The 288,358-nt window shown below is 37.2% G+C and overlaps 1 protein-coding gene across 1 annotated transcript; it reads right to left on the reverse strand.

Annotated features, from left to right (window-relative positions):
- Positions 1-16,457: 16,457 nt before the first annotated feature.
- On the reverse strand, positions 16,458-144,390 carry ADGRL2 (adhesion G protein-coupled receptor L2). The gene is made up of 24 exons (XM_074152123.1): positions 144,318-144,390; positions 87,604-87,817; positions 67,312-67,421; positions 62,611-62,625; positions 60,878-61,678; positions 52,795-53,091; positions 52,149-52,252; positions 51,122-51,307; positions 50,041-50,079; positions 46,941-47,124; positions 44,928-45,050; positions 44,452-44,657; positions 43,194-43,367; positions 41,896-42,105; positions 40,671-40,891; positions 39,329-39,395; positions 31,215-31,306; positions 30,318-30,362; positions 30,003-30,029; positions 29,166-29,334; positions 25,174-25,302; positions 24,718-24,814; positions 21,840-21,968; positions 16,458-18,520 (listed from the first exon to the last, which is right to left on the reverse strand). Exons 1-24 carry the CDS (start codon positions 144,388-144,390, stop codon positions 17,766-17,768), a joined length of 4,467 nt encoding a protein of 1,488 aa, XP_074008224.1. The 3' UTR covers positions 16,458-17,765.
- Positions 144,391-288,358: the final 143,968 nt, after the last annotated feature.

Below are 288,358 nucleotides of genomic sequence, written 5' to 3' on the forward strand. Positions count from 1 at the left end.
AGCTTGCCAGAAGAGGAACAATGTCTGTTTTCCTCCCTGGCTGCTCCTGAACTCCAGAAGGACAGCCAAGCACATTCATGGAAGATTATTTTTCATCCCTAAACTGTGTAGATTAAAAAGTTTATTAACCAGACTGGAATGATCTGGGTCTTTATTTTGAGCAGGTAAATGATAAAATTCTGAATCACTCTAAAACAGTCATTTTCCATTTCTACTAGGACTTCAGAAAGTAGTCGTTGCTTTTTTACCCCTTTTACCCCTCCATCACGCTTCTTTAAGTTCCCATTTCTGTGTGTACCAGACCTTTTCTAGATGGCAGCGGCTGAGGATATGGACATTAAAAGAGATACTGGTGTTTTGAGAATAAAGGCTGGGACTTTAAAAGGGACATGAGATGTTGTATTTAGTTTTGGCATTGATCTGTAATACGCTTTTAACAATGGCACAGCATTTTTTTGGTATTCTATGGCATTTGTATGGTAACTATTTTATGCCTTTAAGAATACATATGGGTTGAAACAAAGATGAAGACTCATAATTCACAGTATTTCTGATTTAAACCACAGAATTAAATACAAACATAAAAGGATTTTTATTATTATCTCCTTGCTTGGTAGAATGATAATGTATTTGAATATAAAATAGCAAAGGTTGTAACATCTTACTTTTTTCTGCTAAACCTCTTCATAAGGTTGTGTATCTCTAACAGGAAAATGTCTGAGAGGCAAGAAGTTCTAAGATGAGATTAAATGAATGAAAGTCTTGTGGATTTTCTGAAAATTGTGAGCTTCACAATTGCTGTCACATATTTTACTAATGCCTTCAAATCAGCAGAAGTGTGAGTCCTTATCTTTACATATATTTTTGCTGTGATTAATATTGAATATTGTGTGATATTTCAAGGATCATGACATCAACTAATAAATATGGAAACATTGTAAACTTCTGTTTTCTGTTTAAAGGAATTAGAAATGTAAAAGCAATTGCTCTGTCTTTTAGAACGGTCCCCTAAAGTCCCATCTGGCATGCTCTCTGGGCAGATGTCTTCACTCAGTGTCTAAAATGACACTCGATACCATTGTTTAAGCACAGAATTATTCTCATTGTTTATTGCTTGGCTGCTCCTTGTGTCTTACAGAGGCAGAGAAATCTCAAATGTAATTAGATGGCCCTGGAGATTTGCCCTATGAGTGTAGATCTAAGTCGTGGCTTTTTCCCAGCTGTTCCTGAAGCTGAAGCTTGCAAAGGGCCTGGTGGAAAGCAGCTGTTTAAAAATCTTGTTTTAAAAGGAACCCACAGCAGAGGATTCTTCCCCAGCCTGCTGTCAGTGCTTATGCTGGACCATCCTCTTTGTGCAAAAGGACTTTGCCCACAGCTTTTGATCTAGAACGTGTTGCAAGAGACTTGCTTGTCCTAGTCTTTCTTCAAACAAATGGCTTTAGGGAACAGAAAATGCACAGTTAAACAAAATAAGCATTAGTAAAAGTGTCTGTCTCATAATTCTGGAAAAGTATTTAAAACAAAAATCTTGAGAGAGGTATTTCTGGTATATGAGCTTGGTGTTCTCCCAAATGTCCTAACTTCTGAGTTACACCAACAAGTGCACATTAAATTTATCTGTGTTCTGTGGATTAATGCAGCAGAATAACTGAGATTTTGAACCTCCACATAAGTTTGAAGAACTGTATGAAATGAGAGTCTGGCTTATAGCTCAGTAAAGAGAGGTAAAAGAAGAATTCAAAATCAGGTTCAGAAGTGAAAATGCAACTGCAGCTCATCTGTATTCATTCTGTTTTCATAGAATCATAGAAGGGTTAGAGTTGGAAGGGACCTTAAAGATCATCGAGTTCCAACCCCCCTGCCATGGGGGGGTTTTGAACAAGTGTTCCAGAATTTAGACATTTTTCAGCAAAGAAACGCTGGGATAGGAAAAAAAAAAAGGTATAATGCATTTAAATCACTTGCTTCAATTATAATTTATTTATTTTGTATTGAAATCATCATTAAAAAGCTCTACAAGGCTAATGTTAGATAGTTACCCAACTATCTTCCTAAATTTAAGCTAAGTTATTATAATTTCTAAGTAATAGTGCCACAATATTATAGCATGACTTTAATAATGACTCAGGCAAGAATTTGGCCAATAGCTTTTCATTGCTATAAATATTTTAAAGACATTTAGCTACCTAAAGGTACCTTTTAAATTTACCTCTTTCATTTTTGGCATTCTCCCAAAAACTCAGTCAGAGAGATGCTTTTTGCTGCCTGTCAGAAGGCTCAGTTTATTTTAGAATAAAGAACAGTTTATAATAATACCAGCTTTGTATTATTCTTTATGTATAGAATGATAATGTTTCTAGGTATCCCCTTTTCAAGTTGGACTAGAACTTGGATTCACAAAGTAAACAGGAGCTTTTGCAATATTGACACTAATGGACTATTATTATTAGAAATTGGGGAGGATTGATTTATTTTAAAATAAACCAAAATAGCTACAATAAAGATTTCCACCAGCTCTTTGTTCTTCGCACCACAGAAGGGGGATCTATTTTGGATCCCTCCTTCAGAGCTGTTATGTCTTCATGCTGAAATGTCTCACTGGACAAATACTTGTGCTTATTTTAGTTTGTCATTAAAATTCTCATCCTCCTTAGTCAATGCAGTCCAGTTCTTTTTTGGTTTTGGCTTTTTTTTCAAATTTTTATTTCTCTTTCTTCTTTTGCAGTCTTTGTTTCTCTGTCGTGATCCTGCTTCCTTTTAGTCAATTTCAATTTTCCAGGGACCCATGTTAAGTTCAGTGTGTTCGCTTGCCTTTCCTCATGTAACGTTGCAGCCACAGTGAATAACCTTAAAGGACAGGCCTCTGAGAGTCCTGTCCTTTCCTCAGCTTAATTTTAAGCTATTCTGGGAAAAGAATGGTGTCTGTTGGTTTTACTTTTTGTTTTCTCCTGAATGCAGATGACCCATTGTAAGAGAAAGCAATGAGCCATGCCCTGTTACTGAGCGCTGCAGAAATCAGTGTATGAAAATGAACAAACTGATTCTCTGTCCTTCACTATGATTTGTACTATCCACTCTTTATTGAATTAAATGTGTTAATAAAGGACTTATGTAGCAGCTAAGAAGGAGTTGTCTGTCATTTATCAATTAATTACCCATGAAAACTGATGTTACATGGTAGTAGTAATTGTACCCATGGTGTTAGGCATATGCTACATAAAAATGCAGTCACCTTGAAATAATATGGGCAAACCAGCTTGTAACCTACAGAATACTATTAATAATGTAGTCCTAAATGCTTCAGGATTATCATTTGTCTCTGAGTGGTCTATGGATAGATTGTAGAGTGTTTTATTTTTGATTAAAGTTTAGCTGATCATATTGGTTGAGCTACCTTGAAGTCTAAAAATCAGGGATTTCTCTCTTTCCAGATCTTGAAGGAAGCATGAAGGAAGTTTAGTATTTCTTTGGCAAGGACGGGGGGCAGAGGGTTTGTGGCAAACAGGTGGTGGAAAACCAAGTTGCAAGGCAAGTTAAAGATACGTTGAAAGAACTTGTATTGACTTCAATGGCTAATTTCTGCAGCAGTAGAATGAAGGCCCTAATATGATACTGTCCTCATTGCTATTCTCTTTTGAAACCAGGCTAATACAAGGTCATCTGCAATACAGTTTTATTGCTAGGGGAGAAAAGGGTCTATGCAGCTGCATGGTTACAAGTGGTTATGTGCTTCAAGTCATTTGTGCTGCATTAGACACTGCTTCTTGCAGGAGCTTAGAAAGAAAACAGTACAAACCAGGAGTATGTTTCTGCCTGGTAACACTTACGTGGGTTTGCTGCTGGCTCTGGAATGAATGAGAAAACCTGGAAAAAAAGTAGTTATGGTATATAAGTATGGCAATCTAGTTTAGAGGTTGTATAAAATAAGCTGATATACCTGCCCTCTCCTCTTACAGTCCTGATTACTGAAAATATTCTTGAACCCCACTACGCTATTGTCATTTAGCCTTCCTGCAGTGCTCTAAGACACCAGACCTCTGCCTCTTTTTGGTAAAGTCATTGACTCAGCTTTTCTTGTAATGAGGACTGGAACAGACACTCAGATCATTCATACTTTGTTGCTGGAGTGTCAGACAATGAACACAAAAGATAGCACATCATTGTTTGTTTTTATATTAGAATTTAGGCATGCTAATTAGGTTGGTAAAGTCTGTTGTCTTTTCCCTTCCTACAGAGAAAGAGGTAGTCGCTTCCCAGAAAGCTTGCAGTAAATAAGATGAGGTATAAGAGGTAAGTAGCAAATAAGAACACAAAGAGGTTGAAGGAGTAACAGCAATATGATGACCTAAAGAATATTTAAATCAAAAGCGATATGCTCATTAACTGCAATTGTCTTTGGAGTCTAAAAAGATGATGCAAGAAAAAAACCTGGTCGCACTTCATTTTTTTATATATCAACTTATGCAATCTTTCAATAGGCTTTGAGCAGAAAATACAGGGAGTGACTTGGGAAAGCAGTTGACTTTTGGTTTAGTTAGATTTCTATATGTAGTCATTCATCATCATGTTACGCATAGGTAAAAGGTTTTCATTATCCTCCCCTACACACACCCCCAGTAAAGTAAACCTTAATACGAATGTAATAGTATAAGCCACAATATATTTGTAGTTTAAAATGTTCCTCTCTCCAGCTTTAACCTTATGGCTTAATAAATGAAAAATAATATGCACCAAATTGCAAAAATTATGCACAGGCGTTAATTTCAGAGTCAGAGCTATTTGGATGCAGCTATAAATGTACCAGTTGTGCCAATAACTAAACAATACATTTATTCGAGATTTATTGTTGGAACATTTTACACTTCAAGAATATTATATGCTTCTGATCATACGCTGTGCACTGTGTACTCTTTGTAATTACGGCAATCTGACTAGTTGCTAAGGTTGAAAAAAGTAACTGCCACTAGAAATCTGGTAAAGTGAATTAATTAATACATTTCATTATGTAAGAGAGTACTCAACTTTTATGTTGAGTTCAGAGATATGCTAAAATGCTGCCCTTTGAAAAAATTGTATTCTTATTATTTCAGTTACATTAGCAAAGATTGTCTTCAGGTTTTATTCCAAAGTCATATAGGTGTCTTGTGTCGAAATCTGGGCTGTAAATGGTGCTGCCTCTGTGCAGTAGAACAGAGGTTAGTAGCCTCTGGAAGCAAATCAGCGTAAGGAGAAGTAAGGTCAGAGTACAGGTAAAGATTATGTTGTTGTCTACAATGTGAAACAAGACACCGTCACCCTTTTCTTGAATAAACTGCAGCAGAAAAGTTCTCAGATAGGATCTATGTTATATAAAACTTCAAATTTGGGGCACTAGCTAAGGGAAACATCTCTGTTTTGAGACTCATTCCCAAACCAGTTGGTCATTTTGTGTCAGGGCCTGGAGGGGGGACACTGGCAGTGTGTACTGGGCACCCAGTGTTTCTGTAATTGACTTATTCTTCCTCGAGCTGAGGGATCCATTGTTAAATCCTTTTTAGCTGATTCAAAGCAGGGACTTCAACCCCGAGCTCCCAAAAGGGTGGCTGCCTTAATTTTCATGTTGTATCTCCATCTCTGTAAGAGGCTTTCAGCTGGACTGGAGGAAGTGAACAACTGCTTTTTTGCTCTGGATGCTGCCTTAAGAATACAGTTTTTAAGTCCCTACTGACAGTGAACATGGTTTATCTGTTTTTCAGACAGCCGGATGGAAGCAGGAGCTCCTCTAAAGACAAATGGTGTGTCAGTAGCCAATTACAGAAAAGATAAAGGATTCCAAAAGCTGTGAATATTGCAGTCAACTATCCAGGGCTTATTCAATATCTTTTTATTCCAGCTTCTTTCATGACTTCAGACTTTGCTAGTCAGAATATAAGTGGTTCAGTTGAATACATTCCCAGAAGTACGATACAATAACTTCTGCTCTATTCCAATATAGAATGGATTACCTATATGTCTTACTTGCCATCCTACCCTTCTTCTATTTCTGTGAAACAAGTCGCCCAGTCAGTATTTCCCATTTCCTATTTTGAGCATCATCTTCTTGTCTCCTTTAAGCTACTGTGAACAGGAACTGAAGACAAAATGTGTGTTTATAGGTAGCATTTTAAAACAACTGCAATTTCGGTGCTGGACCTACCCTCTGATTAGACAAGTGGAAAAGCTGTGATGTATTCTCTATAATAAATATCAGAGCAAAGAAGAAAAAGCCATCCTATTAGGGGCAAGCAATAGCCAGGAAGTAAAAGAACTTGTGTCAAAAAGCAAAACAAAATTCAAGAGCAGAGCAGAAGTTCAAGGGTGACAAAGAAAAGGATCACAGCCCTTTTGGTGAGTAAATACTTTTAGACAGGTATTGATCTAGTGGGGGAAAAACAGCATACACTCTCTATTGTGAAATAGCACTTATTGGGGGTGATGCACGCAGGTACAAGGTTACAAGCAGTGAAGAGAAACAAAGCATTTTTCCATGGTTGGAAAGCATTTAGAAAAATTGAGGTCTTTTTTGTCTTTATTTTTAACGTCCGGTTCCCAAGTCTAAGAATCAAAAAACTGAAATAGATCCTCTGAAATTAAGATCCTCTTAAGGATTCAGAAGAGAAAACATAATCTTATTGAGGTCAGCAAAAACTTTTGCTATTGATTTAACTAAGGCAGAGCTTCACTACAGGCTTTGCTGTTATGAACAGTAATCTGGTGCTGATGGCAGAACAAAATGTGGCAACAAGAAATATGTTGCAAAAGCTCCTGTCTTCTGTTCTCTTCACTTTTCCTCCTGTTGAAGATGTTACCGTGGTCCTGTGCTGCGCTTGGAGTATGTGATACCTATTATTTTCTACCAACTGACCTAGTTGACCTGGATTCCTTTACTCGCAAGGTCATTTGGCTAATGGAAGAAGTTGAATATGCATAAATATAAATAGGTGAGTTGTCTTGTTTCCTAACAGCAAATAATGCACTAAATCTTGTCATTCCCCACCCTCCCAACTGTTCAATTATACCTTACATGTTGAGAGAAAAGTGATTAAGTAGTGAGCATTAAATTTACCAGTGATGCTACAAGAAGGAGTGCGTGCATGTGGAACAGCACTGGCTCTGAGATAAGGTAATAAAACAGAGGGGATGAGAAACAGAGAGAAATGGCAGAAGATAGATGGTACCAGACAGCAAACCTCTCTCTGTTCCTGTTAACCGGTGCAGGTCTGGAAAAATCTCACAGACCTCAATCAAAATACGCTGATTTCCTATTGGCATAAATTGAGCCAGAACTTGTTTGGGCAGATCTTGAATGCTCTGCTAGAATGCTTGCTTGTGCACTGACTCGTAATGACAATGAAATGATTGTGATAGTCTTTCAGTATTTCAGGAAAAATATTCATGGAGAGCTGTCATCAGGTGGCCAGAGTACTTTTCTGTAATTCACAGAAGCCAAGCAGATACCTTCATGATCTCTTAAATGAAGGAGTTACAGAATGAAATTTCATTCCTTATACTGACTTTTTTCAACTGGATACTTTCAGTAAGTCTTGCTGCCTCTAGCACCCAGGACTTACAAATTTCAGTATACTGAGCAGATTCACAGCTGTTAAGCCATTGCTTGTTTGGAGCTCCCACTTTTTTCTTGCTGAGAGTATAACGCATTGTACTTCATTCTGGAGCACATAGCAGACTGATCCACCATTTCACGTGGGGACACTTTAGATCATTCCTTTGTCCTGTTTTGGAGGATAGCCAAATATTAAATATTTCACATGCAGGAACCTCACCTGCTTAAGCACAATTAATACTCATTCAGGAGAAATGCAGCTCCTCCGTAAGCAAGTGGTGCTGGGGATTTGAAGATACATACCTTTGCTAGGCGGAAAGCAACTTTGTACCATCCAAGGAGTACATAAGTCAATGAAAAAAAGGTCCTTTTCATTTCAGCGTTTGCTGATGGATACCTTCTTAACCCTGTTCCCTGCTGGCGTTGCTGACTGTTACACAAAGTATATTAGCTAGTACACAAACCATTCCAAGAGCAGTCTGTCTTGCAGTGAACAGACCTTGAAAGCTATTGAAAGCTATTCTATTCCAGATATATTTAATCAGAAAAAATGTGAAACAGATACAGTTTTCTATATCATGTAATGAAAAAGGACTTAGTTTTTATTGGAAGGAAAAGTTTATCTAAATAATAAATTGACAAGCTTTTAGAACCTCACTAATTGCAACTTGTTGCTAGAACACTCCCTTCAGATTACTGAAACTTGTAAATCAGTGTGTAAAGAAGCAAACCAAACAAGGCTAGTGTTTTTTGAACATTTTTCCAGATCCTAATTCTTCTTTCCAAAGAAATATATTTCATGTTTCCTTTTCCTGACAAATGCAAATCAAATATTAACTGATTACATTTCAATGTAATCAGCATATGCTAGGAAAGGGTTGAGGAGCAGACAGAAAGGAGTTGTTTGTTTTTACCCGGGCAACTAAGAGCTTTTCTGTGTGTATGTTTAATGAATGAATCAGCCTATTTTAGCACACAATTGCTTAGATCGATAATTATTCAAGAAACAATACTGCCTTGGGAAAATCTATAGTAATAAAAAAGAAATCTGGATGGGCTGAATAACCTTTTCAGGCAGATATTTATCTCCAAATGAAGCTATTTTTTGTAAAGTTCCTATTCTTTAGCAAATGCATTATTGGATGGTTAAAAAATAATCAGATTGTTAGTGTTTAGAGTCTGGAGTTCAGGGTGGCAGTGAAATAAAGCATTAATGGATGGTATTCTCAGATGTATAGCCAGAAAGATTGTTAGGTTTTAAGTATAAAGTCAAAGCGGCAATATGAGCTGAATCTATGCATCTGTACTCTAGTGACAACTGTTACCATTACCAATATGAACAGATAGCAGGTTCTAATTAAAGTTACAAGCCAGAGGGAATAGGCATTAAGAAAGAAAAGAATAATTCCGTGAATAAATTGCACTTGATTTACTAGTTCACAAAAAAAGGTCTAAAAATTAGTATCTGGAATTACTTTAAATACAGCATCTATCAAACCACAGAACAATAATCAAGTCGACCTAATTAGAACACTTATAACTATAAGCAGCATGTAGTGTGTTCTTATCTTGACGTGGGGAGACCAAGTACTCCCCTAAGTGCCAGTTAATCTACAACAAACTTTTGCTAAGACCTAAAGAAACCCCCTGCAGCAGCTACCTGCTTACTTTAGATGTCAGACTATCCCGAATGTAGCTTCTTGTATTCTCTGCCTCTGCATTAAGAGCAACTTCTGTGTCTACACCATGGGTTGGATCATGAAAGGTTCTCAGCAAATTACACAGCACTTCGTAGGAGCACTTTTGCCCATAAATGTAGGTTAGCCTTCTTTATGTACAGGTGTCACTTTTACTTACATTTTTGCTTACTTAGTCAGTATTCATTCAGGCTAGCAATCCTTTAAATATGAAACAAGATATATAGCTTATATAGACAAGATATATAGCTATATATAGGCAGATATATAGCTTTTAAGGGATATTCCTTAAGTGATGCTGAGGGGTACGATACTGTGTGTATTACCATCACCTCTGGATAGGTAACACTGTGTTTCTGGTACTGATCTGTCTTGTTCTCAGGGAAGAGTATGTTCATAGCTTTAGAAAATTGGGCTAGATAATTTATTGGAAGCTTATGCTAAAAGGCAAATGCCTAACCAACTTTCTCTTGCTAGGTGTGTTGACTGTTTTCTTCATTTTCAGTGGTTTTGTGAGTGGTAGTTTTGCTCTGTGGAAACAAGTTGTTTTGGTTAAATTCAGTTTTGAAAGCGTGCTTTGAAAATTTCAAGACATCCTTGGAATGATAAATTTCTAGACTGCTTTTTGTAAGCATATTGTGATCTGGCAATGCTATGTTGTAAACATGAATTAATAAGTTTGAAGAATAGAAATGCTTCAGTAAACTGAAGTATTTTGTCAAATTACCCAGACGGATGGACACTAGTTAGATTTTTCTCTCTTGCCTCAAAGGGGCAGCAGCTAGTGGTGCTGGAAAGGAGAGAAATGACAAAAGGCAAAATTAATTCTGTACCTCATTTGATTCATATTGTCCTTTTATATTCCTCCCCATCTGTCCATTTTCTTCCCTGCCCCAGCTTTTGAAAAAAAGTCCAGGCTCTGGCTCTTCCAGCAGCCTCTAATATGCTTGGAAACCTTCACTGTTTCGTGTAAACTTGCATGTGTTTGTGCTTTGTCATGGAGACAACCCTGTCACCAGCCATTTCAGCTACAGTTGATGCTTTCCTCAGAAACGTTTTTAGCAGTAGCTTCACATTAAGCTACTCTTCCATGAGAGAAACAGAGAGCTGAGTGCCCAGGTCAACATTTGCAAATAGCACGACTGTAACTCAGCACAGATACTGAAATAAGTAGGCTGCTGTGAGCAAGACTTTGGTGGCACGCTGAGGGGCTAGCTACTCTGGCCAGCCCTGTTTTGACTGAGTTTCTTAGCTAGAAGCTGTGTGTGGGAAATAGAATCATAGAATCATTTTGGTTGCAAAAGACCTTGAAGATCATCAAGTCCAACCATTAACCCAGCACTGCTAAGTTACCACTAAACCGTGTCCCTCAGCACCCCATCTACACATGTTTTAAATACCTCCAGGGATGGTGACTCAACCACTTCCCTGGGCAGCCTGTTCCAATGCTTGACAAGCCTTTCAGGGAAATGGAGGGTCCTGAGTGCACCTCGGTGTTGTGGTGCTCACCTTTGGCCAGAGAGCATCTACACACTACTCTGCAAGCCATGTGGCATGGCCGGTTCAGTGAACATGGCGTGACATGGCCTTTCAGTAGTGTCACACAGCCCCTTATGTGTGATGTATGCCAGGTCAAAACCCATGGAGGGTCAAAGGCAGGATCTGTGACCCTTTTGCAACACAAACAGTAAACCTGGTGCGGTCAGATCCCTCAAGTGCCACGTGGTGAAAACAAAGAGCTGGGAGAAGTTTTACAGCCAGTTTTCCATAGCAAAGGGATATACCCGGGCTCGCAGGGATTTGGCAAGATTCGCAAGTGCAGCTCTGGCTGTAACGAGGCAGCTGAAGCTCAGGCAGATCAGTGGTTGGTGCAGAGCTTTGATGGTGGCATGCACACCTCAAAGTTACACAGTCTTAGAGGGCTTATCTCTTATCTCCAGACAAGTTGTAATTATTGTCAAGACAGTGGCTTCAGCAGGGGGAGGGAAGGAGACCCTTTGTAACTGAATTTCTGGCTTGTGGCATTCGGAGGCTGTGCTGGCACACAGGATGAGGCAGTGACACTGCTGCTGGTGCCTGGCTTGCCTCCAATGTGGCGACATGGCTGCACAGGTGCAATAGTAGAACTTGGGATGACAAAATGTTTTTAGTGACAAATATGTATTTGTCTACAAAGTTGGCATTACTTCTGCCTCTGAAGTGAGGCCCTTTTTACCTGTGGATGATGTACCTTGGGATTTCACTGCCTAAATACCACCCAAGTTTCCCTTTGAACAGTTAAGTGCTTTTTGGGTCTGACATCTAGCAGCTCCGCATTTAAGCACATAGTGAAAAGAAACATTGCTGAAAGAGATGTAACTGCTTAGAGCAAGAAAATTGTGCCTCTTTAACATACTACAATTAAGTCAATTGTGCAGCTGCTGAGAGTAAAGGGAATGATGTAATTTATTTGGATTTTAGAGAAGAAAAAAAAAAATCCTTGTAAAAATGTCCCTACCAAGAAGCCGTTAAAGCAAACCAGTATTGAGAAAGTGAGAGCTAAAGTAGTTGTGAATTAGAAACTAAGAGGTAGAGCAGGATTAAATGGTCAATTTTTTTATCATGGCAAAAGGCTAATGGTATTGTGCCCCAACACTCTGTATTCACACTGGTACTATCTGAAAGAGGGGATGAACATGCTATCTGAAAGGTGGCACTGTTTGCTGTTAACAGAGAATTGTTTCAGTTAATCAGAACTAGGGAAGATTGTGAATGACCCGGGTTAACAAAGTAAATAAATGGGCAGTGTGATGCAGCTGAAATGCAATGCTGACAAATACAAGGTTGGGCACACATTCAGGGGAATAATTGCAAGTATTTGTAGGCTTTGCAGGGTTCTAAATTAACCATAACTATTTAGGTCATTACTTGCTATGATCAGCTTAGTGGAAAAAATTGTGTTGTGAAGGGATACTCTGAAAACAAAAGATGATGTGAGACCATGTGGGGAGGAAAAAAAAAAAAAAAAGCCCAGGATAGAAAATATAGAAAATAGAAAATACTATTTCATCCATAAATCAACAATAACAATTCACCCATGATTTGAAAGCATACTGACAAAAAGTAATTCTGTGGATTGGAAACTAAATGATTAGAGAAATGGAGGCGGCTGAAAACAAGGATTTGTTTAGAAACGAGTCAAGTAATAGGAGACCGAGGGGAAGTATTTAAAACAATGAGTGGTACAAAGAATACAAACTAAGAAGTTTCTATTTATTGTGCTAATGCAAAAAAGAAGCAAAGTGGTATATTTAAAGTGAATGAAAATGAATTATTTTCATGAAAACCTCGTTAACCTTTGGGACTCATTCTCTTAAGCAATCACGGAGGCTGAAAGTTCAGCATCATAATGCCATTTTAAAGCAATTCTTATGCTGCAAAAGGACTGGAACAGTTATTCCAGATAGCTATTCAATGCTGCTTATTCAGAGATCCCGATTCTCTGTTAGAAAAGCCTCTACAGATACTAACCTGCTGCTTCCTATTTGTGAATCAGACCTTTTAATGTGCATAGATGGTTTTGTGCTCAACTTTGCTGTCTCTAAACTTTAAAATAGTTGGCAGTGCAGAGTCTCCGTCGTGTCTATATTGGGTTCCTACTCCAACACACAGAAGGAGGTGTGCCCCCAAGGAAGAAATGGTTAAGAATTTGCCATAGAAGAATTTTCTTGATAAAACTACCTACTCTGAATGTTATTTCTGCAACTGTGACTTCCCTTGTCTGGGATCCTGGACTGATGACTCCAGCAGCTGGTGCATTATATGGAAAGGTCCTTTAAAGTCTCCTTGCTGCTGAGTTGAGGCTTGTATGATTTTTCAGTAGCATTATAACCACTCAGGCTGCACCACGGTGTGATCCGTTTCACATGCCAGGAACTTTGATGGGGAGCGGTTGAGATTAATGATGACATAATACAGTAAGAAGAGATATTAATGCTCTTAGGCATGAATTAATGAAATACCATTGAGAACTTATCCTGCATGAATAAAAGGATTTGGAAGTTGTCGTTCTAAAAACCACATGAAGGATTTTACTGAAAAAAACCCCAAATGGTCTGTTGAAATAGACAGAGTCCTAATGAACCATTCCAGATTTTTGTTGGAGCTGGATGATTGAGCTGGATCCATTAATTTGAATTTCTACTGATTTGCAAGTGTTTATATAAATGAGAGGCACAGATCTCTTGCTTCCAGGGCTGTGGTGGTGCTAATTTTTACCCCTAAACTCTCAATGCAAAGCTGGATTCCAACCTGTGGTGTAGTTGTGAAGTACAGACCAAGCGTGCCAGTGGCACCCATAAATCTGGGGTCCCTAGCTCGTTGTGCAGCCATACGGCAAGACCCTTGCTTACTGAAATGGTAGCAACGCTCTTCATGAATGTGGAGGGTGACTGTCACCATCTACTTACACAAAATCTAAGGTGTGCCTTACTGCGACCTCCCTGGGGTAAGGGTCTTTGCAGGGCTACAGCTGAGGTGGAACAGAAGAATTTCTGCTGTGTCCTATCACTTATCATTCTCCATCGTCCCCTAGAATTAATGAGTTAAAACCCCAGTGAAGATGTTTGCATATATATAATTGTTTACCTGTAGCTTTTTTTGATTTAAAAAATAATTTTATTCAGGGATAAAACTTTACACTAGCATATGTTGTCATATAATCAAGTCTAGAAGACAAGTTTTCATAGTTTTGAGGCAAAGTGGGATAGCAACAGTACACAGGGACTGTTTATTTTCTTGTTGTTGTTCTCAATGTCTGAGTAGTTCAGAAAAAAAATTCCTTAAAAATTAGGACATAAAATATGACACATATTTTATCCATAACTTATGTCAATTTGAAACACCTTTTATTGCCTACATAAGTGAATATATGTAAACTTTATTAGTAACTTCATTTCCAATTTAAAAGAAGCAAAGGTGTATTGTAGAATTCACAGATAAAGGTTAATTTTAACTATAAAGGTATTACCAGTGTTGCATTTCTTCATGTTATGGTTCACTTATGTAGAATTGAGATGTAGTTTATATTAAACAATGCATAGCACCATTATACAACAGTTCACTAAATGCACATCCCATTTAATCTTTTGTAGGAATTAATATAACTGGACTGAAGTTACAAGGAAGAATTGAACTGAGCCAGTAGGGTTAACACTGATACTAACAGGAGATTACTAGCCATAAGAAAATTACAGCTCTTCTGAAAGACAGTGCCTAAAATAGCAGCGTATCCTTGGCACCATCATAGGAACTGGTTAACTGATGACCCTGAAGAAACACTTGTTTCCATTAATTCTGCTGTCATTATTTCGCTATTCTCGAACTCTTCCTCTGAATTCTTCTGTCCTTCTGATCCCAAGACAAGATGGCAGGAACGTGAGAGAGAACATAAAGAAATTACAATAAGCTGTCGGCTATATAATTATATTGTAACCTACTACACTGAGAAGTTACACCAACAGAAATTTGGCAAGGTATCGCCTGCTAGCTGCTAGCTAAACACAGGACACTCACTAGCATAACATTAAAAAAAACAGGCTCACTAAAAAGCAACATCTACATTACAAAGAAGCTAACAAAAGAATTCCCTTATGATACTTAGGTTCAGCTGGTTCATCTTAGGTTCATCAGCTACATTTTCTTGTTTTATGAATACTTGTTACATTTGCAATTTAATATATATTTAAGATCACAATGCTACAAACCTTTTTCCAGCATGTAGTTTTGCCACCTTTAGTTAGACACAAAGGAGTACTTGCTCGAACTAGGGTTGAAGATTCTGCTGAAAGTTGGTGATGTTATTAGGTCATGTGTACTGTAATTACTTGAGCACCACAATTTTTAAATCCTTAAGACATGATTTCCTAGGTAGAAGGCAGCAAGTATGCTTTTAAGTTGCCAGACAGACCAAGGGAATCATTATTATTCCGAAGAGTCTGCTGTGTACCCTGAATCAGAACAAATTCTTATTTCATAGAGACTTTAGATTCTTAAAGCATGTCTACTACAAAGAAGTAAACAGTTTCTGATTAAATTTTAAATGTTCCAGTGACTCTACTGTAAACATAATAACTTTTAAGTGTTAAGGAACATACTGGCAAGAGTTAACAGTAGGGTTGATGGTGAAGATGCCTTTTTTCTTCAAGAACAATTGCTATGGTGTCACAGTCCTGATTACAGATATATTGAAGTTACCTGAACCCCACATTTCCAGCTCAACCTGAATTATTATTTTTTTAACAGATTTTGAGTTGTCTCAACAACAGGAAGTCTTGCCCAAAATATTCTTCCGAAATCCAAACTTTTTCAAAATGCATCTATTCATTTTCCAAATGGACTTTATATATTCCAATGCCGTAGAAGGTAACAGAATCGATACAGCTTTCAAATGAAACTTTGCTGTTCTCATACCTACAGTCACAATGGCCACACATGAAACTGTGGCCTCTGTGATGATGGGGCATTAATTTTAGAGGTTTTTGGAAGAACACAATTTTGGAGGTTGTGACAACTGAAGTCCTTGGCGTTACCTTTAAGAGGCCCTGGTTGAGAGGGAAAAAAGAGCCTTGAGAATCAAGACAACAAAGACTTCAGACTTCTAATTTTGCCACTGATTTGTAGATAACATCTTGGGCATCAGCTGCCTTGTGCCGTTCTCTAGTCTGAGAAAAATGGGACAGTCATGCTTATTTATCTAACTCAAAACAGTGCCGTGATGGATTAATTATCTGGACAGCACTCGGAGTGCTATCCAAATGCTGCTTATTCATGTTTTCCCCACTGCAACAATGTATCTTCATCACTAATAATTAACTGCTAACTACTGTTGCTGAGAATATGATAGTGGTGTTTACCACCTTATTTTTAAATTCAGTAGAGATACCTACTTAAAAGTTATGTAAATATATGAAATTACAGTACATTTTCCTAATGACCCTGCTATGTCTGAGTTTGATCCTATTCAATTGTGACTAATGAATAGTAAAGATGACCTTTTTTCTGTAGAGCTATATAGACAGCTTCCATTGTATTCATGAAATGTAAAGAAGCCATTCTAAGCAGGATACAGCTGGGTCGAAGGACTGCTGATGCCAATTATGCTTCGTACATAATAATGCACATTTTACCTATTTGGAAAAAAATTCACATTTATTTACTGTCAAACAGGTGTTAAACTTTACACTGGATATTAGTGATGGGCTCATTATTAACAGGTTTACACAAAGGGATGAAAAAAGCAGAATTTTGTTGAAACAATTTACATTTCATTAGATTTTTATCATAAAATAAATTAATTACTAAATATAGGCAGAAGGAATATGGAAGAGTAATAGTTATGTTTTATTTATTTTTTTTAAAGGACAGGCACCTTTTATTCACGAGAAAGCTTGTGAGAAGTGTCCAGTGTCCCCTTCACCCCTTACCACCCAACCCTGATTAAAGAATGAACAGGGAATTGAGTTACAATCTTTGTTAGCTATACCAAATTTGTGCAAGGCTTGGCATAATTGGCTTCTAAAACAACTTTCTCCCCAAATTATGGTTTTTGGCAATAAAAATTCAAAACGTAAGAATAAAAACTAACTTGTCAAAGCAGAACACTGTTTACAGTGAAAAATAAGTGAAAACGGGTAGAACTTGCATTTTAAACATACTACTGTACTATGAACAGAGTGTAAGAAAAACAGCTTATAACATATGTGCAACCAAGAGCTTTTCACAATATTTTCTTCAAACTCTTTAAAATTATTTTTTAATGACAATTATATTTCAGTTGGACACAAATGTATTTATTTTACCCTAGCAATAGAACAAAATATAATTTCTTTAGCCATTTTTTCATGAGAACGGTTCATTGTACAGTTGAGGAAATATATGAAATAAGGCCTGTGGCTTGATTGCTAGTGGTTAGACAAGTATTCAATCTTTGCCCTAATGGAAAAGATTTGCAGTGAACTGCAAACTGATGCAGAATATCTCTCCTGCTTTTGCAAGTCTTGTCAGGAATAGTAAGGTACAGTAAATTTGTCCCACAGGATTTTAGAGCCTACGCCTTGTATATAATACAATGTAGGCCTAGGAAAAAAAATGGTGCAGCCATATTTACAAATTTAGTTCACAAACTGCTGCAGTAAAATGGCTGGAAAGTGTTTATTTCTCTTTTTTTTTCACAATTTTCTTAAATTCAGCAGCAGAAGATATCTTAAAATACCTTTTTGGTATTTCTTTTCTTTGTAACAAATAATTCATTTTAGTATACTCTGTGTATATACAAAGTTTTTGTTTTATAAAAATTCACAGAACTGCGAGGTCCAGTCATCCCCGTTACTGGAGAACCACAGGGTCAACAGAATTGTCTCTTCAAGCAGATATGAGGGAGCCTGCTTGGGGCCAATTAAGTCTTTTTAATACTTGTACGTGGCCTTTAATATTTCTTTGCTACACTATTAAAGGCTTGTCACTAGTTGCATTTGTCCTTCTCTAACATCCCCTTCTGGAATACATCCTTCCTTGTTAATGGGAATTATATAGCCGTCGCTATTACCCCTGCTGATTTGATAGTACATCTGAAGCTGATGGCCAGCTCCCAGGTTTGGCATGCTCTTGTAGTAAATGTCCTCATTTTCACTCCTCCTGGAGGGAGAGAGATCTTCTTCAACGTCGGGGCTGCTCTCTGGATACGGAGAGTCTCTGAGATTGGGCATGCTCGTGTAAAGAGAGTCTCTGTTGGGGGACTGGAGGTGGTCGTCAGCCTCGGCTGTCAGCTGTGAGACGTAGCTGTCGGTTCCTTCGGTCTTCACTTTCTTCTGAGGCTGGTACAGAAGGGAGTGAGTCCGCTGAGGAATGAGTGGGGCCTCAAGCTCTTTGTGGTGGAGCTCCAGCCCAGGGGTGTCACTGTGCATCAAAGATGAGGCATCTGCCACGATGGCGTCATCTTCGCTACTGCTCCCGCCGATCACAGCTTTGGCTGGTAGCGTGCGCTCCAGGTTGTGGTTCTTGCTGCTGCCTCGCAGGTTGTTGTGCACTAATTCTGAAATGATCATTTTCTCAAAAGCAGTATCATTCAGGCTTAGTCCACAGTCTACAACTTGCACACTGTCGTTATAGTCTCCATTGCGCAATGAGTAGCTGTTGTTGAAATTACCATTTAGCGGTAGAGTATCCATGGCACTTGTATCCCTGGCATTGTTCAGTGAATGTCCTGAAAGGGAAAAGGACAGCTCTGGTTATTGCCTGATGTGCTTTTTATCACTTAATTATTTTTTTTTTTAACAAAATTCTTTAATGTAGTTCAGGACAAAGTTGTACTTGGAAGTAAGACTTGAGAAAAGTTAGGTTATTGAACATTCCCAAATATAAACAGTTGCACACCTTATAGGAAAGATGCATTTTAAAAATAGTAGCGTGTATTTCCTGTGGGGAATAGTGGCATTTTAATTTCTTAATTTAGTGTCAATTCTGTGACTTTTCCACAAGGAACTGTTCACTCCATGCCCTTGCATATGTAATGCAAAGCAATTCATTTGGAAACAGCTATGTTTTGAAGTACACCACCATGATTTAGAAAAACAAAATTAACAGAATTTGTCCTAAACGACACTAAATTAAAAAGGAATTAGATCACAGACATAACTGAAGGTAAATGTACAACATAAACCCACATAACTGGCAAGCAACTACTTTAACAACATTTCTAACATTTTTTCCTTTTTTTTTTTTTGAGATGAAGTAAAGAAAAGAATGAAAAAAATGGATAAATACAAAGAATTTATGTTAAACAAGGACAGCCATCTTTCACACTACAGGGACCAGGGCCCACAAGCACCATCCAACAACACGATAGACAGCAGGTGGAATGACTCACTTTGGACAACTCACATCATGTCTGTCTGCTCAGGCTATCTGGCCTAAGAGTAGCTGATATATAAAAGAAAGTAAAATGATTTATTGTAACATGATGAAGAATTACTGAGCTTCTCAGCAACTTAGTCAGAGCAAGGGTTCAGCAAATTAGATTACTAAGCAATAACAGCTTTTCTTTTCCCACTTAATGTAATTTTTTTGCACTAATATTCTGTCTGCCAACAACGGCCCCAGGCTTCTAAAGGTCAAAGTTTGCCTGCAGTCTGCATCAGTCACAGTGACAGCGCTGAATGAACCAGAATAGTTAATTAAGAGTTAGGCCCACAGTTACCATGGGCATGGAAGTCAAATGCAGAAATGTTAGGAATTTCTGTAAGTATGGGTCACAGAAATTAAACCAAAGAATAAATATTAGTTGTGGAATGGGAAGAGGAAATCAGCCATGGCTGATACCTCATCGCTGCTGGAGGAATGACAGATTGGGTAAGTCTGCTGAAAACATGAAAAGAAGTTTAAGGGCGGGGGGGGGGAGGAATGAAGTCTTATGATGATTAAGGAAGTCTTTATGTTTTTGGCTTTGGCTTTTTTTTTTTTTTTTGGTAACACGATAAAGAAAAGGTTTTCCTATAGACACAAAGACATGTAAACTATGACAGCACAGTGCTTCCCAAGCAAAGGAAAAAGAAAAAAAAAAAAAAACTTTGAAAGAAATTAAAGTCTGAACCATGGAAAGTCAGATGGTTAGAGCATTCCTAGAAAATCACTTTATCTACAGATATGTCTGGAAGTAAAGAAAGAATGGAGTGACTTTACTGAAATGAGACTGACCACTGTGAGGCTGCTGCATTATATGCAAGGCTTGGAGGAGTATAAGAAAAAAGTTGTTTCAGAAAAGATTATACATTTTCTCATTTGGTTGGTTTTTTTTCATAATTAAAGCTGCAGCTTATCCTAGAAAATTCAATCTTCTCTGGAAAATATTGTTTTCAATTAAAAAGTAATTGCATTTTCTCATGAAAAGATTTTTGTCTTCAACTTTAAAAAATAGCGTAATAATTTCCAAATAAATTCTGAGTAATTTGCAAATCATTTTGTATTTGCGTTATTGTTAACTCCTCTCCATGTGTACTAATTTAAACAGTGATGAGGGTTGTTTGAAAGGTCTCTTTAAGCTTTGATTAAACAACTTTGTAGTTTTGCAATTTCATATGTGTTCCAAGATTTTTTCTTGCAATGGATTTAGCTGCACAGAACATATGGCATTTATAAAAGTAGACAACACATGGACCACATGCTGGGATTCATTTCCCTCATGAAAGTGATTTAATTCTATAATTTTAATTCTCTTTTCTTCTGCTACACAGATACCAAAATATATCTGATAATGCAAAATGAGTTTTCTATGATATACTGCAGAGTTAAGAATGCTAGAATATATTCAAATTGCTTTGATGAGGCAAATTTGTTGCCCATGATCAGGTAATTCATTTGAAATCTTTCCATAGCCTGTAGCAAGATTACTGTGGGAATGTAAAAATATAAGTAAATTGTTGAGCATTTCTGCTTGACACTGCTTTGGTTTTAAACAGCAAATTATTTCAGCATTGCATAACTTCTGTTACCAATAGGGTTTGCTACAGACCTCATGTTGTTTCCCAAAAAGCAGTATGCAAGTACTTTTTGAATGTGGAAACATTTCATTTGCAAATTGTGAACCACTTGCCCGCTGAGTCTACTTCATGACCGCTAGTTATGTTTTAATTGTGCCCATTAAAAATCATGCTGAAAAAATTTACATTTGATAGGCAAAGTTAAGTTTTACTCCCATACTTGTCTCTCTGTAGGTTGCTAGAGGAAAGCATAAGGAAAGTAAGAAAACAAGAGAATGAAAATAGAAACTACAGTTCAGTCAAAAAGGAAAGTTGAAATAAAAACTGGAAACAAGGTTTTATGAGCTCTTTATCAAAGATTTATCATTCCAGTTATGCTATAGTGATCTTATGACTCATCAAACAGTAACTGCTAGATATTTACTGATGAATTGCACCGTAGTTAAAAAAAGCAACTAGATAATGTAACAACAAAATGTTAGGTAAGTGATGACACCCTTTATTCCTGCAGAACTAAACTGTTCTAACTGTTAAGCTCAAGATTTTCCTACAGGAAAATGATCTACCATAAAGCTGCACTATACTATAGTTTAGATCTATTTGACGCTGGATACGATCTTCTACACCAGGGTATCCAAAGGTGTCAAGATGCCTTGCGCTGCTTTAGTATCTAATCCGTTCCATAAGCAGGTTTTCTCAGCAAGCTTTAGAGTCAACCTTATATTGCATAGACATGATACCTCTAAGTGATATATATCTTGAAGATGGGCTCTCGGACCATGTGGTGTCAGTCCTGTAATAGTATATTAAGATTTATGCCACCTGTGTTAAAAACATGGATAATTATTGGTAAATACTGTTACGGCAAAGGCATTACTATAATATAGTGCAGTTTTACAAGCTGACATTGGCAATATTGTATTTCTTGAACTGACAGAAATTAGGAATGTACGGCTAGGGTATTGCAACTTGAGTTTCTATCTAGGGAAAAGAAAGCATTTGGAGCGAGCCAAGAAAAGCGGTTTTATTCAGGAAGTATAAGCACACCTGGTGAGTTAAACACAGGAGCTGAAGGGGCATTACATACAACTGTTTCAGCGAGCAATGTGTTATAGGGGTTGTTAGTGCCGTGTGGTCGAAGAAGAGGGTTTGTTAGTAGGTAATTGCCAGTCATTCCTAAAGCAAAAGAAACAGAAAAAAATGTCAGTTCTTTAATTTTAGGCTGACAGTTTCAATAAAGAATATTTTTTATTCATCATGAATCATGTAGGACTTGTCAAATGTAATTCAGCTGAAAATTTCTGAATGTATTTGAGCTATGTATTTGAAATGGGAGTAGGAAAATATGGTTAGATTCCAGTAATTCACAGGTGCTCTACAAATCCCCAAAGTAAACATCTGGTGAGAGTGACATTTACTAATGTATACAAAATCACTGGTACACAAGAATAGCAATTAAATGTGTAGAGATCAAGGTACTACATAAAGCTATTATAACTTTAAAAATGATCGTATGGAACACTTCTGTCCAGAATGAGAGAACTGAATTTCTCAAATTGAAAGGTATTGAAAAATCTCTTATGACAGGATCAGAGCTGTTATTCACTTTATTAAAAACACACGGATAATGGAAGGGAATTGCTGTTTTCAAACAGACAGTGGATGACAAACTGCAAGAAGCATATCTTAGTATATGCAAAAGTATGCATGCTGAGGGGAAAGCAAAATATTTGCTCTAAGAAATCAGAGCATTCACATTTTCTCCCAGGACATTCATGCTGCGAATTTATCTGCCAGGTTTTAAAAAAACAACTCCTCGAATGACAAATTTTCTTTAAACAATCAGTTTACAACAATGTAAGATGAAGCAAAATACTACATGAAAAGTTTTTTTTAAACCCATTTTACATGTTAATGCAACACCATTTAAACAACTCTTGGAATCACTAGGAAAAAAACCAGTATATTTTGAGAAATTATTAAACAGTCAATTAATCTCTGATTTCTAGCTCCTAGAAGAAAAATGGGTTGGAATAATAATAAAAAAAACCCATATAAAATGCTGTGATTTAAAACTAACATTAAGCATTTCATTAAGGTAAAATCCACTTTCATTTCTATTGCATTGCACAGCAGTATATCAGGATCAGTGTATTACAGACCCAAGGACAACTAAAAAGCCACCTATGTTTTCACAGTATGGGTATTTTTATTTGGTAAAGAAAAGACAGTATATATGCCAAATACTAATGTTTTACTACTACAATAGATACTCGGTAGCAGAAATGAGAGAAAAATTCTAAGATGCAGAGAATTATTGCCTGATTATGCTAATCTTATTTGAAAGTTTGTATTAGTGAACAACTAAAAAGATTTTATCATAGTTTTTTCAGTTGTAATGTACTTATTACTAGAAATACTAACTGAAATATATTTTGCTTGGGGTTTTTTTTGTGTACTATGTGTACTTGGTTAGAATTATTACCTGTAATTTACAGTTAAGAGAATTTTTTTTAAATCCAAAATTTTTTGCCACCTTTAAAAGCTTGATTTTTATTTTAAAGGAAAAATGACACTCGCCATTAATTATCAAACTACCCAGATACGTATGTATCACTGAGATAATGACAACGTTATAATAGAATAAGGATGATGTAAATTTTTCTAATCATGCCAGACATCTCTGGTGACTTGAGACTGGAGCTTGAAACAGGGAGAAGCTTCCAACTCCGAATTAACTGAGAGTGCAGCACAGTTAGAGCAAACCTCAGGAGTCAGAGTCCAATTAGGGTGAAATCCCAGACTTTTATCTATAGTGTATTTACAAGCTTTTATAAAGACACTGGAAGGGAATGTACTTCTTTCTTGAGCATGAAAAATATACATTTTCTACTTAGGAGAAGTTACTTAATTTTGATTTTGCCAGAGGAACATTCAAGATTCAGATGGGGGGAGCACTGAGACACACAGGTCTTATCTAGAATCATGCTTTCTGAAACCTTTTCTTTTGCAAAACACCACACTTTTTACTTCCAAAATAAATGTGAGTTAAGTAGATGTGCCTACTACCAAATCTTGAAAAAAACAAGGGAGGAAAATTTGCTAGTTATGGTTGATGAGGGCTTTACAGCAGCCCTGACAGTGGTGAATTTTCTGTTTGACACTTTCTGAGTTGAGTAGGACCTGGTCACAATTTGATCAGGGCTATGTGTTCTTCTAGAGACGCGGGCAGAAGAACAGGCTTTGAACTTGGCTTGCACAAGCAGTCTTCCCTCCATTGCTAGCTCAAACTGCCTTAAAAAAAACACAGGGGGAAGGGGAGAAAGAAAGAGACATTCTGTCTTGGTTAATACTCCTGCCTTCTAACTGGACATGAGAATGAGGTTCCAGATCTCAAAGTCTATTTGAGCTGAAAAATTTGGAGTTTTGGCTTCTCTGTGCCTGAAAATCTGGATTCTATCCCATGTGACAGATATGATGCTCTTTGAAATAGAAAAGATAAATGCTTTACAGACATCTTTTGCATAGAAATGATATCAATTAGATTTCACTGGGAAAATTTCTGCACCTAAAAATCATAGTCAAATATGCATTAAAATGTTACTGCACTCATATTTCTGTTTCAGATTTAACCTATAAAGGTTAGGAAAGATTTAAAATTATGATCTTGCTTTTAGGTTAAATTATTGATGAAACTTATTTAAGTACATTTCCACGAATGGAGGAATTCAACTTTTATAGCAGGGGGCCAGTTGAGGGAACATGGTTTTAAAAAGTGCTGGTGGATGACTTTAATACTCTGCTTTTAGAGAATATTTGTTCCAGAATTTTTTTTTCAAACATTCTTTTCAATTCTTGTGTTAAATGATATAAAATCTGTATAAAATTTAAGGCTTCTAAAACGGAAATGTTCCCAGTGACTGACCTTGATTAAGTGTTGAAGTGCTGTTGATGTCACCTGAGATAAAAGATGATTCAGACTGTTTTCTCACAGTGTCATTCCACATTCTCCTTATACGACTCTGTTAACATAAAGCAGTGAGACACAAGTAAGTTACAAAAAGATTTTTTCCTACTTATGTGCTATTATGTAGAATATTTTTTATTAAAACCCTAATTTATTAAATTTCATTTAGATGTAACATGGTGGTATAAACCTTCCTATAAACCAGCCCCTAATTACAAGAAAAAATAAGGTGTTTGCATTAGATCAAAGTAAAAGGAAATGCTTAAACAGAATAAATTCTATTATGCAGAAGTATGTATTTGCCATCTAAATGATAAATCTGAGAAGACAATTAGTGCTTCTGATAGGAACGCCTCTCAGTAGGCTTTTTAAAAATTAAGGTTAATGAAAAGATCCTGTCAAAATCTTTGTTACCTGAGTGCCAGAAGAATAGCGAGCACTAGTTCTTGTTGTTGATGCCTTCACTGAACTGTGGGGACTCTCAGTTGGTAGTCCACCACAGCAGTAGGAATGTCGGAAGCATTTGCCATATTCCTTACGTACCTATGGGGGAAAAAAATTACTTAGCAAAAAAGTAGTGTCAAGTATCTCTGCTGGCAAAAAGACATGAACTTTGTATTGAAACTACTCACTTTTCAAGCAAATAGATAATTTTTGTCTATTGAATTGTTGGTCATTAGCAAAATCAGGAATTTTTCCCTAGTTAGTGTTAGCATTCAGGATTTTTGAACAAATTATTTCCAAGCTATACATGCATTTCATTTAGATGTGACTGAATAACCATTACTGAGTTATTTATGGTATTATTTTAATTTCATCTTCATATTGTAGATGTATATAGTTAAGTTTGCCTGAACTGAATGCTGGCTGAAAATAGCCCTTTTTATACAAGTTTTTGGTGCAGAAACCATAGAAAGCGTATCTTCCCATCTGAGCACACAAGAAGGGCTGAGGTAACTAGTCTTTGCACTGCCAGGTAAGTTATCCCTTCCAAGGACGTGTGCAAAACCTGCAATGGCTATAAAGGCATTTTCATATAAAGTCACATCTGCTTGGGATTGTACAAAGCTCACAAACGCCCCTGCCCCGCTCCAGGCAGAGCGCCAGCTATGCTGGTGGAGGTACCATCAGTGTTTCAAAGTTAAATTTTGAACAATAAAGGATGGCAAATGAAGCATCTTTCACTTTTAGGACCAAAAAATAAAGTCCTCATTACTGCCTTTGCTGAACCTAGAAATCTGAATACCCCTATGTGCATGACGTTTTTGTCTGACACAGCAACAGAGCTAACTAATGATTCCAATATCTGGCCTGCGTTTATTCACCACCTGTTTCCAGTGAGTTACTGGAAACTTCAGTTTTGTAATTTATGTGTATTAACGTTTGCCATGAAAGTAATCAGGATTAATTCACTGAGCAGTTAATTCTCTCGTATTTGGTGACCGCTACACTGACTACTACTTTCAGATAACGGAAGAGTGCATACGCATCTCGGCAACATGACAGCAGCAGTGAAAGGACACAGTGGATAAAATCTTTAAAGATACGTAAGTCTAAATTTGTAAATCTTCCACCATATACTTGGGAATCTAAGCGTCACTTCTACATCAACGAGACTCCTAAATTTCTGGGAAAAGTGGCATTTCAGCTAATATGGAAATTCTACTTGACCTATGAATATATATGACCGAAAGAAAGTTATGGGTATGTAAAAAGGAGAGAGGGAAAAATGCAAAAAGTTAATGATGTTGATTTACATATACCATGTGCTGTTTTCAATATTACAAGGATTTTACTCATTGAATACATACTGTGATGTTTGTATAAATTCCAAGGTTGAAGAAAATTTGAATAGCTGGTGCCTTAACTTCAAGCTAGGGACAGTAACTCATTTTTTATAGAAGTATATGGTACATATTTTAAATGATTCCCTATCTATATCAGCACAAAAGACACATTAAAAAATGAAAACAGAAATGCATGGACATAGAATTCTGATCTTTAACTCTGTAGTCTGAAAAATGTAAGTGTATATATATCATCACTAGGTGGTATAACACCTAAGAAAATACATTCCTGAACACTAACGGATATTAAATGCTCCAAACCACTACAGAGTAGAGACAATAGCAATCAAAACTGTATTTTTACCCAAATACCACCCTCCAGGGCTGGTTTTGCCTAATGCCTATATTGCAGTGAATGTACATTATCTGTCAGTACTGCGCATTCCACTGTCATTATTTCTAAATTATAGCTTGTTGGAAACTGATGGAAGCAACAGCACTATCATCCTGTCAGAACTGGAAACATAATAGTTTTCACTTTCACAATTCTATTTCTCTGGTCAATTTAGTGACCAACTAGTAATAACAGAATAAAAAGACTACATTAGCTATGCAGACAGAGGATGGGATGATATCCAGTCAAAGGCATCGAAACTTAAAAATCTTAAATGGCAGCTTTAACATTCTTTCAGGTATAAATCTTATTGCTCTAGGTTATGCTTCTTCACACTTGACTGGTATTTTAATACTGGTTTTTGCTGACTCCACTTAATATAAAAACAATGCACAGCTGTAAAAAGAAATAAAAGAAGAATCTGTTTTTGATTTTCAAGTCCAATACAAGTGGTAGAAAGAGCAACATTATATGAAACCCTAATCTAGAAATTATTTGCATTTTAAGAATGTCTGCATTTTCTCCCCTGTCTTCTTAGGCTCAATCTCCTCTCTAAGTGTGCTTTTGTTCTCTCAAAATGAGAGGAGTGCCGTGTTCATCTGGATAAAATTCTTTCTGTCTACCAGATCTTTTTCTAAAACATGGCTGAATGCCATTGTCTACACCAAATTTAGAGACGCTGATACTGTTAGAGCTGGTACAGTTGAGAACACAGAAGAATGTGCTTTTTGTACTTACACAGCAATGCTTTATCCAATGGTCTCAAACCATTTTATAAATATCAGTTAATTATGTCTCTGGTGGGCTAATTATAATGGGAGCTAACAATTTCTAGGTCTCCAGCCTAAAACTGGTAAAAATATTTAGAATCTAAATATTGCAAATTGGGTATTTGCAAATGCAGGATGCATTGCATTTTATGTTAAGTCTTTTTGGGTGGGTTTTTTTGACATTTACCCTTCCTCTCAACTCTAATTTACTTTCATTTGCCACGACTTCTAGCACAGGCAATGAGCTTTTTTTCTTTTGTCCTTCACAAAAGCACCTCTAAGGCATCCTTGGAAGCAATCTCCACTCTCAGTCCAGGGAAGAGGAGCGCAGGGAACCCAAAGAGAATCCCACCTGGCTGCACCCTTCACTTCCTTCTCTCCTGTTCGCTCCCCTCTCCCATGCAAACCTTCTCTCTTCCCAGCAGATCTGCTCCTTTTAGACCAGATAGGAAGTTCCATCTAAACACGAGGAGGAACTTCTTTACTTTGAGGGTGGCAGAGCACTGAAACAGGCTGCCCAGAGAGGTGGTGTAGCCTTCGTCTCTCGAGACATTCAAAACCCGCCTGGACACGATCCTGTGCCACCTGCTGTAGGTGAACCTGCTCTGGCAGTCAGTGGGGTTGTACTAGATGGTGTCCAGAGGTCCCTTCCAACCCCATATCATTCTGTGACCCCTGTTTCCATCGGGTGAAGGGGAACACAACTAATTTGGCACATCCCACTCATGAGGGAAGGCTCTTGCCAGGGGATTCCACTTTTTCCAGTTAAGAGCAGAAAGCTGTTGGATTGCTAAGGGAGCCAAACACTTGAAAGACAGTTGTCATGCTGGTGTCTTTGGAAAACTCTCCCTGTTAGCAGTTGTCTAGCATTAATGACTACTTTTTCCTAAGGTGTGACAAAGTTCATCATAAAATTAGTTTTTAGATCTCACTTAATTTTGTAATGAACAAGCACTCACAGTACAATCCCTGCCTACCACCCATCGCTTTATGGGATCTCAGGAGATGTCCTCTGCCTTGATCTGAGAGAGAGAGTTTCCAGGCTGAGATGGGCTGATATTGTAAATGACCCTTTCTTTGCAGTGCTGCAGCAAAGGCACAATTTATTTCATGTGTACATAAAGGACTTTTGGCTGTAAGTCCAGACTAATACGTACCACATTACCAATGTTAAACAGTACATTTGCTATAGTAATTTTCTTCCCAAAGCCTCAAAACTTTTCAAGCCCAGGTTGGAAATGCTGCATCCGTTTTAAACCTGCCCAGGTCACAGAGCAGTTACCTGACTCCCACAGGCACACACGCAAGAATTGCTTTTGAATCTTAGTCCTCTCCTTAAACGACTTAAAAATACTCCAGTTCTTGACATTGCTATTTTTTTCTCTATTTTTTAAGAAATATATGTGGTATTTTTAAGGAGTTAGAGAACATGCATCTGTGTTTTCAGTAACTTACTTTCTTTTGAAGGGCACAATGAAAGATGAAAATGAACATTCCTTGGAAAGCATTGAATACTGTGAAGAGATAGGTCATCACAACAGTCCCCTCGTTGATAAACAGCAGGCCAAATGACCATGTTAGGCCAAGGAGACACAGGAGAGCAAATGCACCCAGGACCCAGGATCTGTAAAAGAAAATTAATTTTAGTAACATCACTTATGAGAACGCATGTCGCCAAATCCAATATTAACATTTCAGTTCCTGCAGTTGACTTTTACTAGGTTCGTATTCAAATGTAAAAATTCCTTGGGTTTAACCTTTTATCTATTAAAGAAAGAACAATTCCATTTGATACTCTTAGTCTCCAGTGAAAACAGCAAGAGTAGATATGACCTTTTTCTTTCTCAAGAACTGCATAGGATGTCAAAACTATTTTGAAATACAGAGGTATAGCACAAGCCCCAGCTACTCCATTGCTTTATCTGCTTTTACAAAGGAGATTGATAAATCTGGCTTAGCCACTAATCACACCATAGATTTTAAACAGTGGTGCTGCCATATGACACCAAATAATGTAACACAAATACACAAAGGTTAAACAGCAGATTAAAAGCCTAGAGCCCAAATCTTTAATGCTCCGATAAACTCAGCTAAACTGAAGCTAGATGATCTAACTTCTGCATGAAGAAACCCTGCTGAAATGTGACAAAAAAAATGGATATTGCTTTACAGAATAGTCTAAAAAAAATTCCATCATGAATAGGTTAAGGAAAAGGAATTGTAGAGAACGGCACAGAATGAAAGGGAAAGGGAATTTAGTCAGTGAATTCCACATCTAACTAATGATCTTACTTGATAAATGGCTTATTATCTTCATAGCTAGAAAGCATTATAAGCAGAAAAGAGAAACAAAATTATTAGACAGAATTGAAACAGAAATTAATAAGAGCATTTTTAATTGTCTATAAAAATTAGGCAAAATTAGGAAATTCAAAATGCAGAGGCAAGCAGTTTAAAATTATAAAGGCATATAATAGTTAAAAATTCTTTAGCAAATCAGGTATCTCAAAACTAGTTAATTAAAATTAAGGGAAATCCACAATATTGACCGAGTTTGTAAAGTTAAAAATCATGCTAGAAATTTGTTAATGTAGGGTTCTATCTTACCCAGGTAAGTCCGTATTATAGTAGCCATCACAAACACGGTAATTACTGGTGTGGATGAGAAGACAGAAAGAGGAAAAGGAAGAAAAGAGAGAGATGCTAAAGATTAGCTCTCTCTCTCATCATGCAACATGCAATGAAGCTGATACTGACCTATCTAGAACATCTAGTTCACAATGTTAGCCTTACTGAAAATCTCCCTTTGCCATTTTCAACATTCAAAGCAAATCTGTAAGACCCTTTCACATCCAACCCTCAGTGTTAGAAAGTTGCACCATCCCTTCAATGTTGATAAAAAAAACCTTTAATACACTGTAAAGCTATACAGAATACAGTAAAAGACTATCTAAAGAAGAGCTGCCCAAGCCTTGTCAATTATATAACACTTATATTACTCTGCAAAAGGGATACTACAGTACAGCACCAAGATAAAGTAAACATTTGTTAAATTAGCATGAAAACAGCAGATAATCTTAAAGTTAACAATAATAATAGAGTCAATTCTCTTGAGAGAACAGGATTACGAGTAGAAACTGCTCAGAATCCCTAAATCAAAAAGTCATTTAACAAAACAAACTTAATATAATCATATCAGCCATGCAAACAGGAACATCATTTTTGAACTGCATTTTAAATGCAAATGAAATTACTACAGTGCTGTGGCATTTCCGTGAAACAGTTTCTTGGCACTAGTTCCAGGCTGAAATTATCTAATTTTGACCGGCGTTTGTGACATTACAGCAACAATGTGACGAAAGCAGGATTGGCTCTGTTTGCTTCTAATTGACATCTGCAGTTGCTGGGAGACAATGGCATGTGCTCCTAATGGAGAGTAGCTTTCAATCAGTTCAGCAATCAGAAAATAATCATAGTTCTCATACTTGAACACAAAGCACTTACTTAATGTTTTCCAACCTGCTAGAGTCTGGTTTCAAAGTGTTTGAGTGCTTCACCATTTTGCACAACGTGATCACCAGGAAGATAAGATTCAGCTGTCAAAACAGATAAGAATGAAATTAAACTACTTCATGTAATAGGTTGAATAATGATGATGTTAGAGACTAAACAAAAACCCCGTAGTTTATTTTCAAATCTGTAGTGAAACTGGGTAACCATATCAGACAGTCTGTAAAAGGTGACTGCAAATAAAGATGGCGGGCAGGGGAGGAATGTGAGAAGTCCTTGTTCCACTGAATTTTTCAAATTCACCTTATCATCATGAACCACCACATTTAGCTCATGTCCAACACTTGTGATTGTCAGTCTAGCTCTACCTTCCAGCATGTTGTGCTTGGCCCCTGTTCACCTTCGCCTGTCACCTCTGGCCTTGCTCCCCATCTCACTGACTTCTGAGGACTATGGTTACCCCTTTACTGTACTATACTAGTCGCCTTTTTATCACCCCATCCTACTTCTGGAATCTTTTTTGCCTTTGCTGGTTTCTCCCTTTCTTTGTTTTTATTCCCTTTTCTTCTCACAAATCCCATCGGGGTCTTGAAAACAGCATATATGTAAATGAAAAAAAAAGAAAAAGGAAAAGAAAAAAGAAGAAGAAACACAAAGACATAGCAAATTCATCAAACTTAACAGTGGCACAGACATGTGCTGGTGGTCCACCCTCCCACTGCCCTCTTTCTCTTTGTAGTCTGGATTCTGCTGAAGCGAGACTGCATGCTACTTGAAGGAAAGGACTATGTTATCTTATTCTTGTTGTGTCATTCATATAGATAACACCGAGGAAGTCAGTGAAGGTAGTTTTTTATAGTTTTTCTATTGTGAAACAGAATCACAGGTATCAAAGATACTAGGTGCCTTTCTCCTATCGATTTCAAAGCAAGTGAAGAGCATAGGTAAGCCAAGTACAAGGATGCTTGTAGAATATGGTTTGAAAAGTGGTATACAGTTAATTTGAGAAATTAGTGTGTACTGTTCTGTATCATGCAGACAAACTCAAATAAAATCATGTTTGAAAACAATAAGAGCTATGTCCTTTCAGGCAGAACACATACACCCTTATCTACTAGTATGACGGTCCACAAGAAATGGCTGAACCCATAGTTAAAAGATGGGAGAATATGCTATATTAGATGGATTCTAATCCCATTCTTAAAATCTTCTGTATCTATCTGCAACTGGTTACTCATGGAGAATGATTAAGCCCAGTCTCTCATTTTGAGGAGCCTTTGGTTTGAGACAGCATCAAAATCCTCAGAATTTTTGTAACACTGGGGATACCAGTTCATACCAGATGTGTCCCTATAGCTGTGCCACAATGATCAGAAATGTCACTCAAATCCTAATACAAAGGAGGTCTTAACAATCTAGAAAAGAGGAGTATTTTAAAGGCTCTGACCAGAGTCTGTTAATAAAGACGTGTGTTAAAGAAATAGTTCCAACTGCTAAGGGCAATCAAGTTATCACTGCTGCTGTTGCTGTCTCAAAATCAGGACGGACAGCATGAACTATAATGCAGCTCTCAACACCAAAACAGTGCTTGGCAGCTTTTGACCTCATCAGTCCTGATTCAAAGCAAAACATTTTTACAGTTGTATCTTGAGATTAATACAAAAAGTGTATGTGATACAAATAACAAAAATAAGCTTTTATAATTTATTTCTGTGTTTCAAGAACTGACAGAAAATGCTCGACCTTTAAGTGGAGGTACGTACATGGTGTAGGTTAAGCATGATTTCCATTGCTGCAAAATATAATAGAAGTGTCAATATCTCATGACCCTGCTGATTACCTTTCATGACTCTTATAGGTAATAACTAACCAGTTAAGAAACACTTCATTATATCATTGTGATCATTTTGTTCCTCTTATCTAGGTTTCCACTGTACTGCATAAGTTCCTTGGGTGAGAACACAACTTGCTTGTCTCCCTGGCCTTTGCACCAGATAGAGGACAGGGGCTCTGTGTGTGACCTGACCCTCAGGTTCCATGCCTTTGCAGGCAGACCTTCTTCTTCTGTACTTGAAAAAGCTTCTTGCACATTTTGGTAGCTGGCATAACATGAACTTCTCCAGTCTGTGTAAAAAAATGTAACTTCAATTTATTTTTTGTGAAAACAAACAGATTAAGAGCTAAGAGACATGCCTCATGCCAATCCTAACATGTAAATCAACTTTGGCTGCAACCTATGCAAGCAGGAGTGCACAATCCAGTTCAGAATAGTATTTACAGCACAGCTGGAAGCTAATTCTTGCCTAAGTAGCTACCCTGGAGTATCCTGTATTGTACTAGCAACATCATTCTTGGATCAAAAACTCATAGATGTGCCTTAGCCCATAAATGACTGCCTTATGAAACGAGAGGTTTTTATCCTCTGATTCTTTGTATGACTGAAGTGTTGGTTTGACATATGAAAAACAAAAGCTTGTATTTACATACAGAGGGTCCTTCGGTGACATGCAAGCAGACATGGTCCTACCCCAGAGCCTGGGCCAAGCGCCAGCGCGTTAAGCAAGTTTTATGTAGACACTTAGCTCTGTCTGTATATATGTCCTTGCTGGACAAGGGAATAATTGCATGTAGCAGTTTCTTAATAGACACTTTAATTCTAATTTAGGTACAGAACCCCAAAAGCAGCCCACAGAAATAATAATGCTGTATCACAGTAGCTGGAAAAGTCCTTCCAACAAAAAAAAAAGGAAAAAAAGCAAAATACTGTACTTTGAAGACAAAGTAACTATGACAACAAAGCATATGATACTTGTTTCCCTATCACTGTGAAATATTGCATAGTTTTCAGTTTCAGCAGTCAAAAGACCACGGTTTGCCACTTGTTCAAACATGCTGGCATCTCTGTTGCACATTGTATCATTATCAAAAGCCTATTTTGCCCACTTACAAATACTGAAACCAAACCTTTCTATAGACTCGCTTTTGGCTCCCTCACTGCTCTTCATCTAGAAACTGATTGTTTTGGAGGAACTCATGAGTTAAAGACTTGTGGGCACCCTGCCATTTTATTACACAAGACACTAAGCTGTGAAGGAAGGGAACTTGTTGGAGAATAATTGCTTTTAGGAGGAATGTCTGCATTACTTTTCTTGGTGAGAAATACGTGGGGGGGAGGAGAAGAAAACACATGTAGTGTTTTTGAATTCATTTGTACCAACTTCGTATAAGGAAAGCTTTTTCAGCCCAAGCAACCCGGTCTGAGCTCAGAGCTGAGCCTGTTTTGAGCAGTCTTTTTAGCAGTTTTCTAATTCAACCTGTACAACTGAGGCTGGATGAGGACCAGAGATCTCCTAAGTCCCTTCCAACCTCAATTGTTTCATGACTGTGTGAGGACTCTGTTACTCATCTAAGCAAATGGATCTGTAGATGTTTTCCAAACTTGACAGGTGGTCTCCAATTCCTAAGGTGCATCAGTCTGAGTAAGACACCTTTCTTTAAGAAGAATGTTCACCACAAACATGCAGTACCCACATGAGTGGCAAGATGGGTTTTTGAAAGCAACCTTGCAAGGGAAAAAATGGGCCTCTGACAATGGGCTTTTCTCATCTCTTCATATAACATAGAGAGCTAGTGACTGGCTGGGCCTCACCCTGACAACTGGGCTGCACCCACCCCAGAGGAAGCAAAATCTGCCCCTGAACAGTACCACTCTCCTTCAATGATAATAAAAAATATAAATACGTTGTGTAAACATACACACAGCCACAGTGTATACATTTCAGTCATGAAATTATACCCTTGATAAAGTCAGTAAAATCTCCTTTATGCCGCGCTTCTGAAAATCAGACGAACTCTCTTTTGAAGGCTAAAAATAAGAATTTGAAAGTCTGGACAGGCATCAGGTTCAGATTTGAAGATTCTGCTGTGATACCGAGAGTGACAAGACACACAGCTACAGTAGGCGGAGCTATCGTGAGATCTCTTAAAACGTTAGCTGGTAAGAATAAGCAAAAAAATGTATTGATAGTATTTCATTAATGTTTATACTAGGTTTTTGCTGTAAAATCAAAAATGTATTATCCACTATAAGAGACCAGATACTAGATTACACAGAGAACTAGCTTAATCTGTACTCTGACATTAGAAACGTATGTAAAAGTGAAAAACAAAATATAATTAAAGCACTTTTAAAATACCAGTTCTTACTTATCTCTAAATATGACAAGTATAATTGGATAGAACGGAGCGAAAGAAAGACAATTAGATATCTATTAAAAAACAAAAAGTAACTACTTTAAAATCTAACATTTGAAGAATTTTTATAGTAATAATCAAATGCAGCACCCTGGACGATCATGCTTCTTTCATAGCCAACACAGAGAGGCCTATTTCTGGTTTGGACATCAGAAAGTACTGGACATGAAAAATGGTGTAAGTAGGAATTTTGTCTTTCTGGCACCTGGAACCTATGCAATAACCTGCACAGAAGACTAACGGATTGGAATTACTGGCAGGTACAAGGAATTAGTAGCCAAATAAAGCTAGATTTTGCAATAATTATGATAAATTTCCCCCTGTGAGCAATAGATAAATACCATTTATCAAGTGTCTACTAAAGGAGATATACATGTATTATTTACATGCATAAACTTACAAATACAGGTCATTTTCATATGTGGAGCTAGATTACATGTGCATCTGTACGAATACATTCACTGACCTTGGTGAACTAATTCCTCAACCTGAGTGAAAAAAAGAAACTATCTTTCCTTTGTTAACGAAACAGTACATTCTAGGAATTTTTGCTTAAACAACCTTTGGTAGCCTAACATTGGCTTCATCTGTGAGAAGCAAATTCCAGTGATTTTGGCTGAATTGAAGTCAAACCAACATAACCCGTTCCTTGGATATGAATGAATATGGATCTACATAGAAGTCAAAATACTCAGGCTTTTCTGACCACAGATTACAGCAGTGCACTGTTTGTTTTATAGCCATCAACCTGCTCAATTGAATCACGTCTGCCTGAGCTTAGCAGCTTAAAATTCATTCCACACAGCCTGCAGTGCTGACATGGATATGATAAGACAGAAGAACAGAAACACCACTCTGAAGTAACCTAGCTGAACTGCACATGTTCTGACCCTTTTTGAACTCCCTGGAGCTTTTGTTACCTGGCAAATGCAGCTCTAAAACTGCTCTTGTATCTCCAGATCTTTGCTCTTAGCCATGCAGAAGCCTATTTCTCTCTGGGACTGGCAGCGAGAGAGGTACTCTCTGAAGAAGGCTTCTAAATGAGTGTGCATGCTGAACTCTTACTGAACTGAATTAATTATTAAAGATGCAGATGGAGCTGTCCAAATGATAAGAACAGCTCCTGACGTATCATGATCCAAGCTTTCATTAAACCATTTCAGGCATACTAATGGTTTCCAACCGCTCATTACTTACATGCTCTTTTCTCATAGATATAATAACCCTGGTGCCCAAAGGCATGACAGGCTATGGAAATAGTGAAGTTGAAAGTTCCTCAGAAGATGTACTAAGGAACTTCATACTTCCACCCTATAATTCCCATCCTCACTTTGTGCAAACCTGTATACAGACGCAAGTCCAAATGCTTATAAACTCAGAGAAAAATTTATAAATTAAAGTAGTAAGTAACATTGTCAAAAAAGTTTATGTGTATTGACAGTACTATTAAACTGAGAATCATAAAAATGATTTGATTAACATGTTAAAAAGCCTACCAAGGTGAAATTCTCACATGCTACTAAGTGAGCTACTCTGCAAACATGGCTCTTCTTAGGTTACACTGCACATGACATATTATTTTTCAGCCATTACACTTCTCACACTTCTTCCTCCAGTCTTCCTTGCTTTCTCAGTTGGGACGATTAGAGGGCAAAGCAATTGCTAGAAAAGAATTACTCCCAGGAACTGTGCTGTGATTGCTACCTGCTGTTTCATATTTTTCAAGTTGGGAATACTACTCCCAAAGGCCTTTTGCGTCTCAGCCTAAATGATTTGCTGAAGGATAATAATGTCATGGCCAGTAAATAATAGTGAACTATGTCTGTACATGGTCAATATGATTAAATGTCCTTCACCTCTATTCTCACTCTGACCTGGTTATGAGGAAGTGAAAAAGCCGTGAGCAATGCCCAAAGCTCCCCATGTGAAATGTTATTTTAAAGCAAGGGAGAGAAATAGAGGTGACTTAGCAAAATACTCCCCATAACAATAAAATAAAAAGCTAGACACAAAAAGCAAAATTATCATCATCACAATCAGACCTGAGGTAACTGAACTATTGTAGCATGGAACTTAGAACAATTTTCTAGGATTGATTACAGCAACTGCAAGAAACAACTTTCTGCTGAAAAATATTGTCAACCATACTGAAAATGCTAAACATATCTTTCAATTGTAATTGTAGGTTTAATTAAAAAAGAATCCCTATCATCCTGAGACTTGATTTAATTTAAATGTATTTAAAATAAACTCTGTACAATTATTATGGTTTATCCTTAAATCTTATAAATGCCGTAATTTTTCTAATTCAACCTATACACATGACTTTTGGCATCTACGTCTATTTCTTTGAAAATATTCCCATGAACTCAAACAACTTCTACATTGTACAACTATCTCTTCTTAAGTGACTGCTCCACGATTAAAATAGTTTTTGATATAAACAGAGAGTAAACCCAATCTAAATATACATAAGCTTATTTCAATATTGAAGATACCAGGAAGGAATAAAATGCCTACAAAACACAGGCCAGGTACATTTTTTAGAGAGAGTTCCATAATCAAAGTATCAAAAGTTTATTTTTATATATAGAAGTAATGTAAACTATAAGCTACAAAAAGTGTTGAAAGAGTATATCTGGCATATAGATCTATAGAAGTCAGAAATTTCAAAATTATGCCTGATGCATGTGCTTCAGGCTGAAAAAATAATAATGAAAATACAATTAATGCATCTAGAAAGTCAATGGAACCAAACTTCTGTTAACATTTCAGATCTCTACTACTGTATAATGGCAGGAGAACAGGTAACTATTTAGACTTTCAAAAGCATGAAAACAAATTAATTCATCCTTCCAAACTACGAGGAGTTATGAGAAAAGCTCTCTATGTACATAGGCTATGTCCCCAGCACCAGCCTTCTAGAATATTTCCCAAGCACAGCCAGGCTTTGAAGATACTGAACTAGCAGAGAAATACAAGGTGAACCAAAATGCACATCTTGCATTTACTTTCCTTCCAAATTCATACGTTGTGCAGTGTTGGTATTATTAACCTGAAATAACAGGAAGATGGTTTTGCCCTGGGTTGACAGATGACTATGGGCTTTTTACCTGAAAGCGCTCAGAGAATGGATAATTGATGTATGAACACAACATTCAGTCTTAAACGGACAATGGGGCACACAGCTGTGGGTGTACAGATGGGTGTCCATGCATATGACTTTACTCAACTGATTGCAAAAACGTGTATATGCTTTCTACTGGTTACATAATATTCTATTATTTATACTAAAACAGATGAACTTGTATGTCTGACATACATTACATGTAGCATAAATACACACAGAAGTAGTCATGGAAAAATATGCATATGCATATGCAAATACACATACAGATACATACTCTGTAAGTGTAATGAAATATAAGATTTACTTAATTATCCAATGCGTTAGAACACTCTTTTGAGATAATTATGTTGGATAATTAGCAGTTAAATTCTGGAACGTGTACAATAGTGATTCAATTGAAAGCAATAATAAAGGTTCCTTTAAAAAAACCCTGTGTTTAGTACTTCATTGATTTTTCATATGACTACACATGTCAATACGACCTTCAGAGTTCAAGCCATTAGGAAAAAATGGCTATGCCACCACAGCTTTGACAATTAATCATTTGGTCAGCACTCTTTAAAGATTTCTAAACATTTATATAACCATCGGTCACATTACAAATTGTTTATAAGCATTTTCATGAAATGTCTTGTGAATAAGGATGGTATTGACTGATGTTATTCAATCTTTTTAACTTTGCTGTGAGGCAATCTAAAAGGAAAAGAAAAAAACAAGTTCTTACCAGAATAATAAAGGTAACGGGTCCAATGAAACTCCAGATAAAATAGTTATCTACATGAAGCCAGCAACTATCACGGAAAAAAGAGAAAGAAAAGTGAACAATTGCATTAACACCTTGGTCCAATAAACGGAAAATGTAAAAAATCTTCTTAAGCTAATACTTCACCAGTAAACCATGATAAGCATTGCACAGTACCACTTAGTCCATGGACAATTTTTCCTAACCTGAAACTCTTCTGATGAGTCCTGTTTAATATCACTATTGGGCTTAAAAACACATCATCAGGAATAGCTAACATATAAGAAGAAACAAAACCAGTCAAAAGGTTTGGTCACAGGTGCTGTCATGGACTAATGAATCTAACATCAGTAAATATTTTTCACAGATTTTCCTGTAATTCCATGTAATCTTCAAAATCTGCTTTCAACTTCATATTATATACAAAGTGCTTACTCCTGAGGAATACGAGACAGAGAACGTTCAGATGCCATGTTTTGCTGAAAAACAATACGGTACAAATAAAATGCCCCAACTGGGAGTTGAACAGTAGAGAAAGAATACATATGATACCAGACTAAATGACGTGTAAACCTATTAGGGCCGACTTCACTTAGTGATTCGTTTTTCATACAGCCCAGTTCCCTGCTGAATTGCTCTTATTTGTCTTTCATCAGTAGCAAAATCAAGCAGCTTCCTTGTAGTCAACAGTATCTTCCCATTCTGTAACTAATTTCATCAAAGGACAAAGTAAATACTATTGGAAGGCAAATTCATGCCTCTGGCAACTCAAATCCTCAGAAATGTTTTCTGTCTACCTTCTGTCACTTTCTATATATATCTGTATTTTTGTAAATAAAAGGCAGTGGCTAATTTTAATCCTGCTCTACTGCCTGATAAAATATTATCAAAGTGAAACATATGGGTTGGAATATTGTACTGTCATAATTCAGAACGAGAGTTACCTAGAGGGGCAGTTGGAACAAAGAGATCTAATGAAGCATTAGCTTAAAACTGGGTGGTTAGGCTGTCAGATACTTTAAGTTGAGAATTTTTACTTAATATACATTTGAGGCCAAAAAGTTATTTACTTTTTCAATTTGTTTCAGGTCAATCTTTTGTGTTAAAAGAAAGACCATAATTTAGAATCGGTCTCTCTAGAGTACAAATCCTCTGAACCTAGAGAATTACAAAAGACTTGATTGTAATTTGTGCACAGCGTTGCCATTCTCTTACCAATAAAGCTTTCAGATGGTATTTTAGTCTGTCAGGGACCCTCTGACAGCTAATAGGCTTTAAAAAATTATTCACTTGAAAAACACTCAGGTCACTTGCAATTACTTACGCTTTCTCTGTTCCATAGCTCTTATAGTCAATAGCTGCTGAGACACCAACTACTGTAGCAGGGAAGAGGTAGCCAGCAACGTAATAGTACTTCTTCCTAGAATATTCGCTTTCAAATACTTCTACTAACATTAGATAAAGCTGCACTCCTTCTAGACACATCCAGGCAAAGGCTGCCAGGAAGAAAAAGTGTAAGAGACCTGCGAATATTGGACATGCAATCTGCAAAGAAAAAGAAAGGTGAAAATATAAACCACAAATTCTTCACATCATTACACCTCTAATTAAATAGTGTGTAACAGAAAAGCATACACTTCTATCAGAGACCTCTCAGAAATGCAAGAGCATTTTCCCTACCTGAAAACATACACTGAACATTTTCAAATACTAATGAGTTCACAATAGCTGCAGAAAGTAAATTCACCTAAGCAGTATGAATGAATGAAGATAAGGAAATTGTGCCCTTACCCCCAGTTTCAATTATAGAGTGGACTCAATTCTATAAGGAAGTCTTTAATTTTGAAACTGATATGGTTTTAGGGTTTACAGTTTTGATAATCTGAGACATGAACAGTTGGTTCTAGATGCATAATGTAATACTGTTTATTTAAATTTAAAATTATAAAGCAGCCATCATGCCATTTTTATCTGCTGTAATTTGGAAATTTCCACTGTTTTAACAGAAATCAATCTGAATTCTCTCCCTTTTTGGTTGAAGTCTGGATGAAACTCCACCGAATTATTAGATTTCAACCCAATAAATCACTTCTGAATGACAGAATTCAAAAACTTACATGAATGTGCAGTGTAAAAAATGAGTAAACATATAAGTAAGGCTTTGTACTAATATATATGCACAAAAAAGTAATCAATAGCTGTTGAGACATATTAATATATAGAGAGAACATATATATGTTCCTAGTATGTCAACACTTAATTTCATTTCCTCTTTCAAAAGTTTAAGCCACCTGCTTCATTAATAGCTGATGTTTCTCAACCAAAAATGAAAAACATTACTGTAAGTGGGAAATTAAGGCCACGGTGATATTTTTGATGCATGTAAATAGTATTTATGAACATGTCTATTTTGTTTTCACATCGAGCTTTTATTTCAGCCTTGCTGTGTCAGAATGCTGAAAGCTTGGTAGTGTTGTCATGTTTTAATTCAAATTTGCTTCAAACAGTCATTTCAGAGAACAAGATCAGTACACACAGAGAAAACTTACCTTGTACTCTGTCTTATCGATGCCTATTAGGAAAATGAACTCAGCAATGAATAGGTTGATACAAAGGTTCTTGTGAATAGTGTTACGGTCACTTTGCAGGCCACGGAAAAAACAGAATGTGAAGATGCAGATGGCCAGGCAAACAAGAGAGATGACAATTCCCACCCAGGTGATGACAGTGAGGAGCAATTCGTGCACTCCATCTTTGTACTAGAAATAACCAAGAATGGAGAAAATTAATATGACTCTTTATGAGTATAAACAAAAACCTGTTTTCATAGGTAGCATCCAGAAAAGTTATTTGTTCATAACATGAGATGGGCAAAATGTACTCAATAATTTCTCAGTCTCAGGTCAGCTTCTGAGAAGAGTCAGAAGAGTCAGATTAGGGTAAGTACAAGATGAGCAGGACTGAGAGAAAAATGGGACTATTTTAGCCAGATCAGGTAGCATTTTTACTTTTCTTATGACTTTACTTTTCTTCGCTGTAAACTTGTCAGACAAGAACAAGTAGAGAAACATAACATTTTGAAAGTGCGAATAGGCTCTGATGAAAACAAAGAGGAGAGCTTTCCCTGGGTCCTCCTGTAAGAGTACATGTTCTTTCCTACAGACCTGCAACTCCACAGCGGAGAAGAAAGCAACAATATACACACCAATTAGGACAAAATGCAGAATATTTTGCGTGCGTATTTCCATCTCTAATCTCATGTTTAGCTAAAGAAGGCTCCTTGCTTCAGTTGCGACAGAATCACTTCTGTCATCTTGGTTATATTTTCAGTGACCTTTCCAAATACAATGAGTTTATGAAAAGTGGCACATCCTTGCAAATACTGCAGGCTCCAGGCCCCCTGACATCCAATAAGTGCTTTAATTAGACAGTAAAATTTCAAAGTATGAAGAGGCATTTAAACAACCAGTACAGAAGCTCCTTGACTTTCCTGCTCTAAGGAGAGCTGGCACTTGTGCTTCCACGGAACAGCCTTCACAGCTGCCCCGACAGATACTCTCCAGCTGTACTGAGGGGAAGTCTGCAAAACGGTTCTAAGGTTGGTCAGTAACTTTACAATATGATTTGAAGAAAACTCTTGTCTTTCCTTGTTTTTCTTTCCTGTTATTTTGCTTGTAACTTTATGGGTGAGGAAGAAAAGTGCTACAGAAAGCAAACTGTTTTGGAAAGAGTGGGTAGAGGCTATAAATACCTAAGAAACTTCAGCAATTTTGGATGTTGCTAAAAATTTAAAGCTAAATCTTTAAAAGTTTGTTCCCTGCCGATGGCTAGAAACATCATTACCTACCACAATTTCCCGATGAGCCATAAGAATTGCAAAGTTGGTTAGGTGACTGCAAGCACATGTTGTATGAGTTCTATTTGTGTCAACCAGTTTGCACCCTTGAGTTGACCAGTATCCCATCATAGTCCTCTCTGAGTAGTTCCAGAAGGAACAATTTGCATTGAAATAATTGTCAGGCTGGGAGATAAAAGGACAACATAAAATGAGGATTTTACACACTAAGATGGCAATAACAATTGTTTAATATGTGTAAAGGGTAATTTAGATTAAACTTTGCATGTTTCGGACAATAAAGTTTTTCATCAGCAAAACTGTGGACTATGTAATACAAGGAAGACACCTAGTTTTAAAGGGACTTTATAGTCCAAAACACTCTAAAGTGTAGTCTCAATTACTGTAGTCCCAACTTTAAACAATTACAATTTCCATCTTATGATTTTATGCACTGATGGTACGTTATAGCCATTTTTGCTTTCTGTAAAATTAGGACTGTGAATTTATTCTGAAGATATTTTTCCTATAATTGAGAATTTGAAAATGTGATCTTTTTCCTTTGATTCTCACCTTTGGTCAGGCCAAATTCATGTGAACAGATACCAGGAAAAAGTTCATTGCTCAATGTTTATCTATTTTGATGAAAAACAATCAAAATAGATTTTAAAAAAGAGGCAAAATGAGAGGAAAATTCAATCATATTTTCTCTATCACAGTAGTGATTATTTACTTTCCCCATGTGAGACATGAAAACAGAAAGGACCAAACTAACCAACAAAGAAACACATCAAATAAAATTATCATGAAGAAAGTATACACAAATTTAAAGTATAACAAGCCAAGATACAATACTTTATTCTTCACTGAATAAATACACTTAAGCAATTTGTATAGGCTTCCAGAACTTTGTCCGAAATTAATGTAAAAAGTTAAAGTGTCATTAAAACTTGCTACATCAGGCCATCAAGAATCTTAAGTGTTATTTTCTACCCTGCTACTAAGGTAAGAGTTAATTTTTAGTTAGAAACAAATTAGTCATTTACATTTTCATGTTGATTACTGAATTAGCTTTCATTAAGAATACACTTAAGTTCTAATAATCACTGAACCAGGCTCATTTAATTTTATGTTCATAGACTTAACTAAGCTTGTGTCTCTGACCTAGTCCAACATTTAAAATTCAAATGGAAAAAAGGTTATTTTTCTGCATTGCTTTTCTCTCTTGCTGATTTTATGACCTTCCCATTAATTCATTAGCATAACTCACATCAATGTGTTCCAGTGTAAAATGCACAGGATCAGTCAGGTACACCCGGCTCGACTCCTTGTTGATAGAGGCTGCAATGACGTGGGAGTTGACTGCAATCGTGCTATTCCGCCCAGCAAAGTCACTGCCCAGCTTTATGGTCGCGTTTTCAGTACTGAGAAAACGCCCCAAACTTTTGTAAATGATGAAAACCAGTTTTGCTAATCCTACAAAAGAAAAAAATCTCATCATCATGCCACAGAAGTCTACAGAAAGACAGAGCAACCTGTACTCTAATGAACTGATAATAAAGCATCAGTAAACAGAGAAGCCTTTTCAGGCTATAGATTTGAAGAAAAACTCCCAGGTACCCACGATCTTCGAGAAAAAGCCACAGAGCAGTTTTGTTGTATTTTGTTTTGATATTTTAACTAGGGGAGGTAATGTAGGTTTTATACAAGTTAATGGAGTTTCAGTGCTCCGTGCCCAAGACTCACCGTTCCTGCTGTTCTGTTTCACGGTGCTTGCAGAGAGCTGAATCGAGTTGCCTCCTTTACTGCCCTGAGGAAATTTCAAGTCCTGCACCTGGCCCTCAGTAATGAGCACTGCAACATCCAAAACTAAGCAGACCAGAAGGGAAAAAAAAAAAAAAAGTGGTAAAAATGGAGAATGCAGAGCAAGTCTCTTGCAATATGCCAGATGACAATATTTACCCCCACTCTATTTAGTTTTCTCACACTGCTGTCCTCATTTGCCACTGTAAGACAAATCCGTATTGCAATGTTTCAAGCACACAGTTAGTTTCTTTAACTAAACTAGGCCTAGTGCACATGACAGTACTTTAATAGAGATAACATGACATCAAACCTGGTTTTAATTTGTACCCCCAAAACATCCACTTATAAATACCACACACCCATATTGCAGAGAAATGTTAATTTTGAAGCTCCTCATGTCTATGCAGCATCCTCTGCTAACAAATCTAGAACTTTAAATATTGATTTAGATATAAAGCGTTTTCAAAACAGTCAGCAAATGAACACCTAAGTATACTTATGCTGTGTATTTAGCGAAATCGGTATTTGTAACTAAAAAAAAAAAGTCTTATTTTTTTCCTAAATCTAATTCTGTATAAAGGTTTGTAGGAAACCATTTTATTGGTTCAGCTAAAAAATATTTTGATTGAAAACTTAGATGCAACTCAGCCTTACTTAATTTTTAATTTTATAACATATTGTATATTGGGAAGCTTCCATGGGATTACCATCGATGGCTGGATCCCCTTGGTTATGTAAAATTATGTAGGTCAGAGTGGTCAATTTGTTGACAAGTATCTACATTATATTAAACTGGTCTAACTATAGGTCTAAACTATAGACATACAAAAGGTATGAAATTAGGGAATGATTTCTCTTTCTCTAAGCCACACATATGTACGTGCACTAGGACTTCAGGCTCTCGTAGCATCAGTAATGTGTTACAAACTATGACTTGGAGTCAGCTTATCGAAAGAGCTGATGTTCAGTCTACTGAGCTCCATGGAACTGCTCGTGTACATCCTGAGAGAGATTTCTGGGATTCTACCCACATTCTTCAGAATGCAGTGCAGTTACTTTGATAATGGACTGTAACACCTTTCCCCATCTTTTCCCAGTATCTTCCTACTCCAACTGAAAACTAGGAGGAATCATCTTCTACAGCTACAAACATGCAGACACTGAAAGATGAAAAATCTCATTTCTGCAGTCTCCATCTCGGTACCCCTCAATTTGGCAGACTTTCAGCTTCCTTGTACCTCACTGAGACTAGATTAATCTCTGTAATAAGATGAAGGAATTATTTTATGCATAGCAATGATTTTTGCTTTAACACATCCCATGTACCAATATTTGCACATCTCTAATACCAAACCCCTTCATTTCTCTGTCACCACTTAAATTCCAAATTATGCTCCAACTATCTTCAGCTATTTTGCAGTCTCTGGAGCATAGCTATTCTGCATTATGGGAGATGTAGTTCACTGAACACACTTTTACCTGAAGGCAGTCATGTTTAATATAAACATTTGGCCTATGTTCTGGGTGCCTAAAATATTTAACTGGCACAGTACACTGCAAAAAAGTAATTTAAATTCATTAGGAACAGATTACATATAACAGGAAAGCATTTCTGGAGCTCTACAGAAAGCAGTTACCTCAAAAAATCCATACTCTGCCATTTAAGCACTCTCCATACCCATACGTTCTGCTAATGATTTTTCAGTGGTAAATCAACTTTGCAACATCAACTACTTTCCATTTTACACAGCATTAATGACACTAAAGAAGAATGCTAATTTTGAAGAACTAAACAAGAAAAACGTGTCTCCCCCACTTAGAAGCATTTACCTTCCTACCAAATGTTGCGCAGCTCAGCTTTCAAAGAGTATGTGGCTATTCGGAACATTTTTTACTGATTTTGCATAAAGCAATACACAGCACTAAATTATGCTTGAAAAAGCAATCACTTACCGATATTTTCTGTGGGCATTGAGACTCTGGTTGGTTCTAAGAGATTATCAGCCAAGACAAAAGCCCCTTCTTCTAACGTATCAAGTAGCATTGTGGCTGCATGGGCTTGTTCTGAAGAATTCATGTCCTTCCAGGACTCCAGAGCTTCAGGCCTGAGCAGGTTGTCCACTGTATCCACAATTGCCTGCATTCATTAGAAAACTATCATTAGGTCTGATTGCCCTAGGCAGCTGGGGAAAATTTCCAACGTTATCGGGTGACAATTATAATACTTAACTGTCACAATGATTTACTATGATTTAATGGCACTAGAAAACTATTTTCAACATAAAAATATTTTCCATCCTCCCGCCGGATTAGCATTAATAGAAGTGCAGTTAGCCACTAGCATTGTGTGGTCTCTAAGTGGTAAACATGCAGATTTGACTTGTCTCATGTCAGATATAACGACAGTCTTATTAATGTGCTGAAAAATCTAAAAATAAATGCCAGAAATTTTGCCTGAAGCTTTCATCTTAAAGTTAATGTCAAAATGTATAACTTCAGTTTAAAAATACTAACGCCAAAACTGGCATTCTGCAGTTTAGGCTAAAATGACAACAATACTCTTCTGGAAACTTAGCCCAACTCATGCAGCTGTAGCGCTATAAACTACTTTTCTATGACAAACTGCCTTCTTTATTACAGGAGGCATGAAATGAAGCTGAGTCAGTGGATATAAATTAGCCTGGACTACTCTTACTCCCCCTCCTGTTCCTGTACCTGTTCATAGATACTTAAAAAGATTACTAACTCCCATTCCTGCACAAAGGTCAGTTAAAAAAGGAAATCAATAGAGCGAACAAGATGCCCACTGACTGTCCCTGTTATCAGTGAGGGCAAAACTGTAAAACTGAATAAAGCTGCCATTTTAAAAAGTCTTTCTTGTAACAACTCTATCATCATGTTTTAAGGTTCATTAAGCTGCATATAAAGCAACAGTAAATAAGGAAGAAGAAGAATTCAGTGACATGATTACATTATTTTTACAAAATAATCCAATCACAGTAATCAGTTAATCAATTGAAGGCAGGCTCTTACATTAATGCATAATGTAGCTGTGCATTGAATATGCTGTGCATTGAGTACGCCATGCATTGCTGAAACACCCTGTTTACTCTGTCCCATTTACCTAGTCATAATGTGTCATTAAGCACATATATAATTTGTTTGATCAATTTAAAAGCACTGGGGATGGAAACAGAACACATTGTACAAACAGAAAGATGCCGGTCTGGAATACTATATTGTGCAAATAAACCAATAGGAAAAGTTGGTCAAGGCTATTCTCAGAGCAAGATTAATTAGCCTAATCCATTTTAATATCCTCTTTCTGTCTGCATTGTGAGCCACCACGACCTTCCTGGCAGGTGGAAGATACTTCGAAGTGGCATTAAAGCCTTTTTTCTTTCTCTAATGGGAGACAGAATAGTCAAAATGCTTGCACTGATATTGCTGCAGCCATTAACTAGAGTGGAACAGAAATTGGTCTGCAGAGGCCAGATTCATTAGTCACCAAGAAATACAGATCGGAGCCTCTAATCTGAGGTACAAATGAATCCTCTGTCACAAAGTGGGAACTTGCTTCATTTGCATAGTGTAAGTCAGCTTTTGATTTGTAATTTCAAGAGGTTTATTAGTCTTATCTAAGCAGAGAAGCCCATTTGAGACCTACAGAAAATGACACCAGTCGGAAATTAAGGTTGTGCTATGGTTTCTTGTGTATCTCCATATAGCACTGGCGGTATGCAATCATTAATAGGAAACGCTTTTTATTTATTATGGGATAATCTAACTCTGCATTTTTCCTGTGGAAAATGATGACCTGCCCAGTAATATTTCTGAGGTGTTCTCTCCTCTCAAAGAGAGGCAAGTGGGCGGTGGAAAACCAGGCGGCTCCTGTGATGCACCTGTCAGAGCAACCCCATTACTGCTCTTCTCACATTCATGTTTACTATTGAAAATGAAATATAAAAACTCAGTCTACTCCAATCGTATCTGTTGGATTTCCCTTTACTATTAAAAAAGATTTTCTAATAAAAACCTACTACAATTATTATTATTTGAGAAGTGAATTACTCTCCAGATCTTTGTCTTTTTCTGTCAAATTTTTGCATTACTGGACATCTCCCATCCCCTTCCTGGGCTGAAAGACAAAAGACAGAAGCGCCCTGTGCAGAGAAATGTCTCTTCAGTAAGAGTCTGATTTATTTTATTATGTTGCAAAGTATTTCAAAGTTCTTTTCAAAAATCATTCTTACATTTTATCTCAGAGGTAAAGTATTCAAGTAAAAATCAGTATTTCAAAAGAAACTTTGAAAAAATGTGCAATAAAATTTTTCAGAGCCAGACACAATCTGCTCTAGGACTTTTTTCTCTTCTTCACAGGCACGAGGTGGCTAGTGGCATTGTACTGCAGAGCAGGAGCTGGCCACTACGGACAACCATTCTACAGCAGGTGAAAGAAACTGAAAATTGGGTAACAATGTGTTACATGCCTTCCATATAGCCTGGTTAACGGGACACGTGGCACACATTTTACTAGTGAAGTTAGAGAAATGTTTGTCTTTACATTTTATCCTGAAGTCACTGAATCTTGCCTTTGTAACAACTCTTAAAACTGTAAGAAAGAGTGATTTTACTAGGTATAACAATACACAAAGAACAAAGCAGGCTATATAATGTACATTTTTCATGCAAGCAAATTAACTCAAACAGTCTTTGATATAAAATACTACCAAGCTGAAGTAACTTCTGTTAAATTGCCAGCTTTTTCCTCTACCCAAAGTTGCACTGTAAGATACATGTTACTTCCAATTCAGATAATAACCATTTCTGCTCTTTTAGTTTTGAACAAGTTGAGGTAAAAGAGGTATAAACTTTGATCTTTAATTTTTTTTCTGAGTGTTATACCTGTGCAAAGCCAACATTTGTACAGTTGATATGGGGCACAATACACATTTATCAAAGACTGAAATACATAGGATCATGCAGCAAGATGATAAAGCGTGGCAGGTTGCTGAAGCAGGGAGAAAGCAGGGTGACAGCACAGGAGAGATACCTTAAGGTAAGCCCTGCATGTCTTCTCTCGTTTTTGGAGCTTTTTAGTAAGAAAAAAGAAAATCAGAAGTTAGACACATTCTGGAAAGCTTTAGAAATATAAAAAAAATTAGTCTGGTGTTTCAAATCCCGAATTTGAACTATAGCCTGGACACGAGTCTAGTTTCTGTCCAGTAATGACTGTAAAAAAAAAAAAATCACACAGGAAATGTTCTTCCCCAACCTTTATACAGGTTCCCTGATATCTTTGCCCAAACTGTGGGATTTGTGTGAAAAGGTTAAAGGAGAAAATCCCTGTGTGTGCACTTGATCTGTCTCTGGGAAAACTCTTTTAAGGGCAGCTAGGGATTGTAAATAAAACTATTGCCAAAATAACAGAGGAGTGCATGGCACTCTCTCTCTAAAGGTGGCTAAAAAACTGTTTTGTCTTTAGCTTGTTGACTAAGTTGATGCAAGGAAGCAGCTGAGAAATACAGCATTTCCTCTGAGAAAATGAGGAATGGTAGTAACACTTGTGATTTGTATTTTAACCAGAAAGACATATGTTTTCTCTGAAACATCATTTCAGAGAAAACACTTATTTGTGTTTTAGATATGCGTATTAAGGCATTCTTATAAAGATCAATTGTAAGCGATGTTGGCATCTTTAAAAGGCTGAGAAAGTGCTATTATTCTGCAGGAAGTCAGATTAAAATAAAGCCCTGCACCCATGCAGAATCCCACTGATTTTATTACATGTTCAGGGTTAAAAGGATCACTGGATAAACATGCTAATTTGCTACAGAATTTCTGAGAGCCAATGCCCATTTCCCTCACACTAGTTATAACACATTCCAGATTTTAATAAAGGACACAGTTACGTATTTCAGGACCAGTCAGCTATTGTGAATTATATCTTATTCCCTAAAGAAGGTAATTGCAACTTTCTGCCATGTATTTACTGCTGTTTTCTCTTACATGTTTATTCCAGAACGATAAGCACACAGGAACAAAGTATAGATTAATATTTCTGAAAGGAAAAAAATAAAAAAAAACAAGGGCAATGGTTATCCCAGCAGGAGAAGGTGACGGGAGGTGTGTACCTTGTTATAACTCCTTCCAGCAGAGTCTTTTTCACTGGGCCGCAGTTCCTGCAGCTGAGCATCCAAAATGTCCACGAGCTGCTCCATCAGCCTCACTGATGAACTAACATCGCCAGCGAAGACCGGTCCTTTGGTGTGTTTAGCCAGTTCATTGGCCAGACTAGCAGCATTTTCTCCACTTCTGATCTGAAATGACAATTTATATTATCTCAGCAGGGTCCCTTGTTCTGCTTGCGGCTCCTAATTCCAATTCCCTGTGTACCTTTGTTGTGGTGAAATAACCATTTGCACATACATTGAAATCTGCAACTAATTGAGACCAATAACGTTCTCTTTATCTCAGAAGATTAAAGGTTCTTAGATCCATGACACACAAAAGCAGTTCTTAACAGCCATCAAAACCAGAAATCAGACTGGGACTTCTGGGCTAGATCTTCTATTCATCCTCACTTTTATTTTACTGCCATTATCAGACAGTAAGAAATCTATTTGTTCATACTAGTGCTTGAGGCATTTGAAAGTCAAGTAGCCTGGTACTGACAACAAATTATCCAGTTTTCATAAACTTAGTAAATCTCAGTAGGGAGGGAAAACACAGAAAGTGGCTCTGCGCTCTAATCATACTGCTATTAATGCACTCAGACAAAAATCTATTTATTACAGTATAATTTTTCCTGAACCAAAAAACCTCGCTGTATACCACAGTTTTTGCTGCGTGATTTGTAATATTTGATTTATTAAGCAAATATAGCTTTTGTTTTTTGAACACCAGCAAAGCTACTTTGCTTTAAATAGTGACGAGAACACATAATCATAGATTAAATACAAGAACTTAGAGGCAGAGCATACCAAAACACACTTATGAACCTAACTGTTGGCCAATGATTTGCACACAAAGTACACATAACTCCTTCTACTTTAAATGAACACAGAGTAATAAAGATGGCTTCCATAAACTGAATTATTAATGCTCAGAGTTAAAATCCTTAATCACTACTGTACACCAGATTAAAAGGTTTCAACCAACCTTCTGAGCCAGCTGATTTACCCAGTGTGAGGTACAGTTGCTAAGATCAGGGCCTTTGGGGTTCCACGTTCCCGTTAAGACCACGCAGAGATACGAGGCAGTTCCTAAAACAGATGTAGAAAACTACAGTGAAATATGGAAACCATTTTTCCGCATGCATTCAGGAAATCGGCTACACTGTGCTCGCAAGCAATGTTAAATTCTGAATGCCGCTAATGGCAGTAGTTGACAATAATTGACAAAAACATAAGAAAATAATGTAGATTACAAACAGCAATAAAAATAGTCAGTGAGAAGTACCAGACGTTTTCTGCAAACAAACAAAAAGCCCTTGATTTTTCCTGGAGCTCATCCAGAGGGGAGCTCATAACGAGAAAGGCAGCTGTAAGCATATTTCTCGACAGTCCTCAAGCAAAGCCCTAAAATTTGACCTCTCAAAAGCACATGCACAAGGTAATTCTGCAGCTACACTCAAATGCCGTTTGTAGATTAAAACTTGACCATTGCCTATAGATACTGCATTCTCCAAGTAATAAAAAATCATGTAACAGACAGCTTGAGATTAAAAAAAAAATCACCATGAGAGAGCAGCACATTGCTTTTGAAATGTCTGCTTGAAATCAAGATATATTTTTAAAGGCAATACCTCGTGTTCCTTTGGGACAAGGGCGTTCAACCATCATTCCTCTTTGTGTCTGAGGCCAGCTAATCCCCCTGGCCTCAGTCGGTTCACAGAATCTCTCTGGCAAAGGGAAAAAACTTGTCACAGGAGGAATTTTGGTTGTGGAAACTGGTGGCGGTGGCTTGGGTCCTCTGCTTCCTTCCTTTGTTCCTCCAGCTAATGTTGTGCTTATGGGACCTTTCTGTGATGTAGTGCTAGTGGTTGACACTGTGGTTTTGTATAGCTCTGCTGAAGAAGTTATTGTCACTGCTGTGGTAGGCACTGCACAGAGAAAATTAGAGTAATAATAAAGTAAATGACTTCAGAATTATATAAAAAAAAATTCTTTAAATGTTATTTATGTAGTTTTAAAGGATTCTCTGGTGTGTCCTTTCCTTTATCTTAATATTAGTCTTTTCTTATTGCTATTCTGGGTGCTTAAGATATAATTTGGACTGATTTTTATTTTTTTTTTACTCCCAGCTCACACCAGTATGATGTTTCAGCACATTCTCCAAATAATCTCTTCTGTAATAAAAATTGATCGTTACATTTCTGAAGGCTGAAAGGCAGTACTGGTGAGTTATCAGTACATAACAAACACGCTCAAAGCAATTAAAGATTACTTAATCACTTTTGCAGAAGGAATAACTCAATAGACACAATCATTTGAATCAGCATGCCGTAAACAATGCAGTCCAGCTTTAACAACACAGGCAGTGGGCTGTAACTAACAAGACCATTTGAAAAAAAAAACAGACCCCAAAACTTTAAGTCACCCAGTACACACCTTCCAGGAAAATAATTACGATAACATCTTCCTACCCGGCAGTCATTCTGCTTGAGAGAGCCGCAGCATGCCCGATTAGCTGCAAACAGAAGCAGCGCCTAGCATGTACGTGGTGTTCTCCTGTTTGAACATTTCGGGCCTTAACATCGTTTTTTTGATAAAGCAGGTACGAAGACACAAGTCGTTCAAGCCGGCGGCAGGAACTTAGTTTAATCTTTTATGAAACACTAGGATCAGCTTAGGCCAAAATCACTTCTGCCCGGGACGCGCAGCCGCTCACTCCACTGACCCGTGTCGGGAAGGCTCTGCGGGAGCTGCCGAGGTACAGCCCGAGCTACGCCCTGGTTGTGAGGCTCTGGAGAGAGAATTCTCGGTAACGCTAGTGGAGAGAACAGCCCAGAACTCCTGTTCGTCACCTTCAAATGCGTACTGAGCAATGGCTGAAACAATGCAACTGAGCAATCTAACTGAAACAGTTATCATTAATTATTTCCAAATCTTCATTAGTGTTCACAGTGCTTTATAGGCACATAAAAGCACAGATCCTGTGCTGAGAATAAATAAGCTCATAGCAAGTATTTTTTAAATCCTAAATGATACAGAAATAAATGAAGTTAATTTTAGGATTAAATTCAGTGGGTAAAGTGCCCTTTTTCTTTTTTTTTTCTTCTGCTAGGCCCTTGAACTCTGACTTACTGGACAACACGTCTTCTCTAAATTAAATCATAAACATAAACCAAAAGACGAGCTGCCTCACTTTCTTTCAGCAGATGTTTTTTTAAGTCAGTGTTTTGAGTAAGACTAACTTCCAGTAGTTTGGCAGATAACGATCACTTCAAAATCCCTTTTCAATTATATTTCAGTTGTAATATATAAGGAATCTCAAATATGAAATTACCTTTTTATTTTCATACAAATTTAGAGTGGAGTTTTTGAACATTGCGATCTGTTTTTAAAGACTAAGTGCAAAGATGTGCTTTTCATCCCTCCCTTGCTCATAAATGTGAAACTTCTTCCAAGGCTGTCTTCTCTTCAGTCTCATTCTTGGCTGCTTCAATACAGCCTGTGCAATTGCGCTGAACTCGTGGTGTAGCCAGCTACTCTGAAACCTATTGAAATCCCTGGATCTGTTCTGCAAGTGCTTGCCTGACATCTTGCGAAACTGCTGTAATTTTCTTTTGATTACAATGCATCCAGCCTTCTAATGTTTTCCCAATTAACATTTGTCAAAAGCATTTGCAATCACTTGCAGAAGTGTCAGGAAATGCCTGCTGAATCAGGTCCTGGGGAACGGGAAACTGGTGGGGACAAAGAATGATGCAGGGGACAACCAATTATTACTATCCATCCCCTAACACATTGTGCTAATTAGTACATATTTAATCACTGAAATGTGTATTAGCATTATTGCAATTACTACTCAAAACCTATAATGTTTAGGATAGCTTTGTCTCAGGAGCAAAATATCACTGTAAGAATTCCTAACAACTCTCTAAAGTTCAGTAGTGAGGTAACAATTTTCAGAACATATTTTGTGCTGTACTCTCAGCTAAAATATCCTGCTGTCACTACACAACTTTAGGTAGAACAATTTCCATGTTATCCATTAAAATCAATTTCAAAGCATATCACCCACTATTCAAAAATGACCTGCATAGCTTATAGTAGCACATACTTTAGAAATGTATTTATAATCTCACATTTTAGGAGGAAGACTTCAAAACACCTCTCCCACAAAACTGCAAAAAATACGTATCACTTCTAAGAGATTTTCTCTTGAATTAAATTTAGGGAAAAAAAAGGGAGGAGAGAAGTCAGTATATTTAAGAATGTACCAGGAAGCTTCAGACAGTGCTGGAAGCCTGGGAAAGAAGGAGACTGAAAAAATAAGAAACGACTGAACACATCACTTTAAGGAATACATCTAGCTTTTAGAAGTCAGACCATTTTGTTTTTAATGACCTGTTGGGGAACTTAATCTGCAAGGCCATTCTCCTGAGCTGCAAGAAGACACATGAGAGCTGCCACCACCTGATATGTCTCGTTCTGAGAGCTGAGGGTGATGGCATCTGCCGGCTGCCAGGCACTGCCTTGCAGAGCGCCTTACCAATGTAAGATAATGGCAGTGATGATTAATATGCCGCAACTAAGAAGAAGAACAAACTCAATGTCAAGGTTATTAACCTATTGTTCCAAGCAGCAGGGGTGAGCCTGTACAAGGATGAAGATACGTAATTTTTGTCCAATGCCAAAAAAGCTGCTTTCACAATGTGAGATTCTATTTTGGGCTTTTTGACTAGGCTTGACATGCTGAGGAGAAAACCAAACCCCCTTCTGTATTCTTCCTTTTTTTTTAAAGAATAGATGTATCTCATTGCCAGTCTTTGTAAAATTTAAAAAAAAAATAATAAAAGAGCAACAGGAAGTAAATCCAAAGACGCTAGTTGAGGGTAATTAATTTACATTTGTTTCATGCAGTTCGTAACAGCTGATTTAAACAGTTATGCATACTATCTGTTTCTAAAAATGAAGACACCACTGGAGTAAAACTTAACACCTGTTTAACAGTGTGATGTCTATAAAAAACATAACACAATTGCCTAGGACAGCAGGGGAATAGTAACTTTGTTTCCCCAAATGACAGTGAATAGTAGATTTAAAGAGGGCACACAAGCTATCCAGTATTCTTTGCCAACAGGTGTCTATTCTAAGCAGGCATCAAATACGTTTTAAAATAAACAAACCAAGCCAAAACAAAAAAATCCCTACCCAAAATATAACTCCGACCTTGGATTTAGAATTGCTTTGGAATGCCCAAATGATGTGCCACTTCTGAAAATACTAATGGTTCCATTTTCATCTCTGGCATCTAGGTAATTTTAGAAATGAGCTGCAAGGACTTTTCAGTTACATGTGTTTTTATTGGTCAGATATTTTAATGTATTTGGACACGTGAAATCTATGTACCTGCCTTCATTTTCAAAAGGTGCCATACACAGAGCTCCTGTGTGAAGCAACAGAGATCAGAAACCTGTGCAAATCCAGATTTCTGCCTTCTGCTTATTACCGCTATGTGCCTCTTTTCATGCGTCAGTGAATAGCAGGGAAGTCACTAAGACTTATCAAATTACCTATAGGTTCCAGCTATTATGCTGGCCAGTACTCTATTGACCCTGCCAAATCGTGCTCAGTTGAAAGTGGAATGTTTACAGTGCCATTTATAAATTTATACCCTAAAAATGATAATAAATATGCCACAAAATTAGCAAAATACCTATGATGAAGAAAAATGCTATCTGGTCCCCATTATGTTGCCTTTACTTGTACAACCACTCTTTCATCAATCTGTAGCATGTCAGACTCGATATAATAGTAAAGATCTAATTTACTTAACAATTTGCTGCATGACTTCGTTGTAGATTCTTGGTGTTACAAAGGTTTAGTTGCACTAGTTTTCTATTATTTCAAGCCCTTGGTGATAGTACTCTCCGAATTTCTGTTCTGTCCGCACTCACAACGTCCATATTTTCCTGCAGTGATCCAATAAAACTTAATGATGGGTATCATGGTACAAAAGAGGAGACAACTTCAGTTTGAGCAGTTTGCACAGTTAGTGTAAATTGGGATGAGGGTAGATGAAATCTCTCCCTAATGCACTAACACAGAACAAAAGGATTTATCTTCTTTTTGTTACCAAGGAAACCTTAGAATGTAATGCTCATACACACTTTTTAGGGGGAAAATTCCCTTCATTGTTCCAGATCTTTTAACTTAAAATTCCTTTAAAAATTCCTATTTCAGCAAGGATTCATTTGGTCCCTTGGATACCTCCTTCAGAAAGAACATAACGGGACATATCCACTAAATTTACCAAAGATATAAGAACTCTGTTTTGTTTTGAATTTTTCATAGTTGCTTTTTGCAGGGCCTGATATTTTATTTTATTTCTAAATTATGGTTTTTTTAAATGTCATTTTTACACTTATCCTTAGAAAATGTGCAGTATCTGAGTCCTACTTGTCAGCTGTAGCTCTGAAAGCCATTTCTGCATCTATGTACTAGAATTCCCATGAGAAGAGAGAAGAAAAAAAAAAAAAAAACAAAACACATGAAGAATAAGGTTAAGGGGGGAGTTCTAAGGGCAGCAGACGTGATTGCCAGGGTAAAATGGTAGCCTGGCTGCTGCATCTGCAGTTTTAGCAATCTGAAGAGTTCTCCTGAAGATTAAGAAAATAAGGATATAGGGAACACATAACACAGCTGCAAGAGGAGAAAATGGCGTAGGTTTGCAGCAAGGGCAAGGTCAACATTAGGTTAATTATAGTGGTATTTCAGAGGTTTCAATAGGTAGATTTAAAAATGAAACAACGGAGAGAGAAAAGGCAGGTTTGGGGTCATGGATGAGTCCAAAATTTTGGCCCTGGGAGCAAATGTAAACTCTCAGCCTCAAAAGTGTGACTCAAATGTGACAAATTCATCTTTCATGCAGAAAGAAAGATTGTTGTTTTTGAAGCACTCGGAAGTTATGGTGTAGACAAGAACTGATAGCAAAGACAGATAGATGAGGGGGGGGAAAAGAATCAGCGTGTGTCTATATATCATTATTGCTCCCACGGCAACAGAAGGAACACAGATTGCTGAGTTTCCCACAACGGCCCCAAGTTAACCATTTGAACAGAAAAGGCCACGACTTCCAATTTTGAGGCACTGACCTTGTGACACCATTAAATACTTGATATTAAAGTACCATTGCAAAAAGACACTAAAAGAAGTTTCTTGTGTTAGGTGACTTAAAGAATGTTATCCTAGCACCTGTGTCTTTGAGTAGATGACTAGGAAATTTGAGTCAACCACAAAAAAAACCCCAGAATAAAACAGATCAAAAGAAAAATGCCCTTCATCAAAGGTGCTGAAAATCTGGTCTAACTTTTTATGAGGTAAAAAAATTCAAATGTGTATTACACATATAGATCCTTTAACTGTGTAACAATAGAAGGATTGATCTTCAATTTCTACAGACCTTATGCTGAAACAAAGAGGAACTAAGAATACAATACAAATAAATTATAGAGTAAGAAACTGTACAGAATCTCTTCTTGGTTTTATAGCAGTACATCTCAAGGACAATCACATTAGATATTTTTTCCTTTAATTTAGTAGTCTTTAACTACAGGCAATTGGCTTAGGCAAAAGAGGAAATGAACTGAAACATATTCTCAGATCTTCTATGTACAGATCCATACAAAACTAAAATATTTTGCATTGGTTTTATATAAGGAAAAATACCATTTGCGAATATACGCATCACATATTCAAATAAATCTATAAATAAATCCTTATATGGTATCTATATTCAAAAAAGGCCATAATTAAATATATTTACTGATGTCATAATGCATTTAAAACACAAACTCATTATTTACTCAAAAAGTATTCCTGTGTCTTCATGGGTGAATGGGCAAAGAGCTCAGACAAGAGGCAAGCACCCCGCAGTGTGCCCTGGACCCCTTCTTGTCTAGGTCTGTTTGGAATAAACTGTTTCTCGCCATGCCTTGCGTGCCAGCAAGGAACTCAGGAACATGAAGGGGTGCTGGTGGATGCCCAGATCTCTTTCTGATATTAGATGGGATGTGGCCAGTAGATGTACTATAACTTAGGATCTTGGAGACTCTCACAATAAAAACATTATGAAATGTCTTACCACTTTTGGTGGTTTACTAAAGCAAAGGAGGGATTCTACAGAGCCTTTTATTCTCTCCCTGCTCTTCCTTAACCGTTTTCCTTCAATGCAATGATTTAAAGATTAGCTTTTGCCACATTCACGGCAGCTGCCTGAACTGTGAAAACTACTTAGAGCCTGCACCTCCATTTGCTCCTCTTGCTATTAAAGCTTTGGAGAATTTAAAATGCATCTTCATCTCAGTTAAACTGAATGAAAAGTGACATGCATGAGAATGTATGAAAATGAAAGCTATAAATTTTTTCTAATTACATAGGTGGGTATGTCTCTGCTAAGAGCAGCACCAAAGCTCCCCTGAGAAATGGACTAGCTTGACATGCAGAGAGCAAAGATTCCCAGGACGGCTGCCCTCGCAACCAGAGCTCAGTCTCCAAACACCTGGACCCTGCCCCAGCCTGGCCATGTGTTGCCAGGGAGGTCTGCAAGGACAGATTGGACAGATCTTCACTGGGCTCTGGAGATCACTAATGTGCTGGTTCTAAACTGCTTTATTCTGCTGTGTCTTACATATTTTTGCACCTAGGAAAAGCTAGATGTATGTTGATATTGTTGTGTGCACACTACGTTGTTTGCACTGCTGTGCATCAGCTTCGCTGAAGCAGGATAACTACTTTTCACGTGGAGAAGCCATTACTTCTACTTTTTTGAAGTAGAAAAAATGGCTGCTAAGCATGTATACCAGTTACGTGAGAGAACTGAAGTATTACCTTCGTTGCTAAAGCAGCATATGAACATTCTGTTCCTTGCTGCATGCATGTTATGCCACAGAGCATGTCTCTTGGTATTTACTCTCCCCTGCAGATGTTAATATGTGGCTGTGCCTGTTATTTTTAGGGATTTCTGAAATCTAAAGACCTCCGTTTTTCTTTCCTCTTTTGGCAGTTAGTGTCTTTTCTTTTAGGTAGTCGTTCTAACTTCAGGTGAGCTGAACTGCAACTGTAATGAACTTACTGAGAAACCTGCTAAAAAGAGGTCAGATAATCTTGTCTAACCCAGCATTAGAAACTGTGAGAATAGGGCTGCGGAAAAATATTTATGCTTGGTATTGCACATTAACCCCATACATCTCCTCTGGGACCCCCCAGCACACATCACTCTCAGCTGCTGGCGCCAAGAAGCTAAAAGGTCTGCGTGTATGTTGTAATCAATTCAGAAGTCAGGTAACACCGAATGCACGGGAACAGGGTTCTGGCTCAGCGTGAATGAACTCAAACTTACTTTAGCTATAAAAGTCAAACTGACTGATGGTATAAAGTAAATAAACAACTCCACAACTTATTCTCAAACATAAAAAAAGCCAAACACTTGTATAAAAAAAAGTACAAGCCTGTAAAGCAAATAAAGTAACTCTCTCTCTCTTCACAGGTGCTGCAAATTTGCCTTGCACCAATGTAACGCCGCACTGCTCAGCACAGCGCAGGCAAACAACCCCTCCTTGTTTTTCTGCAAAAAGCCAAGTCTAAGACCAAAGATAAGGTAAAGCAGTTATCTGAGTGGAAGTACAAAGAGGTGAAAAATGAGAAAAAGCAAATTCTTACCTTGGGCAGGATCAGGTGGGCCAAACTCCAAGGAATATCGCAGAATGAAGTTGTTATTCCACACATACAGCTGGTTGTCTCTGGGGTTGTAATCCACCGCAGCGATGTACTGGTACTGGTTGGGGAAAGGAACGTCCACGTGCTCGCCTCTGCTTAACCTGGTGTTGTAGATGTAATCGATGGTGTTCTTGCCGGTCTCGCTCTCGTTGTCCTGATACACTGACCGCACTACATACAGGACACCACATATCATGAAAGCGTTGGATGCCGCCCGTTTGTCGTACGTCGTTTCCCAGGTGGCTTCAAAACGCAGGGTGTAGGGGTTCAGCTGGCTAATTACTATCATCCCATTGTTTTGCTCCGTAGCATAAATTACCCATAAGCCATTTTCATCAACTGCCAAGTCAATATCAGTCTTTCCTCCCCATCGGTATGGAGAGGTATCGTGGTAATTAGCATAATTGATTATGGCCTCTCCACTCTTAATTCTAGTCCTCAAGTCGAATTTTACTATGTTCCTAGTTCTTTCCTTGTTAAAAAAGACAGCGCCATCATACACTACAAAACCAGTACCATCCACTCTATTTGGGAGTTTATATGTCGTCTGCTGGCGTCCGTTTTGGAAGTCCTCTAAAGAAGCATATTCTATCAAAGTATCGGTGCGATACGGAGTCCATGGCATGAAGTATATTTTATCTGCAGCCTGGAGAGGATCTTTGCACCAAGCACCTGCTTTTTGTTCAGCTTCATATAAATACGGTGAGTCCACAATTGCTTTCAACGTCCCCGGGCAAACAAAAACTAACAGTCACAGAGAGAAGTAAGACAAGAATTACGTCAAATTAAGACTGTCTCATAATAAAAAGAAATAAAAAAAGAAAAAAAAAGGTAGGTAAATCATAATGACTGTGTCAGGAAGAAAAAAAATCAATTTAATTTGCACTAGATTATACCTTAAGTTATAATTAATGCAATTATCACCCTTTATCATCCACTTTTCTTAAAGTTACCATGTTCTTGCTGTACCAGTATGGAAAGTGGATGGGAACTGTTTTCACTAGTACAGACCAAGGCTCAATGGCATACACAGACAGCTGAAAATGTAGAGCTACTCTTGCATTTTCATCTTAGACTTTTAGTGAGTACGCATTAACGCTCCAGAGCTTTTAACTGGTGTGCAGCAGTGCGCTAGGTCATTTCAGTCCAAAAAAAATCACATCGACTTGTTTAGAACTTTAAGAAGTGGTGAGGCTGAAAAAGGAGGTGCCTCGATTAAAAATAAAGGAACAAAACAAATCATCAGGTATATAGAGAAAGCAATTAGGAGCAGAGAAAACAAAACACAACCAAAGCAATGAATGAAACAGACCAGGAAACCCTGTAACCATGGCATGCTATGGAGAGGGTTCTGGAAGCCAGGCAAGATGACACTTGATTAACAAGAATTTACCCAAGGGTGAGAGAAAGAGAGGGAAAGAAAGACAAAGAGAAAGGGAGAGAAAAAAGCAAGGGAGTCTTCCCTCCAGCCCAAGTATTTCAGACACTATACCCCGCCACCTACTTTAAGCAGCCAAGTCACTTTATTGCAAACAGTCGACTTCTTTATGAGGTGTACTTATGAGATCCTGCTGATTATCATAATATAAGAGTGTTGTGGGGAGGGGAAGGGAAGAGGTTAACATCCATAAGGCACATAACAAGGAGCTGGGGTTTGGACTGTATACGTTATTTACCTTTTTGCTCCACTTCTATTTTAAGCATCGGAAGAAAAATAAAAAAGTGCAAGGAAAAAAGAAAGAAGATTAACATAAATTGACTATTAATCTAAAGATTAAATTAGTAACAGACGCTAAATATAGGGAGAATAAGAACTGCACTATATCGGATAAAAAGAAACAGACAACAGGAAAACCTAGCAGGAGAGAGATTCTACGGTTACACAAGCGAACACGGATCAATCATTTTAGTAGATTAAGGAGGCAATACAGATATGTTGGCATGTAGTTTCACTTAGTGAACCTGAGTAAATAATGAATGACTTTACTAATGCATGCTATACATACTCTTCTTCTTCTCAAAGTATAACGCTATCAAGTTGGTTTTTAAGCGACACATTAATTTATCACATATGTGCAAGTGCACATATACATATTATATTAATGAGATAATTATAAATTCAAAATGCAGTATCTTAATTATATAGATTTGTATGTGTGCTTATTAAACCTTTCCCCATCTTTGTCCCAGACATCTCTCTGCTTTTCTTTCTTGTAAAGAAAGCAGCTTGTATCCTTTAGCTCTCCTTAGGCTTTATTTTATTTGTTTTCCTGAATGTTAATCTTGAGAACTTTTGCCACTTCTTAGTCTATAACTGCAAAATCAGACTAGAAGGAATAAGTAAAACCATCTAGAAAAAAGAAGCAAAAGCACAGTAAGCAAGAGGAAAAGAGAAGAAAAAATTAACATTTAGCTCACTCATATATTCTCCAGCATCATTGATTAAGCCCGACACAGCAAGCTAGTATGCAAGGACGGTCATACTAAGTGTTTAAAACAAATATCCATACTGCCACTGTACATGGAAAATATAAACTGAACCCGATTAGCAAAGTTATATTACTGTGGCAATTTTTCCCCAAGGAAGTTTTAAGGAACATATTACAGGAAGACATATAGCTGAAGTCCAGCTAGTAAATAGCTTTCCAATAATTATTTGCAATAAAATCTATTTCGTATACTCAGTAGCCTTTTAAGTATGCTCCCTTAGTTTCATAAAATGACCTGGAAAATGACAGATGTAACAATCTGTGCAACAGTAACTGCTGACACCAAGGAAGTGTATCAAAACTATTTGCACAGCTATTACATTTTCAGTATTACGGTATTATCCTGAAGAACTTATTTCTATGTTTCATATAAAATTTTGGATTTTCAGTTTCATTTAACAAAATTACATATGATTATTTAGAGAGAATGGTATTGGCTGAGCTGCAGGGAGCAATTCCAAAACTTTATGGGGGATTGGGAGAGGCTAGTATTCTCAAAATGAGCAGTAGTTTTCCTAGCCTTTGTTCGTTTATACATCTTTAGGTAAAATACTTGTTTTTCTGCAATTTGTAATTCTTGAGTTATCCGAGTAAACACAAAATGTATTCTGAGGTGAATTCCTGCATTTCACAATCAGTGTTAATGACTTTCAGATGATTCTGTTTGTGAACTTTTATGCATGAGTTTATTCCTCGCCAAAGAGCAATATTGATATTGTACCTGCTTAGAATTAGTAATAGGAGAGGGAGAAAAAGATAGGGATAACTAAAATCATTACTGGCATGTCTGCTCTGCGTGCATTGGTGTACAGCTGTACATTTTTCAGGGACAGATGGGCTTATTGAAATAAACAAATGCTGCAAAGTCCAATCAATACAGACAGAGAGAGAATAAAACACTTTAAAATGCTTTCTATTGAATTCCTGAGTCCAAAAAAGGCTTAAAATAAAAATGCACAGATGTACAAAATGGTACTTTTGATGTTCTTCTTTATAAAAGGGCTGACTTCTGTTATTCAGCCAAAGTGTCAACATACATTGTGCAGCATAATTGAGAGAAATGTCAAGTACGGTACTCTCAATTTCTTTGTAATTTAATCAATAACACTCTTATTTTAGGACAAAGCAATGCCTATCAAATTTGTCTAGAATTTTAGTTTTGTTGGCAATCCAACTGAGTATCTCAATAGATTTTTTGAATTTTTTTTTTACTAAAGAGTATTAGAAAACCTCAGCAACAGGTCTACACTTTGAGATGCAAAAAAGGAAGCTTTTCATTTAGTACTTATGAGGGCGATGAATACAGAACCCAGAGATAGCTCAATCAATATGTATGATCAGCAAAGCAGCTATGTATTTCTGGAGGCCAGCAAGACATAGAGGAATTCATAAACTGCATTTTGTACAAGGGTGACACCAACTCCAGTGTGTAAGAACTCCCAACTTTTACCACAAAACCTGGACTGAAAGGTGCCACAGTGAAACAGTAAATTTTGCAGTCTTGCAGCAACTGAAGACGAAGTTCAGAAAAAGAATCATAACCACTTTAGTTAGAAGTGCTGTGATCACTAAAAACCTCCCTTCCTAGACCCACAAAAGCCTATCCCACCTTCCTAACAAGTCTCTTATGCTGGGACAGCTGCTATTTGGAAACCTAATGATTTCAGTCATTCCGTACGTTTAGATATGGAGCACTGGAACAAGTAAGGGAGAAAAAAATTAGACTTGATAACTGGAGACTATCAGGCGTCAAAAAAAAAGAGACTTGGAAAAATACCAGGATAGGCTTTGTGGGACAGGGAAGAAAGATAGTCAACAACCAAAATGGCTACTGGAGCACAATGTGGTTTGAAACCAAACTTCAAAACCGATTTTAGTAACGGCAACCTTTTTGATGACTGCTTGTAATGAGAGGTGATTGCCTCTTACAGTTCTGGAATTGGGCAAAGTGTCATCACTGTACATGCTGCAGCTGACAAACTCCAAAACTTATAAACTTTGAAAGACAAGAAGTATCCAGAATCCTCAGTTATGATAGACATAGAATTACATAATTCAAAGGGTAGGCCAATGCAATTGACAGTAAACAAAAATAAACATTTAAAAGTAGAATAACTACATGTTAGAGTACACGGTAGGCCGCGCTGTGGCACTATACTTCTGAAAACTGGAAAAGAAAAAGATTCCTGTAGATAGCAGTACCCAATCGGTAGAACATATCCACACTTCTCTTCCTAAAACAGCATAAAAGATCATGTTTGAACATTATTTGCATTACACTTTTTCTCTACGAGCTACCCTACTGGAACTGGAACCGTAACCTCTTGTCATTTGACTGACCTCATGGTTTGGAATCAGATGCACTGCTCTTTCTGAGAATTTGGGAATGAAAATAGCGCTAAAGTAGAAGTGATCTTTGTGGAACAAAACTTTGGTTAGATTGGGGTAAGACATCACTCCTCAAAAGTGGCACAAGGAGAACGGTTACAACAAGCCACCAATACTACACACAGGAGGAATGGTACTAGGGATCACTGTATGCAGTAGGCTTCCAATCCTACAAATGGTACAGAAAAAAAATCAGCAAGCAACCATTTCACAATGACACAGCAGAAATGAAGAAAAAACAGATGATCTGTGTTTGGCCTTTAACAACAGTGAAGGTTCAATGTGGTGAAGCAGTACAGAGTAGTAGTTCGGTTTAAGAAGTCTAAATTTTTTAATTGTGCAGGAAATAGTATGGACAGTTTTGACATAGCTTTGCTTATGCCAGAACTCATTTCCTTCCTTTCTGGATATATACTGTCACCACAGTGATTTTTGCATCTCAGACTTGGCCTGTTTCCTGTACCAACAGAAAATGTGATTTTGGTTAAGCATTACTGCAGATCAAGAAATTCACACTTAAAAGTAACTTAAGGGAATGATCAGTGCACTGCTCAAATTCCATTGCAAACACAGCTATTTCTCTGTTGAGTTATGGGACGAGGGAGAAGTCACTGAAAAGAATGAAATTACAAGAAAGCAAAACCAGTTAAAAGTGTCAAATCTGCAGAACTCTTACAAACATGCATGCATGTCAATGAAAAAAAGCATTGATTATTGCAAGGAAATAAGAAGTTTGTCTAAAGCTACTGAATTCTGGCATTAGAAAGAATATTGTCCAAAACTGCTGAAGTAGCCGTAACTTCAAATTTTTCTATCTCTATATGATTTCAGTATTTACTTTGATTTCAGTGAAAAATTCTGTTTTGGCAGCTGATTCAAGGCACAATTAATATTTTCTCTTTACATTAAAAGTGAACATTTCTTTCTCACTCTTTTCCCCATTGCTTTTAAGAACCACGTTTGCGTAACTTGAATTATTCACTCTGAATCTGTGTTCACTTATAATGTGCCCCTGAAGCACAAAGTCCTCTTATTATGTCCCCCAACTGGGGCATTTGCCTCTGAGTGTCACTGCTGGGTTTTGCCGTGCACCCGAAGTCACCACAACAGCAGGTAGCGTTTCAAGTAGATCATGATTAAAATTGAAGTCAATTCCTGCTTTAGAAGTCTGTGAGCCAAGCCAATTTGTCAGCAACTGGTAGCGGGCAAAAGTACAAATTCCTATCTGGCCTATTGAATAGCTAATTTGAGTTTGTTTTCTGGAAAAACAGTAGCCTTAAAAGCCAAACACTTAAGAACACAGACAGACACTTGGCCAGCATCACACCATGGCTTCCTTCCACACTTCGTGAAGCTAATTGGAGGCCCTAGTCTGCAAGTGCTCTGCATGCATAATGGGTCCGTGGGCCATAAACATATGCTTCTTTTCCATGTGACAGCACTCCAGCTTTAACTGTGAGGGCCAGAGGAAGTGAGCAAGAATAAAAAGATTATACTTACTGTAAGGAACGCATTCATACTGAACTTCTAGATATTTGTATGTTCCAGGACAAGGATCAGGAAACACATCTGACCCAGTAACTACTATACACTGTGTTCGGTTGTTGCACCTGTAATGGGAAAAGAAAGCAAGTTAATTAATTTAAAATTACATTTAATTTGCAAGTTCATACTAAAGTACTATATGCAGTGTTAACTCACTTCACACTTGGGCAGTCTGATCCATAAGACAACAAAGTTAATTAATACTAGATCAGTCAAAGTCCATAAACAAGGCTTCAAGACAGTATTTCTGTTCAGGCTTTATACTTTTAAATTTGGAGATCGATGTTACCTCAAATGCCACTCATTCCCACTGGTAAATGTAGCTGTGGCAAATATATACCGATTTGATACTAATATTCAATAAAATAAAAGCAAAGTGCAAAGATGATACAAAATGAAAAAATGTTTAATTTTGAATAATGCACAATAACACGAATGAGGAATTCCTTCCATCTTCAGAGATACACATACTGCTGAATGGTTTTACATTTTTGTTGTGATTCAAGGAAGTTATTATTTTGATTGGAAGAGTTATTGCAGACAAAGAGCATTAACATTTCCATTTTAATTATTTTAGGAGCAATTGGTGGACTCTAAGCTTCCTCTGTCAGGATACAAGAAGAGGTAAAGAATGACCGTTTGAGGAAATAAGAAAAACAGTTAAAAAGAAGAACTGCAAGAAAATTAATTAAAATATATTTTAGAGGAGACTAAATACTGAAACATATGTATGATTTGCTTACAACGAAGTCAATGCATTTTGATACAAAGAACAACTTTATTACAATGCCTCTAACCATGAGGGTCTACTGAATTTAATGTTTTTTGATGTTTAAGAATAATAATAATAATCAGAGACTTTAGACTACTTTTCCTTTTTTTTTTTCCTATTCATTTTTCCAGGAAAAAACAGATACTAGCTTGGAAGTTAAAAATAGAAAAACAATTACCTGACGCTGAAGAGATGGTTAAAATGTAATACAGAAAAAATAGTCAGAAGGAAGTGGTAGAAAAAACAGGGAAGTTCAGGGAGTTTGGTGACTAAAAGAAAAAGAGCTTGGCTGGTCTTCTCAGGGGTTAGTTTTGTTTGTCAGCAAACTGAGTAACAGAAGTCTGAACTTAAGTAATACTCTGGCCTTTGACTCCAGCTGTACATCAACTTCTCTATTACCCTACAACTTCCCACACTCCCTGAATACCACATCCCAAGCTAAAATAATCTATCTTGTATCAACAGCTTTCCACAGCTGTACATTGCCAACAGGTATAAGAATAATTCACGCTACCTCATAAAAGGTAAAGCAAGCACACTTGAAGAACTCTGATATAAATCACTTTCCTTTTTTATATACTGATCAAACTAGCACAGAGCTGGTCAGGACATGCTGTGCCTCTTGCTGAGCAAACTTGGGAACAACAACTCTCCTGACTTTATCAGTTAATTCTTCTTTTTCCTTTTTTCAAGCTTATTTCTAGCCTCATAAGGCTCATAATTGCAGAACTAGCTGGAAATAGCCAGGGGTTTCTGTATATATGCACTACCCTGGATACAGATGGTGAGGAATTCATCTGTCACCTCTGTGCTGCTTGTGGCAGTGACTTTCCAGAGAGCGCAGGCAGGTCCCCTGTACAGCTATCGGACAGGTAACACCACACCACTCCCAACACAACTACCATCCAGTGCAACAGCTCGTGCAGTTCATTAGGGAGTCTGGAACGAGTACGACATATCCAAGGGCTTTCAGATCCATGCTGAAGTGATGAAATGTGCACCAAACTTGCAGAGAAAATCACTGAACTGAATCTGTGATACTGAAAACGTACAATACAGCCACTTTTTGGTACTCCCAAGAAGGTCAAAGTGCTGCTCTCATGTGTTGCGTAGGAGGAGGCTGTAGAAGCAGAAGGCAATATGGCCCAAAACCTCAAAGGCATCTCTGTTCTAAACCCCTCATGGGTTTTTTATGCCCTACACCTCAGGCCAGACTAACCAGCATGAGAAAACCTCAGATGTAAGATTTTGTAATTAATTTCTTCAAATGTCTGTTTAGTGAAAACCTTATGCTGAAGCCAAAATAATTCCTACAAAAAGACTTTGTGTAGTGCATCATTCAGTATAATGGCTTCCACAGCTTTGAGCTGTATGAAAATTTCATTTTACACTTGAATGAGCAGCAATTAAGAGAGAAATATTGATTTGTTACAAAATAAAACGGATACATATTGGCAGAAATTGCTTGAGAATGAAACTGATGAAGGTCATATTTAGCTGTGGGGAAAAAAAAAAAAAGTTTTACTAGCAGTATTTGTAAATCTTATGAAAAAGATGGACTCTTGTCTCCCTATGAAAAGCTGTTTTCTCCTCTTTCATTTTCCTCCAGTGAAAGACTCATAATGTTGCTGTCAGGAAACTGAGAAGAACTTCATGCTAGCTTGTATCAAAAGGATGTAAAATAATAATTCAGAAGAAAATGCAGTATTTTTTTCTTTGTACATGAAGTGCCAGTGTCAAACTTCAGACTGAGTGGCATTTACAGGAAGTTGTTGACCTTCTAAAAACCTTTGGTATTTCTTTATGCAAGACTTCACTTGCTGTGCATGTGGTCACCTTTTGCTCACCTTTGGCCAAAATGAAGGAGACTTCAATTCCAAACCAATGAGCAGTGCTACAAAGCACACCACCACCACCTCCCCAAGAAGTGCAATTACTTGGATAACTGAATGAATAGAAGTATTTGTGCTTTAAAAGTCGTAGCTTTTTACATTCCCATCACTCTGCTGCATCGCTGGTTGCATTTTATAAAATATGATTTTCATATAAGGTTCTGATTTTCATGCACTTCTAAGATTTCCAATTAAGAACACTTCGTTAAGATACTCACATGTAAAAAAATGAAATTTCAGGTAACTATATGTTACATAGTTAGTGGTCAAATTTCAATTCTAGTGAAACATTCATAAAAACTCAACAGCAACTGCAGCAGCTGTCAATCACAATACATGGGTTATGGAGAACAAGATCAAAAGTAAGTGGACTTAGTAGAGGTAGTTCTGAGACAAGCAATTCAGGGAATTTACACCACTGCGATTTGTTCTCTGGATAAATGAAAGTGTTCTGTCTGCTGCGTTGCTCTTTTTCCCCTGTAAAAACCAGGGATACTAACTTTTCTATTAGTTATTGGCCTACAGATCTGCTGCTGCCTGCAACAACCATTTTACAAACTGATAAAGGTTTCAGCTGAGCTTCTTTAAGACAAGAAACACTGAATTCTGTCTGGTATTTTGGATAAAAGATACTCCACCCTCCATAAAATAGTATGAACCAGCAGATTATCCTACACAGCCACAGATCGTGAAAGCTACTGCATCACTGCCATAGCAGAGCTTCATCATTTTGAGAAACCTTTACACTTCATGGGATTCTCCAAAACAAGACTATAGTAGAAATAAAGTTCCTGTCATTTTGCAAAATTGGCCTAGACACTATCAAGAAAGAAAAAAATCCAAACCCCAAAAACCTTAATTCGCAAGTAACTTGAAGTACCTCATTCATTTTAACCAATGTTATTTTTTCTACACTATGTAATGTTAGTTTGGTCCATCTATTCAAACTCTTCTAGAATTATTCCAACCAAAGGCATGATACAAACCAGCTCTAATTTCCACGAATTTAAAAAGTCAAATCATAACGACTTTAGTGTTTCTGTGCCTGTAATCTAGTGTTTAAATTTTCTGTAGGTTTTAAGTACCGTATAAGTGTTCTGTAATCTAGTTAACTGCATACTTCCCTAGCATATGTTAAAATAGGCAAATTCTCAGGTTTTTATGTACAATCTTAAAATTCATATGATCTCACACCGGAAAACACCTTCATGTTTAAGACATTCACAAAGATTTATGATACAATGACTTTGTCATTTACAAGGAAACAAAGCAGATCTGCAAAGAAGTCTATACAAACTCAGTAACAGTTAATTTAGGAAAGGTAATATATGAATTAAATTTGAAACCCTAGTTAGGAAAAGACTAACTGAAGGAATGATAATTCAGGTTCCTGTGCTAGCAGCAGCAAGAGTTTAGCAAGGGGAACTGTAGGAAATTATCACTGTTCTCATGAATCCAAAGAGCAATTGTGTACTCTAACACTCATTTCTTCAGTATTTTAGTATGAATGAAGAAAGGTTACATTTTCATAATGCAAATGCATCACTTAGAGTAATCTAAAAATCAAATGGAGTGTTTAATTAACAGTTACAGTACAATGTCTGCACTCCTTTCACCTCAGGAAGAAGACTGTGCAAATGAGGAATGGCCCTTTCACATTTCAGATGAATATCAAAAAAAAAAAAGGAAAGTAAAGCAGCTCCAGCAGGGCTGTTCGCAACTATCTTCTGTTCACGATGTAGCCACGTCCCTGCTGCATCCATCCCCTTCTGTGCTCAGCTTTAAGGACAGCTGTACTTTCCATGATAATTTGTTTGCATTTCAACTCTAATCTTGACTGGTACAATTCCCAACAAATTGCTTTCGCTATTTTTTATTATCTTATGCTCATTATTGCACTTTTCCACATGCAATGTATGGAGATGAAATTCCATGTGCAATCTATTGTGTGAGGTGTTTTAATCAATAATCTTGTTCTGCTGATTAAGCAGGGGCTTCTGTTTTGGCAAGATAACATTAGTTTCTCCTGTCATGCTCCAAAAGCTATTGGGAATCTTCAGCAGATCATTAGATATGCTACAATAAAGCTTTGGTACATTCTCTTTTCTTTCTTAAATTACTTCTTCACTGTCCTATCATTCCCCGTCACCGCTGGCACTGCATTATTATTACAGCTCCCCTGAAACTTGCACTAGAGCTATGTCTCCAGGCCACAGGATGCCATTTTCAATTGAAGCTTCTGCTTGAAAATATAAATTAAGAAAATTTCATTATCTCCTGCCAAGGGCCATTATTCACCACTGTTCTAAGGAAGATTAAAAATGCAAAATCTATGGACTTGAACAAATACTGCAGCATTAAAATTAAAAACACAGGGTATCATGACTGGACCAGAAAGTGAAGTACTGGAACCTGAGAAGCAGATTCTGGAAATATGTTAGTATTATGTAGATCAAACAGACTGACTAAGGGAAGAGGTCATCTTTATGAGTAAGTCACATCAGTCACATAAAGATATACACAGTTTCTTTCTAAGTGGTTTGCAAAGTTAAGCTATGTAGGAGATAACATCCACATTACAATTTATCCTTCAAATGCTTTTGTTTTGCATAAATAACTTTGACAAAGACAGTAACATAAAAGAAACATCAATGTTCTTTCGAAAAGGATATGAGTTAATGTCTAGCCAGAAATGGGCTATCAAAATAATTTTATGTATTCCTAATGCTGCATTTCTGTGAATGCAGTGTTTCATTAAGTAAAGTAAAATTGGCAAACACAGAAAACAGTCATGTGTACTTCACTTTAAAAAGACGAAAAAAAAATATAGTATAAAGCCACATTTAAGAAATAGAATTCATTCTAATGAAATTGTCAATACATTAAAAAAACGTCGTCTTGATATGTTTTGAAACTTTTAAGTCAGATCTGACAATATTTCTCTTTCAGCATATTGATTAAATACTTAAAAGCTAGCATGATGACATGTTCCTGCGTATCGCCTGCAGCAACCTGCTTAAACACCACTTGAAGCACGTAAACTCTGAGTTGTAGCACCACATACTCCATATGGTCTTCTTGTTCCTTATTCACCCTGGGTGAGCTGCAGTCTGAGTAAAAAGAGATGGGAATGTGGAATGACACACTTCATGTATTGACTTTTAACAACAGCATATTTTAAATTGACAAAATCCTGAACCTCTTTACCCAGAGTAAATGGCTGTCTTTACATATGTATTCCTAATGGTCTACAACTGCCACGTGAGATGTGCTTCTGCTTTTGTATGCATATTCACTAGACCTCTACTCCTGTTATTAAACTGAAAGTTACATATGTATGAAGATGTCAGATATTACTTAAATGCTATGTTTTATTAATTTGGTCTTAGAAAGTATGTACAAAACTTACATATAAAATAGGCACAGAAGAGAGACTATTTTAGATGTGTATAGATATATATGTATGCAAATACACATGCCACAGTAGATAAAATTATTTAAAGGAATTTATTTAAATTCTGAGTTTCAAATTCACCTCACAGGAAATACATTATTACATACTGAAACCTAATGAGTTAGCAAATTGGGCCTAAAAAAAAGACCTGCTAAAAAACCCCAGCTTTGCTATAAAGCCCTGATTCGAAGCAGCATTGGCCCCATCACTACAATACCCAAAGGGCTCCAGGAACCACAGCAGCAGTAGCCCAACCCTACCCACACAGGAAGAGGGACCGCCTGCATCCCTACAGAGCCATGCTTCCTTCGAGACAAATATGTAATCCTGCAACTGGCTTTCAAAAAACCCAGGATGCCACACTGGCAAGTTTGCTTACTCGTGTGTAAGACTTTCTAAAAATTACAATGATTTTCAAGTTAGAATCCCTAAAACTATTTATTATGGGGAACGGGCATGCACAAAAAAAAAAAAAAAAAAAAGCAAAGCAGCACAGAATTTGGCCATAAAAATTGTCTCTAAATATTAGAGATCTTCTTATGACTGCTAAAGCAGTAAGGTATGCTAGAAATTGGTTTGAAAATTCACAACCCAGCCTTGGGATTTTCTATGCACTTGGCAACGTGACCACTATGGCAATAAACCTAGTGGCTTTAGATGAAAAATATTTTGGGGGAAAAAATGGGAAAATTGTTTCTACTTTCTTTTTAAATATAATCTTGATGGTTTGTTGAATCTTCCTAATTACTGAGTAAACATGACATAAGGAAGCTAAATAGTGTATCACTAATATTGTAAAAGAAGGTACACCATAGAGTTGTTTCCATTTGCCCAATAAATAAGCAATAATATTTGTGTTTTCTTTATACAATGTAATCTTGTGGGAGTCAAAGGGTACACATTAAGGATGAAAACTCCAAATACACAATAAAACACAACAGAAAATATACAACTCCCACAGGCCCTTTCTTAGGATTACCCAGTTTGATTCACTATCAATGAATGTGTATCAGACTTGTATGGCAAAGTAATTTAACAGAGTATTTCTTGCTTTCAACCTCTTCTTACAATTTTAATACATTTAGTTATGACCCATTTGCCTTTTAGTATTCATGTTCTCCAAGTTCAAAGCAGTCACTATTAAAAAGACAAATCTCACTCGCATTTAAGGTATCAGAGATACTTTTTTCTTGTTAGATTTCATTCTTTTTCCAGTACGTTGTTTATTGGTGTAAATACTATTATTATAGGGTTATTATTAAACATGAAACTGAAGCATCAGATAAAACACGAAGGGGTAAAAAAAAAAGAAAAAGGAAATGTAGATTCCAGTGGAATACATAACTTCTACCTTCTCTTGGTAATTTTAATTACTTTTATAATCCCATTTTTCTATCCACACTACTTTCTACCATGTACGTGAAAGGCCTACTAGAACTACCAGAGCCTGTGAGGAACTGACTGTAAAGCACGGACAGGAAAACTAGATATCAAAAGATGCAACAAGATGTGCAAAGTAAACAGAACAATCTCCCACCCCAAACCTTCTAACAGTTACCAAACAGAAGAGACCTGCTTTTTAGAGAAAATGTTTCTAATGTACCCCCACCTGAGGAAGAAGAAATGGAAATACAGACATATTCCTAATTTTGTCATATTATTTATGTGCATGCATACTTGCAAGCAAAACGCAGCATGGGATTACAGGCAGCGTATGTCTTAGTACACCAACTAAACCAAGCAGATCCGCACTGCTGAAAAGTAATCAGTTCAAAAGATCCAATTAAATGTTTCACCATTTAGACAATATAAATAGCCTGCAGCTATACTTATTTACTAATGAAAACTTCAGTAGTGCAGCATCGTAATATCTGAGCAATTTACACAGATTATTCACACTGACTGAGCTTGAGTGCAGCATCATGCCTTGTGGGTTGAGCAGGTTTCAGGGGAGAAACACAGGGTTGGGTAATAATATCAGAGCTTTATGAAAGGGCGTTTATTTCTGAGGTACAGTGCTAGAGGAGAGTGTACAGAAAATCCAACTGAAAATCCTGAAGCACACTTTCTGATCCTTAGGCATAACGCTGCAACAGACTTGCAGGAGAAGAGAGTCCCAGGTAGAGAGCACAGGATAAGAGTAAAAACCCTTTAAAACTCTTTTTCACAGCACTGCCGATCCTTTCATCCATGGCTTGGCATTCAGCATATTCATAATGTAGTTAAAAGGTATGTCACTTAAGACAGCTTCTGAGTCATTATCAAATGAGTAACTTGAAGAATTACAATATTGAAAACGTGTAGCTTTATCCTTCACATTAATTTGCACAGATCTTAAATAAATTTAAAAAATCACCCACTTTAATTACTAAAATAAGGTATTTCAAATGACAGGTGTGATTTGTTACTGCAACTTCTGAAATGTAGGACCCTTTGTATACTTTCACTGGTCACGCTTCGACTGGACCTCCAGGTCAATGCAAATTCACTCACTATGGGTCTCCTGAGTTTAACACAGCTCTTCTGTTTGCAAAAATGCATATTCTACATAAATGTATCTTAGCTCTAGCAGGAAAGTTAAGACTTACTAATTGACAGAATTGGCCGCCGAAGCAACATGATTTTATACGGTCCTTTGGCTTCCTTTGAAATGGAGAGGATGAGGTCAATTTCAAATGGGGGCTGTGGTGGGGGCAACCCTAACTGAACTTTAACACATGCATTCCCCTTGAATAATTAAAAAATATTATAGCCTGTATCAATTAGGAGCAATTATTTATAAAAATGTTCACCTATTGCAGTTTGCATATAGAAAAACGATCAGATTTTTAACAAGGGAAATGGGAAATCACTACGGGATGCCCTACTTAGATTAAATTAGCAAGAAACTTGTTATCAGACCATATAAAAGATACACCATAATAAGATGTGACCTTGCAGAACCTTGGAGCCAATCTGTGATTTTTTCCCCCTGTAACCCTTCCTAATTATCTGTAAAGTTACAGACCCTTTTGTGGCAGGTTATTTTTCTGTGAATAGTGAGGGGTTTGGAGCTTTTAAATATTTAATTAGTCTTCTGATATGAGAATTGTTGCACATGCCAACTGCTTCGATTTTCAAACTGTGTTCATCCTAATTATGTTCAGATTTAGATTGGTCATCCCAAACCTCTCACTCTTGTAATTATTTACTCCTTAAAGATCATTCAGCGGAGAAATATTTTTCACCCTTATGGCTCTTTCTTTCCACAAATGGCTTTTCTGGTCCGTTAATTACCCACTCAGAGGATTAGAGTTTGTAATAATGCAAGAGATCCTGCATGTAAGATGAGTTTTACAGGGTGAAAAAGAATAAATTGTTTTTTGTAAACTTGCCTTGGGGAATATCCCCTTTTTGGGTTATAATTTTCATCAACAGAGGCCATGTGCCCATCGCTGCATATCTACCAATTCCACAGGGCTATGGAGTGACTCATTTCTATGGCTCAATAGAACTTGAAGGAAAATGCTGAACAAGAGGCCAAAAGACAACTTGGTTATTTTACGAGATTTATAAAAGTGCAATCTGCTCGCAAGATGGTTCCATCCTCTTTCTCACAAATTTTAATGTGGTTTTCATGGCTTTAAAGTTATATATATTTAACCGATAACTAATACTAAAACTATAACTTTTTTCCAGAAGTGCTGTCCCTTGGTAGGTCTTTAATCAACTCTGTAACAGTGGTGTCATTTCCTATTAAAATGTGTCTGAGAGTCCTCACTACAAGTACTTTCTTTTCTTCTGAGACAAATGCCTGCCACAAAAGAACTGTTATTCATTACCTACAGTGATGTCTGGATCTAATTATCATCTGGAAGGCTTGCAGGGTTTGAAGGTATAGGACTTCTCTCGCAAAAGTATCCTTCTGCTCTAACTTGGAAAGCCCAATCCCACTTTCTGCTTTGCCATTTGAAGTTAAGGGATTAAGTTACTGATTTAAACTGTGCGTTCTCTGATTCCTGGAACTTCCATTTTTAAGCCAAAGGGGCTGCGTTCGTTCGCTTGTTTTTACATCTGCAAAAATCCTGTGTATTCTGCAGTTGGTTTTTACACAAGTCAAGCAGATTCACTTCCATAAAAAACACATCAGAAAATTCACTGGCTTCACTCTGTCAATGCACAGATAATCTTTAATTGTGTCAAAAATATTCATGATCTAATCCTTTTATCAAACTGTCTACCACTGAAGGAGCCTCATGTGCCTACACAATTAAAAACCGAATGTTAGCCATACGTAATACTGTACTACATTTGATGCAAATCCTTTTCTATTGAAATAAGCACTGGGCTGACAGCAGGAAGTGGCTGATAAGAAAGCAACAAGCCATTGCTGATGGCATTCATGATAACTGAGCACTAACTCAAATGTGTTCTGTCTACAGCACATTACTCAAAGTGCTCCTGTTTTAAATGCAACTCCAGGAGGTGTTCTTCTGCTGTATCTCTGTCACAAAGGCAGAAAAATTATCTAAGAAAGCTAAACATACAAAGTAAATGGTGTTGTTCATACCCACCAGTGATGCTGGTACTAGAATAATATACTGAAAGCAATATCAGTGCTACTACATCCTAGATGAGAAAACACCTACAGCTTCATGAGTGTAATAGTACAGTTGAGTTCAATGCTGTTAAAAATTCAGTAAACAGGGAAAGATTATAGGTTGAGAACTGTCACGTTATTGTTATACTTATAACAACAATATGTTAAATAGACAGTGGAAAAGGAGCACAAACTGACTTATGGTGAAACAACAATTTTACAGTGCTGGAAAAATGTGTGTATTAAATATATTTCAAAATTGCTTCTTCATCATAGATATACATCACAAGAAGCAACACATCTGAGAAGCAATGAACACTAAGGTTAAAGATCAGAGATTACTACTAAGAAAGGAATATAGATGCCTTTGCACGTACAATGGCAAAATATGTATCTTGCCAGATGAAACGTTATACAGCATGGTGCTCTTAAGAAGTAGTAAGACTTCTTCCCCTAAGGTGTTTGAAATGTATGACTTTGGCCAGGGTAGCTTGCTCAATGACATGATTCTGCTATCTAATTTCTTTTTAAAATGTTACAGGACCTGTTTTGCGCGTGTATGTGTGCGTGTATACACATGTGCATGTGTATGGTAGAAGAAACTGAAATTCAAAGGTTCTGACAGCTACTGTATTATAGTGAAAACCTGCAAAAAATATGGCTTTCAATAGTAAATTTGTAGTAAGGATTCTGCATCGCAAGTGTATTATAAAGCTGGTTTGACATGGAAAAATTCTATGTGATAAGAACGTTTCCTCCCCACTGATGTGTCTACAGCAGACTAAAAATATACTGAATACTGAGTATTCGGTCTATGTAACACTCTTAAGACTGCATTAACTTCATTGCAGTAGCTTGTTTTATAGGCTCAGTTCATCATGACCTATAAAATGTTAGGCTGAAGTGCTTTAAATATCTGCTAACACCATGTGCAAGCCTGGGAGTACAAGGCACTGTGCTGTGAAGCGGCAAAAACAGTACTCTTCTGAGAAAGTAGCACGCACTCTTATGTCACTGATATAAACAGGGTAAGCATGCTAAATAATGTATGAAACAGACAGACAATCTTTTATATAAAACAGGAATTCTAGTTGAATTCTTTGTTTGATTTTCTTTTACCAGCACGCCACTAGTTTTTTAAGATTGCTTCTTAAGAAACATAGAAGCGGGCTATCATAGTAAATTAAAGAAAACACATGCAAACTCCTTTCATTCACAGTTATTATACGAAAGAAAAAAAAATAAACACCTCTTTCATTTGTGGCCACAGCATTTTTGCTAATTATTGTTCTGCAATATGTAGAAAATAAAATGCAAAGAGGGAAATTATCTATGTCTTTCAGTAATCATGGCCCATTTATTAAGCAATTAGATTGCAATTTTATTATTAGAGACGAAAAAAAAGAAATGCTGTAAAATACTGTTATTGCTTGTATCTTTGATCCTTAAACTTTTCCATTTCAGCAACCTCATTAATGTCAAAATGCCATGAATATGGCCACCCCTTTTTAGACTATAGCCTGGGCACAGGCAGAATCTATGAGATTCAATAAAGAAGTTTTTTCTTGTTGAATTCAACTAAAAAGCTAATTGAGCCACAAAGGTCAGAAGGTTCTTTTTATTTTAAGTAGGAGATTATTCTGTGGCAGAAGGAAATTTCCAGAATGAGATCTGCTCATTTCTATACTACTCTGTAGCTACTTCTTAATTTTTAAACCCACGATACTCTTCTATTCCTTTCCTCTGAATTAAAGAACTTCACTGTAATAAACTTTAGTTCTATTTCCTTTGTTACTAATGAAAAAATTTCACTTTCATCAATACTGCTGATTTTATAACACTAAAAAGTACTCATAATTTACTTACATATATTTAATTCATATTAATCTGTCCTAATTTACGATCTATACCCTGCTCTGCCCATCTTCATGTACCTTTTCCATGTCAGTTCTGTTTACTAAGTGATATTCAACGGATTTCCTATAGTGCAATGAACCTTAACAGGCAGCTTTTAATTGCCTCGCATAGGAAACCACATCACTATTAATTCCACAGTAACAGTATAAAATAAAACTATTGCTTCTCAGACTCTAGAGCAATTAGACCTCTCGGCTATTTGGCTAACTCTGCTTCATGATACCCAGTGCAGTTAATTATATTTTTTGATGTTAATAGTCTCTGTCAGTTTCAAGCATAACTCTTCTTTGATGAATATTTAAATTATATTTGAATAAAAAAATAATCTTGGTTACATTTCATATTCAGCAGTCATCACAGCTTAATAAAGGTCTCCTCAGCAAGGGTTGAGATAAATGGCTATATGAACACATGTATAAAGTCCTAAATCAACTTATCAGATAATGTAGCTGTTTTGGCTAAGTATTATAGAGGATATATTGGGGTGGGAGGAATTAATAGACTTCAATTATTACAGTATTATTCTATACAACTAAATTTGGCAGAGTAATATATAAGTAAATCAGAATTTTTTAATAATAAAGTTCAACTGAACCAGGAACTTATCTTGGCTAGACAAGAAATTCAAAAACTATATAAAATTCATACAAATTCATCCAAGCAAACACAAAATTCAACTGAAGGTTAAACAATGTTGTGTCAGTCAAATTCTCAAAAACATCAGTAAATTACCAAGAGAGGTAACTACATACCCAAAACATATAGTACATGATTAACTGCAAATTAAACAGTGCACACACCTAGTAGAGACCATTCCAGAAATCAGGAAAAAAACTTTAAGAAAATCACAGGCTGAAGCATGTAATTTACATGATGCTCAAACAGACAAGAAACAGCATATAATACTTAAAAAATTATGTATATGTATGGTTATTTATATTTGTTTTCACCAATGAATAGCAAGGAAAGACTGACAAATATGTACATACTATCCTGCCAGATAAGACAGACACTGACTTCAGAAGAATTTGGTGGTGTTTTTGCCAATAATAAAGGAAATAAAACAACTTAAATGTAAGATATGAAAATACTAAATAAAATATCAAGCTACACCCTGGTAAAATAATGAATACAATCTTTTTTGAAGTAATCTGAGTCTAAATTTTACATGTCATTAGTTGGTATCAATGATCCTTTCGTTGTTTCCTTTGTAGCTTGTCCAACGCCATGACTACAGCAACGCGTGTGTTATGTGCTTGCACACATGTAATATAATTTCTTCTGCAGAAAATAATAATAGAACACACTGCAAAGAGATGATCAAGTACCACTGACAGCTATTTCACCTTACCTGATTGCTCAGAACCTTGCAATGTGAGGATTTGTATTTACTTTACTAAGTAATGCCACAATGGAACAGCCCCATTAATAAAACCTCCTATTTTTAATGCGTAAACTAGACCTACTACCTTCATATTAAGAATTAATGATAGTGAAAATGCACAATGCCAGATAAGGTTCTTCTCAGTCATGGGTATTACTGTTTTTCTGTAATAAAAACAAGGGATATGGTACGCTTCATGAATATTCTAGGCTATGTGATTATGCCTAGTTCATGAAAATAGGCTTCATGTATTTTTGCTTTTTTCTTTACATTTGAGTCATAACTAAGTCTTGTGACTAAACATAGAAAACAAAATAAAACAAAACAAAAATCAATCAGGCCATAGCCCGGTACCGTGCAAAGCTTAGTTTAAAAATAAAGAGCATTTTAAGCTTCTGCTACATCAAAATACTCGCAGGGGTGACTGCCGTACTAAGACCTACGCCTCTTTCAGATGAGTAGAATCCTTCATTTTTAAAGGACACTTTAAAAAAGATATCTAATGTTGATAATCTTGTATGGTAAATGTTTAGTGAAGCAGTTGTCAGCAAGCTGAAACAGAAACTGCCGGCATGCCAAAGCAAAAGAAAGACCTCGTACATGAGATCAGCATCAGAACCACAGCAACTCTGATGTGCATCAATTCCAAGAACGTACCTTATCCACACCAGCCTGTGCCATCCCAGCATCAACACCGGCACTTCCCCGACACAAAAACGACCGATACGCAAGCTCTTAATGACCCGAAAGTAGAAAAAGGCAACATATATCTCTTATTCTGAGACACTTTTCGCTACTTAATATCTTTAGCAAAGGGAAGCAATCTTTGGCTGCAGAAGGAAAAGCAAGGGAAAAAGCAAAGATAGCAGCAGGGGTCAGCAGAGCCCTTGTCTAAGCCTGACAGACCCCTGAAGTAAAGTGCGCCATTACCACATCACAGACATTTGTGAATGGCAGACAAAATCCTGCCTGTGAAAACTGTTTTAAGTCATATTAAGAAATGCAAATCTGAAACGTGCTACAGTTTAAACACTGAATCAAATGTGGGCCCTGTCTGAGGAAGCTATTTTTGAGGCACTAGAATGCTTCTTTGTGGAAGTCTTGCAAAGGCTCGGATTCAGCTCTACACAGACCCCACAGTGGGTTTTGCCTTCTACCAGCAAAGACACCCTGCCTGACGTTTGCTGTTGGCTAGACCTTTTCACTCCGATGAGTGAGATTAATCAGTTATAGGAGATTTACCCACTATCCATCCAAGCCTAGAGCCCAATGGAAGATTTTCTTTATTCCTTCACATTATGGAACAGACCAAACCTCTTTTCACTTGGAAGGACACTAATACGGTATGACAATGTTTCCTCTGCAGACCTGACAAGCAGGAACAAGATGGAGGGCTTGAGAGATATGTCTTCAGAGGAGGATTCATTTTGTTTTCTTTCAAAAATGCCTCACTCATTTATATACAGGATTTTTCAAAATGACGTATTTGTTGGACGTGAATAGGTGGAAAAGAATGAACAACTCCATTCTCCCACTCTCCCATTGGGAAAGATTAAGAAAAAAAAAAAATCTTGGGAGAAGGAATGGAAAAGCTGCTTCCTTCAGCTTTCCCTTGATCACTGTGTGGGGCAGGAGGCACTTTGCTTACATTTTGAAGACCCTCCGTTTAAGCGCAGCTGTCTTGCAGAGAGATGATGGACGTAACAGGTTAAGAGTATTACCATGGGAGAAAAGTTCATGGTAACAAAAACCGAAGCATGAACTCTTCACTTGTGTCATGATGGACATGGTAATTGAAGGTACATGTGTTGCATGTGCTATAGATAGTACAGGATACGTGCAACAAAAACCACTCACTGCTGAAGAGGATTTATTCCGCTTTTAATCCCTTTACTTTTCTGCAGCAATGTTTTAGAAGGAAAGGGTATTTCAAAAAACTACAGTTCATCTATTATACCTAATATATTTTTATTTTTATGGTTGTGTATTATGAGATTTGCTTTGTTTGTGCACATTTAAAAAGCAGAATTACACTGATTAAATATGTTTAGTAAAGATGCAAAGATCACATAAATCTACAATTATAGTATAAATTGCAGATGAAAATAGAATTTCAATGTCATTTCAGTGCAGGATTGATGTAACCTCCTTTCTGTTGCAGCTCAAAAATAAACTGAATATACCAACTGTAAGATTATATTTTTAATATGGATGTTTGCATGGTCTGCAAAGTCTGTAGTTTGAAACATTTTGAATTTTTCCTCTTTTTAATGATCACAACTATGCTCTCAGTATCAGAACACAGATTAGAAGTTCCTATTTAAAAATTCAAGGTATTTTAGCCTTTATCAAGAGGGAAACAACGTTTTCTTTCTCAAGTTAACATTAACTTGGCTGTCAACATTAAATGCTTGAGTTTTGCATCCAAGTAAATGATTCCATAGATTCAGAGTTAATAGGCTGTATTTTCTTTAATACAAAACATTAATTTTCTACAAGCCCCACCAATAGCTATAACTGTAAATTAATCAAAAACAAGGTGTACAGATTGGAATGGACCAGACTGTTTTTAATATAGGATTTCTCAAGATTTAAAATTATATTATTAAAAATTACCATCTGTCACACTACTCAAGTATTTATTTAAATACACAGGCAAAAATACCCATCTAATTGCACTGTACTGGAATCACAAAGATAGTTATGGTGTCTAATCTTTAAAATAGGAACTTTTCCTAACAAAAAGTTTAGGACTAGGAAAAATAATTCCTATTAAAAAAAAAAGTATTTTTAATTCAGAAGAGAAAGGTCCCAGCATGCAAAAATGCATCTTAGCAGCTTATTATTCCACTATAAAATTACATACACAATATGCCTTTGCCTTTGAAATGTATTTTTAGTATGTATTTACAAGTACTTTTAAATATCTGTTATTATTTTAAACTAATAAAACAGAAATCCAAACACTATATGGTATCTACACAACCCTTAGTGCCTGTCCTAACAAAAACCTATGATCCATGCACCTGCTGGTGCAGCCTGCAGAGCGGGGCTTTGAAGTTGACACTCGAGGCAGAAAGTCCCATAAACGCACAGGAGGTTTGAATGTAACTCACACAATCCACCTGCAATCCACTTACAAGGAAGTGGACTTAAGACTAAGTCATAAGTAAATTTTATCATGTTAATTTTCCAATCTCTGCTGTGACTATAAAGAGCAGTACTAGTTAGCCTTATCAGCTTCAAAGTCCCATGGCAGTTTCTGGCTACAGCCACACAAAACCACTTTATGAGCAAGCAACTAGAGCAATTTCCTCAGGCTGCTTTGTACCTTCTGCTTCCTTGTTCATTTAATTTCTTTTTAAACAAGGAGGAAACAGAGGAGATTTGTCCCTGCTAAAGGACAGCAGAGCACCAAGGAGTTTGACTATTTTAAGACCTAGCTGCCTGAAACATGGCTCCTCTGCCACTCACTTACACTACTCCCTCACCAAATATTATAGAAATAAACTTATTTCTATACTTGGTTCTAGTGCGTGGTAGGATCTCTCAAACTTGACTGTATGCAAATGCTGGGGTCAATTATCAGAGAAGTGTGAATGGGGAGAGGGATTTTCTAAAGGTCTAGTCTCTTTCTTCAAAGCTTTAATTTTAATCGTGCTAGTCTGAAGTTTACATGGAATCTAAATACATCTGAAAGACTTTATTCTAGAATAATTGGGACGTAATTTCAATCAGGGACTAAAAATTTAATAACTACTTTACAAAGGTAAAAGCAAAGCAATGAAGTCATCAGTGTTCAAGTCAGACTTCCTAGGAAAGCATTAAGTTAAAAATCTTTTGAGAACTGCACAAAAGGAAGAAAAGGGAGGGAGAAAAGATTAGGTATCAGCTTGTTCTAAGGAAGAGGAGCTGATGCATCACTGGACACTGGCAAAGTTTGAGGTACTGGCTAGTAACTCAAATTCTCTGGAAGGGGAGCAGGGCATGTGATTACATGGCTTTGTGTTAAACTGGAAACCTCATCTTATTTTTCAATCTTCAGATTTCACAGTATTGATCTCATTAAGCTAGTGTTTTCACGTTGTCACTGCACTAAACGTAGTTGCTGTTCAAAAGCTGTTGAGTAATGTTGCAAATGAATGGATGAGTATTTAATAATTGCCGTGAAACTACATCTAACTGCAGGTCTAAATTGAATTGAGTGGTCAAATGCAATGGTAAAAACACTGCTGGCCGAAGTGATAAAAACATGTCATTAGTCCTTACAAGTAAACACTGTAAGATTTTAAATAGCAATGTAGAAACTATTGCTGCTTATTTCTAAAGGTATGGAAGAAAAGTTTTCCCTGTAGTCAAATGTTCTGGCAGATTGTTTTCTCCTAGTCAGTTTAAAAAATTAAAAAAAAAAAAAAAAAAGAAGAAAACCAATAAATCTATTAGTCCTTCAGGTGAGATTGTTTTTTGTTTAATTGCTGCCATGAAAATACAGCTGATGTGATACTTTTAGCTATCACACCAAGGACATGCGCCGAGTACCAAACAACAGTTTGCCTTAGACAACAAAAAATTATGATCACCAGTGCAGTTATAAATAAATGAGATAAAAGAAGTTCTAATATTTCATTGCTTGCAATATAGCAAAAATGCGAGCACTTTTGAGAAAAGATTAAACAAGGCAAAAGAGACAGCTTTTCTACTTACTGACAGATCTGAGAAAGAAAACTATGAGAGCAAACTTCCAAATTACTATAAATGCCAGACAAAAATAGAAAGCAAAGTGTCAAGTGATCTTTGCCATTTGCTCAGACAAAAAAAAAAAAAAAGAACAAAAATCTCTCTGAGCATAGATATTCTGAACCAATGTCACACATGCGATCATGACTTCATTTTAATCTGTTGAAAAAAGGGGAAGAGTGGAAGATTGGGGAAGTTCAAAAATACTCTCTGCTATCATAAACTTACAGTTGATTAATTGAAAGGGGAGGACTGAAATTTCAGCTTTCCAGTAACAGTTTGATGTCACTTTAAGAAAGATTGTGCCTCTATATTTGTCTCTGACTACCTTAATCTGTGTATTTGCAGTGAACATAAGGAGGACTTTGATCAAAACACAACATGCATTTTACACAACAAGGAAGTCTACAGAGAGGCACTACATTTACAAAAGCAATTGAAGGTGGTTTCAAAGGGAGTTGACAGATTAGAGGATGATGACACTGCTGCTGCAGTCTCAATGGAAATCTGGCTTGATCTAATTAACAACAACGAACTAGAACCACAAAAAGATAATTCAAACATGATTTAAAGAAGTTATATTACCTTTTTACTAGTGTAGAGATGGAGTCTCTCCCTTACTGATCACAGAATAAGTCACAGGTTGAACACAGAACAAGAATAAAAGGCCTGATACCCTTAATTTACCTCCAGCATTTGAAATTTTGTTCAGATTCTGCACCCTAGGAAAAATGCACTGGGAGGAAAACTTCCCACCAATCCTGAACTTATTCAGGCTCATGGTTTAAGCCAGTAACAATGTCAGTGATTGATTTGTGCTGACGTTTCCACAATTGTCAGTATGAGGGTGACTGCTGCCCATATGCGGCCTATATCACAGGAATTTCTGTGAATCTTAGTTCTGATGCAGCTTTTGTACTAAAAACACTTCTAATAGAAATAGAAATCACATTTATTGGCTCTTCTGACTCACCATCTTCCCTGAGTGACAATCACTGTCACTAAGACATAATGTAACTTGTGCTAATATGCATATATGCTTCTGTACACACATGTATAATGACATATAATCATCCTGGCATTTAATCATTATAGTATTGCCATTGGATGCATTTTACAGGTGGGAACTACAGTAACGATTTACTGCATTCATAGGATATGTGTCACTTTGCCAGTCACTTTGTTGCTTTGCAGCAGGCATTTAGACACATTTTGAGTGCTGTTTGACCACCTAAAAGACAAGGAGACAGGGAATCAACAAATAAGTGAATTTTTTCATTCTCCTTGCAGCTATCTTCCTGCTTTTTAACTCTTGCTCGTGGAATTTTAAAAAAACCTCTCTAATTGCAACTGGTAGGTTTTATTTCCTTCTCATATTACTAGACAGAAATAATATTACTTCAATGGCAAACTGGCAACTACAACTCAGAATTTCCTACAGTATATACCTCTTACTGTATTAATTCAGGCATTTTTCCTCTTTAGTGCTCAAAATCATATATATATTTTTACCTCTGTGTCATAATTTTGTAGGCGTCTGGAAGGAAGCATTCTGTGTTCTCCATCTGGAAAGGGTCAGCATCACAAATCTTGTCATCTGTCCGTCCATAGTTAGCACTTTCTATCATAATAACATCGCTTCCTGGACACCGGAGGTCAATGGAGTAGCCTTCACAGGAGAGCTCCCTCCTAACCAAACCAAACGGTAATGCTGCTCGGCTGAAACCTAAAAAACAGGAAAAAAAAAAAGGGATTGAGCCTAAAGGATATATTGCATTGCACTATTCTTTTTCTGTCATATAGGCACAAACTCTCATCAGTGTGCGAAAGGAAGTGCACCTTTAAACAGTTTGACCTGGTACCATGTTAAGTGAGGCATCTTTCATTAAACTGTCACATCCCTACACCACTGCTGCTGTGTCCTTAATCTGGGAAAGGAGGAAATTCCTCTTCACTTCTTCTAACTGTTGCCAGTGCAGATCATGGCACCTGTCTGCACAGCTGCAATGCATGTTCCTGTTCCCACCTCTTTTCTCACTGCTTCTCTCTCCACTCTTTGGGCACAGTCAGAGAGGTCACGTCTGAAAGTGGGAAGGAGGAGAACAGGCAGGATTTGCAAATGCAGAAGTGATTTTTAAAAAAAACCACAAACAAAAACGAATCAAAACCAAAGTCATAGTTCCAACTTCATTCTTTCTTAATTTGTAACTTCATTTCTTCAGGAAGAGTTGGTTTCTTTTGCTTAGCTATTTTATGTCCCCAGCATAGACACATCTGTGCCACCAGATCTAATATACATGCCAATACTGTACCTAGTTGAACTTCAGTGCTCCTTACTGCACCTTTTACATAAATTTAGCCACAGACAGATAACATTTTGACCAAATATATAACTGATCATTAAAGTAAACTGCAGAGGTGTACTGTATAAAATCTCCCTGTCCCTTCCCAAAAGTATGTACATATTTCAAAGAATTCTAATTTTTAACATTTTTCTGCTTTTTCCTAAAAATAGGTAACTTCTCTAAGAGTAATGAAGCAGTATCAAATGCTTTAGAAACAAAACAATGGTCCAGATATTCATCCAGATATTTTATCTTTTAGAGATATTTCTTTATACAAAAAATAAAATATATGCACCAAAAAACATCTATAGCTGTATACTACACCTTCTTGGACACAGCTGCTGGTGTATTATTACTAAACAGAATACTCCTGTTTCTTACAAAATGTGCGCATTACTGTTCTTTGGCAGACAAGCTGGGTACCATGATAGTGTTAAAAACCTATTTCTTTAAAATCACAGATATTTCCTATTTTTAAAAAAAAGTCATCCTAATACAGTAGGCCATTAATATTTCAGTGCAGGCTGCTGGAGACAAGTTGTGACAGCAAAGAGAAACCGCTAGTAAGTACGGGAAGTTGGAGCTCTACAGTGTTTTGAAGGCAAAGAAAATAAACTTTTCTTAAAAAGGAAGATGCGTTAGAAGAGGCAAGGAAGCAAGGATCTAAAAAGATCAAGAAAAACTTGAGATAACCCCTTGATAGTAAATTTTCACACGAATCAGACGCTGTCACTTTTTCTACTGAATTAATGATCTGTGGATTAAAACTCCTACTGTATGAAGACGATTATAAGTTAGGACTGCAAAAAAGAGCTGTTGATAATGATGACGCCAGCGTCAGGATGTGGCTCCCTGGCAGCCAAAGCCCATCTTGCTGGCCGCCCCTCCTCTACCTGCAGGCTCCTGCCTCCCCCTTTGCACCAGCACCAGCTTTTGTCCAACATGTGCAGTGAAGTAATGCAAGTGGCTGGGCTGGCTCTAACCTCCCTCTACTGCAGAAGAACCCATGAGGTCTCAGAGGACCAGCTCTTTGGCTGGGCGGGAATTCACCCTGGGAACAAGGGGCTGTTTTCACTTTTACATTTTGTGGAACCGTATCCTGTATGAAAGCGGTACCGTTACTCTGCCAGTATGTTTCAGTGTTGGTTCACAAGGGAAGAAGCCGTATTGCTGCGGAAAGCACCACAGTTCCATCTCAAACTCACTCCCGGCCGGCGGTTTAGCTGCGCACACCATGCGCAATAGCAAACACTATTATTAGAGGCTTGCTAAAGTATCGTGAGCTGAAAGCTGGAAAGAGCGAAAACACGAATCCATCACTTTAACGCCCTACATGTTCCTCCCATGCAGCAAATTAATACAACGAAGACAGAAGCTGCTCACGGCTCAGTGAGGGCGTGAAATGGGCACAGAGAGGGGTACGCACAAAGCCCCCACCACGCATGCATACGGCAGCTTCTTTGATTAATTACCATCACGACAGCTGTAGTGGGACAAAATATAATGCTGCTAGTGACTGCCATTCCTACATCCTACTGCTCCTGTCAAATTTAATGCCGTCCACATAAAGCTCATCCCTCTGGCTGGTGGCAATGGTGCCTGTATCTCCTGCACTCGGCAGGCAGCACCAGCACGGCCTGGCTGGGGGTGTCCAGCTACCCTCTCCCTCCTTCCCTGCCGCCCACAGGAGCCCCACACGTGCTTTCACATGGATGCATGGCCCCACTTTTAGCTTTCTATCAGCAAGGAGGGGACCAGTGGCTTCGCCTGCCCAAAGGGGATTTTTGCAGAAGTGCAGAGAGGGGAGGGTATGGCCATGGAGGTGTTGGGGGCTGCGCACGCAGCAGCAGGCTCAGACACAAGGGCCATTATGGGGCCAGGGCTGACAATACCTGCGATAAGCACCGGACCCTTCCTGCAGACCCTACAGCACAGCCTCCACTTCTGCTAGGAAATACCTTGAATCCAAATACAAGACCTCTGCAGTTTGTTACAGGGATCAGCTGCCTGCAAATCTTATTTCATCATCTATGGCAACTGCTATAAGTACTACGAATGCGTTTTATCCTGCAATTTTTCCCCCTGCAGGCATCCGTGAGAAGTTCTGTATTAGGACAAACATTAAAAATACTAGAGCAACATTAGATCACTTCACAGGCAACAGGACACACCTGACATTGTAATGTAGGTGCTACATTGCAAAAGCAGCAAGCAATAAAGCAAAAAAATGCCGCGTGCGTTAGGTGGGGAGACTGCTCTAAGGAATTTCCGTGGTGCAGAAAGAATTTTAACTAAATGAAATAAATAAATTTAAAGTCCACTAACAAAGCTGCTGTGATCTTTATTCTGAAGCTTTATTTGTAATCTTTTCCGATCAACAAAGAAAAAAATAAGCATATCAACAAGCAAAGTGTAATTCAATCCATCTTGCAACCCTGACAATCGAAGAAAGAACTAGTGGGAGGCCCTGTGAGCGAAAAATCAATATTGCAGCTTTGTGCCGTGCAAATGTGAATACTGCCAAATAGCAGTGCTTAGGGTAAAATGAACTGTTTTGCTCCATTTTCTCCTCTCTGAACAAATGATTTTGAAACGACAGCTTTTTCTTGAGCTATAAAATGTCAAGCAATAACTCCCTGTGCTTTAGGCAAGTGATTGGAATAAATACCTCTTGGCAACAGGTGCAATGACTTAGGACTGAAATTCATTTACATTCAGGAGATAATTCCCGATAAACAGATGCACTGCCACAGGATGGAAGTCTGAGCAACCGGCATCTGAATGCTACTGCCTGGTTCTGCATCATTCCAGAGCTTTTAAGATGTAAGTATGTGGCCCTGTCAATAATTACTGTTGTCACCGGTTAACTTTTTATCTCCAATGCAATTCCTCATGAATATTTTCAATACTTTACTTTCTAACCAACCTGTGTTCAACCTGCTGCTTGCCTTACTGTACCTTGCAGAAACCTATTTTGTTTGGCTGTCCTCTTGCAGTTGAAATCCACATTCCTCAGTCTTCCTGCTAATTGCTTCAAGGCAAACTGTGCTATGGACCACACCGCTCCTGCTGTCTGCCGCCCAAGAACACAAAGTGCTTCCCGATGGCAAAGACCTTTCTGGTGCCAGGGCTGGGACTTCCAGCACAACCTAAACATTAACTCAAGTAAGCATCTATTACCAAATGCAGCATATGCTGTCTCTGATTCATTCGCGTTTGTATATATTAATCAGTGTTGCGTTTTTTTTTTTTTTTAAATGGAAGAAGATTAATATCTAATGAGGAAAAGACCGTGGTTTCTGTCCTGCTGACCATTTTGATTACAGAAAAGCTTCTTGGCAAACATATGTTTCCTGCACGTTCTATCTGCTCATAAATTAGTTGGGTGCAGGCTCTTCCCTGAAAGAACAAAATAAACTGCTTTTGTGAAATCACATTTCTAAGAAAAAAAGCTAAAGGAGATTTTCAGTCGTAATATGCATTCTTTAATGCTTTGTTGATCAATCCATGTAGAAAAACACAGAGAAAAAAAAAAAACAACTAAATGACATCCCAAACAAAAATCTTTCCTCTTATACTTTAGTCTATGAAAGGAAAAATGCAAGACCTGTGAAAGAAATGCAACTCAGAATCATGTTTCAGAAATACTAAAATTTGGCTAAAAATTGTTTTATACAAGTTTGCAACGCCTTATTTACTGTCTTGGTTCCTTTTTAAGAAATGATTTGTCTTTAGAAAGACAACCTAAATTTGTCAAAGTGCAAAGAAAAGTTAATAATTCACAGCATCCTGCCCACTTAGCTTACCATCTTTTTGAGCTGTCAATAATAAGAGACAGTGCTAAGTTTGGTAGATAAAAGCAAAAAGGCACCACCACATTTGAATGTTCACCCCATCCAGAGGAAAAACAGTGGAATGTAAACAGGCTAACATCAGTACTCCTCGACATCAGAAACAAGGAACCTTTGATTAAAACATAAAGCACAGAGAAAGTCAACATGGAAATATAAAATTATTTCAAAGAATGCAGATACTGGAAGAACTGAGAATCCAAAACAAATCTTTGCAAAAATAAATATATATATGTCTCTGTGAGCAAGGAAATATTGCCTCTTGTGTTATTTGGCTCTAACAGAAAGGTCTTTTGAAAAGAGCACATCTTTTCAAACAGAATGTTTACAGTTGTCTCTTTCACAATCTCTTTTATTTTACCAAATCACGCAACATGATGATTCAAGTTCTACACAAAATGAAGTGATGCATCTCGGGCAGCATTTCAATAATATATGATCAACAAACGCAAAGCCCGACAAAAACTGTGCTGAGAATCATTTCCCTCTCCCAGGGAAGTGTGTACGTGCACACACGGAGGGTGCACAGAGACAGCTGAACATACTTCGCCATCTGAAAATCATGCAAATGCTCAACATGGGCTCTGCAAAGCTTTTATAATTCCACAGAAAAGCCTCAGCATCCTGCAGTTCCTAAAGAATCCCACCAACTCTGTCAAGGGAGACTTTTCTCCCTGTCTCTCAGCACCGTATAAATTTCACACAGACAAGCATGTTATTTTGTTAAACAGCTTTTAAATTATCCAATCCTGGTCAACAGATCACTACCAACTACTACAAAGATAGAGGCAATTTAAATGACAACTGTGCTTTCTAATTCTATCTTTGAAGGAAAAAAGTCATTCTGGCAAGCATGTCTATTAAAAGATTACATTGGCACAGTAAGAGCTTCTGATACTGCACAGAGGTCTGGAGTTCACAGCACTCAGCTCTTCTTTCAGGGAAACCCAGCAGCCAGCGCAGAGCCAGCCCGCCCTGCAGCCCGGCAGACAAAACCCCACTGTTCAGTCGGGGTAAAATTAGGCAGGAAGCGATCATTTGAAAAATATTCTCCTACAGCTGTATTCTCTGCCATTTTAAGTATATACTTATTATTTTCATTTAAGAAGCTGGAAGGAGGGGACACGTAAAGAAAAAGGATTATTTAATGAAGGGAATCTGTTTTCTTCTAACAGACATCTTTGCCTTTTTTTTAAACTCATTCACACAATGGGATTAACTCAAAACAAGGTACATGAAAGTATGTTCATTATTTGAGTTTTAACAAAGAGACCCGAAGTCCTTAAGAACAGACTTGACCATTTAAAAGTGCATATAAATTATGCTGAGACAAGGCATGTATTTCATTGAATAAATTAGCTGTGAGGGGTGTTTTTTAACGTTGGTTTCTAGACTTAAGTTTCAGAGACTAAAATATGGAAGCCTGTCTCTTAGAAAATAGAAATATCAATTGGTATTAAAAAAATTAGAAATATTAATTAACTAATGATGTTTTTTATCAGTAACTTATATTTTAATAGTTCACGATTTAGTCTTAAAAAATTTTAGAATTTCAAAAACATTTGTCAAATTGTAGTGCTTTTCAAGATTCAGTGTGACCAGCAGAATTACAACAGCAAGTAATTTTCTGTAATTATATACTTAATATTCAGTGTACATCAACATAAAGCACGGTATGTCTGATTAATGAAATCCAGGACAGAAGCCTGAGTTACACCCTCTGACTCACACCAGGACGGGTCCTGCCTTCCAGGTTCACTGAAACTTATTACAATTTTCCTTTTCGTTTTCCAGTCTCCATGCAATTCTCAAAAACATCCCTGTGAGGCTCTCTTCAGCAAAAAAAGTCAGGGCTTACCTGCTTTCTGCACCTTGTTGAATGATTCAGCAAAACCTAAAGTGAGCAGCAGCATCTCAGCCTTTTTAAGTAAAAGCGACGATCCTTCCTGAGTACGGCTGGCAAGGATCTCATTTAAATTCTCCTAAACAGCTCTCACCTCTCATTCAGAGGGGTGAGAACATGTCTCTCCAAGGTAGCAGAATTAAGGGGTTTTTTGGATTGTATTTTTGTTGGGATTTGTGTTTTGTTCTTTTTAAATAGCAGGAGGGAAAAGAGTACTACATTGACAGACCTGCAGACCAAAGTCCTTCAATCATCCAGGACAGGAGCAGCCCAGACAGCAGCCATATACCCATCCCCACATTAGTCCTTCATGTCTCAACCCTATTTTGGAGGAATCACCACTATGGGAAAAGAGATAGTCTGGTCTTCATGCCCATTTAATCCTTCACCTCCCTGCTGAGGCTGCCACAAGAGTGCTAATTAATGCTAAACTGTGAAAATGGGCTTCTGCACTTTGAATCCAGCCACACTGAAACTGGATAGAAACCACTAATTCCTTTAATGAAAGTCACCAAACCAGAGCCTGGTTCCTGGCAGCGTTTTAGCAATGTCTACATGTGGCAGATGGAAACCATGTGATCTAAACATGAAAGTCTAAATATCTAGTGTAAAAATATGCGTGTTGTTCAGTTCTCACTTAGAACCAAGTTTTATTCTCATATGCATGCACCTTTCCCATCCCTTTCAGTGGGAGCTGTATGCATGAGAGCAAAACTTTGCCCTCTTGATCTAAAATTATCCCAGTTTGAAACAGTATTCATCTGTCAATGATATTTCTTTTCTTTTGCCAGCCAGATGTCTGTTCTCAGGCTGCAAGAATCTCCTTCCTTTTTTCCTTCACATCATACACACTTGATCCTCCGCCAGCTTACAGAAAGCACTCTACCCTTTTCTTTCTTGCCATTAAATATGTTGCATCTTCAAAATTTCTCAAGGCATATAAGTCCCATGGTCTCTGTAAATCCCCCTCCTGGAGGTTATCTCCAGTTTACCAACTGTGAACTCTCTGAGCACACCACCTGTCAGGAAGGAGAAGCTTCTGAATCAGAAACAACCTCTGAAGCAGGGAGGTAAGACATACAAAGGCTGATGTGTCAGAAATGTTGTGTCAACAGGATTTCCCGTTGAATTATTTCCTCTGCACAGGATGCTGGTAGCAGAATAAAAATAAATATTCTTTTATTTTCTATAAAAATATTTTTGACAACAATTTATATTTCCAGTTATTTCAATCATTTTTGATTGGAAACCATGTGTTGAGGAGGGGCAGAGGAGGAGGAAAGAAGTATGGTTTCCATCAGCAGTATTCAGAGTGAACCACTGACAAAAGAAATACGCCTTTGTTCCCATCTTTAAGAAACCCAAAGCCTTGTCACCTCAGAGACTGATAGAAACCATGCAGAGATGTATCATTTCTTTGGGAATATGTGCACTGGTGAAAGTTAAATCACTCCAGCAAATGACATGCTGGTTGCCAATAATAACCCTTGGTGTGCTGTGTACATCGCATTCTTAAACGGGTTATACTCTAACCTGTTTTAAGAAAGCAAAACATTTAATCTCACTAAAGTGTAGAAATTGGAGCCTGGTAATCCTGGCTCATTTTAGAGAAAATATTATTCTACAAGTGCCAGAGTTTAAAATATCAAATATGGGCCTAGTGCTAAAAAATTAATTAAAAATATTGTACAATTGCTACCACATGGTAATATTTGAGATCACAGCTGTAAAATTATGAAGGGGGAGTTTACTTGTTTGCAAACAGAAATATATATACATTAGAAATGGAATCAAGCAACAATGTAGGAGTTCATATACTCACTTCTTTCAATAAAATGATGGGGTGGAGTCAATTGTCACAGTGTAATTTACAGTGGAAAAGTTATGTGGTTAATTTTAATGACAGCAAGCCACTTAAAGAGTGCTTATAAGTATGCAAATAGCACAGCAAGACCCCTTCTTGTTCAGTATAGCTTCTGAAACATTTCTGAGGACTCTCCAGTAGAAAGAAGAAACATAAAGGCTCAAGATCCTGAAGATGAAACTGCTAAACCAAAATACACAGTCATACCTTTTGAAAACAAGGAGAAGAGCAATGTGATGAATGCACTTTAAGGTAAATGTGCCGTCACTTCAAATATTCCCACAAATAGATATGAGACAAGAGTAGCAAGCAATCTCGGAAAATGCCTGTCAGAGTGAAAGGCTTTCTTCCTGACCTTACCTTCTATGAAATATTTGTGGATTTCTAAAAGACTATTATAGAGAGGAGAGGGATATACCACACATAGCTTTTACAACAAACCGAAGGTTCTGGCACATTCTAGGAATCATGGAATAATCCTACATAGATACTTGAGAGCATCCTCTGACAATAAATTGCACGAAGAAAGGAAAACTAACTGTTTATAAATAAATAGGTAATCTTGAAAGTCCTAAGGAATATATGCTATTCTACCATGTTCCCAGGGAGTAAGAATGGCAACACTTCCAGAGTAAATAAAGGAAACATGCACCTCTGCCACTCTGTCAAACTGCTGTTAATCACCTATGAAGGAACTGCATATCCATACGCCTTACTGAAAACACAAAAGACAAGGGAGATAAAGTGACGGGATAGCTAAATTCCACCTGGATTAAAATTCAGGGTTTCTGAATTTGGATTCTGGTTTTTAGTCTTGGAATTTGGAACACACACCCCTCCCAACTGTCACAACGGGGATGCAAGAATGCTCTCAGCTTTTACAGAACCAGTTAATGAGTGCTCAAATGAAATAAATGAAAAATCAGGATCCCTGAAATCTCTCTCTGAGTATGAAAACAGAAAGTAAACAATTTTCCATAATTATGTGATAAGAGTTCCATAATTAATGCTATTTACATTAGAAAGTAACAAAAGGGATGAATACACACTGTAACACAACACAGAAAGGAAAACTTTGAATTTGCTAATTACATCTATTTAGAAGCACACATCTAATAGCTGAAAGACTGTGCTTCCAAATTTGTTCATTGATCTTAACACAACCAATAATAAAGGAAAGGACTAGGAAAGCTCCACACCAGACCAGGGAAAAAAAATCATCATTAGGTGCTCAAGTAAAAGCTCAATACCCAGCAAGACAGAAGTACTGTCCCGGTACTACAGATGTGGAAGGTAAGGTAGTTTCCTCACTAATTAATGCATTTTACATAGTGCTTCACCGTACCAGGTCACAGTTTTCTTTTAAAGAGCTCTTTCCCTATGTATCTAAAGCAAGTATTTCAGGAGGAGGCAGCTGTGAAGTATAAAAGATCTAATTGCTCCACTCTTTTCCACACCACCTAAAACGACACTTTCCTACCGAAAGCGCCGTGTTCTCCTGATACATTATTTAGGTGTACAAACAGGCGGACAGCTTCTGCAACTCAGACGGGACGGCTCCTGCTCTGACGGCCGGGTCGGGAAGGAGGGAGGGAGCACCGGGGCTGCCCCCCCGGCCCCGCAGCTGTGGGTCCCGCAGGGCTGCCGCCCCCTCGCCGGCCCGGAGCGTTTGCTGCCCAGCCTTGCCCGACCGACCGCCGGCCGCTGCTCGCACCCGCCGAGTCCCTCCGCTCGGCCATCCGTTCACGTTGTTGTTTCTTCTGCGGCGGTGAGTTTTATTAATCAAGATGATTTCCAGAGCGAGCTCAGAGCGTGATCAAAGCAGCCGTTATGGCAGCGTAATTGAGGAGGGAGTTGTTAATCTTCCGGGGATGCCAAGGAGGGAAGGAGAAGGTTAGGGGTGTCCAAAGGAGGCAGGAACGAGCAGGTGTTAGGGTAACTATTTAAATTAGGCATCCTGACATAATCATTTATAATGGAGGCTTTAAACTCCCTGGAAGGCACTAAAGCTGGATATCCTATCTATTCTGCTTCGTTAGGAAGCTGCATTTCTTTTGGTACAAATAACGATTTTAGTTAGTCTGTGCTGCCACAAAACAAGCTGTATTTAATGAAACTATTCTCTGCAACTTATTCGATCCTGTGGTAGCACTGCAGTGCCTTTTGCGTCTCTGTCACTGATGAATTTGAAGTCCATATCCTTAACTGGTTTCAGCAATGCATGGCCTATGTTATCCTTAAATACACAATAAAGACAATGATTGAACTACAAAACCAAATAGAACCCTATTTTTTCATGACAATTTCCGCATACACAAACCTCTAGGAGATTACAATGGTACTTTACGAATCAAATGCAAAATACAAAAATAGCATTATTTCCCACTGAAATGCTGTCATCTCTGAACGATGTGTTGAAATCCAACATTATACAATTCTTCATAGTAGTAATTTTGCAATATTTTATCTACTTGAAAATAACAGGGAATTTTAGGTAAGCAGAATCTTAATTACCCCAATTAAGTTCTCATCTTGCATCACTAATGTCACTGGGAGCTTTGTCATTAACCTCAATGAGTGCAGGATAGATTCCTTAGAATTTAACCTGGACACTCAATATTCTTGTTCTAATGAAAAATGCATTAATGAGCTTCATTATTCTACCCCATTTTAAAGAAGCATCTTCAGCAGTCAGTTTCCCTCAAGAGCCTAATGGGACACTAGTGCATTAGTGAGCTAGGACTTGACACAAGAGTGTTTAGGTCACTGTAAGTCTTTTTATGGACTCAATGAGCTTCACATTCAGCCCACCAAGGGAAGAGCAACACCTACTGACTCACTTCAGAACTCCCTGTGGTAAAGATGACAAAACCTGTATAAACTTTTGAAATTAAAACTGGAGTAGCACAGCTCAAAGACTATATGTAGTAAAATAAACACAAATAAAACTGAAATTCCTCCCTATAATTAAAAAATGACACAAATATTCTGTATAGCCTGCATGGAGGATGCTCAACCCATTTCAATCACTACCTTTTTTCCAGTCATCTACTGGGACACATTATGGGCAAGCTAGTGATCTTCTGTGACCTTCATTTTATTTTATTAAATGCAGCAGACACCTCATGCTGAATATGAAATAAAAAATATGCAACTCACGAAAGTACTTTAAGAAAAAATGCCCTTTGGAGGACCCAATTTCAGTCTTGATATATAATGACACAGATTTGCCAATGACATTTGAATAAAAATCTCTATTATATATATTATTGTGTTCAAAATTCTATTCTGAATTACTGAATTTAGAACAGGCCCTGTAGATCACAATTCAATAAATGTGGGAAATACGTATTTGAAATACATGTGAAGTCAGACCAGACTAACCGTACTTCCCATCTCGAGCCACATTTTAGGAGAGGATTTCTGTTTCAAATAGCTATCCAACTGGTAGTAGTAAAAAACCTTCCAAGTATCAAAATACACTGTTTACACAACAGTGGCTGATGTATTGCTAATAAAGCCTTCAAGGAGAAAATAATGTGAATTGCCTAAACAAGGGAAACTGGCACTTGCAGATACTACTTTATCTTTCCCATAGCTCTAAGGACAATTGAGAAGTATCACTTGTTGCAGTCCCTTGCCTTTAAAAAACTGGAAGGAGGGGGAGGCTGGAGAGGGTGGAAGGGGAGGTGGTGAGTGCAGATGTCTATTATCCCTACTAGTAAGTGCAGATTAACAAGTCATCGCCCAACATAATACCCACTGAATTTCAGTTAACTGCTGTCTGAGCGACCTGCCTGAAATTCAAAACGCTGAATGCCAGAGCCTCGTTTGTAGCCGGTTTAGAGCAACATCAACTCGGGATAGGTGTAGCTGGGCACAACAATAGTGTGGGGGTATTCAAATTTGGACTTATGGAAATCCCTCTCCCTAATTAAATCAGAGAATGAGAGTTTGAAGTGGTAAATAATAAATCACAAAGAATCCTCAATCTGGTTGTCAAGGAAACCAGTATGCCTCTGCCATAATTGCTGTGAGCCCAATCTTGCCCTTTTTGACATCAAGCCTGATCATGCATTCTGGTCAGAGACTGAGAAAGTAGCTTTTCTATTCCTCTCAGGCAGCCTGGTGACTGGCGGTGCGCTGCCGGAGCGGGCCCCATCGCCGCCGCCTTCAGCCCCATCCTCTTCCTCTCTTCAGACAGTAATTACCTTGTGAGCCCCAGTACACTGCCATCAACTCCTAGATTAGAAATGGGACCGACCGGCTTGATCGTGGCATTGGAAGGTCTCAGCAGCTGTGCTTACTAGAAAGGCATTCCTCATTTTCCGCTGGTAACATCTTCAGCCTAGTTATCTCAGCCTGTCACAAGTCCCAGGAATCTCTAGTTCCCCTGTGCTCCTGCTTCCCTGAGCACATCCTCCTGGAAGCAAGAATCAGCATGGAAGATGCTTATGAAAGAGATGAACAGGGCAAGGGAAGTAAGTACGAGACAAAATAAATGCTTTCAAAAGCACAACAAAGTAGATTTAAAATTGACTCCATGCCAAGTCATTCAGATAGCTTACTGCATCGTTGTCTTCTTCCTCTGCGGTGGTAATTACCTTTTATAAACATATCCAAACTTGTTTTTTCCTTCTGTTTTGGAGTAATCGCACATCACCACTGGACACACACCCAACTTCAAGCATAAGCAATTCCCAGTACTTCAACACCAGGAAGGCCAAAAAGGGGAAAAAGCTATATTAGTGTCTCTATCTCATCCTTCAAGAAATCCTGAAGCAAGTTTTAGAGGAAGTATCTTCAAAGTAAGGAAATAGGAGGAACAACGGACAAGTACATTACGTTCCCAGATGACTTTAAGCAAAAGAAAATCTAGAGAGACAGGGAAGGATTGTGGGAAGGAAAAAAAAAATTCCCTTTAGGAACTACAGAGAGAAAAAGACTACCAGAAAGGTTTCTAAAGGAAGAATTGCAACTGATTCTTGTTTGAAACACTGCAACTAGTTGTTTGTCTCCTTGCTATTTTACAATTAATAAATATTCTTTTAATTCCTAATCCTATTCCAAGCAACAACCACCAAACCCAATTTCTTTAATATATCTTTATAAATTTAATGTTATCAAAGTATGTTAAAAGTAACAAGACTGACAAACCCTATGATTTTAATCCTTTGCTGTATACCATTCCAATGATCTGTTGTTTCTTTCAGTACTTAAGAATGCAAAGAATTCAGTTCAGGATCCAAGTTTCAGTGGGACACTCTGGATGCCCACTATATAATTCCTGAACTTTCATCATTATGTCACATTTGGGTAAATGTCATTTACAAATCTATTTTTATCCATTACTCAACGGGGCATAACATGCTAATGGCACGTTCTTTTGTCTGTTCAGCTACTACTCAAAGAAAGTGATTTTTTTGTTTGTTTGGTTGATAGATAAATCAAGCATCTCAGGAAAACATATGGTGCGACACAGTTTTTCCGCTGTAATATTCAACTATTCCAACATAAACTAAGGACATGGGTAAAAACCTTTGTTCAACAGATCTGTAGGCATGCAATGAATAAAAAACAATAAATGCTTGTTCCAGAGAAGCTCAATCAAAACAAAATAAACCCTACTCCAAACTCAACCTAAATCCCACCCATATTCCTCTTCCCAGGAATTACAATGTAGGTGTTTGGTGGCTAAGAGATCTCGAGCCAATTCATCTTTGATCTTTGTTCCAAAACAGTTCATAGGATCGAGCATCATTAGATAATTCAGGCTGAAATGGACTCCTGCCTCTTCCTATTCACTCAAAGTATTCTTTAATCCAAGTACCTCTTCCAGGCATAAAACCAAAATCACATATAGGAAGAATTATTCCTACATAATTTAGAAACTGAAGCCCCTGTAGTTGTCATCCCAGTTAAAAAGGTACAATTATGGATTAATTACAGCCAATTACAATAATGCATATTAATATCTGTATCACTGTATACGCCTCTAAAACTCAATCACCTTAAGAAAAAAAATGAAAAAGACAAATAAAGGTTTCCATTAGAAAAGATAACGCAAAAGCAAATGAATGTGCCGTTTGGGTACAAACATGTTCATTTGCAAAATACACAAGTCACATCCAGCAGAAGAAAAAAGGCCTTTAGCTGATTTACAGATAATTTACTATGGCACACTCTTACCACTATTTTATTCTTATTTGAAAAATTAGTCTGGATTCCTGAGCACAATGACAGCAACCACTTTATTTTTATGTCTTTGCTAAATTTCAGTGATCTTGAACCTTTAGGGCTAAACATCTCTGTGACAATCTATTTCTGTCATCCAGGAGTTCCACATTCTTTGAGATTCAAAGAACAGTGTCACTGGTTTTCCCAGTGACACAACGTGCTGAAGGAGTTCAATATTTTCCAGACCCTGCTCCATCATAATCCACTGTGAAAAAAATACCTCTGTCTCTTCTGTTGGTAGGAAGCCATAACAACCTGGTATTTCTCCTCTGAACATTTTTCGAGGTGGTCAATTTGATTTGTCAATTCTTTAGAATTTTTATGTCCCCTGTTTGAGCAGCCTCTATCCATCATCTTTTGTCTTCAGTTTTTTGCTTAGACTCCTGCAATTTTGAACAAAAGCCTTCAAACTTCTTATTCTCTACAACACTAATCCCTGGACTTCAATAAACTGTGCTATTATGCGGGGAGTTTTTGCAAGGCGTTACTGGTTCTTTATGTCAAACCAACTTGTTACTCATATGGTATGACCCGAAATGGAGGCAGTTTGTCCTGTAGTGGTGGAAGCCAAGGGCGTCCCATCTCTTCTCTTTGTGTCTGTGCTAGCCCGTGTGGCCCAGCAGCGAGCATGCTGCCTCCCTTGCTGCTGTGAGCTTCAGCTCACTGGCTGTACTTCAGACTGGCCAAAAGCTGTGCCGCAGGGTAGCGCCGAGCTGACCATCGACTGGTGCCAGATCTTGGTTTATTAGGTTGGGCGTGGTACCACTGAACTGTAGATAAGCAGTTTCCCAACAGTTTTGAGCTCTAATGCAATTTAGTATGTCTCTGTATAGTGTCATGCAGAAATATCCACAACTCTCTCCTGCAGTAGTTATGAGAAATGGTTATTAATTTTAATTGGCCTAAGCCAGCTTTTAGGGAAATTAGATCTTCAGGCTTCATCACCTATCTGAATAGCCTCTTTTTGCAGTTACCATAGCTATTCATCTACTAGGAAATACAGGCAATGCGTACTGTATTTCCTCACAGATTACCAACTATATTAAGCAAAGATGACTGGAAGCAAAACAGAAATAAAAAATTAAAGGCAATTTGAAACAAACTGGCTGTGATGCTCATTTATAGGCAATTTATCCATAGGCCTCTTTCTGGGAGAATAGGACGAGACTGAAAACAAACTCCGAACAGCAAACCACAGCACTCCCCTGTGTGAAAATTACACAAACTTTCTGTTGAGGAAAAAGCTCAGGGTGCAGGACAATGTTCCAGTGGCTCTTTTCTTTCCCAGCTCTCCTGCAGGCCCTGGTGGAATTAGATGTCGTTCATAATCCCCGATTCAAAACAAAAATGAAAATTGTCTTGGTATCAGATTCAACATAAAAACATCCTATCTGCATGGGACAGATAATTTTAAAGGCTACCACTAATGATTTTGAAAGACAAAACATTTCCAATTGTCTTAACAATTTTATAGACTTATAAATCAGAAACCCTTCAATTTCTACAGTTCAGTTTTAAACATCTTCTCTTAGTCTTTGGACACTAACCCTGTAACAGCCACAGGAGACGACGGTGTATCAGAAGAAGAAATGAGGGTTAGCTCACCCAGGTAGCTAGTGAGAAGCTTTACAAGGGCTTTCCCATCACCTTTCTTCACCTGCATCGCAATAAACCAGCCAGTGGGACAGAGAGAGCAGCTAAATTTGTTCAAGTCTTGCTCAGTAGGGTTGCTGGAACTAGGACATTGCAGAACATCAGAGTGGAGGCAGTTTTACCACGAAAAACAAAATTGGCACTAATATGAAATACCTGACAGTTTGGAGTCTAAAACTTAATCAGTTCTGAAGGTCTGTGCTTTATGAAAAGTAACCACGAAGACACCAGCAGAATAATTCAATGAACTGGAATCTATGGCTTCGATTTTTTTCTGAAAATATCACATTTTCTCTTAGGCTTGCAAACAGTTTGAACAAGTGGCCTTTACAAGGAGTAATTTAGTAAACAAAAATTAGTACCTTGTGAATTAAAGCTACTTTAAATAGAATCTATTGTGACCACAATTCATATTAACATGGCAAGCTCTTACAGAACGCCTTTTCAAAGAAAGAAATATATTCCTTGTGTGTTCAAGTATAGAGCCATAAACCATATGAGACCCTATTTATTTCAAATTTCCCATGATGCCATTTACTCCAGCTTTTAACCTTTTATGTGACATTGAGCTATTTTACAATCATAAAATAGTAGAAAAAACGACCTGTTAATTTGAAAGGGACACATTACAACATCTCTCCCCGGCACTATAATATTTTAATTTCTTTTTTCAAGGCAAACCAGTTGGAAAGTGACCATCTGCTAGACTGTTAGTACCATTCAAGCAAAGTAATGCACAAAATGTCCTCCTTTCCCAGCAAAAGTAGGACCATTAACTGAAAGGAATTTAGGATATTGTCATGCGAGTTTAACAGATTGATTCACAACAAAATAAAATCTTCATTTCTTTAATTACTGTTGAATATACTAACTATAAGGTGACGATACAGAACTACTGCCCAGCGTGTGACATCTAGAGCACTACAAGAAATGTGAACCTTTCAAAGAAATAAATTGGTATTACCAATTTTCCTATGCAAATTGTGTTCTTCTATTTTGAGTGTTAAGCTAAATGCAAGCACACTTTTACAAGTACAGTTCTATTTCTCACTTCAAATTACACAATGTGCTTTGGACACTGGGTAAGTTTTCAATATCACTTAAGGTTCTGAATATTTCAAAACAGTTGATAACGGCAGTGAAAGAGGAAACTCGACAAGCTCTCCACGCTGATAAATATAGAACTTTTTGGATGAGTAGAGCTCAATGGAGCCGTAATCTTGGCTGGCACCTGTACATGATACTATAACACATACAGCTAGAACTGCAAGTTTGTGAGAATAAATTAAATTAAATTCACATTCATGTTAGCACTTTAAAAGATGTTGTCAGTACAACTTTGTATGCATGCAAGCCACTGCACTTTTGAAAGTTTTACCCTAAAAGGTTTAGAATTCGAACACACCATCTCTAAAGGTTAGGAGATAAACTGACCGTATCTAAGTCAACCTTTATCCACATTATTCATATCTGCACCTTCTCAACATACCTAACTAAACTGCAAATTAGGCTGAAAATGAAGTAACTGCACTTCGAATTGTTAAATTCTAGAAGAGTTTATCATATCTTGAGTTGTGAAATATAGCAGATGTCAAATGCCATTACCAAAATTTATTCTACGGTTGCCTTAAATATGCAGTAGATTTAACTTTAAAAGCATTTTTCTCTTCTTTCTCTTCCTAGTCTCCCTCTTCCTATCAAAAAATAATCAAGCAATTCAGGAATTTACATCAGTAGTAAAATACTTGCTAAATATAAAAGACTGTTTCTCAGCTGGTTTTTGGAACAAATAGATCTTTTTGACCAGTTATTAATGATGTAGTAGTCATATCCACTTGCCCAATAAATGTGTAAGTCTTACCACTTTCCTTATTTTTATTTATAAATTTCATAATGTCAGTAAGGCACTTTAAGCTGTGTATTTCTCAGGGAATACTGCACTTCAGGGACTGGTAAAGCGACTCTGCCTTCAGCCTTTATCACCCTATGTGAGGTACAATAAACACTGAGAAATGTGCTGCCTATGGTGTGCCTTGTTACAAAGTTCATGTCCAGCAATTCTCCTGCCCTTTCTGTTTGAATTTCCTTTCTTCCCAAGCCTTTTTCAGATGTGTTCTCCGCAAGTCTAACTGATTTGTAATGATTTTGGATGACAGACTGGTGTTGAGCAGTACAGGCTCAAGTTACGCAACAGCCTCATCCACATGGCTCAAAACTCACCTACTACGTACTCTATTAAGTCATGCTTAGGGACTACTGCCCACTCATATGCTGGATTCTGGCCTGTTTTGCCTAAAATCTTCCACTATTCTAGAAGAATTTCCTGTGCTCTTTATTGGTGTTGAGTTTTCCCAATGACTACACATTACCAGGCTTCAACTAAATCAAGTAGACCTCTCTCACCATTTTTCTCAGGATTCAGGGAACGCTTCTAAAAGAAATCAAGGAAGGTTGTATGTCACTTATGTTACTTCTTTACTAAAGTGTCAAATAATTTGGTGCTATTTTGCAAGGTGCAGAGAAAAGTTGTAGTCAAGCAGTAAACTGCAAAAGCTATGCAGAAGACAAAGTGATCCTCCAAACGTGCTTGGATGCCGTGTAGGAGGAATTCAAAAGTGACTTTACCTACGATTGCTTTAGTTCTTGGACTGGCTGAATCAGACAAGAAGGGAAGGCCAGATGACGCTACAAACTTATCTTGCTGTGAAGACATAATTGTTAATTCTCTGTGTGGCTCTAATTCTCATACAAAAAGCCAGGCACACACATAAATATGTATTTATTTGCCGTTATGCTAATTTTGTTAAAAAACATCAATAGTTGATCAGCTGAAAAATGTGTGCAATTTTGAAAGGCTTTTGAAAACATACATGTCTGACTTGACCTTATGACCATTTTCTCCTTCAGGCAAACCAATATTATAACCAGAACAACACGAGAGGATGAACATTGTTGGGGAGTTGCTCACTGTGCCTGTCATACCCCGTTAATGCAACTTTGATTTGCCTTTGTTCTGACAGTAGCAAACAGCTGCTTGTAAATGAGCCACAGTCCCTGGGCTGCCTCCCATTATTCCACACTTTTGTTTGACAAGGTCACTTGCTGTGGGGATTTTGGGGAGAAAGAGTGCGCAGTTCATAGAATTAGAGTTAAACCACAGGCAACTCAGCTTGAATGCTCTTATTATATTTTTTTTTCATAGCACCAGCAAAGCAAGAATAACAAAGAGAAAATCTTTTGCTCTGTGAGCAAGTCAAACTTTTCTTTCTTCCAGTGTTGATTTCATAATCCTAAAACTATCTTATAAAAAGCAAGTCATGTTTCCATAAATCCCCTTTCATTCAAATCTTAACAGAATTTATATGAAAGATGTATTTAATTACAAAACAGGATTAACAAAAACAGATTAATATTGTTTTGTTCATCCACTGCTACAATTCATCAGGAGACAACACCCAGCTATAGCTAACAGCAACTCTGACAAACACTGCAAAAACACAAAGAAACAATCTGAAAGATTTATGCCAGTTTCCACAGGAAATTGATTTATTTTTGATAGGAACCGAGACAGACTAGTCTTCCAGAAAGAAAGCGTCTCATAAGCAAATTACTGCAATGATAGCTGCCCATTTAAGGACAAGCAGACATTTCTTTGACTTGGAAGTTTCACAGTGTTGAATTAAACTGTAAAAACAGTATACGAAGACATTAGGATAGTATCTGGTATTATCAAATCATCCCCGAACCTTCATTTTCCATTTTGACTTATGATCTTAAAGACAGTGAAAGCTGTCATTTAGGATAGCCTGTTTCTTTATGACAACTGTTGCTTTTGAAGCCACGCATAAACAAGGAATAGATGGCAAATATTCAAAGGGATGGCTGATACCATGGGAGGAGACAGCCAGTGGCAGTCTGCAACCACAGATGAATCACAGTGGAGCGCTTTCAAAATTTACAAGTGAAGAAAGAAGAGGTGCTAACTTAAAAATGTTTCTCAGGCTCTTCAAGGAGGGTCACTGAAAACAATGAATGGAAATCAGTCCAAAAACCCTGCCAGCAGCCAACTGCGTTATTCCGAAGGGGCAGTCCCATTGTTCAGATTTTTATCTCATCAGCCCAAAAAGTGACCGAGCTTTTCCTGCTCTTAATCATTTGCTTCCTAGTTTTTTGTTAGGCCACTGGAAGAAATAATGTCTTCATCACAAAGACTTCTGCATCCGCATTAAAAGAAAAACTTACAGACATTTATGTAATCTATGATTTAATTTCCGAGTCTCCTGGTGTTCTCAACAGAAAAGCACAGACAACCATTAGAGAAGTACACACGTCTTCCCTGGACAGACTGAAAACGATGACTGATCTTGGAAGATTACATTTATGACCAAAGGACAGGCAGCCTTCTACTCTCTTCCCTCTTTCAGCTAATTCAGCTTAAATCTCGCTCTCCACCATGAATACTTCAACAGCCACCTACGTGCAGTAAGAGGAATCTTCCCAAGTTTCAAGTGGAAGTAATCTTCCTTGTCAAATGACGATTGCAAAATACATAGTTAGTGACATACCTGAAATATTCTAACTGAATTACACTTGAATTATCCACTGCTAACAAGTAGTCATCAACAACAACAAAGTCTAATGATAATTCATTATGACAACGCTCACTTTCCAATAAAGCACACTGAAAACATTCTGGTAGTTGACTGCCAGAGTGCAGGAGGAGAGGTTGTTAGCCTCATTTGTATTCAAAGGCAGGCAAATCACTAAAACTCATTTACATCCTTCCATCTTTCTTAGTGCATGTCAACAGCAGGTGGTCTATCGATATTACCTTTGAAATAAGTAGGTGGTTTAAATTGCCTTCAAATTTCAGTAAAAACCCTGAATTATAGAATAGACCTCGAGTCTTAACTTTCTTGTTTTCTTTGTGTGGGCTGTAATAGAACATGAATAAGTACAGTACTTATTTTTTAATGTAGATTAAAATATGACCAAAGTAAGTTTTACACATAAACCTAGGCACCTTAATCTTGAATGTTAGCACAGACCGTCGCAGACACGACCATCTCAGCAAAGCAAGTTACAGAAGTTCATTTGCAAAGGGTTGAGCAAAATCCACAATACATTATGAAAGACTTCTATCCGTGATTTTTTTTTTTTAAAAGCACACATTTTTAGGATAAGCAGATGAAGACTGACTCTTGAATCCTTACATGCATGTGTTTAAGTTTCCCTGCTGCTAGCCCACTGGAAACTACCACTCTGAATAGATTACATTCACTACACACTTCTAGGGACATATGTCTCCTATTTTTCTTTGTGGCACTGTGACTATTCCTAACAGCCAGTTTAAAAACACAAATCTCTGTTGTCAATCAGGACCAATTCTTGATGAAGTGAGAAGAAACACTGCCTGAGACAGGAATCAAGGACATCTTCATGCCCAAAAGAGTACACAGCCAGAAGTAAGCAACATCACAAATGTGTTTATACAAAACCAGAATAGATTAATGTAACTAAAACCAGCATTTGGTTGCTTTTCCTCTGTGATGTTTGCTTTCACATTTTGACAACTCCCTCAGAATTTCTGTGAAATTCAGTGTCCGTCAAAATTAATACTTTGATGTCTGGCTTCAAACTTCTATAAAGAATGGTGCCTTTTGAAAGCAAACAGAGAGGTCAGTAATAACTCCCCAGTCTCTGCAGATTATGCTAAATTAGCTCCCACATTTTGGAAAGCAGGTAGAGAAAGCATAATACAGTGTTCCAGCATCCCTGAAAGATGAAGCTGGGGTCAGTCCCCACAAATCCATTACAACCTGAGAGGGTTTGTTTGCTACCTGGTCTGGCCTCAGTTGAGCGTTAGTAAAAATTGACATGCACGATTCGCATTTAAAAGTTTGGGTAAGGTCTAGTTGCCAATAAATATGCATGTATGTTTAGATGAAGGGGATTTTTCTTTGTGAAAAGACGTCGGGATGCTGAAGGCGCCCCCTGTGCTACTAAGCATAAGGAAGCATGTACTTCACAACGAGTTAAAGATTGTTTAAAGACCAGGACAGTCATTAAGCTGTATTTACTGTCTAGACAGGAATAGCTCCACCTAACCATTCCCAAAGGTTGTTAGCATTTCTAAAAATTAAGCAGCAGCAGGAAAAGGTTAAGAACAACTTACTAATTAAGTTACACTCACAGAAATCTGGAGAGGGGAAGGGAATGTGAATTTGAATGGCATCCCCCAGTCTGAGTACCAGTCCTCAAATACAGGTCCTTCCTCCACGAAGGGAAACCTTAGGACTGTGCGTCTGTGTGCAAGGTTGATGCCCAGTCACGGGGCTGCACAAAAACCCTACCAGCTTGAGAAAGAGAAAAGAAACCCTTTGGAGTTACACACAAGCAGCGTTTTCATTTTATTTCCGTACTGTAAATCTGCGGTCTGAAGGTAAATACACTCTGTCTTTTTTAGCTTTGGGTGTTAAAAGGTGAATTCAAGATAACTGCCAAACAATGAAGCATGTTCCACGCCTAAATTATGATGTTAATTGTATGATAAAAGCAGAGATTTAGGCCACTTCCACGGTGCTTAGCAAATTCCCAAGGGCACTTGACAGGAAAACAGAACTCCTCCACTGAGATGCAGTGGCAGCAACCGAGATAAAAGAGATCCCTTCTGGTGACAAGCATTACTCAGAAATTCCTTTGGAAGCAGTGAGACTGGATTGTCCAAGAGAACCCTCAGACTCTCAGGATGGACAGAAGCTCTTCTGCTTTACAGATTCATGTTGGTGGAAACCTTGGGTAAAGCTCAGAGAGGTCCTTGGTTTCTATTGCCACACAGTGCTCCTAGGTATGATATGCAATATCATTTGTGCTTGTTTACATACTAGAGATGAGAAGACTCTGTTGATGCAATAACAATTAAATGCTAAGCCAAGGAATAACTGCATGAGCAAAGCATGAGTGGCATGCAGAGCCACTGCCATTCACACCTCTGGAAACAGAATGGATGAGTGTAAATCAGACTATATAGAATCACTTAAATTGCTTTTTAAATCAGAGTTTGATTATTTAGATTGGTGGAAAGAAGCCTATATTTAGAGAATCAATTTATCTTTACTTATATCTGTATTTTTATTATTAAAGAAAGGATACCTCAGTGATTGATAATCAAACATCAATAAACATAGATTTTAAATTGAATTTGCATTTCCCTTTGCCAATTTGTACATATATCTACCTCAATGATATTTCAGTTGATATTTTTACATTCTTCCTCTTTTGTTATACTAGAAAGGGTAAATACATCTTATTTAATTAAATGAGTACCAAATCTTACTTTTACTTATGTTGGACCTTTTTTGGGGAAAAAACAGACAGGAATTCAACTAAACATGCACCTTTTCAAATCTTGTGGATTATTGCCATTTAAATTATCCAACTTGTTTACATTACAAATGGACATATTAAAAAACCACAGCTTTTTCCAGAATGAACTTAATTGTTTGGGTTTGGTGAGTAGGTCATGCAAAATTTTAAAACCACTTAAATCTCATTTGCTTACATCCAAAAATTTAGGAAGAGGAAAAAAAGAAAAAAAGGGGGAAAAGGGGAAAAAGGGGAAAAAAAAAAGGGGGAAAAGGGGAAAAAAAAGGAAAAAAAAAAAAAGGAAAAAAAAAGGGAAAAAAAGGAAAAAAAAGGGAAAAAAAGGAAAAAAAAGGAAAAAAAGGAAAAAAAGGAAAAAAAAGAAAAAAAAGGAAAAAAAGGAAAAAAAAGGAAAAAAAGGAAAAAAAGGAAAAAAGGAAAAAAAGGAAAAAAAGGAAAAAAAAAAGAAAAAGGAAAAAAAAGGAAAAAAAAGGAAAAAAAAGGAAAAAAGGAAAAAAGGAAAAAAGGAAAAAAGGAAAAAAGGAAAAAAGGAAAAAAGGAAAAAAGGAAAAAAGGAAAAAAGGAAAAAAGGAAAAAAGGAAAAAAAAAAGGAAAAAAGGAAAAAAAGGAAAAAAAGGAAAAAAAGGAAAAAAAGGAAAAAAAGGGAAAAAAAGGAAAAAAAAGGAAAAAAAGGAAAAAAAAGGAAAAAAAAGGAAAAAAAGGAAAAAAAAGGAAAAAAAGGAAAAAAAGGAAAAAAAGGAAAAAGGAAAAAAAAGGAAAAAAAAGGAAAAAAAAGGAAAAAAAGGAAAAAAGGAAAAAAAGGAAAAAAAAAGGAAAAAAAGAAAAAAAAAAGGAAAAAAAAAGGAAAAAAAAAAAGGAAAAAAAAAAAGGAAAAAAAAAAGGAAAAAAAAAAAGGAAAAAAAAAAGGAAAAAAAAAAGGAAAAAAAAAAGGAAAAAAAAAAGGAAAAAAAAAAGGAAAAAAAAAAAGGAAAAAAAAAAGGAAAAAAAAAAGGAAAAGAAAGATTCTTCCACTTTCACTGTTCCTAGATAACTTTTAACAAACTTGTCACAGAAGTGGAATAAACAAAATGAATGGAAATTAACAACAAATCCCGAACTATTTCTATGCCTGCAGAGGACACCACTCATACCTAAAGCTAGTTTAGCACTTCCCAGACTTTTGTTCCACATCAAATCGATGATTTCACCATTCCTTTTTCTTAGAGAGGGAAGGAAAAACCGGTAGTGCTTGAATAGGGCTTATTAAAATTACAAACCAAGAAGTGCCTGCAAGGGAACCACAGTACCTGCAAGTGGCACAGCCACCGGTGTGGTGTGCCTGCCCACCCCTCCCCAGCCTCCCCCTGCCCTTCGCCTGCTGCCTTCCTCCCTTCCCAGGCACTGGGGAATTAATAAACCCAGCTCTGACTCCTGACATCACTACTGCTAAGCAGACACTAATGACTTCTTTTTTTTTTTTGTTCTCCTTTCTTCTACTTCCCTGTGGGCAGAAGTTGATAATAAACTCTGTGTATGGCACTGGCACTCTTACTGGGGAGAAATAATAAACTCTGCAATTCCACCTCTTCTCTGCCCATCTCTCTGGGAGGGTAGGTTAATGGTGAGGCCTACATTTTCTCTCCACCTCCCTCACACAAAAGGTTAATAAACCACTCAGCATTTGCTTTTTGTGGAAATGATATGTGTGGATTAATTAGCATTTCCTAGGTAACGCATTAATACCATCGTGAGTTCTCAATACCAGGTTGTTCCAGAGACCTATTATAAAATTGTAACCCAAAGGCAGTTGAGGATTCATTCATTTTAGGACCGAACAAATAATTCTGGCTACAACTACAGCTGTAACTCGGCCTAGAACTGAGCACAGAGAGACTGCTGCATCGCATCAGGAGCATGACCAGGAGCAGAGTGACCTAGTTAGAAGCTTTTACTTTCCTTTGAGATCACTGACAGCAGGCCTTCATGCTTTAAGACAATTTATACTTGATCAAGGTTGGAGGACACATATCTAACATCGGCATCAGGCTATTCTAGAACAGCATCTTGCAGGGTTTCTTGTACCTTCCCCAAGCAAATTACTGACAGGAGGGGCAGAGCAGATCCCTTTAGCCTGGGGCTTAGGGTGGCCTCAGAGAAGATAAACATTCAACGCCTGTCAAGCACAAAAGACACATTCCAAGTCTCCAGGTCCTTGTGAGAGTGCGCCTACATGGGAGTAATTTTATGCAAAAGGTGGGAGACAGCACTAGCAGCAAGAACAGAACCACTCCTGGCAGGTTCACCTTTGAAAGATGCTAAATGCAGGAACAAGTGTTGACTTACAGATCTCAGGTAGAAGGAGATGTCTGCAAGTAGTCCTGAGTGCTAACTCAGAAAAGTGCCAGAAGAACACATTTCCTACTGGCTGGCAGTGAGCAACCCCAGGTCAGACCACCAGCAACTTCAGGTCCTGCTTGAGGGTACCACCAAAGGTACATGGAGCACAGTGACCTTAAGAGTGTGGGACCACATACCTAATGTTAAGCAAGACCAAGACCAAATGTCTAATTTCCAAAGCTCCAATGCCAATATTGCACATGTCTAAAGATTACTGCTTCCAGAATTAGCAATTACTTACTAATAAAAACTGATACTGAAAAAAATAAAGGTGATCAGTTGTGTACATATATATGCCAAAGAAAAGAGGTGAGAACTAAAAATGCACTGAATAGAGTATCTCAAATGATCTGTATAGTCATTTTTATATGACTAGATTATATTTCCAGGAAGGCAACACACGCTTTCAGGGCAAGGCATCTGACAAACTAATGAGAGCCCAAGAGTCAAAACAAAAGCACAAATAAGTACTAAAAAATCAAAAATCCCCAAACTGTAAGTAGACTCTACTATCTAAAATTGTAGGTGCTTAGGAAGAAATTATTTCTTAACTGTAACATAAACATTTACAAAAGAGGATTTTTTCTTCATCTGGTGTTCATCAGAAACTTCTGCTCAAGTCTCAAAGAAGCAGCCCACAATTTTTGCATCTTCTAGCACAAAAAAAACAAAGGGGGTGTCACTGGGGACAGGAAGAGAAAATCTTGAGGAGCTGGCTTGGAGTAACTAAATACTTCAAATCTAAATTTTAGTCACTTCAACATGTTTGGAAGCGATGCAGGTTGGCCAAGCGCCATCCTCAACCCAACAAGTGCACCTCACCAGCTGGCATGACACAGACAAGAGCCCCCGACACCTCAGGAGGGAACAGTCGGGAACAGATCGGGTGAATTATTGCGGCACTCCAAGTTGCGTGCCTGGGCAAAACTGTTTGTTCTTCGGCTCCGGTTTCAAAATCAGTTAGTATTTAAACTGCTTGTTCTTCAGCTCAGATTTCAAAATCGGTGTTCATGTTTTATTGTTTTACAGTTCGGCAAGATCAAGCACAATTAGCTTATAAAATACTATACTGCTTTTCTTCAAGGTTGAGGGAGGGTGAGGAAGCACAACGTAACATTGAGTAGTTACACACTTGGGCAGCTCTGGGCACACTCAAGTTTTATGCGGTAGGATACCCTGGCAGCTGTTGAAGTTACTATGTAAACCAAGACAAAGCAAACCTTTTTCTGCACTTGGAAGACCACGCCAGGCCCAGTGAAATGCCACATTGCTGCACTGAGAAAAGTGGGACTGGGGGGATGCTGGGACAGAGGTATGCAGTGGGGGCTGGGGCAATTCAATTACTGTAAATTTTACTGGTGGTTTTTTTTTTTGTTTGTTTTTGGTTTTGTTTTTTAATAACATTTTCCAAGAAGTTTTCTTGGATCCACACTGAAGTTTCTGATCAGAGGAGGCTGAATATACCAAGCCAGGAGTTGAGGTTTGGAACAAGGGAGTATGGAGTTTCAGAACTGTCCTCTGCTGGAAGGCCGGCAGGTCCCGAGGCCCCACGGCAGTGGTGGAGCTCACAGGCTGCTGCGGGTCACCGGGCTGGGGCCGGAGGTGGAGGGCATCAGCGTGTGAAGCCTCCAGCTCCTCTGAGGTGAAATGTCTATTACAACATTACAGAAATGGCTCAGAATCTATGAATTTCCATTACATGGGGTACAAAATCAATCCAGCAGAAGGTGAAGAGGTGATTTATGTGTAAGTACCTACGGGAGGGAGAAGCTCACTAGTAACTCTCCTCATAAACACAGCAAGGGAAGGCAGAGGCAAGCAGAACACAAGGCAAAGCCACAAGGAGCTGTGCATGTTTAAGCAGCACGCTTTAAAGCAATGAGGAACACTCACTGTCCTTTGAACACAAAAAGCAGCTCCTTCTGACCTGTTCTGAAATTTTAAGTCCACCCAGGATACATGCTGTGACATATGCATGTGTAACACGTACCTCTGAACTTCTGTACAGGACAAATAATCCAAACAGCCAGCTATGTCCAGGATTTGAAAAGGTTACATCTTGGGGAGTGACCGTTGGGCAGTCTCAGAACTTTTTTGTTTATTATCAGATTAAGGATCTTTCAGGGAATGGCAGAGCCCACCATTCCTACTAATAAAGATTAAAAAATAAAAAAAGACAAAAGAAAATAACTGAGAACATCAGAATTACCTCTTCTTAGTTATTTAACATAAATATTTTTGGTATAGTTTATAGCTACAGCTAAGTAATTCAAACACTTATTAGTATTTTAAGAGGTACCAATCATGGGTTCATAAATATTTTTGGATACACTCCAGTGTTGTTTGTTTTCAAAAATGCATGCATGGGCATTACAATTATTCCCAAAATAGGGAAATATATGAACGAGAAAATTATTGTTATTATTGTTATTCTACAATCTATTCTTGATTTTCCACAAGAAATGTGAATTTAGACAGAAGCTATCAATCTTGAGAGAACACGACACTACTTTTAGAAAGCTTAGTCACAAGTTTAATTTTATACTTTAGTATATTTGCTCTGTAGAAACAGACTTCTACAAACAGGATTGCCTCAACTCCTGGCTCCAGACCTACAGTGAAAAGCCACAAGTGCCTGCATGCAGTTGCTTTGTAAGATCTCGGTTTATTTTCTAGCAATTACTACTCACCACTTAAAATGACACATTACCAGATTACCCATTCCAATTGCTTATTAAAGCACGAACAGGGTATCTCAAGTCTGTCATAGACATAATCCTGGGGGTGCCTCTTCTGGTCTCTGGACGACACCACACACATCCCAAAACATCAGTGCTACATTACCCTTTCAGTTGCATGAGGTACCTTCTAGCTAATAGCCCAATTAATCATGAGGATGTACTTGAAAAGGAAGTTGAAATCTTGTTTGGATAATGAAGCAGAGATTATAGGATGCCTAAGAAAAAATTGTGCCATACAGGCATAAATTGAACATGTTCATTATACTGGTACAATACACTTATTAGAATTTAAAAAAAAAAATAATTGACAAAATCTTAATTATCATTTTACAAATTAACAAGTTCTGGTAAAAATGGATGTGGATAGATGAAGGGGTTTGAGGAACCTAATAGGGTCAAATTGTATGCTGTTGAGAACCCACACAAATTAGGTTTTTTATTTATAGCTATTAGCTCCATGAAAATGCTCGAAAAAATCTTCTTTTACACATAGACTGGATTGAAGAGGTTGAAAATTAAGAGGACAATGCCTTTCTAACTGAAGGTAGAACACATTTTAGTATTATTGACCTACAATTTTTGAGCCTAAATATCCATTTTATACTCTCTCTTCAGAGAGTCCAGCCATGTGAGGCGCTGGACTCTGGTGACGTTGGAGAGGGGACATGTCCACGAGCTTACCCTGATGTTTTTCTCCCACAAAAGATGTTTACATCTGCGTAACTTCTTCCATAAAGGTAAGGACTTCACAAATACAGAGTAAAAAACTCTTACATGATTTTGAAATCTGCATTTACATCCAGCCTAGTGGTAATTTGTTGCTTATTCTTACTGCTACCTTTTTAAAGCTATTTTTTAAACTATTCATTGGATTCAAAATAGTAAATCCTCATTATCTAGTTTCTCTGAATTTACTTTCAAATATGAAGCATCTGTATTCCAGTTACTTCAGTTATCGTAGTTCCAGTATTCCAGTTATTCCATGAAACTGGTAATATAATCATTAAAATGGGAGAGAATATGGAGGACATGAATGTTTTCCTGCTCTGCAGCTGTTCTTTCCAACCGTTGTTAGGCAGTGAGCAGTCCTAATCATATGCAAGTCTTGTTTTATTAGAATTTTAAACAACACCCACTCCTCATTACTACCACACAAATAACCGGGTTTACACACCTGAATCAAACTTTCCAAACTGCTATGAGACTGATGAACATTAAAAACATTTTCCGTATGGCCAGATGCAAACCTGCTGTAACTCTGACCAAAGACATGGTGCTAGTGCATAATCAAAAGACAACAGCTCGACCTTTTCTGTGCTGTTATCCAATTCACAAATAAAGAGCATTAAAAGAGATTACAGGAAAGCCTTAAAGTACCCAGTATTATACCTGTTTATGTTTCTGATAGCTCTAAACATATAAACAGAAGTAGGAATTAGTGGAGGCACTAAATGCTTGTCAGTTCTAGGGTTTATATGTGTATTTTCAGACTCTCAGGAAAACAAAAGATATTTGCACGAAGTCATAAACACAAATCTTAATAAGAGAAAGCTAGCACTGAATTCATGGCTAGTGAAGTCATCACAATTAAACGTGTTCTCATTTAATGAGGATCTGGCCTGAAATCTCTCACCTGCAGGAATAAAACTACCATGATGTTTTAATTTTATTAGTTTACCTTAATTTAATTTCAGGGTTTTTTTGAGGAAACAAAACCTTACAAAATCAGATCTGTTAAACTACCTAACAAAAAGGGCATCAGACTACTTAAATGGTCACTAAATTCTGCACTCACATATAGTGTCACAGAGGCTGGTAGGCTCTACTTTCATGGATAAGCACATCCTAAAAAGATTACAACATCTTAGGCAAAAGGCTATTGAGTTACAGTATGGATTAAATTACAGAATTTGGTAAGTGTGTAGTATCATATATCAGCACATCCACCAGTTTAGTTCAGGAGATAAATTACTAAAACTATGCAAGAAACTGAATAGCCTCTTATGACAGTTTGATGCATTATTGATTTTTTTCCATTTTTATTTCCAAAACAAATTTCATTTAATTTTCATTATTTAATTCCCATAATTTCAGGCAATTCACAGTCTTTTTTGGCTGCTGAATGTCTTTGTTCAGAACACATTTAAGTAACTGAGTGGAAAATTCTGTCATAACCACACTTTTTCCTTTTAACTATTGGCAATTATTCTTCCAACTCACTGACAGGGTTACAACCAACTTAATTTTTATATATGAAGACTGAAGAAAAAAATTTTTACAGGCACACAGACACTTATCAGTAGTCCAGCATTCCAGGTTACTACTCATCCAAAACAATAATTATCCCTTGATTCAGCTTACCAGGAAGTCACCTATTTAATTTTTGTCCTTCTGTTTTAACAAAGGTTTTGTAATACAATTTTTGCCTTTTCATTTCAGTTGCTTACACAGGATACTTTAATGCTATAATAAAATGACCTATATTAGATCAGCCAAAAAGCTCATTATTCATACTTTAGGCAAGCAAAGCACAAAGAAGGTAACTCTTTTAAGCATTTGGTCCTGTTAAATCTTAATAACAAAAATAAAATTTCTAGGATATTTGTACACTACAGGGTAATATGAAAGAAGCCAAGCTATAATCATGAAGAATAACCAATTTAAGTATTTACAAAAATATGTCTCTTTATGGGAACTGTTCAAACATAACCCAAGAAAGAAACAACTATATTCAGCCTCTGGGAACTTTTGCTAGACACATTGTTTTACATTTATATTAGATCATAAAACATAATTGATATTTTCAGAAAAACTGTTTAAATTAGATGAGGAAAAGCTGCTTCAGCAGTAACTTCATGCTGGTCAACCAGAATGCAATACTGTCACCTACATATACATTTCTTATTTGAAAAAAGCAGAGTATTTCACAGAGCCAAAACTAAACAACTAGAAACAGGGAAACTCACACAATTAGCACAAAGTTATTCCTTACTTCTAAAAATATAAAGTTATAATTGTGTTTTAAGACAGACAGAAAATCTGGCAAAACTGTGATATTTTTTGCCTGCTAAGGGAACATATTGTAAAATACCTTTTACCAGTCCATGTGGCCTGAGGGGCTATGGATTGTACAATGATCAGGCCTAACTGTATAATAGCACAGAAGAATTTGGGATCCCAAGATTTCCTTTTACCTGTAATAAACCATTGTTCGGTTCATTCAGTAATGGAATATTCTACCTGGGTCAATGATGGCAGCTCAGGCAAACAAAAGAAGCCTTTATGCTCCATCTAGACGTTGCAAGGTGCTTATTCAATTTCTTCTGCATCAGGGGCACTGTTCCTTACCTAATATGTATACATTTGCTGAGTGTTATTCAGCCTTTGTTGCTTCTGACCCTCACTTGGCATTTAATTCCCAGTCCACCAGGGTATTCATGCTTCATGGCACTGATGCACACACTGAATGCTTTATTTATTTAATGGCACAGGGAATGAAGCTATAAACTGTATTAGACAATATCCTGTTTAAAGATGCCAATGGCTGGTGTCACAGCATTAGTGACCCACGTCTACAGCGGTGAATATGTCACTGGAATTTAGAGGACAGTATATAATCATTACAGATCAACACTGCAATAAGGAAAGAATAAGGTTTCAATACAAAATCCCATTTAGCATTTTTCAGGAAAATTGGTATAGTATTGAAAATGTTATGCATGTTTTTACGTTCTCTATTTTTCAAAGATGCACATTAATCTTCACTGTTAGTGACAAAGAAATTTTCCTCCAAACACTGCAGTCCCTAGTAAAAACTGCTGATACTACAATGAAATTTAACATATATCCATGTGTAGCTATGCAGAATTGATTTAAAGCATGGTGCTCTGTACCTGAAGCAGTAGAGAGCTGATTGTAAACAATTCACTGTGTGAATTGTTTGGTAACTAGTGAAGAAAAATAGTGACCATTAGGCAGTTGAACAACTTTGTCATTTATAACAACGGAAGTAACTTCACCTACACTGGTACGATATGATCTTTCTCCTAGTTAAGGTAATGGTTTCATACCAGCCAAACGCATTAATATTATACAAATATTCTCTCAAAAGGCCTGTTATCTAAAACCAACCAAACAATATTTGACCACAACGTTATGGAAGTGACCAGCACAGTTGCAACCTGCTGAAATCTTCCCATTTTAATATATTGACTAAAGGGAAATATCACATAAATGCTAATAAGCAACAACAGCAAGAGGTATTTTAGAGGAACTTAAATTATTCTGGAAGCCTGGGACCTAAGATCCATAACAGCCTATATCATCCGTTGTTTTTAATTATGTCTTTTAAGAAAGCTCCCCTGCTGTGTTTCTGAAATACTAAATGGCCTCCACAGCTACTTGGCATAACTCATTCTAATTCATGATTACAAGATGGTATTTTCAGACTATTCCCTCTTTCCCAGCAACTACTTAAATGGAAGAAAAAAAAAAAATCATTTTGTCTTAATTCCTATTTAAGCCTTCCATTTGAGGCACGAAATTTGAAATGCAGTAAATGCCAAGTCAGAGTACATAACATTTACACTATGTTTCTGCAGAATTCCTATATAAAAGATATTTTTAAAAGTTAAGCATGCTGATTTTAATATTTACTTGTTAGGAAGAAAATTGCATTGTAAGTTTTACTTTTAAGCAGGATAATGTGAATGGAATAAGATTTGGTTCCAATTTTTATTCTTCTGTACAGGATACAGAATTTTAAGATTACAACCACGTATGTTAAAAGTAAAACATGCTCAAAAGTAAAAGTCTGCTCAATACAGCAGACATCGCATTTTCTAACTGCACTTCTGCTTTCTAATGCTAAAAATTGATACGTGTATTTATCCTATAAGCTGTGCCTTAAACTATTACTTCTAAGAAGGTTATGCCCTTAAGGTTCAAACAAAACACACTGGAAGTCACACTCAAAGGAATTAAGATTCGACCACTTTGTATGACCTGTCCTCTACAGGGTTACTCCCATAAACACCGATAGCCTTTTTCTTTCTTTACTCTCTTCTTATTCCCAAAATGATACAGAGTCTTTTTAAAGAATATTGCCATTAAGAATTGTATCATTTGCATAGGAGAATTACCATTGTTATCTCCCTGAGAAAAGAAGAGCAAGGTAATGGAAAGGGAAGGGAATAACTGAACGCTTGGGGTCATAAGGACTAAGCCTTAAACAAAGACAGAATACAGAGTATTCATGAATTTGCAACTAGTCAAAACGTGCCAAGAACTGTGTTTCCTCTCTGTAAGCTCTTTTGTGCTGCATGTAAGCAAAAGTCAAGCTAACCCCAAAAGAAGCAGTATCTGATTTTCTGGACAGTTTCTCTGATAGGATGTAGCTTGGGCTCTGTTTATCTGGGATAATGCTTGACAGCTGCATCCCCCAAGCACATGCTCCGATACAACGTCCCAAGATGGGTGAAGCATGTATAACAAAATGAAACTTAAAGCAAGACAGCCGAGCCTGACTAAATCCCTGTTTCATCGAGTCCTTTCTTGACTGAAAGACGTGGGGACTGTCTCTTGGTATCTTACAGAGAAACCACCAGGTCTAGAGGGGAAATATAGTGTCATTCTTTGCCTTTTTCTTTTTTTTTTTTTTAACATTGATTTTGAACAGCACATTAGAAAGAAGGATGACAGAATCAATAGAATTTAAGATGCTCTTGTAATCTGGGTTTAACATCATAGTAACACCTCTAATCAAAGCCAGGGAACCCTTTGTGGCATTTTGACATCTACATCTATCATGTGGATATAGCTTTTATTGAGCTGAATTAACAACTTGAGTCAAATAATTAAAATCTAGCTGCCCAAAATGTCAGAGTAAAAGTAGTTTAACACTTCATCATTCTTGTAAAAGTGTAATTTTAATCTGTGCATTATGCCAGCTGTTTTGTGAATTTACAATAGAAGTAATCAAGCAGTAGAACAGAAAAAGAAATTGTAAAATAGCAAAAGAAATAACATTACAGTAGCCTGGCACATGTTGAAATTAGCACCGATTTTACTCCATGGAAATTAAATCCACCTATAAAAACTGATAATACCTTAAAACTATAAGCAAGGGAATACTTACAACATCAAATCCAACCTGGGTTCTATTTTTCTCCTTAAATAAAAAGGGCCATAAAAGTCTCTCATTTCCTCCCAAAAGTGGGAGTAAAAAAATATCATGGGCTCTATCCTTCAATTTGTCTTCTCATATCCTGTTGCACTGGGAAAATCTGATTGTCCAACTACAAACCAAGCTTTAAAAGACCAAGGCTGTCTTTTCAAATGGCATAAATTAGCATCACCACGTGCACACACACAAAAAAAAGGGGTGTGTGTGTGTGTGTGTGTGTGTGAAAAATAGTTTGGCTTTCATCTTTGCTGCTCCTCCCTTGTTTTGGCTAGGTGTTTTGTGGTGTGGTTTTTGTTGGGTTTTTTTTTTTACAGTGCGAGTGGATCACCCATGCTGCATAACTGATCAGGGTTCAGACCACATTTCTGTAGGGAGGGGCAAACTGAAGTTGGAAACAGGTCCCAGGGGTGGGGGAGAAGGGTAGGATGCTTTTTTAAGTGGTCACGCTGGCTTATTTTAATTGCAAATGAGTATAATCTCAGTTTTCTTTTACTCTCAGCAGTTGAAGGATTTGTTAATTTAATTAATAATAATTGAAATATAAGACAAGCCAACAAGTATTGATAATTTTCCATAATAAACATTCCTTTGCCTTTCCCTTCTATTATTATTGGTACCGGTGTACAAGACCATTTACACTAACAGATACGACCTTTTCAAAACGAAGGAGTAAGTGTGAGAAAGGGGAAGGAAAGGAGATGAAAGATGATGCCGGTGCTGCAGTCATTTTATGTTAAAGGCTCTGCTTATATGCGTAATTCATACCGCTGAAGTCAGAATAATTTGAGAGCTGAGTTTTCAACAGCCTGTGTAAATGGTGTGTTTTGTTTCAGGAAATGTTGTCTTCACTGAAATGCTGGAACCGTGTATGTAATTGTGTCAAAATACAAATCACAATTTTTAAAAAACTTCGATGCCTTAATTTTAAAAATAAACTATATCTAAGTGAAGATTTTTTTTTTTATTACCTTGCTGCCATTATTTTGCATTTTACTGATACATATCTTTATTTCAGCCATGTTCTCTCCCTATTAACTGCATTAACAATGTTAACGGGAGAACCACACTTTCCATACAGATGAAAAAAACTTCATAGTCATGTCTTCCATATTTTTTTTCTTTTTTTGCTTCTCTTATGGTTTAAAATGCAGACTAGGTATTTCAAATTATGAGACTTGTACCACAGCAGCGGAGAGCCTACAGCAAAACACTTCCAAAGGGCCAAGCACTGTCCCCAGATGCACAGCACGGCTTCCTATTTATTTCAGTGGGAGTCTTAAACAGGCAAAGAAGACAAAAAATAATAAGCACCTGGGGAAGAGATTAAGTTTAAGTAATAAGAAAAGAATATACCTAATCTTAAATACTTCTACTCATTGTGGGAAGGTGCTGACACACTTCTCACCCCTGCAAAGTGAAGAGTAATGAGACAACTTAATTCTTTCACATTTCAACAATGCTAGCTATGCCTAGAGACTGCAGTTAAAATTTCTGGCAAGAAATTTTCATTCCTGCGACTCAGATCCAAGTCCCAACAAGCACCTAGGCTGATAGATCTGAGATAACTCACAGATCGAGTTTCTATGTTAAATTAATACATCCCTCTACTACTCACTTTAGGCTGAGTAAGGTGAACTGAATTTCATTAAGAAAATCTGGAAAGTGCTGTTCGAATTGGCAAGGAAATAAGGAAGGATGGTGGGTGGCAGAGACTACCAGCTGAACACATCTGCAGCCTCAACTCCAAAGCTTTCTAGAAATCCGCAATCCTACTGGATGAAGGGGGAAAACAAAGATACAAGAACATGTGCTAAAGAATGCTCTCTTACCCAGACTGGCCACTAAACCAACAGTAACTTGAATGCCTTGATGCTTCTGGGAGATTAAGAATTGCCCCAAAGGGAAACACTGGAAAAGAAAGGGATTAACAAGAAGGGAGTTCTAAAAACTTTTTTTTTTTTTTTGTTTAATTGTAGGCAAGCCAGAAACAGAGAACAACAGCTGAAGGGGAAATTAGAAAGAAAATGAAACTCCTGCAGACGATAAGGAATTGAGAGGGTTCAGATCTCTCGTGAGATTACCATGGCTAACAAGCCAATTCAGAGAGATGCAAGATACATGTTACCATTTCTAACCCCTTAAAGCATCAACAAGTCTGACAATGTAGAAAATAAACATTACAGGCAAATATTTTACTTGTAGTGCTAATTCAGCTGTTTTTACTCTTTCTTTAAAAGTACACCCTGTTCACATGGCTAAATGTTTTTGTTTGACGTTTTTTAGCATTGATGCCACTCAAGCACATCACTGTGAAGAAACCTGAAGAGGGGACTACAAGCTTTTGTCCCTTAGACACCTTACAAAAATTCTCAACTTCACAAAAATTAACTAGAAAATCTGTGCAATATTTGGTTTTTATTATTTCTGTGTTCCATGTGAGGAACTGTGTATTACTCGTTACAGATGTCTCTCGGGCACAATTATTTGGATTGAGAGGTTGCAGGTTTTCCTGCATAAGAAGTATTTTCTTCCTCCTGCCCTGCAGGAGCATCTTGCCTTGCTGCTATCTGCCTCTCACCACATGGAATACCTTGCTGCCTGCGGGGCATCAGCCAGGGCAGCATCTTCCTCCTGCCTGACACTCACAATACCCACTTGCCAGGTTGATGCTAAAATCTTAGCAGGAAATACATCCCACTGCTGCTGGCCCTGGATTCTCCCTGTACATGTTGGGTAGATAAACATTTTAAAAAATTGAGAAGTGTAAAAGGGTTGCATTCTTGATTACAAAACTGGGAAGAGTTAAGAAAGAAATGTAAAATATGAAAGCAAAATTGTAGAGCTTGCTTCCCAAGTAAATCCTTCCTAGCTCTTGCACTGTCTTGGTTCACTTGGCAGGTTTTCGAGCTCCTCCTGTACCCATAGCTAACTCGCTTCAGAGAGTTACTCGCAGCTACATTTCTTCTGTTCCTTTGTTAAAGATGGAGTCCCCCCAGGGCTGCTCACAGCACTTGCTAAGGGCTACCTTCCTCTCCCCTCGATCAAAGTGGAATATCTTAGTCTCCTATCAGGCATCACTGCCTTCCACAATTTCCAGCGTTAGTCATATCAAATATGGCTGTGGAGATTTTTATTTTTCTCTCCTGCTTTCCTGAGTAAAAAATTATTTTTAAAAAATGCAATTAAGTAGGACACAACTCTCCTTGCACTAGGGAATCAGATTTCATTCAAATGAGATTCAAGATCTACTGTAGTGTACAACTCCAGATTATAAATATTATATATTTAGAAGTATTCAGCATATACATGGCTTACTTATTACCTAATGCCTCTTTTTAGTTTTTTATGGCAGTCACATGCAACATATGAATAATGTGGCTAGCATCTAGAATGCCTTTTCCAGATTACTGTCCTTTACTGTTTTGTGTATCAGTTTGGGAGTCTTGTCACTACAAAATGCAGTTCCCTCCAGCTGAATCTTAAGCAAAACCACCAAACATAACAAATCTGTATTTCTGTTACTGTTGTAACATACAATTTTTTTGTTCAGATCCTTATTCATTAAGCTCCAGTAACAGAAAATATGCTGTGTTGAGGTGAAAAAATACAGTTTATGTTTCTTAAAATTACAGCAAGATTTTCTTTTTTAATTGTTTTAAATATTTCCTGTATATAAAAAATGCCATGCCTTGGCACCAAGAGCTTGCCATACAAATAATCAAATAATGAGAAGATACTTGAGAATAGTGACATTCAACTGCCCAATTAAATACTTTTTGGTTATTGACATAATAAAGGATATTATATGTTGACCACAGGAAATATGGGTATGATGAAAACAATGGAAGAGTCTGTTTCTATAGCTTAACCTTTATCTCCCCATATGCGTATGTATTTATGTACGATCTGCAAAACCAGTGTGTGAATATTCTAAAGCTGATCCGAAAGAAACATGCATTCCAGCAAAAAAGCTGGTAAATAAATAAAACTGTCCTTCAAATAATCATTATATTGCAGTTACACCACACAACACAGTATGGTATTAAAGACCAATAGCAAATCTAAATTACAGGATATAGAAATTGAATTTGCTTAACATGATACACTGAAGTTTTATTTGAACATTTTCATCTTTTTAAGAATTAGTGTTTAACACAGGAGGTCATAAATGTTACTCTTAAAATCACTCAATTCTTTTCCAGGATAAAATATTTCACTACTAATATTTCCCGTTTGTTTCATTTAGAGGCACATTTTTCAATTACGAGCTTTGGAAATGAGAAAAAAAAAAAATCACGTTTTTGTGAAAGTGTCTAGTTTTCTCTGAATCCCGTTTGTTTCTACATGATCAATCCCAGTTGAGCTCATAAATCTCACTGTAAAACTTATGAAACAGCTACAACAAATACCAGAAAGACAAGAAATGGCTGATCTGACTTTCTGCTCAGGCTATCGCAGGATGAACAGATCAGTTTCCCAGATGTCTATTCATGCCTGGGATGGGGAAACCATTATAATGAAAATCAGAGTTAAAAGGTCTGGGGCCTTACCTGGCCTGGAGGTATCCTCTGAAAAATCCTGTTTTTCCTGGTCTAGGAGTCACCTAAAGAAGTGACCCCTTGAACAAGGTGAGTTATTCAGAGGCCTGAAATAAATTCCTAGACGTGAGATGGTATTTGGTCTTTGCTATTTACCCATTTCCCTCGGATTAATGTACTTCAGCAGCAACAGGAGGTGGAAAATGCCACTGTCATAGTCTCCCATGACTAGATTTTAGGCATCTAAGATGCAGATACAATGCCTAATGGCATCCATAAACATACTTTTCATAGCACCTACAAACCTACAGCGTGCACCTACAATGAAGCAGGTGCCTCCATCTCTAAGCACATCAGCACTTTTAAAAATACCGGCTCTTGGGACAGAAAACTGAAGTTTCATAGAAACTAGGATGTTAACTGAGGTTTCAGAGCTAATTAGATCCATCATAAACCTGCACCAGCACAGAGAGCCCTGTGTTCTCTTCCATGTCCCCATCAACACCCAGCCCTTTGTGCCACCCGCCCAGGGCTGGGAAACGATGGGAGCCAGCACCATGATGGGGCCAAGCCCCAGCTCCTGCGGCAGGGGGCCACTGGGAAGAGGGGAAACCCACAGTCGTGGCTGGGGTGGAGGAGGAGCACCCCCCATTCAGACCTCTGCCAGGACTAAATTCACCGAGAAATGGGGATACCCATTCTGAATCCCCAAAGCCCATGAAGCAAAGTGACCAGTGCTGCTGTTGCATTTCAAGTAAGCTCCAGTCTTCACGAATTAGCCAGACAATTCTACCTCCAGAATCAGATTAAGATTTCAATTACAGTTAATTGATTGAAAAAATTCTTTGAGAAGTTAATTGTTCTCTGAGTTTGCTGAATTGCTGCCTACAAACTCAGAGACAGAAAACAATACAGATTAAGCACATGGAGAAAGTTTAAATTAATTTTAGTGAGCTGGATCCAATTATCATGAATATTTATTTTACTTTAGATTGGCACTAACAGAAACATGCATTGCCAATAGTTTAGATATGCAAAGAGAAGAAAAAGATCTAAACCATTACATCAAAACCCACACAATGATTTTTAAGGGAGTCTGATTTGCATAGAGTAACTGCATGCTCAGTATTATTCCAGACTCATTCCTTTTAGGACTACAGATTCAGTTTCCCACCTGTAAGATGCAAAAAGATATATGTAGATATATATATGTATAACTATCCTTTTGGTACCTGCTGAGTTTTTAGTCAAAACTGTTCATCTACAAATGTATATTTAATGCAATGGATGCCAGAAGAAACGACTCTAAGTGAATGAATTTATTTTTAAAATAATGTTTCCTCTAGCATCCTTAGTTTGAGAGGAAAGGACCTGTGAATGCTCATCAGGGTTCCAGTGTTTACTCCCTCTGTATTTTAGGGCAAGTAATTTGACCTTTCGTGCTATGATTTATTCATTTATAGAACGAAGAAACGTTACCACAACAGCACTAGAAGTTAACTGTTCATAAAATGTTCTGAGGACACCATGCAGTGGAGAGTTGTCCTACACTGTACTGCACACCTTCTCAAGCTACTTTTTTTTTCTTTTTAAAATTTTATGTCATTTTTATTTATTTTTTTTCTTTTAATTAGAAAACTTAAGTGGAACCAGTTTGCTATTGCAAGACCAGGCTTTAGCAGGGGGGAGATAAAAACTCAATGGATGCACTTAAGATGTTCTCTTCTATCAACATTACTTTTTCTTCCCCAGAAATGTATGCAGGAGACGGAGAAGCGGGGAAGAGGAGTACCAGCTAATGGGTTGGTGGTGGTTCAAAGTGAGAACGCATGGACAGGTTTCTGAGCTTGGAGTTTCCGTGCTGCTCAGCTGGCTCCATGGGGTCAGGCCCCCGGCACAGCTAACTTCATCCCGCAGCAAACCACCTATGCTCAGCCCCCAACGCCCCTCCAAGGTCAGCGCCAGGACCTGCGCAAGAGTAGCAGGGGGTGCACAAAGCCCAGGCAAGAGTGAAAGGTAAAGATGATTAATTTAGCGTAATCTGTGCATGACTTAAATGTGACCTAATCTAAATAAAGGCAGATCAAAACTCATCCTTTTATGAGGAAGCATTTCTCAGTTAAGTGAGAGTTCTTATCCAGTGTTGTATTTTTTAAGGTTTTTAAAGCACGTAATTCTCCCTGAGTAAAACAGAAGTTAGTCACCTAACATTCAGAAATACACCCCTAATTGTCAGCCTTGCCTCATGTATTAACTAGAGTTATTACCTTGATCAGTTTTACTCCTACTCAAAGTGATAATGAAATGGCAATTTTTTCTAGCTGTTGAAATACAACCTCCTTGTTTTCTTGCAGTAACTCTGCAAACCAAATAGGTTACAGAAGAAATGAGAGGAAGACAGAGATATGCATGGATTTCTTTTCACAGAACCATATGAGAATTAACCTTGGAAACAACCTGAGATCCTCTAAAATAGGCTTTGGGGTCAATACTGGTCTTTTTTGAATACACTTAAGACCATTATTTTTAAACACAAATGATCATACAGCAGCATGAGCTCAACATGAATGCATCAAGAGATGGTAGGAGTCATTTTCAAGCTAGTTAAAAAATCCTGTTGATTTCCTAGATTCTGTAATTATCAATCACTATGTATTAAAATATTTACAATAACTGTTCATAACTGGTTTTAAAGAGTGCATCATTAGTAACTAAATTTTCTTCATCAGGATTCCAAACTCTGGTCTGAGTTTTTCAATTCAAAATAAAGATATTGTCATCCATCAGGCTTTTCTTTTTTTTTTTTTTTTTTCCGTTGAGTTGTTTTTTGGTGGGGTTTCTTCCTTTGTTTTGTTTGGCTTTTTTTTTTTTTTTCTTAATTAACAAGTTGCTATGTAACAACTCCTGAGCGCTAGTAAATATTAACTTGCAAACTAGAAGCAAGAAATAAAACAAGCATGAAGGTGCAACTACTAATAAAATTGTCTTGGACATACATATATAACTGAGATGCTAAAGTGAACATCATGAATTTTGGACTGTATAGAATGCCTGAAAATGAAAACTGTAACTCATATGAGAAGTGTGGAAAAATGCAAGGAGAAATCATAAAGAAACAGATGTTGCGCTTACTCATCGTAAGGAATGTATCTATTCTATAAACAGCATTAAAGAAACCTAAAAGGGCAACTGGATGACATCAACACTTCTGAAGTTTCTTTAGATTCATTTTAATAAGTATCAGGTAAAGGGAGGCATAATTTAGCTGTCTGAATTACTGGATTACGAATTAAAAGGCTCCTTTTACCATTCCGTACTCAAACCACATTCATATTAAGCATAAGACTGTAATATGAATTCTTAAAGAATGAGAAAATATTATCAGTTCTGCAAGTGATTAAGTCTAGCCCAAAAAGAACATGTAAGGCAAATGCTTTGGAAAGCCTGCCTTTTTGTATAAATGACAGATCAAAGCGGTATTAGTAAAATTATATAATCCTGTTAAACTGGATCCTGGAAAAGGAGTACTGAAAGGCAATTTAGACTCTACCACTTCCTTAAACCACCACATTCTATTTATTCTAACTTGCAGGTCCTTGCAAAACTCTTACTGGTGCATATGTACTTTCTGCTGAAATCACAAGATAGGACAATCAGGATTGTTATCAAAAATACTCCAACATAACAAACACATGCAAACATTTTTCTTGGACTGAGGGATAGCAGTCTTCTGCTTTTCACAGTGATAAATTTTATAAAGACAGAAATTCTCTCAAATTTGTCTTCTGTTCTTCATTGAAGACTGTTAAAAAAAACCCCAAACATACACAGATGGATGGAGATGTCTTACATGTTCCACACGCTGTACTGTCACCACGGGACCACCTGCAATCCTGCACTGTCCAGATAGGTGTTCTCAAAAACACCTGGGTAAGCTGTTTGCCCAAGAACTGTGTACTGGAGATAAGAGGTAATTAGCAAATGAAAACTATTCCTAGCACTCCTCCTTCAACATTAAGTGCAGAGCTGCAGCAGCAAGCTGGCACCTGGTAGAGGGAAATGCTAGATGCGATCATTTCAATTTACACATTCAGCACTACAGCCCATATGCTTGTCAATGTGAAAGTCTCAGTGATAACAGAGATACCCGAAGAAAATGCTCTGTTGAAATGCTGACATGAAGTTTTTATGTATGAAGCAGACCCTCTCCTCTGGACCATCTGTAACTTCTTCCTTTTCTCATGGGGCATGTGTTGGCCATAAAATCTTTTCATTAAAAATAAAAATGAAGTTTGACTTTAAAGAGAAAATTACAAGCCCTTAAACATCCATAAACCAAGTTTATATACACAAGTATCATTCATATAAACACGCTACTTGCTCAGCAAGAAGAAAAATCTGCTGAGCAGGAAAAGTTTGCTGCAATTTGATATAGCAAAATTTTTATCTGTGCTGCAAAATTAAAGAAAAGTATCTGGCACTATGACTTGTATCACTATGTAAGTTAACCAAACCAGCAAAACATGACTGTTTTCGTCTCCTGACTCTGATACATTTTTCCATGCCTGTATTCTGCGCACATCTTAAAACTCACAGGTGTTTTTCCAGTGATTTCATAACCAGAAATTCTTTAAGTACAACAAAAGTAGGAAGCCTACTTCTGTGTGAGAAGTGACGAATTTGCTGAATTATGCGTCCAAGGCTAAGGCAGACAATGCAGAGAAGCTGAATGATTTCCTCTGCACAGCTGAGGTTTGTGAGGTGGCGTAGATTATCAGAAAAGGATGATGGAGAGAATGGAGGGAGAGAAACAGGATGACAAATTTTACAAGGACAAGGTGTTACTCAACATACTCCTTAGATTATCCAGAAATAGGGTGAGAAGAGAGAGATGGTGACATCTGCGCCACAATAATGTCTTTAAAAAAGTCTACAAACAACAAGGAGATTCATGACCACAGTAATGCACTCCAAAACCTAAAGATATAACTTAGGATACTAAAGAGGTATTTAATTAAGCAATGAGTTGGAATAAATCTACTGGGACTCAATGACAATGGATAATTAAGAAATGTCCACTGCAAACAGGCTACTTTGTGCATTTCAGTATTTTGGCACCTTCCTCTGAAGCTTCAAATACCGAGCACCAGGAAAAGCAAAAAAATCTCAACTAGAAGGACCAAGACTCAATGAGGCAATTTACAGTTCCGGTAAAAGTGTACGCAATCTTAAAATCCCTAAAGCACCTTTGAAAGGACTAGCTCATCTGGGAAATGAGTCCTTTGGAAAAATTTGTTTCCGTCTTCAGGGCAAAAATCAGATGCAACTCTGACAACTACCCAACCACACCCTTATAAAGCTACAAAGACAGTCTTCATATTTGCACTTTTAAACACTTGCATACAATTTGGGATACCCTTCACCATCTTCATAACTAAATAAAGGAGATCCAGGCTCTAGATACTCTGACTTCAGATGCCAAGAGTTCCACAGAGTACCATTAATCATGTTAAGAGTCAAACTGGTACTAGATTATAACAAAAAATGACACATTTTAGACCTGCTTTCCCTCCTGAAAACAAAATGCCCATTCATCTGGCACAGTGGTTTCCCAAGCTCCAGTGGACGCACAGATCTCGCTTTTTTTTTTTTTTCCACCTATTTAAGGCTGGATCACTCTGACAGCTCTACCATGACCTACACCTCTCCCACTTGTCCAATGTCCAGGTGACATGGTTCAGGGAGGTGACTGGGGGAAACATCTTCCTAAAAGAAAGACCACCTGTCTCCTGCCAGTCCTTCTCCATGTACCAGTCCACCACAGGGCCACCACACGGGTGTCAGAGTCACCACAAGGGAGCTGATGGGGTGAGAGAGCAGGACTCAACACTCCCCACCACTACTGGATGAAAACACTGTAGCTTGATGTTATCTGGCTCACCCTACTGATATGCACGTACCCAGGAGAGCAGCTGTGCCCAACCTCCGTGACGCCTGCTCCCAGGGCAGGCGCAGATGTTCTCCTGCCCAGCTGCAGGGAGGGCACCCACAGCCTTGCCCTTGACCGTCTTCCAAAGGCACACTGCCTACTGCAAACATCTTCTGATAATTAAATCTTAATTCTTTCACTTTGGAAAGCAAACACCTGACATGAAGAAACTGTGCACATCTCCACATGCTCCAGAGACTTTCCTAAATAACTTGTCAGCAGTACTAATTGAAAGTGCGTAGTGTTAATATGTTAACAGCAGACATATGATCAAAAAAAGTATTTTCCACAGAAAATTGGAATTTGTCGGGGGGAAGGGAAGAGATGCATGTGGATCTAGTACTGTGTAAATTTATTATTAAAGTATTTATTGGTGATCTAATTTAGAAATTACTGTTATGCGTTCTAACCATATGCTTCGTAGGTGTTTTTTTTTCCTCCCTTAAACACAGCATCAAAGCCTTACATTGACCTCATTAGAGCTACTTCAAGTTCTCATCTCCTAAACACAACATACACAGAAAACAACTGTAGTGCTTCTCTTAAAGTCTCTGACTATAAGGTCTAGGTGTATATTCAAATGACACAAGCACATGTGACAGCTCTAAAAACAGACTTAGCAGTTTAAGTTGCAGACATGCTATTCTGTTGTCTGTTCTCCTGAGTCAGCAAAATAAGCATTCCTGTAACCTTCAATACTCCCGTTGAGGAAACCAAAAAAGGTGAGCGTGAAAAACTCAAACAAAAACAAAAATAAGCATTCTAAGTCCAGGGATATTAGTCTGCAATGATCAAAAGGAGACACCTATCTATGCTGCAAATGTAATTTAGGAGTCATGACTTTATAAATGTTCAAAGAATAAAAATGAATTTTTAGATGAGCATATATGTACACACTGTTAAATATATATATATATATATTTAAATACCTGGTTTTTAAGCTCAAACTATGCAGGTAATTTGTGCAAAAATTAATTCCCAATGAAGGGTATACATTTGTGCGGGTAATACAAATGGAAATTGATTCCAGGGTCTTTTATTCCAATACCTCCTTCACCTCCAATTCCCTCAGGTTATCTAAGGATGTAGCCTAATTGAGAACTATTTTCATGGAACAGCAATTTTAAATAAATGGCATACTGGGGATGAGAGCTATGTTTTCATGTCTAAAACATGAAATACGTGCAGTAAGTATGATGTGTTTTGACTATTTAAATGGTTAACTGGCATTAGTAAATAAATATATAAAAAACTCAATCTTTTTAACAATTAAATTTTTAGATAACAAGCTTCCAGGAAAAGTCACCTCATGAAGACCAAACTGAGGCACCACAAAAATGTGAACTGCCTTTTTATTGGTAGTTCTGTTGTTAATGCTCATGAGAATCACTTGCTTGTGAGCAGTTAACTAACAACACGTTACCAAGATATAAACTTCCATAAAAATTACCAAAATCTTAAATAATGAGCTTTCCTCATGTTATTTCTTCATAGTGTCATTGGAAACAATTCATTGGGCCTTATCAGACAAGAGTTCCCATTTTCTATCATTCCATTTTAACCTGCCTAATCAGTTGAACAAAAGTACTTTATGTAAAATGATTCCTTTAGTTGCCTTAGCTACAAATCCCTGCAGTATTGTATAATTGAAATCTACTCACGTAAGTTAGGAATAATTAGGACCCCAAATTAAGCCAAACACAAAGTTAATTCAAATAGTCAGCTGCTGTCATTTAAATGGTTACAGAGTTTTATTGTTGCTTAACATCTTTGAATGCTTTTAAATGCACCTTCTTTTTTTTTTTTTTCCTGCCCCCCTCCCCACCATGTTACAATCTGATCCCTTATTCCAAATGGAAATAGGACCAAGAGAACAAATTTTGGTCAGCCCGCAATCATTCGTACCTTGATCAAAGATTTCCTTCAGTGAAGTTTTCCCTTTTATTGCCACTAGATTTTTTTAATTTTTTTTTTTTTAAATCAGCCAAATAAAAAAATGAATTAAAAATAATGGAAACAGATGAGGTTTTGAGGTAAATAAAGTTAGAATCCTTGAGTCTGCTGCAAATTACATTACCACAAGAAATTTTTAATAGCAAATATTCAGAAAGTGTCTCTTCATTCTTCAAAAAACCTTTTGTAAAAAGAAGGCAACGTAAAAATGCTGTTAAAATGGATCCCTAACAAATCCAAGACCTAGAAATAATGCATCAAAAAGGCGAGGTTACATATTATAATGAGTCGTTGCAAGGATTGAGTTAGGACTCTGCTGATTTAACAGAGTGAAATACAAAATAACTTATACAGCAAATTAATTGTTATACTGTTATATATAATACATATAACAAAATAATTTTATATTACAAGATTACAGTGTAACCGGTAAAGAAAACCACTGGTGGTTAGATGCATTTCTCGACCCTTTTCCTGTCGCCACTTAGTTTCGATGCAGAAAAAACCACTGTATATTATAAATCCGTCAAGACAGTTTACATATGGATGACTTCCAGACTTTTGTATTCTGAATATTTTCAAAATGTATTTGCACAGCATGCTTTTTATATATATGAAGAGAAAGATATAGATATATCTACACCAGCATAAAGATATACAAGATTTAAATTTTTTGAGTACTGAGCAGGATTTGAATTGAAGACCTAAACCAAACAGTTTATGCATGATATGCTATGCTGATATATTTAATTTTTTTCCAGCTGGTACATTAATACATGAAGTGATGTTTTGTGGACTCTATCCATCTTTATGGGTAATAATCCACATCACAAACCACCCGTTTGCCCTCTAGTACTTTCCATGCTTCACTCTTCACGCATGCCAGCTTCATCTGTTGCAAATTAAATGATGCAAAAGCATAAGCAGCAAACTGTTTGGTTTTGTTTACTAAAAGCACATTTATCTTAAGCCACTAAAAAGCATGATCAGTTCTAAGCCAGAAACCCACGTTTTTCCAATAGACTTTCAATGGTAAATGTTAACAATGGTGCAGAATAAATCAGAACTTTATTCTTAAAGTAATATTCTGTAATTAAAAAAAAAAAAATAAAAAATTAGAACCATTAAAGGCAATCCACAAGCCTAAGTTACAGAAAAGAACTGGGGCAGCTCAATGGGGAGAAATAGGAAAATTAATGTGAAAGAGTGTGGAGAGTAGATCAAGTCATACACATAGTCAAACAGGATCAGTGGTGAACAGGCAAATCCAACTGAAGCTCGCTAGAAGAATGGTTAAAACAGAAATGATACAAAATAGCACTGAAATATTTAAAAAGCAAAACAATTCTCATTGCTTTTCCCACTAAAAACGCAGCAGATAGGAGAATCTGCTTTCAGCATCAACTTCCTCAGATTTCCTAAATGAACTACTGAACTCAAATTTAACAGGAAAATTGCTCAAACAGCACCTTGCATTAATTGTACTCTCTGCTGGAAGAGAACAAAACTACCTAACTCCTGAGAGAGACATCAAAATCCCTGACAGGGGAGAACACAAAAGCCAGCTCTCTTTCCATCGTCAAGATCCCTCATAAAACTCGCCAAGTGCTATATCCAACGACTGAAAGTTATGTGGTTCCCCTGGGTTTCTCACATGTATGTGTTGCTCAGGCAACGGATGAAAAAAAAAAAAATTCATTATGCTTCCCAACTAGTCTCCCCTACACACATTTTATACACTGAGAAAACATCAGTGATTATTATACTACTATAAATTGCAAAAACAAAAAGAATGAAATATTCCCAAACACCTGGACTGGCCCAAGCTCAGGAGGAAGGACGAGGGAACGTCCCCTACCACCGCCAACACACTCATGTACGTTTACACGAGTTGCCCTAATGTCACTGGAACATGGATGAATCATCTCCCTCATCGAAAGAAGGGCCTACCAACTGAGCTAATATTCATGCAACCCTATTTCTTTACACTTCAAAAGAAAGTTAGGAGACAGAGATTACAGAAACACAAAGAGCTTTAGCGCAATTGGGTTTTGAAAGCCAGCAGAGTAGTTCAAGACTCTTTCTGGAAGGGCAGGAATTTGGGACACTTTCAAGCAAAAGGATTTTTTTCAGCTCCTATCTATCAGAAAAAACTACATATTCAATTTATCATATGAAGTCTTTGGATTTGAGGTGTAGCTTATTTACAGAATCACCCATGCAAAATTTATCCTGTGTTAAAAATGTAAAAAATATAGTAATCCTGAAAAAAAAGTGGAAGATGACTGGCAACATTCATGTTTCTCATTCGAAATGTCAATCCAAACAAATCATCAATGGATAAACTAGTACTATCTATAGAAATGTAAAGCTGGAGCCAATCCAGTTTTGACAATACAAAATTTTATCAAATTTTAAGTGATTGGAAATAGAAAACCTGCAGAGAGTTTCTACCAACACAGGCACATAGTTAGTACCGTGTAAAACTGAAAGTACTACAAAATTATTCATGAACCTCTACTACATATGTGTGTATTTTATTTCCTTATCTTCCTTTCTTCTAATTTTATACTTAGTGTATAATACAATGAAGTGCTATTTTAGAGCCCTATTAGCCAAGTACAAAGTCATATCATAAACGACAAAAAAATAATCAGAGAGAACAACTATAAATATTCTTCTAACCAATCAATGTTGATGAGTAAATATGATACTAATTAACCACTGTAAAAGGACAGTCAATTTTTAAGTGTCTCTTCCATGCAGGCTACTGCATAAGTATATACAACTGCATAACAATATGTTGGGAGCTCCTATACTATTAAGTGCATTTATGATGATAATATGGATGGACACCAAGTCAAGAACTTCTCCCTGTGAATGGGTTTCTCTCCTCTTCCTCACATAACACAACCTGGAGCATGATCACAAACACAGAAGCAGGCACATACATGAAACATATATTAGAGCTGTTTGCGTACGTCTTTTGCTGTTTGCTTTCGTCCTACGTACACTTGCTGCTATTAAGACATCCATACAACACACAATGAGCATAAAACGTATTACTTTTCTGTAATGTTTACTCACAGAAGTAGACCATGAGCATCAATGGATCTGCTTGTAAGTATAAAACCTATTATGTGTTTGCAGAACTTGGCAGAGAATATTAAATCTAATATCATTATACTTTATGATAATTTTCATAATCTGATCATAAGGACACTAAATGTAATAAGAAAGCCAGTGCTAATGCATTCACTGATATCAGATGCTTCAAGTATTTATACTTCTTTTACACTATGACCTAAAAGTACAATATAGAGAAAGACAATGTAGTTAAAGCTGTATAAAAACCTTCTTACTAAGACAAACAATATTGTTCCATTTGACATAAAACGGAAATGAAAATAATTAAATACTTTAAAAAATGAAACTGTTAACAAAAATAGATTGCATATATTTCCATATTTAGTAACAGAGTACTAATGAAGCCTATTCATTTTTTGAAAGACCTGTATGTCCAAATTCTGCTATTGTGTTCTTGGAAGAGTACCTTACCTTAATAAACTAACCTAAAATACACCCAGATTTATATTTAATAAAAGAAAAGCTCCTTAGGCAATGGTGTCAGTCCAGGTTAGCTGAAGGTTAAGTCAATCCCCTCTCGTTGCAGTGGCCAGCTGCATGGCTCGCCTCACCCACGGAGACCCACCAAGGTTACGGCAACGAAAGACGGCACACTGAAGTAATAGCTTAGAGGGCTCTGAAAATATAACATCTGCCCTTAGCATAACACACAGCGTTTCTAGTTTTACACGATACAGCGTTCTTTTCTTCTTCTGAGTACAGAGCTCAAGAAATGCAAAATCAATCATTCATACAAAATTCATAGCGGAGAATGTTTTTAAGTAACCGAGGAAGAAGACAGCATATCAAAACAGTAATACTATTATTCATCTCATAGTAATTATGCATTTATACTTTTTTCTTTGCTTAAATTATAAGACCCTTGCATTAACATTTCCTAGCAAATTCTCATATACTGTTAGTACAGTGTTTAAAATGGTTCTTCTACATTTTAAAATAGTGGTGGTTTTGTTTTGGTTTCAAAAATGTAATGTTATAGCATAGGATCCTGCAGACCTCACTGCTCAGGGAATATATGAAAGGATAGTCGCTGCCAGCACGTTAAAGAATCACGGGCTTTTCCAGGCAGTCTGTCAGTCTCTATTACCTGGAAATGCACTTGAAAAGTTTAACAGACATTCTTTTTTAAGAAAAAGTTTGGTCTCACTGTTTAGATCAATTTCCTTTTTAGAAGATATGTTAGGCATACACCTCTCTCAGAAAAGGAAAAAGAGATGTCCCAAGTAAGTATGCACTACAATATCCCAGTGAAAAATGCCATGCTCTTTCAGGAAAGCAAACAGGACTCAGTGCAGCGGTTGCTTTCTGCAGAAACCCAACTGCTCCCTTCACACAGATATTTTCTTCTGCATAATCTGCATTATCCAATTAAGAAAAAAACATTTGCTAAAGAATCATAAACACATTAGGTATACATGATAAAAATGAAGACAGTATTGGAAGGCTTATTAGAAAGACCATCCAAAGGGCAGGCAGTAACTGGCTGGCCTCAGTACGCTCAGTGTGCTTATGGACGCTTGCGACCTCTGCTAAACCAAGTAGTCGCCTACTAACTGTGTGCTTCACAGAGCTCTCACTGTGATAAATTCCCTGGCTAGAAATTAAATTAGTGCTCCTATTTGCTCTTGCGTGACTCTAATGGGTTTCACCCCTTGTAGAACTTATATCTGCTAATTAACAGAAGTTGATTTCTTCTCAAGTCCAAGGTACAAGATTTATTAAATTTACATCCTGGGCAAAATCCTACTAATACTTCCTACTAAATGTGTAGGAAAACCAGTGCGCTTCCACAGTTTGTTGAGTACCTGTGCCATACACCTTAGATACTCTTAAGTCTGAGTGACTTGACAGGAGGCTGAAGATCTGAAGCAATACACTAAAACAGTAAATACCTCTGCAGTGGCCCGATGCACGTTACTCGTATTTAGTATGTCTTTTCTTTAGCAAATGCACTAACGTTGGCTATGCACTTAAAACTGCTTCCAATTTAACACTCAGCTCCTTGGCTGGCATAAATGGAATTTACAGGAATTTATATTTCTCAGTGTAATGTTAATTAAAATGTACATTCAGAGGCAAAGACAGGCTGGATTTTTTTTAACATTAATGCCGTTTAGGAAAACTGAATTAAATAGATAATGGAAGCATGATGCTTCTTCCTTTGGACAAAGCACAGATAATAATTGATAATAAAATAAATTAAAATTATATTAAACGTTGATTAAAATAAAATGTAAGCAAAGAAAATTATTTCAGTGCTTCCCAAGCACTTGTGCTTCTCAAGCAGCAGAATAGAATAAAACTAAAAGGCATCTAAATCTAGTCAAAAAGGTGGACTTCATAAGCAATATAAAGCTTAAAATATCAAACCGTGTACAGTCCAAAAACCAATCTTAATCAGAATGTTTAGCTCTGACATATTTTTTTCATATGCATATTAGTGTATCTGCCCTAACTTGCTTGAAGAGAAACCAATAATATGTATAATAAGCTTTTTACTCTGCTTTGCTATGGAAACAAGACGTGTGATCTCACTCTGACTTTCTGCATTTTCTCAGATAATTTTTAACTTGTTGGATGATTTCACCTAATTAGGAAGGGAGAGAAAAAAAGAAAAAAGATAGAGGTGGTGTCAAAAGTAATTCCTTTCCTGCAGTTCGCAGGAAACAGGTAAGTAAAGAAGAGGGACTCAACTGCATGGGCCCAACAGGAGCACGAGCCCACTCCTGCGAGGCCAGAGAGCTGGGATGGCATGGGATGGGGCTGGACCCCGGGGCAGCCGCAGTGGGAGCTCCCGTCTCCCCCAGGCAATCAACCACAGTACGAGGCCAGGCTTCACACAGATACCTGCATAACTTCGATTCAAACTACTTTCCAAGGCAGTTCTTTCACTCCACCTTTTGTAATAAAATGGTAGTTTTAAAGACATACCTATAGTAGAATATGCTAGAAAAAGGGACAGAAAAATACCTTCCGAAATGACATTAATACTCAAGCTCATGAATTCAGCTTTTCCTGCCTCTCATCTCTTCCTTACTTAGGGCTGCAATGCTTTGCTGTTGATGGTAATAACAATGTTTTTCAAGCCTCTACACAACAATATTGACCTGTTGTTGATCAATGTACCAGCAGTGTATAATAACTCGGTGCGGTTTTCCCTCCAGCTGCCAGCACTCATCCATTCTAGGTTCATTTTACCTGAAGGAACAGACTGCTTCAAAAGCAACTGCACCTGGACTGCGCTAAGCAGGAAAAACAAACCAAAACCCAGTCCTTCTTAACTGAAGATATGATTCCTATTTGTACAGGCGACACTAAAATAAAATTGCAGCCTTCGTGTAACTGTGTCTACTTGCTAATTCCCTGGTGAGTTAAAGTAAAGGCACTGTGAGAGCAATGAAGTCTTCACCTTGATTGGAAAATGCTTCATTATGTGAACAAATGAGTCACTTGTCCACACCCAGGATCGTTTTTTCCTCTCTCTCTGTTTAACTGTACAGAAACATTAAAATATAACAGCAGGGAATTCAGCCAGGTTTCATCTCCCTCACCAACCACAACCACCTGCATATACACAAAAGATTTCTATAAAAAAGCCCTAAGTTCCAAAAGAGAGAATTAAAGATTTTCTTATTTCTAGCAAAAGTTAGATGCTCTTATTTTAACCTTTGTTCATGTTCATACTTCCAGGCATGAAGTGCTACTAAAGCACGTTATACTTGGCATCTCTTATTACTGAAGCAGAAGGCAATGTAATCTTGTGAGAAAGTGTAATAATGCGGTATTCATTTTGGTTCTGTGGCTGGAAGCCAACTCTATATTAATATTCATTTCCAGTATACAGAGCCACAATATTTCATTTATTTTAAGAATTTACAATTAATTTGGTATGATTCTGTTATCTGCTCCCAATTTCCTTCCCTGTTTCTTTTAGCTGAAAAAGCAGCTCTTGTATAGACTTTAAAAAAGTAAATTCACAACTGAAGCATCAAAAGATTGCTACTGGCTACTAAAAGCAAGAAAAACAGGGACAGAACGAAATGAACTTGAAATATTACAGATGACAATGAAAATTAGCTTTCTGCAAATGGCAAAAATTCAATCTGCAGAAGTTCTCAGTTGACTTTTTCCTTTCCAAACTCAGCAGATAAGCACTCTTCGCAGCTTTCTGTCTAGTGCTGTAACCAAACCAGAGAAAGTGGTTTGTCTGCTTTTCTTTCTGTTTTCAAATGTTTTCAACCACCACACAGCATTAAACTGCGAGTATGTGAATGTTTGTAAAATGTACTAGATACAGGTACTTGAAACAATTACAATAACAAATAAAATCCTTAGTATTTTAAAGCTTCAGAAAAAACATAGATGCCTCTACTTCCTACACCCTCGGTTTCAACTAGTGCAACCACTTTTGCAATGTAAGTGCATTTATAATTAACACAAGTTATTACCTAACCAGCCAGTCATAAGATCTGTAATTCTATTCTCCTAATATGCATTTACCTTCTTTACCTGTGAAAGAAGCTAAAATGTAGTTTACCTTCCAGCTGTTGGCACTTACTTTCCTATAAAAGTAAGATTCTACCCAAGTCTAGAGACTCAACAGACACCAAGAGAGCAGTCAGTACAGCAGCTACCAAATGAGACATCACATCAATGATGAAACCATCCAAGATCTGCAGAGTGTTGTAGGAAATGCCAGTTTTTTAATATATCCTGGCAATATTTAAGAAAGAGGGGAGCGAGGGGGAAATTGACTATATAAGCTATTTAAGTGAAATGAGACTTCCCCATGTTCAGAAACCTACATGAAGACTCCTAGTACATACTCCCTGATATATGTGTATGTTCACACATACATATGGATAACCTATCTTAGCTAAGCTTGTCTGTCAGTCCAACACAGGAGTCTTAGTCTAGAATCAACGCTTAGGAAATTATGCAGTGAACACGGAAGACTGCATACAATATTTACATTTTTAATATTGGGTTTTGCCTTTTTTGGGGACTAGATTCTTTTTGTTTGTATAGATTTGGGAAAGAAGAGCGGTGGAGGCAGAGCATCTTTCTTGAAGTATCTCTGAAAATTTAACCTTAAAATTCAAAGAATTTTGACAGGGTAAGTTATGTATCTGCTTTAAAAGATGGTGAGATCACGCCACAGATGCACCAAAAAAGCCTTATATATTACATATCGACTACTGAATAATGTAAGAAAGAACAGAGTTGCTACTTTATTGCTGATGAAAATACTGGTTTAGTAATCTAGTCAATCAAAATTCTTATACCCAGAAACTTCATAAACCATGTTTTCCTGATCATTCGTGTTTTGCTATTACTAATTAAAAGGGTCATGAGAACAGCTGGGGAGACAGGCTAACTGGATAAAATAGAGTTTATGAAGAAAAACAGATAAAGAATAGATGTTACAAATTTTTTAAAAAGGTTTTTCCTTCCTCATATCTCTAATATAAAAGCTATTCTAAACACCGCATTTTATAGCAGTGAAGTATTTTTCCCTCTTTTTTAAAAAAGCAAAAATATTTTTAGGTAGATGTTATTCCTGTATGCATTTTGAGATTTATTTCCTGAAATTTAACTTGCATCGTTCTAATCTTAATGAAGTGTTTGGCATTTTATTTTCAGCCAGGCAAATTAGAGAAGTGAAACAGTCATTTCATTTGCACTGTTTAGTTATTTTATATCACATTTAACATATCTATACATTGCTTCTAAATAGTTGCGCAGTGAGAGCAGAAAAAAGAAGAATAAATAGGAAGAACCCCAAAATAAAGTACCTACCAATCAAGGATATTAATACTGTCACTTCAGTTGCCTGAGCACTGCATTTCAGTTTCAACATAACACACTGTATCAAAACCAAAAAATGTATTTTCTTTTTTCATTAAAAAAGAGAGTACTTTGAATCTTATAAATTAAACCTAGAACATGCTACAGATGCTTTTAGTTTGACATCCTAGAACATCAAGTCATCTAACAGAAATTAACTGTACTGACCATTCATCTCATCTGCAAACTCAAGTAAAAAATAAACTAAAGCTTACCTTCAGTACACTGCAGGAAGCTGATAATGAGCAGAAACCAAAAATTTTGCATTCTGCAGCCAGAAGACACCATTATTGATCCCTGTAAGAATTTTCTTTGTATTCCTTAATGAATCCAGTTATAAAAGCCCAGCATCATCGAAACCAGTGGTCTGCATTATTCATCTTTATACCTGGAGAAGCAGATTTGGAAGAAAAGGAGAAAAAAAAAATTCCATCAATAGCCAAACACCAATAATTTGGAATACCAAATTTTACTTGACATGAAGACAGAAATTTTTAATAAAAACTGACAGTACACCTGTACCGTAGCTGGGAATTTGGCAAGTTTGTGGGATGTAATCTCTCAAGGTCAGTGATCATTAAACAGAATGCCAAATAATGATACATGTTGAAGTTGAAAGTATGAATGTTATTGATGTACTTGCACTAAGACACATGGCACAAAAAAAAGAGAATGTTTTCTCTGAATATAAGACATTGGATTCGCAGCTTTTCCCACTCCCCAAATCTGACACAATCTGCAATTGTCTACCTCAAAGAGCAACAATAAAATTAAATCTAGGGCACTGCTGTATTTCTTAGTGATTCAAAACATGGAGTGACTGAGAACAGCGAAGTAACACCACTCAACAGCAAGGCTCTGCCAGTCTCTTCCCTGCCACAGCTGCAGCGTTCCCTTTGTGCTACACATAGGTCACTCTCCTTGGATAAGAAGCCCTAGTAGCAACTTAATCAACAAAATACTCTGTTTGGTGAGGAAGCTTCTTCCTATGACTCTACAGTTTGCCATATTTCTACCCACTAAACACCTTCAGAAAAAAGGGAATAAACATAATGGATGAGACTCTCCAGTCCTTAGCCTCTGACAAGATTCGTCTCCAACTGAGAAATATGAACTGAACTGCTCCTGTAAATAATGTACCAAAGGAAGAATTCTTAAAGATATCATTTGCATTTGAAAAATATAATTATAGTGATAGAGTGCAGTTGCTGTGATATAAGATTTGACAGTAGAGTGCTCCCTTTTGCTAATGATTTCATTCTCCCACCAGCCAACTGAGTAACTACATACCTCCTCTTCCATATCTCACTGTGCGAAGCAAGATCATGCTTTGGCCCCGATTACTACAATTTGGGAAGATAGAGAAAAATTAAAATTCATATAAAATTTTTTTTTTACTAGAAAGCTGGTCCTATATATTACAGATACGTGAAAAAACTCTGGAAGAATGACTCTCTGAACATTGTGGCAATTATAGGTCCAAAGAGCTGAGTCTGGTGCCACATTGGTTTGGTCTCTCCAAGAGGAATGGACAGGACTGCATGGATGTATTCCTGGGATATTTGAAATTAACATTACTTTAAAAACATGTAACAATGACTATGTAAAAATTTAAGTGGCAGGATCTAAGGGCCATTTATGAGTTTTATGAGTGTACTGGAGTGTGTTGACGGCTTTAAAAATACATTTATCCTTTTGGCAAGGAGAACTGGAAAGGATGAAGAGCACACAACACCAGACAAAGAAATTCTATGAACTGCAGATCGTTTTCAGAAGTAGAAACTCTAACTCCTTTTATATTAGTTAATGTTAATATTAATCAATGATAAGTTTGTTCCCTAAGCACACAGACAGCAACAAGACTGACACTCGCTTTTTTCTCCAAGGAGAAAAAGATGGGAATTAACAGAAAACATTATGGAACAATTTCTCAGGCTCTCAGTGAAGGCAATGTGACTGTGGCAGAACAGGAGATTATTAAATAGCCAAGAAGGCTTCTTTACTTGGCTCCTCTTTAAAAGGAGTGATGCCACTTCAGCGTGGGCTTCCCTCTCACCCAACACAAGCGTGCTTGTGATTTCTCACACAGGGAAATGAAAGAGAACTGACATCTGAGGCCGACTGATTTTATGTTTATTTATACATAAAAACAAACCCTTTTTCCAATTTCCAACTACAGACAGGTGCTCTTCAATCACAGGCACTTTTATCCGCATATATTTCAACAAAGAGCATGCAATAGCAACCGGAGTGCTTCAGTGCAGGACAGCCAGAGCGTGGCTCTCCTTGGCACAGACCCACACGCCTAGAGCTAAGAGATGTGCCCTCAATTTAGATGGTTACGCCAGCTGCTACAGGACAGCCCAGAAGCAGTTATGAAGAGACAGTCATATTGTATCTGTATATCTTTCACACTGAGCTGCAAGTGTTTTGCAACTAAAAAAAAATAATCTAAAAATCCACAAAGGATGCACTGCATTCAGCAGAAATTACAATTGCAAAGGAGCTCCTGCTGAGTAAAGAAGAAAAAATTGCCACCATGATATATCCAAAAAAACCCCTAGAGATAGTTCAGCTAAAAGCTTGGGAAGAGCTTGGATTAATTTTTTACCTGTAGCACCCAAAGGAAAAATCATAAAACTATTTCACAGACACTACAGACTAATCAGCATAATTTCAGTAAGCAATCAGAATAATCCAAGAGAATAGATGAGGAACAATAATGGCTAAAAGAGAAATTAAGTCAGCCTTCTGATTGCTCCCAGTCTGTCCAGAAGATTTTGACTTACTGAGACGCAAGTTTTATCATTATTTCCATAACATATCACTGCACACTCAGATTTTGAGACATGTTCCTTCACCTACAAGGGGATAGTGACATACCTATGCATTATCATCCTTAAAATGCATCGCTTCCTTGTGGGCTTTTTTTTAACCGGGAGGAGGGCTGTGTTAAAAACAGAAACAACAAAAGCACTACTTGCAGTACCCAACATCTCTCTAAGAAATATCTGCAAAATTTATGGCAGAGACTTTTCCTTTTTAAATACAATAAGAGTTCCTGACACTGTAAACTGACTTATTTTAACTATTTTAATAAGAAACCACACTTTCTGAAAGGATAATGATGTTTTTGTGATACCAAACCCAGTAGAAATTATTCAACTAAGAATAAATGCAAAATATTTTAAGGACAAATTTAAGTGCTTTGTGCAATATATTGTTCTCTCTGGATTGCTGTAGCCTACAGACATAGAATTTAACTCAGTGTGCTGCTGCAAAAAGAATTCAAAATAAACTAACCAGCCCCTACTAGATTATCAGTAACATATGTTTTTCTAAAAAAGCAAAAAAAAAAAAAATTAAGCAGTGTTTGAAAACTGATGCAGTAGAATTTGGTTTTGTTTCTTTCTTTTCTTTTGAATAAAAATTAACAGCTTCACAGCGAACAATTTTTAATGCAACCTATGTATTTGAGAAACTCTATGTGGCCCCAAGTAAAAGTATGGTGCCTTTCTGAAGAAACTATTCATCGGCATAACAAAAGCTAATCCTGAAAAAGGTACCCAGACAGGAGCTGGAGCCAGAGAGCACTCTGGCTACAGACGCTGCCGGCAGCCCCGTCCTTCTGACCATCCATCTATCAGCGATAAGGAGACTGTCAGTAGCATCTCACAACAACAACAAATCCCAAATCAAACAAGTAGGACCAGGAAAAGAGACATATTAAGTTACTTCTTTGTAAACAGAAAATGGAGACCATGGCAAGCCACTGTCCTGCGCAAATAACTTATTTCCCCTCGGACCTTAATAAACCTTTCCTCTGGATCGCTGACTGCTTGGGCTTGTGGGTGGGGCAGAGAGAAGCTCCCTAGAGCAAAAGGTTGCTTGAATTTCAGAGTGCAATACAAGCTGCCCAGAAAATTTCAGCTGTAACTTAAACCCCTACCTCTGGGCCATACTGCAGTCTCTCATCAAAAAAACCCACGAAAACTCCACTGAAAACAGAGCGGTTCACCTTGTTAAGTTTCTTCGCATATGTGCTCTTAAAGACGACCAGATCAGTAACAGACATGTTAATGTTCAAACCTGTACACTGCAAAGGTACTGGGCATCTCTCAATACCGTATTCATAAGCTGTGCTCCAAGTCCCAAGAATCTTAGTGCCCCTGCATTGCTTCCTTGCTCCTCAGTACTTCTGAAACTTCTTACAGACAGAACACGACTGCTGCAGATCACGTGCCACTGTTGGCCATCCCTCTCCCTGCAACATTGCTCAAGAGCACCCCAGAGATAAGAGAAAGCTGCTCCAAGCATGCTCCTTGAAACACTTTCATCTTTGAAGAGAAAGACCTCTAAAGGACTGCCGTGTCCTGACTCTACTCTGTTTAACCTTCCCAAGGTTTTATTTTCAAAAGCCAAAAAAGGATCTTTTAAGAGCTTCCGGACCACTGACACAGCATGCTTAAGAGCTGCCTTTTCCCTCCTGTTACACCCAGCTTTTCAGGCAATTAAGACAGAAGGGAATGTAGAAATCTTTCCAGCTAAGCAAGGATGTTTTTCTTTAGCTAGAAGTCTTTCAGACTAACGCTGATGTATTTTACAATATAGTGCCTAATTTTCCAAATCATCTTGGAAACACCGTGAAGCACTTGCAACCTCAGCCAAGCTTTAACATCTCTATTACACAAATAAAATTACACTAGCTTTACGTGAGATGAGGCACAGAGAGGTAAGAAACATCAGCCATAGCTGCACTGCTTGTATGCGTCAAGGAAATACCAGGACCCAGGCAATCCTTCTTATAAAAGCTGTATGACCCACCTCGCACACACGCAGCACCCCCACTGGCTTTCATAACCCAGTTTATGAAACTAAGTAATTCTGTAATATATCTGAGACACTCTGCAGAGGAAAGGAGGGGGAAGAGGAGGCAAGGGTGAGGAGATATATATTCATACAATATAATAGACTACTTAGTCTCCTGAGAAATCATGTGTCCGCGTGTCTTCCCATCATGAGGCTTTCCCAATTTAAAAAAAAAAAAGTTAAACTTCCTATAATCTGTAATATAAGAATTTAATTAGTGCAGTGTGATTAGTAAAACTGTCTAATCCACTTTAGTAAAATACTAGAATGAGACTAATACTGTTTATGGTTTTATACGTATCTGCAGAGACCCAGCTCTAGTTTCCAACATTGAACATATCCTCAGGTGCATTCAATATGAGTTATTCCAAAGTCTTCAATATGGTTATTCAAAAATTGACTTACATTAATAACTTTGCATTAGTGCTACAGTACCAGACTGCAGAAAATCTTCAAAGTTACAAAATCTTACAAAAGAACCTGAAGAAAGACCCTGTGCTGGTCTACTTAGCATCCTTCTACTATCTATGGTAAACAATCAATGCCTGATCTGTTCCAATTAAACAAGTTGCATATTGCAAGAAGAAACGAAAGGCTAACTCTGCTCTCTAAAACTGGTTAACACAGACTTATTTTCCATTAAAAGAAATTCAATGCTTAAAATGTACCGGAGAGTCTTATCTTCAATTCTGTATTCAACAGTCCCTATTAATTGTCACCTTGAACACCAGATTTCTAACCCAAAACATCTCTTTCCAAGTTGCACAGAAGGAATACAGTATCAGGGAAGGGAATAATACAGTAAGAACAAGACTTGACCAAGGTCATTCAATCTTGCAACAAAAAAAAATTATTTCAACGCATTCAGCTGCGCTGTGCTCTGAGGTGACATACCCGTGCCTGAGAAGTGCCTGAAATAGCGTGCCATGAACATGCGGCCCAAATTTAGAATGACCACAGAAATGCCCACCCCACGCCAGTCTGGGTTCCCAGCTCATCAGTGGAGCAGATAATTCAAAATACCCAATCTACCTATGCAAGATATGACACTGAACAGTGCACTGACATTATTTTAACAGTGCAACATCACAATTTAGTCCATCAGTCCACAGCAGCTCAGTGGTCTACCGCAATCATTCACAGAGAAAATAAATAGGATTTGAGAGGAAAAGACGAAGATTTTCCTTTCTCATCAGCACTCCAGTTCGGCTTGGCCTCACTCTTGTGTTTTACAGACACATTACACGGCGCTCCATTCCCGACAAGCCAGCTTTGCCCCTTCTTGTTAACACAGGATAAAGCCTGGACACTCTAGGGAGTTTTCATTCAATAAGCCAGCAAAGTAAACCTTTGCTAGCGCTAATAAGAATGGCTTTTTTTGGCTTCAGGCACTCTCCTTTTGCCAAGTTTGAATTTCTCTTTTTGCCTTTGCTAAATGCTCAGAATCAAAGGGGGGTGTGGGGAGTGTGGGGTGCGTCACTCAATCCTCATTGCAAATTCCCTGTATTTCACCTGAATCGACATCGTGCCACTCCATCAGACCACCCTCCAGTCCAACACTGCAGGTAAAACCTTAAACGCATCTGCCCTCTTCGTCACTACAGCTTCCCAGGGTCTCAAAGAGAAATCCCCAGCATCCAAAGAAAGGGGGAGGGAAAGGGATGCTCTAAGTCAATTACAACCGTTATCAGCTGTAATATCTCAGTGTCACGCTGAGCATGTTAGATATGCTGATCACTCAGGACACCAGAGGCACAGTCTGAGGCTGTTTGCCATTCTCTCCATTAAACTGCAAAACAAATAGCTCAAACCTACGTAGGACAGATTTTATGAACATCAAAAATAAACAAGAAAATAATGAATAGTGATAAAAAACACCGAGAACCATATGACAAACCAGAAGAAGCCGTCGTAACAGCTGAAGAAAATTCAAAGGCTTCTCAAACTTCTCACAGAAGAGAAATCCTCAAAATAATCTATTTATATTAGAAGATATCATTCCTTCCCCTCGAATAAAAAAAAAAAAAATCACTAGGCTAACATCAACCAAAGCCACTACAGTCTTGTAAGACAGTAAACTGTTTGTTGACAGCCTTGACAAGGCTTTGCACAGGCCCATATTTCTCAAAGCTGTTATGCCACTTAGCTGATCTCTTTTTTTCCCTGCCATCCAGTGTTTTTCACAGCCGAGAACTTGTTTGAAGTGGAAGTAGACTGAAAAACAAAACAAACAGAACTAAGTCCTGGGACTGTGGTCAGGCGTGCCTGTACCTGCACAGCGAGGTGGTGTTTCTCTAGCTGACTGCAGGGATTTCACCGCACCCGAGCTGCTCTCTGACCACCCAGCACTGGGCTGGAGTGGAGCAATGAGTTGAGATAAGCCCTTCATAGCTGACACACTGAAGAAAGACAACCTCATTAGACCAGCAGAGAGCCACCAGCAAAACACCCACCAGCTACTAAGCTCCAAAATAAAATCAAATTACAGGCAAGAGCAGACAAGAACACATTTTTACCCATGCTGTAACTGGGTTAACAGGGGCTGTAGAGCCCCAATACCCCGGAATGGCAACCGGACCATGGCCGGGGACAGCTGGGCTGCAGCCTCGGTGTTTGGTGCTCATATACACACCTCAGTCTGGCAGCACCAGTCCCCTGGGAACTGCTCCACCAAAGACTCGTTTTCTAGGTATGTGCCAAGAAATTTTATCAAACAGATTCATGAAGGTATTGTAATAGCATCCATTTTAAAGCATCCCGTTTTCTATCAGTTGTATTTAAGATCAGTGTATGTGGTCTGTATTGAATGTAAATGATACTGTTCAGGATTCCAAAACAAGCTTGTGTGGGCAGCAAAGTAACTTTTGATTATTTTTAAAAATTCCATCAAAACCCTTTGTTGTTACAAGAGAAATACCAACTTTTTAAAAAGTAACTGAAAAATATTTATCATTTTTTAAAAATCAGAAGCAGGAGGCACATACATATACACACAATGCACTGCGTGTAATTTCTGGCATATCTTTTGCTTGGAGAGGAATATAGTTCTAATGTTAACATCTGTGAGACCACGGACTAATCATTGTGCAGTGAAATATGAAACGAAATCAATGATGGCACGAAAGATGTAATCTCTGCTGTGTTTGGCTCACTGCACTGAATCCTTGACTCATAAATCATTGTTACTAGCCATTCAGTGAATCAATATTCAGATTCCCACTTGGTCTATACATATGACCACTAAATGAAATAATAATGACCAAAATCTGTCATATATTAGGTTATCAATATTACCAGAAGGGATTTCTTGGGAGCAATGAGGTAATCTAGGATAAAATATATCAGATGAGCATGCAAAGAGATTTGAAAAACCTGTGACTAAATATAGAGACAGCAGGAGAAAGGTATTTTTAAATCCCCCTTCTTCTATCCTAAGTATTAGAATTTACCATAGCATCACAATAATGCATTTCATGAAGGACTATTTCAATAACGCCTGCTTTTAATTATGTTTTAAAACATGCTGTACTTGATCATTTTTCTTCTTCTTCTTTCAAATAACTCCTCCTCAAGTTATTACTAGTTTTGTTTCTTTTCTCTGAAGCACAATTAATACTACAGTGATCAGAGTATTTTCTTACCAGCAGCCTGGTAGTCAAGAGCTTCAGAAGACCACATTTTAGTGCCACTAAAAACCACCACCACCAAACAAACATTTAGGAGTAATTCCATAAAGCTGTATTTTCCAAACCATTCACAAACCATTTAGATTTAAAAGGTGGTGGATCACCTCTTGCAGAAAAACCTGAGATGTCCTGTGTGCTACCATCCCATACTCAGCCATGAGCCACATCAAAACTTGTAATTTTGACAAGAAATGATGAAGACCTCAAATACGTCACCTTTGAAAGAATAATCAACTAAGAATGGTCTTTAACTACTTTCTAAGCACACAAGAGATTCTCCAGGCAAGTATGACTCATAGGTTGAAACTTCACTGAATTAACATAACCCTTTGGAGGACTTTGGTGTGTATGTTAAGCACCAAAAAAGCAGCACACGTTGACCGAAGCCACAACTTTCAGGTTCACCAATTCTACATACCAGTAGCACTCAGAAGGCTGAAAATTCAAAAACCATGAAATAAAAGTCAACGAACTGTTTTCCTTCCCTTGTGATTCACTTTCCTTATACACATGTTCATGATGAAAACAAGAACTCAGGGGTGAGAAGCCATATAAGAGTATTGCACAGACAGCACTAACTCTTCCTTGCACCAACACATAAATATATGACCGAATTACCTAACTATTGCTCGCACATTGTCAAGAATGTGCAAAACACTTGCAATAAATACAGCAAATAAATTTTCAGTATCTATTCAGAAAGGGCCTGATTCTGCAATGAAACAAAGAATTCACTTATGTTACTGGTATGTACGAGCTCTGCAAAGATGTTCAGGTTGTCTAGGCATCTGAAGGTGCAACTGGAGTTAAGAGTCTTTTCTTGTACAATTTAATAAGCAATGAAGATTCAGGTGACTATTCTCAACTGCACAAGGCAGCTGAATGATTACCAGCCATTCATTGGAGCTGTACCACTCCCTTAATTGTGTGAGCTGTGGGCTTCATTATTTATTCAAACTATAATAGAAAAATAGAGAACTATTTCAGTTCATTTTTCATTCCTTTTGTAGAAAGGCTAAGTCAGAAAATCATAATGATTACACTTGGAGAAGTTATGAGCAAAAAGCGCTCTAAATAATAATTCAACAGAAAGGCTCCTTCTACTTGCACGTACCACATACCACTCTAGCATCTTATACAGTATTTTCTCTTCCTTTGGGGGAAGAAGAGGGGAAAAAAAAGAAGAAAAAAAAAAAAAAAAGATGTATTTTGGAAACAGTGAAGGCCTTTCCCATGCACTGTGAAAAGGGAAGTGTGAAGTGATACCTTCTATTAAACAAAATGGAATATCTCCAGCACTGCCACACCAGCCACAGCGAGCACTTGAGGACAAAGTATCCCTAAATCGCTTTCACTCAGAGAACTTTAAAAAAGAAGGTATATTTTTTAAAGTATTCATAAGAATGAACTCTTCATTGGAGTGACTGAAAACATTATAATTCCCATACTTTTTAATTTTTTTAAAATCATCCATGCAGCATAGATGAAATTTAACATACATTTTTAACACATCTTTTAGCAGCAACATGACCTCTGATATTCTGCGGTTTCATGAAGCAGACGAAGACCTCCGTATAACGCATTTACAATTTCTTTTAAATAATATAGAGCTTGATAGCTCAATGTGACAATGACACTGCTACTTTGCAAAATACCGTATTTTTCTTTAATTAGGTTTCATTATGATTTTAAATGATAATTTATTTACCCTTTCACAATTACAAATACTTAATGACCTTTATTTTGTATTTTTTTACTAGACATTAAAGAGGGTATTTTTTAATAAAAAACCTGCTTTTCACATGTACTGCTGCAGTTCATGAACTGTATGTGCAACTGAAAAGAAAAAAATAGGTCTACGTTTGTCTATCAACAATATTTATAAGTGAATAGAGTGGAAAGATTACAAAATTTTAATAAGAACATTATATTATAGTAGCAATAATCTAGGTGTTTTACTGGGATGTGAAGTGGATTACCGTAAATGAAATTTTAAATGTCCTTTCCATTTTATAGATAACACAAAATGACTCTTTTCATGTCTCCAGCGATAAGGATACATGTGCCACACATTTAAATAGTGCCTTCACCCTATCCAACCCTGCTCATGAATTAATAATTCAGTGACATTAATACAAGAAGATAAATGATAAAGAGGTTACAGCACAAGGGCCAACGGTACACATATACTTCTTTTAGAACAGCTAATACCTCTCTGCCAATTACAGTTAGAACTTTTTAACAGTTTTCAATGGCATTTTTACAATCTAAATAGCAGCTTATGCACACACAATTTCACACAACTCAAGCTTAATAAATCTCCTGCTGCTACCAAACAATCATTCTGGGGGATTAAAGTGCAACATCTGCTAACATTAATAAGCATTTTACATAGCAATATGTATAAAAGCAGTTGCTATCAGTCTTCTGAAAAAGCTTCTAGACTGGTTTGGCATAAATTATACCTTTATCGTTCAACCGGCAACTTTAGCTTACGGCTACAATAAGGTAGCTATATTGCTATATAGGGGCAAAAAGCAATGAAATTACATAGTGACTGCAATTATCATTTGTAGTGGAAGAATTTTCAAAATACTTGAAAAATAAACAAAAAATGTATGCATGCAAAGAATTTCAGGTAAGAACCTAGTAAAGTCCCACAGTTTCAATACTTAAAAGAAACCAAAGCTACTAATCTCTTTCCAAGAGACAATTTATCTCCTAATATGTTACAGCTTTTTAATATATCTTAGGCTTTTTTATTTTTTATTTGTATTTCTACCGAAGCAGAATGCACTGTGATAGAATGCGTGCCTTTCCAAGGCATAAAATAAATACCAAGGGTTTTATTTAATTAGGAATTCCAGCATACATTTTTAGGTAGAATCTGGCAAATGAGCGTGCTTTGGAGTCGAGAGACATGTAACATCAGCTTGAGCCAAGAACACAGTTGGCAAACACGGCACAAACTTCTACGCGCAGCCCTGCCAAGGCAACTCAAGCCCCGCAGTTCAGCCGTGGACAGCCCAATGCCAGAGGCTGCCAATCACCCCTGCCCTGTAGTGAGTAAAAAGGACTAAGTCAGAGCCGGTGTTACCATTCGATTGTAAAGCAGCTTTCAATATATTTTTAAAAACACGGAGAGGTAAAGTATTTCAAGCTCTTACTTCATAAACCCTAAAATTTTAGTATTTTTTAGAAACTGAAAAAAATCATTACTTAACTTTGCAATAACAGACATTGTAACAGTTACAACACCTTTACAGCACGCCAGTACAGCACGCCAAGATAATGTTGTGTGGACCCGTGTGGGTCAGTATCTGCAAGTTCATTTCTTTCTTTTATGCAAAAAGAAATTTATACCAAAATTATCCAGAGAGATGGCAGAACAGCAAACTGGATCAAATAACCATGTAGAAAATATTTAATCTACTCTTTTTTTTTTTAATTAGCAATTAATTTTTCCATTATGAATTGCTTAAACGTGATTGTTTCAACATTGTTTTTAAAGTCAAAACATTGCTTTAAAAATTACTATTATCATATTCTCCTGACATTGCCTGCATTCTCATTTGACATGTTATAAGAGAGATGAAGAAAATCAAAGCAATAAGATAATAAAAGATTCCAGCAATACCAGTGCTTGACAACTAACACTCAGGACCTTTTGATGCTATCAGGCTTTAAAGTGCCCGGAACTAAGGCTGAAGCCAGGCTTAGCCGAGAAAAAAACTGTCATTTAAGGACAGAAGGAAAAAGCTTGAAACAAAAGGTAAGTACATTTAGCATCTACTTTTTCCTCAGACTGATGGTTTCTTCAGGCTGAAGTCTGCACCTGCAATTCCTATACATATTTCAAAGATCAGAATCGCTGTTGCCGGAGGAAGCACATGGGGATTAAGAACCCAGATGCCTCAGTGCCACAAACAGTCTTTCCTAAATACAGCTTCAATTTTAGCTTATCATTTTCAAATAAAATTTTTTTTAAGCTACTATGTGCTGCCTGTAAAAAAGCAGCTTTATATTAAAGTGAGAAAATTCTTACTTTTTTCTTTTAGAATAGAAAAACATGATATTGTCACACGACTTTGTTTTCAGGCTATTCCTCCACTCGCACTCTAATTCTCACATCAGACACATCCCCTACCATGTGCTAGCCTTACATGTTCTTGAAGATTTACTGGTGCTGTAGTAGTCTCATGGCTATTTCAAATCCAGGTCACAACTTTCCACAGTTACTCAGATTAACATTTGCAATTTAATCTATTACAACACAAGAATCCAACAGTGCTGAGACGAAAATGGGGTGACTTTTTTGCTCAAAGATTACTGAATATTAAATATGAAATTTAACAGGTTATAATCATAACAGTTTGTAAACAGAGTAATATATATGCCTGCCCTAATTTAGTAAGATGGAATTCTCACATAACACTCATCAAGCTGAGCACAAAAAAATTGTTCTGGCATTTCACTAAATTAAAATCTTCAGTCCCCACAGCAAGAATGCACAAATTTAGATTTTATTAATACCTTAAATCAAACTCACTTTTATGAAAGGCAATTTACAAGTCATGTTCTCCTGTGATAGTGAAGAGCAGAACAGGGTCTTGAGCATATTTTTACAGACACTTTGATGATAGTCTAACCTTTTGGTCTGATTGCTATTTTTAACAAAAATACCATTTTCTTTGAAATCCAGCAGACTCTTGTTTTCATGAATATACTTTTAAGCCCGCAGTGACAGTGGTTGACAGCTCAACAGACAGAAGGTAAATTTAAGAAAAGTTGTCCCTGTTTAGAAAATGCATGCCGTTTTACCAGCTTCTCATTCAGCAATCTGAAAAACTCCAACTTTAATCTAGATCACTGTATTTCACAGCTTGCCCAAAGATGTCTTATTGTGCAAAACCTTCACACTTGCAAACCCACGCAAGTGATACACATGCTTAATAAGCCACCTTGATTTAACTGGTGCCCTACGTACTTTAATATCTTAAATTTCTAACACTAAGTAACACTATCAAGCCTTCTGCGTCGCAGGCGCTTCTGCAATAGATTACAAATCACATGCACAAAGAAATCATCCTCATCAGGTAGACTCCCCCGTACTGACAGTTACTCACCAGAAATCAGTGAGAGTCACACCATGGAGCTAGAAAAAAAAGAAAGAAAAAAAAAAAAAAAGAGGGGAAAAAATGGAAAAGAAAGGGGGGGGGAAAGGCAGCGGGAGTGGGGAGAGCTGGAAGATGGCATCCCCCCAGCTAGTTTCAAGTGCAGTGGAAGTGGGAAAGCCCTTGGGTAGGGCGTAGAAGGAAAGCAAGCAGATGGAAAAGGGGAGGCCTAAGGACAGATGCAGCAGGGCGGGCAGGCTCTCCCTGCCCTGCCATGGGTGGAAGTGTCCTGGAGCCTGTGCAAACCAGAGAGGCATTTGAAGGCGTGGAGGAAAACGGACAATTAAGGAATGCAAGTCAGCAGGGAACAGAAAACATACAGAACAGCGCAGAAAAAGGAAGGACTCGCTAGTGTGAAATATCTGAGTGTAATCTGATTTACTTCAAGCAGAATGCCAGCATTTAGGACCAGTTGCCACACTCCCGTAGCCTAATGTATAAGACAGACTTCTATCCGGGACACAAACGCAAGCTACACTAACTGCAATTATTCACTTTTTCATCCATGTGAAAAGCCCACCGATCCACACAAGAAGCCTCAAATCTGTTTGAAGAATGAGTCAAAGCAGTAATAAACATGGAGAGAAAGAGAACATTGGCACTGAATGTTACAAGAGGGGCCAGCACACACGTGCAATGAGATGCACGTTTGCGTGTGTACCCACATACAATTATTTAGAAACATTTGCTGTTCTGCAAGCAATCATATTCTATAAATGACTGATGATTTCACAGTGCCGGAATAATAATTCTCAAAAGCTGACCACAATTTCAACACATCTATTGCACATTCTGAGCAATTTTTTTTGTTTAAAAATCATGTCCAGCAGAGATTGTGACAGTAATAAATGTACAGTTTATTGACGGGTCACTATTAGGCTGAACTAAGATTTTATTTCTGGAAGAAGAGAAAAAGAAAGATGGGAGGATGAATAACAAAGCCAAAAATGGAAAGGAAAAAAAAACCCAACCCAACCTAAAGGCCCATCTTCTCAGATACGTGAGAAGCGACAGACGGAGGCACGACAGAACACTTCACCTGACACTGCCTGGTTATCAACATACTCTCTAGAAGTTACTCAGTTTTATTTTAATACCTCTTCAGTCAAAAGGCGATGTGACGTTTTTGACCTAAAAATAGCAGCTTTATAGATCTTCTAAAAATAAAAGTATCTAACCCAAGATTAATTCGGTGTACGATAGAAGAGGAGCTGGCAGTAAGCACAGCGTAAGATTTCACCAGCCAGACATTTCACCCCAATGACTTCTGGTCACCAAAACAAAAAACCAAATTCACTGTTACAGTATTATTTTAGGAGTTAACTAGATACCAGTTTTTAGCTTTTCCACAGTGTTGTCACTCACTAACTAGAACACCTACACGTGCAGTCCAGCTGGCTGAGCGCGGAACGAAGGAAACCAGGCTCTTCCTGGCTGGCAGCAACCTTCATCTGTGACTCTGGACAAGCGTCTCTTCTCCTGATCTGCCTTGCAATTTTATCACATGATAAACTGGACACTTTGTATTTTTGAATGAGTAAGTACCTTATTAATAAATACCCAGACTTACGTGTACTCAAGCATACACACACTCATGAGCACTCATTTACTATTGTTCAACGTTATTACTTTGTTCTTTGAAACTATTACTTTGAAAAATCTTTACACAAACACAGTTTCTAAGAACAGCTTAAGCCAGATAAGAATAAAAATATACTTCAAATATTTAAAATATACTGCTAAATGTTGCATTCCTCTCTAGGAAGTTATTTATCTTGCAATGACCACTAACAGCTCTAACAACCAAACAGCAGACACTGATTGCATCAATATTCAAAAAGCACCAATTTTTTAAAGCCTGGACTTACGCAAAAGTCCATTTCCAACTTTTCATTTTAAGCCCCATTCAGTAAGCCATAATTACGAAATATTTTCATGTTGTTATTGTCTTACAGGTACTGGGATATAACTTATTAGATTGGGGTTGAACAGGCTGTGGTATGGGAGGAAAAGCACCACTGCCCTTCTACTAAGGACCAAAACATCAATAATTCATGCTGATTGGGAAACGCTATTCAACAAGATGATTAATTTTTAAGAATGTGGTGGGGATAGTAACAAACATTGCAGAACGATTTTAAATTCTACAAGAACCATCAACAAAGCTAACAAATATGAAGCCTTTGAAATAAATAAATCTATATCTCCTCTTGTTCCAGGTTAAAAAACCTGGACTCTAGGAAGCACAACTCTGGAATACAGCCAGCAAAGTTACGAGCATCACCAGTGACCCAGGCTGTGGTGTAAGGGTACTCTGCTGCTCCAAGTATGCACTAGAGTACTTTGTGCCATATACTGTGCTGCACCACTTAACAAGGTTTGTCAACACAACTCTGGGGGTTTTTTTTGATCTTAAAGCTATTCTGTTGTAGGTTTCCCCTCCAGAAGTAAGCATCCAGTGAAATGGATGTCAGTGAGCACACCTGAGAACACAGAGATTTATTTTTTTCAAAAAAAGAAAAAAAGAACAACCTACCAAGCCAAAATTAAAAATGCAAAATACAATTATCCTCTAAGGTGGGTCCATTTCCTACACATTCATAAAACTGCAAGGACTCCAGACGCGCCATTACCCGAGACGCTCCCGCAAAGCTTCCCGGGGTCCCAGCGCCGTTCACCTGCCGCCCTGGCTGGGGAGGGTAGTGGGAGCTTCCCACCTCCCACCTCAGCCCTTTCCAGGAAGAGGGATAAGCAAAGCCATGTTTCCCATGGAGCACAGGACGAACCTTGCTGCTCATAAGTGCTCTTACGGTTTCCATAGTGAATGTCATTTACATGAAGGCATTATAAAGGTTCCCACATGAAAATGCATTTCTAGCATAATTACATTCTTTCAAGTTACTTTTCTTCCCACTTGCTATAGTTCTTAGGTGAAAGGAAAATATTGACAAAAACAGGACATGAGGGGGACATAAGATAACCACAGACTAAAAAACATGAAACCACCAAGCCATTTACAACTCTTTTTCAAAAAACTTTAACTCTTCATTGCTACTGGGCAGCCTGAGATGAACTACATAGGGTGAAATACTCTTTAATTTATAGCCTAAGGGTTCTTCCATGTTTAAAAGGAAGGAGCATGTAAAGAAATACAGTATCTTTCTCAACCCGCCTGTTCTTTGAAATGTCTTCATTAAAATGGAGATTTTGACTTTTTGACTGTGAATAACAGAAAAAGGACAAACCTGGTTTCCAAGGATCTTCATCTGCAGACAGCACACACAACACTCCCCTCTCTCATCTCACAACGATCGCACTTTTACATCACAGGCAATTTTTCAGGGGGAAGGGCAGATGGGACTACCTCCAGTTCATGATGATTAGCTAAATTAGTCCTAATTACACCTTTGTTTTATTATGAAGCAACTGAAAGAATCCAGCCACGAATTTGGATGTGCAGCACAGCAGGACTCCTACTTTCCCAGACCCGCGTGGCAGCCATGACAGGGAACGCCACTGCCTGCAGGGTGACAACAAGCACGTATCAGACCCTGTCACCAGAGAGCTCCAAACCAAAAGTTTACAGAAAAAAAGGTGTTCCGTATTTTATTTTTTGTTTCATGGAAACATCTCGTACACATTGGCATTCACAGTTTTTCACTAACACTGCAGTAAAAACACAACTTGTTCAATGGTCAGGTGGACTTGAGTGAATTTTAGAGCGCAATACTGGGAGCTGCTTCTTTATACCATTTGTGAGCCATAATAAAATTCCACCAAGCATATTTGCTCAGTTGGTTTAGCAACAGCTAATATTTCCTATATGCACAAGACCTTAACAGTTGTTCTTTTAGGCAACTTAAATAACGGCTGTAATTGAGTGATTGAGGAGATACTAATCGTGCCTCTCAACTGTGCAGAAGTAGTGAACACAGTGGTGAAAACTGCTTAACCATAGCATGAGAACAGCAACCCATCTTCCCACTGCCCCATGGATTTTTCATAAATCCTTACTGATTAGTTTTAATAATCTGCTAATGTTGCAGCTTTGTTTGGTGTATCAGTTTTTATGTATCTATTTAAAATATAAACAGAAATAATTTACTAGCTATCTTCCAGCAGACTTAATATAAAATTTTCATTTATTTCACTTTCCTTAACATATAGGATTTTGGTAACTTTTTTTAATATAGAAAACTATATTGAACAAAAAGGATTGATGTTTCATATATTGATTCATTTTCTGTGAAAAATACACAAGAATTAGGAAATTTATCGTTTACAGAATCTTAGCAATCTATCACATGCAAAGATCAAAGCTGGACAAAAAAATTAAGCTAAATGTAATTAAAATAAACTAAACTTTTAATCTGGCCATTAATTACATAGGTAAGAGAAAGATGCTGATTTCACTGTAAGCCACTATTATTATCTTAAAAAAAATAAGAGGGACTGCATGTTCAGAAGCAGGCTGACAACAGTACTTTCTGATCATGCCACCGTCCAAACATTGCTGTAAGTATCACTATAATCAGAAATAGTATCACTAGAAGTGAACAAGTAGTAAAGATAAATGAATTCCGCATAGGTGACAGAAGTATAAGGAAAAATTTCATTCACAGGTATACTTCAAAGGTTACACTGGTTTTATGTGCTCTGTTCGGCAGATTTTTCAGTCATGAGCCAAGAATTGCTGATTACTTGCATCCCGTTTGCCAAATACAAAAGCTTTATTAGTCATAACAACAGTGCTGTTCCAAACAGACAAAGAGATATAAATAATTATAAAGACAGAATTAAAAAATACAGATTTATCCCTTCTTCAGGGTTAGTTGTCTGTGGGCAGTTAAGTATGACTTAGTGTGGCTTCATTTTTAATGCACACTACAAGTAAAATGACTACAGTCTGGATTTGTGCTTTGATTTATTGTCTTGCAAAGAGAAGAATGCTAATTTTAAGAAGCCATTCATTATGGGATTTGTACAAAAAGAAAAATGGTTAATCTTTATCTTACAGTTATAGATAAATATTCCAAAAATGTTTCAGGGGAGCACATAAGGCTAACAACTTGATAAGAATATTTCCGCACATATTTTCCTCGTTCAATCACAGAAATTGTCTTCTAAAATATTAGAGAACTTTTTTAATGATAGATATGTGTAAAACAAATCCACTGTAGCCCATTTTTAATACTTTTTAAATAAATGAAAAATAATTGTAATATTTAAAGCATTGTAAAAATGCTTTATCTCTTACTGATTTTTTTGTGCATTACTCGCCCTTTTATTCTAAGTATTGGCTCCTTCTCAGTTAGGTTGTACAAGCCAAGCACTGCCCTCAACAATGCAGTCACAGTTCACGCTCTTAAACCGGTCGGAGCTCCACATTCATCAGGGGGTAACATTCATCCTTTTGTGTTTTCTTTTTACTTACAGACAAAAGATACAATAGTTTTCCACAGTTCAAAATGAATGAAATGTGAAGCCAGTCTAAGAACCTACAGGAGTTTTTCTAAAATAGAAAATGTTATTCTTTGGGTCATAATTCTTGTTCTGAACCCAAGACTAAAGACAAAGCTCCAGAATTTTGCTCTAGTTGTGCATGAGACCTATGTGCTCTAGTTAATATGAGACGTGTGAGTTACTGATGACAGATGAGGTCATACGCTTCTACCACCATTACAAAAAAAAAAGTTTTGAATATTCATTATTTAATGTAGTTTGGAGGCACCAGTTATTTTTCAGTAATCTAACAGAAAACATTTAAATCTGTGTGCAACGTTCCCTTCTCAGCACATTTTCAGTAGTGGAGTATTTCATGTCAGAAGAAACTGGTGCATCTTTCCTCTGGCTTCTGGTAATCAATAACAATTTAAAACAGATGGGTACAGGATCTTTCCACATAAAGTCTTATACATAGAATTAATCCAAAACATCCAGGAAATGTCATGTCTTACAAATTTAACTAATACTACACATGCATGCATGCATACAATACATGGAACACGTATTAGAAAATTTTTCTACAATAAGAATTGCCATCTATACATTTTCTTAATTTTGAATGACCTAATTATCTTTTTGTTACAGTAAATAATGGAAAGAAAGGTATTTTGTTTGTTTAAACACTCATTATTCCAGCATTTATTGAATTATACCTCAAGGTATCATCTTAAAATGTGTGGCTATTTCATCACACTTTACCATTCAGACTGTTGTTCTACTCAATGCAGTTATTCATAAATGGCTATATAACCTAATGTATTTTGTTCAACCAGTCCCCATAAGTGTTTTTTATTGATAAAACATAATTAGTTTTATTAAATGTGACTGGTACATTGCTTCTGCCAAGTAAGTGAGTATTAATGTCTCACTTTTTTGTTTTTTAAAAAAACAGATGGAAAATTTTAAGAATTAAGGAACAGCTTGAATGTCACTTACATGAAAACTGTACCAGTATGACATTATTGTCACTTTTGTTGCTTGTAGTAATTTTAAAAAGTATCTAAGTTGCTTATCACCATAAAAACCTGGTGCTAATGAAACAGAAAATGTGTGTTGTGCTACGGCTAAAACAAAGTAACATGATTTTATTCAAGTAGGCTCTTCCAATGTAGGAAGTAAATTACCATTGTTCTACCTTCAAAATACAAAGGTGTTAAAAAAAGATATCTTAATCCCAGCTGTATTATCCTCACAACAGAATTAAAGTTACATACACGTCTTGATTTTCAAATTGTATGGCCATCTCCACTGAATGGAATTTCTGAAACATCCTTACCTCACCGGGAGAGAAAAAGACACACTGTGTAAAGAAAGATTATGTCCACTGCCTCCCCATAATTCCTCAACAAGATTAAATTAAGAAATATCTCTTTCTTCATCATGACTAATACATCAGCATCTTCCCATGAAAAAAGGATGATGCAACTTTTCAACTCCTAGCACCTATCAAAATCTCTAGAAAGACGTCATTTATATATTTTCTGTAAATCTTACCATTATAATCCTATTGGAGTGTAATTGCTGTGGCTAATATTCTTACCCTGTTATGAAAATGCTCAACATAAATGTGGCACTGAGTTGTTAAGATAATACATGATCATGCTGTGAGAGGGTAATACCTATACAATAGCCCTTGCCAATACCATAAATCTCTTTATTAGACAACAACCTATTACAGGAGATCTACTTAACTGTTTCCCTACTTACAGGGCCATTTGGTGTTACAATAACAAGCTGACTTTTCACATTAGCAAGGATTAGCCAGTATAAATAATAAATCGACACCGAGTTGCTGCTCTTTTAGATATGGTAAATCTTTTCTGGTGTTTAAAAAGAGAATCCAAACTAAAACCCTTAGACCACATTAGGCTGAACATATGTTAAGTTTAAAGTTCTGTTAGTTTAAACTAACAAAAAAACCCAACCAACTCAAACCAATTTATGTGGCAGATTTATTACAGGAGAGCACGTTATGGAGAGCTGTTTCTGTTTTATGGAATGTGCATGCATACTGCTTTATTTCCTAACAGCATCATAGCAAATCATCTTTAAATTTACTGAAATATCTTGAAGTAAAATGATTGCCACCATTTTTCCAGAGATAAATAGTGCAGAATTCATCTAAGTACCACCTATTATGCTTCTTGCTCAACAAGCAAAACTGTATTATAAATGAATTATTTTCTTCTCTGAAGTCTCAATTTTTTGAAGGGTCATACATTTCACAATCCAGATAACTATAATACAAATTATAAAACCTGAAATACACCAGGTCATTTCTTTTATCATGCTAGATTAAGGAAAATCCCTATTAAAGTAAGTATTTCTGATTCCTCAAGCTAGTTTTTAAATTACAATTTACAAATAAACTTAGGTTATGATATTCCTTGCTCTTTGTTGTCAATATTTTTCTAAAGCTTAAGACAGCAATGCTTACCACTGTTTCCCTGCTTTAGTCCGACTGCATGAATTCATCAATTATATTTGGATGAAACTCATTCACCTTTTTATATTTTATAATAGAGAAAAAGCAAAATTAAGAGTTAATCTTGCATCTGCAACCACCTTGATTATGATTCATAACACTGCTTGTGTAAATAGAAAAGACTTACCTATTGCTTTTTGGCTAGCACACTACACTGCACGAGATGTACCGAAGACCTGTAAGTACTGTGCTGTCTCTCTCATGCTGACATGACATTTTTAGAATCAGAGAAGACAGTTTATGCAACAAAAATCTGCTTCCCGTCATACAGAGTACCAAAACTGTCCTCTTGCACCTTCACATGCACCAATTTTTTTTCCTCAGTTGTTTCTTACTTTCAATAAAAAGGCACAAGTATTTCTAAAGTCAGCTTTTGCTTACTGACGTTTTAAATTTTTTGCCCATTGTTATTTACTGTTACTGATGGGCAGCCTTTTTAAAAGCTGTCTTGCAGAGCCTTTCTGCTCTGCATAACAGAGAAGGCACTGTGAAATGAAATTGTACTTACTGGAAACAATTCAGCCCTGAATGCCTTGATTACTCTGATTATCTCATATACAAGCTCCCTCTGCAGGTAATAAGAAGAATGAGCAAAAGTATGTGAAAAATGTGGGTAACAGCCAGCATAGGAACCCAAGTAATCAGTCATCCTTTTAAAGAAACTCCCCCAGAAATCCTCCTCCAATATTATCTGACATAAGGCATTAACACAGAAAACATTCTTTTTTTTCCCCAGCTCTATGTCTTTTCTTGTCCCCTCAGAAAAGTTAAACATTCAGCTTTAGTCCTTCCTGTATCAAAACACAGAGATTTCTTTTTCAATGTCACCTAAATGCTTTCAGGGCAGAAAAAAAAAAAAAAAAAAAAAAAAAAAACCACACACATGAAGAAAAAATAAATAATAAAAAAAAAGGCTCTGCTTCCCCAGAACCAAAGGGAAATGAAAGACCACCCCAAACAAGAAAACAAATTTATCCTATCTGATGCATCTCCCTAGCCCAAAACCAAACAAACAGCAGCATCGCTCATTCTATTTACTGCTGGGAGATAAAACCCAATGCCACTTTTGGATACAATTACACATGCACTCCACCAAAGTTTAAAAAGCAATTAACTGAATGGTAAGTTATCTTGAAAATTAAAAAAGTCTCTTTCAGCTTATATCAAATTATGAACTAACAATGTAGTTTTCATCCAATTGGAGGTAAACTGCTTTTCTTCCAAAAGGCATTACCCTTACCTTAAAATGTCTTGAGTTTGTTTGCCGTAACAGCGTGAGCTTTCTAGATAAAAATCCCTTCAACGCAAATAGGAAAAAGCTTCAATGAATGAAGCTATAAATATTAAGCAGATCAAAATTAAGCCTTCATCCTATCTAACCTTTAGCACACACTCAAAAAACTGGGAAGCCATCATGCAACATTAATTTCTCTAACATGGAAAGAATGAAAGTATACCTGTGGTTTTGTTTCTCTTACAGAGCCAAATCCCACTTTCTTTACTTCTTCAAGTAGTGCCATTAGACTCATGAAGAATACTCATAAAATAAATGCATATGCATAGATCATAAAGTCACATATGCCCTGTGTGCCTTTAATTTTCACTGGAAAAATAAACCCCAAAATATAACCTTTCAAGGTTTCAATGTCAGCTTTAAAAAAAAAAAAAAAAAAAAGTGGAAATAGTCTCACGATACTCCGGTACTCTGGTATGGCTACAGCCATTATGTGGGACAATGTAGGACAAATTCGGGGTGTTCACTTCAAGATGATGAGATTCTGCACACAGAGCTCTTCTCTGCTGCTGGAATGTCTTTAACAGTTGGATCCACAACCGGTTATTATCAGACACTATTATACACCTCCTCAAGTGAAGGAAAGAATGAGGAAGTAAAGAAAGCAGGAAAAAAAAAAAAAAAAAATCTAACATTTTGGAGAGACGATGCTCCATTCAAGCAGTGGGTAAGATTATTGCCTGAAGGGCAAAAGGATTTCTTCTCACTTTCAAATTATGTCAGCCTGCAACTCCCCTCCCTCTCTAACACAACTCCCAGCCTCAGCCCATACTCCTGGTACAGAGCTCAGCCAGGAATACACCTCAACTGTGGAGGCACCTTCTCTCCCTTAAGCACTTTGCACTGATTTACACAAGAATCAGCCTCACCAATTGACAGTCTATCTTTAAGAAATAGACTGAAGTAAATCAAAACTGCAGGAGACACTGGCCTTCAGTATTTAAATGACAGATTTACCAACGAAATAATTATGCATTGGTCTTCCGAAGAACACTTACTCTGTTCAAACCGAAGATGCAAACATTATTCATTCTGGGAAAGCAAAGTTTTCCAAATCGGTCACTTCGCGTAGAAAAAAGTCTAAATTAAGCTTAGAAGAATGAATAAAAGGATGCCTGGATCAGATTAAAAGAATTCTGCCTACCACCAACATCAGCATCAGGAATTTGCCAGAGAAATGCAGTCAACAGCAGAACTTGTTCTGGGGAATCTTTTCTTAAAATGCCACTTTATTTAGAAGCAACGCTGCCTATTGCGAGGGAATTGTTTCTGAACACTGTTCACACCAGCATAGACTGCTACGCCGCAAAAAACCGACAAATATGATACTGTAAGAAAATATATAGAAAGGTGATCTAAAGTTTCCCTCTGACATGCGATCTATCACTGCAGCATTAATTTCAGAGTAGGGCTCTCTATTTACACCAGATCCCATCAACAGCAAAGCAGGTATGATAGTCAGAAACGAGGTCGGTCATCCCCTCCCCAGCTGCCAGAAACAATTTTTAACAGTAATCGGCGTTAGATTATTCTGTCATCTAGATTCAGAGCAATAATCGGTTTGAGGTGTCAACTGATAGGAAAATACCAACAGAGGGCACAAAGGAAAGCAGCAGCCTATCCTAAATGAGAGATCGGGGATTTTATCACGTCCAGAGGCAACTAAATAAACAGACATAGCCTAATTTTTAAAGTGCAATTCTCCAGTGATAAATTGTTTCATTGCCACTTTACTGATATTATGTATTTTTTCAGCAGTTGCAGATACAAATCTAATTGTACATTAAGGAGATACACCTCTGTCGCAGCGGTGCACGCTGAGTGCTCAGCTGCTCCCTGCACTGTTCCCACCACAGAAAGCAGCAAAGAAGCCCAAAAAATATGACAGTTCCCTTCTTCACTGATCGTCTTTACCATAAAAGGTATGAACACTCCTAACACCTGATCTATGCATCAAGGCATCCCTAATTTAAGAATTAACATATTAAACATACTTTTATTTGTAGGGTATCAGAATTCAGGATCTTAAATAGCAGTCTTCATTCCTGTTATTACATTCCAGGTTATGTAGCTCATTGTGGCCAAGTAACACATCATTAAAATATAAACACACTATAAAAAAACCTCATATTTGTTGATCAGTGTCAAGTCAATCTGCATTGCATTTTTAAAACTGTTCCCCTTTTTTCCTATATTGCCACTTGGGCAAAGGAAGTCTTTTTTGGGTGGTAAACACATTGTAAAACATTGTTAAAGTGAAAAGACAGTCATTTCAGAGGTATTTAGTGCACCAAGGGACAAAACAGGTAGAACTAGGCTCTACCATATTTGTATAAGGAAACAGCACAAGATAAATCTCCTATCACAAAAAACTGCATCACGTTAAAAGGAAAATATTCTTCATATTGCATCTACGTAGGAAACCTAAGTAGCTTCTCAGTAGCTCTAACTAGATTTTCTCTGAAGCTAGCTACTTTCACTACTGAAATACAGACATTAATACTTAAATCTGTTTGTCTAAATGTTATTGTTTATAATGTGCTCCTAAGAGATTAAGATTAGAAAAAAAAATAACCACGCAACCAAGACAGGCCCTATTTTTCTCAGCCCATGATCACTTGTCAAGCCATGATTAATGCTGTGCTCTGTAGAGGGAGACATTACATCTAGGCTACAACAGACCTAAATTTTACCCTAAGGCAGAAGTCTGATTTAAACATCTCTATTCAAAGTGACATTTGTCCTCTCTTTTCAACCAGTTTCCTCTGAAATTCCAGTAAACTGACTTTGTGACCTACAAATGGTCCATTGATTCTAACTTGTCGTGTTGCCTGTCCTTGTAGCAAAGTTAGTTTTGGTGACTGAATGAAGCAAGATGTTATGCATTCAAGAAAAATACAGGAACAGAGTCCATTAGGTGCTCTATTAAATGCTCGGTTGGATAACAGTGACTAGAATTTACGGCTATAAGGACTCCAGCTTACACAGAAGAGCTAAAGATAAATACTGAGGTCAACATTAAAAATCAGAAAATATTTTTATATTCAGAAGTAACAATGGCCTTCATATTCTGAGGTGATGAGCAAAGATTTTTTTTTTTTGTATTACAGACAAGAACACGGGCATCGTCAGGGCCACCCTGAAAAGTAATTACATTTTATCTCTTGCCTTTCACTCTGAAATGTCTGCTAAGGTATTTACATTTGTCTGTTACAAGAACAACATGCTAGACAGCAGAAAAAACTAGTTGTGATCACTTATCTCAAGTAAATACTATTTCTCCAGTGAATAGTATTATTCCATCTATTTTATAAAGTTATTGTTAGATCCTCCGATTTATCTGTAACTGCTATTGTAGAAAAAAAGACATGCTTATACCTTATAAAAAAATAGCCAAATAGCAGACCTAGACATGTAGAATAGTCAATAGTCCTTCTTACTGAACATGAAAAATGGCAACATTTGATAATATTAAGCAATTTAGACAGTGTTCGCCAAGTTCCTACTAGCCAAGATAATCTTATTTCTGGTGCTTTTCAGGGTAAATTGATTCCCCCCCCATCTTAGCTGCTCTGATAATTGAACAAATTTATACAAGTGTGATGGGATTTTACTTAGCAGACAACACACAAAACATTCCCCCAACATGAAGGGCCTTACTTATAAAAACTAATTTTTGCTGTAATTAAGCAAACTGTATTTAAGCTTGCTTTGTGCCAGGATAACAATCAATAGCATTTTCTTGGAGACTGCACTTTACCTGCAGGTGTTAAGCACTGTGCTTATTTCAGTCAGGCTGCAATGTTTTTGATAATTTCTAAATAATTTGGGTAAACGGCAGGCTACAGTAAGTTGAATCATCACAGTACCTCACGAAAACCAAAAAGAAAGAAATCATGACATATGCAGATTACATATTCTTCTAAACCCCATAAAATAGAACCCATAACCTGAAGACGCTACCATTCCAGATCTGAAGTTTGGGGTTTTTTCCTAAGGAATCAATTTCTGGTTAACTATCAGTTTGTACCTAGAGAATGCTGTAAGACCTTACCAGTCATTAAGCAAGTGTATTTCCATAACTAAATCACTTCTAGTAAGCGACACGATCTTCACAGCCTATGCTGCAGAAACATATCTCGTACATTACAGGCTGAAAAAAAGCATGAACTCCAAGAACATTTTCTATTGAAAAGGGCTTTAAGCCTGTCATCTTTCACCTTTTAAATGAAGAATGTTAAAAAGGATTACGTTAGTTAAATAAAGATGGGAAGTATTTTCTAAACCAGGTATATATTCATGCTAAATCACAAGTTACCAATATTCCAACAGAGCCACCTACTATTTTTAATTTAAGAACTGTTGGAAACAAAATGCGGCTATCTTTGAAAACTATTTAAATATTAAACACGATTGTTAAGAGTATTGAGAATCGCCTTAAAATAGCTTTTTGTTTTTCTAGTTTTCCTGACATCCAATTACAACCATGATGCTTTAAATCTTTTACAGTTTCAAACTGAGGGTTTTAAAAAAATAAGACAGCTTTTAAGTTTAAAAGCTGCACATAAATACTTAAAAAGGTCAATTTCTTGCAATTTCAAATCGCTTTTGTACATCACAAACATCAATCCTAAAAAATGCTTCGAAAGAGTCTGTTTAACATGACATCTCCAAATAACACATCTGACTATAAATTTCACTAGTCTGTGCTCTAAAGTATATTGCTTTACAACTGACTGCTTGTCTACCTATGCAGGAATATGATTTCAATTATACAGCAGATGTAGTTTAACTTCTTCTCTTGCACTTCACCATGTAAAATCATTAATTGTTACTTTCAGTTCTTGTATTATCAGTCATCCGCGGATATTCCTCAGTGGAAACGCAGAGGAGACATGGAGATACTTTGTATCAAAAAAATGCTTTAAGTGGTCATTGGTAGGTTTTTCTTCATTATTATTAAGCATGGTGCTACCCCCAGCGAGAGCCCTAATAGAAGTCAATGATATTTTCTTATGTGTATGCCAACATCTTAGGTGGACATATGATAAGCAAGGGCTTGGAAATACATAAACTTTTTAGCCAAAATTTTGGTAAAAACTTATGATTATGTTTCTACCCTCTCTAAACATTAAACAATTAATTATATTGGATGGGTATTATTATTTGTATGAATTTATGACACACTATATAGAAACGTATTGTAAATATAACTTTGATAAATATTTTGCCCAACTAGAGACTTCCCTTTCCAACATCCTCAATTGAAAACTACGAATCTTTCTAAAAAGCTGTCATTTCAAGACTGCAGCAGTTTTTCTTCATCATAACTATTTCAATTTTTAAAATATATATTAATCAAAATGTCATGTCTACAAATTGCATTTTCAGAAATAAAAATAATAATAGTATTAGATATTATTAACCATGAAGACCATAAAGTCCTATGACTATACTACCTTGCTTATTTAAATTTTAATAAGGTGCTTCCTTACTAGAGACTAGAATTCCTGAGTAACCCCCTTTCCTGACTTAACGCATTAAAAGCAGTAAGAGATAAATAAAACACTGAGAAAGGTTCTGAAGCGATCAAATAAGAACTCACTAAGCAAACTTTGTTTTTTTTAAAGCTCTCCTCTTGCTCATTTTAAGAAGGGAAACACCCAGAAGCCTGGTGTTAATGTCTCTGCTGATTGTGAAAATTGCAGCAATAAAAACTCCAACTGCTTGTCTTAAATTAAGACTTGCAAGACTACATGTGAGATCTGTATCTTTACATTAGTTTTTATAACATTTGGAAGTTTGGTTGCCTGCTTTGATGTTGGTCTATTAATGAGCAGGGGAGCCAAACGCCAGAAAGAAAAAAAAAAAAAAGTTTGCTGGAAATTCTCAAGTCAAAACCTGAAGTAATTGGTTTGTTCTACCCCACATGATTCAATATCCTGATTCCCCCAACTACCAGCTCCCTGAGCTATCTGAACGTCTACGCTTTTTTGTTGTTGCCAACACATAGTAACCCACAGTGATTGAAAATGGCAGCTGAAGTGCTGCTGCAGCACATTAATTTTTCTCTAAGTGGTCCAATTTTGTCATCTGTTGAAAATCTTTCCACTACATTTTTTTTTTTTTACCTTCAGAGATTTGTCGAATTTGGGGTTGCCATCATATAAACTGAAGTGCAACATTTTCAAGACAATTTTTAGATTATCCCTAATAGCTGAAAGGATAATGCGCTTTCTTTATAGCACTCTGCATTCAAAGCTGACTAGTTAACAGCAACTTAAGTGTGATAATGGCAATTACATCAATATGTTCCTTTTCTACCACAAAAAGGTACTATTTCAGACAGCTGAAGACATTAGGTAAATAAACTGCTGAAAATTACCTGAAAGTAATGGCACGCAATTTTAGGACCACTAAACACATCTATTTACAAAATGTCCAAATGGTTGTGTCCATTTAAGAGTAACAGAAATCTATATAAATTATTTAATTAACTGCAGGGTCTTTCGCCAAGACATACCATATATACTCAGTTTCTTCATTAAATGAAAGGAAATTGAAGCATGAGTGAAGACATCCTACTCTAAAAGCACATCACTTTCATGGCTTAAAAAGAGACACCCCCCCAACAAACCATCAAATGGAGAACCAGAAGAAAAAAAGAAACAGACCAAATGCTACATACCAAGCACTTAAACCAACTTTCTTAAAAACACAAAATATATGTTTAAATATCTGTATCATCCAAGACAAGGGTGTGGAAGGAAGGAAAAGGCAAGGAAGGCATAGGAAGTTCTTTTTTTGCCAGAGATACAAACCAGAATACAGTCCCCAAGAAACATCTGGTCCTTGGAAAAGGTCCCAACATTGACAGATAACTGGCTTTTGCTTGGCTTTTGCCTTGCTAGATTATGAATATTGATTTGCAAAGAAAATAATAGGGTAGGCCGGGACACATCCCCTTTCAGATTCAAGGAAATAGTAACAAAAGAATAAAAAACTGCAAATATGTAGTCATGTAGAACAACTCACAATGCGATAAATGTTCTACACTGCCACCAAAACAGCACTCCTGCCATACTTGGTTTCAAATGATGTATTATAGGGTAATATTAACCACAAATTAGGTTATCTTAGTAAACACAGTGTCACTGATTAAATGAGATTACAGGAATTACTAATTTTCACTTTTTCTAGAATAAAAACGAAATGGAAGCATATGGCCAGTGGTGTTCAAAACTTCTTTTAAAACTCTTCATAAAAATATCTATTATTCCAGCCTACCCACCCATTAAGGAGGGAAGCATATTTGTTTCAAAGGTCTGGAATCGAGAGGTCTTTTATTACAAGATTTCATTTGTTTTCTGAAGTAATTAGAAGGTCTTCCCCATTCAGTCCCCGCACGCAGTAACATGTAGGCCATACCCAGAGCATGAGTGCGGCAGAAAGGGCTTTCTAAATCCCCCGAAGAGAGGAGACATCAGAAACCATGCAACAGTGCCTGTCATAAAAGGTCACTTTTTTTCCCCCTCGGAACAAACCATTAATCAATAGAAAGTAATTGTCCGAGCGCTCGCAAGGGCTCTGCAGCGAGGGGACCTTGTTTTTCACTCGCCTAATTGCAAAACAGCAGAAGTTCAGAAACATAACCCAAATCCACCTCCCCATTTTACCCCTTTACAATTCCCACTGCCCTTTGGGCCTCTGCTTGGAAGCAAATGGAAGACAAGCTGAAGTTTTCTCAATTGAGCCGGAGCTCAGAAACCTTTGATATGCTAATACCCTCCTTCAAACGGTAAGAATTCACACTTGCATTAATTCAAACAATTTGTGCAAGAATGATGCGAAATGGCACCTCTTTTCGTGGCAAGCAACAAAAGGAGGGAGCCGGGGCGTCTGAGGAAAGCAAACAGCAGAACATTTGTTCCGCAGGACTCCTTCCGTGGCGCACAGGGGCATTTCTAGGCAAAGAAAAACACACCTGAGCACCAGCAGCTCGCTCCCTCTTTACTTTCTGACAAACCACGTTCAAACCCCAGCAGGGCCAGCGCAGACTAACAACAAGATGTTATTTTTAGAGCCAGACACAGCAACGGTGCCTCATGACACACTCTGTTTTCTGTCTCCAGATGGCCCCAGATTTCTACATGTGAAAATAAATAGAAATAAAAAAAAAAAAAAAAAAAGTTGTTCTCACTCCACCGCCGACAAAGGATAATTTATTCCTCTTCGCAGAGCCTCTCCCCCCCTCCCCCCCGAAGGAACTGGCGGAGGGACGCTCGGTGGAGTTACCAAAATAAACCCGCAACAGGTAATTATTTACTGAAGGGATGCAACTTTCCCCGCTGCGCGGTGCGCGCCGAGCCCCCGCCGCGGGGCCTTGCTCGGCGGGCGGACCCCCCCGGCCCCGCGGCCCCCGCAGCGCGGCGGCCACCCGGCGGCGGGCGGGGGCTGCGGGGACCCGCCGCGGCTGCCGCAGGCCCCTCCGCAGGGCTGGGGGGCCGCTCCGCGCCCGCGGAGAGCGGCCGTGCGGGTCGGCGGCGCTGCCACCGCGCTGCTCGCACCCAAGGGCCGCGGCCTCACCGAGGGGCACGTTCCTGCTCCGGCGGCGGCCCCGGCGGGGCTAAGGGGGTGGGCCTCGGGCACCGGCAGACGAGGCAGACCCTAAAGTAAGCGCTTCCCCCGCCGGCGGCTCGGTGGGGACGGCCAGAAGCGGGGTCGGGGAAAAACGAGCGTCGAGGCTGCAGCGCGGGGCTCCGCTTACCTCTTGTCTGGGAGCCAAAGGCGGGCCAGGATCTCTCGCCCCGGCGGGACCCGCGGGCCGGGTGACCCCGCCGAGCGCAGCGGCTGCGGGAGAGCGCGGCAGAGTTAGTCCCGGGGCTCCGGCGGCGGAGCGGGGAGCGGGCGGGCGAGCGGCGGGAGGCGGCTGGCTCTGCGGCTCGGCGGGTTGGGGCAGCGCAGAGCGGAGCAGCAGACGGCGGCTTCTCCTCCAAGCAGCCAGCCGGGAGGCTTTTCTGGGGCTAAGTCAACATTTTCCTGCAGTTTCCGACACTCCGCTCCGCACGAGACGTACGATACAGCCAGGCTCCCGCACGCACGCACAAAAAAAAATTAAATTAAATTTTTAAAGAAAAAAAAACGAAATGGAGGGGACGATGGGCGCAGTGTGTGTGCCCAGCCTTTGGAGTCCTTTCTATGCAGCGACGAGGAGACGGGAAGCCGAGGCGATGCCAGCAGCAGGAGTAGCGGGGAACAACTCGAAAATGTTACAATGGACACCCCCCCCCAACCCCCGCTCCTCTGTGTCTCTGTCGCTCGCACCGACCGGATTTACATCTCCCGGGATGACATTCTGGCCTCTGGCGGGGTGCGGGTCCGGCCCCTCCTCGGATTTTCTCCTCTTCCTCCCGGTGCTGCTGCCCCGCCAGCGACTGGAGACCGGGCGCTGAGCTAGTAAGGCGCGCAGCGATGGGAAAAACGCAATACATACACATCAAAAAAAAAAAAAAAAAAAGAAAAAAAAATCCCAATGAATTGTATCGCAGCCTCCTTTTTGCTCATGCACCTCTCCGTGTGTGACTGGGGATTGCGAAGTCCTGACACAGACTCTCCGCCGGCTCTGAACTGGAGTCACCTCCAGCCTCCTCCCCCTCCAATCTCCACCCCTTCTCCCTCCGCTCCCCACCCCTGGGCTCAGCTAATCATATAAACATATTATCACGTAGAGCAGCACCGGCGAAGGACAAAAATCTCTCCGTTCCTGCCTTTTTTATCCCCCCCCCCCGACCCCCCTTTCTTCCAGCTTTGCGGGGGTGAAGGCTAATAGCAAGCGCCCGGCCGCTCGGCACCAAAGGCCGAGCCGATCGGCTGCGCGCCAGCGCTGCCCGCTCCCCACCCCACGGCCGCGGCTGCCGAGGGGCGCGCACCGCCGCGGAGCCGCCCGCCCGCCGCCGCGGAGCCGCCGGCCGCCCCTGCCCGGCGCCTCGGGCCCCGTCTCTCCCCGGGCCTGGGGCCTGGGGCCTGGGGCCTGCCGCCGCCCCCTCTCCCTTCCCCGGCGGCTGCTGGCGCGCTGCAGGCCGGCAGGCGTCTCCGCGGCACTTTCTCCTTGGCCGTATGCTCCAGCGCGACCGCGCACCCAAAGTTGTGCGGCGGGCCCTGCTCAGGTGCTGCGCGGAGCGGGGCTGCCCGGGCCGGGCCAATGCACCGCACCGTTGTGTTCCCCCCACCACCGCCCTGCCTGCACCCAAAAATAATTCACCGGGCTGGGCGGCCAGCGAGCGAGAGAAGGCGGCGGGGCCGGAGGAAGGGGGATCTCGGCTCCCCGATGCTCTTGGCGGCTCTTCTGGCCCGGTCCCTTCCTTCCTTCCCTCGCACCGAAATGGCCCGGCTCCTGCCCGCCGAGCGCGGAGCCTCGCGTCCGCACCAGCCTCAGGGCCGGCGCCCCCCAGCACGGCGATGCGTTAGGGAAAACATGTCAGGACAGGGTAAACAGCACTTGGAAACGATTGAAAGGACACGAAGTTGACTCATTCCCGTGCTCCGATACAAAACGCAGTCTAGTAGCGCTGTTGCATTCTTTCCAAAAATCCGCTCTTAGAAACCAGGGTTTAGGGTTGTTGGTAGGTTGCTTTTTTTTTTTTTTTTTTTTTCCCTCTGTATTGATGCATAATACTGAGGATCCGTTCTGACCTTTCAGGATGTGCCACACGAACAATTTCTAGCTCTCAAGGTCAGGGAGATGCAGCTGGGCATTAGCAAGGGCTCGTCCCTCCGAGGAGCGCGGCGTGGGCAGGCCCGGGGGGCGGCGGGGGACGAGGGGCCGTGGGGAGCAGCAGAGGTACAGCCACAGATCAAAGCAGGGCAAACCTGCCCCGGTAACTCCTTCCCCCCTCCCCGCCCTGCCCCTCCGCGTTGTTTGGGGTGGGTTTTTAGCCATCCCCTTCCCTTTTCTAGCTGCAGCACTGATATGAAATCCTCTCAACAGCATCTACCCACATACTCGCATGCACAAGGAAGGACCACTCGGGGCTTGATCAACTCTTTTAGGTCCAAAGCATATTGACAATTCAGCTTAAAACACCTAGCCCGCACCAGGGAATCGGGATCATTACCCTTGTTAATGGTAATGATTTATTTTTTAACTTCATTATTTTGACTTTGCCTGTTCAGAAAATTGTAACGTGTATTAAGAGAAACATGACATGTTTAAAAGGAAACGGGATCTTTAAGACCTTGCAACATGAGGTGGTAAGAATGATAGAGCTGGTTCAGGGCTCTTCAAAACCACATTAAACTTTCAACAGTGCTAGCAATAATCCCAGGGATTAGTATCTAAAAATGACTGAAACACGGGCATGCCATAGCCATGCTGACCTTCCTCAACTCACAGTACCTGTGGAGGAGACTGGGAAGTGAAAGAGCAGTCCCAGGCTTTTAGGACCAAAGGAGGAGTTCAGCCTCACTGCTCAGGTGAGCAGTGCATCTCCCTGAGCCCAGTTTCAGCTGGTTTAAATCAGCAAACTGCCTCAAGACCAAACTCAGCATGGGAGGACAGGAGATCGTGTGTCTGTGTGGTAGTTTTATACCAACTATATATAGTTAAAAGTTGAAAGTATGGGTTACTGTGAGAGCAAAATGTAGAAAAAGAGAAGGTTCTCTATTTTTTTCCCCATTTTTTAAGTCCTTTATGTATCCGTAGTATAGCTCACTGCACTTTCTTGCTGAAAATATCTTTATAAGTACCTGTATAAACCCTAAATAATACCTTATCCTTTTCTAATGGAATTAAATCCTACAGCATTTTAATGTATTTTATTAGAAACTGATTTTCATTGAAAGGGTTGGATGCATCTGTTGTGGAAACATGCTTAAAAAGACAGTCATAGAAATATAAAGGTACACATTGATTGGCTATCATTTTACCAGAGTTTTAAAACATATCATGAACAAATCTTACTTTTTTTTTTGTCAAATAAATGTAATTGCAGTTAAGCAGTGATAACAGCCTTTTGCTGAGTTGATGAGAGCAGGATTTAGCCAGAAAACAGTCGAGAACCAAGAATTATGTGGGGTTGGCGGTTTTCCTTTGAGAGGATGTGTGAGAGAGGAATTCTATTTGGAGCAAAAAGTCTGTTGGTTTCTGTAAAATTTTTTTACCCACAAAAAGATTGAAAAGAACTGCAGAACTGGACTTTGTGTTAATATTTGCTGAAGTCGCAGTGAATTCACCTATGTGGATTCAACTACAGGACTGAAGTTTATTTTCCCTATTTTTATCAAAAACTTCTGGAATCATATTTCTTTCTACATGCAGAAATGGAGTTTTACAACTCTAAGTTTTACAACTCTAAGTTGTAAAACTGAGTTTTAAACAATTAGTAAAAAAGCAGACAGAGACCTTTCAGCATTTGTTTCAAAAACGCATGCTTCCATTAATTCTCATTAAATCTGGATTAAGATACAAGAATACCTGGCAGAGGTGTGTATTGTTTTGGCAAGTAAAATATTATTATTCAAGTGATTAATTTTACTTCACATGAATCACCTGCTGTTGCTTTAAAAGAGGAAAATTGTACACACATACACCCATGGCATACTTGAATCTGAATCTTTAGTTCTTACTCAAGCACAATTATTGCAAGATTTGAATATAAGTATATAGGAAGGAATTATAAAAAATCAAGTTGCTTTTCACCGTTAAAACTGCCTACTATGTTCTTTTTGTCATACTCCTATAAAATACATATCTCATCTCAGACAAGTAGATTTTCCTTATAATCTTGCTTTGCTGCAACAGTGCAAAATATCTAGCTTGAAAACAGTACAAGAAGTGTTACAATCTTAGCAAAATCATTTGATAGTAATTTATTTTTATTTGTCCCTCTCACTAATCTTAAATTTTGTAATGTTTCACGTTAAGCTGTATGTTCTGTGTGTGCTGATCTCAAATTGCTCTGGTGAACTTGGTGGACCATGTCCTTGAAAAACTAAAAGCAAATTCATAGTAATTTTTGAAATAATCACACAAACTGTGTATCAATTAGCATTTCTAAGGACTACATGTAGGACAATAACAACTGGAAAAGATTTAACTGTCAGCTGTGTACTTGAAAGAGATGCATCTGAAAAAGAGGATTTAACTTGTGGCAAAAATTAGCCAAATTATGATGTCTGTAATATGATCTTGTAGACTCCACTAGCGGGTTTTTTTGCCATGGAATTGCAGCTTACATCTGCCTATTCTTAAAAAGGTTAATTTAAAATGTTTTAATATCTTGATAAATAATATTTTGTATTGCCCTAAGTGTCAGTTCCCCCATGAGAAACAGTTTACACAGGTTTTATGCAACCTATTTTTTTATTACTGGAGTTTTATGACTGAACTTTAAATACTGCGACTGACATTTCCTGCTATCTGTATGTACTCCTGTGAATAATGTACCAATGAACTTATAATTAGATGTAATGTTAGCGAAGACTGACAGAAGAGGCTGTATATACATAGTGCAGTAGCATTAGCTACAATTGGTGTAATATAAAGACGTGGTTTAATTGGTATAATGTAAAGACATGAGTTTTTTTCCATGGTTCATGGAAAAGTAACAAACCATTACATGATTTTACCATTTCAACACAACACTGAAAAGGCAAAATTTTGCTTGTTTTATTTAGGAAAATCCCGAACTAATTTTGCGGACAAATTTATATAAATAAAGTGTGACTGATACAACCCATAAGAGGAAATGTATTGTCTTAAAACTTTGGAAATGTATCTTGACAATTACCGGTCTTTTAAACTAAGTAATTGATTTTAGTGTCACTTGGGAAAAAATGAAACCCATCAATAAAATAAGAGAATTCTGCAGCTGTTCCTAACAAATGAATGTAATATGAATTTGCATTTTACATAGTTTACTTCAGTAATCAATTTTAATCACTCATAATCTATATCATTATTTAAGAAATGACAAAATCATTGACTTACTCATAACACTTGCTAATTGTTTTTAAAAATAAATTCTACACATGACTAAGGAAACACCCATTTCCATTTGCTTTATGTTAAATCAACATCTAACCACTCATGGTGATTTCATTCAAAGAAAACAGAAGGAACACATTAGCTGTGTGGTTAAAGAGATTGATGGGCTTCAAACATTTTAACCATGGATGGTTTTTTTCCAACTGTAGAAACTCATGTTTTTAATTTAAATAGCTTCAAGAAAATGAAGATCATTTTATTCAACAAGGCTGTTGTTTCTTGTTTCTTAGACAGAAATTAATTTAATTTTGTTTAATTAAGTAATATTAGAAACAACCTTGTTCAGAGAAAATGCAGCTATGAAACAAAAGCATGTCTATACCTTATTAACTAGGTATTTTGAAACAGAATTTTTGTATCATGTTAATAAATTATAAGAGATCAATATGATTTTTTACCAGTGAATTTAGATGCAGTTTTTTATGTTCATGCTAAAACATTGCAGTTGCCTCTCCACCCTCTGAAAAGTAAATCTGGGGGAGCGATGGAGCTCAGTGTTATTGAAGAGGTACATTCCTTACTTTGGGCTTTGGGTATTTATGTTGGTGGAGAAAAGTTTACAGTTTAATGCTGCAGGCATTTATAAAGGCCAAAGAGTTTTCAGGATTGAGCTGTTAGGAGTCACATCACAGAACACGTTTTAAAAGAGATGAGTACAATTCCCTGTTTTCATATGAAAACCTCAGCACAGAAGCTGAAATGATCATAACAGGAAAGGAACTGCAGTGCTGAGCTTTTAGGGAAAGAGATATGTCATGAGATCCCAATTCTCCAAATCGTTTTGCACATTTCTAGGTTCCCTTTTCTCCAACTGCTATATCTGCATAGGCATTACTTCTGCATTTGGGCAGCAAATAATGTTTTTAAGGAAAGAATCAAGGCCCAAGGGAATAGTAAGAAATTAAGTAGATTTTTCTATTTAAAATAAATGTAATTTTGTCTGGCAGGTAGGGAGCTCCTTCTCCTCTGCCGCCTTACACATCTATATTATACAATTTGCTATGACTTTGCTAAATCTCTGTATCTCTTTCACTCGATAATTTGCAGCCAGAGAAGTCCCCCATATCTCAGACTGGCATGTGTGGAGGTCACTGCATATTCTCACCACCTCTCCTTACCTCTTGCCATCCTACTGCTTGATGTAACAGAATGGGAAGATTTGAAAGTGAATGGGAGAAGGACTGGATGTCTATGCTAAACCCCTATACCTCTTATGGTTTGCTTTATCAAACTCCAATTGCAGATCTAGAACTTACATTCATTACAGGGTGCTTTTAACTGTAGTATTACCTAGGTCGCTGGGCACTCCTCTGTTGCTTGCATGTCACAAAATGAAAGGTGATGCAAAAAAGACGAATAAAGAATGGAGAATTCAAAGGCAAACCATTGTATTTGCAAGTATGAACACATAACGGCTTTTCTCTTCTTACCCAAGCACCTCTAGTCATCCTAGACACTATTAAAATCCATGTTCTTGATGGCATAGGCCAAGATTTGAAGAGATATTAATCCTTACCTGCACAGCTCTATGAACCCATAAAGATTTATATGCCTATGTTGGGGGTAAGGTTAAATTTACTTTCTTGAGAACTTATGGGATAAAATATATCTCAAATTCTTGGACCACCGACCAGAACGCAGGGCTCCCCATTCCAATTGACTGCCCAGATCATTAAGCTACAGGGTATTGTTCCCTCTGGTGTTCTCACTTTCTAGCTCAGTGAATCCTGAATCATTTTCAGCCTGGTGCATGACTTTAACAGGAGAAGTGGAGAATATCTCCATCTCCGATCAGGCTGTGGGTTAGAGAACTCTTTAGCTCAGGAGAGATACGCATTTGAATCCCTTCAGGCAGAGGAGAGAATTGATCCTGTTTTACACATTTTGGACAAGTCTCCAACTGCTGGTTGTAGAATAAAGCTACACTTTTAAAAGGAAGTGGTGATTACCACTGGGTTTGGTGACAGGCTAACTGTGTTTCTGGGTGTCAGGTGCTCTTGGAGTATGACTGTCACCTTAAACTGCGCAACTTTGTTTTACAGAAAGCCTTAGCAATGATGTAGGCACAGAGCTCCTTAGTCTGATTTATCTTGACTGAAGCAATATTCGGCATGATGAGCTTTAAAGCTGTAGGAAAATTTAATATAAAAACATGGAAGTGCCTATTGAATGGAGACATCTTACCCAGGTAGGCAGCATTGAAGCAGTGGGGTTTTAAAACTTAAGGGCTTAAATTCCTTCCGTATTTCTCTTTACGAATCTAGTTGTTGGAATTCTACATGATGCCTACATGAAAATCTGGTCCATAGTCACAATAATCAAGTTCAGAGATATGGTAATATGTTATGAACAGGAAAGCACAGGGTGCTCACAATCAATCATGAACAGAAAAGAACCTCCCACTGGGACTTCCTCACCTCATGATTGCAATTTTCAAATTCCCTTATCTAAAGGCGGGGCATGAAAGTCATATTTTCTTCCAAACTTGCATATCTCAGTTCACGCTTACTGTTTTCCCAGTGTGCCACCAGGTGTTATTCTGTAAGAACAAGCTGGGGGGGAGTGGTGGTGGTGTTTGCTTTTTTAATTTAGAATTTTCAATTGGTCGCTTTAATCAAGATGATGTTTAAGTCGTGCTTTACATGCAATTCATCTGGTTCTGCTTCTGTTTCCCATGCCACTCTGGAAGTGCTCATAACCTCAGTTGATTGGTTCTACTTGCTTTGATGTTGTTTTCTGGTTTAAACCAAGGACTTGGTCCCTTATATTTTTTTATAAGAATATATTTTTTCCTCTTGGTACTGATTGCCATTGAAATGCTGACAGTTATGTGATTGGCTCCCTCTGGAGCAGATACCAGAGATGCATCATGGATCACTGGTCAGAGAGCCTAGAAAGAGCAGCAAATTCAGTCTCTCCCCCCTCCCCATCAACTTTGTACATCAGCGCTGCTTTGCAATCCATCTCAGCTGGCATGGGCAGAGCATGGAGAGGGAGACACAGATTTGTTTCCAGGCTTACATGTTCGAGTTCGCATTTTGTCATGCTTGTGTTACATTGCCAGGTGTAACTCTGGCAGCTGTAAGAACAGTCATTTTCCTTCACTGAAACTGCCTATAAAAGCCTCTGTTTCAGTAATGATTTGTTATACATTACAAACACCTGCAGCACATGGGAATTAATATCACTAAAGTATAGGGATCAAAGATATTCCACCTTTTTTTCTTTAATTAAATGATAATTTACTTCTGACAGACCTCGATGTTTTTGACAAATCTGATTGAAGGTATGGTTACGCCTTTCTAAAAACACTGCAGTCAAAGAATGATGTTACTACCATGCTCCTGTTGTGAGGAACATCGATTGACTGCTTAGTACTACTGCTAATTATAAATATTAAAATATATTCAATAATTAATTAAGATGCTATTCCCCACCTCACTATGAGCACTGGCTGCTGTTTGTTGAATAATCAGCACCAAAATAGGATCTTTTCATGTTATATCTGGCAAATCACAGTACTACATTTAATATATCATTAAAACAACACACTTAAGCAAAGTGAGAACTCCATATGCATTTACACAGGAATGGGAGAATTTCCTGCACATGCAACCACTGAATCTTACTGAAGAACAAACCACAAATTTGCATTGTACCATTTAGGTGCCCAGTTTTGCCTTTCTGTTTTCTCTTTCTGTCGCTTCTCTATAAGGCTACATTGGTTTAATTTCCTTTCTTTAGAATTTTTGTTGATAGTAAAATTAATGTGCAAATTCCCTATCAGTTGTATATATTAATATAATTCCCTCTGAAATACAGCTCATTGAAATTAGCACTGGTAAAAGGTGAGATACATATTCATACACTTATTTACATAAATCCCATTCAGCTTTATGCACCCTAAGCTTTAATGCAAAGTATCTACTACCGCAGGTAATTTTAGCACAAGCGAAACAGCACATAAGTGACATCTGACTTCCCAAAGACTGGATGTCTTTTAATAAATAGATTATTTGAAGAGAAAAAAATCAGTAAGAAATTACGGTTTTGGCATCATAATTTTAATGTATAAAGATTTAATTTAATATTCTGCAAATTTTATCTTTGCCACTTACTGCAACCCAGTTTTGAGTTTCCAAGGAGTTTACTGGTCAAAATTTATCACCTTACAATTCATTATCATAATAAACCTTAAAATTAGATCTTTTATTACAGTGCTAAAGTTGACAGACCAACTCTATTCTGCCTTGCAACTGAATTGAACCATGTTTTCAAAAAGATTAGCACATATATGGTAATAGTTTTTTTATCCTTTGGGGAAACTAACCAAAATTTGAAAACAGTGATGTATTTCTCCAACGAATGCACACACAATTGGTTCTTTGCAAATTATATAAATTGTGCATGATGCCTAATTTTTGATACAATATAACATAGTGTATTAATCTGTTAATAAACTAAACTTTTTGATAAGAACTATAGTATGAAGCAACTTAGAAGATCGTGTACACACTAGACCACAAGGTAAGTTTTATGAAAATAAGTAAATACTGGAAATTGATCTAGGCAGCACAACATTTTTATCAATTCTAGTGAAAATATATCTTTAAAATCTGTTGCAATATGCATATTGAGCTGCAGATTATTTACTTGGATTATAGAACGCTAACTATAAGAAAAGTCATTAGGTCGTTATCTATATGGTTTTAGGGAATTACGGCATCATCTATTCCTTGTTGTGAAAGACATTTGCTACTAAAAATATAAATTGAAATCTACTATGTGCAGGTGCAGATTCTACTTAGCAAGGCTGTTTGTAGAAGTGATGTTTTCCCTAGTAAGCAGAGGAGCTGCAAGGTCATGAAACAGACAATGGCACATATCTCTCAGAAAATGATGCTTTACTGTACAGACTTGCATTTTTTTATATTTCCCTTAGCATAATGCAGCAACACATTGTGACTTATAGCAGTCTCTATTTTTCACAATTTTCCAGTTAATGAAAGTAATGTTTAAATACTCTGGTTAGATTATTAACTTCTACAAAATAGAAACAGATGTGTGTCTTAGTATGCCATTAAATTTATGATTTACATAGTATTCTTGAATACAGCTGAGCAGAGGCCAATGATTCTAATTTGCTCTAGATTTACAATAACCTGATCTGGTTTTTGTAAGTACTGAAACACTTTAAACAAAATTAGAAAGCCGTTGTGCTTTGTGTGATTAAAGATGCAATTCCCTTTGGGGTAATGAGAAGAGTTAGAACATGTTTCTTTCTTTATGGATGTTTCTATTATAAACACGAGTACCATATATTATGTATTTTTGTTACTATTTCCTTGTTTTTAATTATAAAATAAACTGATTGAGTTGTACTGCAGTTACACTGAAACAATGCCAAAATCTAGCTAAAGAATGCATTCAGAGGTTCATAAAAATCCTTAAAATTCTTCCGAGGGTCCTAAGGTCTTGTTAGAAAAATACTAGTTCCTTGTATTTTGCAGAGACCAAAACATCTCTCTGATTTAAAACTACACACTTTAAAGATTTATTTAAAAAGCTAACACATTTCTCAGCTTATTATACTATGTTAATGCACAAAATTTTACAGGACACAGGTTTAGTGGATCCATAGCAATTTACATCTGGTGATACAGATTTTTTGCATCTAAAGGAATGAGCGTTACTGCTTAAAACATGGTATATCTATGGGTAGAGATCAAGCTGTGTTGTTGCTTCACTAAATACTGATTTTTTTAAAAAAAAGAGGCAAAATGAGATTAGATGTATCAGATATAAGCAAGTGGCACGCGAGAGGAATACTTTGTGTATGAATATTTAAGGCCCAATTCAAAGATTCTGAAAATCAGAAGTTAGGCCTGTAAAGATGTACGGATTCAGGGTTAGCTAGGTATGAGGTATTTCCAAATTCTAATCTATGACTGAAATGGATTTCTTTTGTGGGCAAAATGTACGTCATTTAGCATTGAAATTCGCTTTTCACATGGGAAGGTGACGCAGAAATAAAGTGTAAGCATCTGTTTCATAGGGACTTTTTATACTAATTTTTAAGGCTACCTTAACTGTTCTTTGCCTATTTCCCCCCCAAAATCAAATAGATTTTATGAACCTATAAGTTTTGAAACAGGCCTTTAATTTACATAGTAGTCAGAATATAATATTATTTCATATATTATATTATTCATTTGCTATTTTACATAATGCGTTGAAGAGAATACATACTCAGTATTATATAATCATACTTAATCATACTACAATATAGGTATTTATATTTATCTTTACCTCTGATGAAATGTTTAATATTATTAATCCTTTCATTTTAATTATATATAATTAACTATCATTAAAATAGGAACATTACCTTTTAATAAAAATTTAATCATACATTTACTCAAGCACAGGATCAAAATACTACACACAGATGAGATGTCTTAAAAGTGATTGAATGCATTCAATTTATTTGGTCACTCACTCTTCCAGTGCACTTAGAGATTGCCATTTGTGCTTCCCTGAAGAGATCTCCGAGGGTAAGCTCCCGCACTCCTACTACGTTCTTTGACTTGGGATTACAGTGTTAGACAACCACATAGACTGAACCATAAGCATAGCTCTCAGTCTGTATGTTGCTCCAAATTCACCTTTCAGTTTTACCAGTGCACCCCCTGATAGCTATAGCATATGGTCCGTTACAAGTATTTCTGCATTTGGGCGTGGATTGGTGTAATGCAGCACTGGTAGAATTTTTGACCCAGGCAGACCGATGTGCATATATTTCATTTTAAGAAAGGATGAGGATCACTACGGATTTTTGCTGGGGAATCTGAGAATGGCAGCTGGAATGAAAAAATGGTCGGAGAAAAATTTTCCGTCATACATTGAGGCTGCAGTGCATGTAACTGGAATAGTTTCACAGTTTCATCTGAACTTTCTGGGAAATGTTTCTATAAAACACATAACAGGCATTAGGCTGAAAACAAGAGGTTGGCAAACACAGCAACTAATTCAAGTTTAAGTTATGTCTAGGGAAGAATTAATATTAGAGAATTGTTTGTTTCCTTCTTGAAAAAGTGAATATGGATATGGAATAAATTATTGATAGGAATGAATGGCATCAGGACATCGGAACCTCATACTTACTTTTCACCTGTGACTTAACAGAAGCTGAGGCCCCACTTCTGTAAACGCACAGGTTTAGGTGAGCAAACTTTTGCTGAATCAAGACCATATCCCCAGTCTTACACTTAGGCCTGTTAGATCTCATCAACAATATTATCTTAGAAATCACAGATGTAGGGAAATGTGTCATCTTATGTCTTGTATTAAAATTCATGTTGAGTTTTGGAGAAGGAGTTTTCAATTGTTCTAGTAAATTCATACTGACTGAGTCCCAGAGCATGGAATTGTGTTTGCAGCAAACTGTCGTTCAAGGAGCCCTGTGTGATTAACTTGGAGACTGGAGGTAAAAACGGCAGATGAGAATTCCATATGTCTGAGGCAAAGCACCTGAAAGGAAAGCTCACATTTTAATGACAGAGCATGGGATGGCTATTATAGGAATATATTGCATTGATAAAAAGGGAAAAACACCTGGTCAACAAAGGTTTTGTAATATTTTTTCATATTAGTTATTTTAAAGTCATATTAAGCTGTCGGAAGACTTTGGTTGATTATGAGCACTCTGTTTCTTAAAGATGCTTAGTGAGTCTGGATGCACTTAGCCTAATTTATTTTACAATTGACTCTGAGTTGCCCAGACCTACTTCTATTGAAGTCAACATTTTTTTTCCAAAGAGAATTAAATCAAGTTTAATTTTTCTTCAAAAAGAGACTTAGTTAGATTTCTTAATTGTCAATTTTCTTCAAACAATTACTGCGTGACAACATGTTCTAATAAATGAAAATCCAATACATTTTGTGATTCCTTATATTAAAGCCCACTCTAAAAACATTTGTCTGGTGCAATTACTCAGCAACTCAGAGTAAGCGGGAAGTTTGAAACTGTGTTTATATTGGTTTTGAGCCTTCCTAATGTGATTTAAAATTACCTTATCCCAAAATACATTTAAATCTCGAAGGGGAGTGTTTTTTAAATGTTTCCGTGGCTGGAAGGCTTCATACATTAGAAAAATATTAACTAAAAATACAATGGACCCTTTTCTACTCTTTTCTTTGTATTTCCCAGAGCTATTTCATATTAATATTGACATGGGTAAGACAATTCAACAAACTTCAGAGTGATAATGAGGCCATTTTGCAATGGCTCTTTTGTTGAGCAATGAAGCTGTGCAGAGAAGGGCAGATTTTGACTATTCAGTTCCTGCCATTCTGATCACTCTCTGTTGCATAAGACTCAGGTCAGAAAGTTTAAGTGTCTAAAATCCATAGACTGCCTGTTTTCAGAAAACACCAACATAGAGATTCTACTAAAAATCTGTAGGAGAACTTTCCATCTTCTGATAAGACATTTTTTACTTATGCAGAACTGGTCTTTATTGAAGAGCTTCTGTCTTCATTATTTAATTTCTTTGTGGAGCTTACAGTCAACATGATCCTGTTGAGTTCTTTATTTAATATGTTTCAGAGCACAGGACACCTGCCGACTTCTTTAATAACAAGTTGTCCTCAGTTGGCTTATATGTGAAAACTGTGCAGCAGAGGCAAGTAAAGAATAACCTTAGACATTAAGACTGATTCCATTAAAAAATAAAATAAAACTATGTCCAGGCTCCACACCCGAAGTCCCTAAAATAAATTTGCAAGGGCTTTTCACAGCATGGAATCCAGGCGGATTTTTTTTTAATTGAATTCTGTTCTGTGTAAGTGCAGCTCAGTGGAATTCAATTTCCATGTAGGCTCCCAGGAAAGAAATACATGCTAAGTATTTTTATTGCTAGTGTTTTGGATTTAGTTTCTTAAGTATTATTTAGATTTGACTGAGTTGCTAGTGTTTACCGTAACACAGTGCTCCGTGCCTTTCTTTAGAGAAGGGACTCTTTAAAAAAGGATTGGCTAAAGCATGGAAAATTAACCACGGATAAATTCCTGGGCTTTGTATTGTATTAATAAGGCTCAAACTCTTCTTCTTTGTACGAACCCTATGAATTCAATAGAAAATCTCCATATTCCCAATTCAACCTTTATTTTTTTGTCCCACTTTAATATATTTCCCTATCTTATTGGAGGCCTCCTTCGCACTTTGTTAGGAAATGTTGTTATAGATGATTCAAGGAAGCCCTACAGTTTGCAAGTAAGGAAAGAAACTCTACTAAGATCAATGAGTCCTTATTCGGCTCAGAGTGGATGTTAACTAAAACAGAGAAATCAGACTTTGACCAATTAGTTTATCTTAATTGGCTTTACTCTGCACTCATTCACATCACTTCTTCCATAATTCTTTCACTTCTGCTGAAGCACATTATTTTACTACAACCCACAAAACTTAGGTGATGAATAAAAAGTATCTCACAAATGAAAACTACAGTCAGCCACTGTTAGCTAACGGTCAGACTGTTTTCTTTACTCAATACAATCTTTAAAAAATGCTTTTTGCCTTACAACTATAAAGAAAACTCCTGACTGATAAGGCAAACTTAAAACAGATAACTGGTTTTTTTTTTTAGTTTTTTAAAGTTAGTCCTTGATTTTGGACAAAGAAATACTCTGAACCAGATGTTCAGCCTTGTTAATTATTTCATGTTACAATCAATAAATTAAGCAGCCTTTATCCACCCTTAGTGTTATGCAAAGCATGCTCACCTGGTGAAGGAACATGCACTCCCACCTCAGATTCTGTCACAAAGTTTGGGCCTAATTCAAATCTGTATAACAAAGCAGACTGTGAACTGTTCATATTTAAATCTACTTGCCTTTTCTCTAAGAAGAAATGACTCATTTTACTATATTGTGTAATACATATAGTCTGCAATATATTACCATTATACCCATCTCTCTATATTCTGTATTTCATATTATCTATTACCTATTTGTATTATTTTGTTGAAGAATCTAAGTGTTGGATTAATGGAATTATTATTTTTAAATTGTTTATCTTTTATAGATAAGATTGTTGATACATGTGTAATGTTTATTAATACTTTTGTTAAGTTTGTCAGGAAATTATGATATGGTAGAGATATAAGTAATTTTCAAATCTGTCTTGTGATACCCTGTGCACACAACTTTCTTCAAATTCTGCTTATGAGTAATCATTTTGTAAGTCTTTAAATCACATTTTGATTTTCTGTAGACACAGTTCTTACTACATAACATATACCATTGCTAGTTTTGTAAACATGTTTTCACCGTTAGCTCGAAAAACTGAGACAACTCAACAGCTAATCTGCAGGATGAGAGCAACCAGGACAGCCTATGAATATGATTATCAAAGGAGTCACATCAGGACTGGTACTGGACAACATGCAGAGCAAGTGGCAAACCCAATCCAAAGAGCTTCTGTAGTGCTGCCTCCTTTTGAGGTTGCACAAAGTTTACTTTTCAGTCTTGGTGTTGCTCAGATGTCATGAGAATGGGGCAGGGGTTGAGGAACCAATGCTGAACCCAGCAGAAATCTATCAAGCTGAAGCCTAGCAGACCACCACAGTTTCAGTGCGTGGTGCAAGAATGAGTCTACAGGGCCATTGCACCCTGTATCTGCCTGCAACTACAATCCACCAAAAAGATGCTGGTTGGATTTAGGTCTGGGAAATAACACAGGCCTAAATATTTGTGAATACAAATCCCTGGCTAGGGATTTGGTTGGGATTCAGGTCTGATTTCACACCAACTTGGAACAGAAGTTGTGCAGGCAGCGTGGAGCTGCCCAGGCTGTGGGCAGGGCAGGCATTTGGGGTTTGCCCTTCTCTACAGCTCCCTGCAGCCAACTCCATCAGGGCGGCCTTCAGGAGGAAGACTGCACTCTCCAACGATTTTTTGTCATAGTTTTCTTCCTTTTATTTTATTGTAATTCTGTATGATGCAGCTAAGATGTTCGCAAACAGATAAAATGATATATATTTTTTCACTTCAGCTCGTGTCTCTTCTTCCTGTGCTCCACACAATTATTTTGTAGCACATGAGGAAAAATGTTTATGTTCTGTCTAATTCAGTCTAAATAAGTTAAAAGGTGACAATCTCTTTAAACATTACTGATAATTACTTACAAAACTATAGTTTAAAATTGTGAAAACAAATGCTTTGACCTTGTGAGCTATGGAAATATTTAAAAAACAAATCTGCTATGCTTTTTTGGCTAATAGTTGTGATTTGCATAGTTGAACCTTGAATGCAGTCATAAATAGCTACAGAATCCAGCCTGGCATAATGCCCAGCAATGTTAGGGTGCCAGACAAAAAATCGGGTCAACCACTTACCAAGTAAGTCATTCTGTCTCAACAAGGTGATGTCTAACAAAGAAGCTACAAGGCTGAAGACAGATAACATATTCAGCTGCTGTTCAGAAAGACAAGAACTTTTCATTTATCAGGATAATCTAATCGTAATCAGTACACCAAGTGAACACCCTCTTGTAAAAAATAGAAAAGCCTATCAATTGTTTTTGCTAATTACGATGAATATTATTCCTGTGAAATGAACCAAAAAGTTCTGTGCAACCAGAATCCCAAAAGAGATCTATAATCTAAAAGAATAATTGCACAGAGTTTTAATTGAGAGGAAAGTGAGAACTATTTTTCGTATTCTTCAGATTCTAGTTGTGATGGTCTTCCATGTATCTTAGTGGGTCTTTTATGTTCTCAGTTTATCTAAAACATTATTTTCCATATATTAAAAACAGTTGCGGAATTAAAAATTCATGACAAAAAGTTTATATATTTAATGAAATGCTACCACTAAATATTACATATTTAGGAATAATTTGAGGTAACAGATCATTTACTAACATATATAGAAAAAAATCCATTTTTAGATTAAAATCTAGGTGTTGTGACTGTTCATAGTAACGTGCATTTAATCTTTATTCATTAAGCACAGCTAGAGTTAGAAATGAGAAGGAAAGTGTATTTTCTTAAAGTGATAATAATTATATTCAACAATTTATTTTCTTCTGTGATATTTATCTTGTTTTTAGGATTAAAAAAAGTCTTGCAATGTTGAAAGGGAGTAGTATGAGGAAGCTCAGTTTCCCATTCCTTAAACAAATGACACCCAACTTGAAAATATATTTATATTTGAATTAATATTTACATAAAGGAAATCCATAATCAGCAGAGTAACCCTGTATTCCCAAGCAAGTCAGGGAAAATTCATTGAGGTGTACATGGTTATACATACAAAAATTAATTCTCCCCAAAATAATCTATTACTGTCTTTGTGGTAGTAACCCTTAAGGTCCAAGCCTTTGTCCTATCTTCTTTGCTTATAGTGTAAATCACAGAGTTGGCCTCAAAATAAAAATAATTATGACTTCACTTAACATGCAAATTTAGAGTTATAAATTACCTCAAAGCGGGATACTGGCTGAATACATTTGTTTTCATGAAAAATGAAATGTTGTTTCTCTCTTCTGCCCTTCCCCCAAAGCCTTCTTCACAAGACCAGCCTCAGGCTAAAATGGTTTTAAGTAGAGTAAAGCTGCTGGTAAACACTTACCTTTGACAATATTATTGCCTAATGAACATTGCAGAAAAGGGTGTATGCAGTGCAAGCGTCTGTCTGTGGCTGCAACCTACATACGATCCTTCTGCCAAGTACCTACTGCTAATAGACAAATATACACAAAAGAGACAGGCCCTTTGATGGTTTAGTCCCAAACATACTTAACTGTCACATAGTTAATCTTTTTGATTAAAAATGACTCTTGAGCTCTTCTTGAACATTTTTACGTTTGTGGATGAAGACGGTTAAATGTAGTTCTCATGCCTGTTTGGACTGTTGTTTTTTTTTTTTTAAACTTCCCCCCTCCCCCACCCCCCCCTTAGTTCAACATGACTTTTCCCTCTCTCTAATCATAGACACGCCTTTAAAGGATTCTCAACCCTGATAACTTCTGAAATACCCTCTGTTAGCAGGCAGGCAAAAATACGTTTCAGACTTTGCCAAAGCAGATCTCATTGTCAGAAGACTAGATCTACAGGTCAAAAACAAGTGTTTCAAAACAGCTTCACCTTCCGGTTTTACTTTCCTAGAAAAAAGTTTCAAAGAACCACTAACCTTCCATGTTCATCAGAAATCAAGTCATCATTCTTAAAGTTCATCATAAAACGTGGTTTGCTATTGGTTTTCTTGAACACTGGCAACTTTGATACTGTTTCTATCAAAGACAACAAAAAATCAGTCCCCCATATTTTAAATCTATCATTGTTTTAAGCTCTTATGCATTAAAGTTTGTGAATAATCTCCTTTTTTTAAAGGGTCTTGAGTTCCTCTTGGGGTTAGATGGAAGATCTTTCAAGTGTAGCACTAAGAAGCAGTCACATTTCAAGTCAGAATTTGTGCTCCGATGGGACATTTTTTGAGTAATATTTCTTTCCGCTTTAACAGTAGTTTCACTTCATGATAGTTTTATGTTGATTTCAGACTACATTTTCATGTAGTGGGAAAGAATTTCTTTGTAAAGTGAATACCCAAGACCTGTTGGAAAACATTTCTCCTTAGCAACGTACTCATAGGATTCAGTATAGTTTGCTCAGAAGTGTTATTTTAGGATGACCTTTACACATACAGTATGATGAATTTTTCTTTTTATTTGATTGTAAAGATGTTATGATCAAGGGGCAAAATAAATATTGCCTTTTTCAGCCATAAAAAAAAGGAACAAAAAATGAAACCATCTTTTTTAAATAATGTGGTAGCGTGCAGAAGTGATGTCTACGTTTGGAAACTACATATTTTTAAATTCACAGATACAGCAAAGCCCCAGTGAAACATAAATAAAGATCGATTTTATACAATTCAAATAGTAACACACGCTATGGAACTCGCCATTTCTCAGCCTAAAGAAGAGAGATATTTATGTTCTTCACTGACAGAACAATGTATTTATGTTTATGGGACTTTATACATTATAATAAATTGTTAAGAAAAATAAAAAGTTGAGCATTTGAGGGTCAGCGGCATTTCTAACAAGGATGTTAAATCATAACTTATTTTCTCTTGAATAATTAGCATAATGTTCTGCAAATCTTTTCTAGGTAGCTTACAGGATTTGAATATTCAAATATTTTCAGTTGTGTAAGCCATATAATTATGATATTGTACAGTACAGTTATTTCTCAAGCAATTTGGCAATCTTTTCTTACACAAATTTACCTTATGTTCTTTGTTATCAGAAACAGAAATAGCTTTCTGCTTACCATTCTGCAAAAGATAGAATTCATCATTCTGCCATAAAGACCCTAGAAAGCAAAGAAAATGTTATTAGTTATTATACTCTTATCTGCAGGGATTCTAGCTGCCAAACAATGCATCTGCAACAAAACAAAAAATGAAAATATGTGTTCAAATCATAGATCAATAGTTTAATGCAGTTTTGAATATATATTACATGTACTTAGCAGGTACCAGATTAGAAAAAAAGCACAGGCTATTGTGCATATCTGTATTTAGAACTGCATGCCAGCTGGAATTTATCTGCATAGTGTTTGTAATACAGAGACATAGGATCTTGGCATCCAACTTGTGATTGTGCTTTTGAAAATAAAACCACGGGCTTGCTGTCACTCTGCTACAGAGTGGGAGAAACCAGGGTAAAACGTGTACATAAAAGGTTAAGATGAGGAGAGACAATTCTCAATGAAATGTTAAAGATTTTCTTCTTAATTCATTAAGAAATTTGTATTATGATTTTTTAAAAAAATCTTTTCACGGTAATTAAAGTATTTATTCAGCCTTTACATTTTGCTTTAGAAAAAGATTGCTCATGGGTTATAAGTTTGCAGTGGTTAGACTGGGGTCCTGAGAAAGTGCTAAGTACACCACACACTTCATCAGCATGCTTTAACTGTGATGTGGAAATGAAAGAATGGATACTAGTTAACTTTCTTTTCTACCTTCTGTTCTATTATCCCTTTCTATCTGTTTTATACCTGGTATCGTAGCTATTCTGTTTTCTTTAGAAAGAAATGAATCACTGCTACCAGTTCCTTTAACTAAAAGCTGAACAGAGAGTGATCATTTTCACTCAATATCTACACAGAGAGGATTTTAACTTTTCTGTAACATCCTGTGCTATATGTCCCAATTGTGCAGTTCAAGAATAAAAAGTTTTCAGGACAATAGGCTAAATTGTGTGATCGTTTCTCACACAGAATACAACTTTACTCCTGCTGAAGTGGCCAGGGTAAGCTACAGAATCTGCCTGCCTGCCTCATCTACAGTTTTCAGAGTTAAAACAGTTTTATGCCAAAGAAGGGAGAACACTTAAAACCCACTTGTTATTCTTAACTATTTTCATTCTTTGAGAAAAATAAATCCTGAAGTAAACATGCAAGGGAAACAATTAAGGAATTAAAAATTATGTTTAGAAAATGTTACTATAACCAAGACATACAGTCACAAACTGCGTATAAAAAATGTTGATGTCTAGGTAGAGCTATTACCTTTAAAGAGGAAAACTAAAAACTAATATAAATTCTAGATTGATTCCAGGTTCTCACCGTGACTGCATATACCGCTGGATGAAATATAGGTATTTACAGGTAAGGGAGTGTCCAGATAGAGAAGAATTCCCCAGTATGGTACAGGAGTTATTTCCGTTCAAGGAGTTTACCTTGGGCAAAAAGGGAATTTCCAGGGTGTTCAGTGCTGCAGAAATTCAGACTTAATCTAGGTTGCAGCACAGCACAAGATATAGGGAGCCTGGATAAAGCTAATGTAAATTAGAACAGTCCCTGAGGGCTGCTCTAATTTACACGGAGATTCATTGGCCTGTATCCAGCCTTGAATCTGAGCATCTACAGAGATGGCTTAAAGCCACTTTTGCTCCATTCTTTGTGGGTTACATCTTCTGTATGGTACTTCATGTAAGATGTAGCACAGAATATATCTTTTTCTTCATTTATGAAATGCAGGAAAATAGTGTCCCCCTCAGCCAAAGAAAAAGTATTTCACATAAGTTTAAACTGAACCCTTTGAACATCCACCTCAGTTGAGCCAAGTTCCCACAAAGCACTGGCTTCTGCGTCTTTCCAGCAGATTCTTGTTCCTCAGCCCTCACAGTTTGCAAACTGTGCTGTTTGGGTGAGGTAATCATTAATCCACTGCCTGTTCAGGACTCTTACATAAAAAATCCATTCATTTCAGCAAGGTAGTAGTTGCTTTTCCTCCACAAAGCTTGTAAGTCCCCCTGCCACAAAGCCATAATATCTTTTTTCCAAAGTAAATGAATAAAATATCACCATTTCATAAATGAACTAAACTTCTTGTTGACTTCGAAAAGAATTACATTCACATAAGGGTAGAATTTGCGTTTAGTTCTTAACTGCTTAGTTTTTAAGATTCTACAACATGAATTACAATGTTTTAAGATATGAACTGATAATTGTGGGCCTGTCCCCTACCTATCAGCCATGGATGCAAGCCTCCAGACCGATACACAAGTTGTTCAATACTTTCACACGAGTATCTGTCTGAAGTCATTGCAGGAATGTTTATGCTTAAAGTTAAGTGCATGTTTTAATTTTCTGCTAAATCATGGCTTAAATCCTTACATGGATTCAGATGAGAAGAGCAGCTGAAAGTAAAATAAGTTTAGTGTGACAGCTAATTTATGACTTCTTTTTGGAGATAAATAATTTTTAATAACAGGTTATTTGCTGGTACACAGCATACGGAATTATTATTTTAGAAGTGAGTCAAGGCTTCTCCTAGCTTTTGCTTTCACTGGCTGAAATAAATAATCTGAGTGGATGTGAGTATGATCACCCAGTTCTCATATTTTATTCAAGAAATGCTAACAAGTTTTTGATTTTCTTTTTTTAAAATCAGATTTGTCTATTAATGTTGCAACTACTTTTAGTGTCTCTGGCATTGGCATTGCAAATATCAGCCCCCTCCAACTTACTCAGTTCTGTAGTTCCTGTTTGCTCACTACAGTTTCTGAATCAATAAACAAAATCACCTATTTTTAATCACCGGCTCCTGAAGAGGGCAGCACGTTCTAGATATTATTGAACAGCAAGCTTTGAGATGACAGCCCGGGCTTTACTGTACTGCACACAGAGGAAGGGGAAATAAAAACATTCTGGATATTTTGTGTAGACAGTTCCCATGATACAGTAAGTCAGCAAAAGTTCTAGGCTGTTAAAGACCAAGGTCAAAACTGTATTTGATTATTAAAGAGAACATTCAAATTAGCTACCTGAAGCAATGCATTTAGAAAGAGAGCAACAAAATACCAGCAAGGAGTACTTCCACGAGGAATATGTTTTATCTTTAACACTGTAGATAACTTTTCCTATTGGCAGTGCATTGACTATCAAAACTACTAAAGGGGTTAGATTTAATTATCTCACTTCTTTGCACATTTCATCTCAATTGCTATGGCAACATTCAGTTGCCTCAGCAGCAATGTACACTTTAATCAGATATTTCCTCACTCATTTCTCTGTGCACCACAGCAATGTAGTCAAATTTACAGCCAAACCCTGATGCATCCGATAACACCTCTTAGGAATTAATGGCTAGGTTTCTCCTGCCCTTCACCCATAGCCACAAATATTTCTAGAGAGTTTTCCATCCTGATGACAAAGGTTTTAGGAGGTGGTAAGTGTGTATATTTTCAGTCTTTCCTACTTCACTGATTTTATGTTGTTTTCTGCCACCACTCCCTTTTTACGTGGCTTCTACTTACTTGGGAACTCTTCCCATCAAGCTATGGGCAGGTCTTATGGTCCCTACAGCAGCTCTTTCAGGGCTCAGAACAGGAAACACAATAATTGGGCAGACAATATGGTTCCTCCCATATTCCACCCTGCCCTGAAAAGCTTTTTGTTTGATTACTCAGCCCTGATTAAATGCCTCGTCAGAGTACATCATAGTTCTTTAAACTTCTTGGCCCAGAAATCAGGAACATAGGCTAAAATAAAAGTAATTAGGAGTGATGAGCAGATACTAGGGACTCCATGTTGAAATGCAGACAGTAAGAAGAGTCAAGAAGCTAAAAGTACATTGGGGTTACTAAATTCAGGTTATGGGAAGTCTTGATATTTCTGACATAGAATATTGTCTGGTTTGAAACCATGTCACCACCAAGGTAAAGCGGGAACAGAGATAAGTTCCTAATGGTGCCTAGCTTCTATGGTGAAAAACACATTAGAAATGCATTAGATAGATTGAATTAGATTGGATTATAGTCAGACATATAGGAAAGAATGACAGACATAAGGCACTAAAGCATAATCCTGTATATTTTGAAGATTGTCTTTAAATAGTCAATTAGTTGATATTGCTTTTTTGCATTAAAGAAAATATTCTACACTGCTTTTTGCTTCTACATTCATTTTTCATAGCTGTTCATCTGCTTACATGTAATAAACTATCACAGCTTATTTTCAAATAAGGTCTTGGATTACTGCTGTCTTAAAGATTTTTGGAAAACCTGGGTAAGTACGGAGTTGACTTGGGCCACTATTGTCCCGGAGAGGTATAATGGAGTCATAGTCACAGCAAGTCTACATCATGTCAGTGATAACAAAGTCTGATTAGTCCCCCTGACCATGCAAAATGAAGTCAGTCCCTACAGTTTATCTACATGTGAGCCATAGTAGCTTTTCTAGAGGCTTCATAACTCAAGATAGTAAAAAAAAACCTACTCTATAAAAGCATCAACTTATTAGGAAAATACAGCACTGTAGTATGATAGCACTGTCTCCCATCCCAATCCATCAGTGAAGCTAGAAGTTACAAAATCTACAATGCTTTTTCACATTGATACTTCTGAAGATGTACACATACACCCTTTGAAATCAATGGGTCTAATCTTATAAATAAAAACTATTTATGTTTGCAGGGCTGGTGACAGTAGTTAAAAATTGGTATTCCTGCAGCTTTGTATATATAATACAAGCTTTATATATAACTATACACTGTAAGTTTTAATAATATGTCCAAATCACATTTGTGCCATAGAGGATGCAAAGATCATTTAAGGTTTAGAGTTTGCAGTTCTGTACTAAAATTAAAATTAAAAAAAACCAAACCAAACTTTATACCTAAAAAATCCAATATCCATGCATAGCTAAAGATTACAAAATGTCAAGTATAACTTGTTCCACTTAAAGAATTCATTTAAAAGTTGACTCGTAGCATGGGAAGAGCTATGCTGATTTCCACCAGCTGAGAATCTGGTACATAGTCTTTATAATAATAATTTTATAGTGGTGAAATTATCTATGCCATATACAACTGGAAATCTATGCCAAACAATATATTCCTTGTTTGAATAGTTTATAAACTGGAGACTTTCGTAAAAGATATTGCAAAAAACCCCACAGAATAGTGCCTTGTCATTAGAGAATGCTTTTTGGACCTTGTGGGATTTTACTGCAGTACAGAAAAGAGGAAATTTGACTTTATTCCTTATGGGCTCAAAGATCATATGAAGAAAGATGCATGGAACAGAAATGATCAGAAAATATGGAAATGGACGGAATTATTATATGTTCCTCTGTGCACATTCCTGTTTGATTTGTTAATTTTATGAATTTATGAAATATAACTGAGTTAAAGGCTTATATATGTGGGATTATTCATGTACATTTCCAGTATAAATATTCCAGTTCTGGAACATATTTTCCTATCCTTTTGATTCTTGTCTAGTGTTGTTGAAAGACCTACCCAACAAATATTAGAAATAAGTTACCTATACAAAAAAAAAAAAGCAGACTTGTTAGAGGTAAAGTATTTTAAACTTTATAAAGCACTTTACCTGTTTGTGTATATTTGTAATAATCAAAAGTTAAACATTTTCAAAAAAGTTTCTTGGTGAGGGTGTGCTTTCCGCAGGGTACAATAGAGTATAATACAATGTAATCTCTAAAACTAAGGCACGCCACACAGTTCTACAGGGGACACACAGTTCTTACTAGGGTTCTTATCAGCAGTTTACAAATTTCTGCCATGAGTTGCTTTTAATTTTCAGTAGTAGTTTTGTCTCTTTCCCCTTCTTTTATTCCTTCTCCAAGTAGGCTTTTCCTTAGTCTCTGTTTAAACCTAACCCCACCCCTTCCCTCATTTTGAGTATAATAAGCTACATTTCTATAGCCTCCAAAAACTCACTTCAGCAATCTGGCTGGGTTGCCTTTTCCCTCCGGCACCAGCAGAGCTCCCGGCCTCCTCCCACTGCCCAGCACCACCCTAGTCTCTGCAGGTGCCTTCCCCAAGAGCTACTGCAGTCCAGGTATCCAGCACAGAGCCTCTTCCTAATCCACCGAAACAGACATTTTCTTGGAAGAACTGCCCATTTCCCCCGACCCCAGCTCTTTGCAGCCTGAGCGTCTTGCCTCAAGAAGCGGACATGGCGTCTGGCACTAGTAGCTGCTGCAGCTCCACTTTTCATATGGTTACCAATAGAGGGAGAAAAGTGTGTGACAGAGAAACAGGGTAGCATGACAGGAAAATTCGAAAGCTGAGTAAAATTCTCCAGAGTTTAATTTTTTGATTGCCACTTCCAGGTGCTCAACACATTCTGCTTCACCCTCTCCCCAGGGTGAAGACTCACTACTTGGTATATTGCTTGGAGCAATTTCTGCTCAGTTCTCTAGGCGTTTAGTTTCAACTCTACTCAACTTTAAAGAACCTTTCTATAAAGCCTAATAAATAAAGAGTCCATTGTCCTTGTTTATGCAAGCAACCATATTATTATTATTTTGTTACAGCTTAATTTAACTGGGGAGTGGAACTACTACAGAGGAGGCACTGCTCAGTTTTTATGTGTAATACACACACGCACACATATATATGTATACAGAATCTATGTATGCTCTTTCTGTAGCACTAATACTCCCTAAAGGTATTATTATGTTGTTAAACAAATTAAAATTAAAAAAGAGGTAAAAGTGCACTTGAACTGAAAACTGTTAAAAAATGCCTACAGGCAAGACAAAAGTGAACAGCAGGAATTTATCCAGCTGTGTGTGTCTACGAGTTCCTCTGGGCCAACTGACTGTGCTCCCATTTCTGCTGCAGGAAATGCAATTTTAAAAAAAATAATCATGTAGGTGTTGTGACTTTCAAGCAAAATGAAATGCACATTTTTTTGGCTGCCTTTAAGATAAAAATGGAGGGAATATCTGTCAAACTCATTATGCTACTTATTAAGGATGGAATGGAGAAGAGTGATGGGAATACATAACAGAAGAGCCCAGAAACAGCAAGAGTAAGACAGAGATCTACCCAGGTCAGAAATGTAATGGCAAGTAGTTTTGCTGACAAGCATATCTAATAACATCTGGAATTGGTGGGGTATGTGAGACCAACTTGGAAAACTTTTCTAAAAGTTTGTTCTGATACGGTATTTCTAAAACTAATGCAAAGGAAGCCTTTTTTTTTTTTTTTTTTTTTTTTTGGTACTGGGGGATTCAATGAAATCCCATAAAGAATACCTGAGATGTGCAGAACTGACACGGCCAAAGGTTTGCATATTGAGATCAAAGATACAATAATAAAAAAACAGCAGTAGTAGTATGTGTTAAGTATATACTAAAGTCGGATTTGCAAATCACATTTTATGCAGGTGCAAATGGACACACTCATTAGAGGTGAAGGTGAACAAACTGAATAGATCATTTATCTTTGTGGGTAAAATTGTTAGGTTTACTACTTTGTTCAAACCTCAAAACAATGTATGTCACAGTGAAAGAATTTGCTGTGTAAATTATTATGTGTTTTGCACTGAGAAAGAAAAATGAGACTGCTTGATATCCTAGTCACATAATTAAATAAGGAACTGTACTCCAACCAGTTAATTCAGTTATTTTCATGACAGTGTTATCCAACAGTTATCACCATGACAATGCATCTTTGTTGGCTTAGAAGTGCTCAAAAATCAAAGAACATTTGGACCTGGAGATGAGGATATGATGATATGGTAGAAAGGAAGATTAAAAATGTAATTCTGTCTCATTTTTACATTACTGTAATCCCAACGGTACCACTGGAAGTAATCCCAATTTGCACCAGGACAAAACAAAGTGTTTATTCCTCTGATTCTATGTACTTGGAAACTATATCTTACTAACGGCTATATTTATAGTCCAACTATAGTGAAAGGAAATATGTGAAAATGAAAACAAAAGAAATATTAATGCATGCATCAGTATAAAAAAACAAATAGGGATGTGGCTTTCTCCTGGTGAAAACGGAAATTAATCTTCTCTTCTGCTTTGAGCACTTTGGCTCTAAGCTCAAGTCTTATAATCTAATTGATGCATCATGAATACTAAATGCAAGTAGCTGAGATTCATATAATTTTTTGTTATGTGAAACTAAACAATTTGTATTTGTGAGACTATTTTTCCTTCGGAATAGAGCTCTGTGAAACAAATCTAACTTTAAATTAAACAATAGCCTCAAAGACATTTGCCTTTATAGGGCACTTGAAGCTCAAAATCGCTGATGTAAAAAGTACTGGTTTTGTTCAACAGATCTGCTCTTTGGACTAAATCCAGATTCCTAGTTATTGGGAGAGACTTTTACTTCTGGATCAGGCCCCTTGTGTATATTCACATTCATGTATGATTACTTTTGTGGAAAAAGTGTTTTTATTCCTACTTCTGATGGAGTGAACTGAATTCTCTTTTGGCGTTACTTACTGTATCAACAATGAGATTTACACCATCTCAGTGCATTTAAATTCTGTGCTATAATAAAACTGAACTATCCCAATGAAGGGTAGCAGAAAAACTGCTAAGGTTTAACTGGGAGCATCTTTAGTAATAACAGGATGCATGAGATGATAGAAAGAACCCAGCTTGGCCTTTTGCAGCCCATTTGAGTTTTCCAGGTTTTGTAGTTGAAAGCTGCAAAAAGATATTTTTATTAGTGAACTGAGAAAATTAGATAAATCCTCTGAGACTTAAAGCATGTGGAAACCTGTTCTGCCATTCTAACAAAGTCATTTTTCATGATGCAACTGCACTAAAATAGTTCCTTTTGTGAAACAATCCAATTGTTAAATTATTTTTGCGTATGAGCAGAACACATTTAATAAAACTCACTTGTACCCTTTTTACACATTCACATAATAAACACTCTGCTTGCGCTGTATCCTTGTTGCTTTCTTTGGCAAAATTTGGCATATACTGTGGGTTGATATTTTGTTTATTACATGCAATATTTTAAAGAACATTTGTGGAAAGGATATAAAAAATAAGGTTCATGTGCATGTGCATGCCTCAAAGCTGAGACTGCCAAAGGAGCATGGAGAACTTAGACCCCTAATCCTGATTGAAATTCCATGGAAAGCAGGTTCCTGTGGCAATCCCAAACTACGTACAGAACAGAATTTCTCAGCACTTATTCGGGTATGCACCTTAAAGCAAAACTTCAGTGTGATCAAGTACCGCACACATAGTAATGAACTTTGCAATTTCCTGAATAGCGTTTATGAGGAGGGCTCATGTCTCTCTTTCCCCTCCCTTTGCTGTTTACGTTCAGCTTTACGTTTTCCACTCCCTCCTTCTTAGAGCCTCCACAGCAACCTGATGGACTTAGCAGGAACTGGGGTCATGGTGGTGATCAATGACTTGGGCTGTTGAGCATTCAGCCATTGATCACACGGAATAGATTCATATATCTTAGGCATGCCATCACAAGCAGCTGCTTCTACTTAGCTTGCCAGCTTTCTGTCACCTCGAGGATTCAATGAAGTTCAGAGGCAGTGTGAGAAGGTTATATAATTCTGTCAAGAGATCATGTCTTTGATTTTTTTCATCTCTTAGACCTACATGTCTACCCTTTGGGGGTCTATGGCAGACTGAGAACTTCCAATATATTACATACCATAACACAGCAGTATAAAGAGTGCTATATAAAATATATAAACGTCCTTCCTTTGAACAGAATAGCAGGAGCTTTCACTCCTTTCTTTTATGAAAGAACATTACCTAATGCTGAAGAGAAACCACAGCTGTATTCATGTGTGCATGCACTTGCTTTGCTTGTAATTTGAAACACATTGCCATAAACTGTCAGATATTATCATATCTAGTGTTCCTTCTCTCTCTTACTTTTAAATATTCTGTGCCCTATTTGTAAGAGTAAAAAGTAACTTTAATCGCTTGGATAAAATATTTACAGTTTAATAACGTTACTGGGAAAATAAAATATATTTCACTGAGTCATTAAAAGGACACTGGGAACTTGAATGCCACCTTCTCGTCTAAAAACTTGTCATGCAGTGTAGCTGAGAAAGATTGAAGACCTTTTTTTGCTCTATTTTTTTCCTGTTTACTTAGTGCAGGTACTTTGTGCTCTGGCTCACATACACTGAAGTACAAAGCTGCCACAATTTTGGATGTTACCACTTCCCAGCTTTATGCCCTGCCCCTACACTGGAAGATCGTAATCCCATTGACAGTCCAGAAGATTAGGGCAAAGGCTCTTTCACTGGCAGTTTAAATTAACAGGCGATGTGAATGTAGGTGGCTCAAGTACAGGCACATGCTTGTCTCTCTTGTCCCTGTAGGTTGACAGTAATTTCCAGCAGAATTGCAAGATGGACAGCTGTGAGCATGAATATCCGAAATCATGGCAGCTACATCTGGCAGAGCTTGTCTGTCAAAGACCCATGACTGAAAGGTTGGTTGGCAGCGTGGTCTCCGCAGGCAGGGCTCTGCTGGAGAGAGGCGCTGGAAAGCTCAGGCCTGAGAAACCTCTCCAAACAACAGGCAGCAGTCAAAGAATGAAAACAACTGCAGTGCACAGGACAAAGCAATGTGGTAGTAAAGTCTTATTTTAAAGTTTTAAAATAATGCTAAAATGATTCACTGGACTCAGGCTGGCTGCATGCACTGGGCTGAGTTCCTGTTAGAGAAAAGGATGTGAGAGGGTGAATATGAAAGTGTTCATGATTAATAATGATGGCTACGATAGTAATATTCTTTGGTCTTCTAAATGATGCTTCCAAACATTCACAGAAAAAAAAAAAAGTAGACATTTTCTAGCAATTAGAAAAAACCCTTCAACATTCAAAAGATTTTTTTTTAAATTGGTCATCTTGAAAAAATTCAAATTGACAGTGTCCCTTTTAATGATACACTTCAAAGCTTTATGAAATCTTCCTGTCAAATGAGGCTACTACTTTAACACATATTCAAAGAGGTGTATGTAGCTTGAAAATGGATTAAACAGCCAGGAAAAGAGGTCATATTCTGTTATACGGATGCAGTTCCAGGGCTTTAATGAATCTGGAGAATTTAACAATAAACATGGTACGTAAATTAAGTTGATGTACTGTGCAATCTGCTACTTAAAAAGCAATGAAATAGACTTAAGGCTTCCTATTCCACCACCTTACCATTTTTATACTTTATCATAATAAAAAATGAAAACAAAGTGATATCAGTCAGTATTGCAGGATTCCATATTAGCTTTTCACATAAACCAGGTGCAAGCTATTAAGAATATGCTTCCTCTATTTTTTAAAAAACTCTTTGTCTGTGTTGTTTATAGCCATCCAGTTGAAAAGGAAAGAAATTTCCAAAGCTAACCTATACAGTTTGGGATTTTTGATGTCTGTCTTGGCTATCTACTGGATGCAGCAGCTCTGTTCCTGAGTACTTGGTATCTTGTAAGGCCCATTTGAGTTCAGAATAGAAGATAAAAAATTTTAATAGAAAGTTATGGGAGTGGTGTTTTTAAACAGAGTAATTTTAATTGATATTAAAACAAATGCAAGCACATCTCTCCATGCTAGGTTTGGTATAACCCATTTCAAAACAAAATCCATCACTTGGACTAAAACTAAGGTGACATTGTCACTTTAAATCACAAGTCTGTATTTCAGCAATTGGCATCGCATGAAGTGGTTGTGCCACTTGCAAAATATTCAAGGACAATATTAAACAACATCTACAACCTTCCTAATGTTATTTAAAAGAATAATCAGTTTTTTCATCTCTCTAATTTCTTTGCCTCTTCAAATACTGTTATTAAGATTCTTTTTCACACATCCTCCTTCCTTCTTTTCTTTCAATTTTAATTATTTTTTTCTTTCTAAATTAATCCTTTGTTTGAACTGTTACTTTTGAGAGAGAAGAAAAGTTGTACAATGAACAACTGAATGTTTGCCCGTTTGCCTTGGGTCCTTTCACGCTCCTTCTCTGAGGCCAGATCCTACAAGGTGCTGAGCATCAGGCAACTCACTAAAAGTTGAGGATGCTGAGAATATCTAGGAAGAGCCTAGCATATTGCAGGATCATGCTTTGCATAGCAAGTTCTCCAAGTGATGACTATTTATGTTTCACTGAATAGACTTAGCATAAATTTTAACATCTCTGATATGATTGGGGTTTTTTTGTGGGCAAAGAGGAGATATATTCCATGACCGTATCACTCAGCACTTTGGGAATGAAGCATATAGCAATGCCACCCAAAAAGTCTGGCAAAGAACCAGATGTCATAGTTACAAACGCACACAAAAATTGGAATACATTAGAGGCAATTACAAGGTATGTAAGCTCTTCAGTGCTGAGAAAGCATCCAGATCATACTAAGTCCTGTCTTAATCAAATAATAATTCAAAACAAACCTACTCACAATCACCAAAAAAATCACGCATGAATGACCCCCAAAGTACTATACACTTTGTACTGTTCACCTGGGTTGGTTTTGTTTTTTTTTTTTTTTTTTTTTTTTTTTTTTTTTTAATGCAGGTGCAGCATCAAGGGATATTGTAAATATACATACTACCTAAAATAGAAATTTCAGTCTTTTTAAAGAATCTCTTGAATTAAAACCAGTAATGTCAACCTAAATTTCTTATAATTTTTCAAGCTATTACACAGATAGTATCCGTATTTGCTATTTCTCCACTTCTCTCAGATAAGCATTTATGATTTCTTTCACGGATGCAGTAAATAGCCACAGAGCCTGCAGTTGGACCTGAGCAGTGCCTGTATCATTCAAATCTGAATTGTGCCAGACACTGTGCCGGGGAGGCCCACCACCGCTCTTGCTGCTGGCTGCCTTACACAGGCAAGGCTGCAGCAGCTCTGTGGAGACTGTTGTCTCACTTACACAGTGGTGGTGTGACACGATAAGTCCCTGCAGGATAGAAACTCACACAGCTCACAGTTATCTCGAGTTAACTTTAGCAAAGGCATATTGAAGTCTTTGTGGTTAGAAGCTGTATAAAATTTCCCAGGCTTTTCCTTGGTATAAGAAAATTATGTTTATGGCTATGTGTTCGCAGTTACATCTATCCCAGACATCATAACCCCACAGATATATTGTTACTTTTTCATTTCAAATGCAGACAGTCAGATTTTACCTAATATACCTCTACATGTCAATATAATACAGTGATTTATGTTTACATATAATGCTCTAGGTAAACAACAACTTCTTGTAATAGAGAATCTTTCATTATGAAGGATCCTCAATCATAAAAATGAAGCCCTCACCCTCTTTTTGAAATCTGAATCAAACAGCCCCTCCTGATCACAGAAGTATCACTACGGACCAAGACATATTGCAGAAACAGTGTGCATATGGGCATGATGAAAAGCTGAAATTTTTTTATATGAAATGTGGTTTGGGATGTAGTTTGTCTGATACATAAAAGGCTCCGCCAATTATTTGCTAACTCCATGGGAAAATCTCAAGCAAGCAAAGAACCTTTACAAAACTAACTTAAACAGTGTCTGTTTGCGGCATCCACCAGGTAGGTAGCAAGGCCTGCAGACTAGAAACAGTGCTGTAAGCCTCACCCTGAACACCAGTCATCAACTGGGATGCTTCCAGCGAGCTCTTGGTAAACACTGTGCTGATGATAGACTCCCAGTAGTTTGCTGTGCAATAATTTGTTTAGAAAATGCTAGCAGTATGTTTCTATTCAAGAATAAGTATAACCCTTATCTGATTACAGAATGACTTTCCATCAGTTATATCCTCTCATGACTCTATACCAAATAACATTCATTAACCGTATATGTGGTAAAAATCTCCTATTAAAATGTAGCTATGTTGCCTTTCAAGGCAGAGAACTGGCAAACATTTGTTCTGAATCTACACAAGTGAAAAAGTTAACAAATACTAGACCAGAAAGTAAAAAAAAAAACAAACAGGAAAAAAAGATTGTAAAAAGTTCTTGCTCCTAAAAAATTCTTGCTTCTTTTGAACTATTTTACTCCGCTTATATCAGAAAATATCAATGAAAATACTTATGGGTATTAATAACACAAAATGGGTTCTATTTTAGCAATTAAGAACAGCTTTTCCTAATCATGCTCTTTTATTTTCTGTTTTGTTATTTTCTATCTGGCTTTCCAAACATAAGCAGACATGCATAAAATTTCTTTGAGTTTCATAGCTTCTTTCATCACATCTCTTACCTCCATCTTTGTTTTTTGGACATAATTTCTACTGCTGATGCTTTGCATACTTTCAACAGCTTAGACTTGAGGATTATATTTCCCCTTTATCATTTACACACACACACACACAAAAGAAAATTATATTTCTAAGTATAAAACTTCTTCATGTCTTACTGTGTCCACAAACTTCTCTTTACATACATTAAGCTGCCATAATCAGTCTCTCAGACTTTCCTGTCATTAACATCTTTACTGCCCTGTACTCTGCCTTCTTTCGTTCTGCTTCATGTTCATCAACTGCCTCAACAGGTTAAAAAAAAAAAAAAAGTTAACTGCTTTGATTAAAAAGGTACAACCCAGGTTAAAGAATGTTTTATTTTGGTTTAGCTTCTTAACTTGTTCTTATTCAATTTAAGCAAAATTGAAAACAGTCGAGTGGATATCAATGCAAGAACATCAAAAAAGGGATTAGAAACATTTTTGTACAACAATATAAACTCACACTTTTTAATGAAAATGTTTAGTTTCTGAATAGACATATACTTAATAATAAATAATATCTGTCTTTCCCAGTGTATTCCACATGTGGACCACAAAGCACAATTAAATGAAGAAATCAGTTAACTGAAATTTCATAGAAGTGGCACCACAGAAAGATAAAATAGTGCTCAGCCATCAAATCAGGTACAAAACCTGGAACTGAACCACCCTGCTGCTCTGTCTGCCTGCCAACGCTTTCTCCTTCCTGGTTTTGTTTTCTTCAGGTAAATTGTTGAGGATACTGAGTGAGATAGGAGATAAGAGGAGATAATTTAGACCATATTCTAAAATGAATATAAAAGTGGCATATTGAATGTCTTCTCAAGTACATAGGCAAACTGGTTGAATATGGGAGCTCAATATGAAACTCAGCTGGATGAATACGGGAGCTGAATGGATCAACCCCCTTAATTATATCTGATTTCTACAATTTCATGCTTATCTAAACATCATTTGGACTATTCCACAGAACCAGACAATCTAGAAACTTTGCAGATAAAGTTAAATTAAGATGTGTGGCTGCGCTCTTAGAAGTTTACTCAAAGTGCTGTTACAAAACATATCTGCTTAAAGTCATGAAATCACTGGCAAGACTGAGATCATACTGTGTGAATATCAGATTAGGGCAAATTCCCTGATAATTTCAATGCTTTAATTATTTTCTGAAGTTTGGTGGAATTTTTAATGTTTGCTGTATTCTTCTGTGTTGTTTGTGTATTTCAGTTGTTATCCATAACAAGCATGCTGTGGTTTTATGATCTGCTCTGCTTCCCCTGCATCCCCTTTCATTTCCCAAAACTTACATAACACGTTTTATCAGCAAGAAAAGCTTCTGGTGAATTTTTTCATCCTTTCTATCTTTTACTCGTCACTCAGCATCAGCATGTATCTATACATCAGCAAAAATTTTCTTTTATCTTGTGAGTTTCAGACATTAGATGGTCACCTCTCCTGAAAGACACCAGATCAGTTTATTCTATAGACAGTTCACAGCGGAGTTCTCTTTTTGAATAACTTCCTAATAAGTAAATGAATGTACTGGTTTCCACTGATTGAAAGTGCCTCCATCAAGATACAAAGGCAGACTAAGAAGCCTTTTCATATTTCATCTGATCTCAGGCCAGTGAATTGATTCCTTATATAATACTAAATAGACTTTAAGATTCTGTAATTAACATTCAGGGTACTGCTAGTACATGATCTTAGCACTCTCTATATTATGTATATTATGGAAGTGATTACCTTTTTTCTTGTGGCCCTGCTTCTGCTAGCAGTTCCACAGGTTTACCAAAAACTATGTGTTTCTGTCCTCTTAAATTGCTGTGTCAATGAAATTATTTTCCTTTAGACATCAGACTGAAAACACTTTTAAATAGCAAACTAAAATGCTGGTTTTTAAATTGGCTCACAATTAGCCTAGATGTTATTTAAATTTATTGTCTTAATGCTTTTCTAAGGAACTCCAGGATACTTAAGCAGTTGCTAGGTTTGCATGGGGATGTCTTTTTTAATAACTGTAGTTATCATTATGTGTCATTAAAATGAAAATATCTGAAGTGCTTCAAAATAACATTTATAAGAATTTGAGAGTAAATGACACTAATGATGAGAGCACCTCAAAGGGTATAATTTAACAATACACAAAATAAGGAAAGCACAACACAAAATTCCCATATCAACTCAAGTTCTAAAAACCTGTATTGGAGCCAAGATACCTGGTGTTTTATCTAAACCTCCAGGAAGTCAAATTTGAAAAAACTAAAATGTTAAAGATGGAGGATCTAGCTACTGAAATCCTTCCTTAGGGGTTCAAGCCAGAGTTTTAGGGCACTGAGTTAGCATTTTTGATAGGGATCTCACATTAAATTTACCTTTCCCGATGAAAAGATGCATTACCTGTAACCAGCTGCTAACCCTGCCTTGACCTGCCCCAAGTCCCAAGGCTATGGTGGTGATACACTGTTTTCCTTCTTGTCTGCAGCCATTTTCCCAGGCAATGTAATTCAGCTGCATATTGTCAGCAGAGAGGGAGGCCACGATTAAGTGAGGAGAAGGAAGGAGCAAGAGCACCCTGACTTTAATCCTGATTGAGCCACTGGAGTAATGTGTGACTGAGGAACTGCTCGGCTTCCTTAGAGCATCATTGAGTTTACTGGGCTAGACAAGAAGCCCTGCCCTGAAAACCATGGCCATACCATCCAAGTTAAGCATTGCGTGTAAATAAATGAAGAGGAAACAAATCTCTTTTTTTTGTAAAATGTTTCTAAAGAACATTGTTAATGAGACAGGCAGGGCTCAGGCAATGCAGCTAATTGCACTCTGCAGATATAAAAGCAGTGACACATCCCTTCTTTCCTGAGCATAGGTCTATCTTCTTTCCTGAGCACAGCTAATGTGCTCAGACTCCTGCAGGAGAAGGTAAAACCTGATGACTGCTTACCATAGCCAGACAGGAAAGGTTGCCTATCCACCAGTGATTGAGCCCCAGCAGCACTGGCCTTTCGAACAGAAAGAGGCTGAGAGGATATTTATAAACTAAGCAGCATTCTGTTCCTTGAGGGAAGCGCACCCTTAAGCTGAAACACAGGCAGGATGCTGCTAAACACCCGGCCTCTTAAGAGCCTCTTCTTGGGGGTAGAGCAGTGGAGAGTAAACAAAAAAAAGTATATAAATGTAACGCATTTCTCTAAAATGTGATAAAACATATTTTGATGCTGATAAAAGTATGATCAAAGGTTCAAATAAACTTACTGCATCAATTATATAGTACTTGTGTACTGAAGAATACATTTAAATAATGATTTGCTTCAGAAAATACTTTGAAGACAGCAGAGAAATACATGGTTCTGTTCATTTTTGATCTTCACAAAGTGTAGTTATTTTTGGAAAGACAATTGTTAAAAATATTAATGTTATTGGATGGAGCAGCACAGTTTACAGTAATTGCTACTGGAGTCTGCCTGGTGATTGGCTGTCAATATTTTCACATGAGACTCCCAGCAGAAAAATGTGCTCTTTAGCCTGTACTAAACCAAAAAAATACAGAGAATTCGGGTGAGGAACTGGAAAATAACATTGTTTCATTTACAGTGAAAACCGCTGCAGTTACAGAGCTAGCAAACTGGCTGTGTCCCTATATTCTCTGAAAATAGAGTTCACTTTGGACTGAAGTCCTTCAGTAATAATAAAAATGCTCTCTTACCAGCTGTATGAAGAAAGGAAGTGACATCACTCTGAAAATAAATATAGAAATGGGCTTTCTGGAAATATTTATGCTTTGTTCATGAATAAAGTGCTGAATGTACAGCCAAGGAGAGCCCACTGCTCAGCCTGCACCACTTGAAAGGGGAAGGTTTTTAAACTTGCAAAGATTCTTATTCCAGGGACTTTTTTTTTTATTTTAAAATAACTGACTCTTGACACAACCTTGTCTGTTTTAAAGGCCAAACATTTTCCTTACTCCCAAGTGCTTTGTGAGCCTTGGGGATATATTGTCCCTGGCAAAACCAAGATAGCAATACCCTGGGAACGGGTGATTTCCATCAGGGACAAGGAAATCGCTCCAAACCACATTTCATTCTGGTTACGGCATTTTAATGAGATTTGCGAGCCCTTCTGAGATAGTTGCAAGAAACAGTCAGCACCAAACCCTCAACGAGAGTCCTGAAAGTTATTCTAATGTCTCAGCAGAGGATGGATCCTAGGACTCTAGCTTTGCTGTGATATTTCTTACATTATAATTAGCATTGACTAATTAAGGAGTGACAAAGTATTGACCTCCCAATTAATTCTGAAAGAAGTTGGATGACTGGAAATACCTACCAGCATTTGAGAAGGAGCTTCTCCTTAATTGTTTCCTGGAAAACAGCTTTCAAAAATCTTTTTCAATAACTTCCAAACCCCTTCATGATATGGATTTCAACTTAATCAAGAGAGCTGCTCTTATTCTAATGAACACAAAACATCCTATGAGAATACGAGCAAGTATTTATGTGGGAAATAATAAAATAGTAGCTAGCAATATAACTCTTAATGTGCAATAAGGGTGTATATATGTGAATGCAAATGAAGGCACCATCATCTCTTTGTGATCATGCCACAATCACTAATAGCTTGTTCACAGACAGTGTTGCATGGATCCAGATATCATATTGCCTCGACTTAGAGTGAAAAAGCAGCTCACTGAGAACAGGTTCTGTGACACCACAAGGATAAAATAATAAAGGGTTTTAAATGACTTTTAAAAGAAATAAATGGTTAAGAAGCAAATCTTTGGGGAAAAGGTGATTTTAATTTCATCAGAAATGAACTGCGATTCAGATTGTGCTGTTTTTTCAGTTTACACATTTTGAATTAATGTAGCATGAATTATGTTGCATAAAACAACGAAAATACATGAATGCTACTCATGGAAATTACTCATCCATCAGCCAGTGTCAGGTACATTCATAAGCACATGCATTAAGTTCTGCACTGTAAGTTCAAATCGTTTGTACATGAATAATGCTAGTAGTGAAATGGAAAAAGGAAGAGATAAGGAAACTTTGGGATCCTTCTGCACTGACTTTTCTTTGACCCAGGAAAGAACAATGAATGTTTGCTTTCCCTTGGAAGGGGTGCCGACAAGGCTACACAAACAAAGAAGCAGAAGCTCAGCTGGTGCAAATTAGGACAGTTGCATTGACTTAATGGAACTGCATCCTTTCCACTAGCTAAAGATGTGGACAAAAATATTAAAGGTTCCCCTGTTATATTTTTTTCAGTACAAGGATCAACGATGAATCCTTCCACAAATCTTCAAACAGAGCTTTTCCCAAGTGATGATTTTGCAGATCTGTGCTTGATTTTCTTCAGAGCTTTTTTGAATGCCCCAAAATATTTGATTCCTCTCATAACAGTGCTTTTCTGCATTCGGCTTCTGCATTATTTTGTTGATTCTGTAGCACTGCAGCAAAAAAAACCTGGCAGTCCTTTCAGTTCCTTCTCAGTTCACTAGCATTGTGCACTCATCAGTGATGTTCAAGGCAACCTGGCCATGCACGGCTGTATGCTTCATTCATTCTTTCTCCCCAAAACTAACTACAATGCCAGAAAATGAGCAGATAAAGGCCAAGCCTGTATTTACCTCAATAAAAAGGCTGTACCCTGTTTTTAAGAATTCCTTTTAATATGGAGAAACAAACTCTATCCACATAAAAAGAACAACATTCGCCAAATTTTACTGTCTTCCAAAGAGATATCTTTTGTATATGTCTGAAGTGAAGTGATACCACATTTGCCTGGAAACTGAACTTTTTTAATAACGGTAAAAGAAAGCTTGTAATAGCTTGTCGTTCTCATCAGTGCTAGTAGTGTCCAGTAAACTCTGCCCTTGTAAATCCATTGATGTCAAGAGATTTCTGTGGATCTCTTTCTAAATGAGTGTAGAGTTTGGCATAGTGGATAAATGGGCAGGCTCGAAGGATCCTGGTATACAGTTCTTGGACACTGCTATTGTCTTCTCTATTTGAAAGTCCAAGAGTTTTCTAATGCTATTGCTATTATTTGGCAAATGCATTTTGGAAGAAAGCCAAAGGACTGCTCTCCTATTGGCTCTTGGGAAGACTGGTACTCCGGTAGAAATCAATAGAGCCCAGTAACAACAAAGTAAACCAAATGCAGATTTCTGTTACTGACTGTACAACTTCTAAGCTTACATGTGTGCTGCCATAGTAGCTTGTTTTCATTGTTTAATGATACTTATATTGAACACACTGTTAGAAGGATTATAACAAAGAAGACCTTTGAAAATAAATGTAAAAGAGAATAGAAAAAAATAATATGAAGACTGCAACAGGAAGAAGGAAACAAAGCAGAACTGGGAGAGTAAACTGACCAGGAAAGTGAGGAGAGTCTCATGACCAGACATCGGCCCTGGGAATGGATCTTTCAGAATAAAAAAGAAGACTGAAATGTCATAAAATTTTATTTCCAGGACAATAAAAGAGCATAGGTTCCTTAATGTTGTTAATTTGAAAAAAGCATTTTTCCTGAGGCAAGGGCAGCTGGATGCTGTTTGTTGATAAAGCAAGAGCCGATCCAGGTAGAATTCCCTAGCAGTAGGTGTATCTTTATCTGTATCCCTTTTGCAAGGGTCACATGAAATCACTACTAAATTATTTCTTGCCATTCTGATTTTGATGTTTTACTGAAGTTCAGAAAATGGCTGCCAGCCTAAACTGTGAACTGCTTTAAATCACTTCTATCTAGGTAATGATGAATGCTCTCTAGATTTTTATCTATAAAGTGGAAAAAATAAACAAGAATACATTACTCAACCCCTAAGATTTTTTAGAAGCTGAAATTCATCTAAAGCAACACTTGAGTTCTGTCTACCACCCACTGAAGTGATTAGGAATTTCAGCTAAATAAAGAATGAAGGTGAGACTGAAATGCCCATGTAATCAACCTTTACAAAAAATCTAACACAAAGTTAAAACTCTTTTGAGATAAGTGCAAACATGAGATCACTGAAATAACACTGAAGGAGACTTTTTAAAATTCCCAACTTGTGCTTTCCTCAAAGTATAATTCAAAACTGATTAAAAGTATTAAATCCTCTTTATGCAAAGGGTTAATAACAAAATTCAAATAGTGGTGTGGTGTCCCATGGATACTCAATAATGAAAATTCAAATGCTCGTTTCTTTAAGCCTTTTGTGTCCCTTTTCTAGATAATTGGTTTTTTGCCTAATTTTTGAGGCTATTTAATAACACCTCCTGCTAGACATCTCATGTAAACTCAGCAAGAGGAGGCATCCTGAGTAATAGAAAAGACTTCTGCTCATTTTAAAGCTCAAATTCATACTTTTCTTAACAAAAGAGATCCCCACTGTTAGAGTTTGGCAACCGCCGGGCCAACTGCATTGGGGAAGATTGGATTAGGAGGGGCAGCTGACTGTGCAGTAAAGTCTCCACTCTCCAGCAGGATTTTTATGTAAATTCCATTACAATTCATGCTTTTTGGAGATAATGAAATGGATACAAAACACTCCAAGGTTTCCAAGTCAGCAAAATAGTGAACAGGGGCATTCAGAAAGCTGATTTAATAAATTTTTAACATTTGGACCCTTTTATGAATAGGATTGGCATTTGTGCAATGTATCACATGGAATTTGCTTTTAATACCACTGTCTAAACCCCATAGATTTTCAGGTTATTAGTGATGTGTGAACATCAGCTATCAAGAGTTTTTCTCAGTTTAAGCTCTAATAAGCTGTATCATTTTCCATGTGTTTGCCTGGAGGCAACTTTTACCAAAGAATCGGCCAAATATTTTTGGAAAAAAGAATATTTTCAACTCAACAGCTTTAAACAACTGCCTGTGAATATGTCACAACACTTGTTATCAATGAGCTTCAAATAAGAAGAGCCTGGGGTCAAGAGGGGCCATTACCATGATGTTATACTCTGTTCTCCTGCATCATGTATAGAATTTAACTTGTCAGTATTTGCTCTGATCATAGGGTGTTTGAACTGGAACTTGGATGAATGCTTTGATAATTCTTTAAATTTTTATGTTTACTGATTGAAAAATTACAATGTGTATATATTTGTAAATGTGTACATAGATAAAGACCTAACATGTATAAGCACGCACTAAGCATTTTTAGACCAGAAATACTCTCACAATATCGAGTTCTGCCTTTCTTCCAATTCAGCTGATACGAAAAACTCTGGATGCAAAAGATGCAGTGAGAATACTTCCACTACATTAAAGTACCCATGCCATCACGTTCATCAAGCAGCTTAAGATGTAGAAAGACAAAAGACATCATGGGAGGGCCAACACAGAACATAATACACATGTACTACTTAAGAACTGTGCCAGGCCTTTGGGAACTTCTCTTCTGGGCTTTGTGTGTTAATTTTAGTATTAACCTATTATTAGCGATAGTCAGGTTCACAGCGCTCAACAGGAATATCTATTTAACAGCAACATTCAAAGCAAAACTGTGCTGCTATTAGTGACAGTGCTCTGTGTTTGTATACACAACTTCCCTATTGATACAAACTCAACTCTTAGGGTAAAAGGCAAAAAATATCCACTTATAGGAGCTGAAAGAAGGAAATCATTAACAATTATCAAAACTACACATGTAGAAAGGTTAGCAAAATTAATAAATTATAAAATACCAGGGCCGTTTATGTCTAAAATAGTAAGTTTCCTATGACCTTTTGGTTTAAGTAAGTTTTCTTTCAAACAAGCATCTATTTATTTAAATAAAACAAATCTCAAGGAATATTCACAATAAAGTTTCTCTTCAACACATATAATCAAAATAGAAACAAAGTAGTGTTCCAAAAATCTTTCAAAAAAGCAGTCAACCAAGATTTGAACCACAACAGGGTTTGTATGATGTGAACATCTAGCTATTAAGGTTCATTATGATGATCAATGGGGTTAAGAGGTGAATTTATGAATTAAAGTTTACAAGTTCTGTTGTTTAATGAAAAACACTGAGAAGTTGCAGAAAGTAAAATCTGAGAAACAGCTATTCTTATTGTTTAGACCACAAGATCACACTGGTCATATTGTATCATTTAAGAGTAAATGTAATAGGCTTTTCTGAAACAAACAAAAGCAGTAACAAGTTATAAACAAATGTAATTTGTGGGGTTTTTTTTTGTGGTTCCAAGTTGCTCATTTGGTTATAATCACATGCCTTACTTTTTCTGGGGAAATATTTTGCCAAATACACTAACTTTAGGAGTAAAAAAGAATGTGAGAAGCAACACAGAGAGAAAACATGTTAGGATCCAGCTCTGTCTCCATTATACTAAGCAGTAATTACTCTAGAAAGTGCTATTAAGCTAACTACTCAGTGGACCAGATTCGGCTACCAATATTCATGCAGAGTAACATACTAGCCATCCATTAGTCCTCCTGGGCCATGCTCTGAACATCATTACACGGTGAGCAGTTACTAATATGAATAGTCCCACTGATTTCAATACAATTATCGAGAAGAAAGAAATAGCTCAGGATGGGTAAAGTCAGTATCAAAATCAATCTCAGCAGGAATAAGGATGGCAGAATCAAGTCTTCGGGGAGCAGCCAGTTCACTTAATGCTATAGTCAAACACAGTGAAGTGCATTCATGTCTGATAGACTGAAAACTGCAATGGAAAAAAGCTTCTAATTAAGAATGATAGAAGAGGAGTGGAAAATCTTATTTCTCCTTGCTAGAAGAAATAAGAAGATACCCAAGATACTGCAGAATCAAAAGAAAAATAAAAAAGCCACTTTTTATTCTGTGTTTAGGAAATGATCAGAGTTGAGATGCTCTTTGTCACAGAGATATAATACTGTCTTCAGGTGGTCACTGTTTCCACGTCACCTCTGAACCACACAGAACCCTCGTCAACATGCTCCTCAAATATTCTGTTGTTTTCTTTCAATGAGTGATTTATAACATTTCACAGCAAGGAATGTGCCACATCTATTAAACATTAATACTGAATTATAGTTTTCTAAATCATAGCTGTCCGCTTTGTAGTCTTGTGCCTGACTTATGTTTCAGAAAAAGAAAAATACATTTTTCTCTACTGTCAATTATTTATTCAGCACTAGACTCTACTGAAATCTCCTGAAAACAATGGGAAAATGTCTTTTTGTTTGTTTTTAAAAATACCTGAGTTTGCTTGAAATACACAGTGAGGCACGGTATAAATATGATAAACTATTTGATGAGACTTGAACTGAGACCACAGCACAATATATCCTCATAGCTAGGACAGCTCATGATGGCTGCCGGAAGAATTCCCTCCAAAGACAAAACCCTATAACAGCCTGACATGGGGGGATGTGAGAAATCCTGAGAAACTGGTGGTTTTTGTTGTTTTTTTTTTTTTTTTTAACAGGAGAAGAACAGACCTAGTGGTTTTGACACAGAAGAGATGTTTGCACCGGACAGTTGCTTTCCAGCTGGCCCATCACATTCATTGTTACTGCTGCCTCTGATGCTTTCTGTGAACATAATTTACTAAATCACTTGAGCACATATTTAAAATTATGTTCAAGAATAATCCCAGTAAAGTGAATGGAACTATTTATGTGTTTAAAATTAGACACATGCTTAAATGTAAGGCAGGATGAAGCACATAATCCTCTCAACATGGTATTTTCAAGTTGTACTTGAAGCTTGGCAAGGGAAAACACATACAGTCACAGAGCAATTCACAACACCTTAGCAATCTTGTCTCTGTGATACTCATTTCAAGCTATTAGACCCTGGGTCCATGGGGAAGATGACTTTGCAGCATGCTGGAGGTATAGACCTCCTTGAGCACTTTTTGCTGGCTATGCGGCAGAATCTGCTGTGCTCAGAAAAATGTACCGCTTAAGGGAAGGATTTGGAACTAATGCTTTCTAGAGCATTTGTAAACTCATGAAATCAAGTAATCAAAAAATTTTTTTAGAGCATCAGTATTTGTCCTCACTGTAATCTAAGTAAAACCTTAGTTTTACTTACTTATGTTGGACTCCCTTCTTAACCACCCAGCACCCTAAGCAATGGTAGAAAGCCCTGGTGCCTAACAGAGAAGTCTGGAATTCATTTGGGGACCCTGGGAAGCCCCAAACCATAACTGTGTCTAGCATATACTGTTTATAGTCAATTTTGTAATCTATGGTAGTTATTACGTTTCAAATATAAAGAAGAAGTCTGCACTAAATAATGTGAAAGAGAAGACAAAGAAACCCCATCTCAACATGTGCAGTAGACAATAAAAGCATTCCTATACATGCACATGAGGAAATTAACAGCATTCCCCACATATTCATTCAAAGCAGTGAACATGCTGTGCTGGATGCACATATGCATTAGAGAAACAAAATTGCTTTAAATAATCAAAATACACAAAGGAACATTTTTCTGTGTGGCTGGAAATAACCCTGACAAATGTTAACGTTTTGCAAATGAAAAACATTCTTTAAGAAACAACTGGAAAAAACCAGCAAATTTTCAGACACATACAAAGTAAGCTCCTATATTAGTCTATGTTATACTACCTAGATGTATACAAAAATCATTGTGTGATGAGCAAGTACATTAAAACTTTTTTTTTCTGAATTATGAACATATTTTGACAAGACCCAGAGAAGGTCAACAGCATGATTGAAGATATGAAGAAGCTTCCATATGGTGAGACACTAAAGATGAGTGGACTACCTGAGTTTAGAAAGGGGAAAGGGAGCAACAGATGTTGCCGATGTATAAATTAACGAATTACAAGAAAAGACCTCTGGATTTTTCCCTGTGTATTTCAACAGACAAAAGAGTTTCATCCAAATTTAGGAACAATGTTTTTAGCGTTCTTGCTATTTCATCATTCAGCATATAATTAATCAGTGAAACTCATTGCTGCAGTAAAACACCGAGATAAATTGATTGCAAACAGGATTAGTCACACATGGCTAAGACCAACATACTGATTACAAACTGGAGAGGACTATATACAACTTCCATTTCTCGGGCTACCAGTTTTGGTGCCTCAGAACATAAGGCTGGCAACTGAAAAGTCCAGAAAAAAGCCTTGCACTGGTAATTTTTGGGTAGGGGAGAAAAAGCTACATATAGTCTTTTGTCATTGTCTCCGGAAGGTACTAAACATCACACAAGAGGGATAATTTTGCTAGGACAATTTCTACATTACATTTGCCTGCAAGCAGCTTTTTCTAATTGAGAATAGTGACAATATATAATAAGTAAATAAAAAATGAAATTGAAAAGCAAGATTGAGTTGTAGCTAGTGTCTACAATAAATGAAGCTCAAATCCTGCTGTTATGTTTCTGACAACTTTAATAATAATAGATCATCTCGTTTCAGTTGCGCATTGAGAGTGGGCTACAAGGTATGTCACCCACAAGAATGACTAATATGTTATGCTTATCACTTAAGAAGCAGAACTATCTGAATTCTGCTTGCTAACTATAGGGCAGTGCAAATTACCCTGACAGCACTGTGTGTTCTTTCTATACCTTGCTTAAAGGCCGGGATTGCTTAGTCCCAATGTATTAATAAGTAAGTGCAAGTATTTCAGCAATCAGCATTTTAGAATTTGCATGCAAACTCTCATGCTGTGTAATTATACACAGTGCTGGCACTCAAATTAATTAAAGCTGATTTCTCTGTGACTGCAAACTGGTCATATCCCCAGACTTGCTCTAGTATGAAGTCATCACCCTATATTCAACATGACACTTTATGTCCCTAGCATTCTTAGCAATGCTAATATGCAACAACTGTAAATTAGGCAATATTTTAGAGAGCAGCTGACAACCGCTGGTTCGTTGTTGAGTTCCCCCCCCTCCCGACACTTTCCACATAAAAGTAAGAAACCAGTTATTTCCATTGTGCTTGCTTTGTAATTATCTCAACTAACAATGTAAACAAATTACATACATTGTTTCAACAGATACTCGCCCATGTTTGATTAGGGGTTACAGAAAACTTATAAAACACAAAACCCAACAACAACATCAACAATGTTTGTTTGATGCCAACATACAATTAGTCTCTGACAATTTCAATGTTAATTTAAAAACTACTTCTCCTTCTCTCTTTTCCTGAAATGGCTTTTATTTTTAAAAGGCATGCTCTTGCTGATCAAGAATAGGGAATTGGGGAGGCAGAGCAGAAAAGCTGACGGTTAGATCTGATTAAGATTTCAGGAATCCTCATCAAATAGAGTGGAACTGTAGCAGAGACAGCTCTTCGCAGCACAGATCCATAAATGTTGACTTCTGGGGCAGTGCTGAGTACCAGCCTCTTTCACAATAAAGTCATCTTCTCTGGTTTTATAATTTGGCTGTAAGAGGTCCTTTCTTAATACATTTTTTCAACAGACATCTCCTCTGAGAAATTAAAATATTAGAGTGATCTTTTATCTCACAAATATGTCTGCAATAGGACCATTCTCCTATAACAATCTGAAACAGAAGATAATATAATCAAGTCCATTGGTATTTTGCATTTATAAAATTTCATACTGAATGCTTCTTCAACTACAGAACTAAAGTACCGTTACAGAGTTTATTACTTTATTTCCTTGGAGCCATAGACTGCTTGTGGTGCAGACCCACACCCTGAGAGCTTCTCCTATTTGTAACAGTAGATTTACCATAGCAAGGGACACCTTCAGTTTAAAAAAATGATCTAACTCTCCCACTAAACTACAAAGCACACTCCCAAGTAGGATCAGATCTTTTCTCTCCATTTAACCTGGCCCTAGGAAAAGGCAGAGTCAATTCTTTCAATATATGACAAAAGAGAAACGCACAAGCTGATAACCTGATAAAGTAGCTGATCTTGTCCTAAAAAGGACAATGAAAAAAGGATATTCCCTCCATTAGTGATCACTTAGTACTCTGTAGCATTGCATTTACTGATTACTTTTGTCCTTGTCAACAGTTTAAAGGAAGGATATGGTCTTTTAAAATCACTCTTAATGTGAGGTGTTGGGGAAAAGTCTATGACACAACACAATTATTTATGTAAAGCACAAGGTCTAAGTTGCCCAGACAGTTCTTGTTTGCCAAATACAGTTAACTGTGGCAGTAATGACAAAAGGCTTTGTTCAATATCACGCTGCTGCATCACCTGAAAAGTGCTACCCTGATTTACACTGGCAAACATTGGTTCAGAAGGAAAACTTCTGTATGACAACAATATTAATCATCCTCTCTCAGTTGACGCAGGAAGTGCTGAAATACCATGAGGAGATCAAAACCCACTTTCTTTAGTTTGAACTGAAACATCATTGTTGCTGTTATGCTCATCCCTTCAGTGTTAAGCATGTTCAGCTTCTGCTGGATTTGAGGTCCATTTCCATCACTCGTTAAAAAGTATAAATAAGAACAAGATGTGTCAGCTCAAAATGCTTTGACATAGTAAAAACGTGGAAATGCTAGAAAGATTTATTCTGGATTAACAGAAACTGAAAACATCAGAAGTGTAGGGGGATAAATAAAGACTTGGCAAATATTCACAGAATCAACTGAGCTTAAGCAATAAGAATATCTAGAATACCTTTGATAATGTTTTAAAACCTAGCAAAGGCCATATATTCTGTGAGAAATTCAAGAAACAGTGAAACTAGGCAAAGTAAAAAAACTATTCCCAGGTCATATATTTCTAAATGTTGGCTTCCTCTCAAACGCTACAGTATATTCACGTACTTCTGTCCTCTACTTGGACATGCCAGGCCCAAGGGCTTGTCTCCATTGCCAATCTGAATATCATCCTTACCAGCATTGCTGCAGTTAAGATAGTAATAGTAACAACCATTATTTTGTGGAGTTTCTTGTGCATTATAGCTTGGCAATAACATTCTTTGAGCCATGTCTACAGTGCTAATCTATACAGGCTTAAGTACCAACAATCCTAGCACTCCAGCTGAGGGAGTTTTACACATGTAGCTGGAGTTTGCTCCCAGGAAAGGCATAAATCAATACCAAAAAGCAATAGACTAAAGGGAATTATTGTGCAACCTTCCTTCTTCAACACTGGGGATATCATTCTTGGTGGTTTTGAAAGCTCAGTTTGATGTCACTGGCTATAAATGCTATAATCTCCATTAAATATTCCAGAAGAAGACATTCACCATCAGTGATAAATTGGTCCTACGGTTGGGACAGCACAGTTTCAGTGGCAGAGTAAGAACAGGATTTTGACCACAAATGCCTTCCTGGGCTATTATTGTTTTCTCAAAAATATCAGTGAACTCACATCCTTAGGATCACTTCAGGGGGATCCTCAGATTAGCACATATCTCATTCTTAGACAGGCTCAATTGCATGAGTTGGAATAGACAGGAACGAGACTAGAGTTCAGTCACTGATGCCCTGGCCTCTTTGCTGAGCCATCACACAGGCCCTGTACATACAAAAGAAGGAGATGAGATGCAACTCAACGAAACATGCCTTCAGTATGAAAAGCTCTTCTATTGTGACATCTGGAAGACCCCTCATAACTGCTAAAATAAGGTGAGATATAGGGTAAGATGAGCTCTGTTCACCATATCTGAGCTTCACAGGCATGTAACTACTAATCAATTCATACTAGAATTAGTTGGAGAGAAGTCAACAGTCTGTGCCATTATGCTCCAGTCTGAGGTGGCTGAGCCATTTGGGAAAAAAAAATAAGCACTGTGGGACCATTGGATAAAAAGTATTTTGTTGTTATCACTGTTATAAAGAAATAAATAGATGATCACTGAATTGATTAAGTAAACTATTGCCCTTCTCAGGAATTATTTAGATATGTCATGCCTGTCTAAAGCAAAAGCAAAGCAAAGAACTCTGAACATAGACCTTTAATGAGCCCATATAATTGTTAATGCAGGAGCAGCTCACGCTTCTTGAGAAATTACCAAAAACATGTTTAGTTGATAAACATGTTTATAGACAAATTTTCACAGAATCACGGAATTGTCAGAATTGGAAGGGACCTCTAGAGATCATCTAGTCCAATTCCCCTGCTAAAGCAGGATTGCCTAGAGCACATTACTCAGGACTGCATCAAGGTGGGTCTTGAAAATCTCCAGAGTAGGGGACTCCATGACCTCCCTGGGCAGCCTCTCTTTGTGTTCATCTCTTCATGTTCATTAAAAGAGGTGTTTGGAAGGCAAGGTCTGTATAGTAAAGGGTAATAAGTGTATGGACTCCCCAAAAGGATGCTTGGAAATAATAACACAGGAAACAATCGTTCTTTGTTGGATCCAGCTCCTGCCCACTCAGTTAATTTTAAGAGAACTACTAGAAATCGAGAGTCAGAGAGCTGCAGATTTTCTAATCCAATAGCCTTATAGGTGATACGTGACCTAGAGCACAACAACTGTTTATTCTGTGGTAGTGCTGAAAAACCTTACAATGGACTAACTTTACAGTGAATAAGTTTAAATAAGTGAGAGTTAACCTGAGGCATAAAAATCACAGCTAATGCCATCTGAAAAGAACAGTCAAGAACAACCAGATACAGCATGTGTGCGACGAACAACTCCACAGTCTACCACATAAGAGAATGCGGAACACAGGACTGGAAAGGAACCTTGGGTTTTAAAGGCAATAAATATGTCTTGTACATTAATCCAAACTGTGGAAGCCTAGAAAAGAAGTATGTGTAGCAAAATAGCCTTTCTAGCCAAATCATGTACCCTTCACCCCATGGATTATTCTACCATGCCATGTACAAACTGAGAAGTTTCATAATGACTGATGAAAAAGTCACCAGTTATTGATCATAGTTAATAAGGAATTTTGGTGATCTTAAATCTTAAACTGATCAAAAATAAATGAATGAGATTTATTATACTGAGTTTATTTTACCAATTTGAGTAAAAGCAGTGAGTTGCTGCTTAGCTTTTATATCCTGGTTCATTTCCATGATTTGCAGCTCAAGAATCTCAAAGATCTGCAGAAAGTTAACTTCAGACTTCTAATAAGAGATTGCTGAAGCTGACAGAGAAATTGTTGAGACTGGCTCTGCAGCTAACTCTTTGTGACTGAGCAGATGTATTTCTAAATTTTCCTTCCCGTCATTTACCAGCTCCTTCTCCACTGTATTTAGGATTGAATGCTCATTTTCTGAACATCTTCCATTCTGTTGGGTTTGTTCCACATTTAAGAATCAGTAGGTCAAATGTGCTCCAGACTACTTTGTTAGACTTGTTAAAATCAAACTGAAACTGTATGATTAATGATATGAATCATCTGTGTTGCTTTTTTTTTTTTTTAAACAGGAAAGTAAACAAGTACTTGTCTAAAGCTCCACCTGCTTTGCTGCTGTTATGGTGCTGTGCATATCAGAGAAAACAATTCCCTCTTCTCAAGGCTGAACTAAAATTAGGCTCCACCTGCAAGATGTTAGTGAAATCTTACACAGCTGCATTCCAGAGACAAGTTCCACAGATTGCTTTTGGAAAGCACTGTGCATTTCTGGCAAAATCAAAATCAAACTTGTTAGCTTTTTTTGCCTAACTTTTCAAAAATGTATTATTAATGATAAATGTAATTATTATCACACTAATCATGCTGATAAGTAATCTCAAAAATAGATCCATTTAAAATGTAATTTTACACCCACATCCCACTGTATTTAACCACTTCTTTGCAAATGCAGGCAGTAATCATAATAATACTTAGCACTTAGACAGCACTTTATTCATTTATAGACACTTCTGTGGCACTCATCACCAGAGTAACTTTATTTTCTTTATTATGTCTTCAAAATGCTGCACTGACATTAACAAATTAATCCTCATGGCACTTCAGTGAGAAAGGAATAAGTCTGATCACGCACTATTTACTGAGCAAAACTCTACCCTTATCCACCCTCAATAGCCTCTTACTCACTAACAGAATGAGTAGGAAGATTAGAACATAGATCACAAGGACTACAAAGATATTAAAAAATATTCCAATTTCAACTTTGAAGTGACAAACAATATTGCTATTGACTTCAATAGTAGAAAAGCCTAAATATCTATGCCTACCCTTTTTCACAATACTTCTTTCTGACTAGTGAATGCTAAGTATTCCAACGTTTGGAATTGTTGGAAGTGTCTGCACAACTGTAAACACAACAAACCTGAAACAAATCAGTATTTCATTTAGCAAATGGGAGTGAGCTACATAGACTTTCTTTTTCCAGAGGTGATGGGCTTTTAAGACCTTCATTTAAAAATAGAGATTATGCATATTGAAGATTGAAGTGAAATTTGTATCAGTTTTTATTCACTGTATTTACAGAAAGACAAATGCTTATATGAGAGTTTTGGTAACAATTTAAACGTGAAGTGGATTAACTAGATGTAAGTCAGTAGAGTAAATGAAAGACAAAAACAGATGAAAAAAGATGAAAACAGTCTTGTTATGTATTCAATAGCTCCTCTGCAGATAAAATTTAATAAATGAGAAAATATATACTCAAAATAAGGCTCTGGGATGTACAGTGTCATTAACCAGTTGTAACACAATATAATTGAAACCTGTAACTGAGGACAGACTCAAAATGGATAATTAATGTCACAATTTCTTTTGCGTGCCTTAGCATGCAACATAAAATATAAAATATATAGCATGCAAATATAAAATAAAGCATGCAACACTTTTATAACATAAAAGTAATTGAATCAAAATAGGCTACCAACTACAGTGTGTGAGTAAACATTTTGTTTACCGTGCTTCACAATTGTTACTGTCAAAAAAGAAATATAAAAGGAGGTTTAACTTTCAGCTCTTAGATAGTGAACTCCTCTCTCTTTCCACACTACAGGCCATTAAAGACTTGACGGCCCCCTGAGACCAAGTAATTCTAGTGCACAATATAACAAAAGAGTCAGTACACTGGCGGTGTGGGAGTGGACTGGGGCACTTAGATAAGTTTCATTCATTGCAGTAGCCCAGGGGAACAGTGCATCAAGCCAGCTGCACTGGCTCAGTTCATCCTGTAACTTTACACTATTTTCCCTCTAAGTCACTACTAATCCCTCGGGTTTACATGTTTTTTTGGGCGGCATCAGAGAAAAGCAGTGTGAAATTGCCTGAAAGCCTCTTTATAAATAAGACTTATGATATAGACCAGTTCTGTTGTTGAAAGACTGAAAGAAATGCCCTTGAGGATCGCAAGAACCATTTTACAAGTCTCCCACTGTGATTTTTTTTGTCTAATGACCGATAACTTTAAAAAAAGAACCCCAACAAACAAACAACTCCCAGCTCCCTCTTTTAACTTAAAATATACCTGGTTTAAACACTAAATATGCCTTATTTTCTTCTGTTCAGCTAACAACAATATATCCAACACAAAATATTCTTTGCTTAGAATCTATCTTGGCTATTTGGTTACTAACAAATTGTCCCTTTTTAAAGATTTGTTTTACTCCCTGGGAAGTTGTAATGCCCTTGGGCAAACTCCCACCTGGCTGTGTGGGTGTGGCTGCACTGAAGGCAAGAGGAGGTGAATTCACTAATACCAGGTCTGGATTAGCTCATGCACTTCACAGGCATGGATGTGTGAGGCATATGCTACTAGTCTTGTGCCACTGCCTAATAATCTATGCATCAAACTGAGACACAGTAAACGTCACTTATCCAAGGAGAGGTTTCAAACTGACCCTGTGTATCATTTAAACCCAACCTCAATTCTCCCTGTGAGTTTGAAAAGCCATTTCATATGAGGGAACGTCTAGGATGGCAAAATGTGGTAGTTCAGGGATGAATGTTGTTTTAATCATGCAAGCAACTAGTACAAGGTGCTGGCAAAGATGGATTCTGCCCAATTCAGAACTCAGATGATTATCAAATCGCGTCTCCTTTATAAGAAACAGATATAATCTGTAGTAAGAAATTATTTTTTTTTTAAATGTTAAAGCCTGAAAAATTTCCAGATTCTCGCCAAGACTCACCAAGAGTATTTCAAATCACACCAAGTGCATCATCTCCTGACCTCATGCCTGACTCTTTATCTAAAATAAGCCTCTAAAATTAAGTCTCAGAGATGCAGTCTTATGTAGTACCATATCATTGACTACTCTTGCATCCATGGTGCCTGGGTGCTGATAATGATAGTTCTCAAATGCATATCATATGGGATATATCCATAATGCCCACCAAACATGCCAAGTACTAGTTGTCTTACCTTTGTAGGTCTGTGTTTGGAAGTTTTACTTTCTCAAGCTCCACTTTTTGGGAAAGTTTGTATAGTGCAGCAGCTGAGTATATCACAGCCTTCAGTACTCTAATAGTAACATTTTGAATCCATCATCAGATGATGTAATGTTCTCTGCTTACAAAATAATTAATAATAAAATCCCTACTTTCTCTTTTTCTTTAGTATTTGTTTTATTTTGGGGAGACAAAAAAGATGTTGCAGAGATAATTATATCTTATGTCAGAATACTTCAAGTATAAAGCTTTTTTCTTGTTAACATTGGTTATGATATTTGAATGGCACTGAAACAATTGTAAATCGGCTTACTGGATTTCCACTACATGAAGTTTAAAACGTTCATCTTTGAATGAAAACTTTTTTCTTCAGGTCTAGTTAAAGATCTTGACAAATATATTTCCCTTTTAACTATAGCAAATGAATTATTAGTTTCAAGACACTTTCATTTGTTTAGTGGAAAACAATACGTATCCATAACTACCTATATCTATACCTATCTATTTGGTACCAGTGGAAATTAAGTGATGCTTAGGACAGATTTATCCTTTAGGCAGAAATATGGATGAAACAGGAACAAAACTATGTCTACGTTGATGGTTCATCAATCAATTTCCTATTGATTCTTTCATTAAGAGCGTCAACTCACTTATATTGAAACCTACAAAGCTCCTTAGCAGACAAGTTGAAAAGCCATTGCTTTTTGATGGTAACTTTCTTGTTAAAGACAGTGACAAAGATCCTATCTAATGGGGTCAGTTCAAGGGCCTGAAAAGCAAAAAGGGAAGCAGAACTGGTAAGTGAAAAACTAGGATTTTTGTCCTAAATAAATTTCCTAAGAGTACTTGCTTTGGAATTACACTGTATTCTCTGACAAATTTCAATCTATAGGCACAGTATGAAATGGAAAAGAGCTAATTAGTGTGAGGGGATATAATGGGAAGGCAGAATGACAAAAATCAGTATGTTTCTAAATTTTCTGCAGAACGGATCCTCTCATCATAACAACTTGGATACGTATTTATGTAATGGATAAGCATATCTCCAAGAGCTGTGTTGTTTTCTGTATGTCAGGAAGTGCTCAAAAAGCACTCATCATCAATAGTAAATGTTTGGACAATTCAGGTAATAGAACATTTTTCCATGGTTGTCTGTTTACCAGCATCTTTCATCCTTGCTACACAAAAAAATACCTGTTAACTTATGTAAGCTATTCTTTAGTAAAGGTGTTCTGCTTGGACTCAAATACTTTTGAGTTTTCCTGTGAAACTGTAAGATAATTTGAAAAATCATATCTGGTTTTATGGTACTTAGCAGGTAAAAAATGTGATGGCACATTAGTGAGTTTTACTTCTATTTCTGGTAGACTCAATCATTACAAAGCAACCATTACTGTTTACTTTCGTTATCCCTTTTGTGCATGGGATTTTCTGAAAGACGTGCTATTTCGTGCCATATACCTGTCCTGAAAACAGTGGAGGAAGAGAACAATGGCATGGCTTTGTTTATCACAGCGTTTTTCCGAGCAGCAGTATGTTTCTATATGGCAGAAGTTGCTTTTGACATGCAGATCAAGTGAGACGGTCAATACAGGGTCTTCCCTTTCCGGGCATTCCAGTCATTCCACAGTGGGACGCCTCTCCTTTCAGTGTCTCTAGCCCTTGGCTTCCTTTTGTAACTCAGTGTCTTAACACTGCCCCTTTGGCACAAATTCCTTAGCAGAGATATTTTCTGAATTTGATCTCTCAAGCAGAGTTTCTTCCTTTCCTTTCACTTCTGAAAGATTCTGTGGCCAAGTCTTTACTCTGACTTTCTCTTCCTGAGAAGCAGTTGTTCTCAGATGCTCTACTAATCTGCAATTTGGTGCAAGCTGTTTTTTAGCTGAGAGTGAATGAGGAGGATAGTAAATCTGGATTGTACTGCCTCGACAATATGCCATGGCCTTTTCTCAGGGAAGAATAATAGGGAGGGAAACCTCGGGCCTATTCATTAGTCTGACTGATATTTTTTTCTTAGTTGACAGCTAGCACTGAGAGTACTTCAAAGGTATTAGATAAAGAAGAAGGAACAGAGGGCCAGCACATCCATAAAATCCATTTATTTAATAAACCATAAAAAGCTTCAGAGCATGAGTGAGATGTCTACAAGTGCACAGAGCCAGCTTTCTCTCCAACCTTTTGCTACCGCTGTTAGGTATCAGCAAGAATTGGAAAACATAAGCTGTTTGAAAATGGCCACATTTTGACCTGAATAAACAACAGCGCTTATTTATAGCAATCTGTATAGCAAGACAAGAAGGCCCAGGTTTAATACAAAACAGCTAGATTTTCTTGAGCCAGCAATGAGCAGATTCCAGGGAGTCCAACACAAGTTTGACATCAGTATCTAACACGTATGTAACATCCTCCATAGCAACAGTCATAAGCAGGCTTGGCACAGAGCTCTCACAATGTAGCTGTGCTAGATCAAAACTAGATTAACTTGGCTTTAGTCTCTTATTTCTTGAGATAGTCACCTCTGGCATTTACATCAGCATTCACATTCCCTTCAGTCCCTTGGTAATTACAAATTCCTTGAGGCTAAATGGATATTGGAAGCATATGTAACCCACTTGAAGATCTAGGTCAATAAGCCTTTGATGAATTGATGGGTACCAAATTGGTGCCAAATCCAAACTTTCTAACTTTCTAGAGCACCTTCAGGTTCTGAATTTGTGGCCTGAAAATATTTACTTTAGATAAGTTATCACAATCTGTATATGAGTTTTCTTGGTATCTTGTCTAGTGTGCTACTGTGGCAAATGATATTACAGGTCACTTTAGGGTCAGTAAGAGTAGCTCCAGTTTTCTTTTGAAGCTCACCTTGAACTTTTACTACTGAGTACATAGTAAATCCAAGACTTAGTCATACATGCTTCATGCAATCAGAAAGCCTGACTTTCACTTACCAGCTGTTACCGACTATTCTGCCACAGGTGTAGGTCAATAGGGTCATTCACTCCACGGAAATATGGCTGTGGCTTCAGTACTGAACTGATGTTGGCCAGTAACCAGCAAGAAGGTATCATTCAATGCTGCTGTCCTAGTTATCACTCATTTCATTATCTTTTATTTATTTTCTTTTGAGACTAACTCAGTGCTTTCATCTTGCTGAGGTGTGCCAGTTGGTTATGTTTCATACTGAAACTTTTTTAGTTTGTTTTAATTTGACTGCTTTAAAATTCTTTGCCTGTGTTGGCAATATTCTCCAGGTGTACGCTGACACTTTTCTGAGAGATTTTTTGTTGCAATGTATCAGCTAGCTTTGAACTTGTCACTCTTAGATAAAGAGGTAAAGAGCATACCTGAAATTATGATGCACAATGTATACCTCGCACATGACTCAGGAGTTCTGTTTGGCTTTTTAGAGGAGAACAAATCTGTGGCTTTAATTTTGCAAGGTTCTGTGCACTCTCCAGAGTGCTGGTAGCAGCTGTTAACTGCCAAATGCTATTTCCAGGGTTGTACCTCCATTAATCACTGTGCAGGTGCACGAACGAAAAATGGTTTTCTGGCATGATAAGGTGTTCACTTCAAGAAGTTGAAGTTAGACAAAAAAACTATATTGATGTTAAGTCTATTCAAGATGAAGCATCAAAAAAACCCCGTGCTTTCCTCATGAAAAGAACAAAATCATTTGTGACATAATTATTTCAAGTCTTAGGATTTTCATAAACAGTTCTAGTTTTTATAAAGGAGATGACAGAAATAAAAATACTGTACTTCTAAAGTAAAATATTCTCAGGTGTTCATAGTAGTCACTATGGTTGTTGTCTCAGTTTTATATTTTGCAGGTGTTATTTTCCCAGCCAGGTCTAAAGGCTGGGTATTATTTTTCTCAGAGTATGAAAAACTGAACAGTTGTTGTCAACATTGGAAAAAACAGCCAAAAATCTAATTGTATGGATCACATGATATGGATCACAACCACACACATGGTTTATATAAGGAAACAGCAATCTTCTATAAAGGTTTGTATAGACAACTCATCCAGGTTACTGTGTAGTAAACATCCCATTAATTGTCCACACGTTCATGTGTCTGTAAAAGAGTACGTAACTTAATACACAACTTCGAGGTGTTAACCACTCCATGTGTGTAGGTAGGATGCAAATCATCTTGATCAGACTGCTTTTGACATGCTAGCAAGTCTTTCATGCATGGATCATGTTCACCACAGGCTAACAGTTATGATAAAGCTTCCAGTAAAGTCTCTACTGGTATTTAATATTTGATATGATAGAGAGAAATAAATGCTAATGTCCTATAAATTGGGTGTATAACACTGAAATTTGTATTGGATGGGACACACAAAATTGGAAAAGAGCTGGAAAGAGCAGGGCCATGACTTCAGACTAAACCTCCTCCTGAGTACACAATAAGCACAAAAAGACCTCTTGTGCCTGTTCCCTATTTTTGCATTAGGCAGAGGAACTGGCCCTGACTGCTCATGTAATGTCTTGTAAAGAGACTTCCCTGACTAAAACCTTCTCTGGAGGAACTGTGCTTTCCTTTGGCATGTGCCACCACTAAATTTTCTGTCACTGTCGGGCACTTTGAATCTGACACTATAGAGTGTATCTGAAGGAAAAGACTCTCGTCCTGAAAGAATATTCTCTAATTTATATCTAATGTTTTCACTCAATACTGTTTTCTTAGATTTCAATTGGATTCTCTTCAATTTTCAATACCTAATTTGCTTTCTGTAAAAAAAGATGCTCATTAAACAGTTTTGTTAAGTGTCAGTTCCCATGCTAGCATCGGTAGTTAGATGTGTTGCACCAGCATTGTTCAGCCTGTATAAAGCATATTCAGAGCTGAAAGTGATTTGGAGAGGGAAATTTCAAAGGTGACAGCTGTTCATATCTCATCAAAAACCCCGCTGCTCTTCTGTTCCATGAAATTTTTACTTCTACCTTGACTCTAATATATACTCTGAAAATATGCTGTGTCTCAAAATATCACTGAAGCACCTCATGAGAGTCCTCAAAAAAATATTCTGCAACATCACGGATGCTATATTAATATGTAGAAGAAAAAGACACAGAAAACAGTTGTCAGATACTATAAACTCTAAGTGAGCTGAATGATTTCTTCTAAGGTGAGTTATGATAAGCACGAAATTTACTTTTTTTTTGTCCCTTCAAATTCTTTAAAACATTAATTTTTAAGTGGATTTCATTTTTCAATCTTACTACCATGATGTTAAGAAAATTCACAAACAAGGAAATAATTTGGAGCCCACTAATTGTCCACGAGCATGGAAACTCCTTTCAAATCTACCTGCAAGTGATACATGTGATTGCCGTGAAGTCAAAAGTCTCATTCTTAATCCAGCCTACATTATTTGCATTGGGTCAGACTAACGGAAACAATTTATCTATCTTCCATTTTACTTTTTTTTTTGCCTTACTGCTGCTGACAGCATACAAAATGGTACCTATTTTCTGCAGGGTCACATTCTAACTCTGCTGGCTTATAAAAGTAGCTTTCACTGATGGACAACCTGGGGTCTCCTAGCTTTGAGCCCTCAGAATGAAAATGAAAGTAATGTATTTCCATATAGCTGTATATATCACACTGACGTTAGAAAATTATGATTTAAAAATAGGATCGAGAAGGACCTTTACAACTCATCTAGTCCAACCCTCTGCCCAAGGTGGGATCTGCTATGCTTTCTGTAATTGTCAACAGATGTTCGTCCAATCTGTTTTTAAAGAATTCGTGTAATGGAGATTCCACAGGAGATTCCACAGCTCTCGCTTAGACAATTTTTCCCAATACCTAACCTGACCCTTCCTTTCTGAAATTCATTACACACACTTGAAAGAGGTAAAGACTTTGTTTTTAATGTTTGATGCTGTTCATCATGCCTTCCCCTCAGTTTTTTGTATCAGAGCATGGCTATCTTATAATAAACGTTTAGAACTAATTTTCAAAGGCTGAAAAGCTACTTCTCAAACAAAACAGAACAAAACTAACAGAGCTTTAAATGTCCCTATCCTATTACACGATTTTTCTCGCAGATGAAGTGCTCAGCAGATATAGTACTTAACTATAACAATGCATAATTTTTTGACACCTGTAATTGACATCTTGGGACAATGTTTGGGGAAGAAATTTACAAGCACATCATGTAGCGACTAAACTGGGAGTACCATTATGATAACCCTTAGTATGCTTTTATAATAAAATAATAGAAAAAGTCTATATGGGAATATCCTGAAGGAAACAAAGAAATATTAGGAACAACTTTTTTCAAGCAAAACTATGAGCAGACAACCACAGCACTGAGGGAGTTATTGCCCTTCTCTTGATGCATGAGTCAAAGTGAAGATTTTGGCTGAAACTGAGAAGCAGAGGGACTTAAGTTACAAAGGTGACAAACAGTGATTTTCCTGAGTTGAAGGAGACAAGACAGACTTCCATTTAAAAAAGAAAAAAAAAGCCTAAAGAAGTCCCTGATCGCTGGAAACTGGCAAATAAGATTCAGAAACTTATTTTCTATTCTCTTCAAGAGTCCAAAGCACATTTAAGGCAGTCTGCATTTTCTGAACAAATAAATACACCAGATAGAAGAAAACAAAGAGAGAGTAAGAGCTATGGAAACCCTAGATGGGTAAAACCCAGTAGCTCTCAAACACTTAACAAGTGTTGATTCTCTGTTGATTTAAATCCTTATAGCTCCTTTGATGTCAATATATATTAGCTGTGAATTGCCCTGAGGATCAAATCCTGATACTGTTGAAATCAATGGCAGACTCAGATCTGAGGGGAAATATTCTTTACTTATTCATAACTGAAGCATATTTCCCATTGATTTCAAAATTCCTCATGAAGACAACCAGCCAAATGTTCAGGTAAAGTATTAACAATGAGCATAAAAATGGACCCTGCAAGATATTAGAAAATACATAATAAATTTGGAATGAACTTTCTAATCATCTATGATCCAAATGAAGATGGAATAAAAAAAAATCTTCACCTTCATAAAGGTGAATCAATCACTTGCATGTCATTTTCATTTATATTTTTATTAAAAATAATTACCTCTGCAAGCTTTGGAGTTAGAGCTTTTCTATATTAATGTGTGTTCCTAAAACAAAAATTTGGAATAACAGGTTTTACATCTAAAATACTAATTAGAGAGTTTTAACATCTGAAATATCTCATATAATAAAATAGACTCACCAGGAAGGTGATCAAAACCAAATTTAGTTAGGCATTAATTTTATTTATTTTAAACTAGACATTTCCTTGACATTCACCTACTGTGTTTCAGTTGCACAGTTTGATGGCCCAAGTTTACTAAAAAAACCACCCCAACCCGCTCTTCTATTTAACCCATTTATTCTTACTTGGGTTTTATGCAGACATCGCTACTGTGAAGGAGTAAGTGGCATCCAATAACAATTAACAAGAAATAAGGAAGCTAAAGGGTAAAAAGTGCTCTGTGCAGTGTACTGTTTGCTGCTTAAAAGAGAACTGTTGATGGACAAGAGACAGTCCCTGAAAGTTGTCTGGCCAATAGCAGCTGTTAGGCAGTAGTATAAAACAGCCTTTATATAAAATGTGCATTTTATGGTTCGTAGTACAGAAGATCAAAAATTAAATATATGCAAGAACATAATTAAAGGATTAACGGCCAAAGCTTCTGCATAAAGGGGGAGATTTCCAGAAAAAAAAAAAAAGTGTGTTATAAGCATTTTTTAATGACTAGGCTTTAAAACAAACTTGAAAATAGAAAAACAACAGTTCTCTTGTGCTGGAAAGGTCACATTAAACAATTCTGCACTGGCTTTATCCGCCTTAAGAAGTAGGAACAGGTTTTGCCTCTTTAACTTGCCAAGATGTGATTCTCGGCCTTGTGGGTAGAACCATGAATCAGAGTTCCTTGGTTTCAACAGGTAATCAAAGGAAAAGGTTCACTTATTTAAAGCAGTTCACAAATACAATGCATCTGAGCAACACATTTTGTGAGTTCAACTGCCATACTTTTGCTTGTATTCCATATGCAAGCTCTAGTGGCTATTTTTACACTCTAGTATAAGGAATTTAGGATCTTCCCAAGATAAAAACAATGGGTTTTGTATGTTTGTTTGTTTGTTTCTTTCTTTCTTTCTTTGTTGTTTTTCCCCCAAGAAGCAGTACCTTGGCTTGAAAAATATCCTTCATCTCTCATCATGGCCAGACATGCAATTGGAATCCCCAATCTCTTGCACTAGTTCCTTTTTAATAAACCATTAGAAAAATAAATGTTGGCTGGGAAAAACAGTTAACTACACCTTTTATGAGTAGTCTGAGTGGGTTAGCCAGAGTATAAAGTAGACAACCTTTGGGATTCAGAATGGCCAAGCCGTCAGGGAGCTTCCAAACATTCTCTTTGGTAACAGATAGTAAGCTCTTCAGCTCAAACTGTGTTGTCATATGTTTTATTCATAGGCCATCATAAGGGCCGCCAAACAGATTATCATGTTTACATCAGGCCTCCTCAGAGAGATAAATTCTTTAATAGTTGAACTGGCAGGGTCAGTCAGTACAGAGATGCCTGCCGGGCAACCAAATAATAAATAAGAAAAAAGGAAAGAAAGAAAGAAAGAAGAAATGAAATCAAACATTGAACAGCTTAATGATGTCCTTCAGCAGCCACCAATCAATATATTTTATCTCTTGCTGAAAAGGTTATATTAAGGTTTCATCATTTTAGCGGCATCATCCTTTTTCTGTGAAGTGAGTAATTGCAGAGGTGCATGGAAAAAGCAGAGTCTAGAAAAGTATAACTTCATTGGAGCTGACAAACCTTTACAAATACTTATTTGTGATGTTGCATCTCTTTAGTGATTTGGGTTCCTTGTGTAATCAAAGTGCCACATGGTCTTTTCCTATTGTTTGTTGCTGAAAGTAAATGTGTTTTAGCAGGCACAATGGCACAGAGCATTGCTATTTGTGCTGGAGACTCTAATTTTAAAGCTGGATATAAGATAAAACAGGTCCAGGGGCAACTACTTATCTACAGCTGCATACATATGCAGTCACTCAATTGTTTGTATTTTTGTATTTAAGAGGTAATATATGTAAAACCAGCAAATGTGGGATAATTCTCACCAGTATTAACGCATGTGGCATTTAAAGGGTGTAAAGATTAGCTTGAAATTTCCTGAGAATACTCTCACTTTCCATTTTTATAGAAAATGTTGTTGATAGCACCACTTAGATTTGAAATTGTACTCAACTGTTCCTTTTTTTCAAACCCTCCAGGTTCTTATGAAAATTTGTTTTTTGAAACAGAGTAGACCCAAAATACCAACTGGCTCTTGCTCATTCCAGCTGAAACATGTCTATAGCCTTCTCTCATTCTGTCTAAGGAAATCTGCTTTTCTCTGTCCACTCTTCCCCATCCCAGCTTTTTTAATCCCTCTCCCCACAAACTTAAGGGCAGCTCTTGAAACCAACCTGCTGCCTTGACCACATCATCTCTGGTGTTTTCCACTTCCTTCCCCATCTTATTTCAAATTTCTACAACATTTTAAATGCACTAGCTTTTTTTTATTCCTCTCGTGTTATTTCATCTACTTTGCCAATGGCTGTAACTACCCTTTCTTTTGTGGGCTTCTAATATTTTAATTTGTTTTTAATTTTTCTCCTTCTAAGTTTGATATTGTCAAACTCCCTTGGCCAGACAACTGCCCTGTATTTATCCTGATGCTGCAAACATTTTAAGACAATCAACGGATCAGATAGGGGTATAGAAGAAACTTAGAGTTAAGATAGGAGAAAAAGGTGTTCTGCGAATTAAGGTGTTTAACTACTATTCAGAGCTATTCAGTTCATTTCTTTCCTGTGACACTCAGTGTCTGTATACTCTTTATTCAGACACTTTTCCTCTCCGTACCTTTTTCTTCTCTCTTAAAATGTGAAGAGCAGTACTTCCATCATACCCTCTTTTAAGAAAAATCCGTTACAAAGTGAAGTGGACAACAACTACAATAATGTAAGTACCTCAAGACTTGTACTGAGCCTTGGGGAGCTTAGATAAAAAAAGGAAGTATAGCTGATTTGTGCACTGCATCTAATTTATTCCTCCAGGACAAGAATTACCTCTTAATTTCAGTAAAGCAATATCAGAAACAAAACAAGAAAAAATGAACAAAGAAAAAGTGGAAGTTTATAAAAAGAAAGGAAAATCGAAACTGTGGATTACCAGAATTATTGCCCTTAGGAAAGAAATGTCTGACACGTGCCTTTGGTCATGGGCAAGGAGCGAGTAAGACATTGGCTTGAAGATCTGTGAATATTAGGAATTTGAAGCAATAGCATGCCAATAGCTACAGCAAATGTTTGTAAATTGAAATACTGTTTTACTTTGGAGAGATCTGCTTATTAATTCACACACAGCAGACGTACTTCATTGGGCATACAGCTTCTATTTCCCCATTATGTACAGATTCATGGCTCAGTACTTAACATGCTGGCAGATGAAAACATTTTGAAAAATATTTTTTATACATTCTGTTGTGTTAAATTCAGTTACATGGCATCTGATTAGACTGCTGGAAGCTAGAGTGATGAATTGCAAGAAAACATGATGAGACATAACAAGCTGCAACAAAGTTGGCCAGAGTGTAAGAAATGTGCATGAGGCAGTGAGTTCAAAAGATACAAAGGTATGAATCCAAATAATCAACAATACCTAAGTAGGACACCACATAGTGTGGGGGGCAACACAAGAAAAAATTACTGCTTCTTTGGTCCTTAATTGTTCCGTGTTGATCTTATAACTTTGAATAAGTAATAGCTCATGAAGGTGACAAACAATCGAGCCAGCAGCTGGCAATTGTTAAGACATACAGAAGCTTTGATTCCTTTGTTATGTGTCAGGAGGAAGGTTGCTTTATGGGGACCATGAGGCTACCACTGTGACACCAAACTGAATAGCGCTTGCTGCCCTGAATCTTTCTCATAGTTATACTGAAAAGATAGGTGAAATTGTGCTGCTGTGTATATCACAGAATATATATCTGTCCAAAAAAGTCAGCACAAATTTGGATCGTGTTTTCCCTCTCAGTCTGTGTTCCAGGCATTACAGTATATTTGGAGTATGAACAGTACCTTGGACTTTTTTAGAGTGCAGTATGTTTAGCCTGACAGAGTATATGGAGCAAACACCTGCCTATTTGTAGAGAAAGTGGATTTAGGAATGATGGAGTGGGCTCTCATGGTGTGCTTTATTTAGTTTATTTATTTCTATTTACCAATGAGGCAAAAGGCTGACAAACTTCAGCCTTTTCTGGTCTCCAAAGGCAGGCATGGAATATTTCATTGGCAAGAGAAGGCATAACTGCTATATTTTTCTGTAATTCAAAGAAACTTAATCTTCAGGATTTTGTATATCACTTCAGACACTGAAAAATTTCATATAGCTTTTGGACCTATTTCTCAAGCCAGTAAGTAAATTCCGATTACTATTCAGGGAAGCATTGTAAAAGGAAGTGGAAGAACTGAGGAACCTTATTATATTGTATCATCAGAACTATTTGAAGAAATACAGATGGAGTATTATAAAAACATGAAGCAAAATATGGGAATGGGAAAAGAACATTGTACTGTTTGCATTTTTCTTTTTACTACAGACATTTTCAACTCTATTTTATAAATGCAGGACATCTGCTTTATTGCACTAGAGAAAAAAAAAGTTATCTTATACTTCACACAGCTAAGTTTTTTTCTATAGTTTTAACAAAAGCGGGGCATAGCACACTCTCCAATTTAAATTATGCACTCTCAGTATTTTCCCTCTTTGGTACCAAACCATACCTTAAAAATGCAAGCCAAAGTGGAAGGGCGGTGGAAGAAGTGAGAAATGACGACAGATTACAGCAAGAAAAGAGAAAATGTTGGAAGCGAGGATTTTCTCTAATTTTGTACGCTTACAGAGGTAGAATTAAAATACAACTTGTTTTGCACTGTTCATTCACTGAAAGGCCTTGGGCTCCTGTTAGAAGAGTACTGTCTGTACATATACATTATGTGGTAGATCATGAGCAAAACCAACATAAGGGATGAGCATTGCAGTAGTAACACAAGAATACCAGCCTTTGGGATAACATGGTATTTTAGTGAGGCACAGACTGGAGAGGGAGAGAGAGGGAAGTGGAAAGTCACCAACCAAACTTACAAATCCAAGGGTTAGTTCAACAGCTTCAAGAACTACTTCAGCTTTCCCTTTTAGTTTCAAGATTTTGGATGTCCTGGATCAACTGACCAGAAAAGCATTGGTAAAAAGTACCGAAAGAGAATCTATACCATTTGAAAAAAAACATCTCTGGATATCTCTGATACAATTCTGACATCAGTTATGTTTGGGGGCAGCTGCAATGCAACATCACTGGATGTCAAAACCTGCATAAATGGTAACTAACAGTGGAAGGAAAAAGTCTGTTCTCTTTGGATTCTTTGTACATCTTTCTTGTATACCTTGGTTAATTCATACCTAATTTGCTATTGTAAATTAATTGATAAACACAGCATAACTAGGTGGTCCCTTGTGTCTAGCACAGAAGATGTAGTGACCATGTTTTGGTCACACGTTTGCATGTGTATAGAATCCCTTTAAAAGACACCTTGGGGACTGGTCTTCAGGTGTGTTGAGCATCATCACCATGAAGCTGTGGGTATTCTACGTCTCAGCCACAAAGAGAAAAGAAAAGGAAAATCCTAGCAGGAGGATTCCAACATGGCTGTATTTTCTGGAAGCTCTATCTAATATGTAAGAATAGTATTTATTCAGAACAAAAGTCACTATAGTCTAGTGCCCAGTAGCAGATGCTTAGAAAAGAGTATAACAACCAGACAGGCACCTAGTGATGCTTCCCTTTTGTAATACCGCATCTCAGTCATCTGCAGTCAGATATATTCTGAGTCAGTTCTTGATGGATTTCATGAGTTTGTCTAATTGCTTTTAGAATCCATGCAAATTTTATTATCTACAGCCCCCTCAGAAATACTTAGGTACAATTATGTATTATTGTGTTGTTTGATTTGAACTTGTTATCTGACAATATAATCTGATGCCCATTTTTCTTGTATTATGAGAGACAGTGAATAATTGTTCCCTAATCACCTTCTCCATGCTACTCTGATTTTATGGATTTTTATCATATCCCTCATCAGTCATCTGTCCCAGTCTGAAAAGCATCTAGTTATTCCTTGTACAGAAACTGTTCCACATCTCTGATTATCCCACCTGCCTTTCTCTGTAACTTTTCATGTTCTCATAACACTTTTTAAAAAAAAAAAAAAGGGGAGGGAGGGAGGGAGAGAGGGAGGGAGAGAGGGAGGAAGAGAGGGAGGGAGAGAGGGAGGAAGAGAGGGAGGAAGATCTAGTGGGTTTTCAGTTTGGGATAGTACCATGGATTTATACATGATGTAAGGATCGTTCTTCTTCCCCTCAATGGTTTTTGCTCACTACTGAGCACTGAGCTGTGGTTTTGGTTTGGTTTGTTTTTTTTATTCAGGGAGCTAACTTTTATAACTCCAAGATGTCTTTCCTCAGTTCAGCCATTCTGCAAGTTAGAATTGTTTCTCCTATGTGCCCTTGAGTTGGGACACAGGAACAAGACCCTCAATATTCACAATGTGTATGGATCTTGCATGATTTGTGGGATTTGTGGTTTCCCATTTACTGCCTAGAAAGAATGGAGGAAAGCAAAACAAGTAGAAAAAGAAAACTCTCTGGGACTTAAGGAGCTTTTGTGGGTTTCCTATGACTTTAATACTATATTTAATATCAAAGAAATTAAGTAGCTGTCGGTACCAAGATGGGAAAATCAATTCTTTTCTGACATTTAATTTGTGCTTTTGAGATGCAACATAACAGTAGTACAGTATAAAGGTTCTGACTTTCCTATTGGTTAATTTCAAAGCTTTGATTAAACCTTTCATTTGAAATAGTTTCAGTTTTTTATTTGACATTTTTACCAAGGTTGCCAAATCTCAGACTGTTTTAAATGAGAAAAGAGGGTAAGATGTCATTTCCTATCTGTAGATTCTGGATTTCTGAACAACATTTCCTTGGAATCACATCTACATTTCACTAGAAATTCATGATGTAATGAATTTGAAGAGACAGCAAAGTCATAATACAAGTATTAGACTGGCTGTATTCACCATCTCACCCAGTATCAAAATCAGACTGCTTGCAAGACAATGAATTTTTTTGGACTTCTCTCTGAAAAATTCTGAATAGTCTTACGCTGGGGAATAAAGAAATGCAGGGAGGCCATGCCATGTGACTGAAAGCACAATTAAGCCCTTTCTGGTGAAAGTGGATCAGATAGCTAAGTGTTTCAGGCTTTCATAGCTTTATCAAACTGTGCACTCTATATTTGTTTCTTTGTCTACTACTATTTTTTCTGTATTTGTCTTTAGAAATACCACTACATGATGTAAATTTCCCCACAGCCATGTTAGTGGCTGTAACTCAGCAATGAAGTCATGTTCTCTGGGTTGGACCTGAAACAAGATCTAATCTTATTCCCACTGATAGCAGTAGAAATACTTTGAACAGAAAATGGACTGTTAAAATTAGTGTCTCTTTAAGTATTAATTGCATTTTTTCATAACTAAACTTATTTAGTCACGAGTAAAGCTAGATACTGCAAATATTTATAACTACATAGTGTGCTGGCAGCATTCTGTCAAACTAGAATGAGCAGGACCACTGCCATGAGTAAGTCCTGCATGAGGAAATGAGTGTCGGACCAAGCAAGGCTTCATTACTGTCACAGGGATCTAGACAACAAGGAACTGATCTGGAAGGAAGGCTGCACTTTCTCTACTTGCCTCTGACATCCTCTACTCTGGGACGCTCAGCCACTCATTTTGCTTCTCTCAACTTTTGGCACGCTAACGTTCTGGTACAGTGCAGGACAGCACATTGCTGCCCCGATCTTGTTTAGGGTCTGTGGGTATGAAAGGAATGCAAATGTTGCTTTGAGAAGTGAGGTACATATGCCTTTTGATATGTAATAACAGATGACTGGTGTGACTAACATTTTAAATATATGAAAGAGTTAGGATTATGAATATATGGTTTAATGAAAATGCATTTGGTAAATTCTCTCAAACAAATACACTTTTGTTCTGTCCATACAGCATTGAGCACAACAGGGCCCTACTCCTTCTTTAAATTCTCCAGTGTAATACAAGTAATAAATAACAACATATGCTCATGGGAGGATTTAGGAGTTAGGACACCTTGTTTATTACCTTACAGTATACATAATTCAAGCTTTATTTTTGTTACTTTCTTTTTTTTTTTAAGTAGACTACTTTTCCATCTTCTTCAATCAGAAGTCAATAAACTACACTTTTGTCCTATGTTTAACTTGTCAAGGTCTCCAAGAGAAAATATGTTTTAAAGGAGTAGGAGTTAATGGTCACTCCTGCACCATAAATTGCATTGGCAGACACACTAGTAGCTTGTAGAAGTAAGGATGGCTTTCTCCTTGAAAGCTCTAATGAGTCTGGGGAATAATGTACAATCTGTGATTCAGGTACACTGCACTGCAAATTTGGGAGCTTTTAAACAAGTTGTAATGCTTAATAATACTGGAAATACATTCCGTCTGCTTCTTTTCTGAACTCAGCGAGATAAATACTTGTTATATTTGTGGAACTTAACTGCCTTTGATTTCTATTGCTTTCAAAATACTTAATGATTATTTTATACCTGTGAAAGTAAATGCCCTCAAGGATTGTCTTGAACTTAACCACAATGGATAAAAAGGAAAGACACCACATTCTTCTGGAAACTTCTCGACAGTTTTTGAATAACAGACTTTTAACTCAGTTACTACAAATCTTTTGTAATTTGTGTCATTATTATTAAGCATCATAAGTCTCCCAAGACAATTACAGTCAATAGAGGTATATTAGTTTAATTTTATGTTTTCAGACTATGTAGGCAATTGCTGCTAGAAGAAGGAAACTTGCAAGGAAGGAATGAAATTTTAATACTTTGGGAATGTCTTTTCAAAGGAGTAAGACAACTTAAAACCGGACTTTTTCTGAAAAATAAAATGAGTCTCACTTCTAAAGACTAAAACTTGGCAGATTTGTAGTTTTATTCCTGCTACCATATTCTTTAAAGCCCGCACAGAAATTACAGCTTGGCAGAAATCACCGTCCTGGAAATAACTTGGTATGTATATTAACCCCAGAAGAAACAAGGTTGATTCAGTTGATTCATCTATAACCCGCAACCTGCTCACGCTCAGTGCAACTAATTAGTTCTTTTACTCTATAAGCAAAATTTTGCATACAATGATTTTGTTGAAGATAAATAACTAAGAGCCTTCCTAATCTTTAGAGAAGCTCAGACACCACTGGACTTTATATTAATTTCAGTAGTTAATGACTGGAAGTAGTTAATGACTGTATATGTCCTTAGTGTCAGTCTCATAACATTACTCTTTTTCCAAGATGCAACTGTACATTCAACTACTCAAAGTTTGTTAAGTATTAAAGATTATTGGTTTTTATTTCATCCATGTACTTTACAGTACTTTCCAGTAATTAACTTGTAAGAATTTCAAAGAAAACAAGATTCATTCTTGTAGGAAATTGTGAAAATTGAAATGTTAAAAGTTGAAACATACAAATAAATATATAACATAAATACATATTAATTACTTTTTTAAAAAAGAAATAATAATTTGGATCCTCAAAACATAAACTTCTGTGATTTTCATTTGAAGTGAAGTTTAACTCAAGAACAACAAATTTTCTTCAGAAATGTGAAATTAAACCACTGTGCATTTGTAGCTGATATTCTAAAGTAAATTACATGAAAATTATATTTTCAGACTCAATTTTGAACAAAACCTTTTTCTTCAAAACAGTGCTTCCTTTTATCTTGAAATACAAGTTCAGAGCTTCAAAAATTTGGCAAGTCTGTCTTGTCCATGCAAATGTTCAATGAGCTCTAATTGTGTGATTTGTCCCTTAAACTTGTACAATGTCATTAAGACAGGAGTTGATTAACAGTTGACTACTTGTAGGTAGGTGTACATATAATTTTATACTATTTAATAGCATTGTTTAGTCCAAGCTGACAGAAAACTAAAGCATTATTGCAGTAGAAAATCTTTCTGCTATTTATGGTTTTCACCTTGCAATAAGAGATGCTGTCTATTTGGCCTAGTCAGAAATATCATGAGCTATTGCTAACTAATGGCTTCATTGGAAGCTGTTTTACCAACTTCTTGGAAAAATGTAAGAGTCCATCTTGCCTCACAATTGCTGCTTTTAAATACTGCTGTTGAGTATCCTCTCATGCTGAATATGATTATATAAAATCTGCTATCTCTTACTTGCCACTATTAGAAGATTTTCTAGCTAAATTTCCAGCTCATAACTGAAAAAGTACCTGATATGTTCAACTGCTGAGAGACATATATTCTGTGGAACAAATCCTGACCCTTCAGTGACTTTAAAGATAGAGACACCATTAACAAACTTTAAGAGCTGGATACAAACTTTGCTTATTATTCTCTGACCATGTTCTGAAGAATCACACTTACTAGCGGTCTTGAAACCAAGGCCTAGAGCAGAGCATTTAGTCCAGTTATCTCAACTGTGTCAGCTTTTGCAGAACATTTACATCTGGAAAAGAAGAGGCTGATCACATTTAATTAAGGGAAAATTGTTACTGATTATCATTCAGAAAAGAAGCAAAACCCAACACTGTACCCTCCAACAAGGACATATGTTTTTTAGAGTCCAATATACAGTAAGCAGAATTAAAAATTGTCTGGATTTGTATGTATTTGCTTCAGGACACTGAGTGCAAACAGGCTTTTTATCAGCTCCACCAAGGTAGGAAATGCATTAGCATTTACTGAATTCAAGCTCTCCTCCTGCTTGGGTTAAGGGCTCCATGACAAAACCTATGGCAGACTGAAGAGGGAGCAGAGCTGGAGTGCCTGTACACCCCCCCTCCCCCCACCCTCTCACACTTCAGCTCTGATTGACTTTGTGAAGTTAATCCCAGTCATTGAACTACTGAATAGGCTTCGTGAGCCATGACATCACCAGTAATCTGGTGCAGCATTTTTTTTTGATGATGGAGGTGGGCATGGATAGACTTTTCTGTAGTCATGAAAGGCTCCTACACAACTTACTCAGGTAGCAGTTCTTTCTCAGGGTATTACTAGAAGATAATTTGCAGGGCTTCTAAATTTATACAACTTTTCTAGAAAGTCTCCAGTTGATATAATAAATTCATTCTCTCCTCTCTAGTGAGAGAATCTATCAGCAGAGCTCATTAGCATCTTCTAAAACAATGCCTCTCCTAAAATCCTGTTGACATCGCTGAAATTTATTGCAAGCCATATCATACTAGTTTAGAAAATGGTACTGGAAAGGACCTCTGGAGGTTAATCTGATCCAGTATAACTCAACAGCCTGTAGACCACTGGTGAGCTGCAGAAGGACTGCTGCTTGTGCCAGCTAGCAGGCATCATCAGGAGCTGCCTCCCAGTTGTTATCAAATGCCTCCCAGCAGGCAGAGGCAAAACCTGGCTCCTGACTGCTGTCAATACCCGCAGGCAGGCACAATTGGGAGCTGGCCTCGCACTGCAGCCAGTAGCTGCAGGCAAAAACAGTTGGGAACCTGTATTTGTAACTATTGCTATGAAATTAAGATATACATATATGTATTAAAATCATAGAGTACAGTTTAATCTAAATGTTAAGAATTTCATTTATTACTCCTCTTGCCCAGTTGCTGAATAATGGTTGGAGACAAGGTAGTCCATGGACTTTTCTGAACAGGGTTGGATGATCCTTTGACTACAAAAGATTGAGAAAAACAGAACTAGTCCATCTTCCTGCCAAAGGCAGGATAAATGAAATATATGTCATTCTTCCTTCTAAATTTGAAGGTGATTTATCCTTTATATTAAAAAAAAAAATCACAGCCATAATTTTGTTTCCAACAAAAGAGATAACTGTTCTTATTACATTTTCTGCAATGTTTGATAGCATTTTATAAAACATTTTTAAAGACATCTCTGAAAAAAAACCCTCAAAAAGCAGAAGTGGACAAATTTAAAAATAGAAATTACTCTAAACTTTATGTGAAAACTTAGCTATAAGAGGAAATAAAAAGCTAGTTTATTGGTAAGGAAGAAAAGATATGTTCTACACACAACATGTTCTAAACTTTGAATCACAATCTTTCACTGGGTTTTTAGATGATGATCTGCAGTTTCAAGATGAAAGCCCTCCTATGAAAAAACTGGTGAAATACCATATTCTTACAAAGCCTTTCACATCCACTGTTGAAAACAACATCACCACTCCCATGCATTGCTATGAATCATCCCAGAGTGTGCTCTGGGTCTTTTTTGGTCTGTTGCCCTTCCTTCTTCAGCACAGAAAATAATGTTTCCTTAAGACTATGTAGTATAATGGAGTTAATTACCGCCTTTTCTTACCTTGTAGTTGAGCTTTGTTTCAGAAGGACATTAGGGGAAAAGTCTGAAAGAAAATGTTCTTATGTTAGATCCTGCTGCCTTTTGTGGGAAACGAAACACAGGTGTTGCTGCACTCACGTGTGTTTAGATTGTGTCATCCACTCCCATTCCTTTGGATATCTTTTGTGTTACAGTATGCTTTCCTAGTGTGTACCAAGCCTATGACAGTGGCCGTAGTATCAGAATAACAGCTTTAGTGTGGTCTTGGAAATTATTATTATTATTATTATTATTATTATTATTATTAAATTATTATTATTATTATTAAATTGAGCACAGTAGGGAAAGTTTATATTTCACACTTTCTATTTTCCTAGAGCTGCTCAGCTTTGGTTAGAGAGCAATGTTTTAAGACCCATGTGTTAATAAAATAAAAGCATAAATGCCTACACAGAAGTGTCGCTTTTTTTTTTTTTAAACAGACTATAACTTGAAATGTATTCTTCCACATCTGGAATCCTGCTTTTATCCTTGAAATGTCCGTTAACATTAAAACAACAACTGAAGCATTGTCTCACACTACCAAATGCTGTTCCTGCCCATTGTTACAATAAGAACTGTGTATCAGTAAAATTAAAATTAATATTTAGTCATTCTGAAGCAAGATGGGATGATTGTGAGTTATTGGCTCAGAAGTTAGCTTTGCAGATTTAGTAAAGAACTTGTTTTCACCATGAACTATAACTACATCAAACAATCACAGAATGTTTTATTAGTGTCATATTTATGTCTAGATATGACCAAGTTATTTCCTAGGTTAACAGAGATATAGGATTTTGGGGTGATTAAAAGTACAAAAAGAGCATTTTGCCTTGGTGTCCCAATGTCAGACCAGTGTGAAAAAAAATCCCAGCAACATGCAAAATAAACCTCTGGCACAAAAATACAGTTACTTTCCCGCCACTAATACTGCAGCAGATTGAGCCTCAAGATACTAAAAAAAAAAAAGAAGGATGGAGGTAAAGGTGTTGAAGACACATGATTTTACTTGGGAAAAAAGCTTTGGCAACCCTGTTACAATAATTCTTGTTGAGCCAAAGACTTGTCCAAGTCTGAACCGAACTGGGGTGGATTGAGGGCAGTAATAAAGAACGGCTGAGGATTTGGACAGGACTACTGAATACTAATAAGGTGATCGCTTTTGGTTGCTAAAAATTTACTGGTGACATTTTTATTTTTCAGTTTTGTCATTTCAATCCTAAAATACCAATAGAAATCTGCAAATAATTAAACACACCCACTCCACAGATATTTCCCATAATCCAGAGAAATAAATCTAGATATATGATACAGCACACATTGCAGCTGTGTTCCCCAACTTACATAACATTTTAAAAGGAAAGCAGAGTAAAAGTGACATGACAGCTCTTTGAGGTCATGCCCCAGTATGTTGATCCTTCTATATTTAAAGGGTAAGTTCGGGTCCTTAACTAAATAAGAGCAGTGCTGAAGATATTTTTTTTTGTTCATTTCAGTCTTGATGACCCTGGCAGAGGTCTCACTTATTAAAGTGTTTGTGTATGGAGGCAGCTCCAGAGGGAACGTCTTAGATTATGCTCTTAGAATTGTGTCTGAAATTGGAAAAACACTGCTTAAAGAAATATCATGATAGCATTGAAGCTTCATTCTAGCCTGGTGCACAGTTAACGCAGTCACTAACTAAAATACACAGCTCTGCCCTGACAAGAGGCAAAATGCTGGCTTTTTTGTTTTGTCTAACAGGAAGGATATAATTCTCTGAAGTATTTTTGAATGTATTCCTGTACATAAAAAGAAAGAATGTGGAGGTTGAAAAGAGAGAAAATATTCCATATTATTGCAGCATATTCCATCCAACAGAAAACAGATGTTTATTTCAGTATATTAAGATATGTCAGAGGATATTTGAAGGTATCGTACTAACTTTTAACATTCATATGTACACAGGGAATTAGAGATCCCCAGTGAAGTACTGCGGACGTTGGTGTTAATTCCATTTGTAATCTTTTTCCCTTTTTTCCATTGTAACCATTTTTGCATTTTCCCCTTTCTTACTTAAAAATAAATTTAAAAAGGGGGAGGAGGGGAATGCAACTTAATTGCACATTATTTACCTATTAAGCTTTATTTAAATGGTAGTAAACAAATAGTATAGGGAGACCTAGAGAGCTGACAAGACCTGCGGAGAAAATCTGAAAAACAAGACAAAACAACATTCAGTAATGAAAACTAAAAAGTCAAATACTTAAGGGAAATAATCTGAAACACAAATATACTATGGAAGGAAGATAGTGTTTGGAAAGCACTGAAAAAAAAAAAAAGACTTAGGGCTAGTAGTGAACAGCAAATTAAATAAGGGCTTGCAATGTGATATAGCACTGGGAAAACAAACAAATGTGATTTTGGCCAGCATATATGAAGGGATCACATTCGAAGCAAAGAGGTGGAATTGCATCAGAGGAGACAAAACATTTGAGAATATGCTATAGAAAATAATGGATTAATGGAGGCGTATACAAGGTGATTTACTGGGTTAAAATTCAAAGCTTTGTGAACAGGTGCAGTTTCATAAAATTTAATAAAAATTTGCCTTGTTTTTCTAGAACTGAATTTGATTAATTTTGTTCAGTAACTCTGTGACTTCTTAATTCCCATAAATTTAGTATACTGCTTGGAATTCATCCCGAAGTTTTAAAGAAGACCACATTGGAGACCAGCAGGTCAATGAATCGTTTTGCAGTTCTTCTATTCTCAGTTCCTTTCCCAACTTATGAGCTAGGTTTTCTTAAACACCCGTGGGAAACTGAAAATGTTCCAGGCCCAACTGTTAGCTAGCTCAAAGACTTGCAGGCAACTCCCAAACTTGCATAGCCTTACAGTAAACATGGAGAGCTCATCAGTCTCAGCTGAGGCTGGAGCCTAGTGCAGGCACATGGAGCAGACACATCCTGCCTTCTGGCTGCTGAAACTTAGAAATATGCAACTGGAATTCTAGCTAAAACAATTTGCTTGATCTTTAGCTCTTTTGTTCTGAAAAGTTACAGTCATATGACTTTATTTATATGGATTTTCTGAAAGCTTCTTATACCATTTTCACATGCCAAGCCCCTGCTTAGGCTTGTAGCTGCAAAGATTCAGGAAAGAAGCACTGGAATGGTTTCAGCACTCTTTCAGTGCACAAAACAGAGCTGGTCATGTTGGGTGACACAACTCGTAGAGAAAGACTGAGACATGGGCTGTCAGCTTCACTGTCTTTGACCTGGCAGGCAGCATGCATAACATACGTTACTGGTCCTCATCCTTTGCTAACCTGTGCCTTCTCTGATAAACTACAGTTGTGCGTAAACAGTGCAAAATATTAGCACTAGAGTACTCAGAAATTCTGCATGTGTATTATTGAATTTTTGCTTTGTACAAGCTTTACATCAGTAAAATCATTCACAAGATGTTGGGCAGTAGAGAAACAGGCCAAATGTTTGCAGTCTGGGAGTATTAAATCTACACACTGCTGCAGACGTAATGTTTGCTTCAGGAGCGTCATGTCCAGTTAAGCATTCATAGTGTTGACCAGGAGACCTGTGGTTGCACCAGTTTGGAGGGAAATGGGCAGTTGATTGCTAACAGTACAAGGATGACAAGAAAAAAACCTGCTATCTACTATAATTAAAAGTAAAACCCAATGACCTGTCTGCTCTGTTAGAAAAGACAGGGTAAGCATGTGCAAGGCCAACGCTCAGTGCTCTTAAGTAAACAAACAAACAAATTCACACAAACACAGAACAGATGTTTGATTCATAGGAGCTTTAAACCGGTGGGGTCACTTCTTGGATCTCTGCCACTTTCCATGTGGCAGTCTATAAATCACACACAGAGTCTGTAATCTATATAAAAATCTATATAGCCTCGACAGAGGAATGGGCTACAAATTTGTGGCCCAGGGAAATTTGCTGATGGCATGGAGCATAGTAGCACACTGAAGAAAGAACTAATTTCAAGTTCAAATAAAAGTTTTTAATTTGCAATACAACTTGGCTGCTGTCTGTACCATATGTGTGTTTCAAAGTAATAAACAAACATAGTGTATACACAGGTGACTGCAGTGGAATTACAGTGGGATTATTTTGAGAGAAATTGTATAATAGGGGGATCTTTTCATCAAATATCAGTTAAATGTGGAGAAGCAATTAAGTAGAAGAAGAAAAATCACCAAGAGAATTTACTATACAGGTGAAAGAGTCGAATGAGTGTTTTTCAGTGCTCTGAGCCAAGGTAGAAATGTCTTTGCTTTTACTTATAAGCCCCTTTCCCAGCAACCTGTTTTAGCACTTGGGAAGGCACAATGAAGGAACAGAAAGATAGAGAGGATGATGACAAGCTATAAATCTCAATGCTTAAATTAAGTGGTAGGGCTAGAAATACAGTACAGTGCGTCACTTGTTACAGTGTGACAAATGGTGCTCCATTTGCTAAAGTCATTTACAACTGGCCATTAATAAAGGGGCTGGGACAGGGGATGCCACTTGCTAAAGTTCTAAAAGGAAAGTGATTAAAAGTAGCTGGAAGTCTGAGTATACACTTCAGATTATTGGCCAGGAAAGGATTTAATTCTTGTTCTTAAACATAAACATTTTACTGATAATGTGCACCGCTCCCCCAAGAATTATAAAATCTAACCATAACAGACAATACTCCAGCTGTGCTGTAAGGAGAAATTACCGGGAAAACCTTAACACAAAGTAGTTACTAAGAAGCTTTACCCTTGTATCAAGACATCCTCCTGAAAACTTATCAAGACCATTGTAGCAAACCCATTTACCAAAAAAAAAACCCCCAGATAACATCTCAGTGCAAATCTTGCTACCCTTCTTAGTGCAAGACCTTAGATGTGCAGGATGTTTATCCGATTTTTCTCTTGATACTATTTCCCTCCATGATGTGGAAATAGGAATTGAAGGAGGCTGTTTTTATCCTGATGCTCAAGTAGGTCACCAATTTATTTCCTTTTTCCCCTTTTTGGTTCCCTTCAACACCATATATCCAGGCATTTTTGGTAGTGCCTGCTATTCCAAATTATTTTTTTATGTTCTTTAATAAAAAAATATCTGCAATTGTGTAGGCCCCCCAAGATTTGGTATCTAATTCTCTTTCAGAGCTGCACTACCCTCTGAAGAGGATCTACGCAGAGGAAAAAGCATTAGCCTGTCTCCTCACATGCTGGAGACTCATGGCATCATTTCACTCACACTGGTGGAGACCTCATGATCTGTGGTCCTAGATAATTTCACCTGTTGCTTCTCTGTAACACTACTTCTGAATTTGTTTGTCTGATAATATTGAGCACTTGAGTGCCTCTAAATGTTATGGGTGCCCATCTCTACGAGACTGTTAAAGACAGATTTGAGTGTAAGCTTCAAACTTTTGGATCCCAAACAGATGTACAAGCTACAAAATACAGGAAAACTGTTCACCAGCTTCACTGGAAGCTTTTGTTTGGGAAACTTAAAGGAACGCCACTTTTATCCGAATGAGAAGCAATACTTACTAATATAGACAACACATACAAATGATGAGCTACATTATAAATAAATAACCTCAAATTATACAACCAGAGTTATCAGTACATTATTAAAAAAATACATGTATTTTTAACTATGAAAGAGGTGTAAAAGAACGGAACAAGGACTATCATGAACTGTTCTGTTTAATTAATGTGTTTTCTTTTAAATGAATGTGTGCAGTTTACAAATCACTGTGCTACACTTTGCACAGTTCCAGGGAAACTGATCTTACTTCTTTCCTGACCACCTAGCGAGGTGGTGCAGGAGTATTCACATTGCTCTGACAAGGATCAATTTTGCACTTGCCTCTGTCTTCCCCATTCTTTCTGGCAACCTTTCAATTATTAAGGTAATTGCAAGCAAACAACTTGAAACAAATGGTAAAAATCAACACAGCCAGATTGTGCCTTGTTTTGTTTTTTTTTTTACTTTTATGGACATTTGAATGCTGTTTGGCCAGGATGCCATTTTATTTGGATTTATCAGTCTTGGAGGAAAAAAAGCAGAAGCTAATGTTTTATCCAAATGCAGACAAAATAGGCATGTAATTACAAATTGTTTCAATGCATTTATTTTCAACAGGTAATTTGATACTCCTACTTTACAAAAATTAAGATGTCACATAAATAATCACAGCTTTTCAAGTTTGCTTCTCAAAAATACTTAAATCTTCCTATGCTTTTTATTTTGATCTCAAATATATATACAAACTTGAACTTTAAAAATGTTATATTGATAAACTTCTGTAATGGAAATGAAGTTGGAGATAACAGAGTAGTTAAAGTAAATGGATGTTAAGGGCAATATTTATCAATGTCTACATAAATGAAAAGGAACTTTGTGGATATTCTGGTTTGCCAAATTTGTATTTTTTTTCCAAAGTACCAGACAACATATTGTCTGCACGGTGGAATTAGCTTCTTAGCCCTGTTCAAGTTTTAATGTAGTGAGACCTGTAAATGTGTGGGGTAACTTTGCGACGATTCAGCAACAGAATGTTATGTCTTAAGTCTAATTTGAGATCTTAAAGCATGATACGTTCTCTACAGGCTGAATTTAGGAATAAGGCATGCTGAAGAGTGAAAAAAGGAGATAAGAAAAAGACTGAAAATCTTGGTTCAGTTGATAAAAAGCAGGATACAGAGACTCACCCTAAGTAGAAAAAGGAACTTGCAAATGTCAGATTAAAAGTTGGATTTTATTATAAAGAAAATAGTCCTGTGAAAGGGACTTCATTATTATTATGTATAAGTTAAACTATAAGGAGCCCTAAATAATGGAAGGAGGAAGATTTGAAGGAATTTCAAACACAGTTTCCAAGTTTTGGTTTTTTTTCTTGAATAGAGCAATTTCCTACAAAATAATATTTTTTAACAGTTCTGCTCTCAAAATGGCAACATTCTTTGTGCTGTCTTGTTTCAGCTAACAATGAGCTGCTAACCTGACCTACCATAAAAAGTATGGCAAATAAAACTCAGTCTTATTTTTCTATCAATACACAAAGAGAAATTGTAACAATGTTATTCAGAGATGGTCACATTTCACAGGTGAGCAAACAGATGCCAATTCAATTAATACTTTAGCAGTGGGATGTAATAATATTAGAATTTGACATGCTATACACAGAAAAATAATGTTTTTTGTAAATATCACATCTGTAAGTTTTGATAAGCCCAGACAATGGCTGACTGAAGTGTGATTAAAGGCAAGCTGAATTGTACAAAGTATCTCAATTAGATCTGATCAGCTTAATTGACTGGAATTTGATAGTGAACTTAAAAGATTTTTTTTATTGAAAGACCATGAGAGTACAGTCCTATTTAGAACTTCTTCCCCAAAGCATTCTTTGTCTAAGAGTGCCTGACAATTTACAATATACCTTCATTTCAGGGACTATTGTTGATGAAGAGGCTCGCTATTGTGGGCTGATAAAAGATCATGATACTTTTGAAGCATGAAACTAAGAACGTAAGAAGACAATGAATGAAAGAGTACGTTGGGCTAGAACACAGGTACATTCATCACTTAAACTACACAGCTAGAAAGGTATTATGAAACAATACTGTCTTAGATCAATAATATTTATGCATACATTAATAAATAAGCAGCAAGAAAAGTACAAAGTTTTAGTTGTATAAGCAGTATTCTATTTGTTAATATAGGCCAATGAAAAGAAGACTGGTTCTTCAGAAAAGTTATTCCTTGGGACAAAATAGATACTAGTGGTGATTTTTAGATCTAATAGGTTAGATATCTAGGGAAACCATGAAATTTTAGAAAGAAAGTAAAATAAATGGGTTAAGGAGTTAAAAGAAATTTAACAGAACATGTAAACTCCCTGAATGCTGAACAGCTAGATAACTACTTTTATATGATCTTTTCCTGCTCCCTACTTGCAATCTGTTACCCACTCTGTTTTCTGTAGTACAGTAGTTTTAATTTTAATGCTATAAATCTTGGGTTATGACTGTAAAGTCTAGCTATTAATATTTAGTGATAAACTGAATGTCCATCTAAAAATGGGGCTACGTTTGAATGGTCTATATCCCTTCCTTTTGTTTTCAATTAGAATCACAGAAGACATGTTAACGATTTGAAAAGATCATGTTACTTTTATCTACTGGTATCTTCCCATCAACTGATATCTATCTTGGCCTAGCTTCCCTGTTGTAATCTTTCCAGATTGAGAGAATTTGTTGCACACACATATATGTGACATGGAATATACAAAAATGTTTTGTAGAGAAGACAACAGAAAGCATCATTCCTTAAAAGTTTAAGTCAGACTTACAACAAATATGAATTGATGCAGCTCCATTGGCTTTAGTGGTGTTATCTGATGTTAGGTAGCTAAGAAGTTGCCACAATATTTCCTTTTCATTCCTGACATTTTACTTGTTTATTTTTATTGAATGTTGCAGCAGAAGATTGCTTTGGCTGTAAACACAAACAGCAATGCCTGTGAAATAGCATTCGTATACTCTGGCAGTATATAGATTAGATAGGCTTAGTAGATGCAAACCCATGTCCGTATTTTTTAAGCAGGAAGAAAGGAAGAAAGAAAGAATACACGAAACACTGAACAGCAGGACTGCAGTGATTCGTAACTTGCTCTCTGCACTGCTGTGACTTGTCACTGGTTGTTCACAACTTCAGCACAGTCTCTGGGGATTCACAAGAGTTTGTGCATTATCACAGCATTATTTCTGATCCTGCTGAAAAGTGTGCAGAAACATACATGATTCAACTCTTTGATTCTTTCCACACAGTAAAAAAAATCCATCCACAACCAATTGAACTGCATACAAAGTCCTTCAATCAAATGAGTACAGGTGCAATCCCTACTCTGCTTCAGACAGGGATAGTCTGTGGGAGTGAGTGTGGAGTGCAGACCCACCATAGAAACTGTTCAGTGTCTCGATTACCAAAGAGAAAATATAGGGAGTTGTCACGCGAAAACACAGGCACTCTGCATGCTTGAATGTGCTGTCTGGTAACAGCTATGGACAAAATCCTCTATGTTTTCAGGGTAAGTTACAAGAATCCTTCTTCTGGGAAGACAATACAGAATGATGCTTTTCATGCCTAAACATTAAGGCTGTTTCACTGGAACACTATATAGAAGATAACAGCTGGTAAGGTGAAGAAGAAATGTGTATGCATGAGCTGGGAATGAAAGAGTAGGTCAAATATTACAAGTACTTGAAAAAAAAGAGCTTTATATCAACTCATCCTACCAGTTCTGACAATGGATGGCTAACATCCCGGATTGCCCTGTTAGCTGGCAGGGTAGGGTGGACCCACTTTTCAGGTCCTGTTGATTAGGGGGAGTTTAAAGACTTGCCTTTTCTGAGGAAGGGATGCATTAAAAGAAGGAAGGAAAGAAAAAGGCTTTCCTCTTATCATCCTTCCGTCATCACCCACAGAAAGGAATTTGACCTTTTGATTGAGTTGTTTTCTTGCTTTGTTTAGTAGTGAATTGTCATTTGCAACAGGCCTCTGCCATCCATGAAGTCCTAAGCTCTCTCCTATAGAGATTTATGCTATGGAAGGAATGCACATCAGTAATAAAGATCAACAGGATTATAGTTACTTAATTGGACTCTGGCTAATAAAATTAACCAATAGATTTAAAAGAGTTGTTTTGTTTTCCTTTGTTTAGTATTACCAACAATATTTTCCCTCTGACTAGATGCCAGGAAAAAGAATTCCTACTTTCCTAAGCTTTTAGTGAAGTTTGCTTCTTTTTACATTGTGCCTCTAAATTTAGGAAGTGTAAACTCTTAGTGACTGTTCAAATATAAATTAAACAGGCAAAGCGGTAGCTACATTTTACAATACAAAGTAATTTAGGATTGCCGTATGCTATCACAGCTTGATTAGAATAACACTAACAAAACTCATGGAATGTTTCCTGTTTGTTTTTGCCCCTTAAGGTTTTAGCAGAGGAATTCCATATAAGACAGCAAGCCATAATTCCTTGCCTTCTGTAATGTTTACTTTTGCCCAACCCATTTCACATTTGTATATCACAGTAATATACTTGCAGTTATTTGAACAGAAATTATACTATGTATTTTGACTTCTGAGCAATAATTGGAAGTAACAACAGAATCTTAAGTAGTAACCCAGCTGTCTCCTAAGTATTATTAAGCCTAAAGAGTTATTGGGAATGCACAAAACTACAAAGGAATTGTAAAGAAATGATTTCATCTGTATATGATTTTAATCAAGCTTGGCTTGCTGTTAAAAGGCTTGTTTAATGAAGACTGCATTTCCCTTATGAGAGTCCTGACCATGTAGCTCAGTATCAGCCAACCAAGGCTTATTGCTGTAACAATAGCTAGAGGGTTTACCACAAAAAAAACCCAACAAAAAAACCCAAACAAAAAAACCCCTCCTTTCATTTCAGTTTCTGATCACTTATTTAGAAAATGACAGACAAATAACAGACAAAAAAAATCAAAGTAACTGATAATTAGTGAGAAGTCTGCTTGAACAAATATAAACTTATAGGAGCTAAATAATATTTTATTCATATAATTTTCAATCCAGTTATTTAATTAAAAGAATCAGTTCATCTGGGATTTTCTTCTTATGCTACATCATTATTTCTGCTACTGTAATGTTACTGATTTTAAAAAGTGAAGTCAAACTCTTTGCAGCTAACTCTTACAAATGTAATATGTGGATGTTGGATTTAATATTTCTAATGCAAATACAGAGAACTGCTTTGCAGAACTCTGAAAACATAAAAAGATGATTTTGTCTAATGCTAACTCAAAACTGAAACAAATGTCTTTATCTTCTAATTTTAGGACATGCTCCTGCAAACGTTCATATTATTTGTAGAAAAACACATAAAGGAATACTCTGCTAACGATCCCAACTCCTGATTTTAATGGCATTAATAAAATGAAGTAAACTTCTACATCTGTCTCAATGTTTGCAGTTAGGATTGGTGCTTTAGTGCCAGATTTTGAAAACTCCAATTCACACAGATTGTTCCTTTGAAGTTAATGAGATATTTGTATGAGTAGGGGCTACTCACTTGAGTCGTGTTTTCTGGTTGGAGCCTTAGTCCTTTCTGTTGCCAAGTGTACTTAAGTTTATAAGACCATCCATTTCAACACATTTTGTTTAGTTAAACTGAAGTACTTCATTTTTAAGGAAAAAGTTATATTGCCAAAAAGTATAAACAGGACTAACTTTGACTAATATAAATATTTGAAAACCAGAACTTTTTGTTACATCTTATAGAAACAACCCTAATGCAGATGACGGAGGGAAAAGTGCTTTTATGGAATAGATGGTTCAACTGAAGTACAGCATGGAGGAAATTTTAAAAATAAATAAGAGCAAATTTGTCTTTTAACAGCCAGCATATTTGGATCAAGTTCAGAATATTTTTGCCTAACAATTAAATGGAAATTCTTTACATTTCCAGTTCCGCAGCACATTATTTAAACCTTAAGCCTCTCTAATTAAGAGGAATCATTAAATTTATTCCTATTGCCTGCTTTAAAGTTTATTTGCTAATAAGCAACTGGACAAGGGATGTGTGAAATGAATAGTTGAAGAAAAACTCTGACAGCAAAAGAGAGGTCTGGAGGGTGAAGTTGGTTTATTAGGCACCGTTTGTCATGAATGGGTCTACTGCACGTACAAAAGCAAATCCCACTACCTTAGAAGATTAATTCTGAAGGAGGCACTCTTGGGTCAAAGTATACATAAGCGTGTGCCTAATCTCAGAGAAATCAGGCTATTTTCTCACAGCAATTAAGCAGAGGTCTAGGGTTTCACCCACAGTGTATTTAAACACAGGATACAATTAAACCCCAAAGTATTAATATCTGTGCTGTGCAAAATTGCCCAGGAAATAGATTTTGCCCTCTTTCAAACGGAAAGCAAGGCAAATTAAGGAGGACGACTTTATTTGAGTAAAAATTATCCCGAAACAAATGCAAGTCATTCATTTTTAACTGTTAATTCCTTATGTACACTTTTTTTTTTTCCTTCTTTTTCCTGCTCACATAATTTACTCTGGAATGTACAATGTTCAGTGGATATGTGTGATCAATACCATTTCATTAAAATAGTTTTGTTTTCATGACTAGTATAATTTCTACAGGATAACGATTCAACAAAAGTATTCCAAACAAATTATGAACAAAATGCTGCTCTGTACTGGCAATCTATAAGATCAAGGAAAAGAGTGACCGTAACATCTTATTCAGCAAAAAGCAGTTACAAAAGATCTCTTTCCTCCTTGATGTCTACGGATTATTGAGCAGTGTGAGTGGAAAGAACACTGTGACTTAAAGAAATTTAATGCCAATTTGAAATGTTTCTAAAGCAAAGGGAAAAACTCTTCTAAACACACAACAATTTTCACTGCATTTGAACTCCTTTTCATAAATGTAGTAAGAATTAAATAATTGCTTTAAACAAAATCTTCTTTTTCAGCTCCCTAAAATTTCTCTCCAATCTTACGGTCTTTCACATTATCATTTAAAATATAATTCACTTTTTTTCTAGGCATAATACCTAGAAAATACCTAGATACATAATCAATTTCACTCCCAAATCATTTTATAAAATGAAAAAAACCCAATCTTTCCGCCTTCACTTTAGACGATTGGCATTTTCTATCAGAAAAAAACTGTTTATACACAAAGTAACACACTGCACTGTGATAAATCTTGTATCCTGCATTTTTAAACTTAGAATTGTTAAAGATTTACTACCATAGCAATGTACATAACAATATAAACAAAATAGTTGTAGATACCAAAGCTTCTATGTATCAAGTTTTAGTAATTCTGTGGAAAATCTTAGTATTTTGAGCTTTCAAATCGATGATGTGTTGCACAGGATGTTAATAAATAATCTAAATAGTGAAGTAACATGCACTAATTTTTTAAAAGAAAAAAAAATTACTTCTCACTGATCATGTTGGTCAGCAAGATACTATTTTAACCTTTAAAAATGCAGCATATCCCAAAACAAGTTACTTCTTAAATAAATGCTCTTCTTGAGCACAATTGACCTTTTAAATGATTATATCTCAGCACTTGCAACAAAAAGAATTTCACCTATCACCTTTACACTGTTGATGCGCTGCTTTGGGTGAATCCATGACCTTTTCACAATATGTAACATGCTGCAGAACACAAAATTACTTGCTAACTTTAATTAAATCCCTTCAGAAAAGTCCTGCTGACCTCTTTAAGAAAGAAATCTTACTAAACGAAAAATAAAACCAAACAATTTCCAAATCTCTCTATATTTGATAACTCTAAATGAATCTGCAACCATTTCAGAAAAATTATCTTTCAGAGCACTGCTGCTCTAAATTTTTCATAATAATGTTTTTAGATAAATTCCAGTAAACATTAAAAAAAATTTCTTCTTGAAAACCCATAATCTTTTATTTTCCCAGCAGTCTCTAAGGGGATAGAAACTCGCCGAAGTCCTTGGAACAGGCCTTAAAATAGCAGTCTAGGTATGTCTACCAGATTTTAAACTTCCCAGCAAAGATTTCAGGACAAAACTTAGAGACAATATACTTTATTCACTTTGCCTTGTAAAGGACCAGATTTGGGTTTTTTTCCAAGAAAACACATTCTAGATGGAAACAATAGATATAAAAGGACCCTGACCACAGAAAAAAACAGAAAAACTGCCTCTGAGCCAAATTCGCTATTGTATAAACGATTGTAGCTGGCATAGAGGTGAGACCTCTTTGCTCAGTACAAAATCACAACAATGATTTTAAACTTTAAATTATGTTAGGAGCAAAATCAAACATAATATATACTACCTTCAAAGTCCATGATTAATTTAAAGGGACACAAGAGTTTGCAAATTCTGTTTCACTCAGTTCAAGTTAAGGATCAGACCTCCAAAGACAGTTAATGTTTCCTGATTATAAAGAGAAATTTATTAAGCCTCTCTCTACACACATGTATGCAGTAATAATGGTTAAGCCTGTGCATGCACACATTAACATGGGCACATACTTCAAACCAGCAAGAGACTGGTTTTATACATATTTTCTTTCAGTTCACACACAGGCTGAATCTATAAAGACTACAAAACTTTGTAGTTATCTTCTTTAAGACTAAGATGCTACAGTTCACTTTTGGTGCTGAAATAATCATAATTATTTACTGTGTTCTCTACGGCATGAATTAAAGAGGAAACCTAAAGCTTGATGTGTTTTTATATTTAGATAAAGAAAATGAAATCTTTCTGAAGACAGTGGGTTCTAAATGACCAATGTGACAAATTTTAAGTAACAACATTTGTTGCTGTTCTTTCATGTATTTTTTTTTATTGTGTTTCAGACATGGCTAGAAAGAAGCTTATTTATTTGAAAAGAAATCTATTGTTGTCAGGGAAGTATGCCTTATAATTAAAAAGGCCCTCAGTAATGAAAAGAAATTCACAAGGATCTTTCTCTTTTTTTTGAATGTTCTGAGTTAATAAGCCAGTGATCTCACAATAGATACAACCTCCTGATATAAAATCAAAACTAGCATCCAATGATACGCTGAAGCACTGGAACAAGCAAAGAAATGGCAAGACTTAAGAAATATGGAACTTGCTGTGGCTTTCACAAGACAAAGGAGATGAGTTATCTGATTGGTATGTAATCACAAAGTTAAACAAACAGCAATAAAGCTAAACTAATTCACTGTCAAGTCTACATGTCATCCTGGCTGGTTCATTATGTGCATTTGTGACAAACAATACAGAAGAGACAACTGTACTGAATCAAATAACTTGCAACAGTTGACACTCCTATAAAACTATTTACATTTTGTCAAATGAATATTTATAACAAGTGGCTTTCCCTTCACAAACACTGTAGCTCAAGCAGCTCCCATTCATTATCGTATTTAGGAAGTACAAACACTAATTCTATGAGTCAGCGACAGAGTCTGTTGTAACTTGCCATAAAACAAGGCCTGCAATACTAATATAAGATCTAGGAGAAACGTGCTGTTGCTTCCAGTTCCTCAAATGTCCTAGCATTTTTATGTCTCCAAGTCACAGGAATTCAGTTTCAATATTATATCTGCCCTTCAGCATAGCATGCCCCAATGAAACAGCCGGTGAAGTTTATTTTGCACTTTATCAATACAGTGTAAACCAGCATGTGCTTACCTCCATGGGGTTACTGAACCCAACTTGTCTGTGTGCACAGACAGCACTTTGGCCACAGATGTGACTGGTTAACTGTACAAGCAAGGAGGATAAATCCACACAACAATACTTCATTCACCAAGGAAATCTGCTGTGGATTACAGCTTCTCTATGGTTACGTCTGTTCTTAATTTACTGCTTTTATTCAGTTTTCAACCATAAATGAGCCCCTTATGAGGCATTCAGTATGCAGAATTGACAACTCTTTTTATCTACTCGAAAAATATTTTTGGATAATAATTTATGGTTACGAAATATTTTAAGCAGTTTGAATAGTTACATTATATTCTTTCAGTACTTAATGATGCAGTATCCCCTGTAAAAATGGAGACCTGGGCAATCTATTGATTTCACATATATAACAAAACACAGCAGCCTTGGCCATACAAAAACACAAATTTTAAAACTGCATATATCATGGGAATGGCATTGTGTTTTTTTTTAAAAGCTCTTAAACAGCATCTCATGAGGAAATCCTGGGCCAGAACTGTGACTAAGGGCCCTGTGGATGAGAACATAAAGAAAGTATTTTGGCAGGCATGATATTTTGTTTATGGTCTTTCTTTTTTTTAAGTTTGCGATAAATGTAGATTTTAAACACTATTCAACAGAGAAAATGTGAAGCTGTCTGTAATGCTGGGGAGGGTTACTGCATTATTTATGTTTTATGTATGAAACTGAAATGTGAGCATGGGTATTTTAATCTTGTTTCACCATCAAAGATAGTCTCTCAATTTGTATGCCGAATTAATGCACTATCTACTTTGTAAAAGCCATCTAAAGGGACTGATTAGCATTGGGCACTAAGTGATGCTTAGGAAAGAAGGTTGTGAGTAAGCAGAGCTGCCTAGGAAACTAGCAACGTGCTGCAAAGCTACTGGTATATTTTGTCGCATGCCAGTATCATCCTTTCTATCAGTGCCGACATACGTGCTCAGAGGGACATCATCCATCGAAACTATAATTGGCAATAGAGAAAGGCAGCCATGTGAATGATATGGAATATTCTTATTAATTGAGACAATAGTGATGAGGCTTTAAAAAGCCTTCCAAGATGACAAAGTCCCCTTTGCATTATTTTAGATTAATTTAAAGTGTTGGCACACAAAGCTTTACAACTTTATTCTTGGCAGAATACAAGTACTTTCAGACTCATTGATACTCAGGGATTCTTCACTATTACAGAGTAAACTCCCTATAGATAAACAAAAGAAAACATTTGAATGAGGTACTTGCAGTGTTTTCCTCATTAGCAGCTACAGTGTCTTGAACAGGGAATGAGTGTTTTGGGAAAAGCATTCTTGGCATTAACAAGAAAGGACATTGCTTTTACAGGCAAGAACACTTTATGACTTTCTGAAACATCCTATCACAATACCATATGTAATCCAAATAAAAAAATACAACTGAAAGCAAAATTAAGTGTTAGGGTACTTTAAAAATAAGTACACTTGTATATAAATACAGCAGAGAAATACTGAACTGATTTTAGTTTGGTTGCTTTAAATATTGCCCCTGATGTTTTATGAATTCCAGTTCTTCCTTTGTTTGATATTTAATTGCAACTGGTTTTGATTTCTTTATAAAAATAAAAAATGCTTTGTTTAAGACCGAATATCCTCATTTTCATTTAGTGGATGCAGTCAGAAAGCTAGGTGTAGGCAGACATTTTCCGCATGCATTTAAGATTCCCCTGAAATGGCTGGATAAAACATCATGACAGATACTCAGCTCTACAATGACAGGGACAGTGCCAGTGAGTCTTTAGAGCCTTCTGAGTACAAAACTTCCCTGAGTTAGAGGTTACCTTTTAATTGTGTGTTCATGTGTGCACAGCATTCATTTGTGTGCCGTGACCATAGCTATGCTGTAACGATCTGTATGCCCTCTTAATCTGTATTTAAGAATGAAAGTTTTAAATTTAGCTAAAATCAGTGGATAGCCGCAGGGTTACTATCAGTTATGTTTAGTACCATGATCCAAACTTAGCACTTACATCTCACTTATTATGTAGAGATTTAATGGATGGCAAAATCTCTAAAAGCTTCATGAGTCTGAGAACCCAGCAACTCCTTTCGCATGACAGATACACGTCTAAAAAAAAAAAAAGTAATGTCAAAGTAATAAAAGTTGCTGCTGTTCTGAAGTGCCAAATTGACTTGAGAAGAGCCACCTGGATTTGGGTTCTTGAACAGTGGTTTTCCATTGTGCTGCCTCTAGAACCTGAATTACTTCTACTACATACAAAGATATGGTAGGATTTCCCCCTAAAAAACAAATCCTCAGATATTTGCAAGTATGCACTAACTCTGTGAGGTGACTAGTTCAGCCATGACATGGAACTGCTGGTAGGACATAAAATGCTTCTGTAACATTTGGACATTTTATGGATTTACAGCCACATAACTGAAATTGTAGAGTGGAGCGACACAAACACCCCAAAGCAGCTGACAGCTCCTAACTGGCCATTTCATTCAAGAATTTGGATAAGGCAACAACTTCATCAGTGTTTTTCTGTCCTTCATTTTACTCCTAAACTTAGTTGTCTCAAGGTCTGGGTAGTAAAGGGTTACCTAACATTGCTTCAAGCCACATGGCTGGGGTTTTTCATAACAAACACCAAGCTAAATCACGTACCTGTGTTTCCTAGCATAAATACAATGAAACATAATAATATAATGCTACAGGTCTGAATTAAACTGACAATGACAAGGACACTACAACACAAGATCTCCACTCCACTGTGAATTCAACTTCTACTCATATGTATTGCAGCTACAAATGGGTCTGTACCAGGACACCTGACCCAGGTGGCTAATCAAGTGTAATATATCTGACCCATCTGGCACCTGAGCCAGCCCCTGCTCTTACATAATTTATATTTCAGGGTGATGTACTAATTTCAATCCTACCCCTCATCATAGGGCATGTATGACCAAGTGCTAGTCAGAGGATCATTTAACACTGAATTCTCCCAACACATCACAATTACAGAACTACCTGTGCTAAAGAGCTTCTCCTTCCTGAGCTACTGAAAAAATCTTCAGCACCTCAGAAGTCAACAAAATATATCAATTCTTCTTGGATGTGAGGAAATGCAACGTCAGCATAGGGTGGTGCAATGATAAAGCCTAGAGAAGTGGGTAGGCTGAAAGACCACCAAATCACTGCCCTCGGAATTTGTTTTCTCTTTGCCTCTGTTCTCATATGTATATTTGCACTTAGGCAAAGTGGAACAGATCCTGCTGATTTTGTACATGTGATCTGCCCAACAAGTCAACAACATGTAAAGATTAACAGTTATCTTAATTAGAGTTTGCAAGCCTAACTTTTGAAAATCAAAAATCATAGGATCATTCAGGTTGGAAAGGACCTGCCAAAGTCACTTAGTCTAAATTACTGCTTAAAGCTGTCTCAACACTGCATTTAGACCAAGCAACTAAGAATTCAGTCTTAAGCAGGAATTTAGACTTGAATATCTCTTCTCTTGGAGAATCCCACAACTTCTCTGGGCAACCTGCTCCAAAGACTAATTATTTTCCTAGCATAAGAAAAAAAATTTCTTGCATCTAGCCAAAACCTTCCCTATATCAGTTTATGAGTGTTAACTCTTATGATCCTGTTGTACATCTCTGTGAAGAGCTTGGCTACACCATTTCTGTAACCTCATTGTAGATATTGGAGGGCTGCTGTTAGGTCCCCTTAGAGCTCTCACTTCTCCAGTGTGAACAAGCCACAGCCTCTCAGCCTCTCCTCACAGGCCAAGTGCTCTAGCCTCTGACCATCTTGTAGGCCCTCCACTGAATTTGATCAATTTGTCAATGTCTCTCTTGTACTGGGGGGCCCAGTCACCTTCTTCTCCTTCAAAAATTGCTTCCAAGATTACTCAATTATTTTCCCAGGGACTGAATTAAGAATAGACAGCCTATAGTACCTTGAGTTGTCTTTCTTGACATGCTTGTAGATGGATATGACTTTTGTCTCTCTCCCGTCATTGGGGATCTTCCTTGATCTCCATGACCTCTCAAAGATATTGGATAAAGGCCAGTTCACTGGTCACAATAAGGCCAGTTCATCAACAAGTTTTCTCAGCACCTCTGGATGCCTCCCATCTGGTTCTGTGGGCTCATATAGGACAAGATTTCTCAAGAGAACTCTGACTTGATCCTCTCCCACTGCTGGTAGTTTCTGTCCTCTTTCAATTCTGTGTGTCTAGTTAGACGCATGGGAGACTTACGCAGTGAAGAGTGGGGCAATGAGTTACAGCCTTAGGTGCATCTGCTGTTACTATTTAGAAGCAGCCGTTTAGCAGCAAGTCCACATTACCCCTGTTTACTGTTAATACAGTTGTAGAAGTTCTTGTTGATTTTGATATCCCTTGCCAGGTCCAACTCTAGCTTCACTTGCCAGTTTCAGTTCTAGCTGAAGTTTGGTTTTCCTAACACCCTCCCTGCTTGCCTAGGCAAGGTTTTTACGTTCCTCCTTAGTATTGCTTCTACATTCATCCTTAGTATCCTCTCCTTCCTTTTGTATATGTGCACCTTCTGTATATGTCCTTTTTGCACTGGAGTTCAGTCATGAGTTTGTGATCCTTGTTTAACCAAGATGTTCTCCTGATAGGTAGCACTTTTCTGAGTATTGGGATGAGTGCTGTTGTGCTTTGAGGAGAATGTCCTTAGAGATCTTTCAGCTTTCCTGAGCTCTTCGTCTTTCAACACTGGCTCCCACAAGAACCTACGTACTAGTTCCCCCCAAAAGTCTTCCTTCAACCAGCCTGCCACCTGTTCCTTATAAAAGCTCCTAGAGGAGTGGTTTGAACTGCTCTTTCATGTAAATGGCACTCGTCCACTGCCTTCTTCCATGCCTGCCTTTCCTAAAAAGCCTGTACCATGCACCCCAGCTGCACTCCAGTCCTACAAGCCATTCCACTGCATCAGTCTTCCCAAAGATGTCATGGTTCTGCAATCGCATGTCAAGCTCCAGTGCCTCCTGTTTATTTCCCAGGCTGTGTGCTTTTGCGCACAGGCAGTTGAGGTTGGCCCTCAGGGTGGGATTTAGCCTTTCTGGTGGTTTCCTTGCTCCTATCAACCCACCCTATATACTAACCACCCTAACCTCTGTTCCCTCACTTAACTACAAGATCATTTCCCCATATCCCAGTCCACATAGCTTAAAGCCTTCCTCATCAGATTGGCAAGCTTTCTGTAATTGATTTTGCTCACAGTGGTTATATGCAACAAGATGCAGTTGCCTTCTACTTCTTTCTTGAAGAGTATATAGCAGCATAACAAAGATCAGTTATGAATGTTGGATGTTCTGATAACAAAGAGTTTTCTTCTAAATTGATGCCAAGCTTTTCTAAAACCAACTTTGACAACAAAATGCCTTTACTTCTCTACGAAACCTTAAAACTAGCAAAGATGACATGGCTAGAGGGAAGGATGACTTTGCACCTATGCAGCTTCAGGCTGATGCAATGATTCCTTGGTGCCACAGAGCAGCCCAAGAACAGGTCTGACATGCTTCATAATTAGAATACTTCAGGATCAAAAAGTATAAAGATAACTTAAAATCTGCAAGCTGTGCTAACTCCTTCGGCAATTGAAGATCTGGTCCTATAAGCTAAGTATCCAGATCTTAGTGCCAAGAGTTCATAAATACAGACCAAAAGTGTAAGCAACTAAAACTTCCCTGAAATGAAACATTCACATACGGAAATTAAGTATGTTTATTAGCAAGAGATTCAGCACAAATGAGAATGTAATGGGGGCAAACTAAATGAATGCCAGTTTGCCCCTATCATGGCATCAGAAAAAAGGACTGGTGGAGCTGGTGAGGAGCTGAAGCTTCAGTTTCAGAAAAAGGCTCTGGTTATAGAGCAGAAGTCCTGCTGTTTTGGCTGGCTCCTTTATATTATAGAAACAACAGCTTAATCCTAATTGGCACACGTATCTTTTCTCCACTGATAAATAAAAGGAGCACTGGAATGCTGTATGCAATTCATTTTAGCTTGTGTCTGGGATATATTGCTGGCATGCAGTTTGTGGGGCTGTGCCAGATGGCAGGGTTGGCATCTGCAAAGTTGCTCAGTGGGCATCTCACTACTACTTTTCAGGAAGAAATGCTCCATTTCTTTCTAAGATTGAATACTAGGAGAGAAATGGCAGCTAAAGCCTATTCAGCTGTGTTTTTACCAGTACGATCTGTAACATGCCACTCCTTGGCAACGACCTGCTGTAATTTCAGCATCTAAATATATTAAGAAGACCCAATCCCTTAGGAATGCCTAGGATATTTTTGAAAATGGAAATTCAGATGACTAAGGGAATTTACCAATAGGCTGCAGCAGAAAATTGCCAGATACCTTCTCCCACTATCTGCTTTGCCCCACTGGTAAGTACAGGGAATGGAACGCATACCTGCTTCTCAGCTGCTTAAGTGCTATGTCTCAGAGTTCAGATTAAAGGCGCCTCAGTCAGCAGTTTAAAGTAAAGCTCTCAGACTCTTTACTGACATGACTGAGATGTGGGTGTGTGTCCCAACCTGCCTGCTCTTCAGCGAGAGCAGGAATCTCCAGCAGTGGGGAAACAGTTGAAGATGATAACATCTCACACAGCAGTTGTACTGCAAAGGAAATATGTGCCAAAGACTTCAGTGCCAAAGGCTTAGGTGCTTAAAGATATATATAACATGAGAGTTTACAGAACTATACACTTGAATTAAGGCATTTTTCTTTCACTGAAATCAACATACGTTTATGAAAAATCTCAATGATCACTTCTCTAAATCTTTATTTACTTAATTACCTTTAAAAAGCTAGTTACACATCAGGTATGACAATGACCAAGGCTAAAACAAACTGACGTAGACCCTTTGAAAATGTTTTCCCCAATGGCAATGTGGGTAAATATTCCTGTTTATGGATGGAACTCTATTAGAGGATGAGAAGAAGAAAACAAGGGAAAAAAATTATATTCAAAGAATTATTTTTGACCTTTCAAAGAAAAAGCAGTGTAAAGGTTGGGTCTTAGTCAGAACTGAGATTAAATGTATGGATTAGGGGCAAGAAGCAGAGAATTTTGTGCAAATCTATTTCAAATTAATTGCTCCTTGATTCTTCCCTTAAAAGTCCAAAAGCACTATGAGATGCAGTGACTATAATTAACGGGAAGTAATTTGTAGATATCTAATCACACTTCTTTTTTAAAAAACATGCAAAACTAATCTCACAAAACTAAATGCAAAATAACAATTGAAAAATGTGTCCTTTAGCCTTTAGATGAATTTAAATAAAAATGTGTATTGGATCTGCACATTAATAAAGCCTGTTAAGCTCAGTAGAATACTTTATATTCATCTGTGCTTCATCAAACAGGTTCACGACCTCTACAGAAATGCAGCAGCTCCCTCTGTTCTGAAAACCACATGGGGGAAGATGGTAAATATTATTTTGTGATTAGAAAATGTTACTGGAATTGTCATAGAGAAATATTTAATGTGGAGAGTGTGGTTCAGGAATTAAAACATACACAGCAGGAGGAAAAGCAGCATGGGGCAAATTTTACTCCTAGTGACAGGCAAGTAAAAATTAAGGAACATCTATGACATTGGAAATACTGTGCCATAGTTACATAGTTATTACTAAGCTCATGAAGATATTTAAGCACCTGCCTAATCTAAACCATGTGAGGATTCTTATTGTTCTAGATGAGACAACGTGGATATTCTAAATTAAGCAGACAGTTAAATATCTTGCTGAATTGGTATTGGAGAAAAATGTTGAGTGATTTTTTTCACTGTCAAATAAGCATGCATCTAAATAACCAAATCTGTTAAATATACACATCAATGACATTTGATGAGAAGCACAGGAATGACTAAGTGCAGAACATTATTCTAATGTAATATATAAAATATATGATGCAATACTTATTAAAAGCTCAATGCATCAACTATATTTGCAGTTCACTTTCCTGATTTCCCTGCAGTGTGCATGAATATGTGTACACATCCATGTGCACTTTACTAGTAATCAATCTGCCTTGCTCTTTTCACAGGCTACATACTGACCAATCTTTTTAGGTATGAGAGCCAAGTGGGTTGGTTAAAATATAAAAACAGAAGCATAGTATTGTGTATCTCATTAAAAAACCCAAACATGACAAAGAAGGATAAGAATGTCAAAACAGCTTCTTAATAAAATCAACTTCCATCAACTTGATTCTAAATCTCTTCTCCTCCCATTCAAATTACGCCCATGTAGAAGACTCAGAAGACTCCTAGCTCTACTGCAGTCATTGCAAATGTTGCTTCTGACTTTCTCTTTCATTGACTTCAGCAGGGCCAGGCCTTAACCATTATTTTCCAAAGCTTTCAGTTTGAGTATTTCAGTACAGCTTGGTTATCTCAGAAATCTGTTGATATAATCATTCATTCTTCAGTATATTTTTTTTCCCATTGGTGAAATATTCTTGATTAGCATACTGTTACCATATATTTGTACTACATGTTCCATCATTATCAAATGGAGACAAAGGTAGTAACGATGCCTGTGTCAGCACACACCCACAATTGCTTACGCTCAAATCCTTCTTATCTAGAAAATTCAAATCACCATAAAGGTTCCCTGCAGCTAAATATTGCTTTCACATAATTGTCAGGAAAAGGCTTCCTAAATTATAGGACAGAATAAATTACAGGAGAATCATGTTCCCTACAATCCAAGGGGGGAATTAACACAGTCTGTAAAGACTCCCAAAAATTACCAATCTGAATTTAAATTCCACATTTAAACGGAGTTAAGATAACTTCAATGAAAAGATTCTCTGCTCTTGAGACTGTCTGTTCTGGAGAGGATTAATATGGGCTTTCTAGACATTTAATAGGTATTTAAAGCAAGTATTCTATTTATTAATAACTAAAAAATGCAACGACCACTACAGTTTTCATTGAGAGCAAGACTTAAACAGGAAAACAATATGAATCTCAACAGACTGTTTGAGTTATCTCTTCCTACTTTAATCTGAGAGATTACTCAACAAAACCAATGTTCATTCAACAACATTCATGAAATCTGTTGTGGATTACCAATATCATCAGTTAAACCTGTTTCAAATTTATTGCTTTCATTCAGGTTAAATAATAAAAGAGTCCATTTGTACCACCACATGTATATACATGAATTCAGCTTTCATCATTCTCTACAAGTTTAATCCAGTGATTTATGTTTTTTAACACAGTTTTGGGCAAATCTGTTGAAGAAATTTAGCCAGGCTGATAGAAGAGTTAGACTGGATTACTGTGATGTGTGCCACGTTTAAAACCAGCCTGTTCTGTTTGGAGAAAAGGAAAAGTGAAGCATTTTAACACTGTAACCCTGCTTGAAGTTCTAATCATTTTAATGGCTTTAGCAAAGGAGAGCGGAGTAAGGTTGGGAGAGTTCAAAGACAATGATCTTTATTATTAGAAATATGTTAGAACAGCAAAGAAGCAAAGCTGCTTTTTTTATGCTTTTTCTTTAGTCACAGCAGGAAATACCACTGCTTAGATTAGAGTTTTCTGACGTTTAAACAGTCATGGCAGTGGCTACATATTAATTTTTTTTTAAATCATCTCCCTTTTGAAAGTCTCTCCATCTACCAATGTTTAAAAAAAACACACACGCAGAAAATTAAATGTAAAATGCTTCTCTTATGTTTCATATCACAGCTAAATTTTTTCATTTAAATTGAACTGGATTGAATTGAATGGGTGCACAGCACAGCTGAGGGGTTTGTTAATGAGATACAAAGCTTTTTGCCTTTAGGTCACTAGTTCAAATCCAGGCAAGGCTAGAAACAGCTGAAAGCTTTTAACCACCTGATGGCTATGTGATATTTTAACATGAAATAAGTTTGTCAATCAAAATCCAACTTCAGGAAATAAGTGTTCCCACCACAAAAACAACCATCACACAATTAGAATTATTTGCAGTCTTCTGAAAGGTCAAAAATTAATTACTCTGCACCTTTAGTAGTGATTTTTTTTAGATGAAATGACTGATGTTGAAGTATGTAAAGAGTGAAATATGGAGAAGTTTACATTGCTGATACATTTGTGGACATAGCTTTCATAGGTAAAAGAAGCTTAAATGACTTTCCTTCCTTGAACCTCCTGCCTCCTCTCTCATTAGTAGTGTCAGCTGGTGTAGCAGGTGCTCCCACAAGTAATTAACACAGATATGGAGGTACAACACACCTCAGTCATATGGGGAGAGCAGAAAAAAAGTTGCATATCTGCCAGATGAAGACAGAAAAGATTTACATCTCCATGTTAATCAGCTCTTAAAAAAATAAAACTTCTGAAAGTCTTGAAGGAATGTCAATAACCTGCAACATCCTCCTAGAAATCATGTAGTAGTCTTTTTTGCATGTAAATAATTCTTCACTTCCAGGAGCAACTGATCACACTTGAACAAAGATGTTTTTAGTGACTGATAGATATGGATCTCCAACTCCTCATACAATCAAAAGACAACTGCATATCAAACCCAGTAAAACTGATAATTTAAAAATTTTGCCTAATTGGAATTTTTATTATCTCAATAGCTCCTTATATTTTAATGTTATGAAGCTGCAAGGGCTCAAACAATAAGAGAAAAGTATGCTGCAGGAGCCTCAAGAACCACATTTAAATGTAGTCCTCATCCTAGCACTGAAACAAAACCAAACTACTTTTCATAGTACTGATTTTAAGTTAAAGGAGACTGAAAAATTTTGGTACTTAGGCAGTCAAAACATTTTTTTTTTTTTTCCCAGATGCTTAAGTATGGGTTCAAGTGTTTGCCTTAAAAACCTAAGTTTAAACATTTTGAATAAAATTTAAATTATGCCACTGGCTGTCAATGTCAGTTGGACTTGGGTAGTTTTGGACATTGAGGGAGGATTTGGAAAACAATCATTTAACCTTCCCTTCTCTTCCCTCTTCTTCACTCTGTGTGAACTCAGACAAGACATCCCCTTTTCAGTAGCACCATTTACCTTGTAAAAAGCAGTGCTTTTTACAAATGCTAACAATAAGATATTTATGTTTAAAAGTTCAGAGATACACTTAGTGATGCCATTTCTGGTAAAGAGAGAAGAAATACCTAACTTTAGTTCTTATCAGACTGGAGCAAATTAGAGTAATTAACATTTTGAATAATCCTATTATCTTTAGAACTGTACTGGTACTAATTAAGAATCAAAAAACTATTTCTGCTTCAATATTCTCTACTTCTTATACACTAAGTAAAATTAATTTCATGGGCACAGTCACTGTTCGCATTAATGCACGTGTAAGAAATGGTGTAAGCGGCCCTTAAAAAGGTGCAGAAGCCCTTTACAAGGTTTTAAGACAACCCTGAACTGTATGATGTGGTGATTTAGTCCTGAGGTATAAAATCCTGCAGAATTATGTAAAAAGACTCACATATGTAAGAAATGAATTTCCAGAAAATGCCTGAGTATGAAACATCCTCCCCCTGAAAGAATGCAAGATTGGACCCTCAAACTTCAAAAATCTCTTTGCTTTAGTTTTCCAGCAAGGATGTTCAAAGAGCCAATGATGGCATTAATTTTAATTTTCATCTTGAGTTTAGATTTTAGTTGCTTTTGTCTTTTATGACACATTGTTATCAGTACGACTTTTGTTTTTTAAGACAGATTAGTTTGTTCAGCTTTCAATAAGCATGTGGCTGTAACAAAATCTTATAGTTTTACGGGAAGTCAACGGAAATTGAAGCCTAAAGAAAGAATGGGATGTGCCTTAGCATTTGTACTTTAATTCCCAGGATGTTTATACTGCACAGCTAGCTCAAATGATTGACATTTACATCTGAACTCACAGGTTAGCTCAGCTTAAGTTTAAGGATTCTCCCAACAAGGTCCTTCTGTGTTATACATCCTTGCTATTTCTGCATATGTCAAGGGCATATCAAACTATTGTTTATGATGAAATGTTCTAAAATTCTTTCACATTAAGAAAATTCATTTCTACTGTGGGTATCTTGTCCAGAAGATTTGCTGAACAGAGGCAGACTACCAGCGCTCAAAAGATTGTGACTTGTTAAGTACCAAGTAAAATACAGCTTAGTAAAATACAGCTTGCTCTTACAACTTAGACCCTCCAGTTTTATAATCAGCAATGCAAATTGCTATGAATAGAGGACTAAACACTTTGCACAATAGGAAAGGGGATGAACACAGTCGTGCTGGGGCTAAAACTATAAAGGTGACTGTGGAGATGACATAATTAGTGAGAAATTGTGGAGAGTCTACACAACAAAGATGGGTTCTGAAAATCACTCAGTTGTACCAATAAACTGGCAGAACAAGTCAGTTCAAATAAGCTGCAGAGGCAAAGCACAGCTGGAACAACCAATTGATTCATTGGGTCATGATGCACTCATTAGATCAACCTTGTCCCAGCTTTCCTCAGCTCTGCTTACTGAAGCTTGGAGACCTCCCTAGAACCGTGCCCCAATTCGCTAAGGCCTTTTCCAGTCATCCCTTTTTTCCTTCTGCTCAGTGGAGGAAAAGCATTTGCTTTATTAAAGGCTGTCTGTACCACTAAGGGGGATAAATGTGTCTCCTAGACCCTAAAAGCAAGATTGAACTTTTCAGTGCAGTCATGAATAAAGCATAACATGTAATAGTGGTGTGTTTTCCAAGACTGGAATTTTAAAAATAAAAGATCATAGGTTTCTGAAAGATTTGTTGCAGTTAAGGAGGGATCAGTTCAGGGACAGTCTACAGTCTGTGTTACATAGGATGTTACAGTGGTCCCTCCTAGTTCTATAATTGACATAGTAATGAAACTTTTCCATTGATAAGAAATAAATCATTCTTCACTTTCCCTCCCTTTGCTCCACAAAAGCTACATTCTTGCAGTTGTGAAATTCAATTTTTTCCCCTCATCTGGCTTGCCAGCTGTCCTAATCACCTATAGAAGAACAGGGCCTATATGAAGGAGGTAGAAGAGTGCTGATATAAAAGCCAGGCTTGTCCTTCCTTCTTTCTACCCAGTTACACATAAAGAAGAAATTGATGTGAGGAAATAGCCTGGTTCAGTGTACAGCCTTTTTCAGACAGCTGGAACAAGGAAGTCAGTGACCAGCATTAGCTTTTGTTCCCTCTCTTGGCTGAATAAGCAGGAATACAAGAGGTACAGAATAGGTGTAAAGGGATATGACAAGAATTTGGACATAATTCTCATTTTCCTAAGAACTGCAAAGATGGGAGTGAATAAAATTTGGAAATATGTGGATGCATTGTGCTCTCTTGCCTCCAACACTTTGGAAGCTTTACTGACAAGTTGCAAAGTCTTTACTGGAATCCAGTAAGTTTTGATGAGGAGACCTTACTTTCCAAATGTTAAAGCTGAAACTCCATACTTGAAAGAAAGACTGACAACAGACAGACAGAAAAAAAAATTAAGAGACTGCTTCTTGTCGGTCCTCTGGGATTTTTGAGTAGTAATTTGGCATCCTTTGCTATTTGAGTCAACTGAGAAGAAATGGAGGTTTGAAAATTGAGAAAGGGCTTGAAGCAAACTTGTCTGCAAATCTTTGACAAATCTTTCATTATAGAAATTTGGAAACATGACTACTAATGTTAGCTAAACATGTCTTACTGACAAGCAGAACCATTTATTATCCATATTCTGTATGCAGCACTTACTGAATAAGGTGTGTTCTAGTGGTAAGAGGGTTTGATAGCATTAGGAACAGCTGTGAACATCAATCTGCCTCCTGCTCCAGGAAGGACAGAGGAATTTCTATTTCTAATAGTTGACTCCACAATCAGTAGCACCTGTCTTGGGCTTCTCACTTATACTGACCCTTCAGCGGCCCACTTAATGAAAAGGGAAGGGATTCAACAGAACTCTTTCACGAGTTAATGAAACTACCTACACTGATGCAACCACAATTTGGGTGGCATGCAGTAGTATAAAGAGGATAATTATATATTATCTTCAGTCTGGATGACAGGATGTTTACTAGACTTTCTGAATTTCAGTCAATGAGTGTACACGCTTTTAACATATACGTGCTTGCTCATGCACAGTTGCTTATTGTGGTGAGTATATGGACCACAAAGCTGCTGGCTGATGTAGCTCTTAAACCAGTGAGAGTGATGGGCCTTCGGGGAGAATCTCTGCCTTTATGGAGAGCAAAAGCTCTTTGCATTGCAGTTCCCCAAGGCCCAGCGGTTCCACCAGAGGAGGGCAGTTGAGGTTATGGACTGATGTATAAAAGACACACCAGCTATGTGGGGAAGGAATTAGCACATATGCTAACTGCACAGATCTGGTCCATTACTGGGTTTGGCTGAAGTTTGCCAGGAGATGTTAGGTTTTAAATATTTGACAGCACAGCCAAGGACACCTGTCTTTAACGTCTCACCCTTCATTTACCCATTTAATGCAAAATTTGACCTTGTGTTCTGAATATGCCAGGAGAGATGGGCATAACCCTTTGCTTAATACAACCCTTCTCTGTAACCAGATGTTTTAATACAACCAATGCTATTTAAAACAACACAAACATATCTCATTATTGTCTGAGGAGAAAAATGAGCATCTGTATAGCACACATTTATATTCTGCAATAAAATTGGCACCTGGTATAGTAAAAAGGATATCAATGTGCATGTTACATGGCTTTACAGTGAATAATGCAAAAAGTATTAAATGAAAGAAGCACTGAAATTACCACTGCCGATAATTTTTCAACAGTGCAGAATAATTTCTTGAGAAAACAAGAGGCACTATTCATTCCACTTGATCACATGAGCTCTGCTTTCATTTTTTTCCCCTGGAATTAGTTTTGAAAAACTCAAGGATCCCAGCTGTTTAATAATGATGTTGTTGTATTCATGCAAATCCCTCAGACCTTATGTCAACATTTAATTTTACAATAAATATAAAAATAAGACTAGTCGCATCTGTAGTCCCCTGGGTTGTAACTGGCAAATCATTGAAAACATCCCTCTCCCTCTTCCCTCCTGAACATCTTTGCTGCTTTAGAGGTAATGATAGTCAAAAGGAAAATGTTAACATTCGTGTAGTGTATTGAGAGAAGTTTATAGATATTGACAGTAGTGCTCACAAAATAGATTATATCAAAACGCCAAATATATTACCTTTACCCCAGTGGTAAGCTTTTGTAAATTGAAGTCAAATATGTAATCGTTGAACTCTGCAAGGATGATAAAGGCAGCATAGAAAGGACTTCAAGCACTATGGATTTAGAGAAGGAACTGTTCCCGCTAACCATTTACTCTTAATGAATTTTAGAGAAAAAAGTTACTTATTTACTGAATGCCACTTCAAGAAGGATTTAGAATCATAGAATGATAGATTTATAAATTCTGAGCTGTTTGCAAAGTATGCAGTATCTCTAACTCCCTCTAAAAGTTTTGCCAGTGCATTGAACACAAAATGAAAAGCAAAGAGAATACGGTTTATCATAAAAACAGGTGCTTAAATCCTAAAAGACAAGTATCTTGCAGAATAAAACAAGGCTGCAGGAACAGAAATATAATTGAGAAGAAATTATTCAAAAAAAGTTTACAATAAAATATGGAGTTATATTAAATATATGGAATATAAAAAATAAATAAAAAGAAAAAGAAATAAAATAATATAATATAAAATAAATATAATATATATAATAATATAAATAAAATATAAATATATAAAAACACAGCAGAGCATTTAATAGAGAAGTCTATACAAAAATTATTCTTCATGTAGTCCAACAGGAATTTCCCATAAGAATATATTTGCTCAAAATACACTAGATGTTCCTCAAATGTCAACACAACAGAAAGTTAGACAGACAGTTAAAAAATCACTCCTAATTCTGAACTTTGCAGACTAAAGCAACATTGGTAGGACTGCCTACTTCAATAGATGCAGAAAGGTAAAACTAGACATGCTGGAGTCAATCAGCATCCTCTATGCATTAAAGAAAACATGTTTTAAAACACTGTGGTTGCTGTTAGCCACTGACAGCCTAGATGAAGCTCTAGTTTCACCACATCTATGAGAACCTTACTATTAATGTTCAAATGGGTCAGGATTGTAACTTCATGCATAAAAAGATGACCTTCACAGTAGGTTTGAAAGGCTGCATCTTTTAGACAGCTAGGGATCAAATGGGTGAGTAGGCTATGGGAGGGACAGCAGGGATGTTTCTTTTGGCTTGGCCCAATGTAGATTCAGCATGTGTCACAAAGCATCTTAGACTCAAAAGGCTGATGCAAAGACATGTCTGCTGTTTCAACCTAAAGCCTGTAGCAATAGTTGTGCACCATTTATACAGGTGCTTTGGAGGAAGAATCTGTCCCACAAACTTCCACATATCTCAAGCTAGCAAAGCCTTTTCTTGCTCTCTCAGCTCAAAACATCAGCACTTACCTTACAAAACACCCTTCTGTTTCATTAAAACAACAAGTGATTTTTGCTCTTCACATTCGGAGATCCCTGCAATGACTCTAATCCATGTACATCTCCTTTCTGTCTTCCTATTGCTTCCCCAGACACTCCACACTCAGTCTGCAGACGCTGCCCTGTGCTGTGCTCCTTTTGTCTCTACGACTTCATACTCTTCCAGGCTGCTGCCTCCGCCTGAAGCAGTCAACCCTTTTCCACGTTTCCCTAGTGCATCCAATGACCTCATTCCCCCTCCTTCAACTCCTCATTTTCTTCCTTCAGTTTCCTTTATCTTCCATTTCCACCTCTTATCATTGCTGAAGAACAGCCCACTGCCACTCTTTTCTCCTTAACAGGCCAGTATTACAAAAGCAACTAGGCTAAAAAAAAACTGAACCCAAAACATTTCCTAGAGAACCTTTCTTTTGTTTTCACACTTTTTTTTTATTTTCCACAGAGATATACATAAGTTTATTATGCTTTACTCCAGATGTGATTTGTGCTGTTTAGATTAAATGAGATGCCAAGGATAGAGGCCTTGGATTGCCTTTTATCTGTGAAATGCCAGGCATGTAAGTATGTGTTATACATGAAATAATACTAAGACAATAATGAAGACAGCAGCTGTATCTTTGTCACATCCTCTGACTTGGAAATGCTGTGAAAGATTTTGAATGGGATTGTGCGTGAAAGGGTAAGTTTATCTTTCCAATTCCGTGTACCTGGTGTCCCTGAGGAAGCGCTCAATACTAATAAAAAGCTGAATAGTTTCTCTAAAACCTTAGGGATCTTCTATCAACCATGCCATGTGCACCTCTGCTTCATAACTCACCCTCTTTTTATATCACTCTCTACTCTGTTTTACTTTCAGCTTCCACCGTATTAATTACATTTAGTTCAAGTATTCTTGTCTGTGATGAGAAACCTATATAACAGGTGTATATATGTGTCTATATAGATATATACAAAGCGAGCGTGTGTGTGAGAGATCAGAGATATGTCTGGTTTTAAGCTGTGAGAACACTTAAATGAAGTATAAACACTGTAGGTTTTGGTGGGGCATTAATGATTTCCAAACAGCATCTTTAGCCCTACGTTATTGGAACAGTGATTCCAGCACAGTTACTTTGGCACCTGACTAAATCCTCATACAAACTTGGGCCTAGAATGATAAACCTGATCTTGTGGATACCTTTAAGATACTATCAAAACATGAACAAACAATTCAATAAGCCAATCTACTTTGGAAAAAGTATATAAAAGGAACCCAATACCTGTTAAAAAAACAACTGAAATGAACATGTTTGAGGGAAGCCTGGTAAACTTGAGTGCAATATTCCAGCCTACTTGTGTGTATTTTTGTTCTCAGTACTTGAGACTTAGAAGAGGAGAAATGGACAAGGTAATCAAAGCAGGAGCATACTTTTTTTAAATGCAAGCTTTTTAGCTGATCTGAGACATGCAGAATTTGTTCTAGCTTTAAACAAGAGCTCATTTTGCAGCTCGTTTACAGCTGTGCAAGAGGTCACAGTACCATAATTTGGCCTGGATCATGAATGCACTGGATCACAACACAAAGATACAGTGAGACCAGCACTTACCTATTTTCTCCCCCATACACACAACATTTCGCATCCACAGCCAGCAATCCCTGCAAGCCTGGCAAGGCTTGGAGATTAGTACACCTGTCCCAATTCCCAGCAATGCTCCCCCAAGCAGGTGCAGAAAGTCTACGATTTAGAAAGTCTCTTCACACCTGTGCCTCTTAACTAATGACCCTTTTTATTTTCTCCTTTTTTGATCTCCTGAGTGTGAGAGATGATGCTGAGACAGCAGACAGGCAGGTGTAGCAACCCCAAGGAGAGGATAGAGAGGGCATGTGCCTGTGTGTGTGCCTGCCAACAAACCATTGATTTTGTCCTTTATCTTTTTGCAGGTGACTTCTCAGGGGACTAACAAAAATACTTGCATTTTTAGAACCTTGTGATTTCACTGGAGCCTTACATGCATCTGTGTTCCTTTGAAGCAGGAAGAACCAAGAGCTCCTTGAACCAATTCACTTAATCCTGATTGTTGTACTTGAGAAAATACTTAGTTAATCCTGATTCTAAGTATTTTCTCAAGCACTTGCACACGATGGGTACAGTGTGATGTCCACGGGTGTCAGCACAAGTACTCTCAGCTGAGCAGACTGTTATTTAGCCCATGGTCAGGAGCACTGCAGAAGAGCAGAGGAAGGCTACCCAAAGGGGTCTGATAGCTTTCAAATCCAGGAACTGGTCAAGCAAGCAAGCGTGTGAGGCAGACAGTATATACAGCTTGTTTCATTTATTGCATACAAATAATCTCCTTTTGAATTTAGCTTTTATTATGCTTATAACCCTTCTGTAAGCTAATCCTGATTTGTGGGTATGTCTTCAGTATTCAAGACTAATCTTGAGGAGTAGAAATAAACAGTTCTCCTCCTGTGTGTCATCCATAAATTCCTGAATTTCACTGTTGATTCATTATCCTGTCTGGAAGCCATGTAAAAATCCTCTCTCTTCGGTACGGGAGCTAAAATATTTCACACAAAATACTGATGCATACCATGTGATCAATAGCGTGTAACAAATACTTTTGTTTGCACAAATACCTATATTTTCACTAAGAAAACCCATATTACAAACAGGTACAGTGACAAAAATCTGTTTATATCTACCAACAGTAAAAAATCCTGCTAATGTGATTTGCGTGGATATGGGTTCTGAATTGAAATGGATGTTTGTGCTCACAAACTCATTGTTGTGTGATTAATGTATAAGATCCTATGGGCAGAATAAGTCATATTTGAAATAACCTGAATGGATTCAGTTTTAAGTCATTTGCCAATAACTTGTAATCAGCATATAATCTTTAATGATGATATTGCTGAACTTTGCCCATAAACCAACAAGCAGTTTAAGAGCTTCTTATATTTCATAAATTAAACATTATCTGGGTAAATACATGTCAGTACAGAAGCATTTGTGTCATATCTTTTCCTTGGTTTAAATGGGTTCATCCAATATCAGCTAGGTAGTGAACTTTGAAGCAGAGTCCACTGTAATAATAGTAAAGTTTAATGATGCATAGCTTTGTGAGACTGACAAATTCCCAGCCAAAGTATTGATTCCTGGAGAATTTATGAAGCACAAGCTCTATTCTATGTCATTATGGTCCATTTTTGGCTGAAAGAATCATGTAAAATAGATTTTTAAATGAGTGGTAATAGCCAGACATAAAGAAGGTATTGATGTGTGTCATGAAGGGTGAAATAGCATGCCAGGTAAAGGCATATAACAAATTGCAAACAACAGTGCTGAAACTCCTACAAATGTAAATTTGTTTTTAGTTTTAATCAAACCTTTGTTTCAGAAAGTACAAATTTTGCCATAGAACTGAAGAAAGCCACCCTTTTAAAAAATATAATTATTTACAGTTCGATTTCATGCTTCACTTTGGAATGTGTCTATAAAATACATATCACTTACAGACATGTTAATCAATATGAATTGTGTACTACATTACAACAAAACTACATCTGAGATTATTAGGGAAAAAATCAAATGCACATAGTTCTGCTTACTTGAGCAATATGTGAAAATTAATAGCTTGAACCTCTGCAGAACTGGCTGTTAAAAGACAGGACACTTTTTTTCTTTCTTTCTTTCTTTTTTTTTTTTTTAAGAAGAGTTTTAATAATACTATCTGAGGTATTTTCTGATAAGGGAAAACCAAATTATGGCACAGACAAAACTTGAAATAGGAATAAAATCTGAAAGAGCAGAGAAACTGACAAAAAGATGGGGAAAGAGAACTGTTGATTGGGTTACTGGGGCTTTACAAGAAAGTAACACTGCATTTTAATTGCATTCCAGCAACCTCTTTTTGATCTAGAAAGAGGTCACCTAGGTCTAACAATGCAAGGGACCTTCATAGTCCAGACGTAAATATATCTCCCACACACCCAGAAGCGCTCCGAGAATTAGCTAAATCCTCCTCAGAGCAGCTGCTTTTCAACAATTCAGGAGTTTATCAGCCTAATAAAAAAAGTAGCTGGCAGGAAAAAAGGCTGACAGTCTCAATAGGCTCTTCTGTGGCCTAGTGAGGCTGAAGAACTCTTCAAGGTCTTAGTCAACACTGAACAGAGGGCTCTGAACTGGCACACTCATCTACACCACAAACAAGCTGCAAAACCTGGAGAGAGGTCATTCTTTACATAAATGGTTTTCCCAGGCAGAATGCAAGTGGATTCAAAGGAAGTAGGTTGAATCCAGGTGCAAGGTTAGAACAAAAGTACTTTCAGGCTCAGAGAAGCAGGGGGAAAGAAGTTTCCACCTGTAATACAATCTAATAGTTGCACTATCTACTTCACTTCCAGTTCAAATCCTTCTCTATTTTTGTATTCCATATGTTCATTATGATTTATAAAAGCAGTCCTCATCTCTCGAATGCAGCATTTTTGTCTAAGGTCTAAATTTCCAGCTTAGTTTTTACAATAATTTCAAGAATCAGTTTGGACACATTGTAAACACGTATGATAGTGATTTCACTGTCTTACTTTTTTGTTATGTTTGTTATTAATTTAAAAGTTAAGTTTCCACATGCCATTTCACCTTGATTCATATCTCCCTGCCTATTACCAGTATAAGAAACACTTTTACAGTTTCTGTAATATAACTTTCATGTGTTAATGCACAAACATATAGTACATATGAGTACATAATTATTGTACCTGACTGAAACAAATTAACTTTACTAAAACTGAACTATCCTTTTATCAACAACATTAGCTGCTGAAAAGGGAAAAATAAGTCTATTTAATGGCATATTAGATTCAGTAAATAAGCTATTCTACAATTACTAACTCACTTGATGACAGGCGTCCAAAGAACCGCCTTTGATCACTGACATGGCCCCACAAAATCATATGAACTATGATAAATACCTATAATTAACAGCATGAAGTTATTTCTGACCTACAGCAAAGGGATGACATCATATAAAGCAGAATTTTCAGGCTGTTTGCTTACTGATCCATGTGGTTCATTTGTGCTTTAAGTTTTCTGCACTGATTTTCTAAACTTCGTGCATGCACCTACATGTACAAAAATAAATTTGTAGCATAGTCTTAATTTTCATGTATAATTAGTGCAATTTGCACATGCAATTCAGCTACCTTTGCAATGTTACTGTCCAGTTTTACATCTAGCTGGTCCCACGAAAAACTACTGAACATGCCAATTAAATGCATAGTACTGAACTATATTGCCAGATCTCTGTTGTCAGGATAGATCTACAATGCATTTTGTATTATAGCTAGCAAAATAAAAACCTAGTCAATGTTCCTCATATGCCCCAGTTTCACTAAGAAAGTGCTCTGGGACCTTATCCTTCCCAGGTTGAGCTAACTGGGATTTAACAATTTAAGTGCACACAAGCAGACAGTTAATACACATCAATAGTCTGTGGATGTAAAATGCCACACATCACTTATTTGTGTGTGTGAACTCTCAGCTATTTTCATGCAAACTCAACTTCCCTGAAGTTATCATAGATTCATATTTTTGTAAATAATATAATTTAAAATCACATTTTAATGCATTAAAAATTACTTTACCAAATAGGAAAGAAACGTTTCAGTGGTTCCCAGTGACAGGACAAGGGGCAATGGGCACAAACTAGAACATAGGAAATTCCATTCAAATATGAGGAAGAACTTCTTTATGGTGAGGATGACAGAGCACTGGAACAGGCTGCCCAGGGAGGTTGTGGAGTCCCCTGCTCTGGAGACTTTCAAGACCCGCCTGGACGCAGTCCTGAGTAATGTGCTCTAGGCAATCCTGCTTCAGAAGGGGAGTTGGACTAGATGATCTCTAGAAGGTCCCTTCCAACTCCAACAATTCCGTGATTCCATGATTAGTGATAAATTGAAAAGTACCTATGGATAGAATGAGTAAATTTCAAATTTGAAGAAAAAACACAGCCTCTCTGAAAATCAGCTGAAGGCCCAGCACAAAGAGGGTACGTTGGAAAATTCCCCTGACTGCATATGTGGTAACTAGAGCAGTAACTTCAGCAACATAAAGAGTCAGAAAAAGGGTTTAGTTTTAGTGTATTGGTAATAAGAAACAGCTATTTAAAGATGCCAGTGTTAAAAACAAAAACGTTTAAATATTCTTTGTAAAGCTGTCCCTTTAGACATGGACTTAATTGTTAACGTAAGAAACACATTCTTCCTCTCCTCCCCAACCCTCCCCCCCCCCCCCCCCCAATTTCCATTTCTCTGTATTTTATATGTGGACTTAAATGAACAGAACAGAGCTCTGAGTCACTGCACCAGGACGTCAATCTTTCAGTTTGTGCTTAGCCAGACTTTTTTGGCTGGACTGATGTAATGCAACCTCGTTCACCATGGTCTTGTCACTCAGTAGCATTAAGCGAGCAGAATGGTGCCTGAACACATTCGCTCATTGTTGTTACAGCTGGTGTTGTAAATGCAAGGCCTGAATAAAGGTTGCTTGGCTGGGAACTCCTTACTATAAAACAAATTTTGTCGAGTATGTTGGGTCACTGATTTCATACATGTTGTATTATGTTTAGGAGAGAACAAAAATGACCTTCACTGAACAGAGCTGCTTTTAGCTGCAGCTACAAATCAAGGCTAGCAAGTAAAGGTATAATTCCTGTAACTGCCAAACAGAGGAATACCGCGCATCTCAAAGGCACATACAGCCCTTTTTGAAGAAAGGTTTCTTTCCATTCACATTTAGAATTGCACAATATATTTCAGTAGAACAATAGCATGTAGTATTCTGTTTGATATATGTTTATTTCACATTATTTGAACCTACTTTTGTGGAAATAATGTAAAATAATATTTCCCACAGGATATACTGTTACTGTCATGAATGGATATAAGCAAACTGCTTCCAAAGGAAGAGCAGGTCACAGCTTACCTAACATGATTCATCACAGAGGTTAAAGGGAATGATTGCTTTCTGCATGACCAGCTTTGCCCTGTTATTTGTCATATATACTGCTTTCACCAAACTGGAATGCAAGATCTAGGTGCTGCTATAATGGGATCTTCTTTGATTATATCGTCCCATAAAAACTAAAGCTTAAGAAAT

Source organism: Numenius arquata, chromosome 8 (genome assembly GCF_964106895.1).
Source record: "Numenius arquata chromosome 8, bNumArq3.hap1.1, whole genome shotgun sequence".
Lineage (NCBI taxonomy): Eukaryota > Metazoa > Chordata > Aves > Charadriiformes > Scolopacidae > Numenius > Numenius arquata.

Bases quoted from the DNA above. Each gene is read 5' to 3' on its own strand.
- ADGRL2 (XM_074152123.1), bottom strand. From the start codon at position 144,390: ATGGTGTCTTCTGGCTGCAGAATGCAAAATTTTTGGTTTCTGCTCATT. The intron at 31,307-39,328 runs GTAAGAACTTGT...CTGTTTTGACAG, and splicing joins CCGTTACCTTTATTATTCTG to CTGAATCTTATCTTCCTGGT. The intron at 25,303-29,165 runs GTAAGTTACTGA...TTTCCCCCATAG, and splicing joins ATTGTGCCCTTCAAAAGAAA to GTACGTAAGGAATATGGCAA.